This window comes from Eucalyptus grandis, chromosome 8 (genome assembly GCF_016545825.1).
Source record: "Eucalyptus grandis isolate ANBG69807.140 chromosome 8, ASM1654582v1, whole genome shotgun sequence".
Lineage (NCBI taxonomy): Eukaryota > Viridiplantae > Streptophyta > Magnoliopsida > Myrtales > Myrtaceae > Eucalyptus > Eucalyptus grandis.
Genome location: NC_052619.1, coordinates 63,030,663 through 63,319,020, shown reverse-complemented (window position 1 = coordinate 63,319,020; position 288,358 = coordinate 63,030,663). Strand labels below are relative to the sequence as shown.

General features: G+C 38.1%; 2 pseudogenes; both read right to left on the bottom strand.

Annotated features, from left to right (window-relative positions):
* Nucleotides 1-117,533: 117,533 nt before the first annotated feature.
* LOC104415582 lies at nt 117,534-223,991 on the bottom strand (annotated as a pseudogene).
* A 23,350-nt stretch (nt 223,992-247,341) lies between these two features.
* LOC108954918 lies at nt 247,342-266,719 on the bottom strand (annotated as a pseudogene).
* Nucleotides 266,720-288,358: the final 21,639 nt, after the last annotated feature.

The window sequence follows — 288,358 nt, the reverse complement described above, 5'->3', positions numbered from 1 at the left end:
ATCGATGTCAGACGATCGGAATTGAACCATTTATACAATCTTATTGAATCCGACAATGTTGGATGATCGGATGATCGGATGATCGCATGATCGATATCCTATTGACCCAACCAATTCCAGGCCCAATGGATAGGATTAATGGTAATTTTCCCATTGTGGTCTCCAAGAAAGTCCGCGCACAAACGGACAATCCCAGAAGAGCGAGAGAGGTAATTTCGCTTAAAGTATAGGACATATGTAAATAGATGTCGATTACTAAGAACTTTCTTTTTCTAATATATGCAAGAAGGGTTCGGGGAATTAGAGATTTCCCATGAAATGGGCCTGATCCAATGAGATTCATGGGTGGGACGGAAGTCGCCCCAAGTCCTTAGCAATGATCTTCTTTATGCTTTGCTAGAATAATAATTTTTTAGCACTGTGAGAATAACAGTATATTATAAACTATAAATTCTTGAAAAAAATAGGTCATATAATAATTTATAATTATTTGTAATTTGATTTTTGGTGATCTTGAATAAATTGTTATTTTTATAATATGTTAAAAACTGTTACGAAATCTTTCTTATATTCTTGTTTATGTTTAGTGGGAGAGGGTTTTGAGCTTAAGCGAAGCCCAACTATATATCCATTTTCTCTATGCAGTTTTTATGTGTAGTTGAGATGAAAAGTGTCAAATGCAGACCCTCAAATCAAAAGCCCAAAGCAAATCACAAGAAATACCATTTTCTAGCATCTTGTCTTGTTTAATCACTCCTTGATAGGAATATTGGAACACCAATTTGTAGCCCCAAGTTTTGTTCTCTATTCTTTTTTTTTCCCCTCTTTTTGTTACTACATCCAGATTTATTTTTAATATGAAAAAGGGGCAAAGCCTAATTATCACATTAGGACTTGCCTAACACAGCTTAAACCAGACCTCTCTTCTACCAATAGTGTTATATATCTATATTTTAATTCTTGATATTCCTGGTGATTGAGATTCACAAAGCAAATAATGGGCATATCTAACAGTTGCATATCCATAAAAAGTAAAAATTTATTATCAATCATCATCAACCCTTTTTTTTTTATATTATATTTTCGGACATAATATCTTTGTACCACAGTATACTCCCACGAGTCATGAGTATCTCAACATATCGCGATCATCAATACATGCATTACTTATATGAATCATCTATTGATGATTGGTTGCTCTTTGCCAATTCTACCTCGGACATTCGCTATTATTTTCGTTCTTGTACTTTATTTTGTGATGGGATTTGGTCCTTAACTAACCACATGTCGGGACAAATTCCAGATTTTTTGTCCAAATGTTGATAGAAAAGTACGAAGTAAAGACTGGAAATGAACATGGGGCACTGATGCACATAAATCACAACTTAAAATTTGAGGGAAAATTATACAAATGATCCATTTACTTATACTCATGTTTGATCTTCGTACTTTATTTTGTGGTGTGATTGGTCGGTCGACCAATGTTCAATCTTGATTGTAGGAAGGTCGTATGTTTTTCTTTGTCCAAATGCAAACAAAAAGTAAGGGCTAAGAGCTATAGATCAATATGTGGCATCAATGTGTCATAATAGTGCAAACTAGTGGGCATGTTGTTGAAAAAATAACTTTGTCATGCAGTTTGACAAAAATAATAAATAGTTAGTTTAAAGGAGGAAAATTGTTTAAAATGTCGTAAGCCTATCATAAATGGTTAATTCAGTCCTAAACTTTTTAATTGTGCCAATTTAGTCTTAAAATTTTTGACAATTTGTTCATTTAGTCCTAAAATTTTTAATTATGCCAATTTAATTGTAAGCTTTATGATAATTTGTCAATTTAATCCTAAATCTTTTAATGATTTGCTAATTCAGTCATTTTGTTCAATTTTTGCCGAAAATGGATGATATGGAGGTGTAGTTAGCATCGATCATTTTATGTGGCATAATTAGCACTAACATAAATAATTTTTGTAATTTTTTGGTTTTATGATTTTTCTTTTTCACTTTTATTTTCTTTATCTTTTCATTTATCTTTTTAATTTTTTCAATCGGTCGACATTAAGCGAGGGCTGCACTCGCTGGCTTGGGGGAGGGACGCCTGCACTTGGGCTAACGAAGGCAGCCCTCGCTAGGGTTCACAAAAAATTCATACATTTGTATCACCAGCATTTAACTGAGTATATTAGGTTTTTTTTTTAGGAAAAAAAATTATTATCATTACATAGCATGAAAAAAGGGCAAAGTTTAATTATTATGGATAATTTATTTATAATGTACGTAATCAAATTAGTTATATCTTTATATACTAGCTTTCTTCATTCGTAATACGATTGATTCTAATAGCATCATCTTCGAATTTTCTCATACTACAAGTGCTATATTTTTTCAGTTTTTTTAAAGGAAAAACAATAATAATTTGTACCTTATATTTTCGTCCTTTCTTGTAAGACATACTAAGTTCCTTTTAGAGCATTTGGCCAAAGAAAATTAATGTAGAGCCAATTCAAAGTATGCATCCCGGGATTCATAGTGAGACTGCTTCTATATTACCTAAGCTTGGTGCTTCAGTATTAGGAGAGTATTAGCAGTTGGAGATCAATTGACGACATCAAACTATACATGATTAGAGTTAAATAATGCAACTCAATCGTAATTAGTTACTAACTCATAACATGATTTAACTTCATTTAATAATAATTTAATTTAACTTTTACAATAAAATTAATGAAAGAACAATTAAAAGATATACTTATAATAGAGCATCTAAATAAAAAACAAAAATAAAAGTATCTCTTTTAAAATAATTTCTAACTAAGAATATCTAATTTCATTGCACAATTAGTAAACCAATAAACTCGCTTCTTTTAAAGACGACAACAAAATAAATCAAAGCAAATTTTTTAAAAATATAACTTTAAAAGTAAAAAAGTAATATGCAAAAACATAATAGAGCTTCCCAATAGAAAGTAAGATACAATTAAGAATTCGAAGTCATTAGCGCATGACATATATATCTAAATTAATTTTCATCTCACAAAAATTTCTAACTAGTACAATTACCCAAATCTATATTTTATTGGATTCCGTCCAATATCCCATTAAATAGAGTTCGGGTTAACACATGTATTGCTAAGTAGTTTTCATTTGCGACTTGAAATACATATCAATGTTTAGAATATTACTGACGTTAGGATATGAGGATTGATTACATACTAGATCATTCGTGTATCAAGAGATTAGTGAATAAGGGCAATATTATTCTTCCTCAAATTGTTTGAATCAATTCCCCATCTCTTTGACCATATATATATATATATATATATATATATATATATATATATATATATATATATATTTTCTCAATATCATTGAATTGCATTCGGATTTTAACTTATCATCATCGTCGTCGTAAAGTGCGTCGTCATTGTGTGAGATAAATTGAATGTGTCAAATGGGATACGTCGGAATGATGAAAGGCAAGCCTTATTCCATACATTATTTCATACACTTTCCCCAGTGAGTTGTGTGGAAAAAATCCCATGCTCACAAGGAAAATGATGATCATGCAAAAGGTACGTCAATTGAGGCAATGAGGAGCCAGTTTCTTCCTCTACCCAAAACATTACGGTATACTCATCGTTTAGCCCTTTGAGCCTACACACGTGAAGAGAATTTTAAATTATCCCTATAAAGGATCATCCCATATTGGGGCAAATTTGAAATGAATGGTAAGAATTTTCTTGCTCACACTTGCATCAATCTTTGAGTATTGCTCTTGCAATGCAACATGCTGTAATTTAAGTGCTTTAGGATGACGAAGAGCGGTTCTTTCTTTATCCTACACAATATTGTCCATTGCATAGTCCACTTGAGCTTTCGAATTCATTTCGCACTAAACCCAGATGGTGATTATCCCCCACACTAGAGTAAGGCAAAAGACAATCATTCAAGTAGCATGGTCTAGAATTCTGATAAAAAATGAGGACTTTGTGAGTCCAAAGAAGATAAGTGTGAAGAACAAGAGGCATGAAAAAACAGTGTGCTTGGTAAAAGTAAGGCCAATGCCCATAGAGAAAAATCAAAAATTGGTTGTAGCAAGTTGTATCCTCAGTGAAGCGATACTTGTAGAACTCAATGGAGTCTTGATATGAAGAAAATCACTAATGGTAAAGAAGAAAATTAGTGGAAATGTCAAGATGATCACCAACTTTGATCCCCCTTATAGACTTTTTGGGCCTGAGAATCCTTTCATGAACCAAGCCTACTTTACATCCATTGCAAAGTCTCTTCAGATTATCGCACTTGAATTAACATAAAAGTTCATATATTCAAAAGTATCGCTCGAAGAAGTGTGAGTAAGACAATTTCTACCTCATTTTGTATGTTGCTTAACTTGAAAACCCAAAGATGATTGTGGAATATCATTCTTCAATAAGCCTCGACTCAAAAAGTCCCATTTGTTAAGCCGTTGACCAAGCCCACATTATGGTCCATGTTAAAGACCTCTCGAGTTGGTAAGGTTGTATCACTTGCGAGATTACTCATACCCTTATTTGGCATGATAAGATAAAGTGATTGTCAAATTCCTGCATCAAAGGTCGGACAAAATCGCATTTTAATAAGAGTGAGTGAAAAGTCATTTCAGACTAAAAGATCCCTCATTTCACATATCCATGACACTCATGTGTTCAAATTGGAGTATTATTTTGAAATGGAAATTAGGGAATGCGAGATCAATAGAAATTATCACGCATGAACCTCACTTGAGTTAATGCATGTTTTGTCAATAACCACAAATGCATGTTACCTCTCTCATGATTAGGCTTTATAGGAGACATATCCCCAAGGAGTAGAGATGTCACCCGAGTAAGTGCACCTCTACCCATACTCTAAATACTTGTCATTGTACAGGTATTCTCTCAAGTGCACCCATACTCGACTTGGTCGAGCTATCCCCCAAAGATTTTTCTCCAAGATTAAGTCTGATTAAGGCGACCGAAGAAATGTTCGGATCCTGATCAAATGATTTATTCTACAATGCTAGGCACCGAAGAAAGATTCGTGTCCTACCCAAGCAAAACCTCATTTTCAGTGACCATGGAAAGGTACGAGTCCTGGAAAGTGATTTCCGATTTAGGTGACCATAGAGTAGTATGGGTCCTAGATAAGGTTTGTTGCTCTAACAAGTGACCATAAAAATGTAAGGGTCATGGAAAAGCTATTTCTCATTCAGGCGACCGTAGAAAGGTACAGGTCCTGAAAAGAGATTTCCCGTTTAGGTGATCGTAGAATGGTACGAGTCCTAAACAATATTTGTTTCCTATTTAGGCGACCGTAGAAAGGTACGGGTCTTGAAAAGTGTTTTCTTGTTTAGGTGATTGTAGAAAGGTACGGGTCTTAGACATTATGTTTGTTGCTCTAATAGGCGACCGTAGAAAGGTACGAGTCCTGAAAAAGCAATTTTTTCTGTTAAGACGATCGAAGAAGAGTTCAAGTCCTATACAACCAAATATTGCCATACTGAGTGACCGTAGAAATGTACGAGTCATAGGAAGGCAGCCTTCTCATACAAAACCCCGTTGCTATTCTAGGTGACTGTAGAAAGGTATGAGTCTTGGACGTGTAACACTAACTATCTTGAATTACTCTACCCTCCTTAAAGATAAGTCATTTCAAGTATGATCTCTTATCATTTGTATTAGCATTTCCATGCATAAAAAAAATTGCATTTCAAAATGGGATTCATTTTCCCAAAAAAAAAAAAAAAGTCATTCAGTACATGTGCATGATCAAAATTTAGTTTTCAACTTATCTTTAAAGGCAATCTTTATGAGCTCACTTTCAAAGAGGAGCAGCTGTTAACACCTACTTTTGGCAAACCTAAAAGAAATAAAATAAAAATCACATTAGAGCAAATAAAAGGAAAAATAAGGGAAATCAATCTGATTAATTATGAATGGAAGTTGGAAATTCTGAAGAATATTCAAATTTTAATAAATGCGGAAGCAATTCCTAGTCGAGGATCAAGAGCTAGGAAATCATGTGAATAAAAAGTAAGAATTTTTGTAAAAGGGAAATAATTGAAGTAAAATTGAGCTGATTGCAAAATCACACTCTAATATGCAATCCATGAATTAATGCAACAGAGAATGGAAGCTCGAAAATTGCCATGGAAAGCGGTCATTTGAAACCACTATAAGATAGGTTTTAAGTCAAATTAACCCCCTAAAACATATTAGAAAATTATTCTTTCTAGACAATTTAATTAGTTTCTTTATTACGAATTCTAATAAAAAAATACAAAAAAAAAATATTAGGTGCATGTCAATTAGTTTGCATATTAGGTTCATTTAATTAGAATTTGTTTATTAGTAAAATTAGGTCATGTTTAATTTTTTTATGCAATTTATTTGATTCATTGAGTGTTTAATAATGATTGAGCATCATTGTGATCACCCTATTGTATGATAGTAATTTAGGTTAAAATTAAATCAAACTTCTTTCAAAAATATTTTTGAAAAAAAAAATGGTACTAAAAGGGCATTAGAGAAATCTAGTGTAACCAAGTCCCCATACTTAAAGTATCTAGTCCGCATGAGTAAAATAATTATCCCGTTATTTTACTTAGGTGTCTAATTGACCTACTAAAAATTGATTAGTGACGACTCATAGATAAAATTTATTTTCATATTAAAAAACTTGAACTTAAGTTGTAAATTGGTATGAGTATGGAAGAGCTCAAGCTAAGTCTAGGTTTAGCAGTTCATTAATCGAACCATTAGGTGGTCCAACCTACTTCGGGAAGGTCGCAGCACTCTTCTTCATATCTAGGAATTAAAATCAGCAAACTACTTGTTATATGGCAATTTTTCGCGAAAGCTGGTTTCAACAACTCAAGTATTAAGCACATTTTATCAATTATTTCCAAAAAAGAAATATATTTTAGTACTTTCCTATTATGTAAACCGGAGGCTGCACGTGATCCATGGAATGTAAGAATCCGAACTCTTTTAAGTGCTACGGAAGGTCGACAAAAAAGAAAAAGTACTTCAGAAGACAATGATTGTTCTAATACCTATGGTCATCAATGAGTTGTGGTCCCCCTCTCCTGTGTAGACAGATAAGACACGCAATTGTCTTTCGCCCAAAATGACCGTGTTAAGATACTACGGAAAGACAATTGCTTTTCTAATATCTGTGGCCATCAACGGGTTAAAAGTCCTCCATTTCCTATGTAGGCAAATAAGATAAATAGACAGACATATATTTATCTTATTTGCCTGCATAGGAGGGAACCTCTCTTTGGTCTACAAATATGCTTGACTTGCATGACTTCATGCATGTCCGAAAGACATATATTTATCTTATTTGCCTACATGGGAGAGAACCTCCCGTTGGTCTACATATATGCTTGACATGCATGACTTCATGCATGTCCGAAGACTGTGGCGAGTATTTTGTAAAAGAAATTGAAAATTGAAAATTTAATTTATAGAGGGGAGGAGATCGAATCTAAGTACAAAACAGGGTAAAAAAAGAAAACTATAGCTAGGCAAGTCTACAAAAACTTCAACAAAAAAAAAAGAAAAGCCCTATGAAAACACCCGCCCGCTCTTTTGTCCTCGATCGGTGTTTATTATTATTATTATTATTATTATTATTATTATTATTATTTCGTGCATCAGTTCACCTCCACTCGCACAATGCTCCTTGTTTTTGGTTATAGCCCCGGAGACTTCCTCTGCCTTAATATATTAACAAAAGCTGCTTTGAGAGTCTTAATTACGCATATGCAACATAAGGGTTAATTAAACTTACTTATTAGCTGTATCCCCATCATGCAAAGAAAATGTTAAGGCATGTTTGGTTGGACTTTGGGACTCCCAAATTGGGAGTACTTGAGACTCTTTGCCATCGCCAAAAACATTACTAATTTTTTAAGTAATGAAAGAACCCACACGACTCTTAAATGTCGATGGTTTATATTTTCTATAACTTAGAATGCTTAAAAATCACTTGAATGCATAGTTAATACAAAAAAAGTTATAAAAGAAAAATCTTAAACTTATTGCAATTTTTCCATTACTTAAAAAAAACAAGAACGTTTTTAGTGATGGCAAGAGGTCTTAAGTACTCCCATTAAGTCCAGCCAAACATGCCTTAACGTTTTCTTCGCATTATGGCGGTACCGGCTAATAAGCAAGTTTAATTAACCGGTGCACGAAATAAAAAAACAACACCCAAGAACAAAAGAGCGGGCGGGCGTTATCGTTGACTTGACCCGCTACAGTTTTCCTTTTTAACTCGGTGTTGCGGGTCAGAAAATGTTCAGTTGTTTGCTCTCACCACTCATCAATTGATGTGGCGAACATTTTTGTTCGATCTAATTACAGCTTGACACATATTTGTTGATATGAAATTAAATAAAAAAATAGAAATTCTCTCATTCCACCACTTTCTCTTCCTCTTCCGTTCCTCCTCCGTCCACACCTCTTGAGCTTGGCCTTCGCATCTCCCGCTATTGCCGACGTCAATGCTCTGTCCAAGCCAACTGCACAGCCAAACCGAGTCACCCTCTCCGTCGTCTCCCTCAATTTGTCTTCGGCTTCAACTTCCTCCCGGCGTCTGTTCGTCTTCGTCTTCGGGTCACTAGCCAGATTTGGTTGCTTCATCTTCTTGCTATCACCATGGCTCCAGATCTGGTCTTCAGCTTCGTCTTCCTCTATTTGTCTTTGGGTTTGCCTCCATTTATCTGTCTGTCTTCAACTTCGTTTTTCATTGTTCGTCTTCCTCAATGCCTGAATGCGTTCGGCCATGGATGGCCAGATCTAGAGATTTGGAGAACGACGCCAGGGAAGGTGATGACAGCCATGGACGAAGGACGCAGTCCCAAATCTAAAGGTTGGAGAAAAATAGAAAAAGATTGAGTCGGAGAGGCCGCTCGAGCCGACCGCGAGCGATGCCAAAAGGGGTCCTTCATCATCCATGGCCTCAGCTTTGCTTGTCCATGGCTCCAAGGCATCTTATTTACAGATCTGGTGACCGCGAATCATCCATGGCCGCGAACCTTGATGGCAAGCCCAAATCTCCTCCATGGACGAAGGGTGCAACAACCACGATAATGCGAAGGGCTCAAGGATGGAGGTTGTAGCGGCGTGGGCGGTGGCAACGATCATGCTGGGGCGGTAGCCGTCATGGCAGAGAAAGAAAGAGAAACAAAGTTTTTATTTTTTGCAATTAATTCGACATCATCATACACGCGTTGAGCTACTATTGGATGGGAGCAAAAAATGCTCGTCACGTCAACTGATGACGTGATGAGAGCAAACCACTAAATATTTCCTCTAGTGGAGGACTTAGATTCGACCTCATTGCCTTCACTTCCCATATCTCTTCCCTTTTTTTAAATTAGATTTTAAAATAGAGCAGGGACTCTCTCTTGAAGAGAGGACCTCCCATTAATCTACAAATATGTTTTGCTCAACTCACAGCCTCGCAGCAAGTTTTAATTTAGACAAGGAAGGAAAAGAGTAATCACTCGGAACTCGGAGGTTAATGGCAAACAGCAATCTTGCCAATCACAGTAGTTGGAGGTAAACATCAACACTGCCAATAAAATCGTGCAGTCTTGATTTCCTTTCCTGAAAAGGAACTTCCTATCTCTAATCGTTTTCCCCGTGTGTGTTCCATTGTTTGCATGTTGTTTTGTTCGGAAACAAAATATACTCTACATAGATCAGGAGAACTTGTTGTTTCTATTGTTGCATTCGGAAATCATTGCCCCATTTTTCTTTATTTTGTGAATTGATTCGTGTGTTTATTCTTGATCCTCATCATTTGAACTTTTGTGAAAGACTGGTTGTCTATCCAGTAATTTGCTTATTTAAATTTCAAGAAACAAAGTAGAGCATGTGGCTCAAATTACTGCATAATATAATCCATAGCTTGATTCCCTAATGAAGGCCTTGCTTCAACTTGTCAGGGACATGCATAGCTCCTCATGTCCAGCCAACATTCCCAGTACACCTGTCATTATGCTTGTTTGTGCAATGACCAAGATTGTCCAACAAAAATTACTCTCTGATGTGGGAAGGCAAGATATGGATGCAAGGTTCCAACTTGCGTACACTAATTGCTCTAGCTCTTGAATGTATTGTGTGCAGTCTATTGATGCACATTTTGCTTGCTGAAATACCTTGGTTGATTGACGTTCCTTGGGTCCTACTATTAATAATCCTATTTGCATTCATCATGAATTAAAGGATTAGTTAGTGAACGGTGATAGTTTCCGATTTTATGATATGGGGATGTGTATTTGATATGAATTTCATTTTGCTTTGTAACCTTCCAACACTGGCTCGAACATAAACTTCATGGTGTATTGTTACCTTCGACACATTTTACACCACAAAGTAGAAAATGATGATGATGATGATTACAATCCCTTTTGGTGCAATTCAAAATTGAGAAATAATGAAATTGGAGGAATAAGGGAATTTTTTTTTAGGGCTAGAGAGAATAATTGAGAGTATATAAGAAAGAATCACATGATCTTCATTCACTATTCTTACGTTTCTGGTGTATGCATTGCATGTCTAATATAGTTTATAGCTTGTTCCGTTGGAAATTTCCTATAATATGGGCTTACATTAATTAATTGATTTTCTATTTTAAATAATCGGGTTAATGGAAATTCCAATATTTGTTGAACCCTAAAGTGATATGATTGAATTGGATATTGGTATCTATTGATAACAGGCCTAATTGAGCAGCAAAGTGTAGGTAATTGTGTTTAACTGAAGCCTGTAATGGGAACGGTCCAATTGACACGCAGTTTATTAGGGTTTGCTAGGTCCCCTCTCTAGGCTATAAAAGGGTAGGTTATACTTATCAGTTGCTTTAATCCCATTGAAAGCTACTATACTTAAATAGGTCATAGAGAGGAAGATCTAGTATTCCGATAGATTCCTGATTATCAAAGTGATCTACTTTTCTGTAAGTGAAGCAATGACTCAAACAGGTACGCTTTAATTCCGCTGTATTTATTTATCGATGTTTACAATCATATATGGATCTATTCTTCTTGATTAATTAATTATTCATGTGAATAATTTTCTACATGTGGTATCAGAGCTAGTCATATATGATTGAAGAACCCAAATTTTATCTTTTTATTGACAAATTCGAAATTTTCCTCTTTGAGCCAAATATGGGCATTATCTTTTGTGTGGATTTTTTGCTTGATTGATCCTGAAACCATAGGGCTTTTGTTCTACATGTTAAGATCTTTCCAACCATTTATAATTTGTATAATTTCGTTGAGAATTGAGAGAGAATTTTAAATTTGAAATTCTAGGGTTTATAATTTAAAAGTTCTAGAATTTTCAAATTACTTGTTCGTTGTAAATCGTTGCATGGGTATTGTTATGTATGTGTTTTAGCATCCTTTGTTGCATTAAAGTAAGCCCCCATCTTCCTCTCCGTTCTCTAGATTTCAAAATCTTAATTTGAAAAAATCATTGCTTCATGTTCGTTCCTTCAGTGACATGATTGTTTTGGCGTGATCGTTTGATAATCGATTTGGTTTTTCTCGGATGGGTTGGTATGGGAGGGGTACGAGTATGGATTTGGATTGCTTTGCTATTGATAGCCTCTTATGCGCATGTTTCGCATTCTTGTTTCGGTGCAATGACCCTGTTAGATGCTGACATTCGGCCTTTTTGGATGATGGGTTTGCGGAGATTCTTTTGTTTTGTGAGCCCATTCAAGGGTTAAGTTGATCTCTTGAATCAGAAGTTTTTTTTTTGTAAGTAATGTTCTGGAAACTGTGGAATGAAGGGTCTTCCTTCTTTTATGCCCTAGGGCTATGTTTATGGCGGGGGAGGAGCTGATGGTGTTTGTTTAATTGAATAAAAATAATGCATTCACATTGAGTAGATTGGACATCAAAATTAGATTTTCTAATGATCCATGCACGAAACGCCGGAAACCCACCGATGATGAGCACGTCCGATTCACCGCCCGAGAAGGACAGTGTGATTGGGCGCGGTCCCGCGCCCCCTCGCGAAACCCTAGGGCTCCTGTTTCGGGTGTCAGGGAGTTGGGTTTTTCTTTAGTTCGGATTCAATTGGAATGTGATTCATTGAGGTGGTTCTTTGTTTGCAATGTGGCATGCGGATGTAGATTTACTTTTGAGTATTGTTCTTCTTTGGCACTTTAATGCTACTGGGACTAGGGATTTTATTACTTCAGGTGGTTTTGCATGAGAATAAATGGCATGCTTGCCGGGGATTTTGATTTGCGTGTGAATTGAGTGTATAATTTGATAATTCTTTATGGGATATCCGTTTTGGCTGAGCAGTAGGGAAAAGTAGTCGGAACAATGGCTTCTTGAGTAGTTCTGGTTTTGTGTGAGGCGTTCGTAGTTAGATGGAAGCAGATGATTCCGTGGGAATCGGAGACCGTTAGTGATGTTTTTTTTTTTTTTTCATTGTGGTGATGGTCTTATGGTTTTTTCAGGGTTTGGAGATTCTCTTCATGATGTAAAGTTACATGAGTTTTGGATTCTAGGTGGGGTGGCAGAGGCCAATTATGGTTAGGTCATGTTAGCCAAAAAAAAAAAAAAAAAATTGTGGGAAAAATTGTTGCTTGATAAATACAATATGATCTTGGGAAGCACATATTATAAAGTGCTTCATATTATTTGATGAATTTTGGGCATAAATTTTATTGAAGTTCCTTATTGATAAAAATTAGTATATACAATCACCTGCCCAAATGGGATTATTGTGTATATTAATTTGAAAATTGCATGAAGATAAATTTCAAAATTAAAAGATGGGGATGTATGACTCAAAAAGATTTATTTGCCCAAAGGGGATAATTTTTTTTGAAAGTTATGTGTAATTCCCCTCTATATTGATATATTAGAGATGAATGATGGGGATGTGTGACTCAAAAGGTTTATTTGCCTAAAGGGGATAAATTTTTTAGAGTTATGTGTAATTCCCCTCTATGTTGAGATGATGGAGATATATAATTTAAAGGATTTGTCTGCCCAAAGAAGATTGATCCTTGAAGATTATATGTAATTCTCCTTTATCGTCTCTATATATTGATATCATGGAGATGTATAATTTAAATGATTTGTCTGCCCAAAGGGGATGGATCATTGACAAGTATGTGTAATTCTCCTTGTTGTTGCTTTATAAACTTCATGTTGTGAAAAATAATGGTGCATTATACACTCTGCCCAAAGGGGAGTTTATAATGTACTATTTATTTTTGTTGAATTACTCATTTCCCATAATTGATCTGATTGCATTATGTGTGACAAACAATTATCTTTACTATAAACAACAATGCTGTGGTTGAAATGTTAATTGAATCAAATATTATATTGTTAAGCACTTGGTAAAAAAGGGGAGGCATTGTGATTGAGAATATTATAACTGAGTCCATGTTGGCTAATCCTCTAACAAAAGGCTTATGACCTATTTTATTTAAAGAACATATAAAGAATATGGGTGTCTTAGATTCTTTTGATTTCTTTTGTTAGTGTGAGTTATATAATTTGTATTTCTAGATATTATAGTTATATGCAGATTGATAATGCTTTTATAATGTTTGTTAAAGCATTTATTTTCAATGATTGTTGTTATTGATTCTATTGTTATCCTTTCTCTTGTTGATTGAGAAATGGAAATATAAAAAAGTATTTTTAAACAAATTTTTAGTTTAAAGATGATTGGATGTCACTGATGATTGGATGTCACTGATTATCAGATCTCATATTGGATTGTGACATAATTGTGCAATTTCATGTTGTTTAGAAATCGCACTGAGGCAATTTCATGTTGTTTAGAAATTGCGCTAATGCAGTTTCATGTCGTTGAGAAATTGCATTGAGGACCGATAAGAAATAATGTATATTTTGATCACATGTTGGTACTATTTCTTACTACACTACTAGGCCCATGATCCATGAAAATATAATACTTATTATATGTGATTATGGAAGGTCTTGTGTTGTAGCATTTTCTTAATACATTAATCTCTATAGTCCTATACTGAGGTTATATAGAATTGGATTGGTTTGAGATGTCGTTATTGGAATATTAGTTTTTAAAGTTGTGGCCACATAAAACAAAATTTTCAGTTATTAACCTGATAGTGTCGTTTTCAATTAAAATCTTTTACAAAATAAAATAAGTTAATTAATGAAGCCCAAGTAGGAGAATGTTGGAAATTTCCTATAATATGGGCTTACATTAATTAATTGATTTTCTATTTTAAATAATCGGGTTAATGGATATTCCAATATTTGTTGAACCCTAAAGTGATCTGATTGAATTGGGTATTGGCATCTATTGATAACGGGCCTAGTTGAGTAGCAAAGTGTAGGCAATTGTGTTTAATTGAAGCCCATAATGGGAATGGCCCAGTTGACACGCTGTTGATTAGGGTTTACTAGGTCCCCTCTCTAGCCTATAAAAGGGTAAGTTATACCTATCAGTTGCTTTAATTCTATTGAAAGCCGATATACTGAAATAGGTCATAGAGAGGAAGATATAGTATTCCGATAAATCCTTGATTATCAGAGTGATCTACTTTTCTGTAAGTGAAGCAATGGCTCAAACAGGCACGCTTTAATTCCGCTATATTTATTGATATGTGTTTTACAATCATATCTGGATCCGATTCTTCTTGATTAATTAATTATTCATGTGAATAATTTTCTACATGTTCCTCACTTATAAACTTAGCAATCTCTATGCAACAAAATTTAAGCTAAAGTAGCTAATTGGATAGATCACAAATTCTAAATAGTGTAAGATGGACAGATATAAGCTTGATTCATCACTCGCTTGCCCGCACACACAACACCAACCCCCCTTCCCTCCTCACAAATAAGATAATTAACCCAAATTGTGTCAAATTCTAAGCATGATTCAAATGCAAGACATAATATGAGTAATCATGGGTCAAGGATGGGAAAAACAATTCTATGGCGGTCAAAAGTCAAATGACAATAAAAACAAATTAAAATTACTTGTTAGAAAACACAGCAACTCAGCAAGAAAAGGAAGTCGGTGGGGACAAGACGATTCTGAGGCACTTGCAGGAGTGTAATCATCTACTAATCCACAACTGGCCTGTCATTTAGGATTAAATTGGTTTTATTAAAAAATTTATGGCTAAATTGATCATACAACAAATTTGGTATTTTTTTGGATGAGCTTTATGAGAATTTGGAGTTGGTGATGACAAGAGAATTAAATATAGAATTGTCATTTTTTATTTTGGTGATTGAGGAACCACCGGAGATTACCTTTTGAGAATCACATGACCTTCCGGTGCTCGGTAACATCGTCGGACCTTGCCGCAAACCACTATTTAGACGTAAAACCTCAGGGGAGCTGGTCCAGTAATCCACCCTCGGGACCCTTACTTAAGTCATGAAATATAATGAAAGGGTTTGAACTCTCGATCTCGGCAATAAAGGAGAGCACCCACACTATCTGCACTGCCCATGAGTGGGTGAATTGTCATTTGTGCAAGAGGAGTAAAACAAATAATTGTCTTTTGTCCAAGAGGACCAAGGGATGAAGTCTCCCCTCTCCTTAGGAAGAAAATTAAACAAATAGTTCAAGAGGAGTAAACCAGTGATAGTCTTTTGTCTGCCCCCAGTAAACAATTAATTTTTCTTTTATACGCTTGACTCAGGCAGACTCAGGTTGATGTCAGGTATACGTTTAGTCTCAGGAGGAGTCACCTGCCTGAGTCAGCCGTGTCAGAGACAAATTAATGGTTTACTAAGGAGAGGGGTTCTCTCTCCCGAAGGGAGGACCTCCTAATATGCTTGCTCAACTCGCAGCCTCGCAGCAACTTCTACTTCAGACAAGGAAGAAGGTAATCACTCAAAACTCGGAGGTTAATGGCAAACAACAATCCTGCATATTACTGTAATCGACCAAGATTTCTACTTGCGTACACTCTTATCTTTGCTGCTCTTGGATGGGTCAAATGCAGCCTGTTGATATATTGTTTGGCAACATGCCTCGGCTGATTTTCATTCCTTGCGTCCTAATATTGGCAATCACATTTGGGTTCATCGCTAAATAAGGATCAACTGCAGTAGCTTCCTGCTTTCGATATAGTGATGTGTAGTTCACATAAATTTTGCTTGACTGTTGGCGGTTCTGTAGACCTCATGTCGTATTATTACCTCTTACACCCATGACATCACAAAGCCAAATAAAATGACAATTGTTAAAGTAATATGCCATGCATAATTGTTTTATCTTCCCTTCTTCTCCATTTTCCATTTTATTTCTCTGGTCATGTAAACTATGTATCGATGTGAACATGAAAATTGTGATCCCGAGCAAGATATGGACACAGGGTTCGGATTTGTGTGCAGTCTTATTGCTCTTGCTCCGAATTGTGTAGCGTGCAGTTTGCTAATATAAATTCTACTTGCTGGAATGCCTTAGCTGATTTTCGTCCCCTAAGTCCTAATGTTGGCAATCCTATCTGCATTCATTAAAGATTAAAGGATTAAATAGCTAACAGCGGTAGTTACCAGCTTTCCGAATGTGGTTATGTGTATTTTGTATGAATTTTGTTTGCTCTGTAACCTTCCACTGTTGGCTTGGAAATGAACCTCATGTTGTATTATTACTTTAAACACCTTTACGTTAGATAGCAGAATGGAGGATGATGATGATGATGATTAGGATCCTTTCTAGTGCAATTTGAATCGAGAAATATGATGGAATTGGAGAAATAGGCAAAAAAAAATTTCTACTTTTGGACTAGAAAAAAATGGGAAAAATAATTCAGAATGTATTGGAAGGGATCACATACTTTTCATTCACTATACTTTCATTTTGGATACATGCATTCCGAGTTTGATTTAATTTACAAGTTGTTCCTCATAGTCAAAACTTAGCAATCGTCAAACAACAAAATTCAAACTAAAGTAGCCAATTGGACAACTGACAAGCTCTAAATAACTCTTTCAATCAGATTACACACGTAAAGCAAAGTGAACAAGAAGAAGCTTGATTCATCAATCGCCGCAAGCTGGTCTGATGAGATAGCTAACTAGATTAAGAAAGCTCTGATTTCATTGATAGCATTTTATTTTTTAGACTGGCTTACCAAAATTACTTGGTAATTTAATTCATATATTACTTGGTACTGTCACACGGTACTCATGCCTTGGGTGTCATGTGTTTAAAACTCTTCTTTTGCACAAAATATGACATCAGACTACGAGGGGATAATCCATTTGCACCAACAAACCTTTCCCAACCCACTCTAACAATGCTTATTCACAAAACGAAACCATTCGGACGCACAAAACCACCGGGTAAGCCAAGCCTCCATGCTCACCGGGTAGAAACACTAACAGAATTTTCAGGTAATACATCATTCTAGATATGAGTTTCTCTCGACAAAAGAAAGAAACAGAGTGTGTGTACAGTCATGTCTCTTCATCTATGAGATAGAATTTTCCCACCTACTAACTCAAGGAGAAGGTTCACATTCTTCCTCCAAAAGGGAAATGATAGTTCTTGTGGCGTTTACTCTCCTCAGACATACTGACATCCTGAACCATTTTAATGGATCAAACTTAAAAGGGATTATTTCAGCTAATAATCTTATTGTATTCAATTATTAAATGGATATCATGAAAATTTACCAATTCACACCGGAATAAAGTTTAAAGACCGCGTTATACATTGAGATAAAATTGAGGAATCGTAATGAATAAATTGAAAATTTAGAAATTACATTATATATTAAATTAAATTTCAAAAATTATTTGTGTTATTTATCCTATACGAAGAACTCACTCCATAGAAGATGTACCTTTGCCGTGGTCTTCTATTTTTGCCACCAGTTGAGACAACCACGTGTCTGGGACCCAAAAGAAATCGGTTCTTTAGGATGGAATTCTTTTTGGCAAAAGTCATCCTCTGCCGTCTGCTGTCTGCTATGAGTCCTCTCCTGTCTGCTATGGGCCATAGCAGACAGGAGAGGACGACTCATACCAGACAGAAGTGGAGTTCCTTTGCCATGGACATGCATAGCAGACAGGAGAGGATGCGATGCATAGCAGACAGGAGTGGAGTTCCTTTGCCATGGACATGCATATGCGATGCATAGCAGACAGGAATACATGCATAGCAGACAAGAGAGGATGCATAGCAGACAGGAGAGGATGCATAGCAGACAGGACTCATAGCTGACAGCAGGGGAATTTTAGTGCCAAAAGGAATTCTGGGACCCATATGGGAGAAAATGGTCTTTGGAGTGAGTTTTTCATATATAAGTATGAGCACATCGCCAAGGTCTGCGACAGTCCCGTTCTGTTTTCATAGTCAGGCAAGAGACTTAGCGAGGCAGAGTCGGAAGGTTAATGGCGAACAACAGTCCAGCTGATCACGGTGGTCGGAGGTAAGTTTCGGCAACCTTAAACATATCTTAAATACTGGAGCACAGTTGTCAGTGACTTGGAGGATTGTGAGTAAAATTATGCCACAATCTTTATGTTCTTTCTTGTTCCTATCTCTGATCATGTCCACCGTGGATATTCTATTACGTGAATATTGTTTTACCAGGGAAAAAGGACCCCTGCACTCTACGTAAATGCGGCAAAGTTGTTGTATTCTCAAGTTATATTGCTTGACACATACAGAGCCCAATTGAGAGGAGGCGTCTTTCACTTGCCTGTATGTTTCCTCGCATTTCTTAGAGAGCATATTGGGTTGTACCCATAAGAGAGTATATTCAATGGGTGTAAATCTGGTGAAAAGTGAGCTTGTTTCTTGTAGTCATTGACCTTTTTTGTGCGAATTGGTCAATTTTCCTGATTTTCATTTTCTAATTGAATAGAGTTGGATTAGTAATAGGGAATAATCCCTCTCAAGTGTGAATACCACACTATAAAAACAAGTGCAATGCCATAATAAACTATCGTTTCTTTTTTTAAGATCGTAAAGTTTGAAAGAATTATGAAACTTCTCTTGAAGTTAGTGGGCATGAATATCATATTAAGAACAAAATAAAAATTGAAAGTCTTATTTGCTTTTCCTCCAAAGAAAAGACCTACAATTAGCTTTCCTATGTTTCTACCTAGTAAGCATGGTTTTCTTTCTTTGGTTAAAGGTAAGCATGGCTTTTTTTTTTGGTAAGCATGGGGTTTACCTTGTAGTTTTCTTCGTGTTTTGTTTTGTGAACAAGTGATGGTAGAGTGGATTGGGAAACGTTTCTAAGTGTCAAAGAGACATGCTCTAGGAGATCTGTTGCTGACTAGATCACCACATTAGAGATTCCAGCCAAAATTAATTAGATTGACTACGTTAGAAATTTGTCAAAAAATTTAGAACTAAATTGGTCAAATTAAAAAGTTGATGACCGAATCAATCGCCGTACAATAGATTTAGTATTTTTTGAGATGATTTTTAAGAGAATTTGCATTTGATGATGACACGAGAATTAATCATATGGTTGGAGAGGACTAAACATAGAATAGTCATTTGTTCAAGAGGATAAAACAAACGATTGCATCTGGTTCTCCACGTTTGATGATGACAAGAGAATTAAACAAATAGTTCAAGAGAAGTATGCATCGACCCTATAGTCCAAGCTCCAATAACTTGGAGGACTACGCGAAATCATGCAATCTTGTTTCCTTTCCTGAAAAAGGAACTTCCTATCTTCGATCATTTCCTCCCGTGTTTCCATTAGTCGAACGCTGCTTTGTCTACTATGCATAGATGAGGTGAACTCGTCCATTTCAACGTTATGTTTGGAAACCATCGCCTCATTTTTGTTTACTTCATTAGTTGATTAATATGTTTATTCTTGATCCTCATTGTTTGAGCTTTTGTGCTAGACTGATTGTCTAACAAGTAATTTGTTGATTTTAATTTCAAGAAATGGAGTAGAGCATGTGGCTGAAATTGCTGCAGAATATAATCAACGGCTTGATTCCCTGGCAGATGCCTTGCTTCAACTCATCAGGGATTGGCATGGTTATTCAGGTCTAGCCAATGTTATAGGTGCACCTATCATTATGCTTATCTGTGCTGCAATCAAGATTGTTCGGCAGAAATTACTCTTCGAGATGGGAAGGCAAGATATGGACACAAGGTTCCAACTTGTGTACAATCTAATTGCTGTAGCTCTTGGATGTGTTGCGTGCAATCTATTGATGTACATTCTACTTGACGAAATACCTTGGCTGATTGACTTTCCACTGGCTCCCGCCGTTACTAATCCTATTTGCAATCATCATGAATCAAAGGATACATTAGTGAACGGTGATAGTTTCCAATTTTCTAATATGGTGATGTGTATTTTATATGAATTTGGTTTTGCTTTGTAACCTTCTAATGCTAGCTTGGACATGAACTTCATGGTGTATTGTCATCTTGAAAACAATATTAGTTTCCAATTATCTGATATGTGATGTGTATTTTATATGAATTTGGTTTTTCTTTGTAACCTTCCAATGCTAGCTCAGACATGAACTTCAAGTGTATTGTTATCTTGAACACCTTTTACATCACAAGGTAGAATAAATTATGATGATGATTACAATACTTCTTGGTGCAATTCGAAATTGAGAAATGATGAAATTGGAGAAATAAGGCAATTATTTTTTTTTTGGGCTAGAGAGGAAATAATTTAGAGTATATTGTAAAGAATCACATTATTCTCATTCACTATTCTTACATTTTTACTTAGCAATTTCTATGCTACAAAATTTAAGCTAAATCAGCCAATCGGTAGCTCCCAAGTTTTAAGTAGAGCAAGATGGATAGGTAGAAACTTCACTCATCACCCCTGATAAGATAATTAACCCGATTTTCAAAGCTCCAATTTGATCACTGTGTTATGTTTTTTATACTTGTTTACCAAAATTACTTGGTAATTTCATTTATACATTACTTGACGACGTCTCAAGGTATTCATGCCTAGTGCATGGCTGAAAATCGATAACCATGTGTGCAAAACTACATCAGACAAACCAAGCCAATTGCTATTTAGGTCCTTAAATCCACACGGAAAGTAGCCTTTTTTTTCTACTGTAAATACAACACATGCATAATTGTGGGAAAAAAAAATGTAAGGTGACTGTTAAATAGAAATTAAATGATTGTAAAATTTAAATTCAATGTTAACTTTTAAAAAATGGGCGTCATTATTCTCAATGTTCCAATGCAACAGGGCATATGGGGCTGAACCGGCCCGCCACATCGAGGATTGGATCTCTTTAAGGTCATGGACTAACGCGAGCTTAGAGGACTGTTTCATTTAAAATATAAATTAAAGTAAACTCAAAATAAACATTATCCACAAATTCAATTATCATACAAAGTCAATTTTTATACATATTTTCTGAAAATTGCCGATAAATAGCACCTATTCTCATACCGTATAATATTTAATCCTCTTTGGAAGACGTAAAAAGTCTTTTCTCTTTGGGACTAGCCATGTTGAGGTTGACACTTTTAGAGTGTGTTTGGTAACTATATTATTCTTGGGAACAATTTCCGCTCATAAATGATTTTATTTATTTTATGATGTTTCTTGGAACAATTCCTGAGCATTTGTAGGCACTCAAAAATTTTATTCCTAGACCGAGGCTTGCAGTGGCTAGTCACAAATTTTAGGTGAGGTTGGCCTCACCCAACCACAAGCAAGGTTGAACCTCACACAGTGGGGCCCAAGTCATTATAAATGTATCATAGTCGACTCCCGATCGCGTGTGGGGCCACAGCGAGGACACTGTGCTCCCAAGGAGGGAGAATGTGACGGCCCAAGCGCAGGGGCGCGTCTCCTGTCCCACATCGCTTAAGATGGAGTCCTAGGGCTAGTTTATAAAGCTTATGTCCCTCTAATCTGTGTGACGCGTTTTAAAGCACTGATGACTCAGTGTCCAAAGCGGACAATATTACACAGTGAAGCCTGGGTCGTTACAAATCGTGCCAGGGTGACGCCAACCTCGCGCCACCTGGGGGAGGCTTGGCCTCGCCCAAATTTGTGAGGCTAAGGCTTGTATTGGGCAAATGAGCCACCGGCGATGATGGGTAACTAGTTGGGAGGAAGAACAAGAGAGAAGGAGAAAAGAAGAAAGAAAAAGAAAAAAAGAAAAATAGATTGGGCTTGATTCTAAAATTGTTCTCAGAACTTTTTTTTCTTTATTTCTTAATTTTGTTCCAAATCTATTCCTGCAAACAAATTTGTCATCGGGAACAAAAAAATTTACCAAATGAATTTCTATTCATTTTTTTTATTTCCTAAAATAAAAGAATAGAATTGGCCACTGTTGAGCAAGTTAACAATCAGATCCTTAGCCGATGGCCATTTGCTCCATGCTTTATTTATTTATTTTTCTTTTATCTTTAATAATGCAGCAACGGGTAAAAAGGGGAAATGAGAACCTCTGGAGACAGCCCCATCCTCGCTCTCAATTTCAGGCAAGAAAGGAAGAGGCTCGACGAGGCAAAGTCGGAAGGCTAATGGCGAACAACAATCCAGCTGATCACGGGGTGGCTGCAGGTAAGCCTTGGCGACCTCAGACATATCTTGACCACTGTATCCCGGCCTCCATCAGTAAGTTGTAAGATTGGAGTAAAATTGCGTCGAAATCTTGATTTCCTTTCCCATTACTATCTCTGATCATGTCCACTGTGGTTTTGTGCATCTGGGTGGTTTTGTTTAGTGAACACATGATGTTAGAGCGGTTTGGGAATGGTTTGTAGGGGCTAAAGAGGCATATTCTAGTACTCTGATGTTGCATTTTGTCCTAAAGAAAAGTTTTCGTTAGCTTGCTTAGCCGTGGGTGCATGGATGTTTTACACTTCTGCAGTGCAAACCTTGGCTCGATTCCCGCAATGCATTGGCTTGTTATCTATGATTTGCGCTAGAAGCTTGGCTTTAAACCGTGCAGAATCTCCTGATGTTCATTTTTATGATGAAGAAAGCGCTCACGACTTGAGCTTTTGCAAAAGAATATCGTCTATTAGGTAGTTCGCTGTTTTTTGATTCCAAGAGAAGGAGCAAAGCATGGAGCTCAAATTGCTGCAACGTATATCCAAACATCTAGATTCTCTAGAGGAGTCATTGCTTCAAGTCATCAGGAACATGTATAGATATATTGGTCCAGCCAACCATACAAGTGCACCCATCATGCTTGTCTACACGGAGGTCCAAATCGTTCGGCAAAAATTAATCTTCGAGATGGTGTTGACACCTAATTTTAGCAAATCTAGGGAAATAAGGAAAATAAAAATTTCATTTGAATAAATAAAAAAGAAAAAATGGTAAAATTGATTTGATTGATTATGTATGGAAATTTGAAATTCCGATGGATATTGATTTTATCAAATGTAAAAGAAATTTGAAAATCAAGTAAATAAATGGCAAGAATTTTTACAAAATGAAAGAAATCGGAGCAAAATTGAATTGATTGCAAAATTACGCTCCAATTTACGATCTTGATTTAATGTGAAAGATGGAAACTCGAAAGTTTCTATAGAAATGACCGTTGGAAATCATTATAAAAGTAGCCACAATTTTCGTGACAAAGTGAGGGCGATTTAAAAAAAAAAAATTCGAGTGAATTCGAGAAAGAATTTTCAGATCAAAAAACGTGAGGAGTTTTTTTTTTTTTTTCTTTCGGGTTTTTGAGCTCAAAAGCCCCAAAGAAAATCAATTCTTTTGTTTTGTGGAGAAGGGAGAAGTCAAAAGTCAAAAAAGAAAATACAGCAGAGAGAAGAGACAGAGAGAGGAGACGTAGGAAGTGACGTGAGGGAGCAGAAAAAAAAAAAAAAAAAAAAAAGGGGAACCGCGACTGTTCATCTTCTCGGAAGACCCCTCCGACCGCGCCAACCGTGCTCGCGCCGTCCGCTTCGCCGGCGCAGCTCCCACAGTCGTTCCACCGGTCCTGCCTCCGAACGCCGTTGCCGCTGAAACCCGCCGCCTTCGCCACCGACGCTCGTAGCACCGGCGCTCGCCTCCGCCTGCACCGCTCCCCGCCGTGACCTGCTCGCCTCCACTCGCTCATCTGTTGCGAGCACCCGACGACCGTGACCCAACACCCAGCCGACGCCCCCTGCAGTGCTCCGCTCACCTGTCCGTGACTCCACGAGCACCGCCGCCACTACACCAGTCCCCGAGTCGCCGCGTCCCACTCACGATTTGCAGCGCCCACCACCGCGCGCCCCCTGTCCACGGCGACCACCCGACGCCGCACCAGCAAACCACGCAGCAGGCCGCCCGTCGCCCTCCTCCTGCCGGCGAGCCCTGCACGGGCGACCCGCAACTGTCCGAGATCCGCCGCGCAAGCCCAACCGTCCGCTCCTCGACGCCCGCGTTTGAGATCTTCCCTCGACCCAGCGGCGCCGGTCGAGCCCCGCTCGCCTTCCCGGAGCACCTGCTTTGCCTCCGCCGGCCCTGTCTCCACCCAGAAGCCCCGATTCCGACGCCTCTGCTCCGGAAACCTCCATCGCCCGTGACACAGCCGCCGCGCCCGCGCCTGTGCCTGTCCGATCCAACCTCGGCGGACGCCCAGAAACCCGTGCCTCCGTCTCTGCCTCCGTCCGAGCGTCTCTGCCCACTGCTCGAACGCTGCCCAGCAGTCCGCGACGCCTCGACGCCAGCCGAGCCCCGCACCGCTGCCGACGTCGTCGCCCAGCAACCCGCGATCCAGATCCGCTTCCGCCGCTGCCCCGAGCAGGAACCCGCCGCCGTTCGCCTGCAGCCGCTCTCCGCCGGAGCCCCAACGACCGGTGAACGACCGCCCGGCGCCATCCACCGTCATTTCCCCTTAGGTAGTTTTTTTTTTTTTACTTTTACTTTTACTTTTCACTTTTTTTTTGGATTAATACCCTGAAAAACTCTAAACCTAAACACTGCGACAAATTTACCAAAAACTATTTTTTTGACGCCAAAAATCCTAAACCGGTATACATTTGACAAATTTACCCCAAACTTGCAACACTTAACTTTGTGACAAATTTACCATATGTTAGTTTTTATTAAATTTTATTATCAAATTATTAAGTTAAATGACACGTGACAGGTTGACTAGTATACAAATTTAGGATTTTATGCTTTGTTTGTCACAGTTTATAATTTTTGTGATTTTTTTGTGGTATTAATCCAATTTAGCAAATTGTATATTTGTCACAAATTTACCATTTTGGGTTTTTGCAGTCGAATAAATTAGTTTTGGGTAAATTTGACATAAATGTACAAGTTTAGAGTTTTTTATAGTTAGTCGGGGTAAATTTATCATAGGTATACCGGTTTGGGATTTTTCATGGTTAAAAAATAGTTTAGTAAATTTGTCACAAGTGTCTGAGTTTTGGGTTTTTTGGTATTAACCCTTTTTTTTTGTAGTTTAGTTATTCTTTTTTTTTTTATGTTATTTATTTTATTTTATTTGATAGCATTTTTTTTTAGTTTAGCTATTTAGGTTGTAGTATTGAATGTTAGCCTTCTTGAATTTTGTAGGCATTATCCATAGGGGTTTTGTCCGAAATTATTATAATTACTAATTTTATCCGTTAGACGTCGGATCATTTTTTTTTAATATTAATTTTTGGGCTTTTTAATAGTATTTTAATTGTTAAATCAATATAATTATTAATTTGATCCGTAAGACTTCAAATTAGATTTTTAATTATTTTGAGCTCTTTGTCGTAATAATTAGGATTAGAATAATCGTTAATTTGACCCTTATGAGACTACATGTTATTTTTCGATTGTTTTAATCATTTATTTTGTTGATAATTTAGATTTAATATTTATTTAATAATTACTTATCTTAAAAAAACTAAAAAATTCAGAAAAAAAAAAATCAAAACTCTGCATGAGCATGTAGATTTAGTAAATCGGACATGTATGTTTAGTAAATTAGAATTTTTTTGTAGGATTACATTTTTAGGATTGCATTTTTATAAATAAGTTAGGGTTGGACCTAAATAATTTTTAAAATAGAGTTTTAGATAATGTTCACATATTTTAATTATCTCATTTTTCCCAAAAAAAAAATTTCTAAGATAGGATAGGGTTTAAGTCAAATTAATCCCCATAATAAATTAGAAAATTATCCCTTTTTAGATAGATTAATTAGGGTTTTTATAAATTCTGAATTTCAATAAAAAATACAAAAATACTAGGTGCATGTTAACTAGTTTGCATAATAGGTCATGAGGTGCATAATAACTAGTTTGCATAATAGGCCAATTTAACTAGAATTTGCATATTAATAAGAATAAGTCATGTAGTTAAAAAATGCATTTTTATAAAAGAATTCTAATTTTCAAGAAAATCCAAAAAAATTGTTTGCTTTGTGTGATGCAATTTATTTATTGAATGTTTAATAATGATTGAGCATCTGTGTGATCACCCCCATTGCATGATAGTAATTTAGGTTAAAATAAATCTAAGCTGCCTGCAAAAACATTTTTGAAAATTAAAAAGAAATGGTACCAATAGGGCATTAGAGAAATCTAGTGTAATCAAGTCACCGTACCCTTAGTCTCTGGTTCGTATGAGTAAAATAATCATCTCATTCTTTTACTTAGGTGTCTAATCGACTTACTATAAACCGATTAGTAGCGACTCCTAGTTAATAATCTTTTGCATATTAAATATTTGAATCTAAAGTCACGAATTGGTATGGGTTTGGGAGAGCTCGAGCTAATTTTAAAGACTTAGTAATTCATTAACCTAAACTTAGGTGGTGCACCCGAAAATTAGGTCGTGACAGATGAGAAGGCAAGATATCAACCAAAGGCTCTGACTTGTGTATACTCTCATAGCCGTTGCTCTTGGATGCGTCTCGTGTAGTCTGCTGATGTGGATTATGCCTGGTGACATGCCCTAGCTGATTTTCATTACTTGCGTCCCAATGTTAATAATGCCATCCGCATTCAGACCTAAGGATTAATTAGAGAATGGTTGCTGTTTTCGATTTTCCAGATGGTGGGGTTTGCTATTTGTGAAGTTGGTTTTGATGGGCATTCTGCCAATGCTGGCTCGGACATGAACTTCTTGTCATGTTGTTATTACATTGAACACCTCTTACATCCCAAAGCGGAATGTATGATGATAACAAAGACTTGTATTACTTAGTTAAAGGCTTAGCTCAAACATGAACCTTGTGTTATGTTGTTATTACATTGAACACCTTTTACATCGCAAAGCGGAATATATGAGGATAACAAGACTGGTATTACTTAATTAAGGCCCTGGTGCAATCCAGTGAAGTTTGAGAAACAGGGGACTTTTTTCTTCTTTGGCAAGAGAGAAACATGGCAAATGATTCATAGACTTTGAGAAAGAATCGCACTATTATCCTTATTCACATACCTCTCGAGACCTGAATTGTCATTCGATATAGTTCGTAACTCAATCCTCACCTCACATCCCAATCTCAGCAATATTTCTACACGCTACCATGACAGTCTCATCGACATTCGACATTTTAGAGCGTGTCTGAGATGCTCCTGTTGATTTTGGCATCCGCGTACAGTACATTTCTGGAGCTATGCCATTGAGTTCATCTGCTTCAGAGAAATGACAACACGCGAATGAGTCTAGTTATTTGCTCCTGAGCTTCTTAAGTGGCATCCACGTAGGCCTTTTCCTCGAGTTCCTCAAATTAAGGCCATCCTCATCTCGGTTTTGAATCGCAGTGTCGGACAGCAGAGCACAGAGACCTCATTCGACCATCGTGGAAGATCTCACCAGCAGCTCCTGACGCAGGGCAGCTGTGAACCCCCACCGACAAATGTGAACTCAAATTTACGTGCAATGTCGAGGCTTGCTTTTGAGAACCGGTAGGTGAATGTTGCATTATAAGGGATTTCCAAACTCAGAACTCTGAGCGAGGAAGCGTTCAAGAGTTCACAAGGTAGATGCAACATACACAAGGAGGAGTTGCAGTTGAAGGTTGCGTTTTTTTGTCAAATTCCACCACTTGAGACCCGAGTGTCTTTGCTGTTGGAGAAATCTCAGTGAAAGTGTTTTGAAGTTGACAAAACGTATCCATTAGTCTAGTCGAAAGTCTGCGGACTCGTTAAGTTAAAGTCTGAAGACTTCCGGACAGCCCAGACTCAAGACTCAAAGTCTATCCTCATTGTGAGTCTCTAATCCGTTGAAGAAAGGTTATCCGGAACCTGGATGTTTTGTTCAAGATTTAACCTTATCATCTGGAGAAGATCTCGTGGCTGGAGAAGACGTATTAGAATCCTTTGATTGATCAAGTTTGATTCAATGACTGAAAATTCGATGATTGTCTAAATATTATTGGAAGGTTCTACTTATGGAAACCGAGATCCTGATTGTATGGGCGAACATGATTGATGGGCTATCAACACATTCCTTTAATAGCTCGAACAATCTTCCTAATTGATTCCGTCCAACGGGTAGATTGGAGGAATTCCTTTGGTAAGTGCCAACGGGTATGATGGCATAAAGGAGTATATAAGGAAGACGTTCTTAGTTGTTCGAGGTGTGCGCGATAGAAGAATTCCAAAGTCTGAAGCTCCTATTTGTTTAGATAAATCCTTTGAGCAAATACTTGTATACAGAAGAGAGTCTATATTTGTGAGAGACCTTGAGAAGGTGTGGTAGAACATCTACACTGTAGAATCAAGGCAAAGCTGTGCTGTAACTTCTCTTTTGATCATAGTGAAATCCAGCCGGTGGGCTGTCAGTGCGGAAGAGTGGACGTAGGCTTGGAAAAGCTGAACCACTATAAATCCTGTGTTCCAATTTCTCTCTCTCTACCTCGATCGTATTTCATTTTGTTAAGAATTGCTTCCGTATATCGATAAATTTTTTGTGCGCCTATTCACCCCCCCTCTAGGTGTTTATACTAGCAATATCATTTGCTTCGTTCACATTACTCACTTCATACATTAGTAATATGCAGGCTTTGCCATCTCTAGAAGTGGCCATATTGGTTGCTTCCTTGCAGTATATCCATAGGCATCCACGAGGCGACGCCCTCATTATTCCTCCATCGATGCATGGACTTGTTAGCTATGATTTACACTAGAAGCGTGGTATTATACCACGGGTTAAATTTCTTTTTGAGTTTTAGCTTGTAGTTCTTGATGTGTTCACGTGAGTATATGCAGCTAGTAGTAGCAAGAATTGCGCATGATATCATTTTAGACTTGTACCTCAATAATCTTACCCATTAGAAAAACCGTTGGCTCATATAGTACATAAAGAGTTTGAATCCTTACATTTTATTTTCACATGGAAGACCTAATTTACATACAAGGAAGGTAGTTGAGACATATTTCATTTTTGAAAGTACTCTGGCACATTTGTCTTGACTCTTGCCGATTTGTTGTGGAATCACCATTTTATAAAGGACAATTTAGCCTGCAGTGCCAATGCTTCCCTTTACTTAAAAGGGACCAATTTCTCAGAGTACTAATATTATGACATCCCTAAATTAACTCATTTAAGATATTGTCCACTTAGCCTGTTCTATATCGAGCCTCAAGGTTTTGTCTTTTGACATACAGACAGACGCCTTCCCATAAGACAACCCTAGTACACTAGGCAATTGGTGCATCCCATGCAGCTCGGTGCACATCCAAATAAATCCAAACCGTGCACATCCAAATAAATCCATCAGCTCAACAGTGTTCACTTACAAGCCTAATATGAGAAAGTACTTAATCGAGTCCATTCCACAATAGTCATGTTTCAACGCTCATCGCACCAATTGCATTGCCTAGTCCAGCCATATTCATGGAGGGGGCATTTTTTAAATGCTATCCACACATGCCACATTACTCGGTAACTATTTTCTCAAGCCAACCTTATAGACCGTGTCACTTAGTTATTGTTTTGCAAGCCAACCGTACCAATCGCTAGTTGTTTCCCCTTGATTCTCGACCTTTCACACGTTGTTTCGAGAAGCCAAAACCACCACTAAACTCACCACCCTCAAACAAGCTAGATCTAAATTTTTTGATATGACTAGCATCTATTCGACTTGATTTTGAACTCAAAAAATTGAGATCACTATCGACTTGAAAGGATGTTCGAGATAATTAGGGATTTCTCTCGAATAATTTCCTTTATTAGAGATATTTTTATAATTTTGTTGATTATCCGTATCTCTCAAATTACTCATATATCTCTCTTTGATTGTGCATATTTTGATTGCGATATGACATTATACAGTTATATAATAAAACATGTAAATAGGCACAATGTACTATTTTATATATAAATTTTATACAAAAAATTTCCCAATTTTTATCTTCCGCTTTATTATGCTCAAGGAATATAATGATATTAATTGATTAGGATTTAAATAACAATAGAAAGAAGGAATTTTCTCACAGGGAATACACAATAACAAAACAAAACAAGAAGTCAGTGGGGGAGGAAGGGGCCCCACTGACGTCCATGCAAGGAATGCACCGCTCAAATCGTCTTTTGACTACGTGGATTATACACATAAAATTTATTGCAAGTAATGTGAGTTTCCCTTCACAAAAGGAAGAAATAAGAAAAACTTAGCCAAAAAAATGAAAAGAAAGTTTCTCTTAACAATAAGCAACAAAGTTAATCGGGAGATTTGCACAAAGAGACTTGAGATAGTTTCTTTGGAAGGGTTCTGGCCTAGAGAGGGGTGGTGCCAAGGTTTCCTAGGATGATGTTTGTTTTCCAAAGGAGGAAGGAGGGCTAGGCATCCACAGTCTGAAAGATTGTAATAAGGCAGCAATGCTGAAACACATATGGATCCTATTTACGGATAAAGAATCCTTGTGGTGTAGGTAGATCAACTCGACCTTCCTTAAAAGGAAGAGGTTTTGGGTGATTCAGCAACCCACCTACTGCTCTTGGGTGTGGAAGCGAATTCTCCAACTTAGGACTGATTTTCAGTTATCTTTTCTATGGAAGTTAGGAGATGGTTGCTCTATTTCCTTTTGATTCGACCACTGGCACTCAGGAGGCCCCCTCAACTTAATGTTTTCTAACTCTTTCATCTACAGATCTGGCCTTTCTAGGCATGCGACAGTGGCTGATCTTTTTTCACCTACTAGTCAGACCATGCGATAAGTTTTACAGTCTTGGGAACATCCCCTTCCCTTTCTAGTGCAGGCTCCCGATCGTCTTACTTGACAAGGAAACACATCTGGGTTATTCTTGGTTGCTTTGGCTTTGCATCTCATTAGAAAAAAGAAGCCTCGGGTCGATTGGGCTTCGTTAGTTTGGAACAATGCTATAACTCCAAAATATCAGTTCATTCTTTGGCTTATAACTAAGAATCGTCTTCCTACGCAAGCCTTACTTTTATCGCATGGCAGGATTGGGGATGCAGTGTGCCCCTTTTGCAAAGTAACTCCGGATTCTATTGATCATATGTTTTTTCATTGTAGCATTACGGCTAGTTGTGCCTTCTCTTGGGCCGCCAGAGGCAACATTCCTTAGAGGAATGAGACTTGGGCCGACAACCTCTACTGAGCTATAAATTTTCTATCTGGAAAGGACTTCTATCACTCTATCGTCTGGTTCTCTTTTGGGGCTCTTTGCCACCTTATTTGGAAATATAGGAGTGAGATTCTCCTTAGGAACTATACCTTCACGCTTCCGGCCGTGAAGAACCACCTTATTAAAGTGGTTAAGGATAAGGCTTTAACCTTCTCAAATGTTGAAGACAACCCAAGAAACAGGAGACTTCAACGTAGCTGGGGGGATAGACCCCTGCATCTTCTCTTCTACTCTGGTGCATCCATAATATTTCCAGGTTGGAGTGGTGGCGCAGAATGGCCGCTACTATTTGTTTCGGTGCTAGCCTTGATTCCTACCGGTTGTCTCGTTCTTTCCATTTGGGCGATGACATTTTGTTTGGTTTTGGCTGCGGTTGCCTTTGTTTAGCCGGCTAGTCACCTTCTTTTGTTTTTTGTCCTTTTTGATTGTGGTTGTAGTTGTGCGGCTTAACCGTGTATTCTGCCTTGTTGGCCCTTCTTTGTTCTCTCGACACCCTTCCACTCATTATGCCTTCATTATGAGTGTTTTTTTTTTTGGTGCCGTTTTTGATGTAATTATTGGTTTCAGTTTAATATAATTACCTTTCACCAACAAAAAAAAAAAAAAAAAAGTTAATCGGTCTCTTCGTGCATGGGATAGTGGCTAGAGAAGATGCAGTCTGTTCATGCCTGAGACAGGCTTCTTGGCATTTTTTCGAACTTTGAGATTTTCAAAAAGAATCTGACAGCAAATGGAATTCTTTTTTCTCAGATAAGTAAGCAGTTGTAAAGGTGCTAAAACTTAAGGAGAGGGATTCGTCTAGCCATGAGTTTAACCTCCAGCCATGAGTTTTACCTAACGGCCACCGTAAACCAAGACAGGACGGTGGATTGTGGGCTACAATTTCCATTTCAAAGAAATGGGCAATCGATTGAACTTTTGTTCGAATATAAACATGGACATTGTTATATTTGCTAACCTAAATTAATTCAACAAGGAAGGTAGAGTTTTTAACCAAAAAAAGAAAATGGAAGCTAGATAAAGAACAATACATACCATGGAATGGAGGTTTTTTTTTTTTTTTTTTTTTTTTTTTTTTTTTTTTTTTTATAAATAATTTATCACCATCGTTCCTTTATTTTTGTCCAAAAATCAAAATCATCCTTCCATCTTTCTTTTTAGTTAAAAAACATATAGTCCTTCCATTATAATATTTCGCTTATTGTTCGATTTTTGTTGACATGGATCATAGAATATATGATATAGATATTAGTGAATATACATGCCATGCTAAAATACTTATGTCATGTTATATTTGGCTGAAAATTATTATGAGTCAAAAAGGCACCACATCAAACAACATAAGAAAACAAAATATTGAGAGAGAGAGAGAGGACCATCGTTGCTGCCATAGCTGCAAGCTTAGGAGTTTCGAGTTGCAAAGCTCAAGGTCATGGCTGCTTGATATAAGCTCACTGTTATGGCAGCTCAATTGGTGGTCATAAGTGGTTACAACTCTCTTTTTATTATTATATATTGTTATGGATGTTTTGTGGATTTTCTTTAAGTTTATCAGTTCTCTTATTTTTTTTTTTTATTATGCTCACATTTAACAAGTTCACTTAAAGGGATTAAAGGATATCCCAATAATTGAGATTTCATTCCAAATTTCCCAAAGTAACTAGATGATTAATTTATTCAATTACCTTGGGACACCGTCTCTTTTCCAAGAGAGACGGTACTATTATATAATCATTTTTCCTTTTCAAATCGATAATAAAATTAACAAGGAGGAAGTTTTTTATAATTAATTTATGGATTTTTAATCTGAAGAATCCCGCGGTGGGATTCATAGTTTTCTCAAGTTGTATGGTTTTCCTTGAAAAAACTTGTGGTGGGTAGAGCACGTTACTCCCTATCATTAATATCATTATACTTTTCCAGTTGGAATAACAAAAGAGGTTCAAGATCCTCTATCTCCGAAGGTGCTTCTATTGGCATTTCAAACGATTCTCCTCCGTCGATGCATGTAAATGAGGCATGCATCAATGGTTGATATATGTTGAGACACTAATGGTTATGGAAGTATTTTGTTAAATAAAGAACTAACATAAAAAAAAAAAAAATCCAAGTAGGCCCCAATCGTTTCGCCAAAAATGTCATTTTCTAAGAAAATGATAGTATTTTCAAGTATTCAACTGAAACTTGAAAATAAACTAAAAAAATATTTTTTGCTGTTTGGTGGGAAATTAAATTTTCATGAAAAATGACTAAAAATAAATTTTTAATTATTTTTGTTTTTCTTTTATTTCTTTCTCTTTTTCTTTTCTTTCATTTTCCTTTTCCTCATTCTTTGGCCAATGGCCAACCACGACAATGGCCGATGACTAGCCACTAACTAGGCCTTGGCCTCACTCAATCGGTGGGCTTGAGCCTCGCTAGATGAGGCCTCTAAGGAGGTGGAACCTCACTTGAGGTGAGCAAGGCTTGGCTATCAAAATTTGGTGAGGCTCCACCTCGCCTATGGTCAGTTGCCAAATATTGTCGTGTCTGGTGGCCAAGGAAGAAGGAAAAATGAAAGCAAAAAAAAAAGAAAAATTAAAAAATTAAATATTTTTAAAAAGGGAAAAAAGAGAGAAAGAAAAGAAGGCTAGGAGGGCTACGAGTATGAGATAAGAAAAAGTGAGTGGGGAAGATAAAAACATATTCTCCTAATTTATTAATTTTTTGTCGAACAAAAATGTTTTCCTAGACTTGTTTATTTTCCGTAAATCAAATATTGGAAAATCTAAAAAAAACGTTGTTCTGAAAGTTGTTTTCCTTGTGATACGAAAGCGTTAATAACTATTAACAATAAACTGCCAAAAAAAAACTATTAACAATAAATTTTACTCTTTTAATGGATACAATGACTGAATATGTCCCTAAGTACACATGTCTCCTTTGAAAAGTCCCGTCTACGGAAACCGCGTGTATAAAAATCTGGACACATTAACGAAAAGGAAAAACAAAAATAGAGAACAAATCATGGGGAAGCACGGAGGTGCTAGGACCCGCAATGTTCCTAGTAAAAAGGCGCAAGTGGGCAGACTTTCTAAGGATCCGATTTTGGCCTTTTGAGGGCTCCCCACTTTTTATCTTCATCTCATTAACGGACGAAAACATGGTGGAAAAATTAATAATACACCACCCCAAACGCCCACGCTGGGTCTTTTATTCCTATGAACCTCGTCGTTCATGATACAGCGATCGGCAAACACTTGAAGAACCCTCATTTTCGGGAAGAAAGGGAGAGACTTGGGGAAGGTTAATGGAGAACAACAATCCAGCTGGTCACGGTGGTTGGAGGTAAGCTTTGGCGACCTTACATTAGGTGAATCCGTACTTCTTATCGTTTCATTCTAAAACTATGGTACGAGTTGCTCGTATATTCATTTGTTAATCTATTGATATGCTTATTCTTGATTCTTATTGCGTGAGCTTTTGTGAAAGACAATTGTCTACCAAGCGATTTGCTGATTTTTTTTTTCCCAAGGAACGTGTTAGATCATGTGGCTCAAGTTAATGAAGATCTTGATTCCCTTGAGAATGCTTTGCGTCAACTCATTGGGTACAGACATACCTCTATAGGTCCGGCCAACATTTCTAGTGCACCAAGCATTATGCTTATATGTGAAGCAATCAAAATCGTTCAGCAAAAATTAATCTTAAAGATGGGAAGGCAAGATATTGAGTCATTGACTCAAGTTTTCGACTTGCCTTTGCTATGATGGTTTTCACTCTTCAGTGTGTCACGTGCGGTCTCCTCATGTGCGTTCTACTTGGTGGCCTGCCTTGGCCGACTTTAGTTGCCTGCATTCTAATGTTAGTAGCCACATTTGTGTTCATCGCCAACTAAGGATTAATTGGGGCGATAGTTTGTGTTGTTTATATGTATTTGATTTCCTTGGTAACCTTCTAATGTTGGGTCAGATGTGAAACTCATGTAATATTATTACCTTGAACACCCTTTGCATAACATAGTAGAATAAATTATGATGATGATTAGAATTTGTTCTGGTGCAAAGTCCTCTCCATCTAAGAGTATTTTGAGCTAGTTTAAGCACATCTTGGAAAGTTTCCACCAGCCCCTTCCCTATAAGGCAGCTTTAATCCTTTTGCTAGAGTGCCAGTTTCGGTTTAAATTATAAGTGCATTTAGGTCCATCACTTCTACTTTGGATCGAGTTGCATTAATAAGATAAAGCTCATGGAGTTGCATTACCGGTAAACAGAACTAAGAAATGGTGAATTAGAGAAACAGGGCAAATTTTTCCTTTGGGCCAGAGAGAATAGGGGAAATGAGAATATATAAAAAAGAATCACACACCCTCATTTTAGTATTCTTTCATATCGGATTCACGTGTTGTTAGTTTGATATAGTTTATAGCTTCTTCCTCATATAATTTTCATCACTACCGTTGTTGTGCTTTTGAGATTGGTTTAACAAAATTATTTGATAATTTCATCATTCATCAATCACGATGTCACTAGTTACTCATCCATGGTCCATGGCCAAAGAACAGTGACGGTCATGTGTGCATTTTTATGTAATTTATTGCATTACATGATAATAAATGAGGAATCAAACCGATTGTTATATAGGATCTTAAATTCATGTAAAAAATTGCTTTATTCCCCTATAATAAAAAGAGTCCGCACATGCATATGAAGAATATATTTAAATGTGTGGAGAGAGTTAGATATAAAAATAAAAATTGATATAGGAAAAAAATTTAACTTATTGTACGATTAAACCCGACGCTAGTAAATACATAATTAGAGGATTATATCTTAATTATTTTTAAATTACAAATTTGTCCATTTTATCATAGTATGTCACTATGACATATCTGAAAAACAGACATAAGCATTACTTAAAGATTTTTATTATAAAATTTGAAATCCTTGTTAGATTTGTTTGTATGCAATAGTAATTAACCGGCACACACTCTATGGATGATCGATTAAATTAGCACGTGCCATAAATATAAGCTCTCTAGTATGGGCCTAATTGTTCTTAACGTTCCCACGAAGCAGGGGCTTTTGGGCCTGGACCGGTCCGCTGCATCGAGGATCAGATCTGTTGCGGGTCATAGAGGACTCGGATTTAAGCTTCGATCCATATAAAATCCATAATCCACGTTCACGCCTTGTCGCTTCTCTCACCTGGTGTCGCTGCATTGCTCTCGATCCTCCTCCGGCTGAATTCGGGCAATTCTCCATCCCTCTGCATACGTAGTTTACTCTGCATACGTAAAACGAAACAAACGAAGCTGCATTTAAATGGTAACCTCGTATCTCTTGCTTTTGAAGGGATCATTGTGTTGTCAAAATGCGGAAAGATCTTGGTGAATTACAGCACTTAAAAGACTTCAATTAGTTAGCCGGTTCTCACTAGTGTCTTTGCCTTAAGACACTGGTGATGGAAGGAGTGAAAAGAGAGAGTTCCCAAGTTCCAACACCACAGATTGAGCACATCCCAAGCTCAAAATGTGTGCAAATTAGAAGTCTTCGTAGTTCGATCATCTATCAAATAGAGAGTACATAATCTGTATCCACATCCGTCCGTACTTGGAAGAGGATTTGTGTGACTTTGGAAATCCACTTATCTAGATATAGCCTATATCTATAAAAATAGATACATTTATAAGAAAGAAACGATGAAAATGAGATTAGATAAAATCCACATAATATTTTAAAAAAATCAGATAAGAGAGAAGTTCATTAGCTTTAATTTGTTATTTTATTGTTCAACAACTTTTGTTCTCGATCTTACAATTCAAATACAATTTAAATATGGATAGGAAGATACGATGTTTAGTTTTCACTTAGCCATTAAAAGTTGAAGAAAATATCAATTGAAAAATATAACATAGAATAAAGAAATCCATATACTTCTAAAAAAAAAAAATTGAAATTGTGATGAATCTAAATGTATACAAACTCTTCTTTTCTGATTTTTCTATTTTGCGAGTACCAAAAATTTCTATTATAGGTCTTTTTCAGCAAGATTTGATGTTTAAACTTTCAGCCACATTTCGTATGTCCGGTTTAACAAGTATTCTTACTATGCCTGCTTGATAACAAGCCCAGATAACATTATGCCAAAATTGGTGACGTTGATTTTAAAAAAAAAGAAAAGAATAAAAAAACACATGTCAAAATGTGTTTATTAATAAGCATGTGTCCAACATATAAATCAATACATGTGAAGGTGCGTTTACAATATATGTCCGCATAAAGTGCATATCACATAAGTAGTTCATAGTATTATAAGTAACAATTGGTCATTGTAATGCACATTATATTTATTTGATGCCAAAATCCAATAACACGAATAATGAGAAAATGATACGTGACTTGCTCCTGAGAAGCCTTGACCTAGTAACCCTGTTTTAGTGTCTTTAGAATTCCCTTTCCTGTTCTGGTCCGACAACGAGGACGCTACCCTGCCCTTCTTCTGCCGTGGAAGGACTTCAGCCTGTGGTGTGGTCCTACCCATGGGCGGAGTCACCCTCATCTCCCCCATTGCTCAGTGCTCCCTGGCACCCTGTTGCTTTGCTGGGCTTTACCCGTCCCAGGCGTGGATGCGGGCTTACAGGCCAAGATGGTTCGATCGAAAGGGATAGAGGTCGGGCTGGGGCTCTGCGCTCTTTCTTTCTGTGTGGGACAATGCCGGGGGGAGCAATTGTCACTAAATGATCACCCTTAAGTATTACTTTCGAGAATCTAGTCCATTTGGACTAGGAGAAGAGTTACAACACTAGGCCAAATTGTCTTTCGTAAAATGTTAATTCCAGAATAAATGGGCAATAGTCATGAGTGTGAGTAAAAGCTATGATACTTAAGAATAATCATATTAGAATCACATGTGCGAGTTTTCATCTTTGATAACTTCTTTAAATTGTGTCAACTAGCATATTAATTGGGCCCTTATTGACCAATTTCTGCCTGCATTTGGAAGGATATATCTAAAATTGGGATCGGAAATCGGGGAAGGACTAATTAGTCATAAGATGAAGTACAAGAACCAAAATTAAACATCAACAGTAATATGGGGAACATTTTGTAATATCTTTTGCATAATTATTTTTTCATTCCATATTAGTGCCGCTTGCATGCCTCTGTTAGCATATTCCCTTGGTCGGTCATTGAAATTTTTCCTAAAATGATAATTGGTGAATATTTTATGGACCCTATCTATCACAAGATAAAGTATGATGACCAAAATTAAATAGTGGCAATAATACAAAGATCGTTTTTGTAATTTTTCCCAGATATATATTCCAATAATTTTATGCTTTTGTCATCTCAATGATCATTACTAATTTTTTATTCGATGTAAAACATTAGTCTATTCATTAATAGTAAACTCGCAAGTCACACGACTAGCTTTCTCTTTCAATTCAGAATACTCAGACTATTTTTTTTTTTGGTAAAGATACTCAGACTATTTTGAGTTACACTAATGTGATACTTTGTAAGTAAATATTTATATAAATCTCTCTAGATATTATTAAAAAAAAAAATTTTCGCCACCAAAAATAGTTGTAACCCTAGGTACAAATTTTATCTTCACATCTCAAAGATTAATTTTGCCGGACAATTTTTACCACGGTGTATATAAGAATGATATGTGCTCAGGGAATGTTGTCAGGTATGGGTATATATGATGATGATGTTTTCAATCCTCTGTGGTGCAATTCAAAATTGAGAAACGATACAAAAGATTATGCACTTGACTAAGCAATCGTCTTATATTGAGATTCCTTATAATTTAAATCATCCATCCTTGTAATAGGTTTTGGAAAACCGACGCAGCTGAACCTTGTTTGGATGAGAAAAATGGGAATATGCAACAGCAAGGTGTAGGATGATATGCCCACAACTCAAAAGTGTTGGATGCAAATTGCGCCATCCCAAGATCTCCATAACTTGAACAATAACATGCATAATTGAGTAGAAAGATCAACGCACCTGTTTTAGGATCCATCGTTCTTGAAGCGGAAGCAGAAAATGGATTACCCACACATTAAAGGGATCCACGCATCAAGTCTTTCTCCTCTATTGCCCTCCGTATCACTGGCTCAATGAGGCGGCCCCTCTCACGTGTAACGTTAGGTAAACGCCCCTTAGGTGAGGATATATGTGAGAATTAGGGTTAGAGGAGAGACTTGAGCACTATTTATAGAGTTTCCAGCCAATCCTCCTCATTACGGGCCAGGCTCAACTCAGCCCACACTAGCCAGCCCATATTAGACTAATTAAGAAACCTTATATCTCACTTTAGACCAACCATGTTTTACGGTAACCGTAAAAACAGTAAATTACAATATCAATTAATTTAGTCCACATTAGGAAAACTCTTACATTCTTCCACTTGGACTATATTAATTGAAATCGTACTGTATGTGCGCACATTTGGTTCAGAGATAATTCTTAATAGTCAATCCTATCCCATAAAGTCTTAAACACCGAATCATGGCGGTAACTGCGTGTATACACACAGAGCCTTCCATGGTCACGATTGTTCTCAACTTTATTGATATGGATTCAATATGGTAATGTGTCAAATGGATAACGTCTCTCATAGAGAGATCCCATTTGTCAGTCACAATTCTCTTACCTTAGGTGTCACAAAAACTTGTGCCACAAGAGAATGCTTTATGGTTCCAATGAACCCACATATGTCTTGTCCTTATGGTTAACCTTTCTTTATGTATCACAAGACATATGCACAAGGCTAATAACCGGATGCCCGGATGCCCCTAGCCTTCACTCAAGGTTTATACAATCCCTTGAGACTTTATCAATATGTATTCAATATAATAACAATACATTCAAAAATAATTTATCGAATGCAAAAGTTGATATATATCAAACCGTTACAAAGTGTAACGAACACAGATGAAACATTTATCAGAGTAAAGCCAAAATAGCTCCCACTAAACAACAGTATCCGAAGATACTCCTAAGCCCATGCTAATGACATGTCACTCAAATACACATAGGCGTAGGCCTTTAGTTAGTGGATCTGCAATCACATCATCTGTGAAAATATATTATATTAAAACGTCACATTTCTGTACCGTTTGCTTTTGGTCAAAAATTTTGACCACCATATATTTAGACCCATTGAGACATCTGTAGTAAATAAATAATACTACAAATTTGCTATCTCAATACAACCGTATGGATCTATTCATAAAGTTAAAACGATCAACTCCTTTATGAGGTTCTGGAGCCTAAAAGCCCAAGTAACAGCCTAAAAGAATGTTACTAACACTGCTTACATAGTAGAAGATGACATAAAACTTTATTTACTGCACTTACTGTTAACATAAATATGTATTCTATTATTGATTGCATGTCATCAGAACAGCCAGCAAAGTTTACATCTAAATACCCTACTAACTGCAAGAATTGAACATGGCTATAAATTAGCATATAATCTATTGTTTTCTTTAAATACCTTAAAACCTTCTTGACAGCAACCCAGTGATCATATCCTGGATTTGACCGATATCTGTCTAGAAGTCCCGTCACAAAGACAACATTTAGTCTAGTGCAAATTCGAGCATACATTATACTTTTAAGTGCACTGACACAAGGTACACCATTTAATTAGATTTTCTCAATATCTAAATAAGGACAATGTGATAGATTTAGTCCATCACCTTTAACAATAGGAGCAATTCCTGACTTGTAATAATGTATATTGAATATTTCCAATACAATCAGCAAATGTCCTCCAAGAAAATCTAATATAATATCGCAAAAACAATCCTTACAGACCTCAGTACAAAGGATATAAGATGTCTCAAGATCACAACTTGTAAGCAAAACATCATGTACATAAAGTATGAGAAAAAATAAATTTCCTCCCACTGACCTTGCAGTATATTGAATTACTTTGTTCTCAATTGAACAAAATAATAACACTTTGAAACTTTAATAATATTGTCTGGAAACTTGCTTAAGACCATGAATTAGAACTTTTCAGTCTACATACAAGTTTACTTAAATCTGCTGCAAAATCATCCAGTTGCACTATATAGATTTTGTATCTATTTGGCGTAACTCAATATCAAAATAAATTATTAATGCCACATTTACTCTAAAAGAATCTTTAAAAATACTAGAAAGAAATATTTATTTCTTCACTGTAAACAATCCACCCCTCTTTCAGAATGAAAACTTTAGTTATCAATTTGGCTTTAAATTCCACAATCTTTCTTTGAAATTCTTTTAATTTTGTACGCCAATTTGCAACTAATGAACTTGTAATCTTTAGGCAAGTAAGTTAGTTTCCAAACACTATGATGTTTCATAGATTTTATATCGTCTTTTATGGCATCTAATCACATACTTGATTGAGAATAAGAAACGACATTTATAAATATGTCATTACATCAACCATATAGTGGATATTGTAATCATGCTCTCACAAATAGACTATATAGTTTGATGGTATAACTGATCATCTTTCCTTAATAAATCTCCTTAATAAAACTGCAACCACTTCATTCTGCACTTAAGAGATTTAAGAAATTTCATTATAAACTATATCAAGAATAATACCTTGAACCTCAACAAGTTTAGTCTATGGTACAGAAGATTCCATAATTATCTATATAGGTAAAGACAAAAACATAGTAACATACATCATACTATTATCTTTAATAGTCTGAGAGCAGTTATCCTCTACAATTACGTCAATTTTTAAAAACTTTAGAGTATGTGATTCCATAATTCTTATACTTTATTTAGGGTCATAAAATCAATACCCCTTTTGTATATGAAAAAATTCATTTCATAATATCAGTCCACAAAAGACCAGATAAATTAGTCTTACTAATCATACTCATCACCATGTTCAATATGGTGCATTTATGCCTTTCGACCAAATCTTTTTGTCAGAATTTTCAGGTATAGTAATTAAATTACCACCCTAGAATCTACCAAGTATTTGACAAATGACCCTTTAAGCTATTTCGCATTGTCATACTTGCCAAAATACTTACGGCCACTATTAAACCTGACAACCTTTTAAGACATTTATCTCGGTCATTTTCCTTAAATAAAAAAAAAACTTTTGGAAACAACCTTTTAATCATATACGGGATGTATATGTCATTAGGACTTAAACACAATCTTTGTAGATGTGTCCTAATTTCAATATCAGACAAGACATAATTTCATCAACTAAGGCTTTCATCATCTTATAGTAGTGTAGTCCGCAGGCAAACCTCTTTTCAAGTGTTCCAGAATGGAACGCTTCATGGACAGTAAGCAAATTCAATTGTTTTTTTCTCAATAAACAAATCATATGTCCACAACTTAAAATTTGAAGCAGTAAAAACCTCAATAATAATGAAATTATTAATTACAGAAAAGGTGACTGAAAACCAAGCAATGTATATAATTAGCATCATGTGAGCACTGTCTAACTTGACATACAAGTACATATCTAGAGAGTTACACGCATAATCATATAATCACCTTTGGGCAGAATACATGACATGCAGTTGTACACTCCCCACATGATAATGATTATGAGAATATATTCCAATTCTTCGTGAATTCATCACTTTTGAGCATATGAATCACTAGAATCAGTCACTCATCCATCACATTATCATGTATCCCTCCATGAACTAATACACAATCACCTCATTTGGGAGTATAACCACGCATTAGACCAGGAGACATCCTAATCATTATACGAGACCGAAATTTCTCAAACCCAATCAAGTGTGCCACTTTGGCGGTCACTACTCAATTGAATAATTGAAATTCTCTAATACCAGGGATATAAACTTTACTCCTCACATACACCATATATATGTGATTTAAACTTTAGTGATAGGGGAAACATATTACCAAAATCACATATCATGCTAATTACATTACTTTATTCATTAATAAAAATTAATCATACACACACACACACACACACACACACACATATATATACAGCGAATCTGAAAGACAGATTCCAATGAGATCATTGATCACAGTAACACAAGAAACTTCTCATAGAAGCAAGTATCTTGTGCACCCCGATTACTGATTACTAAAACAACATTAAAAGAATGTCGATCGAAAGTATCCATCACAAGTTAACATAAATAGCAATACATGGTACTCTAGATTGACAAGCTTGATAGCTGATCAACTATTGCTCATGAGTTTCATAAGGCAAAACATGACTCCAAGGCCAACAACTGATTTATTAACTAATTTTAGGTAACAAATATCATTACTTCAACTAGTGGCCTATTAATTGAGTCAAACCAGAGAACCAAATATCTAAAATTTAACAGTAGATACTATTGTTCTGCATAAATGTTGTCATACTCCTTAAGTATAAAAAATATCCAACTTGATAGACATTAACAAGTGACCATATGAGTTCATGTACAATATGCAGTAACTTAATTGACATGCATTACCCACATTCAGCAGATGTGTTAATCAGTACATCAGTTTGGTCACGAGTCCTTAAGTCGTCTATTATTCAAAGATTACCAGTGTGTAAAGGAGTATGCATGAGCAACAAAAGTTTAATAGCATTTACTGTTTCTCATCAGCTCAATACATAGCTCAATTACTATTCCATAATGGTTGTATCTCATTAAGCTAGCTTCAGTTTACAATAAAATTTGATTTTTATTGATGAATCACACCTTTATAATGATTATGTGATAATATACCTATAACCCAACACTTGTATTTCCAAAATCACATAAAAATACAAGGAAAAATACGCAAAATTCATTTAAAATACACGTATTTAGGGTTTCATATGCAATTTCACATCAATAAAACCATCAAACATATAAACTAAATATACCACGAGATAGGAAATCACCATATGAGTCCAACGTCGCCAGTCACGCGTTGTCGGATTCTCCACGCACCCACACGCGCCGCCTGAGTGCGCGGCGCGCGTTCGACGCCCAGGCGGCGCGTGTCCGCGCGTGGGGGCGCGTGCGGCCTCCCCCGGCGACGCGCCGCCGACCCTCTTGCTCGTCTCGTCTCCCCCAATCCAAATTTGTGATTTAATTTAATTTTTATTGAACAAAAAGTCTCGAAAATCACAAATTATGGCAAGATCAGTACCAATTAGGGCTAATCCATACAAATTAGGGTAGATCCGTACAAATTATGGTAAATCCGTACAAATTAGGGCAAAACCAATTGCGTTCGAGTTCTAGGGTTATGGTTGCTCTGATACCACAAGTTGGATGCAAATTGCGCCATCCCAAGATCTCCATAACTTGAACAAGAACATGCATAATTGAGTAGAAAGATCAACGCACCTGTTTTAGGATCCATCGTTTTTGAAGCGGAAGCAGAAAATGGATTACCCACATATTAAGGGGATCCATGCATCAAGTCCTTCTCCTCTATTGCCCTCCGTATCACTGGCTCAATGAGGCGGCCCCCCTCATGTGTAGCGTTAGGTAAACGCCCCTTAGGTGATGATACATGTAAGAATTAGGGTTAGAGGAGAGACTTGAAGCACTATTTATAGAGTTTCCAGCCAGGTCCTCATTACGGGCCCGGGCTCAACTCGGCCCACACTAGCCAGCTAGCCAGCCCATATTAGACTAATTAAGAAACATTCTATCTCACTTTAGACCAACTCTGTTTTACGGTAACCGTAAAAACAGTAAATTACAATATTAATTAATTTAGTCCACATTAGGAAAACTCTTACAAAAAGTTCATAATATCTTTTTGGGAAAAGGCCCAAACAATTTAAAACCAAAGAGATAACAGTACGCCACCAACAATATTCAAATATGTCGAATGCAATAGCACAAGATGGAAAAGTCACGTACGACAAGAGAGTTTCTAGACGATCCAAACCACAATCAATTCACGCTTTAGGGACCCTCTCGGGGCATGTAAACTTTAAATACTACGAATCGATTTACGTTATTGTAGTTGGTTCCGTTACTGACAGAAAGAGTAATTGAGTGCAATCCTCCCATTTTCCGGAAACAATAGACTCTTGGTGGCGGCGTGAATATTTCGGGCCCAAGACGCGAGTTGAATTGCCAACAGTCAATCCTAGCAGACTGAAACGCCAGACCCATTTTTCTCCAAGTCCATTTATAGTCAAAACATAGCTCACTCAACATCTTTTTTTTTTTTTTGTTTGGTAATTGCTCAGCCATATGAAGGGAAAATTCAAATTATCCTAACCCTATTATACAACTAATTCAGTTCTAAATTTTTTAAATTTTGCCAACTTAGTCCTTAATCTTATGACAACTTACTAATTCAGTCCTAAACCTTTTGATTGTGCTAATTTAATCATAAGTTTTTAAATGATTTTGGCAAAGTAATCTTTGGCAACTCAATTAGCAACAATCGTCTTACGTGACGCAATTAATATTAACATGGACAAATTTTTATTTTTATTTTTAAATTTCAATTTTTGTAATTAATCTTTATTGATTTTTTTCATTTCTTTTTTTTTTTTTCCCTCTTTTTACATAAAGCTAGTGTGCCGCAAAGCCCTCATTGGCCGTGGGCGTGGGCGATGGCCGTGGGCGTGGGCGAGGGTCATAACCTTTGCTGTGGATGGAAAGCACATCACAAGCCCTCACCCAAGGCCCAACGAGGGCCGTCAACTCTTGCTTAGTGGCTAGCGGAGGTCTCCGATAGGGCCGCTAGCCTTGTGTAAAAAGAGAGAAGAAAATAAAAGATTGAGGACAATAAAAAATAATTTTTTTTAAAGTTTAAAATTATCTACATTAGAACCGATCATGTCACATAGAACAAAAGGCGCTAAGTAGGCTACTACATCAGTAATATCTAGCTAAAATTAGTCGGAAAAATTAATTTTGCAATTTGTTAAAAGCTTTAGGCCTAGTTTGGTAATTCATCAAAATTTTAGAATTAAATTAACATAATTTGAAAGATTTATGGTTGAATTGCCAAAATTGAAAAATGAAGAGTTTTTTGGACATGCTCAAAAACCAACGATGTTTGAAATGATTTGATGGAAAGCACTCTTTCCCACAACTAATTATGGTGTTTTTTCATGTTGATCGACACTCCACCGATGAAGAGACCTTCCTCTAGGGTACTTTCACAAAGAAATGACAGCACCAGCGTGGCCCTAATATTGCATATGTGTTAGAATCTTACCATAGAACAGTCAGACGATTGAAGTTGGCTTATTTGATGGGGCAATTTCTCCAAGAGAGGACAAAAGAGAAGCAAGAAAACGAGTTAAAACAAACATAAGAGGGACTTTAGCGATATAATATCCAACAGCAGCAAATTTTGACCATGCATTATACAGCGATTTGCCGAAGCAGAAAAAAGAAGGCACACCTTTTGCACAAAGACGCCATCTGTACCATTAGGAAATTGTTTAGGTGCAAACCAGACATTTGGAAAAAAAACAAGATAAAATAAGCAAAAGCCCATGCAATTGCAACTGTGCCCGTTGGACACTATCGTAGGTGTGACATAATCAGCTTTTACATGGGCCCAATTACTATGAACATTTCGTGATCCAATCACTTATATGTACATCGGACCTAATTAAATTGGCTCTCTTCTCTCGAATCGAGATGCAAAGGCCCACATCCTATGGCCCACTAGGTAAAGCTAATAGTCTATCTCTATAAACACAAAAAGATGTTATTATTTCATTAAAACAATTATCTCCAGGAACCAGAACAAAAATCTACGGGGAAAATCAAAAGTTAAAAGGAGAGATTTGTTGCCCCCAAGTTCGCGGATGCACCCCTTTGATTATTTAACAGCTCCTATTCTATAACCTACCCAACCCGATTCATCACTTCCCATTTTCCTCCTATTTTACCACATCACAGCCGCTCAATGATCTCCAAGCGGCGAGCTGAGCCGACTTACGAGAAATGGCCAGTTTAGCTGATGTAAGTGTTTACATCACCCATCCTCCAAGCTCCCCCTTTCCACTTGGTGGGCTGGCGCCACTCAACCTTGGACTTGTCTACAACCTTCAACGTCATCCTCCTAGAGTCCAACGTATTTAGCACGCCCAATCCTCAATAAGTAAAACCCCCGTCTCTCTTGCTTCGTCCATTCGCCCAATCGAATGTCTGAGGTAATTTTGATTATTTTTCCCATTTCGCAAAGAGAGAGAAATGCCGACTCGCAATTGGACATGAATTCTTTATTCCACAAAATAATTCCACGGATTATAAACATCTCAATATATCTCAATCATTGATGTATGTAAAATCACTGATGCATGCCTCATTTACATCCATCATTGTTAAGAATTGACTGAGATATCAATGGAAACACTGTTTGGGATAGATGATCTGCATCCTCTTTTTCTATGCATATTTGGAATGTTTCATGACATCATGTTCTATTTGTTTCGCGAAATTTACTTTCTAAAATAATATTTTCCTTATTTTTAGTGTTTGGATTACTTAGGAAATTGAGTCAATGGAAAATTTTTCTTAGCCAATGGAAAATTAATATTTAAATTCAGGAAAATGATTTCATATTTAAAAAATCAAAGATAAAATATGACTATATATTGATACTTTAATCAAAGACTCTGTGTTTGGGCATGGGAAATTATTGGCTTTTAGATTGGAAATTGGGAATTAGAGCATTTCCTAGATCCTTTCTTAATATGTTCTTTCCCATATTTTAGGGATTTTGTCAGTATGAGATTGCATTATTTCCATAATGTAATTAACTTGTCAAGTTAATTATTGTGTACCAGAGTGAGATTGGACGAACAAAATTTAATCAGCAACATAACTGAAATTGACACTTCTTTTGAAGTTCTATTTATTCATTGAATGAATCTCTCTCTCCTTTTATAGTGTTCAATTATATTTTATGTTGGAAAAACCAGATTCCTCATCTCAAGTTTAGATTGAGCAGAGAAGAGGGAAGAAGGGGTGATGAATCAAACTTTCTTCCACCTCCATCGCTGGGGTTGCATTTTTGTCTTTTCGTGGTATAAGGCCGTCGATTAAGAGAATTTGAGAAAGAATCACATTAGATGTCAATGACTAAGATTATATATATGTTCTATATGTAAAAACGGTGGGAGAAGAGAGATTTTCTGGGAAATGGGCTTGAACAATTGAGATTTAGGGGAAGGAATTCGCTCCAATTTATGATCCTTTGGCTTAGCCGTTAAACCAACTGCCTTTGTTCAACTTTTTGGGTCCAAGAGATGAAGTCTCAAAAGGGAACCATGAGAAGCCGAAGGCAATCCCAAGAAATTCCATTCACTTGCATATTGTCTTATTCAATTTATTATATAATTATTTAATGAAAAATATTTTTATTATCAACAATAATTTTGTCTAAATATTTTTGTGGACAGCAAAAATATTTTCGCTCATTTTTTTGTAAGCGATCGTTTTAAAAAAATAATTTTCAAATCATTTATTTATTATAAAAAAACCTAAGTATTATTTTTTTTTCTTATATAAGTAAGTAGTTGTAAAGGTACTAAAACTTATGGAGAGGGATTACTCTGGCCATGAGTTTTACCTATACTAATTTACTAAATAGATATGTAGATCTACTTTTTAAAGAAGTGCCTATGCTTTGAAGGAGCTTCCATTGCCATTTTAACCAATTCTCCACTAGGGATGCATGTAGATAAGGCATTTATCGATGGTTGAGGTATGTTGAGATATTACCATTTGGAATAAAAAATCCACATCCAAAAAAAGAAAGGATTAATGACTATTAGCGATAAATCTTACTTTTTGGTGGATCTACAATGACTGAATATGCTTCTAAGTGCATATTGTCTGCTCTGAGGGCCTCTGCCATTAGAAACCACAGAAATCTAGATATATTAACAAAAAGAGCAACAGAAAAATAGACAGGGTAACCTTGGGTTCAAATGGGTGCTCCGAGTACGATCCTTGACGTTCAAGGCAAGGCGCAAATAAAGCAGACTTTAAAAGACGATTTAGCCTTTTCGCTTTGTCACTTCCGCGGGAGAGCCCACGTCAAATATAAAAAAGTAAACCCGGAATTTTGTTAATATGAGTTCAGCGGGGGGAATGTGTGAGATCAGCGGCGGCGGCGAGGGGGGAGGAATTTTGTTAATATATAAGATCAGCGCAGACATTTTTCTGTCGGGGCATTTCCTTAGTCCACGTATAAAAGCTCGGCTTGACTCGGCTCGGCTCGGCCTGGCCCCGATATGAAAGCTCTCGGTACTAGGCAGGCACCCATATAAAGCTCGGCACAACCCAAATAGCCAACCCGCCCCCCGAGAACTCTGATCTCACATTCCCCTGAAGCACTTTGTTCGTTCAGAAGACAGCAATCTGCAAACACTTGAAACTTCATTTTTAGGAAGAAAGAAAGGGGGAGATCAGGCAAAGTAGGAAGGTTAATGGAGAACAACAATCCAGCTGATCACGGTGGTGTTCGGAGGTAAGCCTCAGCAACCTCAAATACATAAAAAAGCACTGTTAGCCCAGCTCCGTCCGCAAGTTTAAGCATTCTGAGGAAACTCATGGCAGTATCTTGATATTCTTTCTTGTTTCTATCTCTGATTTATCACGTAAGAGCCCAGGGGAATCTTCCACTTGCCTGTAGAAAAATGGCCTGTTTCTCGTGTTAGATTGGGAGGGTCGGATTGGAACACCAATTTATACTGTCCAGATTTCTCCATCTGTTCATTTTTTCCTTTTATTGATTGAGATGTTCATAATGATTCAACACTCAAAGAGCAAGAGTGGGCTCTGCTTAGAGCAAAGCATGTACACGAGCATATCTGGTGCAGGCAAAATGCCTTCTTGTAGTTATTGACCCCCCTTTTTAAGTACGAATTGGTAAATTTTCATGATATCCATTTGGTAATTGAATACAGTAGGACTCGTTCTAGGAATAATTCCTCTCGAGTATGGATACCATTAAAATAGCTGAGTTTGTCTGAGGAAAGTGAAATCCATGTTAATTGCCATTTCTTGTTGAAAACCGCGAAGTTATAAAGAATGTTAACCTTCTCCTAAAGTTACTGGGTAAGAGGGAAAGTTAAAGAGACACGTCTGTTTATGAACTCCGCAGCTTTCTTTTGTCAAGAGAACACCATATTAATTGAAAGCCTTCTTGGCTTTTCCTTATAAGAAAAGAGAAGACATTTAGTTGGCTTTTCTACTCGGTAAGCAGCGGCTTACCTGGTAGTTTTGTGCATCTAGGTGGTCTTGTTTTTATGAATGTGTTGTAAGAGAAGGTTAGGAAAGGTTTATAGGTGTTAAGGAGGTAATCCCCTTGTACTATGATGTTCCAGTTTGTCGAAGAGAAGAGTTTTTCACTAGCTTAATTAGCCTCGGATCAATAGATAGGACTCTTGCAGTGCATATATAGGTTAGAGTCTTGCAATGCATAGACGCGTTAGTTATGATTTGCACCATAAGCTTGGTGTCATACATCATCAATTTTTTTTTAGAACTTAGATTGGTAGAGTTCTTGAAAGCTTTTGGAAGGACTGCCGTCTTATGTGATGAAGAACTAGCTCAAAACTTGACCTTTACCAAAAGACTGTACACTAATAAGTGGTTTGCTGATTTTATTTATTAGACGTGGAGCAGAGCATGCGGATCGAATTACCACAATTCATTTCCTGGAGAAGATCCTGCTAAAAATTGTGATTTTTGCCATTGGAATCATGGGTATTCCAGCCATCACTAACCTTGAAACCATCGTGTGTATCTACACAATGCTTGTAATCGTCGGGCAATTACTAATCCTCAAGATGGGAAGGCAAGATATGGACCCAGCGTTCCCACTTACATCCGCTTGCATTGCTATTGTTCTCGGATGTGTCAGATGTTGTTTGTTGATGTACATTCCGTTTCGTGTCATGCCTTGGTCGATTTTCATTCTCCGCGTCCTCTCGTTGATGAACCCATGAGCATTCATCGCGAATTAGAGAATTGTGACCATTTTTGGTCTTCCTAATATTGTCGTTTGCTCTTTGGTAAGTTGGTATTTATGTGTATTGTGCTTATGCTGGTCAGGACATGAACCTTGTGCTATACTGTTATTACCTCAAACATCTTATATATCGAAACGCATAATATGTGATGTGATATAGATAATGCTACTACTTAGTTAAGATTCTGGTGCCATACAATGAAGTTGGAATCACAGGTATTTTTTTTTTCTTTGGCTAGAGATTATTTAATCTTTCAATCCATGAATTGCAATTTAGACGTAGTTTGTATCCCAATCCTCATATCAAACCTCAACAATATTCTAGGCACTATCTTGACCCGAATTTCGAGTCACAAATGAAAACCACTAAGCCTGGCATAAAGGAAGCATGCAATATGTGAGAGAGGGAAGTAACCGGCCCCAAATTCTTCAACGAAACATTTACCCATTTGAGAACAAAGCGAAATCACATTAGAAAGGGGAGATGTGCAACTTTTTGTATTTTGAGACATTTGGAAAAAAAACTGAAAAGTGAGATGCAATAATCTTGCTCCAATCTGAGTACAGACATATATCAATAGACGTTCATGACTAGGAACTTCTTTTTTGAATTATGTGTTAAAAGGGTTGGGAGACAGATTTCCTGAGAGATGGGCCTGATCCATTAAGATGAAGAGTCAAATGGGGACATCAAAAGCCCAAATCAAATCACAAGAAATTCTGTTTGCTTGCACTAATGGAATACACTTGGATTCATAGTAGGAATGATTCTTCTCAAGAACAAATACTTTTTTTGTCTAAGGATAGTAAAATGCTATAATAACTGTAATTTCTTTATAAAGATCACAACTTTTGAAAGGTTGTGCTAAAGTTACTGGGTGGGAAAATTTAGTCACATTGATGAAGCGACACCACCGTAGAAACTCAAGCGTGATTAAGAACAATGTATTAATTGAGTCTTATTAGCTTTTTCTCCTAAGAAAAGATAAGACCTGCTATTAGCTTCACCACTTTGTTTCAGCTCGATAAGCATGAGGGCTCGCCTGGATTTGTGCGTTTGAATGGTTTTGTTTTGTGAATAATAGTTGCGAGAGTGGATTGAGAAAGATTTGTAGGTGTTAAGGAGGTACTTTCTTGTACTCAGATGTTGCATTTTGTCCAAAACAACAATTTAAATTAGCTTAATTAGCTGTGGATTGATACGTGGGTTACACACCTACACTGTGGACATAGATTGGACTCCTGCAATGACTCATTAGCTATGATTTGCATTAGAAGCTCGGCATCATCCCACGAATTAAATTTCCTTTTGAACTTATATTGGTAGTTATGGATGTGTGTGTGCAAGTGTATAAGTTGGTAGCATTGAGATTTTCATTGTTTTATGTGGTAGACTCATATCTTGATAGTTTTTGGATATTCTGTCGTTGTATATGATGCAGAAAGAGCTCAGAACTTGAGCATTTGCAGCATAACGTCGTTGTTGATTTTAATCCCAAGATATAAAGAAGAGCATCTAGCTCAATTTGCTGCAACATATAACCAAACTCTTGATTCCATGGAGACGTCCTTGCTTCAAGCTATCTGGGGACATGTATAGCTATATAGGTCCAACCTATAATACCAATACACCCGTCATGCTTATATATATAGTGGTTAAAAATATCCAGCAGAAATTAGTCTTTAAAATGGGAGGGCAAGATATGGACTCAATGTTCCGACTTGCGTACGCTCTCATGGCTGTTGCTCTTGGTTGTGTTGGGTGTAGTCTATTAATGTACATTTTGCTCCATGACATGCCTGGGCCAATTTTTGTTTTCTGCATCTTGGTGTTGATAATTGATGGATTCTTTAATTAGTGATGGGCCTAAGTTGGCCCGTCCGCCCATGCTGGGCCCAAAAGGCCCGGCCCACGGGAATAGGGCCCGTGGAGGGGGAAGGTATAAAAGGGAGGAGAGAGAGAGATGACACTAGAAGGAACAAACGCACGTACGTCTCTCTTTTCAAGGAAAAAACAATACGCTTAAGGCGACGCCGGTTTCCCTTTTCAAGGCGAATTGACATCATCGGATCAAAATTTCTTCCTCGATCTTCAGCATTGGTGTCTAATCTGTGGCTAACAAGGTACGCTCGAATCCGTGGTGTGCTTTACGATCGGTGATACGTGTTTTCCCGGGCTTCGTCTTCCGCATTGATTTAGGGGTTCGATTAAGTGTCGAATCCGGTTTTTCGGGGATCAGTCATTCCCAACATTGGTATCAGAGCCCTAGTTCACATTTTCCCGACCCTTTTCATGTTTTTTTGATTGAATTTTCGCGAAGAAAATCTGCCGGCATGGATTGGGGCGAGAAATCCCGACACCCGAGCACTGTTCATCGATTTTTTTCGAGTTTTCGTAAGTCAAAATTGAATTCGAATGACATAGGAAGAAAGGCGATGTCGAGGCGAGTCCGGCGACATGTCGTGCGCCGCCGGGAGACACCGCACGCGCCCACACGCGCGGCCAGAAGCCGATGCGCGTGGGCGCGACGCGCCCGAAGCGCTGGCATCGGCCAGCGCGTGCGTCCCACGCGCTGGTCGTCGAACCGGCACGTGCGCGACGCCGGCGGCGAACCGGCATGTGCCGGTCGGCGACCGGCGCGTGCTGGCGTCGCAGCATGACGTCATCCAACGGTCGGTAATCGCTGGGATGACGTCATCGTTGACGCAGCGCCGACGACGTTGCGGGCGGTCACCGGCCGGCGACCCGACCGCGACTCGACCGAACCGCGGATGCTCGGCACGCGCGCGGCACGTGCCGAATGACGTCTGCATGACGTCAGACCGCGCATGCGCGTGGCACGTGCCGTCGGTTTGCTCGAACCGGACCGACCGGCTCGTCCGGTCCGACGTCCGACCGGCCCGACCGGCCCGTCCGGTCCGACGTCCGACGACCGGCTACCGTTGACCCGTTGACTGACGACCGTTGACCGTTGACTTTAACTGTTGACAAAAAAAAAAAGAATTTATTTCTTTTTCAATTATGTCTGTGTGGGTTATAGGTAATTCATTTTTTATTCTGCATTTGTTGCATGAATCATGGAAAATTATGTATTTTACATTTTGTTTATTATGGATTAAAAGTGATCCATTTTAGTTTTGCATTTGTTGCGGGAACTATGATGCGTTATGCACGGATACCTGCAATCCCGAGAACGGACGAAGGAAGAGCTAGACTGAAAAGGCCGATGAAAAAATTAGCTGATTATCGGTGGCTTGATGGTGATTTAGTATCACACATGGTCAAGGTCAATTAGATGATACAGGAAATCATCTGGAATGGTTATCTTATGCCGGATTGTGAGAAGGTGCCGGCTTTGATGAACGCTCTTCCACCTGAATGGCAAGCAGTGTTAGATCAGCTATGGGAGGTCAAGGTGGTCCCGAATTACAGGGGGCTAATGGAAGCTTTTGTAAGAGAGTACTATAGGATTGAGTTGGCCAAAACTTCAACCCTTAGATTGAGCGCCACATGGCGCAGAGTGAATGCGCCTTGGTGGCGACATGAGAGCTCTCCAAAAGTTTTTCCATGGTTGACAAATGTGCCTTCAGTTTTCTAAGATGTTTTGACTAATAGATTAGAAGGGACATTCCCTGTTTATTTCTTAGATTAATTATGAGATGTTTTTTTGGTGTTAAATATCTCTTTCTATGTTGATATTTTGCTTTGTATACATTACTTAGTGTAATGGATTGTTGTATTATGTGAAAGCATAGTTATTCTATTGGATATTAAATTATCTGTTGCTTTATGTTATTGCTGATTGTTGTGGGTAGTTAGTTGTGGGTAGTTCATAGAAGTTTTTGTAACTTCACATAATTTATTTTGCATAAGACAATTATATTAATAATAGTTTTAAGTTAGGATTTTTGGATGATGATTGGAAACGTAGTGACCTTTTTATTTTGAAACCTTACTTGAAATTATTCATTGATATGATGGGTCTGTGCAAATTGGATGCATAAATGATAGGCATTAATTATCCGTGCATATATGTCTGATGTGTTCAGATTGATGGATTCAGCAACTAAGAACGTAATTGCTGATGTGAACGGCAACAATTGTGAAATATTGAATATGAAGATTCAATATGTGCTGGAAAAGCAAGAAGCACTAGAAGCTCTTGACCATGTTATGGAAGATCTTGAGGATGCTGTGCGCCACCTTGAGCTGGTAGAGGACCGCTTGACGGCATGTGAGCCGAAAATAGATATTTGCAATGCTAGTTCTAGCTCAGAAAGGGCTTTGAGCTCTAAGCGCAAACGTATTGATTCGTTCAATATGTGGGAAAGCAAATGATCAAGTCCTTATTGCAAGAGATCAAGAGTTAACCAACACAAGAGAGGAAAACGTCCTCAAGTGAAGAAAATGTCAAGGGTGAGGTGTTACAATTGTGACGAGAATGGTCACTATGCTCGCGACTGTCGTGAGTCAAATAAGGTATACACCTCTTGTACATTTGAGAACTTTGATTATGTGTCAAGTTCTGAATTATTAGTTGAATCCAATCCTTTGTGGACTGTAGATTCAGGAAAGACAGACCATGTAGCGAAGGATAGAGAATCATTCGTGGAATTCCGACGATACCGACTGGAACTAAGTGGATCTATGTGGGATATAACTCCAGAAATGAAGTTAAAGGGATTGGCACCTGCTAATTGAACATGCGTGGTGGACGCATCTTGTTCCTACATGACGTTCCATATGCTCTAGAGATTCGTCGAAATTTAACGTCTGTTTTGGTGTTGGTTAAACTTGTTTTTATATGAACTTCCATAATAGAGGTGTAGATTTGTATTTGGATACAAACTACTATAGTTGTAGTCACTTTCTAGATGGTTTCATTGTACTATATGTTGACTGTGGTGATGTCAATATTTGTTATTCCCTTGTTTCACGTCTCCTAATTCATATGATAATGATGTGATTATGTGGCATGCTAGACTTGGTCATATTGGCTAACAACGTATGAATAGACTAGCCAAAAATGGCTTGTTGGGCAACATTGAAAAAGTCGATTTGCCCAGATGTGAGCATTGCCTAGTAGGGAAAACGACAAGGAAACCATTTGGAAAAGATAAAGAGCTGAATTTCCTCTGCATTTAATCCATTATGATGTCTGTGGTTCAATGAATGTGAGAAGAATGCATGGGGCTGTTTATTTCATCACTTTTATAGATGATTATACTCGATTCGGATATGTCTATTTGATTTCTCATAAATTTGAAGCATTATGTTATTTCAAAAGGTTTATGAACTTGGTTGAAAATCAATTAGACAAGAAAATAAAAGTATTGAGATCCGATCGAGGTCGAGAATATTTATCTGATGAGTTTAGAAAATAATGTGATGAAAAGGAATAGAAATACAGTTGTCTATTCCATATACTCCTCAACAAAATGGTATTGCAGAGAGATGAAACAGAACCCTACTGGAAATTGTTAAGTCCATGATGGCGCATGCTAACTTACATATCCCTTTTTGGAGTGATGCGTTGTTAACTACTGCCTATATACTTAACCGGGTGCCTTCCAAATCAGTTAGTTCCACTCCATATGAGTTATGGACAGGTAGAAAACCGGACTTAAATTTTCTTAAGCTATGGGGTTGTGCTGCCTATACTCATGAGTCCTCTCACAAGTTTGTGAAATTGGGTCCTAAAGGCAAGAAGAGTATTTTAATGAGATACTCCGAACACTCGAAATGATATGTGTTCGTAGGTGAGCAGGAAAGTGTGAGTATAACTGAATTTGAATCACGGGATGTCACATTCTTAGTGGATGAATTTCCTAAGAAGGGCGAAATATGGGAAGATTACCCCTATTTGAACCTTGGATCAAGATAATGATATTAATGGAGTTCATCCAAGTGGGAGTAATATGAGAAGTGATGAATTGAATTCAACTCATTCTCAATTACAACCACATGATGAGATGATATCGTCATTATCTAATCCAAGTGGGAGCATGATGGGGAATGATATGCTAAGTGTACAATCTCCCATATAGCGAACAAGTCGCCAAAGTATTCCCCGTCGACGTTTTGACAATGAAGGGGAAACTTTTATAATTGCTCCACGAGATAAGGATGAGCCAAGAAATATTAATGAGGCTCTGAAATGCCCTAGTAAGGAAAAATGGATTTATGCAATGAAAGAGGAAATGGAGTCAATGAAATCAAACCAAGTCTGGGAACTGGTTGATCTTCCAAAAGGACGAAGAGCTATTGGGAACAAGTGGGTTCTCAAAATAAAGCGAAAGGCTGATTGCTCGATAGAAAGGCATAAAGCTCGCCTTGTGGCGAAGGGGTATAATCAATAGAAAGATATTGATTATGAAGATACGTTTTCTCTGTAGTGAGATTTACCTCGATTCGCATTATTCGGCAATAGTGGCTAGTCTGGATCTTGAGTTACATCAAATGGATGTAAAGACTGCTTTCCTCAATGGAGAATTAGAGGAAGGAACATATGTGGAACAACCTGCTGGTTTCATAGTGAAAGGCCAAGAAGAAAAGGTATGTCGACTTTTGAGGTCGATATATGGCCTTAAGCAGTCGTCAAGACAATGGTATATACGATTTCATAATGTCATAATGGCATATGATTTTACAATGATAGATGATGATCATTATGTATATATCAAAAGATCCAAGGATCAATTTGTGATCATATCATTATATGTTGATGATATACCAATTGCCGGAAGCAATATGGAACTTGTCAATACTGTCAAGAGTTGGTTGTCTTCCAACTTTGAGATGAATGATATGGGATTGTAAACCCATAGACACTCCTATTGCAAAAGGTGAAGGATTGAGCCATAAACTGTGTCCAAGGACTCCACAAGAGAAGGAACAAATGAAACATGTTCCTTATACTAGTGCTGTTGGGAGCTTGATGTACGCTATGATATGTACAAGACCTGACATATGTTATGCAGTTGGAATGGTGAGCATATACCAATCCAATCTAGGTCAAGCACGTTGGAAAGCCGTTAAATGAATACTAAGGTATCTAAAGAGGACTGCTGATTATACGTTAAGTTATTATGGAAAGGATCTGCAACTCAAAGGCTATTCTGATGCTGATTGAAGAGGAGATTTAGATGAAAGAAAATCTACCTCTGGGTTTGTTTTCTTACCGAATAATGGCACCATATGTTGGAGCAGTAAGAAACAAAAGTGTATAGCCTTGTCCACGATGGAAAATGAGTTCGTGGCATTATCAGCAGCAATAAAAGAAGATGTTTGGCTTAAGAGATTATTGGATCATTTAGGTGTTATTTGAAGTGCTGCAGATTCATTGTTGGTTAACTGTGATAGCCAAGCAGCAAAAGCGTACACCAAAGATCCAAAATATCATGGCAAGACCAAACATATAGATACCAAGTATACTTTTGTCAAGAATATGATTGCACGAAAAGATGTGAACTTAGAGTACATACTACGCATAGAATGGTAGCAGATCCTATGAAAAAGCCAATACCTAGAGATGTGTTTTGTGGCTATATGAAATCTCTAGGATTGCGTAGAGGCTGATGTACTGAATATTGTAATTTTCCTAAGTGTTCACATTTGATGAATTTGTGTTTTTTCATCATTAATGCTTATGAATCTTTGTTTGATCTTTATGCATCTTAATACTCAGTGCATTACTTTAAGTTGAGAAAGTATGTCGGACAGATATAAGATTAGCCCACTCACACGGGTAATCGCCTCTATTTACTATGTGATAGATAGAGATGAGACTATTTTTAAGCTTATTATCTAGGTGATAATCGAGAGCTCAAGCTTAAAATACGTATGTCGCCTTAACTAAGTGTTAAGATGAGGACATAATACTAACTATGTCCAAAAGTAAAATAACCCACATATTTTACTTTATCTGTCTATGATGCCAGATGTGAGTTCTGATGAATTTTATGATTGAGTAGATACGTGAACTCAAGTTAGACATTTGGTATGTCTGAACTATCATCTATACGGTATTGAAAGTGTAGACATACGAAATGCATGAGACGACCAATAAGAGAGGCAAGAGTTTGATCTCAACTTTTATGTCGTGTGAGGCTCTTGAGGAAAATAGTTCCTCAATTTTTAGTCCCCTCATGACTCTTACTTATTCTCAAGATTTCTATTTAGTGTTTGCTATCTTAGGATGTTGCCAATGGTCATGAGTTGATTCGATCTAACGGGACATTTCTAGAAAAGCAAGCTGAACTGAAATTGAGAGTTTGAAGGAAAGAGGAAGATCGATTTTGGAGAATCACATTGTAGGTTTGTATTCACCGGTTAACCAATTATGACTATCTTTAGGATAATCATAATTGTGAATACAATATATATATCATTGTTTAAAAGAGATCAAGAGAGATATAAATGTGATCGATCGATCTAGGGTACTGCATACTAAATCTACTCGGAGTGAAATGCCCATTATGAGCTGTTATATATTCCTAACAGATGTATGACAACGAGCTCTCAAAGTATGCTTTGTCGCACGGATTATTCACCGGTATGAATGTTGAAGAGAGGAAAAGAGGATTCTGTTCGGCCCACCATGTTAAGTGAGAGTCTATGATGGATTTTCTCTGATGGGGATGAGTAGGGCCTGTCCGCCCATGTTGGTTTTGGACCACCATGTGCGAGTGGGAGATGATGGATTCTTTAATTAGTGATGGGCCTAAGTTGGCCCGTCCGCCCATGCTGGGCCCAAAAGGCCCGGCCCACGGGAATAGGGCCCGTGGAGGGGGAAGGTATAAAAGGGAGGAGAGAGAGAGATGACACTAGAAGGAACAAACGCACGTACGTCTCTCTTTCTTTTCAACGTTCTCTCTCTCCCTAAGAAAGAACAGTACGCTTAAGGCGACGCCAATTTCCCTTTTCAAGGCGAATTGACATCATCGGATCAGAATTTCTTCCTCGATCTTCAGCATTGGTGTCTAATCTGTGGCTAACAAGGTACGCTCGAATCCGTGGTGTGCTTTACGATCGGTGATACGTGTTTTCCCGGGCTTCGTCTTCCGCATTGATTTAGGGGTTCGATTAAGTGTCGAATCCGGTTTTCGGGGATCAGTCATTCCCAACAATAATTCCATTCCCATTCCAACTTGATGATTAATTAGAGAATGGTGATACTTTTTTATTTTCCTAATGTTGTGGTTTGCTCTTTGCAAAGTTAGTTTTCTTGTGTGTTCATGTCTATGCTAGCTCGAATGCAAGCCTTATGTTGTATTATTATTACCTCGGACATCTTTTACATCACAAAGCAGAATGTGAAATAATGATGAAGACAATTGTACAGATTTGTAAAGATCCTGGCGCAATACTTTGAAATTGTAAAACAAGAGTTATTTTTTCTTTGGCCAGAGAAAGACTAGGGAATCGATTAAAAGAATTTGAGAAAAAATCACATTATCCTCAATTACAAGTCTTTCAGCACACGAGTTGACGATTTCGAAGTAGTTTATGACTCCATCTTGATATTCCAAACTCGGCAACACTCTATATACTCTCTTGACAATGTTGACATGAAATTCAAGTCCCAAAGGAGACATGCAATATGTGAGAGAGGGAAACAATTGGTTACAAATTCTTTAATGAAAAGATTTCCCCATTGGAGAACAAAGCCAATTCACATTAGAAAAGTGAGATGCACAACCTCTTGTATGTTGGGACATGTTCGGAAGAACTAGAAAAACGAGACAAAGTAATTTTAGTTTGATATCATATGATAAAGACGGAAAGAGATAGATGTCAACGTCTAAGAATTGTTGTTTCTTGCTATAATAAAAGAGGGTGGGACTCATAAGTATCCTCAGAGATGGGCCTACTCCACTGAGGGAGGAAATTGCTATAAGTCCTCAGCAATTATTGTCCTTGTCAACTTTGTGTTTAATAGAGATGAAGAGTCAACTGGGGATCCTTCGAAGCTAGAAGCAAATCACAAGAAATTCTGTTTACTTGCACCTTTGTCTTGTTTAATGTAAACATCTATTCTCTATCCTTTTGTTTTTCATTTTGTTAATTCGTCCAGGCTTCTATTCCGTTCCCAGTGACTCAGACTACCGGACCAGACAATGTACTTCTGGGGCCACAACACAAAAGTTGTCACATATTCTTCTGGGAAATAGCCTAAAAAGTCAAAATCAAAGAGATAACATCACATCACAACTAAAGATGCTTTTAAATATGTCGAGGGAGGATGAAAGCAATAAGACCGGTCGCATAAAGCTGCTTTTTAAAAAAAAAAAAATCTTCCTTCTATAAAAAGATTTACAGGCATGCGCGTGGAAAAAAAGAATTTAAAGGTGTGGAAAGAGTTAAATATATAATTGAAAATTGTGAAAAAAAAGTATAAAAGATTGTAAGATTTAAATGCAATGTTAGTAAGTAAGATATTTAAAGATTACACAACTATTCTTAAATTACAATTCTGTCCATTTTATCCTACTACGTTATAATAATATATCTAAAAGAAGACACAAGTATTACTTGAATTTCTTTTTTTAAAATAAAAGTTGAGGTTGAGCTTTGATTATGGTAAGACAATCAAATATGTCTGAATTGATAGTAGCAAGAAGTTTTGCTCAAAACTGTTAAACATATTCTGCAATGAGGAGAGCACATTGGGACACACATTAATACTAATGAACCGTAACATATTGTAAAGTTGATGAGTAGAGCATTACTAGAGATGGTTTATAAATATTGTCTAATATTAGTATGGCTAGGAAATTCCTCGTAATCGCACTTAGCAGGACGAATTACCTATTGGATGTTGGACTCCCAAGAAATTATAATTAGGTAGGGTTATTGATTACTTCTCTGTGGTAAATGAGTTTGTGTTTGAAAATTCCTGGTAGAGTTGCCAAAAGTACAAGTAGAATTGGTATTATAATAAGGTTTGTTGTTATGGTGAAGTTCAAGGAAGTCACGGACTTGGGAGAAATTTGTTGTGGTTGATCCTATGAAAAGAAGCAGCGAAATTTAAATTCCAATGTAATGATTATTAGTTGACTCAAACGAGGAGGGAATCCTCTTAACTCTTCCATCCATGCCAACAAATTTGCAATCCTAACCGTCAAATACGTCATTTCCAACATAATGAACTTAGATCTCTATGCGCACAATTGAAAGGTCTTTACCGTTGAAGCACTACAGAGTCCATTAAACTTTTAATCCATGTCTAATTACGTGATCAATGTCTGGAATAGGTGTTCTAAGGACAAAACAAATTGTTTTCTTAGATTATTTTGTCGGTCGCTTACAACCATAAATTGACAAATATACCCAAAAGATTAGCAATGACACTATACTTTCGAACAACGCCGCATTGAAACTGTGTGCCAATTACTATAAACACATTAAAGAGGTTTGGCTTGCAGGTAGTCAATTCATAGACAGATCTTGATGAATTGAGTGCATAAAAGGAAAGCTAGAGGTCAGATTCGCGTAGAATTCAAATATGATAACTACAAGTAAGAAGGTGAAATTTATATACCAGCACAAATAGTGTCAAGTGCTAAACATGAGGATAGAATGGCAAATTTCATTTGGTAGTTAAATGCAGAGGAGGAAAAGGAAGTCATGAAATGACTGATTACATAAGACTTGTGCTAGTGCATGCATTCGTACTTTGACTTATAAAATCTAAAGCATATGTAGACTAAATTAGGTCAAAAATTGTCCCTCGTTTGCTTGATGGAGGAAAAACATCTTTGTATTATGGTGGAGTGATTACTTATGATCATGACATAAGTGCAATCTAATCAACTTAGCAACGCAGTTCGATTCGAACTGGTAATCCAAACCAGTGTTGCAAACCCCATATAACACCTTCAAATTAAGTTAATTCATTCGCCAACCAGAGAAGCATTATCAAGTCAGGATAGCATTCAACCATAGATGGTCATCGACCGGGCTTTTTTCCCTATGGTTTCACCATTTGGCATTTTCCGCGAGTAGTGCTTATGATTTTCCAGCTTCAGATTTATATCCACCTTATCTTCTAGTCATCTTCAACAGGGCCAATTACTAACCTCAACTAAAAAAATTGTATTACTGTAGTTCAGATTCCTTATGACATGGGGGCTGATGTGCGTGCTTCCTGCTTTGGTTTTGATTTGCATTACTAGCGATTCTTTATAAAATGTCCATATGCATCACTTTCAATGAAAACTTTCGCTGTTTGCAAGCTTGCTAAACTTACTCAAAAATAAAATAGACCTTCATTATACTCGAAACAAAATCTTGAGTTTGAATTAATTCGATATATTCTTAATTTTTTTCTTTGTCATATTCTATTCTCAACTTACTCTCATATCTTTGCTTCGCCTCTTTTCTCATTTGTAATTTAATTGAAGAAAACTCACAATAACATTATTTCTAATTTCTATTATAATGCAATGTCAATTTTTCGCATGCTTTTCCATATGTAGTTGATATATAGAGTCCGTTACCGTACCGTATAGTATTTTGCCCTATTTATAAAGGCACAGAAGGCTTTTTTTAGTCGGGGTTGATCAAGCATTAAATGTTGGGAATGAAACATTGCTTCGTGGCGGTTGCTACGTGGTTTATTATTTTATTTTAGAAACACTGCAAAGAGTAAAAAGCTGAGAACGACGACCTTGGACGACCACCTCGGCTCATATTCGCCACCCACTCCGTCCCATAATCGGGCAAGAAAGGAAGAGACCTAGCGAGCCAAAGTCGGAAGGTTAATGGCGAACGAAAATCCAGGTGATCTCGGCGGTCGCAGGTAAGCTTCAACGACCTCGACCGAATCTCACTATCAGAAGGCCATGACCTAAATTTTCAGGGCCAATCCTAAAAGTTTAGGTTAATGGATTACTAAGTCCTAAGACTTGGCTCGGACCCTCCCAAGTCCTACCAATCGCGACTTGAACTTAATCTATTTAAACATGCAATTATATTCAATTTGGAGCCGCCACTAACCAATTAGGGTTGGTTAGAAACCCAAGTAAAGTATGGGAGAATACTTTACTTTTGCGAACCAGAGATTCAAAAGGTCCGGGGACATGGTTACGCTAGATTAGTCTAACGCCCTTTCGGTACCTTTTATTTTAAAAATATTTTGCAGGCAATGTTAATTAATTTAAACTTAAGCTACTAACATGCAAATGGTGATCATGCGAGTGCACAATCAATAAAATAACATTAAAAAAGAAAATGCTAATAAAAATGCATGCCCTAAACATGATTTCTAAATGACATGACATCTATTTTTTCTTTTTTTCTTTTTTGTTTAAAAAATTCAATCTTAATTTAAACTTAATATGCATGAATTTATTTTAATGACATGCGATATGCAATTCATATGGTATGACTTAAACTTATCACTATATGTATGCAATCTAATTTTTATAATCCTAAATATGCATGTGCTACATGATATGGGATAAATGACATGGTATTTCTACATGCATGCTCTTTTTATTTTATTTTATTTTAATGATGATTCATGTTTAATGCATATATGCAACCTATGCTAAATAATGATGATATGAGATTAATTATGAATTAACCTATTAACTAACCAAGGAAATGATATATTTTTTTTATGACATAATGTTTTTTATTGAAAAGAAAACAACTTAATGGTGCAATGATCATCTTTTAGCATTTCTTTTTTATTAAAAAAAAACTATAACTCATATGGCATGCATGACATTTTTTTTTGTTCATCTTTTTGTTTTATTAAATGAAAATTGACTTAATCTAAAACTAATTAGACTAACTAAAGTGAATGGTATTCTAATTTATTTTAGGAATCAATTTAACTTAAACTATATTTTATCCTAAAAGCTATATAAAAAATCAAGACATGCCAACATCATTTAAAATTAACCCTAACAAAAATCACTCATCTAAAAGTATAATCTAAAAGTTATAATCCTATAAATGCAATTCTAATTTACTAACCCTAAAAATACTAAACCTAAATGCTCTAATGCAATATTTATTTTTTACTTTTTAATCTTTCCAAACAAGTCATTATTTTAAAAGAATGAAGATAAGAATTAAAATAACTCGAAAAAATAATCCGTTGTCTCACGGATTAAATTAACAATTATTTTAACTCTATAACAATTTAACAATTGAAATGCTATCAAAATTCCTAAAATTAAAGTAATTAAAAAAATGACCCGACGTCTTACGGGTCAAATTAATAATTACCATAATTTGAGATAAAGTACCTGCAGTTAATACCTACGAGATTTATAAAAGAAAAGCACATCTCAATATTCTAAATTGAATGATAATAACAAAATAAATAAAATAAAGAAAAGCAAACTACCTAATTTGCTTTTCTTTTTCTTTGTTTTTGTTTTTTTTTCTTTTTTCTTCTAGTCACGTGCTCGTGAGTCTCTGGGTCACTCGGGAGCAGCACGTCGTCGGACCAGCAGGGGCTCCGACAAAAGGTGAACCGGCGGTGGGCGAGCGGTGAAGAGGTGAATCGGCGGTGGCTCAAATCAGTACAGGAGCGGTTTCGTCGGCGGAACAGAGGTGGCGCGACGGTGGGCACTGGATCTGCTGGCGTCGCAGGGGGTGGTCACGAACAGAGGTGCTGCAGCATCACGGGGCAGAGCAGCGCGGGAAAAACTTCAGGTGCAGGCGCTGATCGGAAATGGGGCCGTCGTGGGATCTGCAGAGGGGTTCCGGCGTCGCGGGGAGCGGGCTGCTGCGATGGAGGTCCGCCGGTGTTGAGTGATGCTGGAGCAGCGGCGGAGGCGGCGGGTCTGCTCGGAATTGGCTAGGCTGCGGGTTGCAGAGGCGCGGTCGTCGGGTAGATAGTGGAATGGCTCGACTCGGGCTCGACTAGAGCAGCAACAGCGTCAGTACAGAGGCAGATCGGCACTGGGTGGTCGCAGCGTGGTGGTCGCTCGGGTCGTTGTGCCGTTCGGCGGCGTCAGTGCAACACGGGCCGCCGGATCAGAGGGCTTTCCGTCGGGTTCCGGTGTTGAACTCAAGCGTCGCCGGATTGAAGCAGAAACGGAGCCAGCCGTCGCAGTGGAGAGGAGTAAAAATCGGAGCTGGCAGGAGGAGGGCTGAGACGCAACCAGCATAGGGAAGAGGGTGATGAACAGTAAATGTCCAATCACCTTCTTTCCCTTCTGCTCTCTTTTTCACGTTTCTCCCTTTTTGCCTTTTTTTTTTACTTTTCTTCCTTTCTCTTCTCTTTCTCTCTGCAGAAGCGAAAGCTTCTCTTGACTTTTCCTTTTTTGTGTTGTTTTTTTTTTCTTTCCACCCAAGACCAAAAAGAAGCCCCTATAAACCGAAGCCTCGGCTTCTCTTTTATAGAATAAAAACTTGAAATCGTTGAAGATCCGGCGATATTCACTCAACCTCTTCAACAAAGAAACGGCTCCAAAATCCGGCCGTTGAATTATTTTGAATTCAAAATTTTTTCAGAATTTCCCTCTACAACCAAATGCTATATTATTATTTTCTAAAAATAAATTAAATTTTAAAATAGGTGTCAACAACCCCTCTTTGAAGGGAAGCTCGTAGAGTTTCCTTCAAAGATAAATGACACCTAAATTTAGACCATGCAGAATGAATGCAAAATGAATATGAAATGCATATGCAAATGTTAATTGTAATGACTTTTTTTTTTTTTTTTTTTAAAAATGGACTCAAATAAATGCAATGTCATGCAATAAAGAATGCTATGTAATGCAATGATTTGGTCAAGAACATATATTTCAATGTGTCTATGCTCAATGAAATGCAAATGCAAAATTAATGCAAAATGAATATGGGATGTATATGCAAATGTTAATGACCTCTTTTCAAATAAATTTAATTCTTTTTGAAATGCAAGGTCATGCAATAATGCAATGATTTTGTCGAGAGCATATATTTCTATGTCTCCTTGCTTAATGAAATGCAAAATGCAAAGAAGAACACGTACCTGTCATACTTATCTGGAGATTCAGAAAAGTATTATTAGGTGTGAAATGATTCCTATGAGACCTAACAAACATCTGGAAATCTCTTCCGATAATTGAAAGGCTCAAAGTCTTCGGGGATCCGAACTCTCATCAAATCCCAAGCACTGGAAATCATATCGATGTTTGAAAAACAAATACTTGGAAGTCACATCAAGCATTTAAAGATTCAAATATCTGGAATTCATGCTGACATTTGAAAACATTTATTAAACATCTGGAAATCACATCGACGTTTTAGAAGGACAAACGCTTGGTATCACATCAAGCGTTTAAGGGTTCAAATATCTGGGTTTTTACTAAACATCCGGAAGTCACATCGACGTTTGGAAAGACAAACACTTGGTATCGCATCAAGTGTTTAAGGGTTCAAATATCTGGGTTTTTACTAAACATCTGGAAGTCACATCGATGTTTGGAAAGACAAACACTTGGTATCACATCAAGCGTTTAAGGGTTCAAATATCTGGGGTTTTTACTAAACATCTGGAAGTCACATTAGACGTTTGGAAAGACAAACACTTGGTATCACATCAAGTGTTTAAGGGTTCAAATATCTGGGGTTCTTACTAAACATCTGGAAGTCACATCAGACGTTTAGAAAGACAAACACTTGGTATCACATCAAGCGTTTAAAGGTTCAAATATCTGGGGTTCACACTAGACATTTGAAAATATTTTACTAAACATTTGGAAATCACATCGATGTTTGAAAAGACAAGCACTTGGAAATCACATCAAGTGTTTAAAGGTTCAAACATCCGGAACTCAAACTAGACATTTGAAAACATTTTAAAAATGGGTACTTGGAATTCTCATCAAGCACCAAGATGACTGAACAAACTCGGGTTTCAAAGACAATTTTTTTGGTCTTTGAGGAAAAATTCAATGATGGCTTTATCAAGCTTCTACTGGAAAAATTATCACAATGAAAATTTTCAGTTATAGTGTGAATCTCTTGAACATGCTAAATGAGATGCTTTTGGTGTGAAAAGGCTTTTTCACTCGCTCTCATTTAGGAGGGGTTATTTGTCCCGATCATTGACGCGGGAATATATCACTCAATCTTATCATCATCTTGTCGACAAGAGTTCGAATTTTCTTGCAATCAGTACGACCTTACTAATCTGAGAAGTCTTTGACAAGGATTGTAATGTGGGTTTGGTCAATGGCTTAGCAAAAGGGACTCTTTGAGTCAAGGCTATTGAAAGAAAATTTCTGTAATCATCTCCGGGTTTACAAGTCAAGAACCCTGCAAAATGAGAAAGAAATAATCTTGCTCGCACTTCTTCGAGCAATGCTTAAAACATATGGATTCCTATGTTAATTCAAGTGCCTTAATCTGAAGAGACTTTGTAAGGGACGTAACATAGGCTTGGTTCTTGGGTTTGAGAAACGAAAGGAGCGTTAGGCTCAAAGATGTGTGTAATGGGTAAGAGTTGGTGATCATCTTGACATTACCACTAGCTTTCTTCGCCACGGATTGTCTTCTTGACAAATTTCTTTATTGGCTCAAGAGTTTATCATTGATGCCAATGATTGTTCAACTGGAGATCTTTTCTCAAAATCATTTTCTTTGATGATAGGCATCGATCAGGCACACTGCTTTTTATATGCCTCTCAATTCATCAGTCATTTCTCTTTTCTTTTCATGGGCATTGGCCTTGCTTTTACCAGGCACACTGCTTTTCATGCCCCTTAGTTCTATTTTGATTTTAGTTCTTGCACACAATGCATGTGTCAAGTATATTTTAAATGACACTCGAACCTTCAAAGGTCTTCATCCGTCTCTTGCCTTGCCCCAGTGTGGGGGATGATCACCAATCGGGTTTAACATGAAATGAATTCATGGGCTCAAGTGGGCTATGCAAAGGATATAAGTGTGTAGATAGTAAAAGAAACGCTCTTCGTCATCCTAAGGCACTTAAATTACCACATGAATTTAATGTAATAGCATGACTTGAAGATTGATGCAAGTGAAAGCAAGAAAATTTCAACTCATTTTCCTTCTCCTTCAATGTCAACTTACCTCCATTTGCCCCGATGTGGGGTGGTTCTTGACAGGGGTAGTATGAAAGAAATTCTTCAAGTATTTGGGCTCAAAGAGGGGTTAAACAAGGGTTCATTGATAGAGAAATGAACTGCCCTCGTCATTTTAGTTGTCGTACTTTTCGCAAGAAAACTCTTCACCTTGAAGTACAAGACGTTTTCATACTCACCTCACAATGTATAAACAAGGGACTGTGTATGGGATAAAGCTTGCCTTTCACACCTCATTTAGCATGTTCAAGTAATTCGACATCTTTCACTGAATTATCCATTTTGATAAATTTCAAGTGGAATTGACAAATTGCACAATATCATGTGGAAGCATTCTATAATGACAAAAGGCCATGCTCTATCAAATCATAAAGTCAAAGCTGTTAAGTGTCTATGTCTTGCCCCTCTTTGCAAAGGAGCTCATAGAGATTCCTTAAATGTGCGCAAAGCTGCACCTGAAACATAAAGCAAATAATTAAATGAAACAAACAGGGTAAATTAGATGCATGCTGGAAGATGATTTTATTTTGAAATTTTTTTCAAGGGAACATGAAGAAGCCTAGCCTTCAGAATTAGCTCCTTGCTGTTTTCTTTTTGGTAGGATTTCATCACAGGGCTAGTTTGGTATACTTCAACATGCCCTTAAAACATGAAAAATCTCCATGCATTTTATTGGATGAAAAGCAAATTACATTATTGAAATAAGGGAAATCCTATAATTGAAAATGCAAATATGCAAATATGGAAAGCAATAAAGACTCTGCGCAGAGGAGTGTGCAAATAATTAAAATTTTCCTACTCTCGAGCTTTGTCGATGGCAAACAATTCAGTCATTCCTTCGAATGCGTCATCAGAGCTCTCAATCTTTGGAGGTGCGGGATCATCTATGCCACCCCATCCATCTGGGATGATATCCCGTGGGTCGAAATAGGAGCTGGGAGGAGCCGAATACTTTACATAGTAATCGAATTTGCCACTTGGTTGCCCTAGGGTGTCCATCACTTCTGCTTCCTCATGCATCATCTGAAACATGGTGGGCTCAGTATCAAAACCGAAAATGGTATTCACAGCTTCTGGGTGGTCAGGGAGTGGGTTATTCTGGATGTTCGGCTGTGCATCTCGGAATGAGACCACCTTGGCATCCAAAAGATTTTGGACTTTGTGTTGCAGCGTATAGCAATCGTCAACAGAATGCCCTACCTCCCCCATATGATAAGCACATGTCTTGGATGGATCATAGTTGGGGAATCGCTCGGGATTAGGTCGCTTAGGCTCTTTAGCGAGTAATCCTTTCTTCTGAAGAGTTGGCAAGATCTTGGACAGTGGCTTAGGAAGAGGCGTAAATTGACGCTTGGAAGAGTTCTTCTGCTGCCCAAAGAATGGTCGTGCTCCTCCCTGATAAGTGTTCGGGGTAGGGCGAGGTGGTTGCACATAAGCTGCATTAACCTCCGCTACAAGTTCCTTATCCTTCTTGATTGAGACTCTTCCATATGAGCTGGTTTGATCGACGCCCATCCATCACGCAATGCTACTTCAATTCGCTCACCAACAGGGATTAGCTGATTGAATGACTCGGCAGTCGATCCCAACATTCGATTTCGATACTCAGGCGGGAGTGTCTTCATGAACAAATCCATCAGCTCCTTTTCTGTTGGCTCTGGAGTTATCTAAGCGGCTATAGTCCTCCATCTCGTGACATATGCCTTGAAAGATTCCGTCCTCTTCTTCTCAGTGCGAAGTAAGTCTTCTCGAGATGGAGTGACATCAATATTATACTTATATTGCTTGAAGAAAGCATCCGTCAAATCCTCCCAAGTCTCCAGCAGATTAATCTTCTTCATGATGTACCATTGCAACGCCGGTCCTGTTAGGCTTGCTTGAAATTGTTGAATCATCAAGGGGATGTTATCAACATATTGGGTCATCCTGACCACATAAGTCTGCAGATGGATCTTCGGGCAAGAGGTGCCATCATACTTTTCAAAGTCTGGCATTTTGAACTTCTTTGGCATCTTGATCTTGGCATAGTGGGACAAATCGCTGGGCCTTGGATAAACGAACCCCGCAGTTGCTTGAGTTTCTCCTCGATTTTTGCCATGCGTTTTTCTTGTTCCGTCTTCGGTACAGCCGAGGGTATCACTTGTACCTCCTCATCAACAACAATTTGAGGCACGTTAGTAATTTTCTCCTTGGAAGCATCATTAGAGGTTGATGTGCCACCTGTGGATGTATTCTTGCCTTTATCTCTCGGATCAGCTGTATTCTTGCCTTTATCTCTTGGATCAACCATGGGAGCATGTTGTGGTAACACTACTTCAACTTGCGGTGCTGGTGGAGCGGTGTTTGCTTGGAGAAAATCGATTTGCTTAGAGAGCTGCTCAAGAACATTCAGAACTTGCTTCATCTCCGATTCGAGGGCAGCGATGCGAGTTTGTTCAGCAACACGTGTTTGTTCGGTGTTATCAGCCATTGTTGCTCTGGAACGAGTACGGATTGGTGATCTTAGGTTAGCCGTGTTGTCACCTAGTCAATGTAAAATAATGCAGTAAGTATCATAACAAATGAGATTGGTCCATGACAACGGTCTAATTGCCTCATTTTATTTGGAATTTGAATAAAATTTTCTAACTAAGAATTGAAATTCAAGTCCCTAAACATTGAACTAAGAAACAAAAACCAAAACATTTTATATATGCTTTCTAGAACCCAATGTCTTGCGAAGCTTTTTATTTTCAACTTCAATGATTTCCATTTTTTGCTCAAGATGCTCAATCAGTGCTTGCTGAATGGGCTTCTTAGTCACATCAGGGACCACTGAACGTAAGGCCTAGTCACCTTAGTCTAATTGGTCCAACCACATTTTGAGCTCTTTTTTGGGAGAGGAAATAAATTGTACGTTGGTTTTCCCCATTGCACATAAAACAAGATTGACCACGAAACCTATTGTCATGGACCAACAAAAAATGCAAGTAAGTAAATTGCAGAAGTGAGAATTTAAACAACTTACTTTCACTGGGAAGGGATGACAATCACATAGACACACGCATGAAATGTGAGGCTCGATTTCTATTTAGATGGTTTAACAAAATGGAGCTACGAGGATGATTTGACCGTTGCGTCTCGCATTAACGTGTCGAGTCCTCCTAACCCCGCTCGCCGAATGGAATGTCTAATATCACGCAATCTCGCGGATATGGACAAACACATTTGACACCATGAAGAACTTTCGGGGAAGAGAAGGTCAACCTCTAAATAGCAGTCTCGCTTTAAAGGAAGTATCCTTCTCAACACCATCCTAAAAATCCTATCGCAGCCCAGGTCCGGCAGCAGGTTATGTGTGCAATAGTGTAGTGCTAAAAACAATAAAACATGCACAACAGTTTAATTGCAAACAACACTTCTATAATTTAAATTCAACCATTCATCCTTAACTCCAACCTGCAAAACAAGGGTTAGCAAAGACTACTCCCCTTATACCTCCCATCTGCAAGAACATTTAACACTTCATGTTAGGAGCGTACCTTGTTTCCATGCTGCCAAACAAAATATTTTAAAAAAAATGAAACAGGCCTATGTCCACTATGAGTTTTAACTCTGTCCCCAAAGGGAGTCGCCAAGCTGTTGCGACCTAAATTTTCAGGGCCAATCCTAAAAGTTTAGGTTAATGGATTACTAAGTCCTAAGACTTGGCTCGGACCCTCCCAAGTCCTACCAATCGCGACTTGAACTTAATCTATTTAAACATGCAATTATATTCAATTTGGAGCCGCCACTAACCAATTAGGGTTGGTTAGAAACCCAAGTAAAGTATGGGAGAATACTTTACTTTTGCGAACCAGAGATTCAGTAGGTCCGGGGACATGGTTACGCTAGATTAGTCTAACGCCCTTTCGGTACCTTTTATTTTAAAAATATTTTGCAGGCAATGTTAATTAATTTAAACTTAAGCTACTAACATGCAAATGGTGATCATGCGAGTGCACAATCAATAAAATAACATTAAAAAAGAAAATGCTAATAAAAATGCATGCCCTAAACATGATTTCTAAATGACATGACATCTATTTTTCTTTTTTTTTTTTTTTGTTTAAAAAATTCAATCTTAATTTAAACTTAATATGCATGAATTTATTTTAATGACATGCGATATGCAATTCATATGGTATGACTTAAACTTATCACTATATGTATGCAATCTAATTTTTATAATCCTAAATATGCATGTGCTACATGATATGGGATAAATGACATGGTATTTCTACATGCATGCTCTTTTTATTTTATTTTATTTTAATGATGATTCATGTTTAATGCATATATGCAACCTATGCTAAATAATGATGATATGAGATTAATTATGAATTAACCTATTAACTAACCAAGGAAATGATATATTTTTTTTATGACATAATGTTTTTTTATTGAAAAGAAAACAACTTAATGGTGCAATGATCATCTTTTAGCATTTCTTTTTTATTAAAAAAAAAAAACTATAACTCATATGGCATGCATGACATTTTTTGTGTTCATCTTTTTGTTTTATTAAATGAAAATTGACTTAATCTAAAACTAATTAGACTAACTAAAGTGAATGGTATTCTAATTTATTTTAGGAATCAATTTAACTTAAACTATATTTTATCCTAAAAGCTATATAAAAATCAAGACATGCCAACATCATTTAAAATTAACCCTAACAAAAATCACTCATCTAAAAGTATAATCTAAAAGTTATAATCCTATAAATGCAATTCTAATTTACTAACCCTAAAAATACTAAACCTAAATGCTCTAATGCAATATTTATTTTTTTACTTTTTAATCTTTCCAAACAAGTCATTATTTTAAAAGAATGAAGATAAGAATTAAAATAACCGAAAAATAATCCGTTGTCTCACGGATTAAATTAACAATTATTTTAACTCTATAACAATTTAACAATTGAAATGCTATCAAAATTCCTAAAAATTAAAGTAATTAAAAAAAAATGACCCGACGTCTTACGGGTCAAATTAATAATTACCATAATTTGAGATAAAGTACCTGCAGTTAATACCTACGAGATTTATAAAAGAAAAGCACATCTCAATATTCTAAATTGAATGATAATAACAAAATAAATAAAATAAAGAAAAGCAAACTACCTAATTTGCTTTTCTCTTTTTCTTTTGTTTTTGTTTTTTTTTCTCTTTTTCTTCTAGTCACGTGCTCGTGAGTCTCTGGGTCACTCGGGAGCAGCACGTCGTCGGACCAGCAGGGGGCTCCGACAAAAGGTGAACCGGCGGTGGGCGAGCGGTGAAGAGGTGAATCGGCGGTGGCTCAAATCAGTACAGGAGCGGTTTCGTCGGCGGAACAGAGGTGGCGCGACGGTGGGCACTGGATCTGCTGGCGTCGCAGGGGGTGGTCACGAACAGAGGTGCTGCAGCATCACGGGGCAGAGCAGCGCGGGAAAAACTTCAGGTGCAGGCGCTGATCGGAAATGGGGCCGTCGTGGGATCTGCAGAGGGGTTCCGGCGTCGCGGGGAGCGGGCTGCTGCGATGGAGGTCCGCCGGTGTTGAGTGATGCTGGAGCAGCGGCGGAGGCGGCGGGTCTGCTCGGAATTGGCTAGGCTGCGGGTTGCAGAGGCGCGGTCGTCGGGTAGATAGTGGAATGGCTCGACTCGGGCTCGGCTAGAGCAGCAACAGCGTCAGTACAGAGGCAGATCGGCACTGGGTGGTCGCAGCGTGGTGGTCGCTCAGGTCGTTGTGCCGTTCGGCGGCGTCAGTGCAACACGGGCCGCCGGATCAGAGGGCTTTCCGTCGGGTTCCGGTGTTGAACTCAAGCGTCGCCGGATTGAAGCAGAAACGGAGCCAGCCGTCGCAGTGGAGAGGAGTAAAAATCGGAGCTGGCAGGAGGAGGGCTGAGACGCAACCAGCATAGGGAAGAGGGTGATGAACAGTAAATGTCCAATCACCTTCTTTCCCTTCTGCTCTCTTTTTCACGTTTCTCCCTTTTTGCCTTTTTTTTTTTTTACTTTTCTCCCTTTCTCTTCTCTTTCTCTCTGCAGAAGCGAAAGCTTCTCTTGACTTTTCTTTTTTTGTGTTTTTTTTTTTTTTCCACCCAAGACCAAAAAGAAGCCCCTATAAACCGAAGCCTCGGCTTCTCTTTTATAGAATAAAAACTTGAAATCGTTGAAGATCCGGCGATATTCACTCAACCTCTTCAACAAAGAAACGGCTCCAAAATCCGGCCGTTGAATTATTTTGAATTCAAAATTTTTTTCAGAATTTCCCTCTACAACCAAATGCTATATTATTATTTTCTAAAAATAAATTAAATTTTAAAATAGGTGTCAACAAATGCGCCCTTTGAAGGGAAGGCTCGTAGAGGCTTTCCTTCAAAGATAAATGACACCTAAATTTAGACCATGCAGAATGAATGCAAAATGAATATGAAATGCATATGCAAATGTTAATTGTAATGACTTTTTTTTTTTTTTTTTTTTTTTAAAAATGGACTCAAATAAATGCAATGTCATGCAATAAAGAATGCTATGTAATGCAATGATTTGGTCAAGAACATATATTTCAATGTGTCTATGCTCAATGAAATGCAAATGCAAAATTAATGCAAAATGAATATGGGATGTATATGCAAATGTTAATGACCTCTTTTCAAATAAATTTAATTCTTTTTGAAATGTAAGGTCATGCAATAATGCAATGATTTTGTCGAGAGCATATATTTCTATGTCTCCTTGCTTAATGAAATGCAAAATGCAAAGAAGAACACGTACCTGTCATACTTATCTGGAGATTCAGAAAAGTATTTTATTTCAAAAACACTGCAAAGAGTAAAAAGTTGAGAACGACGACCTTGGACGACCACCTCGTCTTATATTCGCCACCCACTCCGTCCCATAATCGGGCAAGAAAGGAAGAGACCTAGCGAGCCAAAGTCGGAAGGTTAATGGCGAACGAAAATCCAGCTGATCTCGGCGGTCGCAGGTAAGCTTCAACGACCTCAGACCGAATCTCAATTACTGTAGCGCAGTGCTTAAAATCATGCCAAAATCTTGGGATCCTTTTCCCCTGTTCCTATCTCTGATCATGCCCACTGCGTATGTTACTTTACGTGAAAGCTGTTTTACTGGGAAAAAGCATGCACTCTACGTAAATCCAGTGAACAGGCTAACGCGTTCTGGACTCGTACTGGTCTATTGAGAGAGGCGTCTGTCACCTGACGGTACAAAATGACCCTGTTTCTCTCATTTTAGACTCTGAGAGACGGATTGAAACAGCAAGTTCGTACCATCCAGATTTCTTCGTCTGCTCTTTTTTCCTTTCTGTAGATTGATCCAGGTTCTTGTTCTCAGAACAGAGTCTGGGCCCCACTCAGAACAGAGGATGATGGGTGTAACCCATAACAGAGTATATTCAGTGGATGTCGTCGACAAGTAAGATTGTTTCTCGTAGTTGTTGACCCTTTTGCGTCGTCGAAGCAGCAAATTGTACCCCACAAATTTTTTCCCCTGTTCTTTTTTTCCTTTTTATAGATTGATCCAGGTTCTTGTTCTCCATCTTCATAAGCCTCAGAACAGGGCGTAGAACAGTGCGTAGAGCAGGGCGTGGGCCCTACTCAGAACAGAGGATGATTCGTGTTACCCATAACATAGTATATTCAGTGGATGTCGTCGAAATAGTAAGATTGTTTCTCGTAGTTATTGATCCTTTGTGTGCGTGAATTGGCAAATTTTCATGATATGAATTTGGAATGGAATTCAGTTGGATTCATAGCAGGAACGATCCCTTTCAAGTTTGAATGCCCATTAAAACAGCTGGGCTTGTCTGAGGAGAGTGAAATACCATGATAATTGTCATTTCTTTTTTAAATTCAGAAAGTTGGGAATGATGTGAACCTTCTTCTCAAGTTCCGGGTGAGAAATTCATTACATTGATGGAAGAGACACGACTGTATATCCACGGCCTCTTTCTTTTGTCAAAAGAAACCCATGCCAAGAAAAGATAGACCTGCAATTAGCTATACTCTGTTTCTACCCAGTAAGCACGGAGGCTTACCAAGTAGTTTCGTGCGTCTGGGTGGAGGCTTTGTTTTGTGAACAAGCGTTGTTAGAGTAGGTCGGGATAGATTTGTAGGTGTTAAAGAGGCATTATCCCCTTGTACCGTGATGTTACATTTTGTACATAAGATGGGCTATACACTCCCGCAGTCCAAACATAGGTTAGACTCCGACACTGTTGCAATAGAAGCTTGGCATCATGCCGCCCATTAAATTTCTTTTGAAGTTAAATTGGTAGTTCTTGATGTGTTTATGCAATTATATTAGTTAGTAGCATTGAGAACTGCTTGATGTTCATTGTAGATTCATATCTAGATAGCTATTGGAAAAATTTTCCTTTTATAAGATGCAGAAGAGCACACAACTTGAGCTTTAGCTGTCGTTTAACAAGTAGTTTGTTAATTTTGATTCTTAGACGTGAAGCAGAGCATGAAACTCAAATTGCTGCAACATATAACCAGCATCTTGATTCTCTGGAGGAGTGCTTGCTTCAAGCCATGAGGGACATGTATGGCTATACAGGTCCAACCAACATTAGCGGGGCACCAATCATGCTTATCCACATGATTGTCAAAACCGTCAGGCAGAAATTAATTTTCGAGATGGGACGACAAGATATAGATCCAAGGCTTCAACTTATGTGCACTCTTATCATGGTTGCTCTAGGATGTGTCTCGTGTAGCTTACTGATGTACATGCTGCTTGGTGACATGCCATGGTTGATCATCGTTCCTTGCATCCTGATGTGGATAATCTCATCAAACCCAAGGATTAATTAGAGAATGGTGACGATTTTCAATTTTCCTCTTGTTGTGATTGGCCCCTTGCAAATGTGGCTTTGATGTGTGTCCTAGCAATGCTGGCTTGGACTAGAACCTTGTGATGTATTATTATTACCTGGAACATCTTTTATATCACAAAGTAGAATAAATGACAATAATAAAGACAGTTGAAAATATGTCTCGAGTTTGAACTGAAAATTTATTTTAAGTAAGTTTTTTGGTTAGAGTAGATTTCCTAGTTTGCTTAAGTTGTTTTAGAAGAGTTTTCTTTTATGGATTAAAATACATTAAATGTAGGGGGGAGGGGGGTGTCCACGCCTTATGTAAATAAGTAAGACTAGGCCTATTCATGAATTACACCATGAAGCAATCGAGAATATTGAAATGGATTAAATCTTGTGGGTTAGACTCTTTCTATTCATTTATGCGATGGAGAGATTGTTTCATGAAAAATTGTTAAGGCTAAACACTATGTGAATTATTGAATATAATTGAGACTTATGAAACACGAGAGTGGTTAAGTAGTTTGATTATGGTTGTAATTTCCATCATATCACATTGTCCTCATTCACTGATATTTTGATACACAAATGACAATTTTAACCATGGTCATAACTAGGTCCTCATATCCCAACCTCAGCAATAATCTGCACACTATCTTCACATGTACCCCAATTTAAAAATGAAAGCAACTAAGCCCAACGTACTCCTTTACAGAAAGGAAGCATGCATGTAATAAATGAGAAACGGAAATAACCGGCCACACAAATTCTTCAACGAAAGATTTACGTATTTGAGAACAGAGCCAATTCACATTAGGAAAGTGAGACGCACGACTTTATGAATGTTGAGGCATAATTAGAAGAAACAAAAAAGTGAGACAGAGTAATTTTGCTTCAATATAAGAATAAATATGTAATAGGGAAAATTACCAAAAAAAAATCCTAAACATTTTGCAATTATATCAATTTAGTTATTAACTTTTAATTGTACTAAGTAAGTCCTAAATATTACAACAGTTTGCTAATGTAGTTCATTAAGTAAGTTTTGATGGAAAATTGCTAATGTCTATCAATCTATGTGACGCGATTGATGTTGAGGTTGACAAGTTTTACAATTTTTTATTATATTTTCCTTTGATTTTCTTTCTTTTTCTTCCATTTCTTCCTTTGCGTGATCACTAGGCCTCAACTATGGCTAACCACAAGCAACAATTGGCAAGGGTCCCCTCACTGGCCTCTGGTGAGGGTAACCCTTGTCAATTGTCGCCTTTGGTTGGTCATGGGTTATCTTTGAGGCTGGACAAATGGTGGAGAAAGAATGAAAAAAGAAAGAAAGGAAAAAGAGGAAAATAATTAAAAAATTGTAAAAATTGCCCGCGTCAATGTTGGCTAACCATGGCCAACATCCACACATTGATTTCTAGCTAAAATTAGCCAGATGGATTGTCAACGGTTAATGACTTAATTTGTATAATTAAAAGGTTGGTTTAAGACCGAATTCACATAAGTGTAATAGATTTATAACTTTTTTCACAAGAGGACTGGATTGGTTTCAAAATCTTGGACTAGCCTACGCGATCGACGATAGGATCTGTTAGCGAGCATAAAGGGCTGCGACATCCGTTTGACCTATAGTTCCTCTGTCCTTTTACTCTGAACTTGTAGGCTTTATGGGTCACACTGGGGCAATGGCATATATCCGTTTGACAGATCTCACAGAGAAGCTCATCTCCATGGATACATAGGACGTGAAAATGCTTATCAACGCATTTTGCAGTCATTTTCTCTCAGTGAACACATCAATTTCAAGACTTCATTTCTGCTTGGTTCGATAGAATTGGAGCGAGATTATTTTTAGAGGGAAAAATAAATTCTCTAATACTTCCATCTATGCCCACAAGTTTGCCACCTCAACAATCAAATACACCATTTCCAATATAATGAATTTAGAGCACCATCCACACAACCAGAAGGCCTTTACCAATGAAGCACTGCATAGTCCATTGAACTTTTAACGCATTGATGTGTGGTAATAGCACACTTAAATAATCAATGTTTGTAATAGGTGTTCTAATTATTTTGTTAGTTGCTTACAACTATAAACTATAGAATAATTCCAGTAAGAAAAGCAACACACCGTACCTTCAAAAGAAGGTTGCATGAACCTTAGCGCTAGATACTATAAATATATCAAAGGAGGTCCTTCTTGAAGGTAATCAATTGATAGGCATATCTTGATAAATTGAGTGTGTGAAAGGAAAGCTGCAAGTTTTATTGGAGTAACAGAATTTTAACCTGATACCTACAAGTAAGAAGTGATATTTGTATACAAGTCAATATTATATCTAATCTAGTTTCAAATCGGCACAAAATGGTGCCAAGCGCAAAACATGACTTTAGAATTTAAAAATTTCTGTTGTTATTTGGTAATTAGACGCGATGAAGCAAAAGTAAGTCATGAAAAAGTAGAGAAAAGTGTTAAAAAAGTCATAAACCTTGTGTATTTATGCCAATTTAGTCCTAAAATTTTTGTTGGTGCTAATTTAGTCCAAAATATTTTTAGTTGGTGCCAATTCAGTTCTTTTCAGCTAATTTTGGTAAGATTTTGCTGATTGGCGCTAGTTAACTGCGTGGCACGATCAACACCGATGTAAATTTTTTTAATAATATATTAATATTTTTTATTTTTATTTTTATTTTTATTTTTTTTCTTCTACTCCTCCTTCCTCTAGTTGGTCGTCAAACCTCAGCGATTGGCCGAAGGAAGGAGGAGGAAAAGAAAAGAAAAGTAAAAATTCAAAAATTTAAAAATATTAAAAAATATTATTAAAAGTTATTCATATTAGCATTGACCGTGCCACATTAGTCGACCGGCACTCAATCAACAAAATCTAACCAAAATTAGCCAGAAAGAACTAAATTGGCACCGAGTGAAAATGTTTAGGACTAAATTGACACTAACAAAATGTTTAGGATTAGATTGACACAAATGCAAAAGATTTAGGACTTTTTTAACATTTTTCCCTAGAGGAAGTATACTATCAATGCCATAAGTTGTGTACGGCGCTCACTTTGGTGCCAAAAGTTTCCGTCGGAGAAAAACGATCACTTTGGTGCCACCAACGAGAGATTTTGGTTAAATTAATTATGTGGCTTTTATATTTAAAAAAAAAAAAAGTTTCGATTGCTTTAAAATGATGTTGTTTTGTCGTCCTACGTGGATGGCCTCACAAAAACAACACCATTTAACTCATTTGGGGATTTTTTTATTTATTAAGGGATTGAAATTAGGGTTTTTCCGACCTAGCTCACTTGGTGTCGTCGCTCAGCCTCCGCCGTCGCTCGATTGGCTGTCGTTGCTCGGCGTTGTTTAGACGCCCTCGGCGGCACACGAGGGAGCACTAGCCCCGGTTGCCGGAGCTTAGGTACTGGAAGACGCAGGCCGACACTTGTTGAGGAGATCGAAGATGGAGAGGGAGACATCAATGGCGGCGCACTCGTCGGTGGCCTCCCCGAGCACTAGCTAGATCACGGCCTTTGACTTGGCCGCCGAGTGGCCATCGTCAAGGTTGGGGTCGGGGTTGGGGTCGGAACCACGGCTACAGAGTGGCCATCGTTGGGGTCAAGGTCGAGGTCGGGGTTAGGGTTGAGGTCGAGGTCGGAGCTACAACCATCGAGTGGCCATCGTCGGGGTTGGGGTTAGGGTTGGGGTTGGAGCCACGGCCGCCGAGTGGCCATCGTTGGGGTTGGGGTTAGGGTCAGGGTCGGAGCCATGGCCACTGAGTGGCCATCGTCGAGGTTGGGGTCGGAGCCGCAACCGTTGAGTGCGGGGGCCGTTGAGGACAGCGATTGGCCGGAGATTTAGGATTTTGAATTGGGGGAGACACCAAACGGCGTCGTTTTGGTGTTAGGATGCTGACTGTACATTAGTTTCAAAAATTAATAAAAAAAAAAGTGCCATGTTGGATTTTCGGCCAACCAGATCGGAGTTGGCACTAAAATGATCGTTTTTCAAACTTTTTTTGTATTTAAGTGATTTAACAGAAACTTTTGGCACCAAAGTGAGCGCCGTACACAACTTATGGCACTTATAGTGTACTTATCCCTTTTTCCCTAAACAAGTATGGTTATGTAAGAGTTATGCAAGTGAACATAATCGTGCTTTCACTCATTGGGTGTTGCAAAACGCCATACAACACCAATCAAAGTAACTGGACAAACCAGGAAAGCATTACCAAGACTGAATAACAGCACCCATAGAATGTTATCGGTAGGTTTTTTCCTATGGTTTAACCATTCGGCATTTTCTGTAGCACCAATAGATCTGCTGGTTAAAACTGTGAATTACCTTAGTCTTAGGATGTAATGACTTTAAATCACCCTATAAACAGTGTTAGATTCTTTCATTGACATCAGATTTATGCACGTCAAGTTGTAATCATTATCGATAGGTCTAATCACAAAATTGGTTAACAAATTTCCGCCTCCAATCCACCACCAAAAACTTCATGACTTGGCAATTGGATGAAGGAGACTCAAATTTCTCAATCGGACACCATATCGAGCAAAATGAGCCAATAACTAACATGGCATAGCATCTAAAATAAGCATCACTCATCAGGGCACAAATAAGCGACTCCTTAGCTTTTCACTCGATGGATTGAAGTTGAGGAATGATTGACATGGATTTCAGTGGCGGCCGCGAACTTTTTGATCGGAGTTGTGGGCGAGAGAGACGGAGAGAAGAAGAAACTGATTCACTTGGGTAGGAGAAGCTGGAATAGCAAGGTCGTTTCTCCCGTGTGAGGGGCAAGTGATCGAGCGACCTCAGGTGTCCGCAGAGGGTGAACTCCATTTTTTCAATTATGCATGCGCCCTTACACCCCTCTGCGACAGCAGAGATGTCGCATTTGGAACCAATTTGTTTATGGACCCAATTTGTCACAAGATAATATATGATGACCGAAGTTGAATAGCGGCAATAGTAAAGGGATCATTTTGTAATTTTTCCCTGGTATATTTTCAATACATTATTTTTCTCTTTTCTCAAAGATCAATATTCATTTTTGTTCGATATAAAACATTAATCGTCTAATTAATAGTAAACTTGCAAATCACCTGCTTATCAAAAAAAAAAAAAAAAAAAAAAAACTTGCAAGTCACCTGACTAGTTTTCTACTTCAATTAAAAGAATAGCTGAAGGAAGAAAAGATAATATTAGGGATACTAAGACTACTTCATTAAATTTGAATTACAGCGACATGATAAACTAAAAGTAAGTATTCAGTAAATCTCACTAAACATCTTTAAAAAAAATAAAAAAAATAAAACCACCTCTACCAAAAAGTCAGAACCCCAAGTCCAAATCTTTTCTTTCCATGTTGAAGATTAATTTTTGCCACGCAATTTCGACTGCGGTGTATATAAGCATGATGGGTGCTCCGGCAATGTTCGTCTGACCGATATGGGTACATGTCCTTGATGGCTCAGGGTAAGGACTCCTCCATGGAATTTACACATTCTAGCAATTTGAGCTTTGAACTTGCTTCGTATCGAGGAATAAAAATCAATAAGCTACTTCCTTATGTATCAAGCACATTTCTAAGGTGCTTCCAACACGAAATATGTGTTGATACTTTTTTTCATTTTTAAACAGACCTCACACGTGAAATATGATATGTAAAGATTCGAACTCTTTAGGCATCATAAAAGACAACAATTTTCCTAATAGCTAAAGTTATTGAGATATGAGTCTAACTTGAAGATCATGAATTTTTCTTATACCTCCATATACTCACGTGAACACATCCACGACTGCAAGTTTAATTTCACAAAGATATTTGACGCGTGGATAGTAAAAACAATTTTTTTTTTTTGGTGGGGTCAAAGGTCAAATAACAAGAAAAACAAATTAAAATTTCTAACAAGAATACACAATAACTACGCAAAAAAAAAGGAAAAAAGAACAAACATACACCATGGCCAACGGGTTAGAATACTCACACCATTGACCTTTAAGGTTAAACTCTACTGTGGAGTAGGTCAATAGATATGATACAATTAAGTTTTGAATAATTAAGAGTCCTATCTTTTTTTATTTTACCAGGAAAATCAAAACCCTGTAATTCATATTCCGCAGCCTCACTTCTATAGCCTATAGTAACAGAAGTACAGTTATTCCTGGGTCCATGGCATAAATATGAAAATCTAGACGTTGGAGGTTCATGGAGTGAATATTTATATGCAGAACTTACTCCATCTCCATCGGAGGTTTGTGGAGTGAGCTTTTTATGCTTTAAAAAAACTCACTCCCCGATAATAAACAAGAAAATCAATTAAAAAAAAACACTAATCATCATAGTGCATCAAGTGATATCAAGGACCGAGGTAAGTATTCACCGTTAATGGCTCTAGACCATTTTCGTTAATTTCTCTACACCATTTTTGTTACGTTAAGTGCATTTACATTATCATTTCACCACCCGTCGATAAAATTCAAGTATCATTTTAATTATTGAGCTCCTTTAAAAATGGATAGTAATTGACATCCAAATTTGAGTCGTCAATTCAAATGTAGCAAGATAATAACAAAAATGACAATAAAAAATAAATAGATAAATAATAAGCAATTCAATAAACAAAGAAAAAAAATAGAGAGAGCAATTTGTATTCTTTGGTAAAAAAAAGAAAAATTAGAGAGAGCGATTTGGCCTCCAAAGCTCTTTAGAGAAATGCTAGGGTGTTTGGCAAGATTTCCCAAAGGATTTCCAGCCGAATATTAGTTTTGGGAAAGTTGAAAACCCAATACCGATAAAGTACTAGCATTGAGCTTTTAGCATATGACCAAATGCCAAAACTAGTTTTCTTCTTCCAAAATTACCCTCATTAATTCTTTAATTTTTGGTTTTGCCCCTCGTCAATGTTCATCTTTTTTGAGTGAGGGCAATTGGTGAGAGTGGCTGGCGAGGCTGGGTTAGGCTAGTGAAGGGTTGGCGAAGGGATGGTGAGGTCATGCCACCCTCGGTGAGGGTCGCACAACCTCAGGCCTCGTCACCTAGAGTTGCATGACCTTGGGTGACAACCATCGACGCCAAATCTGGCGACTTTAGCCCTTTGCATGAGAGTTTTATTTTTTTTAATAAAAAAGGAAAAATTATACCCAAAAGTCATTTGCAAAAAAATAAAAAATTGTAAAATACTATATAGGCCAAAGTAGCTTTAAGAATGATTTTTAACCAAACGCAATGTGCATTTCCCTAAGAATTTTTAGGTCAAAGGTATTTAGATTTCCCCAAGCTGATTTGCAAACCGAACCAAACTCAGCCCTAAAACTTTTAGACCATCCCATCTCACACGGCCCAGATCCTCTAACGGCCCATAAAACTAAAACTCTCAGTCCATGCTTAAACCAGGTTAAGGTGGGCTCATTTAAAAAAACTCGCCCATTAGAACATCTCAGCGAATGAGTGAGCTCTCCATATTAAAAACTCAGAAAATCGACTCAAGAAACTAGCGACGTTATGCTTTTCATATTAAAAAAACTCCCGATATCGCGAGTCGATATTAAAAAACTCCTGAGACCCAGAAAATCAACTCAAGAAACTAGCGACGCAATGCTTTTCATATAAAAAAACTCCCAATATCAAGTGTTGATATTAAAAAAACTCCTGAATCGCCGCAAATCAAGGGTTTTTTAATATGAAAGTCCATGGAACTTTCGTAGTTAAGGCTTGTGACAGCCCCACCCTGTCCTCATTTTTAGCCAAGCAAGGAAGAGATTAGCGAGGAAAATTTGGAAGATTGATGGCGAACTCAAACAATCCAGCTGATCATGGTGGTAGGAGGTAAGCTTCAGTGACCTCAAACACATCTTAACCAGCCCAGCCTCCGTCTGTAAGTTGGAGGATTGCAAGTAAACTAATGCCAAAATGTTGATATCCTTTTCCTGTTCCTATCTTTGATCATGTTCGCTGTGTATATTCCATTACGTGAACGCTGTTTAATGTCGAAAAAACCTGCACTCTACGTAACTCAGGTGAACTTGTTGATGCATTATGAACTCGTACTGTTCATCACTTAAGAGCCCAATAGGCGGTCTTTCACTTGTCTGTAGAAATGGCTAGTTCTTTGCCTTGGATTGTGAGAGTCGGATCAGAACGCCACCTTGTTCGCCCAGATTTTTTCCTCTGTTCTTTCTTTCTGTCGATTGAGGCTTGAGACAGGTTTTTTTCTTTTTCTTTTTTTTTTTTTTTAATTTTTTATCTCGATGTTCATGATAACTCAACTTTCAAAGAGAAGAAATGGCTCTACTCAGATCAGAGCAGGTACTTAGAGCCATGTCTGGTGGATGCGTAGAATGGCTCGTTTCTCGCATTTTCTAGAAGTGGGTATCTAGGTTGTATCACCCTCATTTTGTCTTCTATCGTTTTGCCGATTGATCCAGATTTTTATTCTCAATGCTCACAATGACTCGACCCTCAGAACAGAGCATATGCTGGCTCGTGCTCATAAAGAGTTATATTCAGTGGCAAAAAGAAGACATGTTTCTTGTTGTCACTGACCCTTTCCTTATGCGAATGGGTAAATTTTTCATGAGTCCATTTGGTAATTGAATACAGTTGCTCTCGAGTATGATTCACGTCAAAATGGTAGATTTTGCCATAATAACTGTCATCTCATTTTGATTAATCACGAAGTTGTAAAGGATGGGAACCTTCTCCTAAAGTTACTAAGTGAGAAAATTCCCTCACTTCGTTGATGAAGGGGCTCGACTGTATATACACCATGTTTCTTTCTTTTGTCAAGAGAAACTCGTATTAAGAACAACGTACCAATTGAAAGTCTCACTAACTTTTCCTCCTAAGAAAAGCTGAGACCTGCAATTAGCTTCACTCTGTTCCTACCCGGTTAGCATGGCGATAAGTGCTGTTAGAGTGATTCTGCTTTGTGGATAAGTGCTGTTAGAGTGATTCTTAGGGAGGTGGCCCCTAGTACTCTAATGTTATTTATTTATTTTTCCCCGAAAATAAAGTTTTCACTAGCTTAATAGGCCGTGGATGAAGAGATGGGTTACACTCCTGCGGTGCATACATAGTTTAAAATCCTGCAGTGCATCGTCGTGTTAACTATGATTTGCACTAGATACTTGGCATCATACCGTGCGATAAATTTCCTTTTGAACTTAAACTGGGAGTTCTTGATAGCTTTTGGATGGACTATCGCCCTTACAGAATGCAGAAAGAGCTCAAAACTAGAGCTTTTGCAAAAAATTGTCGCCTAACAAGTAGCTTGTTGGTTTTAATTCCAAGATGTGGAGCAGAGCTTGCAGATCAAATTGCTGCAATTATCCCCCGTCTTGATTCGCTGGAGGAGCACCTGATTGAAGCCCTCCAGTACACGGATGTTCCAGCCAACACTACCCATGCAAAAATTATACGGATCCACATAGTGCTCAAATTCGCCATTATGAGAGGGCAAAATATGGATTCAAGGCTCCGACTTGTGTCCACCGTCATTGTTGTTGCTCTCAAATGTGTCAGGTGTGGGCTGTTGATGTACATTCTATTTGGTGATATGCCTCAGCTGATGTTCATCCTCTGTGTCTTGATGGCATTCACATTCATCATGAATTAGACAGGTCTTCGGATGTTGTAAGTTGCCCTTTTTGAAGTTTTTTGTTGTTTGCTCAAACATGATATGAATTAGATAATTGTGATAGTTTCCAGGTTTTTGGATGTTATGGTTTGCTCTTTTGGAAATTGTTTGTTGTTTGCTCAGACATGAACCTCATCTTGTACTATTATTACTTTGAGCTATTTTCACATAACAATGCTTTGATTTTATCACTATCATTGTGTTTTTGAGATTTTTTTTTTTTGGTCAGTCCTACTTTAATCCTACTCTAATACTCACTCTCAGACTTTTGTCCTGCCTCCTTGCAGGGCGTGAGAGTCGAAACCCACTCCTGAAATGAAATCGTCTCCACCCCAATCCTCCCTGAGAAGGTGGGGATTTGAACCCCCCACCTCCCCCTTCTAAAATTACTCAGTAGTTTATATTTTCATACATTACATGCTAATATAACTAGGTATTCATGCTTCGTGCATGGTTGTGGGCTGAAAGCAACCGTCATTTGTGCATGTTATTTAATTTACTACATTACACATGATAATAACACACGAACTAAGCTGATTGAGATTTAGGTTCTCAAATCCACGAAGAGAGTTGCTTTTTTCCCTATTATGGAAAGAGTACACACATGAATGCAAAAAAAAAAAAAGAATTTAAATTTATGGAAGGGAAGTCAAAAATAAAATTAATATTAATATAGTTAACATAAATTAAATGATTGTAAGACATGTTCAACGTTAATAAGATATTTAGAGGATTATATATTAACCAATTTTAAACGACAATTTTGTCCATTTTGTTCACAATGCTATATCTGAGAAAAAGGTAAGCATTTCATAAAGCTTTTCTATAAAAGTTTGAGGTTGAAATCGTCGTTGAATTCGTTCTCTATACAGTAGAGATTAACCGGTACTCACTCCACGGAAATTTGATTGTATTCCTTCTTCTAGCATGAACCATAAACATATTTTCTCTAGTATGGGCCTAACTCGTTTTCTAGCATAGCCACTCCATGGAAATTTGATTAAATTACTTCATGAGAATATGGAGAAGCTCATCTCCATGAACACAGTTTCAGGACTTTATTTCTACTGGTTTTTCCATGGATTTGGCGCGAGATTATTCTTAGGGCGGAAAAAGGAATATTCCAACTGTTCCATCTATGCCCAAAAGTTTGCAATCTTAATGATCAAATACACCATTTTCATCATAATGAACACCCAACTGAAAGGCCTTTACCATTGAAGTACTGCAGAGTCCATTGAACTCTTGAGGCATTGATGTCTGGTAATTGCAAACTCAAATAATCAATGCTTGTAATAGGTGTTATAATGACAAAACAGACTGCCTACATAGATTAGTTTGTTAGTTGTTAAAAGTAATAACTATGAAGCTATTCTAGTAAGATGAGCAACGACACTGTACCTTCAAAAGAAGGTGCATTGAACCTATGTGCTAGATACTATCTAAATATATCAAAGAGGCCTGGTTTGAAGGTAATAAGTTAAAAAGCAGATCTTAGGGGATTGAGATTTTATAAGAATATAACATCTTAACATGATATCTACAAGTAAGGTGATATTCATTCCAAATTAGCACAAATTGTGCGGATTGCCAAATATGAGCTTAGGAATCGAAACTTCAGGAAAATTATCAAAAAAATTATAAACCTATTATAATTTTTCCAAATCAGTCAAAAATCTTTTTCTTAGCCAATTCAATCTTATACCATTTACAATTGTGCTAATTCAATTCATCGTGCCAATTTTGACTGGTCGACTTTGACATGGATGCCAACCGGCCGGTGCACATCGATATGGCAATTTTTAAGTAATATTTTTTTTTTTTTTTTTTTTTTTTTTCCTTTTCTTACTAGTTTTCTTTTTCTCTTCCTCCACAAAGAGCCAGTGAGGCAGCTACGGTGGCCTTGCCTATAGTTGGCAAGGCCATGGCTGCCTTCGCCCAAACCTTGGCGACAGCGGCCATGGCCTTGGGGCCACAAGCAAGGGGCCCTTCACTTGTGGCAAGGCTAGCCTCGCCTAGTTTAGGGTGAAGCCACCTCGCTTGCAACCCCCACAACCACCAGGCCTCATACAAATCTAGGCGATACTAGGCGAGGGCCATGACCCTGGCAAGGGCTTCGCAGCCCTTGTCAGAGTCTCATCAGCCACTGCGGAGGAAGAGACGAAGAATAAGAAGAAAAAGAAAAGGAAGCAAAAAGAAAAAGTATTAACAAAAAAATTGAAAAAAATAAAATACTATTTAAAAATTGTCATGTTAGTGTCTGTCGGCCGACTAAAAGTGTCAGATGGATTGAATTGATAAAATTGTAAAACGGTTAAGACCGAATTGGAAAAAAAAAGATTTAGGACTGATTTGGAAATATTACAATAGATTTAGGATTTTTTGATAATTTTGCCTTGGAACTTCTAGTGGTATTTGGTAATTAAATGCAATGAAGCAAAAGTATATCATGAAAAAGTATGGTCATTTAAGAGTTATGCAAGCGACAATCGCGAATGTTTGCAAAATTGCATACTCCACCACCAAAGTAACTAGACAAACCATAAAAGCATTCTCAAGACTGAATGACAGCACCCATAGAAGGATATCCATAGATTTTTCTCTATGGTTTAACCCTTCGGCATTCTAGCGATAGCACTAATGGATCTGCTGGCTATAGCTGTGAATTACCTTAGGCTTAGGATGTGATGAGTTTGAATTACCCTATCAACAGTAATAAAATCTTTCAATGACTTCAGATTTATGCACCTCATTGTCGACTGGGATAATCACAACGTTGGTTCATAAATTTCTGCCTCCAATCCACCACCAAAAGCTTCATGACTTGGCAATTGGTTGAAGGAGACTCAAATGTCTCAATCGGAAACTATATCGAGCGAAACAAGCCAATACCTAACACACCATAGCATTGAAGCTAAGCACAACTCATCAGGGCACGAATAAGCAACTGCTTAGCTTTTCACTCAATCGATGAAGCTGAGGAATGATTGACATGGATTTCAGTGGGGAACGCGTACTTTTTGACCGGCGTTGTGGGTGAGAGAGACGGAGAAAAGAAGAAATGCGGAAGAAATCGATTCACCTGGTAACGAGAAGCTGGAATAGCAAGGTCGTTTCTCACGTGTACGAGACAAGTGATCGAGCAACCACAGGTCTCCGCAGAGGGTGAACTCCAATTTTTCTATCATGCATCGGCACTTTCACACCACTGCGACAGCAGACGTGTTTGCACTTGAAACCAAGAAATTAGTACCAGAAAGAAAAGTCAAAAGATATATTAACCATCGAGTTTGTCCACTGATATTTTTAGCTGGCATACTTAACTAGCATCTTGCATCAAACTTGATAAATAAACCATTTATCATCTGAACTTAGAACTCCTTAAGCTCTTACTATATGGACTCGATTCGCAGGTGCACTATATTTCATCAACCAAATTTTCAGTGGCAGTCTCTGAGCTACTTGCATAAGCAAAATCGAAATGAAAAATGGAAAAGAAAAAAATGGATAGAAGGTAAGATACAAAAGTGCACTTAGAATTTACTTACTCGCCGGCCTTCTAAAAGTACAAATGGATGTCAACTTCACATCCCTCAGAGAATAGAACGAAGGTTATATAGTGTTGTGTTCACTGGAAGACACAAGGAAAAACTTCAACATGATGGATGGTCCTGAATGTGACTCCAATAGCATTACGGCAATTAGGTGGACTCATTTTATGGAAATGGAGATAAGTTTGAAAGTAAAGTCATATATTCAAGAACTTTTAGCTGCATTTATGACCCAAATGTCGTGATATCTGATATAATAGATGACGACTAAGATCAAAATATCTTCAACTCTTTGACAGCAAAAGTCACGTCTATGAGGTTCCCTCTATGAGCATGCTGCACAACTCTTCCGCATGATGTATCTACAGCTGAGTGCAGCAAAGAGTTGGTCACTGCAACCAAATCTGAACCATGATATTCTTCTCCATATTCAGTCAGAAAGAGTAAAACCGGCGTCTAATTTTGGTAGGATCAATGTAGCTTCGAAAGTCAATGGCTGTCCCACCAAATTCTCTTGCAACATCAGATGGTATGGAGCTGAGTTCAGTTGCAATGAGAGTATTGTTGGAGAAATCTTTCCAGAAGATTTTGAAGCTGACAAAACATTTCTATCAGTCTAGTCTTGATATCATTGGTTTAAAGTCTCAAGACTTTGTAATCTAAAGTCTCAAGACTCAAGACTCAAGACTCAAGACTCAAGACTCAAGATTATTCTCACTGACAGTCTTTCTAATCCAGTGACGTAGGATATCCGAAGCCGAAGTATATGGTTGGGGATTTGATCCTATCCTCTGGAATAGATCCCTTGGTTGGATAATCATTTCGGATTCTTTTGATTCTTATCTAAGATCAATTGAAGATCTGATGGTCGACGAAACATTCTTGGAATGTTCTATTCTTGGAAACCAAAATCCCGATTGTATGGGCGAACAGATTGATGGGCTATCATCGATTCCTTAAATAGCTCGGATGATCTTCTTAATTGATTCCGTCCAACGGGTAGATTGGAGGAATTCCTTTGGTAAGTGCCAACGGCTATGATGGCATAAAGGAGTATAAAAGGAAGACGTTCTAGTTGTTCTAAGTGTGTGATCGATAGATAAATTCCAGAGTCCAAGAACCTTGATTGTTAGTCGAGACTGTTCGAGCGAAATTGTATACACAGAGAGTGGTTGTACTTGGTGATACCTTGAGCGAGTGTAGTAGATCATCTACATCGAGAAATCAAGGAAGATCAACACCGTAACATCTCTTTGTTCATAGTGGAATCCAGCCAATCGGGCTGTCGGTGCGAAGAGTGGACGTAGGCTTGAATCAAGCCGAACCACTATAAACCTCGTGTTTAATTCTCTCTTTCCTTTACTCAGTCTTACGATTGATTTTTAATCCTTCATCTGTTTAAGTATTACGCAAACTGCAAGAAAATTTTCATAAACCTATTCACCCCCCTCTAGGTACTCGTACTAGCATTATCAATTGGTATCAGAGCTTGTGTTCTTACTTTATTTGAAGTGTTTTACTTCGAGTAAAAGATCCATGGCTAGTATGCTAGCACCGGGCTGGTGGAAGGGCAAAGCAATACAAGACCACCCTACTTTGATGGAAAGGATTACAACATCTGGAAAACAAGATGAAAGCTTTTCTACGATCAAAGGATCCTCTGGAATGGGATGTGGTGGAAAAAGGAATTACTCCTACTGCTGCATCAGTATCCGAAAGAGGGAAAGATATTGTTGAACCCAACGGAATGTCTCAAGAAGAGATAAACAAGAGACAAGCACTCGATGCAAAAGCAATTTACTCTTTATATTGTGCTTTATCACCAACTGAATATAACAGAATATCTTCTTGTGATACAGCAAAAGAAGTCTGGGATAGATTACATATCACTTATGAAGGGACAGACCGAGTGAAGGAGACCAGAATCAACATTCTCCTTGGTCAATATGAAGCCTTCAAAATGAAACAAGGAGAATCTATAACTGACATGTTTAGCCGTTTTACAGATATTGTCAATGGCCTTGAGAATCAAGGACAGAAAATTTCTGATCCTATGAAGGTGAACAAGCTACTGCGTGGACTCTCCAAGGATTGGAATCATATAAAGACTTCAATAAGAGAGACGCAAAGAATTATGCCATTATCTGTAGACGAGCTGATTGGAACTCTTCAGTCTTATGAAGTGGAACGAATTAATGAAGAAGAAGATCCAAGAGGTAAGAAATCCATTGCATTAAAATCTAACGATGATTCTGATGATACGACTCTACTCAAGAAGATCTCGATGATGAGGAGCTTGCTCTTATGATTAGAAGGTTCAGAAAGTTGAATAGAAAAGGAAGAAGGTTCAACTCAAGGAAACAAAGTTTTCAAAACAGCAAACCAAGTTTGTTGATAATGAGGAACCAAACAAAGATGTAGTTTGCTTTGAATGTAAGAAAAAGGGACACATCGACCAAATTGTCCTCTCCCGAAGAAGAAAAGAGGAAAAGCTGAAAAGTCTCGAAAAGCTCTCAAAGCCGAAACTTGGAGCGATACACAGTGTGAAGAAAGTGATGAGGAATATGCTAACCTATGTCTGATGGCACAATCAGACTCAGACTCTGGATCAGACTCAGACAGTGAATGTGAGGTAAGTGATTATAAAATTCCTGTCAAAGTCTCTAAATACATTGATGAACTATGTTTTAGTCTTAAGACTTCTCTAAAAAGGATTTCCGAACTGAAAAAGGAAAACTTAGTTTTAAAACAAAAGGAAAATATTTTAGAAGAAAAAGTGAAAAGTTTAGACTTGAATTTTTCTACTCTTAAGGAGAATGAAGATAAACTTTCAAAAGAAAATGCTTTCTTAAAAACTGACTTATCAAATATTTCAAAGAAATTTTCAATAGGGTCTGAAAAACTTGAAAAAGTTCTTTCAGTCCAAAGACCTTACTTTAACAAATCTGGTTTGGGTATGACAGAAGAAACAATTCCTTTAATTGATTTTCCAAAAGTAAAAGAAAGAATTAAGAATAGACCAACAAAGGAGACTTACAAAAATCATTTCAAGAAAGTCTTTGTAAAGTCTGTAGGTCGAAGTGCTCTAAGGTGTTCAAAGTGTAACAGTCAGGATCATTTTGAAAAAGAATGTCCTATGGTTTGGAAGCCTGTTAAGAGAGTATGGCCTAGTAATGCTTATTCTACTAACGCCAAAGGACCCAAGAAAATTTGGGTACCAAAGAAAGCGTGAGACTCTTCTTTGAATGCAGGTCTCTGTCAAAAAGAAAGTTAAGTGGTATCTTGACAGCGGATGTTCAAGACACATGACAGAGACTCAAATTGCTTCATAAAGATTGTTCAAGTAAATGGTGGAAAAGTTTCATTTGGTGGAAACAGAAAGGAAGCATTGTGGGTTTTGGAACCGTGAAAATTGGAAATCTCACAATAAGCAATGTCTCTCTAGTGGAAGGACTCAACTACAATCTTCTAAGCATTAGCCAATTGTGTGATACTGGTTTCAAGATCTCCTTTCAAGAAGGCACGTGTTCTGGAATTAGCAAAGACTCAACTCAGTCTTTCATGGGACGAAGACATGGAAATATCTACCTTCTTGATGTAAAACCAAATGAAGCACAATGCCTAATCTCAATTCAAGATGAAGCAGTCTTATGGCACGAAAGCTTGGCCATGTCAATATGAAACAATTAGCCAAAATCTCATCAAAGAAGCTTGTTCGAGGTCTACCTAAATTGCCATACCAAAAGTCAGATTCATGCACTCCATGCATTCTGGGAAAGCAGGTAAGAAATTCATTTAAGCAAATAAACCATGTTTCTACTAATCATGTACTTCAATTGCTTCATATGGATCTCTTCGGACCAACCAGAACCCAGAGCATTGGAGGTAAGAAATATTGCCTAGTAATTGTGGATGATTACTCCCGTTTTACTTGGGTATATTTTCTTTCAAGTAAGTCAGAAACCTTTTCGTATTTTGAAAAATTTGCCAAAAAGGTTCAAAATGAAAAAGGATGTGCAATTTCAAGCATAAGAACAGATCATGGAAGTGAATTTGAAAATAAAGATTTTACAAAATTTTGTGATAAATCTGGTTTTAATCATATGTTTTCCTCTCCATATACTCCAGAGCAAAACGGAGTTGTGGAAAGAAAGAATAGATCTCTTCAAGAAATGGCTAGAACACTTTTAATTGAAAGTAAAATTTCTTCACGATTTTGGGCTGAAGTCTGTTTCAACAAAGATGCTATATTATAAATAGAGTCTTTTAAGACCTATTTTGGAGAAAACCCCTATGAATTGTTCAAAGGTAAAGAGCCTATTGTTTCATACTTTCATGTGTTTGGTTGCAAATGCTTTTATTTTGAAAAATGCAAATGATAGAGTTGGTAAGTTTGAAGAAAGATCGATGAAGGCATCTTCCTTGGATATTCTACATCAAGCAAAGCCTACAGAGTCTACAACAAGAAAAGCCGCTTAGTGGAGGAATCAACGAATGTTAAATTCCAAGACTCAATGCAAGATGAATCCAGCCGACTCAAGTATGAAGAGTCTCGAACCTACTCCGCACCTTCCAATGCTTACAACTCAAGAAGCATCTCGCCTCTCGGAAGTCCAACATCAAGAAGCACATGAAGATTCAAACAAAGAAAGAGATCATCAACTAGGAAGAACAACCAATAATCGGAAGCATAAATCCAGTCATCCTAAAGATCTCATTATTGGCGAAATCAATGAAGGAATCCGCACTAGATCAAAAAGGCATGAAGAATCTAGTGCTGTGGCTCTCATTTCTGAAATCGAACCAAAAAGCATAGAAGAAGCTTTATCTGATGAAAGTTGGATCGAAGCTATGCAAGAAGAACTCGACAATTCAACATCAATGATGTCCGGGAATTGACATCTAAACCAAAAGGTAAAACTGTTATTGGAACCAAATGGGTATTCGGAACAAGATGAATGAAGAAGGAAAAGTCGTACGAACAAAGCAAGACTCGTGGCCAAAGGATATACGCAAGAAGAAGGAATAGACTATGATGAGACTTACGCTCCAAAGAGCAAGGTTAGAAGCTATTCGTCTATTACTTGCGTTTGCTTGTTATAAAAATTTCAGGTTATTCCAAATGGACGTCAAAAGTGCATTCCTAAATGGATTCATCCATGAGGAAGTCTATGTGGAACAACCACCTGGGTTTGAAGACCCAAAGAAGCAAGACTCAGTCTTTAGACTGAAAAAGGCCTTGTATGGTTTAAAGCAAGCACCTCGAGCATGGTACGACAGACTAAGTAAATTCTTATTACAGAATGGTTTTGTCAAAGGTAAAGTAGATACTACTTTGTTTATCAAAAAGGAAAGCAAAAGCTTTTTACTTGTTCAAATATATGTGGATGATATTATTTTTGGATCATCTAATGAAAGTCTATGCGAGAAATTTTCTAAGTCTATGCAGGATGAGTTTGAAATGAGTATGATGGGAGAATTAACATTCTTTCTTGGACTTCAAGTTAAACAAATGAAGGAAGGAACTTTTATTCATCAAGAAAAATATGCGAATGACCTTGTCAAAAGGTTTGGATTGAAAATTGCAAAAAGACTGACATACCAATGTCATGTTCTCGAAGATAGACAAGGATGAAGAAGGGAAGAAAGTAGATCAAAAGCTGTACAGAGCATGATCGGCTCACTTCTTTATCTTACCGCTTCTAGACCTGATATTTTGTTGAGTGTTTGCATTTGTGCTAGGTTTCAATCAAATCCCGAGAAATCCCATCTCAAAGGTGCGGTAAAACGTGTTATCAAATACGTTGCCTCATCTTCAAGCATCGGTCTCGGTATCCCAAGAAGGGAGACTTTAAACTTCTAGGATACTCGGATGCGAGATCTGGCGGTCGTGCGTAGTCGATAGAAAAAGCACCTCTGGAATTTGTCAAATACTTGGAAACAGGATGGTGTCTTGGTTTTCAAGAAAACAAAGCACCGTATCTCTCTCAACGACGAAGAAGCGAGTATGTAGCTCTTGGAAGTTGCTGTTCGCAAATTCTCCTGGATAAAACAACAGCTACAAGACTTTGGGATTGAAGACTCATGCACGAAATCGATGTGACAACACCAAAGTGCGATCAATCTCACCAAAATCCAATCCTTCATTCAAGAGCAAAGCATATTGAGATTCGACATCACTTCATTAGAGATCATATTCAAAATGGAGAAATCTCGATTCAATTTGTTGATTCAAAGAGTCAACTAGCGGATATATTCACAAAGCCTTTGGAGAAAAATCAATTCAACCTTATCCGTTCAAGACTCAACATTTTGAAGCCTGAAGAAGTTAAAGTCTAGAGACTCACCAACTCTAAGACTCTAATCTTTCAGACTTTAAATCCTCAGACTCAGACACTCGTGGCTATAGACTGTAAGTTGTACGAATTTTTGTTTAACTCAAAAAGGTACGATCTTTCATTCAGTTATTCTATAATCCGCATGAAATTTGAAGTCTTATCTGCTTAAAGGAATAATTTTGGCAGTTATTGATTTTGAAAATAATAAATCGTTCACTTTCCTTGCACCGATTGAACTTCCCTTTTCAAAACTGAGTTATATATATATATATATATACAGTTTTTCTTTTCTCCAATCTTCAAAACCCTAAAAGGCACTCTCCTCCCGATACTGTTCTACTGCTTGTTCGTCTTCGAGAAAGTGGTCATTTTTCTTGGGAAAGCAAGTGAAGGAATCTTCCAGCGACAAAGAAAGATGTCTTCTTCGAGGAAATCATCAAGAATCGCAAGCAGGGGACCACAAAGAATGGAGAAGGGACCGACTCACTTCGATCTCACCGAGGAAGAAGACTTAACAAGTCAGCGACAAAGTCCGATTCGCTCTCATCCACGTCATTCAACGCCTCCTGCCCCACAAGGTGCAAGTCATTCTTTGGAAGAAGAGATAATCGAGGATGCTGACCCAGTAAGAGTCCAAAAGCCCTCCTTTATGTATAAACTTTATCGTGCGTTGAAAAGCACAGGTACTTCATTGAAATATATAGATGACTTCCTTAAGGACAAAAATTATGGGAATGAGTATCGATTTCTGAGGAAAATGGAGGAATTGGGAATTGCCCCGAAAGGAACAAAGAGAGGAAGCACTTGCGAACATTCCAAGTGATCCTCTTATGCCAGACAAAATTTAATTGAAGGGAACGATGATGACAAATGTTCCTTGAATTTCAACCGAAAATGGGCGTGGCAAAGAAAGGTGAAAGGAAATCAGATGGATTTGTTCAAATCCAAGGATCAAGAAAAAGTGTATTCCAGGCTGATGAAAAGAGGGGTGATAAACCCTAGAAGTGTCGATTTTGACTTCCTGGACGCCATCAACATAAACTTAAGAGAAAAGTTGAATTTGTTTCAACTTGAGAATTTTTGCTCTGACTCAACAGACGGGTATGCTCATTTGACCGCTTATTTCTATTCAAATCTTAGCTTTCTGGATGCGAATAGAATATCATTTAGTGTACTAGACAAAGTCTACGTGGTAGATGTGAATATGTTGGCTGATATAGTTGGAGTTGAACGAGGACGTTATCTACCAATCAAAGTCTCACCTGCTCGTATTACTCTGGAACTTGTCAAAGATAGGGACGCAGAGAAGAAAATTACCTATTCCAGGATGAATGCTATCAACATTCTGCTTCATAAGGTTGTAATCAATTGTCTTAGACCAAAGTCTACGTCAAAGACTACCGTGTCTCATTCTCAAGCAAAGTTGATGTATGCGATCAACTCAGACGAAAGTTCTCTCTCCGCACACTATTCTCTTCCATATGTACAGAGCAATGTCGAAAGACAAAGGACAATTGCCTTATCCTGGTCTGGTGACCAAGATCTTCAGACACATGAATATTGAACCGCCTCAAACACTTTGTGTTCAACCGTGTGATAAGATGGTGATAGGTTTGAAGATGTTATCGAAGATGCGTCTGAAAGAACTTTCCAAGGCAATGGAGAAATTCAGAGTGAAATCTCCTGTTCGATCCGCTTCAAAGAGAAAAGGAAAGGAGGCCATTGGAGCCCCATCGAAAAAGAAGAAAAGATCTCTCATCTTGGAGGATGAAGATGAAGAGGATGAAGATCCTACTATTCCTGCTCTGACAAGAACAAGACGTTCTGTGTCTCAACCTACAGAATTTCAGAAGAAACAGAGAGAAGAAGAAGAGCAAACCAAGAGCAGAGAAGAAGAAGAGCAGAGAGAGAAAGAGAAAGAAGATGAAGAAGAGAAAGAAAAGTCTGCTGCTGAATCTGGAGAGAAGGGAAATCTAGAGCATGATCATCACTCTTCCCCTTTGGATGTACTAGAGACAGGGGGAGTTGGCGAGCATGAAAGGTCTACACCTCATGCTGCAGATAGTGAAGGTCCAAGACAATCTCCAGAAGACCCAGAAGAATTTCAGGTTTCTCAATTGCCTGAAGAAGGTGATACATCAACACCAAATCTGCAAGACTATACGAAGCGCCATCGTATACATTTACTCCATCTGAAAAAAGCTGATGCAAATACTCGCATGAAATTCTGCAGATTTTCATCGTATCATGGATATTCTTCCGAAATGCGTGGACAAATATATGCTCTGGAATGTGAAATTCAAGTCATGAAGAATGCTGGACAAGCATCTTTAGTAAACCTGGAGGACAAGATGAAAGACCTTGCTCTGCAAATTCAAGCCAATGCCAAAGGAGAGGAGGTAGCTCATCTAAGGGAGGACTTGAAGAGGCTAGAAGGCGTAGTCCAGTCAATGGGAGAATTCCAGATCGTGCGCATTCCCAAGCAGACATGACTCCTTTCTCACCCTCTTTTTAAATGATGACAAAAAGGGGGAGAACCAATTTGAACAAACAAACATTATTTTAAAACTTTGATTTTTGTGGTTATGACTTGAGAACTTGAACTTGGCTGTGAGACTGAATGGCTGTGGAATTTGATGCTTGACTGGTTGCATTTATATTAAGTATTGTTATATGGTATTACTCATGAAAGACTAACCAATTTTGCTGTGGATGCGAGTCTGGTTGTTTATTAATCTTTATGAGTTAGCCATATTGCTTGAGAAATGTTTTTGCAGTCAAAGTTGTTCAAATCTACAAGAAAGTTTTGTCACCATCAAAAAGGGGGAGATTGTTGGAGAAATCTTTCCGTAAGATTTTGAAGCCGACAAAACATTTCTATCGTCTAGTCTTGATATCATTGGTTTAAAGTCTCAAGACTTTGTAATCTAAAGTCTCAAGACTCAAGACTCAAGACTCAAGACTCAAGACTCAAGATTATTCTCACCGACGCCTTTCTAATCCAAAGGACGTAGGATATCCGGCCGAAGTATATGGTTGGGGATTTGATCCAATCCTCTGGAATAGATCCCTTGGTTGGATAATCATTTCGGATTCTTTTGATTCTTATCTAAGATCAATTGAAGATCTGATGGTCGACGAAACATTCTTGGAATGTTCTATTCTTGGAAACCAAAATCCTGATTGTATGGGCGAACAGATTGATGGGCTATCATCGATTCCTTAAATAGCTCGGATGATCTTCTTAATTGATTCCGTCCAACGGGTAGATTGGAGGAATTCCTTTGGTAAGTGCCAACGGCTATGATGGCATAAAGGAGTATAAAAGGAAGACGTTCTAGTTGTTCTAAGTGTGTGATCGATAGATAAATTCCAGAGTCTGAAGAACCTTGATTGTTAGTCGAGACTGTTCGAGCGAAATTGTATACACAGAGAGTGGTTGTACTTGGTGATACCTTGAGCGAGTGTAGTAGATCATCTACATCGAGAAATCAAGGAAGATCAACACTGTAACATCTCTTTGTTCATAGTGGAATCCAGCCAATCGGCTGTCAGTGCAGAAGAGTGGACGTAGGCTTGAATCAAGCCGAACCACTATAAACCTCGTGTTTAATTCTCTCTTTCCTTTACTCAGTCTTACGATTGATTTTTTAATCCTTCATCTGTTTAAGTATTGCGCAAACTGCAAGAAAATTTTCATAAACCTATTCACCCCCCTCTAGGTACTCGTACTAGCATTATCAAATGAGAAAATGGACGGGCTCAACTCCATGGGCACATGACGCAATGATGCTTATCACAGTAATTTGCAGTCCTTTTCCACTTTGAATATGTTATTTTCAAGATTTCATTTCTGCTGATTTTTACATAGAATTGGAACGTAGTATTTTTGGGAAGAAAAAGGAATCCTCTAATTCTTCATATATGCCCACAAGTTTCCAATCTTAACTGTCAAAACACCATTTCCAACATTATGAACGCCGAGCACTATGCAAACAGCTGAAAGGTCTTTACTGTTGAAGGGCTGCGGAGTCCTTTGAATTTTGGATGCACGTCTGGTAATTGCACACTCAAATAATCAAATGTTTGCTATAGGTGCTTTAGGGACAGAACAGACTAACTACACATTATTTTGTCAGTCACTTACAACTAGAAACTAACAGATATATTAGAAAGATAAGCAATGACACTAAACCTTCAAAAGAGTGCTACATTGAACCTGTGTACCATATACTATAAACGCAGCCAACAGGTTTGGCTTGAAGGTAATCAAATGCTAGGCAGATCTTGACGAATTGAGTGCGTGAAAGGAAAGCTGGAGGTTGGATACGAATATTAGAATCTTAGTGAGAGATCTACAAGAAAGAAGGTCATACTTGTGCACAAATCAAAATCATTTCTATTCCAGTTTCGCATGATCACAAATAGTGCCAAGTGCCGCACACGAGCTTAGAACTTAGATTATGTTATTTGGTAGTCAAATGCTACAAAGCAAAAGGAAATCATTGAAAAGTATGTTCATATTAGAGTTATGCAAGCAAATGCAATCGTGCTTTCACTTATTGAGCGTTGCAAAAGTCCATACAACACCATCAAGGTAACTAGACAAACCAAGAAATCATCATCAAGACAGACAGCAGGACCCAATAGAGGGTTATCTATAGGTTGTTCTTTCTTATGGTTATCCCATTCAACATTTTCTGCGCGTACCATTGATGGCTTTCTAGGCAATAGTAGTGAATTGCCTTCGTCTTATCATATAACGACTTTGAATCACCCTATCAACATTATTAGATGCTTTAAATGACTTCAAATGTATGCACTTTAGGATCTAATCATCGTAGGACCTTAGACCTGTTAAATGGGTGGGTTAGGTCGGGTTTGGGTCGGGTCGGAAATGATCCAACCCAAATCGACCCATTTAACCTGTTTGTGACCCATTTATTGTAGTACAAAATTTTTGCCCTATACCCAACTCATTTAACTAAACCTAAGAAAGCTTATTCTTATAATTTTATTTTTAAAAATGGTATTGCTAAAATACTTTTATGCAACACAAATTTAATGGACAATTTTTACAATTTTTTTAAGAATATAATTTTTAATTTTTAATTTATTATTATTTTTTTTTATCTTCTTCTTTAGTCGGCCTGACCACGATGATGGCTGACGACCAGCCATAGGCAAGCCTCGAGCTCATCGGGCTTGCCCGACGACGATGAGCTCGAGGCTTGCTAGATCGGTGAGGCTCGAGCCTCGGCCGACGACGGTGAGATGAGTCTCGCCGATTGGCCAAGCTCAAGCCTTGCCAACGTTGGGCGAGCTCAATCCTCGCCAAGATTGAGTGAGCTTGAGCTCACCCCTTGCTAGATTTAACAAGCTTGAGCTTGAGGCTCGTCGATTAATGAGGCTAGAGCCTCGCTTGGCCGGTTGCCACTGTCACCATGCCGGCCATCGGCTAAGGAAGGAGAAAGAAGGAAAAAAAGGAAAGAAAAAAAAAAAAGAAAAAAAGAAAAGAAAATTGAAATATAAAAAATAATTATAATTATAATTTTTATTTAAAAATAATTTGTAAAGTTAAAGAGAGAAGAGAGAGATTGTGAGGCTTTTGGTTGAAAATGGGTTTTAAGTCTAACCCATTTAAGACCCACTTAAGACTCATCTATCTTTAGTCTTCAATTGTTAAACCCATTTGGCTAGCTTCTTCAAAAAATAAGTAACTCATATATGACCCATTTATGATTTAAATGGATCATATATGAGTTTAAGACCCATTTTGCCACATCTATCTAAGTTAATAAATTTCTACTTCAAATCCACTGCCAAAAGTTTCATGCACTCAGCAACCGGTTGAAGGACTCTCAAATTTCACGATTGGACACTGTATAGACCGAAACGAGCCAATACTTAACAGAGCATAGCATCTAAACTAAGCATCACTCATCAGGGCTCGAATAAACAACTTCTTAGCTATTTCACTCGATGGATGAAACTGCGGAATTATCGACATGGATTTCAGTGGGGACCCATGAACTTTTTGACCGGAGCTGTGGGTGAGGGAGAGCAGAGGAATGAGAAGCTTGGACGGCGAGGTCATTGCCGACGCGGGAGAGGCAACTGACGGAGCGAGCGAAGGTCTTCAAGGCATTGCCGCTGAGGGTGGTCTCCATTGTTTTTGGCTGGCGCGCGTGCTTGGGTTTTGGTATGGTCAAATGAAACGCGCGAAGGAATTAGGCAGTGAATATGAATCAGACGGGGTGGAATGCATTATGCATGTTTCATTAAATTATTTTTTGGCCTATCCGATTATTATAATTGATTTTTTCTATTTATTAATTTTTTTAAGGAGAGCCTTTCTTTTCTTTTTTTCTTTTTTTTTATGTTCTTGACTTATTTGTGCATTTTGATCAAAAGCTTTTGAGTTAGTTAAATCTATCGATTTTGAGCACAATAATAATCCAATCTTTCTGATCTAAGTCAACCGCAGAATGTTCGGCTCATTTTTAGGTAAATGAAAGAAGCAGACTCACACCATGTCGTGTAAAAATATTTCAATAGATATTTTCATTAATTGATATAACACGTTAACTACCATTTTTTGCCTGAAACATAAGATTACATCATCTGACCTTTATTGAAGTGAGTATATTAGCTTATCGATTTATCATTGGATAGCAGGAAATAATAACAAATATAAGTATTAATTATAATATATTCACAAAATGTGTAATATGAATAATTATAATTTCATACAAAAACTGTTATCATTTATAATATAATTGATTCATGATAGCATCATAACATAAAGAATTAATAATACAAAAAAATCCCAAACTATGCCCATTGTGACATAAATATCCCCAACTTTTTTATTGTCACTAAAACCCTAAAACTTGTCCATTGTAATACAAATATCCAAAAAAGAAAAAAATTATGCCATAAAAACTTCCAAACTAAAGTAGAAGTTATATATTGGGAAAATTACCAAAACAGTCTTAAACATATTGCAATTGTGACAATTCAGTCATAAACTTATTTTTTTGATCAATTGAGTCCTAAAACTTTTACAATTCTTCCCGATCGGTCCATCCGGCAAAAATGGCCGGCCGGTGCTAACGTGGCAGCCGGCCGGCACCAGCAACATTTTTTAATAATATTTTATTTTTTGAAATATTTTATTATTTTATTTTATTTTTTTTCTTTATTTTTTTTTTCCCTTCTCCCTCTCCTTCCTTCCTCCTCCTCCTTTCCTCCTCCCTCCTTCTTGCCTTGGCTCCGGCGATTGGCCGAGGGGAGGGCTAGCTGTCACTGATTAAGGCGGCCGTGCTAGCTCGCCTGCCGTTGCTAGGCGAGGGCGAGCCCCGCCGATTTGGCGAGGGCTCGCCGCCGCCGGCAAGCTCGTGCCTAGCAATGGTGGGGCGAGCCCTTCCGGATCTAGCGAGGGCTCACCTCGCCGCCAAGCAAGGCGAGCCCTCGCCGAGATCTCGACAAGGGGGCTTGCCATCGTGTTTGGCAAGGCCCTCCTCGCCGAATCTAGCGAAGGCTTGTCTCGCCCAACGATTGCGAGGCGAGCCCTTGCCGACCTCCGACGATGGCGAGGCCCCCTCGCTAGATTCGGGAGGGCTCGCCCGCCGGTGGTTGGGCAAGCTCACCCTCGCCCAACGACGACGAGGCAAGCTAGCTCGCCCGCCGCCCGGGCGATCGGCTAGCCCTCCCCCCTTTGGCCGGTCAGCCGGAGCCAAGGGAAGAAGGAGGGAGTAGGAGAGGAGGAGGAAGGAGGGAGAGGGAGAAGGAAACTAAAAAAATAAAACAAAAGAGGAAAAAAGATATAAAAAAAAAAAATTAATAAAATACTTCAATAAAATAAAATATTATTAAAAATGTCGCTGCGCCGACCGATTACCATGTCGTCGCCGGTGCCAGCCAACTGCCATGTCAGCACTGGCCGGCCATTTTGGCCAAATGAACTGATCATGAATAATTGTAAAAGATTTAAGACTCAATTGGTCAAAAAGATAAGTTTATGACTGAATTAACACAATTACAATATGTTTATGACATTTTTGGTAATTTTCCCATTATATATTACATTTTATAAATTTGGGTTTTATTTTACACAAAAATTTTTAGAGATATCTCGTGTCATGATAGACAAGTTAACAGTTTTTAATGACACAAGAAAAAGTTTGCAATATTTATGTTACAGAAGATAAAATTTAAAGCTTTTTTTGTGGTATTTGCCCCAATATAAAATCGAATTTTTCCACAATATATAAGAAAAATTAACCATAATTTGTACCCTATAGTTTTGTCCTTTTTTTTGTGACGTAAAAAGTTGTTTTGTGGGCAATTGGCCAAGGGAGAATCAATGTAGAGCCATTTCATTTTCAACCGCGATAATTCGGGATCCAAGGTGAGGCTGTTTCCCAATGAAACGTCAGCCCAGCTCATCGTGTCTCAGGGGGAGGGCGTTAGTGGGTGGAGACTTTATAATTCAGAAGGGCTGCGAAGAACAGTACGGGAGGAGAAAAATCAAGAGGTCAAAGATGATGCCCATCATCATTTGGGGTGGGAAATTTTTTATTAAACGAAGGAAACCACGAAGCCTTTAGGCGAATATGACGAAGGGACCCGGAGCAACTGAGAAAAGAGAAGAAAGAACGATCCCTCCGTCTCGCCTATTTATTGTTTTTTTCTTCACTGTCGCCACCAAACCTCCCTCCGAACCCGTCCCTTCAAAGCTGTAGCTCCAAGCCTCTTCTTCCGCTGCTCTTTTCCCTCCGAACCTGTTCCTTCTAAACTCTTGATCCAAGCCTCTTCTTCTCCCACAGCTCTTTTTCATTAACAGGAAGGAAGAGACGAGGCAAAGTCCGAGGTTAATGGCAATGGCGACCAACGGACCAGCTGATGATGGTGGTCGGAGGTACACTTCAGCGTCCTCGATCATGTATTAACTATGGTAAGCACAGTCTCCGTCTGTAAGCTGGAGGATTGCAAGTAAAATCATTCCAAAATCTTGATTTATTTTTTTGTACCCATCTCTGAACATATCGACTATATACATTCCATTATGTGAATGATATTTATTGAGAGAAACCTGGACTTTATGTATTATCAGGTGAGCTTGCTGACGCCTTCTAAATTTCAGTATTGTCCAACATGTAAGAGGATCTGAGTCTTCACTCTTTCTTTCACTTGCCTGAAGAAAATGGCCTGTTCCTCAGCACATTTTATTGAGAGTTAGATTAGCACATCAGTTTGAACCAACCAGATTTTTCCTTTCTTTTTTTCGTCAGTTGATCCAGGTTTTTGTTCTCGATGTTCGTAATGACTCAATTCTCAGAACAGAGCATGGGCCGGGCCTCGCTCAAAACAGAGCATGTACTTAGGGGCATGTCTAGTCAACGCAAAATGACACTTTTCTCACTTTTTCTAGATCGGGGCAGTTATGTCGAACCAGCCATATCTTTTTCTGCTCCTCTTTTGCCAATCGATCCTGGTTTTAATACTAGATGTTCATGATGACATGACTCTCAGAACAGAGCATATTTGGTTGAACTAATAACGGAGCATATTTGAAAAGTAAGACGGTTTCTTGTAGTCATTGACCCTTTTCATGATATTCATTTGGTAACTGAATAAAGTTGGATTCATAGCAGGAGTAATCCTCTCGAGTGTGACTACAATTTCAGATGAAAGTGAAATGACATGATAACTGCCATTTCTTTCTAAAAATCATTAAGTTGGAAAGAATGTGAACCTTCTCCTAAAATTATTAGAGTGAGAAAATTCTGTCACATTAATGAGACACGACTGTATATAAGCTCTGTTTCTTTCCTTTTCCAAGAGAAATTTGTATGAAGAACAACTTGTTAATCCAAAGTCTTATTAGCTTTTCCTCTTAAGAAAATATAAGAACTCCAATTAACTTTACCCTGCTTCGATCGGTAAGCATGTTTGTGCGTCTCAGTGGTTTTGTTTGTGTAATAGTGTTGCTAGAGTGGGTGTTAGGGAGGTGTCCCCTAGTACTCTGATGGTACATTTTGTCCAAAAGAAAGTTTTCATTAGCGTAATTGGCATGGATGAATAGATGGGTTAAACTCTAGCAGGGCATACATAGTTTAAATTCTTGCATTGCATAGACTCAGTAGCTATGATTTGCACTAGAAGCTTGGCATCATACCACGCATTAAATATCCTATTAGACTTGAATCAATCGTTCTTGATGTGTTTAGGCAAGTATATTAGTTATTAGCATTGAGGACTTTTTGATAATAGGACACTCATATCTTGGTAACTTTGGAGAAACAGTCATCGACTTGAGCTTTTGTGAAAGACTCTTCTAACAAGTTCCAAGATACGGAACAGAGTATGGAGCTCAAATTGTTGCAATTAACCAAGTTCTTGATTCTGAGTAGGAGTCCTTACTTCAAGCTATCAAGGATATGCATAGCTATATAGGTCTAGCCAACACTACAATTGCACCCGTCATGCTTATCTACACAATGGTCAAAATCATCCGGTAAAAATTAACCTTTGAAATGGGAAGACAAGAAATGGTCCCAAGGCTCCAACTTGCGTATGCTCTCATAGCCATTGCTCTCGGATGTGTCAAGTGTATTATGCTAATATACATTTTGCTTGGTGACATGCCTTGGTAAATTCTTGTTCCTTGCATCCTAATGTTCATTATCTCATCCACATTCGAACCCGTTGATCAATTAGAGAAGACGGGAGTTCTTAATTTTCTTAATGTTGTGGTTTGCTCTTGTGATGTTGGTTTTGATGTGCGTACTGCCAATGCTGGCTTGGACTTGATCCTCATGTTACAATATAATTACCTTGAACACCTTTTACTTCACAAAGCATAATATGATGATGAAGCTAATGGTACTCTAGTGCAATACAATGAAATTGGAGAAACAAGAGATTTTTTTTTTTCCCTTTCACTAGATAGAAACAGGGGATTTGATTTAGAGAATGTCAATATATTCTCATTCATTAATCTTTCGACACATGAATCGTGATTTTGATGTAGTTCATAACTTGATCCTTATATCCCAACCTCAACGATATTCTACATACTATCTTGACATGTATTTTGAGTCACAAATAAAAAGGCATTAAGCCCAACATAAAGGATTCATGCGATATGTGAGAGAGGGAAGTTAAGGGAAGTTAACTAGCTACAAATTCTAAAATGAAAGACAGCTCTTTGAGAACAAAGTGGAATCGCATTAGAAAAGTTAGATGCACGACCTTTTGTATGATGGGGCATATTTGGAAGAATAGAGAAGTGAGTAGTTATAAAAATATGTTATTTGGTTTAATGTAAGAATTTTCTTTTCATTTATATCCTCGGAGATGGGCCTAATCCGTCGAGATACGGGGGAAATCGTTCCAAGTCATTGGCAATGATTACTTTTGTGTAGTTGAGAAAGGGTTTTAAGCTTAGGTGAAGCCAACTATCCCATTTTCTTTGTTCAACTTTATGTGTATATGAGACGAAGCTTCGAGTGGGGACCATCAAAAGCCTAAAGCAAATCATAGGAAATTCAATATATTTGCACCTTGCAGGAGTGTAATCACCTACTGACCCACGATTAATTAGGTAAAAAAGAAGATTCATCTTTCGATAAAAATATTCTGCGAGCAAGGTTTATTTCAAGTCTCATCATTTCTGAGGAGGAAAAGTTACTGAGACCTTCGAATAAAAGTCACTATTAATATAAGAGTTGCTCTTAACAAAATAAAGAAATGAAAAAGCTTAGGCCGAAAAAAAAAAATTATTGTTTCTTAGAACAAAAGAAAACAAGAGAATGAATGCGCAGCCGTGCATCTTCCATGCAAGTGATAGAATTTTCCCACGTTGTCACTTCTTGGCATTTTTTAATGACTGTTTGATTCCACCGTTCCACATCTCCTTAGGAGGAGAATTAAACAAATAGTTGAGAGATATTTACAAATTTTGTAAGGAGAATTGTCTAAAAATTCCAAACTTATTATACGATGGCCAATCTAATGTTATATTATCTAACTTGGTCAATTTAATCCTAAATATTTTGATAATTTTTCAATGTAGTCTATTCATTTAATTTGATCAGAAATAATACATTGCTAGTCGTGTTGTGTAGGTAATTCGACGCTGATTGAATAATAGTAATTTTTAGTCAAAATCAGTTAGATGGATTACATTAGAAAAGTGTTAAAAAATTTAAGACTAAATTGGTCAAATTGAAAATTTTAAAATTGAATTGATTATTGTATAATAGGTTTAGAATTTTTTGGATGAATATTTTGAGAATTTGCATTTGTTGATGACAAGAGGATTAATCCTGAAGTTCAGTAGGATTAAACATAGAATTGTCATTTGGTCAAGAGGAGTAAACAAATAATTGTCTTTTTTCCAAGAGGACTAAGGACGAAGTATTCCCCACCTTAAACAGATAGTCTTTGCGGCCGCGAAGGCTCAAAAACCATTTGTTTGATTCGGGGGAGGGGGACTCTCTCCCGAAGAGAGGCCACGTGGACCTTACAAGAGCTTACCCGGCACCAGCATCTATCGGATTCGCGCTCCGCGTTTGCGACCGCTAAAATTATTTGTTTTATTCTCCTCCTAGAAGGACTATCTCCAAAAGGCCACGTAAACCCTAAAGGGGAGAAAAAGAAAACTCTCAAAGAGCTTACCCTACACCAGCATGTACCCGATTCCTCCCAACTGCTGCCCATTCCGGCCGCAAATGAGGAGTGGCCACGTGGACTCTAAAAGAGCTTACCTTACACGAGCATGTACTCGATTACTTTCTGCCGATTCCGGCCGAGCTTACCCTACACCAGCATGTACTTGATTCCTCCCAACTACGGATGATTCCAGCCGAAAAGAGGCCACGTGGAAGAGCGCTTACACTCCGATCAAAAAGGAACAGATCTTACACTACACCAGCATGTACCCAATTCGTCCTAACTCCGGACGATTCCGGCCGCTAATGAAGAGAGGCCACGTGGACTCTAAAAGAGGTTACCCTACACCAGCATGTATCCGATTCCGTCGGCCGATTCCAGCCGCAAATGCAGAGAGGCCACGTGGACTCTAGAAGAGCTTACCTTACACCAACATCTACTGGATTACCGCTTGCCGCTGGACCGGGAAAGAAGCGAGGCTCAAGATGATGGTATTCAAATATGCTCTGCGCAACTCACAACTTCGCAGCAAGTTTTACTTCAGACAAGGAACGAAGGGAGTAATCACTCAAGATTCAGATCATAATGGAAAACAACATTCCAGCCGGTCACGGTAATCGCAGGTAAGCGTCGATGGCATCTCTTCACTACAGTGGTCCAGCCCTCCTTCCGTAAGTCGGAGGATTGCTAGTAAAATCTTGCAGTCTTGAATTCCTTTCCTGAAGAAGAACTTCGTATCTCCGATCATTTACCTTGTGCGTTTCAGTATTTGAATGTTGTTTTGTTTGGAAACAATCCATACTCTGCATAGATTAAGTGCTTGTCCTTCCCAATGTTGCCTTCGGAAACCGTTGCCCTGTTTTTGTTTACTCTTGTGAACTGATTTGTGTGTTTATTCTTGATCCTCATTATTAGAGCTTTTGCGAAAAACTGGTTGTCTACAAGTAGTTTGCTGATCTTAATTCCAAAAAATGAAGTAGAGCACGTGTCCTCATCCTCCATAGAGGAGGAGATGCCGTCATGGAGGAGCTCGATGATGCTACGGGCCATGGAGCTCCTCCACCATCGAGCTCCGTGGAGATCCCCCTTCATGGAGCATGGAGCATCGAGCATCCTCCTCCATGGAGGATGACGGCATCATCCTCCATAGAGAAGGAGATGCCGTCATGGAGGAACTCGATGGTGCTATGGAGCACGGAGCTCCTCCACCATCGAGCTCCACGCAGATCCTCCTCCTCCATGGGAGCTTCTCCACCATCGAGCTCCATGGAGATCCTCATGGAGCTCCTCCTCCATGGAGGATGATGGCATTAGGAGGATGACGGCATCCTCCTTCCCGGTCCTCTTGGAGTATTTGTTCAATTCCCATACCAGGAATAATCCCTCCCAAGTGTGCATACCATTAAAACAATTGAGTTTGTCTTAGGAAAGTGAAATCCATAATAACTGCCATGTCTTTTTGACAATCACGAGGTTGGAAAGAGGGTGAGTGTGGAGGATTGTGAGTGCTGTCTTCATTTCCTTTCGTGAAAAAGAACTTCCTATCCCTTGTCATGTTTCGGTGTGTATTCCATTATGTATATGCTGTTTCATTAGGAAGAAATCTATACTCAGCGTAAATTAGGTGAACCCGTCCTTTTTATTGTTTCATTCTGAAACCATGGTACAAGTATGAGTTGCTCATAAGTTCATTTGTTTATCTATCAATATGCTAATTCTTGATCCTTATTGCTTGAGCTTCTATGAAAGACGATTATCTAACAAGCGATTTGCTGATTTTTATTTCAAGGAATGTGTTGGATTATGTGGCTCAAGTTAACGAAGATCTTGATTCCCTCGAGAATGCTTTGCGTCAGCTCATCAGGGATAGGCATACCTCTACAAGTCTAGCCAACATTTCCAATGCACCAAGCATTATGCTTATTTGTGAAGCAATCAAAATCATTCGGCAAAAATTAATCTTCAGGATGGGAAGGCAAAATATTAACCCAAGTTTTCGAATTGCCTTAGCTGTGATCACCGTTGCTCTTGGATGTGTCAAGTGCAGTCTCCTGATGTGCGTCGTGCTTGGCGACTTGCCTTGGCCTATTTTCGTTGGATGCGTTCTAATGTTGGTAGCCACATTTGTGTTCATCGCCAACTGAGGATTGATTGGGGCGATAGTTTGTGTTGTTTATATGTATTTGATTTGCTTGGTAACCTTCTAATGCTGGGTCAGATGTGAACCTCATGTTATATTATTACTTTGAACACCCTTTGCATAACATAGTAGAATACATTATGATGATGATTAGAATTTGTTCTAGTGCAAAGTCCTCTCCATCTAAGAGTATTTTGAGCTAGTTTAAGCATATCTTGGAAAGTTTCCACCAGCCCCTTCCCTATAAGGCAGCTTTAATCTTTTTGCTAGAGTGCTAGTTTCGAGTTGCACTGGTAAGATAAAGCTTATGGAGTTGCATTACCAGTAAACAAAACTAAGAAATGGTGAATTAGAGAAATAGGGAAAATTTTTCCTTTGGGCCAGAGAAAATAGGGGAAATGAGAGTACATAAAAAAGAATCACACACCCTCATTCGGTATTCTTTCATTTCGGATTCACGTGTTGTTAGTTTGATATAGTTTATATAGCTTCTTTCTCATATAATTTTCATCACTACCGTTGTGCTTTTGAGATTGATTTAACAAAATCATTTGATAATTTCATCATTCATCAATCACAATGTCACTAGTTACTCATCCATGGTCCATGGCCGAACAACAAAGATGGTCATGTGCGCATTTTTATGTATTTTATTGCATTACATGATAATAAATGAGGAATCAAACCGATTGTTATATAGGATCTTAAATTCATGTAAAAAATTGCTTTATTCCCCTATAATAATAATAAAAAGTCCGCACATGCATATGAAGAATATATTTAAATGTGTGGAGAGAGTTAGATATAAAAATAAAAATTGATATAGGAAAAAATTCAACTTATTGTAAGATTAAACTCGATGCTAGTAAGTAAGAAAATTAGAGGATTATATCTTAACTATTTTTAAATTACAATTTTTTCCATTTTATCATAGTATGTTACTATAACATATCTGAAAAACAGACAAAAGCATTACTTAAAGATTTTTATTATATAAGTTGAAATCCTAGTTAGATTTGTTTGTATGCAGTAGTGATTAACCGGCACTCACTACTCACTCCATGGATAATCGATTAAATTAGCATGTGCCATAAACATAATTTCTCTAGTATGGGCCAATTGTTCTTAACATTCCCATGAAGCAGGAGCGTTTGGGCCTGGACCGGCCCGCTTCATCGAGGATCGGATCTGTTGCGGGTCATAGAGAACTCGGATTTAAGCTCCGACCCATATAAAATCCATAATCCACGTTCACGCCTTGTCGCTTCCCTCACCTGGTGCCGCTGCATTGCTCTCGATCCTCGTCCGGCTGAATTCGGGCAATTCTTCATCCCTCTGCATACGTAGTTTACTCCGGACTGCGAAGCTTTCATGTGGGTGTTTTTTTATCTTTTGCATATGATCGACTCGATAAATGATTTTGTAAAACGAAAGCTGCATTTGACTAGTAATCTCGTGTATCTTGCTTTTGAATGGATCGTTGCGTTGTGAAAATGCGAAAAAATCTTGGTGAATTGCAGAACTTACAAGACTTCAATTAATTGGTCGGTTCTCACCAGTGTCTTAGCTTTAAGACACTGGTGATGGAAGGAGTGAAAAGGGAGAGTTCCCAAGTTCCAAACCCCACAGATTGAGCACGTCCCAAGCTCAAAATGTGAGCAAATTAGAATTCTTCATAGTTCGATCATCTATCAAATAGAGAGTACATAATTTGTATTCACATCTGTCCGTACTTGGAAGAGGATTTGTGCGACTTTGGAAATCCACTTATCTAAAAATATAGCCTGTATCTATCAAAATAAATACATTTATAAGAAAGTAAACGATGAAAATGAAATTAGATAACATCCACATAATTTAAAATTGATTTAAAAAAAGATAGACGAGACAGAAGTTCATTAGCTTTAATTTGTTATTTTATTGTTCGACAACTTATGTTCTCAATCTTACAATTAAAATAGAATTTAAATATTGATAGGAAGAGATGACGTCTAGCTTTCACTTACCCATTAAAATTTGAAGAAAATATCAATTGAAAAATATAACATGAATAAAGAAATCCATATACTTCTAAAAAAATAAAAATTGAAATTGTGATGAAGCTAAATGTCTACAAACTCTTCTTCTCTGATTTTTCTATTATGCGAGTATAAAAAATTTCTATTATAGGTCTTTTTCAGCAAGACTTGAAGTTTAAACTTTCAGCCACATTTCGTATGTCTGGTTTAACAAGTATTTTTACTATGCCCGTTTGGTAACAAGCCTAGATAAGATGATGCCAAAATTGGTGACAATGATTATAATTAAAAAAAAAGAAAAAAAAGAATAACAAACACACGTCAAAATGTGTTTATTAATAAGCACATGTCCAACATATAAATCGATATATGTGAAGGTGCGTTTACAATATATGTTTGCATAAAGTGCAAATCACATAAGTAGTTCATAGTATTATAAGTAACAATTAGTCATTGTAATGCACATTATATTTATTTGACGCCGAAATTCAATAACGCAAATAATGAGAAAATGACACGTGGCTTGATCTTGAGAAGCCTTGACCAGATAACACAATTTTAGTGTCTTTAGAATTGATGACCTAGCAGCAATTCTCACTTTCGGGAATTTAGTCCATTTGAACTAGGAGAAGTGTTACAACTCTAGGTCAAATTGTCTTCCATAAAATGTTAACTCCACAATAAATAGTCATGACAAATACGCTAGTGCTAGTGCGTGATTAAAAGCTATGATACTTTAGAATAGTCAGATTAGAATCACATGTGCAAGTTTTTCATCTTTGATAACTTCTTTAAATTGTGTCAACTAGCAAATTAATTGCACCCTTATTGAGCAATTTCTGCCTGCATTTGGAAAGATGCCCAAGTTTTTCATCTTTGATGACTTCTTTAAATAGTGTCAACTAGCATATTAATTAGCCACTTATTGAGCAATTTCTACCTGCACTTGGAAGGATATATTTGAAATTGGGATCGAAAGTCGGGTAAGGACTAATTAGTCGTGAGATAACGTACTAGCACCAAAATTAAACATCGACAATAATATGGGGAACATTTTGTAATACCTTTTGCATAATTATTTTTTCATTCCATATTAGTGCCGCTTGTATACCCCATTAGCATATTCCTTGGTTGGTCATCGAATTTTTAACTATAATGATAATTGGCGATTATTTTATGGACCTTAATTATCACAAGATAAAGTATGATGACCAAAATTAAATAGTCGCAATATTATAATACAAGAATCATTTTTGTAATTTTTAACGGATATATATATATATATATTCCATTGATTTTATGCTTTAATTTTCTCAATGATCATAATGCATTTTAATATTAGTCTATTCGTTAACAATAAACTCATAAATCATGCGACTAGCTTTCTTTTTCAATTCATAATAGCGAGACTATTTTGAGTTACACTAATGTGATAATTTTTAAGTAAATATTCATATAAATCTGTCTAGGTATTATTTAAATAAATAAAAAACCAAATCATCGCCACTGAAAAAGGTTGTAACCCTAGGTCCAAATTTTAGCTTCCCATCTCAAAGATTAATTTTGCTGGACAATTTTGACCATGGTATATATAAGCATGACATGTGCTTGGGGAATATTGCCGGACTGATATGAGTATACATGATGATGGTGTTTCCAATCCTCTATGGTGCAATTCAAAATTGAGAAATGATGAAAAAGGATATGCACCTGACTAAGCAATCATCTTACATTGAAACTCTTTATAATTTAAATCATCCAATCCTTGCATTAGGTTTCGGAAAACTGACGCAACTGAACCTTCTTTGGATGAGAAACATGGGAATATGCAACAGCAAGGTGTAGGATGATACGCCCACAACTCAAAAGTTCATTATATGTTTTTGCGAAAAGGCCTAAACAATTTAAAACCAAAGAGATAACATCACACCACTAACAATATTCAAATACGTTGAATGCAGCAGCACAAGATGGAAGAGTCACGTACGACAAGAGAGCTTCTAGACGATCCAAACCAACAATCAATTCACGCTTTGGGGACCCTCTCGGGGCATGTAAACTTTACATACTAGGAATCGCTTTGTGAGTGCTACTGTGGTTGGGTTCCGCCGCTGACAAAAAAGAGTAATTGATTGCGACCCTCCTATTATCTGTAAACAATAGACTCTTGGTGGCGATGCGAATATGTCGAGGCCCAAGACGCAAGTTGAACTGCCAACAATCAATCCAAGCAGATCGAAACGCCAGACTCATTTTTCTCCAAGTCCATTTGTAGTCCAAGCACAGCTCACTCAATATTTATATATTGCCTAGCCATTATGAGGGAAAAATTGTTCAAATCATCCTTAAACCTATTATACGGCAACTAATTCAGCCTTTAATTTTTTAATTTTGCAAACTCAGTCCTAAATCTTTTGACAACTTGCCAATTCAATCTCAAATCCTTTGATTGTGCTAATTTAATCATAAGCTTTTAAACAATTTGCCTAACTAGTCCTTAGCGTCCCAGTCAACATCAATCGTCTCATGTGACGCAGCCAATACTAACGTAGACAACCTTTTAACCAACCTCACCCAATTCATCACTTCCTCTTTTCCTCCTATTTTACCTAATGATGAATGGAGGAATGTGAATATACAACTCGGGTGATGACTTGTGATGCCGTAGACATCTTAAGGAATCATGCTGACCATGAAGAAATAGTCACCCCGAAAATCAAATCGTATCGAATGAAACTGAGCAGAGGGGCTAGAGACTATGGAATTGATTGAAGGAGAATTGGTCAATTCATTGTTCAAGCCATCCATTCAACCACCGCACATGATGAGAACAAGCAGGAAAAGCAGAGGGAACAGGAATATCCAAAAGGTACCTCAACCAAATGCATCAAAGGGCCCCTTGGAAGGCTAAACGATGAATGGTCTTCTGGATTGTCGTTTGAATGGCCAGACTTTGGTTCGTCTACGAGGAACATCAAAGTGTTCATATGTCCCTCGTTTGCATCAAAGCGAGGTAATATTATCTCTACAACCACCTGCATCATGGCGGATCATCTCTAACTGGGTTTCGGTATTGTCCTTATGGAATTGTTACACTATCCAATCCACCTCATATCGTCTAATCAAAACAGCAAGATGGGCCAACTTCATTGAACATTAAAGCAAATAAAAGCAGACGATTAAAACAGCATAATCTGCTAAATGCTTTCAATGACACTTATCAAATAAGATAATTTTCCATTAAAGAAACAATATGATCTTAATAACTTCCGCCTGAATGACCGATCGGTCTTTGCCACTGGAGAAATCAAATGTCCTTGACCATGAATGGGACACCCTAAATAAGTGCTAATCAGTCCCCTCTAAAAGTCATGGGCAACATGAAAGGATGAATGTACGGACTTCATGTGCAGATATATGGCACAGAATAAAACTGAACAAACATCAAGACATTTTTCCTGAAGGGTCAAGTCCATGGATGAATGACCATAGGTTGAGGTGACAAATACAACATAAAAAAACATGATGCCACGACACAAAATCTGTGAGAGAAAAACCTCAGACACGACTTATGTATCCTGAAATATGCATGGAGGGACTCATTCTGCAGAACAAACTCCTTATCCGAGCCTTAAGTAAATTTTATGATACCTTGACACTGCAAATTACCTCAGCAGAAAATATTGCCACAAATCAGAACACTAGAAATTCGCCATCCTCAAGTATAGATAATGGAAGCAACTCACAAGGAAATGTTAAACTGAAGTGGTTGGAGTTTAAAAAAAGATGTAATCATTCTAGAATGTGATTTTAAGAAAGGAACATCAACATCTCTAAAACCTTTGACTGCTTCCTTTTTAATATACAAGATTGACTTAGAATGGTTTTCAACAGACAAAACAGAACGCCTTCTACGGCAAGGGATCTATTTGGTCAAAAAACTTCAACAGTCTTCTTAACGTTTTGAATGTGCTGTTGCAAATAGTAGAGAAAGAAAGTGGGAGAAAAACTGACATATTATTTTCATAAACAGAGGGACTACAAGAATAGCTCAGAGAAACTCGGTATAGAAGGCAGCAGAAACTTTAATCAGTCATAGATCTCCACATGAACAGCTGTTTTAGAGATGGTATAGGGCACACCCCCACACCACCACAACATTTGAAGTTGCAAAGCTAGAAAGGAATTATTTGACAGATTTTACAAGGTCTAAACACAATTTCCAATGGTTCTAAACTGCTAGGTCCTGTCCATAAAGCATGTGACTCTTGTAAGTACTATCAGCACTGCTCTGTTTTTATTAGGAGGAAGCCAGGAACAAGTTGTGATAGAATAAAAGTGCAGAACCATACCTATATCGATACCTCACTCAGCAAAGCACATCAACTTAATATTGAAAAACGAGAAAGGGGGGAGTGCATTAAAATGGCAGCTTTGTTGCATGGTGGACCAGTTAAATTGGGACAAGAACTAACGTATAGTCAAGTAGGAGAAAAAATGAGAACAGAAAAAATGACAAAGGATGCTTAAAGCAAGCAAGATACTACTCCAACTATATGAAGGAACACAAGACAGGAAATATCAAGCATAGGAAGGAACAAGCACTTACCTGTAAAACTAACAGAGCAAGGATATCATAGTCAAACAGGAAACATGACGTTATTGATCTTCACAGTATGGTGGTGTTGATCGAATACAGAGTTCATGACCATCCTCCTTATCATCATCTTCATCCTCATTGGCATCAACCCAATTACCTGGATGATGTCATGAAGAACCATTTTCATCTACACAAGAAAAGAATGAAGAAAATCGCTTTAGAGGGATTATCCAATTCAACTACTAACAAACTGCATGAACATACTTACAATGTGCTAATTAGTGATATGTAAGTGACAATCTTGTTCAGTACCTTTGCCTCTTAAAAACATTTAGAACCACTGACAAATGACATGATACAAGCAGACTAACTGAATCGATACTGAGAAGCCCAAGAAAGGCATGTGAGTTCAGTCTTCCAGAAACAGGTAGTTGCACAGATATGTACAACACATCCTCAGGGTTCACAGTCAAGTAAAAAGCGGAAAATAGTTTTGCCCAATCTCGTCTGTGGAATCAGGTGGACAGTCGCTCTAAATAGTGGAAAAACAGAAATGCTTACAGGTTTGGTAGGACATATACGGATTTCTGCCAAAACTTTTTCATTCTTGATGCATGAATAAAGAGTAAAATTTTGCAACACTCCAAGATAAAATAGCACAATCAATTGAAGTGAAGCATGGAAAAAAATTAATAGAAGGTAAGAGTCGAAAGAGCATTCAGAATTTACTTACTCACCAGCCTTCTCCAAGTACAAATGTATGTCAACTTCACACCCCTCACAGAATGCAAGAAATGCCTGGATTTCCATGAGATGGACAGAGTTTAAATATTATCATGTTCACTGGGAAACACAAGGAAAAACTTCAACATAAAAGATGGTCCTGAATGTGGCTCCAATAGCATTTCAGCAACTAAATGGACTCATTTTAAGGAAATGGAGCTAAGTTGAAAGTGAAGTCATATGTTCAGGAACTTTTACCTGCATTTATGACCCAAATGTCTTGATAGATAATATAATAAAAAACGAATCAGATGGAACACGTTCAACCCTTTGACAGCAAAAGTCACATCAACTGGGTTACCATTATGAGCATAATGCACAAACTCTTCTCCAGGATCTATCCACAGCTGAGTGTGCAGCAAAGAGTCGTTCTCTGCAACCAGAATCTGAACCATGACATTCTTCTCCATACTCAGTTGTAAAGAATAAAGTTAATCTCTACCTTTGGTAGGATCAATGTAGCTTCAAAATTCAACAGCTTTCCCACCAAATTCGCTTGCAGCATCAGAAGGATCAGAGTTGTATTCCATTGCAATGATAGTAATTTCCTGAAAGGATGACTGAAAATTTGCAAGCAATCTGCTCAGATCATGAGGCCTCTATACAAATTGCTTAGGTATCTTCTCCTATCCAGATATAATTGTTGTATGTCGGGGTCAACATTGCAAGTAATCCAGTATGTTTCCTTAATGCCTGCATGCATATGACAACATCACATATGCATGAACAACAACTCACAGTTGGCACAGCGAGATAAACATGTATATCTGCATGGTGAAGCTTCTTATCAAATGAATGCAGGTTTGACAGGCGCCAGCCTCCAATTCTCTTGCAGTTAAAAAACATACTGAATGATATGTAGTTAGCACGATTGAGTCAGAAGACTTAAAATGGTAAGTTGCCAACAAAAAGAAGTAAAAGTCATATACATGGAATCTAATATTCAATAAGTTGCCCCCATTTCTTTATTTTGAATCCATTGGCTTTATAGGTCATATTGGTGCACTGCAAAATCCATAAGACAGAGTTCACATTGCTTTTGCATGATGAGAAATTAGAGAAGCTAATCCCGGTGGACTCATACGACATGACTTAGTAATGCTCATCACAGCATTCTGCAGCCATTTTCTCTCAATGAAAATGTCAGTTTCAAGACTTCATGCTTTCAGTTATGAGTGTCGCAAAACTCCATACGACCCCATCAAAGTAACTAGACACACCAGGAAAGCATTAGCAAGACAGAATAGCAGCACCCATTGAAGGTTATCCATTGGGGTTTTTTCCTATGATTTCACCATTAAACATTGTCCATGAGTACCCCTAATACTAATGGTGCTCCTGTCTATAGCAGTGAATTGCCTCTTACATTATAACGACTTTGAATCACCCCATCGACAGTATTATTTTCTTTCAGTGGACTTCAGATTTGCGCACGCCAAGTTCTAACCATCGTCCACAGGACCAATCGCACCCCAAGTTAACAAATTTCTGCCTCAAATCCACCGCCGAAAGCTCCACGCGCTCGGCAATCGGTGGAAGGACTCTCAGAATTTCTCAATCGGACACCGCATCGAGTGAAACGAGCCAACACCTAACACGGCATCATAGCATCTAAACTACTCAGCATCGCTCAGCAGGGCACACGAAGAAGCAACTGCTGTAGCTATTTCACCCGACGTGGATTTCAGATGAATCACCTGGGAAGGAGAAGCTTGGATGGCGACGTCGTTGCCGACGCGGGAGAGGCAAGCGATGGAGCGAGCCAAGGTCTTCGAGGCGCTGCCGCTGAGGGCGAACTCCACTTTCGCGGACACTTCGCTTCCCCCTCTCTCTCGATTTGGTCGCTGAAGAAACATATGTGATGGCGACCAAATCAGAAAATGGAAAGTGACGGTTTCCTTCCTCGTTGATTTTTCTCTCTAAAGAAGGAAGGCAGGAGCGGAACGAGTACAGGAGTAGGAAAAACAAATTAAACTTTCTAACAAGAATGCACAATAACTAAGCCAAAAAAAGGAAAAAAGAGCAAACATACACCACGGCCAACGGGCTGGAATACTCAGACCATTGACCTCCAAGGTTAAGCTCTACTGCGGAGGACGTCAATATATATGATTCGATTAAGTTTTTAATAATTAAGAGTTCTATCTTCTTTTATTTTATCAGGAAAATCAAATCCTCGTAATTCATTTCCTGCAACCTCACTTCTATAACATATAGTAGCATTCGAAGTGCATATTTCTAACTCCATGACATAAATATGAAAAACCACACGTTGGATGTCCATGCAGTGAGCTTTTTATATTAATATGAAAAATCTATTCCATCTCCATAAGAGGTTCATGGAGTGAGCTTTTCATAAAAACCTATTCTATTTTCATTGGACTCCCCTATATCAAATCAAATCAAATAAATAAATAAAAGACTAATCATCATGGTGAGCTTCTCAAAAGTGCATCAAGCAATATCGAGGTGCCAAGTCAATGTTCATAGTTAATGTCTCTAATTTTTTTTTTTTTTAAAGTTAAGTCCATTTACATTCTCATTTCACCACTAGTCAATAAAATCTAGATATCATTTTAATTATTGAGATAATTTTTAATGAGGGATAGTTGTATAATAACAAAAGGACAAAAAAATAAATAGATAAATAATAAGCAATTAAAAAAATTAAAGAGAGAAAAAAAACATAGAGAGAGCAATTCGGATTCTTTTGTAAGAGGGGTAACTAGACCTTTTAAACCAACCCATCTCACATGGCCCAGATCAGTTAACGGCTCATAAAACTATAATCTCAATCCATGCTTCAAACACGTTAAGGTGGCTCATTCACAAAAACTCACCCGTTAGAATATTTTGGAAAATGAGTGGGCTTTCCTTATTAAAAAACTCAGAAAATCCAATTGATATGACAGTGTCAGCAAACGTGGACATGGCTAACACTGTTTGTCAATATCATATCAATTGGATTTCTGAGTTTTTTAATAAGAGAAGCCCAATCCAGGGAATTGTTCATAGTCAAGGTCTGCGACAGCCCCACCGTGTTCTCATTTTTAGCCAAGCAAGGAAGAGATTAGCGAGGCAAAGTTGAAGGTTAATGGCGAACAACAATCCAGCTGATCACAGGTAGTTGGAGGTAAGCTTCGTCCACCTCAAACGTATCTTAACCAGCCCAGGCTCCGTCTGTAAGTTAGAGGACTGCAAGTAAAATAATGCCAAAATCTTGATATCCTTTTCTGTTCTTATCTTTGATCACGTTCGCTGTGTATATTCCATTACGCATGAATGCTGTTTAAGGAACCGGCACTCTAAGTAAATCAGGTGAACTTGTTGATGCCTTATGAACTCGTACTGTTGTTCCATAGTTAAGAGCCCAATGTGGGGTCTTTCACTTGTCTGTAGAAATGGATTGTTCTTTGCCTTAGATTGTGAGAACTGGATCACAACACCGAGTAGATTGTGAGAATTCGATCACAACACCACTTTGTACATCCAGATTTTTTCCTCTACTTTTTTTCTTTTCGTTGATTGATGCTCGAGACAGGTTTTGTTCTCGATGTTTATGACTCAAAGAGCAGAAATGGGCTCTTCTCAGAACAGAGCATGTACTTAAAGCCATATCTGGTGGGGATGTAAAATGGCCCGTTTCTCGCATTTCCTGGATAACGGTAGTTATGTCGTACCACCCGGATTTTGTCTTCTTTTATTTTGCTAATTGATCCAGGTTTTTGTTCTCGTAGTTCATATGACTAGACTCTAACAACAGAGCATGTTGGCTCGTGCTCATATCAGGGTATATTCAGTTGGTGTAAATCTGTCAGAAAAGTAAGAATGCCTCTTGTAGTCATCACCCCTTTTCTGTGCGAATGGGTAAATTTTAGTGATATCCATTCGATAATTGAATATGGTAGGACTCACACCAGGAAGAATCCCTCTCGAGTATCCATACCATTAAAACAGCAGGTGAGTTTGTCTAAAGAAAGTGAAATTTATATTCACTATCATGTCTTTTTTGAATATTAAGAGGTTGGAAAGAAGGTGAGTGTGGAGGACTGCGAATGTTGTCTTCATTTCCTTTCATGAAAAAGAACTTCCTATCTCTTATCATGTTTTTACGTGTATACTGTTTCATTAGGAAACAATCTGTTCTCTTATGTAAATTAGGTGAATCCGTCTTTTTTAATGTTTCATTCTAAAACCATGGTACAAGTATGAGTTGCTCATATGTTCATTTGTTTATCTATCAATATGCTTATTCACCCTTATTGCTTGAGCTTCTGTAAAAGATGATTATCTAACAAGTGATTTGCTGATTTTTATTTTAAGGAACGTGTTAGATCATGTGGCTCAAGTTAACGAAGATCTTGATTCCCTTGAGAATGCTTTGCGTCAGCTCATCAGGGATAGGCATACCTCTATAGGTCTAGCCGACATTTTCAATGCACCAAGCATTATGCTTATCTGTGAAGCAATCAAAATCATTCGGCAAAAATTAATCCTGAGGATGGGAAGACGAGATATTGACCCAAGTTTTCGACTTGCCTTTGCTGTGATCACCGTTGCTCTTGGATGTGTCACGTGCAGTCTCTTGATGTGCGTCCTGCTTGGCGGCTTGCCTTGGCCGATTTTTGTTGGCTGCGTTCTAATGTTGGTAGCCACGTTTGTGTTCATCGCCAATTGAGGATTGATCGGGGCGATAGTTTGTGTTGTTTAAATGTATTTGAGTTGCTTGGTAACCTTCTAATGCTGTGAACCTTGTGTTATATTATTACCTTGAACACCCTTTGCATAACATAGTTGAATAAATTATGATGATGATTAAAATTTGTTCTGGTGCAAAGTCTCCATCTAAGAGTATTTTGAGCTATTTTAAACATATCTTGGAAAGTTTCCACTAGCCCCTTCCCTATAAGGAAGCTTTAATCCTTTTGCTGGAGTGCTAGTTTCAGTTTAAATTTTAAGTGCATTTAGGTCCATCAATTCCACTTTGGATCGAGTTGCATTGGTAAGATAAAGCTTATGGAGTTGCATTACCAGTAAACAAAACTAAGAAATGGTGAATTAGAGAAACAGGGCAAAATTTTCCTTTGGGACAAAGAAAATGGGGGAAATGAGAGTATATAAAAAGAATCCTTTTAGTATTCTTTTCATTTCGGATTCATGTGTTGTTAGTTTGATATAATTTTTTTTTTCCTGGTAAGGGTAAGATTTTGTTAGTTTGATATAGTTTTTTTTTTTTTTTTTTTTGTTGTCGGAGGATATAAAAAAGAATCCCCTGTGTGACACACCCACCACCCCTCATTTAGTGTTGTTCTTTCATTTTGGATTCACGTGTTGTTAGTTTGATATAGTTTATAGCTTCTTCCTCATAGAATTTTCATCACTACCATTGTGCTTTTGAGAGTGGTTTAACAAAATTATTTGATAATTTCATCATTCATCAATCACAATGTCACTAGTTAATCATCCATGGTCCATGGCCGAACAACAATGATGGTCATGTGCGCATTTTTATGTATTTTATTGCATTACATGATAATAAATGAGGAATCAAACCAATTGTTATATAGGATCTTAAATTCTTGTAAAAAATTGCTTTATTCCCCTCTAATAAAAAGAATTCGCACATGCGTATGAAGGATATATTTAGCTTATTGCAAGATTAAACTCGACGCTAGTAAATAAGATAATTAGAGGATTATATCTTAACTATTTTCAAATTACAATTTTGTCCACTTATCATAGTATGTCACTATGACGTATCTGAAAAACAGACATAAGCATTACTTAAAGATTTTTATTATAAAAGTTGAAATCCTCGTTACATTTGTTTGTATGTAGTAGTAATTAACCGGCACTCACTCTATGGATAATCGTTTAAATTAGCATGTGCCATAAATATAATTTCTCTAGTATGGGCCTAATTGTCTTAACGTTCCCAAGAAGCAGGGGCGTTTGGGCCTGGACCGGCCCGCTGCATCGAGGATCGGATCTGTTGCGGGTCATAGAGGTCTCGGATTTAAGCTCCGACCCATATAAAATCCATAATCGACGTTCACGCCTTGTCGCTTCTCTCACCTGGTGCCGCTGCATTGCTCGCGATCCTTCTCCGGCTGAATTCGGGCAATTCTTAATCCCTCTGCATACGTAGTTTACTCAGGACTGCGAAGCTTTCATGAGGTTTTTTTTTTTTGCATATGATCGATTTGATAAATGATTTTGTAAAACAAAAGCTGTATTTGATTGATAATATCATGTATCATGCTTTTGAAAGATCGTTTGTGAAAATGCGGAAAGATCTTGATAAATTGCATAACTTGAAAGACTCAATTAGTTGGCCGGTTCTCACTAGTGTTTGTGCTTTAAGACACTGGTGATGGGGAAAAGGGAGAGTTTCCAAGTTCCAACACCACAGATCAAAATGGGTCATAAACGACCCATTTAAATCATAAACAAAATATATGGGTCACTTATTTTTTGAAGAAATTAGTTAAATGGGTTTAACAAATAAAGACTTTAGATAGGTGGGTCTTAACTGAGGATACAAAGGGTCTTAAATTGGTTGGATTTAGAACCCATTTTCACCCAAAGGCACCATCCTCTCTTCTCTCTTTAACTTTACAAAAAATATATATATATATATATATATATATATATTTTATATAAAAACCGAAATTATAATAGATTTTTTTATTTTCTTTTTCTTTCTTTTCATCCCGATCCTCACTCATCCCGACCGACTGTGGCTAGCTAGGTGGAGGCCTATCCAGCGGTACCTCATCGAATCCGGTTGAGCTCGCCCCTTGTCGGATTTGGCGAGGCGAAGGCCTTGTCGATGTCAAGGCTCGAGCCTCACCGATGGTGAGACGCTCGCCCGCCGAGTCTACTTTCCCCTCGACTGTAGCCGGGCTCGAGGTCCCCAAAGAAGAAGAAGAAAAAAAAAAAAAAAAATAAAAATTATATTTAAAAGATAAAAATAATTAAAAATTTAATTTTAAAAATAAAAATAATTAAAATTTGATTTTTTAAATAATTATTTTAAAAATTATAAAAATTGTCCATTCAATTTGTGTTGTATAAAACTATTTTAGCAATACCATATATATAAGAAATAAAAATGGGTCCCTATGAGTTTGGTATTTGGGTTATTTTCGAAAAGTTTACAAAGATAAATGGATCATAAATGGGTTAATGGGTTACATTTGGGTCGGACCATTAATCCCGACCCAAACGCAACCCGACCCACCCGGACACATCTATCATAGATCAAGCTCATCCCAACCTCAAAATGTGTGCAAATTAGAAGTCTTTGTAGTTCAATCATCTATCAAATAGAGATTACATAATTTGTATCCACATCTATCTGTACTTGGAAGAGGATTTGTGTGACTTTGGAAATCCACTTATCTAGATATAGCCTGTATCTATCAAAATAGATACATTTATAAGAAAGTAAACGATGAAAATGAGATTAGATAAAATCAACATAATTTGAAATTGATTTTAAAAAATCAGAAGTTCATTAGCTTTAAGTTGTTATTTTATTGTTCAACAACTTTTGTTATCGATCTTACAATTCAAATAGAATTTAAATATGGATAGGAAGATACGATGTTTAGTTTTCACTTAGCCGTTAAAATTTGAAGAAAATATCAATTGAAAAATATAACATAGAATAAAGAAATCCATAAACTTCTAAAAAATAAAAGTTGAAATTGTGATGAATCTAAATGTATACAAACTCTTCTTTTCTGATTTTTCTATTGCGTGAGTACCAAAAATTTCTATTATAGGTCTTTTTCAGCAAGATTTGATGTTTAAACTTTCAGCCTCATTTCGTATGTCTAGTTTAACAAGTATTCTTACTATGCCCGATTGATAACAAGCCCAGATAACATTATGCCAAAATTGGTGATGCTGATTAAAAAGAAAAAAAAAAAAAAGAAGAAAAAACACATGTCAAAATGTGTTTATTAATAAGCACACGTCCAACATATAAATCGATACATGTGAAGGTGCAATTACAATATATGTCCGCATAAAGTGCATATCACATAAGTAGTTTATGGTAATATAAGTCACAATTGGTCATTGTAATGCACATTATATTTATTTGACGCCAAAATCCAATAACGCCAATAATGAGAAAATGATACGTGACTTGCTCCTGAGAAGCCTTGACCTGGTAACACCATTTTAGTGTCTTTAGAATTCCCTTTCCTGTTCCGGTCCGACAACGAGGACGCTGCGGTGCCCTTCTCCTGCCGTGGAAGGACTTTAGCCTGTGGTGTGGTCCAACCCATGGGCGGAGTCGCCCTCGTCTCCCCCATTGCTTAGTGCTCCCTGGCACCCTGCTGCTTTGCTGGGCTTTGCCCGTCCCAGGCGTGGATGCGGGCTTACAGGCCAAGATGGTTTGATCGAAAGGGATAGAGGTTGGGCTAGGGCTCTACGCTCTTTCTTTCTATGTGGGACGATGCCGGGGGGAGCATTTGTCACTAAATGATCACCCTTAAGTATTACTTTCGAGAATTTAGTCCATTTGGACTAGGAGAAGAGTTACAGCACTAGGCCAAATTGTCTTCCGTAAAATGTTAATTACAGAATAAATGGGCAATAGTCATGAGTTTGAGTAAAAGCTATGATACTTAAGAATAATCACATTAGAATCACATGTGCAAGTTTTCATCTTTGATAACTTCTTTAAATTGTGTCAACTAGCATATTAATTGGACCCTTATAATTTATCCTGAAAGGGATATATTTGAAATTGGGTTCAGGTCAAGGACTAATTAGTCATAAGATGAAGTATGAGAACCAAAATTAAACATCGACAGTAATATGGGGAACATTTTGTAATATCTTTTGCATAATTATTCTTTCATTCCATATTAGTGCCGCTTGCATACCTCCGTTAGCATATTCCCTAGGTCGGTCATTGAAATTTTTCCTAAAATGATAATTGGCGAATATTTTATGGGCCCTATCTATCACAATATAAAGTATGATGACCAAAATTAAATAGTGGCAATAATATAAAGATCATTTTTGTAATTTTTCCTGGATATATATTCCAATAATTTTATGCTCTCGTCATCTCAATGATCGTTGCTAAATTTTCATTTGATCTAAAACATTAGTCTATTCATTAATAGTAAACTCAAGAGTCATGCAACTAGCTTTCTTTTCAATTCAGAATATTCAAACTATTTTGAGTTACACTATTGTGATAATTTGCAAGTAAATATTTATATAAGTCTCTCTAGATATTATAAAAAAAAAAAATTCGTCGCCACCAAAAATAGTTGTAACCCTAGGTCCAAAGTTTATCTTCCCATCTCAAAGATTAATTTTGCCGGACAATTTTTACCACGGTATATATAACAATGACATGTGCTCGAGGAATGTTGTCAAACTGGTATGGGTATATATGATGATGATGTTTCCAATCCTCTGTGGTGCAATTCAAAATTGAGAAACGATGCAAAAGAATATGCACCTGACTAAGCAATTGTCTTATATTGAGATTCCTTATAATTTAAATCATCCATCCTAGTAATAGGTTTTGGAAAACGGACGCAGCCGAACCTTCTTTGGAAGAGAAACATGGGAATATGCAACAGCAAGGTGTAGGATGATATATGCCCACAACTCAAAAGTTCATAATATTTTTTTGGGAAAAGACCTAAACAATATAAAGCCAAAGAGATAACAGTATGTCGAATGCAAGAGCACAAGATGGAAAAGTCACGTACGACAAGAGAGCTTCTAGACGATCCAAACCACAATCAATTCGCGCTTTAGGGACCCTCTCGGGGCATGTAAACTTTACGTACGAATCGATTTATGTGACTGTAGTTGGTTCCGTTACTGAGAGAAAGAGTAATTGATTGCAACCCTCCCATTTTCTGGAAACAATAAACTCTTGGTGGCGTTGTGAATATTTCGGGGCCCAAGATGCAAGTTGAACTGCTGCCAACAGTCAATCCTAGCGGATCGAAACGCCAAACCCATTTTTCTCTGAGTCCATTTATAGTCAAAGCACAGCTCACTCAACATTTTTTTTTCTTGCTCAGCCATTATGAAGGAAAAATTGTTCAAATTATCCTAACTCTATTATACAACTAATTCAATTCTAAATCTTTTAATTTTGCCTACTTAGTCCTAAATCTTATGACAATTTACTAATTTAGTCATAAACTTTTTGATTGTGCTAATTTAATAATAATTTTTTAAAATGATTATGGCAAACTAGTCTTTGGTAACTTAGTTAGCAACGACAATCATCTTATGTGAAGCAATTAATATTAACATGGACAATTTTTTAATTTTTTTTTCAAAATTTTTTTATTAACTTTATTGATTTTTTCATTTCTTTTTTTCCCCTCTCTTTACATAAAGCTAGTGGGCCGCAAAGCCCTCGTTGGCCTTGGGCGTGGGCGAGGTCATAACCCTTGCTGTGGATGGAAAGCACATTGCAAGTCCTCACCCAAGGCCCAATAAGGGCCGTCAACTCTTGCTTAGTGGCCAGTGGAGGTCTTTGGTAGGGCCGCTAGCCTTGTGTAAAAGAGAGAAGAAAATAAAAGATTGAAGACAATAAAAATGGGTTTTTTTTTTTTTTTTTTAAATTTAAAATTATCTATATTAGAACCGATCATGTCACATAGAACAAGAGGCACTAACTAGGCTATTATATTAGTAATATCCAGCCAAAATTAGTCGGAAAGATTAATTTAACAATTTATTAAAAGCTTTAGGCCTAGTTTGGTAATTCATCAAAATTTTAGAATTAAATTGACATAATTTGAAAGATTTACGATTGAATTGCCGAAATTGAAAAGTGAAGAGTTTTTGGGACATGCTCAAGAACAAACAAGTTTGAAATGATTTGATGGGAAACACTAGATGTTTAGGTTTTTTTTTTTTTTTTTTTTTTTTTTTTTTTTTTTTTAATGAACAAATTTTCTGGAAGCACTCTTGAACGAAATGAGTTATTCTCTTTTGAAGAACCACAACTAATTTTGGTGTTTTTCATGTTGATCGACACGCCACCGATGAAGAGACCTTCCTTTTGCCCAACCACGGTGAGCCTACTTTCACAAAGAAAAATAAAATAAAAATATTAAAAATTAAAAGAAACAAAAAAATATAAATTTACCAAACGTGTTTTTATTCATTTTTTATTTCCAGCTAGTAAAAATTGTTCCTCTAACAGAAATAGTTTTTTCTATTTCTCGTTCCCGGAACACTTTTTGAACAGTGGCCTTCCTTTAGGGTACTTTCATAAAGAAATGACGGCACCAGCGTGGCCCTAATGTTGCATATGGGTTAGAATCTTACCATAGAACAGTCAGACGATTGAAGTTGGCTTATTTGATGGGGCAATTTCTCCAACAGAGGACAAAAGAGAAGCAAAAAGACGAGTTCAAACAAACATAAAAGGGACTTTAGCGATATAATATCCAACAGTAGCAAATTTTGACCATGCATCATACAGCGATTTGCCGAAGCAGAAAAAAGAAGGCACACCTTTTGAACAAAGACGCCATCTGTACCATTAGGAAATTGTTTAGGTGCAAACTAGACATTTGGAAAAAAAAAAAAACATGATAAAATAAGCAAAAGCCCATGCAATAGCAACTGTGCCCGTTGGACACTATCGTAGGTGTGACATAATCAGCTTTTACATGGGCCCAAGTACTATGAACATTCCGTGATCCAGTCACTTATATGTACATCGGGCCTAATTAAATTGGCTCACTTCTCTCGAATCGAGATACAAAGGCCCACATCCTATGGCCCACTAGGTAAAGCATAGTCTATCTCTATAAACACAAAAAAGATGTTATTATTTCATTAAAACAATTATCTCCAGGAACCAGAACAAAAATCTACGGGGAAAATTAAAAGTTAAAAGGAGAGACATTCGTTCTCCCAAGTTCGCGTATGCACCCCTTTGATTTAACAGCTCCAATTCTATAACCTACCTCACCCGATTCATCACTTCCCATTTTCCTCCTATTTTACCACGTCACAGCCGCTCCATGATATCCAAGCGGCGAGTTTAGCTTTTGAGAAATGGCCAGTTTAGCTGATGTGTTTTGCATCACCCATCCTCCAAGCTCCCCTTCCCACTTGCTGGGCTGGCGAGCCACTTGGACTTGTCTAAACCTTCAACATCATCCTCCTAGAGTCCATTGTATTTAGCACGCCCAATCCTCAATAAGTAAAACCCCTCTCTCTCTTGCTTCGTCCATTCGCCCAATTGAATGTCTAAGTAACGTTGATTATTTTTCCCATTTCGAAAAGAGAGAGAAATGCCGACTCGCAATTGGACGTAAATTCTTTATTCCACAAAATAATTCACGGATTATAAACATCTCAATATATCTCAATCATTGATGTATGTAAAATCACATGCCTCATTTACATTCATGATGTTAAGAATTGATTGAGATATCAATGGAAACACTGTTTGGGATAGATGATCTGCATCCTCTTTTTCTATGCATATTTGGAATGTTTCATGACATCATGTTCTATTTGTTTTGCGAAATTTATTTTCTAAAATAATATTTTCCTTATTTCCAGCGTTTGGATTACTTAAGAAAATAAGTCAATAGAAAATTTTTCTTAGCCAATGAAAAATTATTTAAATTCAAGAAAATGATTTCATATTTAAAAATCAAAATTATTTTCCAAAATATGACTATATATTGATACTTTAATCAAGACTCTATGTTTGGGCATGGGAAATTATTGCCTTTTACATTGGAAATTGGGAATTAGAGCATTTCCTAGATCCTTTCTTAATATGTTCTTTCCCAGATTTTAGGGATTTTGTCAGTGTGAGATTGCATTATTTTCGTAACATAATTAACTTGTCAAGTTAATTATTGATTACCAGAGTGAGATTGGACGAACAAAATTTAATCAGCAACATAATTGAATCTCCCTCTCCTTTTATAGTGTTCAATTATATTTTATGTTGCAAAAACCAGATTCCTCATCTCAGGTTTTGATTGGCAATAGAAGAGGGAAGAAGGGGTGATGAATCAAACTTTCTTCCACCTCCATTGCTGGGGTGCATTTTTGTCTTTTTGTGGTATAAGGCCGTCGATTAAGAGAATTTGAGAAAGAATCACATTAGATGTCGATGACTAAGATTATACATATGTTCTATATGTAAAAACAGTGGGAGAAGAGAGATTTTCTGGGAAATGGGCTTGACAATTGAGATTTAGGGGAAGGAATTCGCTCCAATTTATGATCCTTTGGCTTAGCCGTTAAACCAACTGCCTTTGTTCAACTTTTTGGGTCCAAGAGATGAAGTCTCAAAAGGGAACCATGAGAAGCCAAAGGCAATCCCAAGAAATTCCATTCACTTGCATCTTGTCTTATTCAATTTATTATATAATTATTTAATGAAAAATATTTTTATTATCAACAATAATTTTGTCTAAATATTTTTATGGACAACAAAAATATTTTTGTTTATTTTTTTTAAGTGATACAAGTGATCGTTTTTTAAAAACTATTTTTCAAATTATTTATTTTCATAAAAAATAAAACCTAAGTATAATTTTTTTCTAATATAAATAAGTAGTTGTAAAGGTACCAAAACTTATGGAGAGGGATTACTTTGGCCATGAGTTTTACCTATACTAATTTGCTAAATAAATATGTTTAAACTTTTTTAAATAACAGAAGTGAAGATCCTTTGCTTTGAAGGAGCTTCCATCGGCATTTTAACCAATTCTCCACTGGGGATGCATGTAGATAAGGCATTTATCGACGGTTGAGGTATATTGAGATATTACCATTTGGAATAAAAAATCCGCATCCAAAAAAGAAAGGATTAATGACTATTAGCGATAAATCTTACTTTTTGGTGGATCTACAAGATCTGCAATTACTGAATGTGCTTCAAAGTGCATATTGTCTGCTCTGAGGGCCTCTGCCATTAGAAACCACGTGTATAGAAATCTAGATATATTAACAAAAAGAGCAACAGAAAAATAGCCAGGGTAGCCTTGGGTTCAAATGGGTGTTCCGCGTACGACCCTCGATGTTCAAGGCAAGGCGCAAATAAAGCAGACAGACTTTAAAAGACGATTTAGCCTTTTCGCTTTCGTCACTTCCGCGGGAGAGCCCACGTCAAATATAAAAAAGTAAACCCGGAGGGAATTTTGTTAATATGAGTTCAGCGGGGGGGAATATGTGAGATCAGCGGCGGCGGGAGGAATTTTGTTAATATATAAGATCAGCGCAGACGTTTTTCTGTCGGGGCATTTCCTTAGTCCACGTATAAAAGCTCGGCTCGGCTCGGCTCGGCTCGGCCTGGCCCGATATGAAAGCTCTCGGCACTTGGCAGTCACCCATATAAAGCTCGGCACAACCCAAATAGCCAACCCGCCCCCCGAGAACTCTGATCTCATATTCCTCTGAAGCACTTTGTCCGTTCAGGAGATAGCAATCTGCAAACACTTGAAACCACATTTTCAGGAAAAAAGGAAGGGGGAGATCAGGCAAAGTAGGAAGGTTAATGGAGAACAAAAATCCAGCTGATCACGGTGGTGTTCGGAGGTAAGCCTCAGAAACCTCAAATACATAAAAAAGCACTGTTAGCCCAGCTCCGTCTGCAAGTTTAAGGATTCTGAGGAAACTCATGACAGTATCTTCATATTCTTTCCTGTTTCTATCTCTGATTATGTCATACTGCATGTATCATTACGTGAATAATGTCTTGTGATGAAAAAACTTGCATTTTAGTCGTTGGATGTACTGTTCACATAAGGGCCCAGGGGAATCTTCCATTTGCCTGTAGAAAAATGGCATGTTTCTCGTGTTTGATTGGGAGAGTTGGATTGGAACACCAATTTATACCGTCCATATTTCTCCATCTGTTCATTTTTTTTCCTTTTATTGATTGAGATGTTCATAATGATTCGACACTCAGAGCAGGAGTGGGCTCTGATCAGAGCAGAGCATGTACACGGGCATATCTGGTGCAGCCAAAATGCCTTCTTGTAGTTATTGACCTTTTTAAGTGCAAACTGGTAAATTTTCTCGATATCCATTTGGTAATTGAATACAATAGGACTCGTTCCAGGAATAATTCCTCTAGAGTATGGATACCATTAAAACAGCTGAGTTTGTCCGAGGAAAGTGAAATCCATGTTAACTGCCATTTCTTGTTGAAAACTGCAAAGTTATAAAGAATGTTAACCTTCTCCTAAAGTTACTGGGTAAGAGGGAAAGTTAAAGAGACACGACTGTATATGAACTCCGCAGCTTTCTTTTGTCAAGAGAACACCATATTAATTGAAAGTCTTCTTGGCTTTTCCTTTCAAGAAAAGAGAAGACATTCAGTTGGCTTTTCTACTTGGTAGTTTTGTGCATCTGGGTGGTTTTGTTTTTGTGAATATGTTGTTAGAGTAGCTTAGGAAAGGTTTATAGGTGTTAAAGGAGGTATCCCCTCGTACTATCATGTTCCAGTTTGTTGAAAAGAATAGTTTTTCACTAGAGGGGCTATACTCTTGTGGTGCATGTATAGGTTAGAGTCCTGCAATGCATAGACACGTTAGTTATGATTTGCACTAGAAGCTTGGTCTCATACAGCATCAAATTTTTTTTAGAACTTAAAATGGTAGAGTTCTTGAAAGCTTTTGGAAGGACTGCCGTCTTATGTGATCAAGAAGGAGCTCAAAACTTGAGATTTACCAAAAGACTGTACACTAATAAGTGGTTTGCTGATTTTATTTCTTAGACGTGGAGCAGAGCATGTGGATCGAATTACTTCAATTCATTTCCTGGAGAAGATCCTGCTAAAAATTGTGATTTTTGCCATCGGAATCATGGGTATTCCAGCCATCACTAATCTTGAAACCATCGTGTGTATCTACACAATGCTTGTAATCATCGGACAATTACTAATCCTCAAGATGGGAAGGCAGGATATGGACCCAAGGTTCCCACTTACTTCCGCCTGCATTGCTATTATTCTCAGATGTGTCAGATGCTGTCTGCTGTTGTACATTTCGTTTCGTGTCATGCCTTGGTCAATTTTCATTCTCCATGTCCTCTCGTTGATGAACCCATGAGCATTCATCGCAAATTAGAGAATTGTGACCATTTTTGGTTTTCCTAATATTGTGGTTTGCTCTTTGGTAAGTTGGTATTTATGTGCATTGTGCTTATGCTGGTCAAGACACAAACCTTGTGCTATACTATTATTACCTCGAACATCTTATATATCGAAAAGCATAATATGTGATGTGATGTGATGTAGATAATGCTACTACTTAGTTAAGATTCCGGTGCCATACAATGAAGTTGGAGACACGGGGATTTTTTTTTTCCTTTGGCTAGAGATTATTTAATCTTTCGATCCATGAATTACAATTTAGATGTAGTTCATAACCCAATCCTCATATCAAACCTCAACAATATTCTAGGCACTATCTTGACCTGAATTTCGAGTCACAAATGAAAATCACTAAGCCTGGCATAAAGGAAGCATGCAATATGTGTGAGGGAAGTAACCGGCCCCAAACTCTTCAACAAAAGAATTACCCATTTGAGAACAAATCAAAATCACATTAGAAAAGGGAAATGTGCGGCTTTGTGTATTTTGAGACATATTTGGAAAAAACTGAAAAGTGAGATGCAAAAATCTTGCTTCAATATGAGTACAGACATATATCAATAAACATCAATGACTAGGAATTTTTTGTTTTTTGAATTATGTTTTAAAAGGGTTGGGAGACAGATTTCTGGGAGATGGGCCTGATCCATTAAGATGAAGAGTCAAATGAGGACACTCAAAAGCCCAAAGCAAATCACAAGAAATTTTGTTTGCTTGCACTTTGTCTTATTTGATCGTGGGCAACTCATAGATGAGGAGTGCTAGAACACCAACTTGTCCCCCAAGATTTGTTCTGTATTTTTTTTTTTTTGGTTAATATATCCTGGATTTTTGAAACAATTCTCCTGTTTCTCTCTGCACAAAGGAAAAAAAAAAAAACTGTTTCCCCAATTTCAATGAATTGCAACAGAATCTTAACTAAATAGTACCATTGTATTCATCATCATATATTTTTGCAATGTTATGTAAAAAGTGTTTAAGGTAATAATAGTACAACACAAGGTTGTTGTTTGAGTCAGAATTGGCAAGATGCACATCAAACCCAACTTCGTAAAAAGCATACAACAACATTAGGAAAACCAAAAACCGTCACCATTCTCCAATTAATACTCAAGTTCCAATTCGAAGGGGATCATCAACATCAGGACCTAGGGAACGAGAATTAGCCAAGGCATGTCACCAAGTAGAATGTAAATCAAGAAGTTGCACGTGATACATCCGATAGCAATAGAGATGAGAGCACACGCAAGTTGGATCCTTGGGCCAATATCTTGCATTCCTATCTTGGAAATTAATTTCCATTGGATGTTTTTAACCATTGTGTAGACAAGTGTCACGGGTCGATCTTTTTCGGTCGATCAAACACCGCGCGGCCTTAGGATCGGTGATCCCAAGTCAGCCTTAGACACACACTCGCTCGAACATAAGAACCGAATGGGCAAAGAGAGTGTATATTGCTTGTGAACGAACTGATTACAAAGTGGGAGAGGGATCCCTATTTATACAAGAGCGGGTCGCATCTCAGCCGTGGATTGTCCCTCCGATCCAACGGTCCATTTTGAATCCGTATAATCATTACAAGCTATACAACAGGCTACTCGAAGGCTACTCGATGGTCTGCACTCGGCAGGCCCTTGGGAAGCCCATGGGTCGCGCGCGTCAGGCCTTGGGCAGACCATAGGCGTGTGTCAAAAGCAAGATCAGGGTTGCAGGTCCGTCTGACACGCGACCAGCTGAACCATCACGGGTTGCTCGAACATCGTTCATGGGTCGTTCATGGGCTGCGCATGGGCCTTTCGCTCGTTCTGCTCATGGGTCGATCGTGGGCTGCTCTCGGGCAACCCCTTGTGTGTGACACGGCCCGTCACAGACGATCTTGGATCATGCTTTGTCCGTGGGCCGTGTCATTCTCCCCCACCTAATCCGGCGACACCCGCGTCGCGTCTGTGGCATGGAAGGCTTCGATGTGCCCCTTGAATTGCCACAGAGCCTCGGAGGGTTCCCAGCTTGCTTCACTCTCGGGAAGGCCTCTCCACCGGACGAGGTATTCCTTCCTTGGTGCCCGATATCTCTTCCGTATGATCCGATCGGCCATGATGTACTCAACATCCCGGTCATAGGAGGTCTTCACCCCAAGGGGCGCTCGCTGTGATGTGCCCCGATCCGGATCATCTTCGTCCACATGGAATGGTTTCAACATGCTCACGTGGAACATGGGGTGTAGCCTGAACTTGGGCGGTAAGTCCAGCTTGTACGCCACCTTTCCAATCCGCTGTATCACCCTGAAAGGGCCTTCATAGCGACGGATTAGCCCTTTGTTCACATTTCTGTACCGGAGGACGAGGTGCAATTTGGCTAGCACCAAGTCCCCGACTTGAAATTCCACATGCTGTCGCTTTTTATCAGCCCATTTCTTTGTGTGTTTCGCGGCCCTATTCAGACACGCCCGAGCTAAATTCGCGTGTTCACCCCACTCTTTAGCGAGCTTATATGCGGACGGGCTGTTACCTCGGTACTCCGAAGCGAGTGCGCTCAGTGTGAGCGGCTGCTATCCGGTCACGATCTCGAACGGGCTTTGGTTCGTGGACTCGCTCCGTTGCAAATTGTAGGAAAATTGGGCCATGTCAATCAACCGCGCCTAGTTTGCTTGCGTGTTGCTCACATAGTGCCGAAGGTAGAGTTCCAGCAACCCATTTACCCGCTCAGTCTGACCGTCGGTTTGTGGATGCATGCTGGTGGATAGGTTGAGACTCGTCCCCAGCAATTTGAAGAGCTCGGTCCAAAACCGTCCGGTGAACTGAGGGTCTCGATCACTCACGATCGTGCGTGGAACACCCCAATATTTGACGACGTGCTTGAGGAACAGCTTGGCGGCTTCCTCGGCTACGGGCATTCCTTTGTTGTCGGCACGAACGTCGTGTATTTGGAGAGGCGATCTACCACGACCATGAGAGCCCGACACCCTTCAGATTTGGGCAAATTCACGATAAAGTCCAAGGAGACACTCTCCCATGGACGCTCCAGAATAGGCAACGGTTCAAGGAGTCCCGCGGGAGGCCGTTGCTCTATCTTGTCTTGCTGGCAAATAAGACATGTCCGCACATATGTCTCCACATCATCCCTCATATGCGGCCAATAATATTGATCCTCAACAAGCACCATGGTGCGATGGATCCCTGGATGTCCCGCCCATTTAGAGTCGTGGCACTCTTTTAGGATTTCCCTTCGTAGCCTCCCGTGGAGCGGCGCATAGAGTCGCCGTCCTTTGGTGTAGAGGAGGTCACCCTCAAGCCAAAATCTCCTCGTCAAGCCCTCTTGAGCATATCGAAGGAGGGCTTGGGTTGTTTGATCATGCTTCAGCCCCTCCTTGATACGATCAACCCACGGACAATCAGGCCTGCTCACCACATTGGCCAATTCGAACTTCCTGCTTAAAGCGTCGGCCACGGAGTTGGATTTTCCGGGCTTATATTCCAACGCATAATCAAACTCGGCTAGGAAGTCTTGCCACCGAGCTTGTTTCGGGCTAAGCTTCTTCTGCGTTTGGAAGTAGCTCGTAGCCACGTTGTCGGTCCTCACAACGAACCGGGACCCCAAGAGATAGTGCCTCCATGTGCGAAGGCAGTGCACCACCGCGGTCATTTCCTTCTCTTGAACCGTATATTATTGCTCCGTATCATTCAACTTTCGGGACTCAAAGGCCACCGGATGGCCTTCCTGCATTAAGACACCACCGATGGCAAAATCCGAAGCATCGGTCTCTACCTCATATGGTTTGGCGAAGTCGGGCAGCATAAGAACCGGCTCCTCCGTCATGGCCCGCTTCAACCGTTCGAACGCCTCTTGACACCGATCCGTCCACTCCCACGGCCTTTCTTTCTTCAGCATATCCGTGAGTGGCACGGTGAGGCGCGAATACTCCCGAATGAAGCGCCGATAATAGTTCGTGAGACCGAGAAAGGATCTCAACTCAGTCACCTTGGATGGTGGCTCCCAATCAACAATGGCACGGATCTTGGCCGTGTCCATCCGCACATGTCCGCCCCCGACGATGTGCCCTAGGAACGAGATCTCCTTTTGTGCGAATGCACATTTCTCTTGTTTCACAATCAAGTCGTTCTCCCGAAGGATCCGGAAAACTCGGCTCAAATGTTCAACATGCTCATCAAGCATCCGGCTATATATCACTATATCATCAAGATAAACTACAACGAACCGATCAAGGAACGGATGCAGTACCTTGTTCATGAGTGTGCAAAACGTAGCCGGCGCGTTAGTCAAGCCGAATGGCATGACGAGGAACTCGAATGATCCATAACGGGTCACACATGCTGTTTTCGCCTCATCTCCCTTGGCAATCCGCACTTGATAGTATCCCGATCGAAGGTCGAGCTTGGAGAACCAACGGGCTTCTCCGAGCTGATCGAACAAGTCAGCAATAAGGGGAATCGGGTACTTATTCTTGACGGTCAGCTTGTTCAATGCCCGATAATCGATACACATACGAAGGGATCTGTCATGCTTCTTTTGGAACAACACCGGGGCACCGAACGGGGCCTTAGATGGTCGAACATACCCAACATCGAGCAGCTTTTTGAGCTGTTTCCTCAATTCCTCCAACTCAGGCGGGGCCATGCGATAGGGAGCCATGGCCGGCGGTCGAGCATTGGGCACCAGCTCAATCCGATGGTTGACCTCTCTCCGAGGAGGCAGCTTCTTGGGCAGCTCGGGCGGCATCACATCTTGGAAGGCATCAAGAACTCGGGATACTTCTTCCGGTACCGTGTTTTCTTCCGCGCCCTCCTCCTTTAATGCCGCCAAGAAGGTCACCTCGCCTTTCTTCAGTCCTTTAGATAGCTGCATGGCCGATAGCATTTTCCGATCGTGTCCCGATTCGCGGTAGATCGGGACCATGCATTGGCATCGCTTGTCCAAGATACATATGCAATCCGCGAAGGGCATGACACCCTTATTTATCCGATCGAGAAATCCCAATCCGAGTATGAAATCATAGTCATCGAGGGAAATTACCTCGATATCTTCTTTGCTGGTCTAAGGACCTAGATGGAACTCCACGCCCCTGGCCATGCCATTGGTCGGGACTTCTCTGGAATTCACCGTCTTGAGCCAACCGGACTCATTTGCCTCGACCGGAAGATGCAGCTTCTTCGCGGCCTCTTTGGATATGAACAGATCAGATGCCCTAGTATCCACGAGTGCGCTCATCGTGGTACCTCCGATCTTCACATCTACGAACATCATCCCCTTTGGTTCTTTGGCCTTCTTGGCCTTGATCGTTCCAAGGATCCGCAATGATCCCAACCGCGCCTCCTCTCGCGGCTTGTCCTCCTTGCACAAGGCCGCCAACTTTCCCCTCTTCGGGCAATCACGAGCCATATGGGGACCATCACAAAAGAAGCACTTGTATGTGCGTACCTTGCGCTGGTATCCTCCATGACTGGACTCGGGTTGATTCCTATGAGGGGTCGGAGGCGGTCTGTTAGCATTCGGTCGAGGGAACCGGCCTCGATCTCCCCCACCAGTGGCCTTTTCTCTCGGTCGAGAGTCGGGCTTGGCCACATTTGCCGGCCTATATTCCACAAGGGACTCGGCCACAAAAGTGGCTGTAGTGAGGTCCGTTGCATTACACCGTTTGAGCTCCTACTTCACCCAAGGTTTGAGTCCGCCCATGAACTGATGGAACGCCTCAGTCTCGGTCATGGACGGGATTTGGAGCAACAGCTCCGAGAACCGCTTCACATAGTCACGAACTCCGCCCCTTCGCTCCCGGGCGCTTGAGCTCCTCTCGGGCTTCCTCCTCCGCATAGGCAGGATAGTAGGTTCACCGAAATTCCTCGACGAACTGAGCCCAAGTCACGATAGGATCGCCATTCCTACTATCTGACCGATGTCTCCACCATAGCAGCGCATCATCAGCTAAATACATGGCTGCGGTGTTTACCCGGATCACGTCGTCGGTTGTTCCCATGGCCTGGAAGTATCGTTCCATGTACCATAGGAAGTTGTCCACGTCCTTTGCCACCCGGGAGCCCTTGAACTCCTTTGGCTTGGGTGCATCGGCACGAGACTGCATGGTGATCACCCCGTTCACGCGTGTTGCTTCAAGGTCCGCGAGCTTGCCCTTCATCTCCGCCATTTCCGCCCGCATGGCCGCCATCGCGGCTTCCCAAGTCTCATCCCGCTGCTGCAGCTCGTGCATGAAGGATCCTTGCACCTCGACACGGAGCTCTCCCATGCCAGCTTGGAGCTCTTGCACTTCGGCCAAGAACTCCTCCCTTCCGGCTTCCGCTCCTTCGACGGCCTGGTGCAGGTCGTCCATCAATGCCTGGACGTCCGTGACGGTCTCCTCAAGGGCCGTCAGACGGTTGTCCAAATCCCCCTTTGAATCCCTCGCACACGAGGCAGCACGGGCCTTTTTTGATCGAGTAGCCTTCTCGGCTTGACGCCCACGATCTTCACGCTCATCGCCCTGAACGACTGGAGCATCAGCGCGAGGATCAGCCATTGCGTTTAGGAATGATGGCTCTGATACCACTTGTCACGGGTCGATCTTTTTCGGTCGATCAAACACCACGCGGCCTTAGGATCGGTGATCCCAAGTCAGCCTTAGACACACACTCGCTCGAACACAAGAACCGAATGGGCAAAGAGAGTGTATATTGCTTGTGAACGAACTGATTACAAAGTGGGAGAGGGATCCCTATTTATACAAGAGCGGGTCGCATCTCAGCCGTGGATCGTCCCTCCGATCCAACGGTTCATTTTGAATCCGTATAATCATTACAAGCTATACAACAGGCTACTCGAAGACTACTCGATGGTCTCGCACCCGGCAGCCCTTGGGAAGCCCATGGGTCGCGCGCGTCAGCCTTGGGCGGACCATGGGCGTGTGTCGGAAGCAAGATCGGGGTTGCAGTGCCCGTCGACACGCGACCAGCTGAACCGTCACGGGCTGCTCGAACATCGTTCATGGGTCGTTCATGGGTCGTTCATGGGCTGCGCATGGGCCTTTCGCTCGTTCTGCTCATGGGTCGATCGTGGGCTGCTCTCGGGCAACCCCTTGTGCGTGACACGGCCCGTCACGAACGATCTTGGATCATGCTTTGTCCGTGGGCCGTGTCACAAGCATAACAGGTGCACTAGTAACGTTGGGTGGACTTGTATTGCTATAAATGTCCTTGATGGCTTGAAATAAGGTCTCCTCCATGGAATCAAGATGTTCGTTATATATTGCAGCAATTGGAATTCCAAGCTCTGCTCCATATCTTTGAAATAAAATTACCAAACTACTTGTTAGTCGATAGTGTTTCATAAAAGCTTAAGTTGTGAGCTCTTTTTTGCATCATACAAGATGACAATTTTAACAAAACCTATCAAGATATGAGTCTACAATAAACATCAAGCGATTCCCTAGGCCTCTTAACTTATATACTCCCAAAAACACGTCAAGAACTACCAATTTAAGTTCAAAAGGAAATTTAATTCACAATATGATGTCAAGCTTCTGCTGCAAATCATAGCTAATGAGTCTACTCATTGCAAGAGTCTAACTTATGGATGCATTGCAGGAATGTAACCCATCAATTGATCCACGACTAATTAAGCTAATGAAAACTCTTCTCTTGGACAAAATGTAGCATCACAGCACAAGGGGATACCTCCTTAACACATACAATTCTTTCCCAACCCACTCCGACGATGCCTATTCATAAAATAAAACCACCAAAACTCACAAAACTATCATGGTAGAAACAGAGCAAAGCTAATCATAGGTCTTTTCTCTTTTTAGGAGGAAAAGCGAACGAGACTTTCAGTATACATTGTTCTTGATATGAGTTTCCCTTGACAAAAGAACAAGAGGGTATATAAAGTCGTGTCTCTTCATCAACGTACAGAAATTTTCCCACCAAGTAACTCTAGGAGACGGCTCACATTCTTTCCGACTACGTGAATATCAAAAACAAATAATAGTTATTATGGCATTTCACTCTCCTCGGACAAACTCAGCCGTTTCAACGGTTTTCAAACTTGAGGGGTTGTCGCTGCTATGAATCAAAAATATATTCAATCACCAAATGAATACCATTAATATTTACCGATTAGTACAAAAAAATGTCAACGAGTACAATTTACTCTACTGAATATGCTCCCTCATGAATATAGCCCAACATGCTCTGGTTCTGAGAATCAGGTCATTACGAACGTTCAGAATAAAAACCTGGATCATTTAGCAAGAGAATAGAAGACAAAGTCTAGGTGGTACAACAAAACTTGCCCAAAAACTAGCCCCGATATAGGAAATGCGAAAAACAATCCATTTTGCATCTAATAAATGAGCCCCTAAGTACGTGCTCTGTTCTGAGAATCGAATCAATGTTAACAGCGAAAATAAAAACCTGGATCAATAACAAAACGATAAAAAGAGCATGGAAAAAAAGTTGGGTGATCAAAGTTCACGTAGAGTGCAGGTTTCTTCCCAATAAAACAGCATTTACGTAATAGAATACTTGCAAACCGGCAAGAATATCAAGATTTTGGGATGAATTTACTCCCCAATCCTCCAACTTACTGATGGAGGCTGGGCTATATTGCTTAAGACGTGTTTGAGGTCGACGAAGCTTACCTCCGACCACCGTGATCAGCTGCTGGATTGTGGTTTTCCGTTGAGCTTCCCACCTTGCCTCGCCAAGTCTCTTCCTTTCTTGCTTGAATGTATAGACTACCCGCCTGGGAGAAATAGAAACACAATGGGAAAATGTACCCAATAACCCAACTAATTCGGGCTACTTAATTCATATTAACACGGGATGGGTTGGGTTAATGGGTGATTTGACATTGTAGGAATTGATCGATGTCAGACGATCGGAGTTGAACCATTTATTCAATCAAATTGAATCCCACAATGTCGGATGATCGGATGATCGACATCCTATTGACCCGACCAATTCCAGGCCCAATGGATAGGGTTAATGGGTAATTTTCCCATAGTGTTCCCCCAGGAAAGTCCGCACACAAAACGGACAATCGCAGAAGAGCGAGAGAGGTAATTTCGCTTAAAGTATAGGACATGTGTAGATAGATGTCGATTACTAAGAACTTTCTTTTTCTAATATATGCAAGAAGGGGTCGGGGAGTTAGAGATTTCCCAAGAGATGGGCCTGATCCAATGAGATTCATGGGTGGGACGGAAGTCGTCCCAAGTCCTTAGCAACGATCTTCTTTATGCTTTGCTAGAATAATAGTCTTTGGGGACGCTGAAAATAAAAGTCTATTATAAGTTACAAATTCTTGAAAAAAATAAGTCTTATAATAATTTATAATTATTTGTGATTTAATTTTTGATAATCTTGAATAAATTGTTATTCTTATAGTATGTTAAAGATTGCCACACAATCATTTTTTATCTTCTTTTTTATGTTTGGTGGAGAGAGGGTTTTGAGCTTAAACGAAGCGTGACTATATATCCATTTTCTCTATGCAGTTTTTATGTGTAGTTGAGATGAAAAGTGTCAAATGCAGACCTCAAATCAAAAGCCCAGAGAAAATCACAAGAAATACCATTTTCCTGGTGTCTTGTCTTGTTTATCACAAGAAACTCCTCGATAGGAATATAGGAACACCAATTTGTAGCCCCAAGTTTTGTTCTCTATTCTTTCTTTTTTTCCTCTTTTTGTTACTATATCAAGATTTTTTTTTTAATATGAAAAGGGGCAAAGCCTAATTATTACATTAGGACTTGCCTAACACAGCTTAAACCAGACCTCTCTTCTACCAATAGTGGTATATATCTAGATTTTAATTCTTGATGTTCCTAGTGATTGAGATTCACAGAGCAAATAATGGGCATATCTAACAGTTTGCATATCCATAAAAAAGTAAAGATTTATTATCAGTCGTCACCGACATTTTTTTTATTTATTATAATTTCAAACGTGATATCTTTGTACCGCAATATACTCCCATGAGTCATGAGTATCTCAACATATCACGATCATTAATACATGCATTATTTATATGAGTGATCTATTGATGATTGGTTGCTCTTTGTCAATTCTGCCTCGGACATTCACTATTATTTTCGTTCTTGTACTCTATTTTGTGATGGGATTTGGTCCCTTAACTAATCACATGTCAAGACAAATTCCAGATTTTTTGTCCAAATGTTGATAGAAAAGTACGAAGTAAACACTGGAAATGAACATGGGGGCACTAATGCATAAATCACAACTTAAAATTTGAAGGAAAATTACACAAATGATCCATTTACTGATACTCATGTTTGATCTTCGTACTTTATTTTTGTGGTGTGATTGGTTGGTCGACCAATGTTCAATCTTGATTGTAGGAAGGTCGTATGTTTTTCTTTGTCCAAATGCAAACAAAAAGTAAGGGCTAAGAGCTATAGATCAATATGGGTATGATGTCGAAAAATAACTTTGTCATGCAGTTTGACACAAAATAATAAATAGTTAGTTTAGAGGAGGAAAGTTGTCTAAAAAGTCATAAGCCTATTATACAATGATTAATTCAGTCAGGAACTTTTTAATTATGCCAATTTAGTCTTAAATTTTTTGGCAATTTGCTAATTTAGTCCTAATTTTTTTAATTATGCCAATTTAATTGTAAACCTTATGCTAATTTGTCAATTTAGTCCTAAATCTTTTAATGATTTGCTAATTTAGTCATTTTGTTCAATTTTTGCCAAAAATGGATGATATGGTGGTGCAGTCAGCGTTGGCCATTTTATGTGGCACGACTAGCGCTAACATAGACAATTTTTGTAATTTTTTGGTTTTATGATTTTTTTTTCTTTTTTCACTTTTATTTTCTTTATCTTTTTCATTTTTCTTTTTACTTTTTCCAATCCGTCGACATTAAGCGAGGGCTGCACTTGCTGGCTTGGGGGAGAAATGCCTATGCTTGGGCTGACAAGGGCGGCCCACACCTAGGGTTCACAAAAAAATTCATACATTTGTATCACCAGCATTTAACTGAGTATATTTGTTTTTTTTTAAATTTATTTATCATTACATAGCATGAAAAAATGAAAAAAATTAATTATTATGGATAATTTATTTATAATTTACATAATCAAGTTAGTTATATCTTTATATACAAGCTTTCTTCATTCGTAATACAATTGATTCTAATAGCATCATCTTCGAATTTTCTCATTCTACAAGTGCCAGTTTTTTTTCAGTTTTTTTTTTAAAAGAAAATCAACAATAATTTGTACCTTATATTTTCGTCCTTTCTTGTAAGACATGCTAAATTCTTTTTAGAGCATTTGGCCAAAGAAAATTAATGTAGAGCCAATTCAAACTGTGCATCCCGGGATTCATAGTGAGACTGCTTCTATATTACCTAAGCTTGGCGCTTCAGTATCAGGAGAGTATTAGCAGTTGGAGATCAATTGACGACATCAAACTCTACATGATTAGAGTTAAATAATGCAACTCAATCCTAATTAGTTACTAACTCATAACATGATTTAACTTCATTTAATAATAATTTAATTTAACTTTTACAATAAAATTAATGAAAGAACAATTAAAAAGATATACTTATAATAGAGTATCTAAATAAAAAAAAAATAAAAGTATCTCTTTTAAAATTATTTTAACTATAAGAATATCTAATTTCATTGCACAATTTAGTAAACCAATAAACTCGCTTCGTTTAAAGATGACAACAAAATTAATCAAACCAAAATTTTTATAAAATATAACTTTTAAAAATAAAAAAAGTAATATGCAAAAACATAATAGTGCTTCCCAATAGAAAGTAAGATACAATTAAGAATTCGAAATCATTAGAACATGACATATACATCTAAATTAATTTCCATCTCACCAAAATTTCCAAACTGGTACAATTACCCAAATCTATATTTTATTGGATTCCGTCCAATATCCCATTAAAAAGAACACGTGTTAACACATGTATTGCTAAGTAGTTTTCATTTGTGACTTGAAATACATATCAATGTTTAGAATATTCCTGACGTTGGGATCTGAGGATTGATTACAGACTAGATCAAAATCGCAATTCGTGTATTGAGAGATTAGTGAATAAGGGTAATATTATTCTTTCTCAAATTCTTTGAATCAATTCCCCCATCTCTCTCTGACTAAAAAAAAAAAAATCTCTATTTCTTCAATTTCATTGAATTGCATTCGGATTTTAACTCCTCCAATTCCCCCATCTCTCTCTGACTAAAAAAAAAAAAAAAAAACTCCCTATTTCTCCAATTTCATGGAATTGCATTTGGATTTTAACTCCTCCTCCGCCTCGCAAAGAACAATAATCAACCACGGCAAATCACTAAACAGAATGTACATCAGCAAACCGCACGCAACACAACCAAGAGCAACAAAGATGAGAACATATGCAGGTCGGAACACGAGTTCATGTCCAAGCTTGCATTGGCAAGATGCACATCAAAACCAACTTCACAAATAGCTTATAACAACATTAGGAAAACCAAAAACTGTCAACATTTTCTAATTAATCCTTGAGTTTGAATTTGAATGGGATTATCAACGTCGGGAAAAGAATAATAATCAATCACGACAAATCACTAAACATAATGTACATCAGCAAACCGCATGCAACACAACCAAGAGCAACAAAGATGAGAACATATGCAGGTCGGAACCTTAGGCAGATCTTGATGAATTGAGCGTATAAAAGGAAAGCTGGCGATGGAACACGAATAGTAGAATCCTAACCTGATATCCACGAGCAGGAAGGTGATACTTTGTATACGGCTCAATGTTATTTCTATCCCAGTTTCAAACCAGCACAAAAGTGCCAAGTGCCTTACATGACTTCAGAACTCGGAACTTCTATTGTTATTTGGTAATGAAACGCGGCGAAGCAAAACAAAGAAAATCATAAAAAAATATGGTCGTATGAGAGTTATGCAAGCTAATGCAATCGTGCTTTCGCTCATGGAGTGTTGCAAAACTCCATACAACACCATCAAAGTAACTAGACAAACCAAGAAAGCATTATCAAGACTGAATGGCAGCAGCCATGGAAGTTTGTCCATAAGTTTTTCCCAATGGTTTAACCAATCAACATTTTCCGCGATTAGAACTGATAGATATGCTGGCAATAGCTGTGAATTACCTTAATCTTAGGATGTAATGACTCTGAGTCACCCTATTAACAGTATTAGATTCTTTCGATGACTTAGGATTTATGCATGCCAAGTTCTAATCATCGTCACTAGGGCCAATTACAACCTAGGTTAACAAATTCTCTGCCTCAGTTCCACCGCCAAAAGCTTCGGTCCAAGGACACTCGAATTTCTCAATCGGATACTGCATCAAACGAAAAGAGCCAAATACCTAACGCAACACAGCATCTAATCCAATCACCACTCATCGAGGCACGAATAAGCAACTGCTTTGCTTTTCACTCGACGGATGAAGCTGAGAAAAAATGGACATGGAATTCAATGGCGACCGCGAAATTTTTGACCGGGGCTGTGGGTGAGAGAGATGGAGAACAAGAAGAAGAAGAAATGTCGGAAGAAATTGAATCACCAGGGAAGGAGAAGCTTGCATAGCGAGGTCATTTCCGACGCGGCAGAGGGAAGTGATGGAGCGAGCGAAGGTCTTCAAGGCGTTGCCGCTAAGCGTGAACTCCAATATTTTGATTTCTTCGCTTCTCTCTCGTACGTTTACGGTACAGATCTTTGCGAGGTCGTCGCTAAAAAATTGGCGGGAGTGGAAGAACGTCACAATGCATTTCTTTGGGTTCATTGGTATTACTGGCATTTTTTTTTTTTAAATAAAGTATCCGATTGCACCATTTTTCAATGATACTTTCATTGTTTACAAGATCTCTAATTAATAAAAATTTTAAAATAAAACGAACGTTGTTGCACTCATAATAAACAGTTCTGAGTTTGAACTAAATTGGTATATTTTTTATTAATCAATTAATGGTGTAAATATTAACTATCATTTTCATGTCGAAGAGAGGATTATATCATGCAACACTTACGTAAGTGAACATTTTAATCTTTTTTATATTGCTTCTATACAAAATTATCTGAAAATTGTCTATACATAGCGTCCGTTTTCGTACAGTATAATATTGGTCCTTCCTTATCAAATGTTGAGGTTGGGACTTTTGGGTCCCGGTGATATGCTACGGGGTTTATAATTTTGTTTTAACAATACACTGAAATGACCGGATTAACCTTCTTGGTGCTGGAGCTGCCCCTCTGGGCCTCTGGCGGCTGTAGTTCTTCATATCATACCAGGTGAATCCATTGTTTCCACATTTCATCTTCTTCTTCAACTCTCCGGGAAGGCAACGTCGGAAGGTTGATGGAGAGCAACAATCCAGCTGACCATGGTGGTAAAGGTAAGCCTCAGCGACCTTAATTATATGTGAAGCTCTGTGGTCCTTCTCCTGTTCGGAGGATCCGGAGGAAACTCATGTCAAAATCTTGACCTTCTTCCCTGTTCCTACCTCTGATCATGTCACACAGTGTATTCCAACACGTGAATTCCATTTTATAGCGAAAAATCCTGCACTCTAGGTAAATTAGGGGGATAAGTACATTAATGGTGCCATAAGTTGTGTACGGCGCTCACTTTAGTGCCAAAAGTTTCCGTCGGATCACTTAAGTACCAAAAAATTTGAAAAACGCTCACTTTGGTGCCAACGCCGACGAAATTGGCCGGAAATCTGACGTGGCCTTTTTTTATTAATTTTTTACGCCGACGTGGCTCGTCGGAGAGTTGAGTCAGCATCCAAACACCAAAACGACGCCGTTTGGCATATTTCCCCCAACTTTGAAACCCTAATCCCCAAATTTTTGACGCCGATTGGCTCGTCTTCGTGTCTTCTTCTTCCTCGAAGACCCACACCAGCAACGGCACCAGCAACAGCATCGGCAGCACACCAGCAACGACACCAGCAATGCACCAGCAGTAGTAGCCCCTTCGACCCATCTTCTTCCTCCTCCTCCTCCGCCCTCACCTTCAATTTTTCCTGCAACAATTTCAGTCTCTCCTCGCTCACCTGGTCAAGCAACTACAATAGTGGCCGAGCGACGGTGGCCGAGCAGCAACGGTGGCCGAGCAGCGACGGTGGCCGAGCGACGGCGGGCGAACGACGGTGGCCGAGTGGCGGAAACCCTAATTTTTCCCCATGTGAGCTAAACGGCGTCGTTTCCATGAAGCCATCCATGTAGGACGGCAAAATGACGTCGTTTTCTTAAGGAGGACCGAAAACGACGTCATTTAAGGGCCTATCGATTTTTTTTTTTTAGAAAAAAAAATCATTTTGGCCGGAATCTTTTGCCTGTGGCCTGAATCTTTCGCCGGTGGCACCAAAGTGAGCGTTTTTCCTCCGATTTGGCACTTAAGTGATCTGATGGAAACTTTTGACACCAAAGTGAGTGCCGTACACAACTTATGGCACCATTAGTGTACTTATCCCGTAAATCAGGCGAAGCAGTTCATGAATTCTTTTAACTTGTGCTGTTTAACTTACGAGCGCATGGGAAATTGCCCGTAGAAAATGGCCTGTTTCTCTCATTAGATCGTGAGAATTGGATTGGAACACCAATTTGTACCGCCCATAATTTTTTGTCCTCTATTCCTTTTTTGCTATTTGTTGATTGAGCCAGGTTTTTGTTCTCGATGTTCATAATGATAGACTCTCAAAGAGCATAAATAATGGGCTCTACTCAGAACGGCTCATTTAGGGGCGTACCTGGTGGATGTAAAATGAATAGTTTCTTGCATTTCTTGGGCTGGGGTAATTTGTCTGAGAAAAGTGAAATGCCATAGCAACTGCCTTTTCTTTGGAAAGAATCTGAACCTTCTCCTCAAGTTATTGGATGGGAAAATTATGTCACATTGATGAAGGAACACGACTGTATATACACTCTCTTTCTTTCATTTCTCAAGAGAAACTCATATCAAGAACAACGTATTAAGTGAAAGTCTTATTAGCTTCTTCTTAAGAAAAGATGAGACCTGCAAGTAGCATTAATCTGTTTCTACCCGGTAAGCATGGGGCCTTACCTGGTAGTTTCGTGCTGTGTGGGTGGTTTTGTTTGTGAATAAGTGTTGTTAAAGGGGGTTGGAAAAGGTTTGCAAGAGCTAAGGTGGTATCCCTTTAGTACTCTCATGTTGCATTTTGTCCAAAAGAAGAGTTTTCACTTGCTTAATTAGCAGTGGATCAACAAATGGATTACACTCCTGTAGCGCATACTCATTAGCCGATAGCTATGATTTGCAACAGAAGCTCGGTGTCAAACCGCGCATTAATTCCCTTTTCGAATTAAATTGGTTGTTTTGGAATCTTTTGGAAAGACTGTCATCTTATATGATGCAAAAAGAGCTCAACAATTGAGCTTTTTTGAAAGACTGTCGTCTTATATGATGTAGAAAGAGCTCAACAATTGAGCTTTTCCGAAAGACTACACTAACAAGGATTTTGCTAATTTTATTTCCATGACGTGGAGCAGAGCTTAATTTTATTTCCATGACGTGGAGCAGAGCATGTAGATTGGATTACTACAATTCATTTCCTAGAGAAGATCTTGCTAAAGATCTTCATCGGTGTCATCAGAATCACAGGTATTCTGGCCATCACTAACCTAGAAATCATCGTGTGTATCTACATAGTGCTCATAATCTTTGGGCAGTTACTAATCCTCAAGATGGGAGGGCAAGATATGGACCCAAGGTTCCAACTTAAGTCTGCTTGCATTGCTGTTGTTTTAGGACGTGTCAGGTGTATTCTATTGATGTACATTTTGCTTCATGTCATGCCTTGGCCGATTTTCGTTCTCCACATCCTCGAGTTGATGAACCCATAATCATTCATTGCAAATTAGAGAATCCTGACAGTTTTTGGTTTTTCCAAATATTATGGTTTGCTCTTTGGGAAGTTGGTATTGACGTGAATCACGCTAATGTTGGCCAAGACACGAACGTTGTGTTGTACTATCATTACCTCGAACATAATATGTATTAGAAAGCATGTGATGTGATAAAGATAATGATACTACTTAATTAAGATCCTAGTGCTATACAATGAAGTTGGAGACAAAGGATTTTTTCTTCTTTGGCTAGAGAGACATAAGGGAATTGATTCATAAAATTTGAGAAAGAATCACGTTATATTTAATCACTAATCTTCCAATCCATATTGTGATTTAGGCGTGGTTCAGAACTCAATCCTCCTATCCAACCTCAACGATATTGTAGACACTATTTTGATGTGAACTTCAAGTCACAAATGAAAACCACTAAGTTTGATATAAGGAAGCATGCAATATGTGAGAGGGGGAAGTAACCGGCCACACATTCCTCAACGAAAGATTTATCCGTTTGAGAACAAAGTGGAATCACATTAGGAAAGGGAGATACACGACCTTTTGTATGTTGATGCATATTTGGAAGAAATACAAAGTTGAAGGAGTAATTTTTGCTCTCATATAAGGAGTGCGGGACACCTGGAGTGCGTATAATCTCGCACGCCGACACTTAAGTGCCATAACTTTAAAATGGTACACTTAAGTGCCATCATCGGAGTAAAAATGGGACACTTAAGTGCCACTCCGGCGAAAATCCGGCCAAATGGCTGACGTGGCGACTTTCCGGCGAGCTCGGTCCCAAACGGCGTCGTTTTGCACGCGACGTGGCGGAAAATGCAAAAACGACGCCGTTTCGCATCTACGTGTAAATAATAGTATATAAATTAATTAAATTAGATTTAAAATATTCAAAAATTTAAAAAAAATAAGAAAAATTTTAAAAAATTTTAAAATTAAGAAAAATTTTAAAAATTAAGAAAAATTTTAAAAATTAAGAAAAATTTAAAAATTAAGAAAATTTAAAAATTTAAAAAAATTAAGAAAAATTTTAAAAAATTTTAAAAAATTTAAAAATTTTAAAAAATTAAGAAAATTTTAAAAAATTTAAAAAATTAAGAAAATTTTTTTAAATTAAGAAAATTTTAATTTTTTTTTAATTTAAGAAAATTTTAAAATTTTTTAAAAATTAAGAAATTTTTTAAAAAATTAAAATTATAAAAAATTATAAAAAGTGGGGAGTGGGAGGCCGAATGGGGCGGCTCCCTTGCCGCCACCGCCGGCTCCCTCACCGCCGCCACCTCTCGCCGCCGCCTCCCCCCTTTTTTAATTTTTTAATTTTTTTAAATTTTCTTATTATTATTTTTTAAATATTTTAAATTTTTTTTTTTAAATTTTATTACTTTCTTAAATTTTTTTAATTTTAAAAAAAAATTAATTTTTTTAAATTTTTTTTTTAATTTTTTAAAATTAAAATTTTTAAAATTTTCTTTTTTAAAATTTTTTTTAAAATTTTTTAAAATTAAAATTTTTAAAATTTTCTTATTTTTTAAAATTTTTAATTTTTTAAAATTTTCTTTTTTAAAATTTTTTTAAAATTTTTTAAAATTAAAATTTTTAAAATTTTCTTATTTTTTAAAATTTTTTAATTTTTTAAAATTAAAATTTTTAAAATTTTCTTTTTTAAAAAAAGTTTTAAAATTTTTTAAAATTAAAACTTTTAATTTTTTTATATTTTTTTTAATTTTTATGCTTTGATTTGGAGTTCCTAGCGAGCCACGTAGGCAAAAAATAATAATAAAATATTGCCACGTAGGATTTCCGGCAAGGGTCGCCGGAGGTAACACTTAAGTGTCCCACTTTCGAAAAAAAAGTGGCACTTAAGTGTACCGTTTTGAAGTTATGCACTTAAGTGTCCGGCGCTTGCTTATGGCAGACTTGTGGTGTACTTCTGCCCTCATATAAGTAAAGATAGGACTTGAGTACTTAGCACTTGAGCCCAGGACCTCAGGGCTAGTGCTTAAGTGCTTGACGCCCAATACCAATCTCATTGAGGCAGGGCCTAGATCCTTCAAGGTCCAAACCCGAAGATCTTGAACACTATTTGAAATTTAGAAGATTTACACGGTGGAGCCATTGAACAATTGGAAAAAGCCCGGGCTCATTTACGGAAAGTGGAAATGGAAGTGGAAGTGGAGTAGTTTCGGGTGAATAGATACTTTGAGATAGAATAAGAAAAGTTCAATCTGACCTCAATGCTTGTGCCCTCAGTTCCAACGCTAGTGCCCAGGACCATTGAGTCTGAGGGTGGAACACTCTCAAGTCCTAGGCTCGGATATCAAGGATTTAGGCATGGGCACCACAATCCCAAACCCAACCTTTGTGGACCTTGACCTGCTCGATGGGCCTGAGCCCAAGTGCTAGAGATCCAAGCATGGGCATTGGTGTCCCTATTTGTCATTGATGGGCTTGACCCTATGAATGGGGGATCTAGGCATAGGCTCCAAGGTCTCAGGCCCTACCTTGATTGATCGGGGCCTAAGCACTAGGGACCATAAATCATGGGTTTGGGCTCCAAAGACTTTGGCCCTGCCTTAATGGACCTGGCCACAAGCACCTTTCTCGAGTCCACAGAGGCCATATCCTAAGAAGCATCAACACTCCCCAAAAGCGTTTTTATCGTGTTGGACACTCCGACAATGCTTATTACCACATTTTGCAGTCATTTTCTCTCAGTGAACACGTCAATTTCAAGACTTCGTTTCTGCTTGGTTCCATAGAATTGGAGCGAGATTATTTTTAAGGGGAAAAATGAATTCTTTAATACTTCCATCTATGCCGACGAATTTGCAATCTTAACCATCAAATACACCATTTCCAAGATAATGAATTCAGAACACCATACACACAACTACAAGACCTTTACCATGGAAGCATTGCGGAGTCCATTGAACTTTTGACACAATGATGTCTAGTAATTGCACACTCAAATAATCAATATTTGTAAAAGGTGTTCTAAGGATAGAATAGACTGCCTGCACAGATTATTTTGTTAGTTGCTTACAACCATAAACTGTTGAATAATTCTAGTAAAGTACCTTCAAAAGAAGGTTGCATGAACCTTAGTGCCAGATGCCATAAATATATCAAAGAGGTTTCTCTTGAAGGTAATCAATTGATAGGCAAATCTTGATAAATTGAGTGTGTGAAAAAAAAAAAAAAAAAAAAAAAAAAAAGATGGGAGGTTTTATAAGAATATCAGAATCTTGATCTGGTATCTACAAATAAGAAGATGATATTTATAGACAAATCAATATTAATCCGCACAAATGGTGCCAAGTGCCAAACATGACCTTGGAACTCAGAGTTTGCTGTTTAGTAATTAAATGTGATGAAGGAAAAGTAAGTTATGAAAAAGTATGGCCATGTAAGGGTTATGCAAGCGAATGTAATGGTGCTTTCACTCATTGAGTGTTGCAAAACGCCGTACAGCACCATTAAAGTAACTGACGAACCAGGAAAGCATTGCCAAGATTGAATAACGGCACCCATAGAATGTTATTTGTAGGCTTTTTCCTATGGTTTAACCTTTAGGCATTTTCTGTGATTAGCACTGATAGATCTGCTGGTTAAAGCTGTGAATTACCTTAGTCTTAGGGTATAATGACTTTGAATCACCCTATGAATGATATTATGTTCTTTCATTGACTTAGATTTATGCACATCAAGTTCTAATCATCGTCAACAAGGCTAATCACAAGCTTGGTTAACAAATTCCTGTCTCCAATCCACCACCAAAGCTTTGTGACTTGGCAATTGGTTGAAGGAGACTCAAATTTCTCAATAGGACACTATGATTAGCAAAACGAGCCAATAACTAACATGACACTACATCTAAACTAAGCACCACTCGTCAGGGCACGAATAAGCAATTCCTTAGCTTTTCAGTCGATGGATGAAGCTGAGGACTGATTGACATGGATTTCAGTGGCGACCGCAAACTTTTTCACCGGAATTTTGGGCGAGAGAGACGGAGAGAAGAAGAAATTGATTCACCTAGGAAGGAGAAGCTGGAATAGCAAGGTCGTTTCCCACGTGTGAGAGACAAGTGATCGAAAGAGCACGGGCCTTTGCAGAGGGTGAACTCCATTTTTTCAGTTATGCATGGGCCCTGACACCCCTCTGCGACAGCAGAAATGTCGCACTTGAACCAATTTGTTTATGGACCCGATTTGTCACAAGATAATATATGATGACCAAAGTTGAATAGCGGCAACAGTAAAGGGATCGATTTGTAATTTTACCCTGTTTTATTACCAATACATTATTGTTCTCTTTTCTCAAAGATCAATATTAATTTTTGTCTGATATAAAACTTTAAGCATCTTCTTAATAGTAAACTTGCAAGTCACCTGACTAGTTATCCATTTCATTAGTAGAATAGCTAAAGGAAGAAAAGATAATATTAAGGATACTACAACTACTTTGTTGAATTTTGAATTACAGCAATGTGATAAACTGTAAGTAAATATTCAAATAAATCTCACGAAACATCTTTACAAAAAAAATAAAACTGTTCCCACAAAAAGTCAAAACCCCAAGTCTAAATCTTTTCTTCCCATATCTAAAATTAATTTTTGCTGCGCGATTTTAACTACAGTGTACATAAACATGATGGGTGCTCTGGCAATGTTTGCTGGACTGATATGGGTACATGTCCATGATGGCTTAGAGCAAGGACTCCTCTGTGGAATCAAGATGCTAATTATACATTCTAGCAATTTGAAATTTGAACCTGCTTCGTATCTATGAATTAAAATCAATAAGCTACTTCGCTGTGTATCAAGCACCATACGCGCCATTTCTAAGGGCCTGTTTGTTAAAAACAATTTATGTTCTCCAGAACAAAAATTTCTATTAATTTGTTCTAGAGAACCAAAAAAAAAAAAGAATAGAACATGTTTGATAGAACTTTTGTTCTCGGGAACAAAACGCCTATTTTTTTGTTCTCGGGAATAGATTTAGAACACAAATAAGAAGTGGAAACAAGTAGCTTATTGTTCTCGGGAATAATTTTTAGAACCAATTTTTCTCTCTCTTCTTTTTTTTCTCTTTTCTTCTTATTCTTCTTCCTTTTGCAGGTCGCCGGCCCCCTGAGACACCGAGCCACGGTGAGGCTCGGCCTCCTTAGCCGGCATGAGGCCAGCCTCACCAGGCTAGGGCGAGGCTAACCTCGCGCCACCTGGGTGAGGCCGAGCCTTGCTGGGGCAGGCTAGCCTCCAACGAGCTTGCCGAGCCTCGCCTTGGCCTAGCAAGGCTCCGGTGAGCACGCCGAACGTCGCCCGGCCCGGTCGCCGCCTCGGCGGTGGCCAGCGACTAGCCAAAGAGAAAAAGAAAAAGAAAAAAGAAAAAAAAAGGAAAAAATAAGAAATAATAATAAAAGAATTAAAAATTTTAAGAATTTTACCAAACGTATTTCTATCCTGAGAATAAAAATTTTGGTAAATTACCAAATGCGTTCTTTTACTCGAAATTATTCCCGAGAACAAAAATAGAAAAAATCATTTCTTATAAAAAATTGTTCCCTGGAACAAAATGATTACCAAACACACCCTAAGGTACTTTCAACACGAAATATGTCGAGATACTTTCCTCATATTTAAATTAGATCTCGCACGTGAAATATGAAAAGTAAGGATTTGAACTCTTTAGGCATGATAAAGACAACAATTTTCCTAATAGCTAAAGTCATCAAGATATGATTCTAAATTGAACATCATGCATTTTTCTTATATTTCCATATACTCACATGAACACATCCAGAATTGCAAGTTTAATTTCAAAAAGATATCTGACGCCTGGTATAAATTCATGCTTCTGGTGTAAATCATGGCTAATGAGTCGGTGGATCGTTACAGAAGTATAACCTACATGGGCTTTGTACGTAGGGATGACCTGTTTTTTCTAAGGGCATATTAATATAATGGCGTTAATTGATCAGGTTTAATCTGTCCTGTTTGAATATTTTGAGTTATAAAAAATGAATAAAATTGTGATGAATTTTATCAAAACATAATATGAGTTCTCATGGGTCATGGATAGTAAAAATATATTTTTTTTGGTGGGGTCAAGGGTCAAATAACAAGGAAAAAAAATTAAACTTTCTAACAAGAATGCACAATAACTACGCAAAAAAAAAAAAAAAAAAAAAAAAAAGAAGAAGGAAAAAAAGAACAACCATTCACCATGGCCAACGGGTTAGAATACTCACTCCATTGACCTCCAAGGTTAAAATCTACTGCAGAGGATGTCAATAGATATGATTCAATTAAGTTTTGAATAATTAAGAGTGCTATCTTCTTTTATTTTATCAGGAAAATCAAATCCTCGTAATTCATTTTCCACAACCTCATTTCTATAGCATATAGTAGCATTCAAAGTGCATATTCCTAGGTCCATGGCATAAATATGAAAAACCACACGTTGGACGTCCACGGAGTGAGCTTTCAATATTTATGTGAAAAATCTATTCCATCTCCATCGGAGGTCCATGGAGTGAATTTTTCATATTTATATGAAAAACCTATTCCATCTCCATCAGATTCCCCAATAATAAACAAAAAACAAAAAACAAAAAAAAAAAAAAAAAAATCAAATAATAATAAATATAAAAAGACTAATCATCATGGTGAGCAGCTCAAAAGTGCATCAAGTGAGATCAAAAAGGTGAGGGTTCACAATTAATGTCTCTAAATTATTATTTTTACATCAAGTCCATTTACATTCTCATTTCACCACATGTCGATAAAATCTAGGTATTGTTTTAATTATTGAGCTAATTTTTAAAGAGGCATAGTTGAATAATAACAAAAAGGACAACAAAAAATAAATAGATGAATAATAAGCAATTCAATAAACAAAGGAAAAAAAAACATAGAGAGAGCAACTTCTTTGGTAAAAGGGGTAACTAGACCTTTTAAACCATCCCATCTTACATGGCTCATATCAGTTAGAGTATGTTTGTTAATGTTCCAGTTTCTTTGTTTTTTTTTTTTTACTCCCCAAAAACCAAAAAGAATAAAAATCTATCTGATAACGTTAATTAATTTTTCTATTCTCCAGAATAAAAAAAATAACTAGGAATAGATTTGGAATAATAAGAAATAGAAAAAAGTAACTTTTTGTTCTCGAAAATAATTTCTAGAAATAAGTTTTTTCCTTTTTTTTTCTTTTCTTTTTATTTCTCACTGCCCTTTGGCCCCCACCATCCACCACCCCCCAACTAGTAGCCACCGTCGGCAGTGAGCAAGAAGAAAAAAAAAAAAAAAAAAAATATATTAAAAATTAAAAGAATAAAAAAATTGGGTCGTTGCAAACACATTTCTATTCTTTTTATATTCGAAAAATATAAATTTTGTATAGTTATCAAATGCATTATTTTACTTAGAAATTATTCCAGGGAATATGAATAGAAAAATACTATTTATGAAAAGAAATTGTTCTCCGGAATGGAAATGTTACCAAAAACGCACTCTTAGTATTGTTTTGGTGATTTGTAATTTGCAAACTTATATCGTTTGTTGAACTTAAATTTACAAATAAATAAGAATAAATGTATCTTCAAATGTATTAGAACAATAAAATGAATAATAATTTCAATAAAATATCTTGAAATAAATTTCTATTATTCTTTTCAGACATTTATCACTCCTCAAGTACAATGATTAGAACCAAAAAACAAAAAAAAAGAGTACAATGATCAGAGCTGCTCTCACCCTCTTTAAAGTAGGAAACTCATTCACCCATATCGACCCCCGGCTAAGGGTGAGTGTTGGTCCAAATTCAACCTTGGATCGACCCTGGACTGGCTCAATTTGGTTAGTCCTATTCTAGTTACCAAGAGGATCGGGCCGGTCCTTAGTCTTGAGACTCTTGGACCTACATTGTACGAGTTGATCTTTGATCTAAGACTTTAGTGTTCAACCTAGACTAACCCGATATATATATAGACACACAAATAATATAATTATGTGTATATATTAATAAATATTAATCTTTGCACTTCTACCTCTATTTTTTCTTATGCGAATTTGCCATTTAGATTAGAAAGTAGAAACCAGCCTAGATTCAACCCATAAAAGAAAAAAAAAATAGAAACCCTCTTCATTCGCTTCGCTCGCCGCTTGCCTCATAAGCATAGCTCAGCTGATGAAATCACGGTAAGAAAATAGAGTGAAAGCAAGTAGAATAGAGAGAATAGAGAGTAATGTATTCTGTGCACTTCATTAATTGTTTCAATGTACAAAGAGGATTAAATAATGTACAGAGGATGCTTAATAAAAGGAAAGTACATCAAATCTAATCCTAGATTGATACAAAAATAATCAATTACAATTTGGAGAATATATCCATCACAATATGTGCATATCTTCTGCATATCTTCCAACACTCCCCCTCAAGCTGGTGGCTTGTATATGTCTAAGACACCTAGCTTGCTTAGGAGATATGCATGTTGCCGTTGACATAAAGGCTTGGTGAATATATCTGCAGGTTGTTCGGTAGTCCCAATTCCTCTTGTTTTGATTATCCCTTCTTGAATCTTCTCTCTAGTAAAGTGACAATCAACCTCTATGTGTTTTGTTCTTTCATGTACTATTGGATTTGCCACAAGTTTAAGTGCAGAATCATTATCACAGAACAGTAAGGTTGATCCCTTGACTTGTACTCCGAGATCCAGAAGTAAGCCTCGTAACCAAACTACCTCACATACGGTCTTGGCCATGGATCGATACTTAGCTTCAGCTGATGACAGAGAGACAGTGGACTGTTTCTTTGTTTTCCATGAAAGTAAGGATTCTCCAAGTTTGATGCAGAAACCAGTGATAGATCTTCGACTCATAGGACAAGTCGCATAATCAGCATCACAGTAAGCCATCATTTCCATGTTGCAATCACGAGAAAGAAGAATCCCAAGTCCTGGGCATTTCTTCAGATATTTCACAACTTTTAATGCGGCATTCATATGAGACTGTTTGGGGCTATGCATGAACTGACTTAGCGTTTGAACCGCATAACATATATCTGGTCTAGTCATAGTGAGATAAATAAGTTTCCCAACCAGTCTTTGATAGCTTAATGGGTCTTTGAGTAACAAATCATCCTCAGTAGATTGTAGACTCACATCATAATCAACAGTGGTCAATTTGACATTCTGCTCAATAGGAATAACTGCTGGTTTGCATCCTGATAGACCTGCTTCAGATATAATTTCTAACACAAATTTCCGCTGACTAAGTGAGATTCCTTGCTTTGAACGAGCTATCTCAATGCCAATGAAGTATTTGGGTGGTTCCAAATCTTTAATATGGAAAGTGGAATGCAAATATTTCTTGAGACTTGTTACAGCGGATTCATCATTTCCCATAATAAGTATGTCATCAACATATATCATCAAATAGATAGATGACATACCTTTTTGTCCATGTGAATAAGGCGTAATCATGTCTGGACTATTTGAATCCTGCTCCCATAAGCGCATCCGTAAACTTGGCATACCACTGTCTAGAAGCCTGCTTGAGACCATATAAGGATTTGCGGAGATGACATACCTTAGACTCCCCCTGTCTCCGTAATCCCGGTGGAATGTCCATATAAATTTCCTCATCGAAGTCACCATGGAGGAAGGCATTGTAAACATCCATTTGGTGCAATGACCAATCACGAAAAGCATCTAAGGTATGATGTGGACATTTGCAATAATCGCAGTATAACTTACATTTTCCTTTAAAATTTTGCCCATTGTTCTTTGATGACGTGGCAAAATATGATCCGTTGGATGGTTTAAAAACCGAAGACATTGCGGCCTCATTTGGGCCGTTGGATCCATGCGCGGAAAAGGAGCGCTGTGGGCCGTTGGATCCATGCGTTGAAAAAGAACGTTGTGGGCCATCTGATCCTACTGGAGAGATTCCGTGTGGGCCGTTAGATTGAGCGAAAGGATTGATCCCACGTGAACCGTCGGATCGAACAATTAGATCCTGACCGTTCGTTCCTTTCTTGAAGGATTTAGGGTTTGCTCCTGCAAACCAGATTTGCGACGCCCATCCTCCTTCGTACTCTTTGGTCATGGCTCCTCCATGACTTGCATGAGCTGCGAGTGCCATCCCGTTGCCGGATTTGTGCAGATCGGAGCCAACAAGACGCTGGCTTTCTTCTTGGACGGCGAGCTGATAGATCCGGCCAAGAGTCGGCATGGGTTCCATCACCAAGATTTGAGATTGGAAATTCTGGTAAGACTCGTTCAAGATCAGCAAAAATCTGGTGATCTTTTCCCTCTCTCGAATGGCGCGGTATTGCTGTAAGGTAAGATCTGGGCCCTCTAACTTCTCCTCGACTGCCTCCAATTCGTTCCACAAGGCGGAGAGCTTGTTGTAAACCACGGCGATGCTCATGTTGCCCTGTTTTAGATCCGAGAGTTGTTGGGTCAAGGTAAAAATCTTAACCCTATCTAATTTTCCATACATCTCCGTGATATTGTCCCACATTTTTCTCGAATCTTCCGTCGGTGGGAGTCCGGCAGCGACTTCGGAGGTAATGCAGTTGCCGATCCATGTTCGGACTAACTGATTGCACTTCCTCCACAGTCGCGCCATACGTTCATCCGAAGGGATCGGTAAAGTACCATCAATAAAAACTTCTTTGTCTTTCGTGACCAACGCTCGCCAGAACTCCACGGACCAGCTTGAGTAGTTGTCGGGGCCTAACATTTGTTGAGTGATGAGCCGTAGCTCCGGTCCGTCGCCCGTCGCCGTGTAGATCGGATCACCAGGCTTCGGTCGACCGCTGGCGGCGACGAACAGGTACGGCAAGAAACCGGGTTGGGATTTAGCCCCGGACCCGAAATACCCGGTTGAAAATAATATGTATTCGTTGGGTTTGGCCCAGTGGTTTGGCTTGCCTCGAAAGTGGTTGGTGAGCCTCCACTGGGCTGAACTGGCTCTCCGACACCTTGACCCATCGACCATGGATTTGGCTGGGTGGGCCCGTAGATCCATGGGTCGGGTGGCATCTGAATAGGGAGCCACTGGATGGATTGCCCTGAAGCATGCTGGGCTGCAATCAGTTGTCCCGAAGTGGCCTGGCTTGCGATGGGCTGTCCCTAGTTCGGCTGTTCTTGTTGCACAGATGACTCTTCTGAGATTTTTTCTCCAGAAATCGATGAATCTTCCTTAACCATGATGTTGGTAAGAAAGCAAAAAACGGTAAGGAAATATTTATGATTTTGAAGTGCTTAAATACTGATTCCTACACCGGAGTGCTAATCTTGTTGTGCAGGTTTAGTGTTCCTACAACAACAAAGACAAGAAACGTTCGGAGGGCAATCAAGAAGTGCGGAAGTCAGAAGAAGAAGAAACCTCGCTCTGATACCATGTAAGAAAATAGAGTGAAAGCAAGTAGAATAGAGAGAATAGAGAGTAATGTATTATGTGCACTTCATTAATTGTTTCAATGTACAAAGAGGATTAAATAATGTACTGAGGATGTTTAATAAAAGGAAAGTACATCAGATCTAATCCTAGATTGATACAAAAATAATCAATTGCAATTATGAGAATATATCCACCACAATCTGTGCATATCTTTGGCATATCTGCCAACAATCACTCACCTCTCTAAGCTTGCCTCACGAATGCAGCTAAATAATCATAAATGGAGATTTCTATTGTCAATTTCTCTTATATATATATATAAAATTTAATTTCTCAATGTCGCCTTGTTGATAGATATGTCATTTAAAAGAATATATTTGTCCTTTTAAAGAATACAAAAAATGAAATAAAAATTAATCAATTAGTCCCGAGTTGACCCTACAACCGGATCGAATCCATAGAGTTGGTCCCCGCTCCCAAAAGTTAAGGACCAATAATTAAGGACCAACACTATGTGGGTTGGTCTCTAGGTTAGATGCTGGATCAGCCCAACCCAAATTATAATCACCCCTATCCCTTGCGGAATTGTTGCTTCTTGGAGATTGAAGCTTTTTTCTACGATGCGATGCTTTGCAGGATGAAGACCCCATCCGTCTCCGACTTGAAGATACGACGCCTTCGGTCGCTGAAGCAAAAAGAGATAAGGCCCGTGTCGGTGCGCGATATTTGACCAACTAACGATCACTGTGCAATGGAAATTTCAGGGCGTTAAATCGAGCTTTATATCGATTAGTGCCCCTGAATTGGATTCCAGTTGCAAAAGAGAGACGGATAATGTAACATTTTTAACTTAATAAATTCGCATGACTAATTTGACCGAGAAAGCAAGATCGGACATTAGGGGCAGCTGTTACATTCGATTCGTGATGTTCCTGCGCAAATGCAGACGCGACACATACGAGCCCGCATAGGGAAACGCTAACGCCCGATGTCATGCAACCACGCATGTTTTTGAATTTTCTATGCTTCTTTCCTTGTTTTCTTCCCTCTTCGTGATGCGCCCGTCTTGAATTTTTACATCATTCGCAACTTTCGAACCGGTGCTTTTTGAGGCGCATTTAGCTTTATCCCGTGCTTCGTTTTTTATAAAAGCACTCCAGGAAGCCACCTTCGGGGACGATAAGCTTAATGGAAGAATCCTGTGCAAGTCATTTGGCCCCCACATGATTGTTCGTGTTTTTGGTGGATTAAGAAGAATCTAACTAAATTTGATCGAGGGAGCTAATTCAAGATGTCGCTGCCCTAAAAAGAAAAATAAAACTTGACTTGGTGGCGAATCACTTGTGATCTTTTTTTATGATTGAATGGTGCTAAAACTAAATCGAACACTCTCAAAATGCAATGTACTTGTGCCCGTGAAAGCCGGCCCAGTTCTTGCAGCTCAGGGGACTTCTAGTGATGCAGCGCGCAAGAGGGTTGTTGTCTCGTTCTTCTTCTGACTAGCATCTTATAGAATCGTGTTGAAACCCGCTAGTGCTCTTGGAATTTCTATTCGAAAAATTGCTAAATTTATCAGTTTTCTATTTATCTTCTATTTAGACAAAGCCTTTACATGGCCATTCTACTCAAAGTTTCACAAATATGAAAGTAAACCTTTAAGTCAATCTAATCTATAGCTAAAGTTGGGAAGAGGAGGAATGTTTGTTCATGTGCTTGTAAGTGACACTTAACTTTGCTTTTGTGATTACTGCATAGTGAGCAACATTGCATAACCGTGCCATATGATCCATATTATAATCTCAGTCCATGGTTAAAACAGGTTAAGGTGGGCTTATTTAGAAAACTCGCCCATTAGAACATCTCAGGGAATGAGTGAACTTTTCTTGTTAAAAAACTCAGAAAATCGAACTGATGAAATCTCCAAGTGCACTCCATGACTCATGAAGTGCTCTTGCAGAGGTCATAAATTCGATGTTCTCCGTTTTTTAATAAGAAGAGCTCACTCGTGGAACATTTCATAGTCAAGGTCTGCGACAGCCCCACCCTATTCTCATTTTCAGCCAAGCAAGGAAGAGATTAGCGAGGCAAATTTGGAAGGTTAATGGCGAACGATAATCCAGCTGATCTTGGCAGTCGGAGGTAAGCTTCATCCACCTCAAACATAATCTTAACCAGCCCAGCCTCCGTCTGTAAGTTGGAGGATTGCAAGTAAAATAATGCCAAAATCTTGATATCCTTTCCTCTTCTTATCTTTGGTCATGTTCGCTGTGTATATTCCATTTCACGTTAACGCTGTTTAAGGAAAAAACCAGCAAGTAAATCAGGAGAACTTGTTGATGCCTTCTGAACTCATACTGTTCAATACTTAAGAGCCCAATACTGTTGAAATGGCTTGTTCTTTGCCTTAGATTGGGAGAGTCGGATCAGAACACCACTTTGTACATGCAGATTTTTTCCTCCATTTTTTTAATTTTTGTCGATTGAGGCTTGAGACAGGTTTTTGTTCTCGATGCTCATGATGACTCGACTCTAAAGAGCATAAATGGGCTCTTCTCAGAACAGAGCATGTACTTAAAGCCATATCTGGTGGGGATGTAAAATGGCGCGTTTCTCGCATATCCTGGATTAGGGTAGTTATGTCGTACCACCCAGATTTTGTCTTCTTTTATTTTGCTAATTGATCCAGGTTTTTGTTCTCGCTACTCATATGACCAGACTCTAACAACAGAGCATGTTGGCTTGTGCTCGTGTGAGGGTATGCTCAGTGGGTGTAATTCTGTCAGAAAAGTAAGAATGCCTCCTGTAGTCATCACCCCTTTTACTGTGCGAATGGGTAAATTTTAGTGATATCAACTCAGTAATTGAATACGGTAGGACTCACACCAGGAATAAACCCTCTCAAGTATGCATACCATTAGAACAGCTGAATTTGTCTGAGGAAAGTGAAATTCATATTAACTGCCATGTCTTTTTTGAAAATCAAGATGTTGGAAAGAAGGTGAGTGTGGAGGACTGCGAGTGCTGTCTTCATTTCCTTTCGTTAAAAAGAACTTCCCATCTCTTATCATGTTTTTGTGTGTATTTCATTGCGTTACTGTTTCATTAGGAAACAATCTATAGTCTACGTAAATTAGATGACCCCGTCCTTTTTATTGTTTCAATCTGAAACCATGGTACAAGTATGAGTTGCTTATATGTTCTTTGTTAATCTATCAATATGCTTATTCTTGATCCTTATTGTTTGAGCTTATGTGAAAAATGATTGTCTAACAAGTGATTTGTCGATTTTTATTTCAAGGATGTGTTAGATCATGTGGCTCAAGTTAATGAAGATCTTGATACCCTCGAGAATGCTTTGCGTTAGCTCATTAGGGATAGGCATACCTCTATATGTCCGGCCAACATTTCCACTACACCAAGCAATCAAAATCATCCGACAAAAATTAATCTTGAGGATGGGAAGGCAAGACATTGACCCAAGTTTTTGACTTGCCTTTGCTATGACCACCGTTGCTCTTGGATGTGTCACATGCAGTCTCCTGATGTGCATTCTGCATGGTGACTTGCCTTGGCCAATTTTTTTTTTTTTTTGCCTACATTCTAATGTTGGTAGCCACATTCGTGTTCATCACGAACTGAAGGATTAATTGGGCGATGGTTTATGGCTTTTTTGATGTCGTGATATTTTTTTTTATATGAATTTGATTTGCTCAATAACCTTCCAATGCTTGGTCAGATGTGAACCTCATGTTATATTATTACCTTGAACACCCTTTACATAACATAGTAGAATAAATTAAGATGATGATTAGAATTTGTTATAATGCAAAGTCCTCTCCAGCGAAGGGCCTGTTTGGCAAAAACAATTTCTGCTCCCCCAGAACAACTATTTATATTCTTTTGTTCAAGAGAACGAAAAAAAGAATACGAAAAAAGAATAGAAACAAGTTTAGTAAAATTTTTGTTTCCGAGAATAAAAAATTTATATTTTTGTTCTCGAGAATAGATTTGGAATAGAAACAAGAAATAGAAAAAATAGTTTCTTATTTCCGGGAACAATTTTTTCTTTTCTCTTATTTTCTCTTCTCTTTTCTCTTTTATCTTCTTCATTTTCCTTTCATTCTTCTTCCTTTTGGCCGATTGCTGACCTCGGCCATGGCCAACAAGGGCTAGCGACCTCGCCAAAGCGTCACCGGCCCCCCACAACGCTGAGCCATGGCGAGGCTCATCGATTTGAGCCTCATTAGATTTGGGCAAGCTCGAGCTTGCCTACCCAAGGCAAGACCGAGCCTCGCCGGTCGATGTAAGGCTCGCCTCGCCGGGCTAGGTGAGGCCGACCTCGCGCCACCTAGGCGAGGTTGAGCCTCGCCGTGGCCGCACAAGCCTTCGGTGAGCTCGCCCTAGCTTGGCGAGGCTCCAACAAGCTTGTTGGACCTCGCTTTGCCGATCGATGGCCGCTGCCATGGCCAACGACCGGTCATAAAAGAGGAAGAATGAAAGAAAAGAAAATAGAAAAAATATTTAAAATATTAAAAAATATTAAAAATTAAAAGAAACAACAAATTATACAATTCTACCAAACGCATTTCTATCCTAGGAATATAAATTTTATACAATTACCAAACACGTTCTTTTACTTAGAAATTGTTCCTGGAAACAGAAATATAAAAAATTATTCCCGATAAAAAATTATTCCCAAGAACAAAATCATTACCAAACGCGCTCTATGAGTATTTTGAGCTAGTTTAAGCATATCTCGGGAAATTTTCCACCAGCCCCTTCCCTATAAGGCAGTTTTAATCATTTTGCTAGAGTACTAGTTTCAGTTTAAATTCCAAGTGCATTTAGGTCCATTACTTCTACTTTGGATTGAGTTGCATTGATAAGATAAAGCTCATGAAGTTGCATTACCATTAACCAGAACTAAGAAATGGTGAAATTAGAGAAACAGGGCAAGTTTTCCCTTTAGGCCAGAGAGAACAGGGGAAATGAGAGTATATAAAAAAGAATCGCATACCCTCATTCATTATTCTTTCATTTCGGATTCACGCCTTGTTAGTTTGATATAATTTATACCTTTTTCCTCATATAATTTTCACCACTACCTATGTGCTTTTGAGACTAGTTTAACAAAATTATTTGATAATTTCATTCATTCATCACTCGAGATGTCACTAGATACTCATCCATGGTCCATGGCCAAACAACAATTTGCTTCACATGAAAATATTCACGAATCTAACCAATTGTGATTTAGTTTTTTAGATCCATGTAAACAATTTGCTTTATTCTCCTAGAATAAAAAGAGTCCACGCATGCGTGTGAAGAAAATATTTAAATGCGTGGAGAGAGTAAATATAAAAATAAAATTAATACAGGAATTTTTTTTTGAAATGATTGTAAGATTATATTCAACGCTTGTAAGTAAGATAATTGGAGGATTATATCTTAACTAGTTTTAAATTACAATTTTGTCCATTTTGTCATAGTATGTCACCATTATATAACCGACAGACGTAAGCATCACATCAAGTTTTTTTTTTTTTTTTGGTTATAAAAAGTTGGAATCCTCGTTGGATTTGTTTCTCTACGGTAGTAATAAACTGGCACTCGCTCATGGATAATCGATTAAATTGCACGTGCCATAATTATAATTTCCCCAGTATGGGCCTCATTGTTCTCAACGTTCCCATGAAGCAGGCACTTTTGGGCCTGGACCGGCCCGCTGCATCGAGGATCGGATCTGTTGCATGGAGGACTCGGATTTAAGATCCGACCCCAAAAAAATCCTCTATCCACGTTCACGTCCTGTCTGATCTCTCACCTGCTGCCGCTGCATAGCTCTCGATTCTCCTCTGGCTGAATTCGGGTAATCCTTCATCCCTCTATATACGTTGTTTCCTCCGGATTGCGATGATTTATGTGGGTTTTTTTTTTCCTTTTGCATACTATGATTATTATCGACTCAGTGAATGATTTTGTTAAACGAAAGCCACATTTGATTGGTAAATTTGTGAATATTTTTTTTTAATTGATCGTTGCGTTGAGAAAATGGAGAAAAGATCCAGGTGAATTGCAGAACTTAAGACTTTCACTTAGTTGGCCTGGTTCTTGCCGAATTGCTGGTGACGGATAAAAATTTAGCTTGAACCCGTCTTTTCATGGACTTCCTCCTTCTTTTTTCTTTTTTCTTTTTTTTCCCTTTATAGGAATGTGACTTTGCTTCTTGGTGACGATAATGCCAAGTTGGTCTTTGAGGTAATATCTTGTGTTTTGCCTGAAGGTCAATACCATTTCTCTCTCAATCTAGATGCAAGCTAAGAAGTATCGACACTCTCCAGGAGTTTTCATGTTGTGTGACATTTCTACACGTGTTCAACACGCTTCGGCACGTAGTCAACAAATGTCCAAAAATCCAACATGTAGTCAACTCTTCTCGACACACTCTGATACATGAGTCTGAAATTTTGACAAATGATTTTGATACGCACGGAGTTAATTTTAAAAATTTTCAATACTTGATGAGTCAAAATGTAAATATATGAAAAAACAAAAAAAATGGTAGATTGGGCATCACCGCCACCGTCGAGGGTAGGGGCGACGACCTTGCCAGCCCTAGTTGGCGAAGGGGGGTAGGCCCTTGCTAAGCCCAGACTTGGGTGAGCCTCACTCGAGGCCTTGGTGAGGCTCCACCCAAATTTGGGTGACTACATGCCCTCGCTCAGGCCTAGTGAGGGTCATCGGCTCTTGCCTAGGGGTGGGGAGGCTTGTTGGCCATAAACGAGGGCCGTCGTTGCCCAAATTTGGTTGAGCCTCACCCAAGCCTCGCCTAGGCCAGCGAAGGTCGCCCCCACTGTCACAAGTTGCCCCCATCGCCGCCTAGGTCACCAATCCTCCGATGGTTGCAGCGCAACAATGAGCGGCCTACCCAACCAAGCAAATCACAACCCCGCCTCCTCTTTTTTCATTTTAGAATTTTTTTGGCTTTTTAAAAAGTTTTTTCGCTATTCTTTAAAATAAGATTTAAATAAAAAATAATAAAAATGCCAATGTAGGATAAATAAATAAATTTTAAAATACTACTTCAAAATTTTCAGTTAAACAAATTGCAGTGTTAATGGAAGGACTCGATTGCACTAATTTGATAAGTTTTAGAATTCAATTGCACTTTTTCAACAAGTTTTAAGACTTGTAATGCACATATCCCTAAACTTAATAGTGGAATGTGGATTGCCTTTTTCCCCTCCAAGTTTTATGGATTATTGCAATGGAATGTAGTTAAATTTGTTAAATTAAAATAATGAATAATATTAATAAATGTTGGATTAATTTTTTTAGTGTAAATTAATCCAATGCTCTTTTTATTATTATTTATTTATTTGTACATTTATATATAAAAATATATTTAATATAAAACATATCGAAATGTGTAGAAATTCTTTATTTTTTTAGAAATGACGTATCGGCATGTCATGCAGTCTTGTGTCATGTAGTGCGCGTCTCGTGTCGGTGCTACATAGGATGCAAGGCTTGGGGGCCGCAAGAGAGGGCTACGATCCTTATAGGCCATTATGGGGTAAAAAAGAAAAGAAAAAAATATAAAAATAACGCCAACAAGCTAAAATTGGTCGAATTGACTGAATTGTTATAAATGAAAAAGGTTTAAAACTAAATTGTCAAAAAAAAAAAAAAAAAGCTTATAACTAAAATGGCATAATTGTAATAAATTTATCACTTTTTGGTGATTTACCCATCGAGAATGTCCACAGCTCAAAATGTGTGCAAGTTAGAAGTCTTTGTAGTTCTATCGTCTATCAAATAGAGAGTACAAATTAAATATCCACATCCGTCCATACTCGAAACAGGATTCGTGCGAATTTGGAAATCCACTTATTTAAAATAGCTTATATATGTTAAAATAGATATATTTATAAGAAAGTAAACAACAAAAATGATTTTTGACAAGATCCACATCATAAGCTTTAATTTGACATTTTATTGTTCAACAACTTAAGTCTTACGTTCTCAATCTTACAATCCAAACAGAATTTAAATAATGAATAGGAAGAGATGACGTCCAGTTTTCACTTAGCCATTAAAATTTATAGAGAATATCATTTGAAAAATATAACACAAAATAAAGAAATCCATATACTATTAAACAATAAAAATGAAATTGTGATGAAGCTAAATGTATTCAAAGTCTTCTTTTCTCTGACCAAAAAAAAAAGTCTTCTTTCCTGATTTTTTAATTGTACGAGTACCAAAAATTTCTATTATAGGTCTTTTTCACCTAAATTTTAAGCTTAAACTTTCAGCCATATTTCTAATGTCTGATTTGACGATTATTTTTACTTGGTATTTACTATGCCCGATTGATAACAAGTCCAGATAACATGACGTCAAAATTGGTGACACTAATAACAAAAAGAAGAATAAATACATGTCAAAATGCATTTATCAATAAATACATGTCCATGCAAAGCGCAGGCCACGTAAGTAGTTCATACATCATAGTGTTATGAGTAATAATTGGATTTTGTAATGCACATTATATCAATTTGACGCCCAATTCCCAATAACACAAAAACCCTTGTCAATTCTTTTTCAGAAGGATAATATTAGGAGTAATTAGAATGATCCTTGTTATATATTGTCGCTATTTAATGTTGGTCGTTGTACCTTTTTTTTTTTGTGATTTATTTGATCTATAAACTAATCCCACATAAAACAAAATTCATTTTTCAGTCCAAATGTTGACAGCAAGTATTAAGTGAGCATTGAAGAGAAACCGGTTGCTTTGACACGTAAATCACAAAATAAATAAATAAAAATTAAAAAAAAAATTATCATTAGAAACTATCCACATAAGCGCCGACTACGTCATGTAAAATGATCGACTTTCACGTCAATGATTTCTGGTTAAAATTGATCGGATAGGCTTAATTGGCAAAATGCGAAAAGATTTAACACTTAATTGGCACTATTAAAAAGTTTAAGATTGAATTAACAAAAATACAATAAATTTAGGACTTTTTTGGCAATTTTCTCCATCAAACTCTCAGCCGAGCATCAACAAAAGATAGACAAGATAATATTGTCATATTATAATGAACTTTTTTCAGTATAGATTTATTGCCAAATACTAGTTACATATGCAAAATGCAATAGTCTAATTATAAATAGGTGTGTATAGCATAATTATTCATGTATTTGTAAATATATATATATGAGATTAGAAAAGTTAATAGATAAATAAAAGAAATCTTAAGGAGCCAGGAGATTAAACCTGGCGCCCTCCCCGTTCGTTACGTTTACAAAAGCTGGCCTCACAATTTGGTTGTGTTGTGGTGAGTAATCTTTTAACGTTCATTAGCAAGGCACACAACCAATGAAAAGATGACACGTGGCTTTCAGGGAAACCTTGACCCGATATCAATGTTTTGGTGTCTTTAGAATTGATGACCTGGCAGCAACTCTTACTAAATGATCACCCTAAGTATTACTTTAAAAAAATTTAGTCCATTTTAGCTGAGAGAAGTGTTACAAATCTAGGTTATATTGTCTTCCATAAAATGTTTATTCCACCATAAATGGGCAATAGTCATGACAAATTCGCTATAGCGTGCGCAAAAGCAATATTTGAAACCGAGATCGAAAGTTAGGTAAGGACTAAATGATCGTAAGATAAAATAGGAGAACCAAAATTAAACATCAACAATAATAGAGGGATCATTTTGTAATATCTTTTGCATAATTATTTTTGCATTCCATGTTACTACTGCTTGAATACCTCTAGCATTAAGTCAACATATTCCATTGATAATAGGACGGTCATTTAAATTTTTTCTCCTAATATGATAAGTGTAGATTAATTTAAGAGTCCCATCTATTGTGGAAAAATTATCAAAAAAGTCTTAAACCTATTGCGATTGTGCTAACACACTACTAAAGTTTTTTTTTGTCAATTCAGTCATAAACCTTTTGGTAATCGTGTCAATTTAGTCCATCCATCCAAATTTGGCTAGCTAGTGCTGATATGGACGACGATCGTCCGACGAATGCTGATGTGCAAATTTTTAATATTTTTAAAAAATTTGAACTTTTTTATTATATTTGTAATTTTTCAAACTTTTTAAAAAATAATGAAAATTGAAAGACATTAAAAAATTATTTTAAAATGTCACTTTAGCGCTCATCGGATGACCGTAATCCATGTTAGCATCAGCTAGCTAAATTTTCCAAGATTGATTAAATTGACACAATTACAAAAATTTTAGAATTGAATTGGCAAAAAAAAAGGATTGAATTGACATGATTATAATAGGGTTAGAAATTTTTGGGTAATTTTCCCCATCCATCGCAAGATTTGATACAATCACAAAAATTGAATAGTGGCACTAGTACAGCAATCATTTTCGTAATTTCTCCCTAATATATTTTCTAATACTTCTATTTCTTCGTTTTTCTCGAAGATCATTCATTTTGTATTCGATGTAAAACGTTAGTCCATTCATTAATAGTGAACTTGCAAATTGTATGACTAGTTTTCTATTTCAATCCAGGACAGTAACACTAAATTGTATCACACTGATGTGATAATTTGTGAGGAAATATTTTATAAATTTATCTAATTATTATTAAAAAAAACCCTAACACCCAAAAAAATTGGTAACCTTAGGTGCAAATTTTGTGTTGCCATCTCAACAATTAATTTTGCCAGACGATTTTGACCATCGTATATATAAGCATGACATGTGCTTAGGGAATGTTGGTCGGACTAATGTGCAGAGGTTAGCATGGTTTCACGATAAAAATGGAAATCGGACCAATGGGAATCAATTAGTTTTAGTATATAAGATACTAGAGTAGATTTCAAGTTCCAAAAATTGAAAAACCAGTTTTGACGAATAAGTTTCAAGCGGAACAAGTCTTTGTGTTTTTCTTGTTTTATGTATTCGCACAATTTTGCAATATTCCATGACATCTAATGATAAGTGTGTAATTTGGAGCCATTAGTCTGAACTTTCATTTCCAACGATATCAATGACTGAAACTTTTACTTTGTTAATATTTCATAATATCTGTGTGTCTAAATATGAGTTGTGGTAAGTGGATTATAGTAAATAGTGGTCATTAAAGGTAATGATTCACTACAATCATTCAATTAAGAATATATGTGGAACTTATGTAGACTTTGAAATCGACCATAGAACCCGTGACAGCATAGGTTCATACTTCCTGAGTATGCATGGTAGGTTTAACATGCAAAAAATTAAGGAATTGATTTTTATGAGTATGTTTCAGGTTCCACCTAGCAACCTTGAAACCCTCAACCCACCAATATGGGGTGACATGTCTCTGATGGCTCCAAGCAAGGACTCTTCCATGGAATCAAGAAGCTGGTTATCCATATTCTAGCAATTTGAGTTCTATGCTTTGCTTCATATCTAGGAATTAAAGTCAACAAACTTCTTTTTATATGGTGAAATTATCAGGACAGGTTTCCACGGTTCAAGTATTAAGCACATTTTATCAATTATTTCCAAAAATGAAATATATTTTGATACTTTCCTATTATGTAAACTGGAGGTTGCACGTGATACATGGAATGTAAGAATCCTGAAAGAAGGAGGAGATCTGGAGAGAACGGAGATTGAAGGAAAGATGTTTTTCTTTCTATTCACTTCAATGATGTAAATGTACAATTCCTCTTGTAGATATAATACAAAGAGTGCACAAATAATGGAAATAAATGATTCTATGTATCAATCTATGTCTAGATCTAATATTAATTAATTATGTACACAATGCTAATCTTCTAATCAAATCAAATCTTCGGCTGAATAATCTGGGAGATTTCGCATATCTTCCAACACTCCCCCTCAAGCTAATGGTCTGTAGATATCTAAGATGCCCAGCTTGCTCAACAGATATGCTTGCTGCCTTTGACATAGGGGCTTGGCAAAAATATCCGCTGGCTGTTCCATTGTCCCAATTCCTTTTGTCTCAATCACACCCTCTTGAATTTTCTCTCGAGTGAAGTGACAATCCACCTCAATATGCTTGGTTCTCTCATGTACTATGGGATTCGCTGCAAGTTTGAGAGTCGCATTATTATGACAATATAGCTTGGTTGGTCCTTGCACTTCTACTCCGAGATCCTTAAGTAGACCTTGCATCCACACTATTTGACATGTGGTTTTGGCCATAGCTCGATACTCTGCCTTAGTTGAAGATAAGGACACAGTGGGTTGCTTCTTGGTCTTCCATGAAAGAAGTGATTCTCCCAATTTGATGCAATATCCAGTGACTGATCTTCGACTTATGGGACATGTTGCATAATATGCATCACAATATGCTGTCATTTTCATGTGGCATTTCCTGGACAGAATTATCCCAAGTCCTGGACATTTCTTTAAATATTTCACAATCTTCAAGGCTGCATCGAAGTGGGATTGCTTCAGGCTATGCATGAATTGACTAAGTGTCTGTATTACATAAGAAATGTTGGGCCTTGTCATAGTTAGATATATGAGTTTCCCAACAAGCCTTTGATACCCTGATGGATCTCTAAGTATTGTGTCATCATCTTTGGATATGCCCTTATCATAATCCGCAGTGGTCAATTTAATATTTTGTTCGATGGGTATTGATGCTGGTTTGCACCTTAATAGACCCGCTTCTAATATGATCTCCAATATAAACTTTCATTGATTGAGGGAAATCCCTAGATCAGATCGAGCAATTTTGATTCCAAGGAAATATTTAGGTGCTCCTAAGTCCTTAATATTGAAAGTGACATGCAAGTATTCCTCGAATCTTTCTATGGCAGCCTTATCATTTCCCATAAGAAGAATATCATCGACATATATCATCAAATAAATAGATGACATACCTTTGTTTCTTGTGAATAAGGCATAGTCATGTTTTGACTGCTGGAAGCCTGCTGTTGTAAGAACATTTGCAAATTTAGCATACCATTTTCTGGATGCTTGTTTTAACCCATAAAGGGTTTTGCAAAGACGACACACTTTATTCTCCCTCTGTCTCCGTAAGCCCTGATGAACATCCATATATATCTCCTTGTCTAAATCACCATGGAGGAAGACATTATGCATGTCCATTTGATGTAGAGTCCAGTCATTAATAGCAGCAACGGTAAAAAATGAGCGGACTGTGACATCTTTGGCAACTTGTGAGAATGTCTCGTGGTAATCAAAACCTTTTCACTAAGTAAATCCATTGGCTACCAAGCGTGCCTTGTAACGTTCAATGGATCCATCTGCATGATATTTAATCTTGTAGACCCATTTGCACCCAATTGGTTTTCGATTAGGTGGCAATGAGACAAGATCCCATGTGTGGTTGTCATTCAGTGCCTTTAGCTCTGCCGTCATGGCTTGTTGTCATCTTGGATTAAGAGACACCTCATCATAACTAGATGGTTCTTTGTCTTCTGATAGGCGACTAATGCAACATCTATGTTTCTGTGATAATCTATGAAATGAAACATAGGATGAGATCGGATATTGAATACCTGGATAGTTGTGAGTGGCATAGATATAATCTTTGGTCCATGTTGGAGGTCGAGTAGCCCAACGAGAACATCTTGGATGATCGTCTTCAGCAGGAGTGGGAATTGTCTCATTGGAGATGAGTGGCGAGATATCATTGCTGACTTCTTCCTCATTATTATTGGAATCTTCAGCTCCATCTTCTAAGAGATTTGCTGATGAGTTGGAATTCTCAACTGGAGTTGGTGTCCCTGTTGGAACAAATGCAGGAGTGGAAGACATATTCCTTGATTGAACCAGTGGTATGTAAGCAGGATCTAGAGATAATGCGTCGTTAGATGAGAGACCATGAGGATTGGAGCTTGTGCTTGAATCGTCATCTGGAGATGCCATGTTGGAAAAAGGAAATATATCCTCATGGAAAATTACATCACGGCTTATAAGAAATTCCTTTGTGGATATATCAAGAACTCGATAGCCTTTCTGCAGATTGGGATAGCCCATAAAAATGCATCTTCGAGCACGTGGACTCAACTTGTCTCGAGAGTCTAATGTTGCAGCATAGCAGAGGCAACCGAAAACTTTGAGATGTTGTAGTTCAGGTTTTCTTCCATAGAGCAATTCAAATGGTGCTTGCACATTAAGTATCTTTGTGGGCATGCGGTTGATTAAATAAGCTACTGTGATGACGCAATCTCCCCAATAATCATCTGGAACTGAAGCTTGAAACCTCAAGGCACGTGCGACTTCTAAAAGGTGCCGATGCTTGCGTTCAACCACTCCATTTTGTTGTGGTGTATAGATGCATGAACTCTCATGCTGGATGCCATGAGATGAGAAAAGCATGGAGCAATTATGACCGAAAAATTCTGCTCCATTATCAGTTCGGATTCGCTGAATCGATTTCCCAAACTAATTCTTGGATAAGGCGATAAAAGTCTTTAAATAAGAATAAGCCCGATCCTTAGATTGCATCAAAAAAATCCAAGTCGCATGAGAATAGTTGTCTACTTTTGTGAGGAAATAACGAGATCCATCATGATTAACCGTATGATAAGGTCCCCAAATATCAACATGTATCAAGGAAATTTTTTTACTAGTATGGGAGTTACTAGATGGAAAAGAGGAATGAGATTGCTTTGCAAGTGGACAAATAGGACAAGGAAAGGTGGCACTGTGACCCAAAATCTCATATGCATGAGAGAATTTTTGTCATTCATGCTCAAATTACACAAGGAGGATTTATTCAATGGAAAGCTGGATAAATCAAAATTACTTGGGAAGCTTGACCAAAAAAACAATCCTTTTGAAAGACTACCCCAGCCCATCAGTCTGCCAGTTGAAAGGGCCTGAAAGAGACAGGTATCAACATTGAATATTACTCGACATGAATTTTCTTTGCAAACTTTTGATATAGAAATGAGATTAAATTGAAATTATGGGACATAGAGGACATTTTTAAGGACAATTTGGGGACTGAGATTGACTGTTCCTATCACATTAATATGGCTGATATTTCCATTAGGTAATTGTACGGAAACAAGAAAATTCAGCTCCTCATTTATTCTTGAGAAGCGGCCCTTGTCACATATAATATGGTCACTCGCACTTGAATCAATAATCCATGCTTTCTTTGATATATAATTAATCAAGCTATGTGTGATACCTGAAAAATTGCCTCCTTTGTCAGAAACATCCAATTTTTGCAGGGCTTGCATCAGTTTCTGGTACTATCCATAGGTAATAGGAGGATCAGAATTTGGGCCGGTAGGTCCATTCACTTGGTAGGCCGCCGATTTTTTTTTTTTTTCCTTTCTCCACTGGTTTCCCGCAGCTTCCAACAATTGTCAATCATATGATTAGAACGCTTGCAATATTCACAAAATAATTTACAATTTCCTTTGAAATTTTGCTCAAAATTTCTTGATGACGTGGCAAAAATCTGCTCATCGAATCCTTTAATCACGGGATCATCTACACTGTCCGATCCTTTTAAAATATCGGGCTCCTGCGCTCCGTCGGATGTTCGCGCTCGATCGGAGCCGTTCATTCCTTCCCATTTAAAGGGTCGCGTGTCTCCATGAAACCCTAGCGATCCTTCTCCGCGGAACCCTAGCATGCCTCATCTCTCCCTCTCGTGCGCTAGGGTTTTGTTGGCTCCGTCCCTTCGTTCTCCGCAAATTGCAAGAGCGATACTTTCGCCGCTCTTCACGTTATCCGGTGATGCGAATCGCTGGCTTTCTTCCTGTATGACCAATTGATATATTCGCCCGATTGATGGCATGGGATCCATAGCCAAGATCTGTGAGCGAAAGGTAAGAAATGTGTCATTCAAAATGAGCAAAAAATGCGTTGCTTTCTCCTTATCTTTGATGGACTTGTATTGTCTGATTGTGGATTCGGGGCCCTCGAGTTTTTCTTCGACCGCTTCGAGGCTATTCCACAATGACGATAGCTTGTTGAAATAAGCCATGACCGTCATGTTCCCATGTTTTAAATCACTGAGTTCCTGTATTAGGGTGAATATCTTCGCTTGATCTAATTTCCTATACATCTCCTTGATGTTCTCCCACATGCCTTTGGCGTCTTCTGTCAGTAGACATCCGACTGCGACCTCTGAGGAGATGCAATTGCCAATCCAAGTTCGAACGAGTCGGTTGCTCTTCCTCTAAAGTCGGGCTAGACGCTCATCGAGGGGAATCGGGATGGTTCCGTCAAGGAATCCATCCTTATCCTCCGTTGCTAGGGCAAACCGGAATTCTTGCGACCACTTGGGGTAATTTTCTGGCCCGATCAGTCCCGTTGGCCGATCGCCGCAGCTTCGGTCCGTCTACTGTGGAAATGAACAAGGGGTCGCCGGGTTCTGGCCGTCCGGCGAAGGCCTCTGCTGGAAATAGCAGAAATCTAGGCGTAGGATTCAGGTAGGGATTCGTCCCTTGACCCGACTCGCTCGACCCGAATGGATAACCTGCATTAAAAAACCCCGGGTAGGGATTTGTTCCCGTACCCGGTTCGCTTGACCCATGCATCCGCTCCATTCCGTCAGTTGGGCTTCCCCCACCTGTGGCTAGTGGGCCCCCGTCAGCTTGGACGTGGCTTTGGTGGCCCACATACCCAGACGATGATGAGTTTGGGCTTGGCCCAACAAAAATTGGATATGGAATCCACTGGTAAGGTTAGCCCGTCATGGGTTGCCCCATATTGAACTGAGCATGCGTGGGCCGCCATTACACGGGCTGAGTTTGAAGCAATTGTTGCTCAGACAAGTTCTGCGCTTGCGAGATCTGAGGCACAACTTTGGCAGCTGGGATGATCGCTCCAACAAATTGGTTCCCGATGGCAGAGGCTTCATCTTGCAGATTTGCCATGGTAAGTAAAAATATCTTCGAGTGTGACACTAATGCCTGATAGTGATCTTCTTCGTAGGTTAGAGCTTTGAGGCGGAAGGTTGCAGCAGAAAGAAGATTATGAGCGGAAGCTTGGTTTAGAGATTCGAACACTCTGATACCATGAAAGAAGGAGGAGATCCGGAGAGAATGAAGATTAAAGGAAATATGTTTTTCTTTCTATTCACTTCAATGATGTAAATGTACAATTCCTCTTGTAGATATAATACAAAGAGTGTACAAATAATGAAAATAAATGATTATACGTATCAATCTATGTCTAGATCTAATATTAATTGATTATGTACACAATGATAATCTTCTAATCAAATCAATAATCAAATCAAATATTTGGTTGAATAATCCGGGAGATTTCGCATATCTTCCAACAAATCCGAACTCTTTTAAGTGCTACAGAAGTTTGACAAAAAAGAAAAAGTACTACAAAAGACAATGATTTTTCTAATTTCTATGGTCATCAATGAGTTGTGGTCCCCTCTCCTATGTAGACAGATAAGACACGCAATTGTCTTTCGCCCAAAATGACCGTGTTAAGATACTACAGAAAGGCAATTGCTTTTCTAATATCTGAGGCCATCAACGGGTTAAGCCCCATTTTCTATGTAGGCAAATAAGATAAATAGACATATCTGACAAATTTAGGCAAATAAGATAAATATATGTCGGACATATATTTATCTTATTTGCCTGCATAGGAGGGAACCTCTCTTTGGTCTGCAAATATGTTTGACTTGCATGACTTCATGCATGTCCTAAAGACATATATTTATCTTATTTGCCTACATGGGAGAGAACATCCCGTTGGTCTACATATATGCTTGACATGCATGACTTCATGCATGTTCGAAGACTGTGGCGAGTATTTTGTAAAAGAAATTGAAAATTAAAAATCTAATTTATGTAGGTGAGGAGATCGAATCTAAGTCCAAAACAGGGTAAAAAAAGAAAGCTGTAGCTAGGCAAGTCTACGAAAACTTTGACCAAAAAGAAAAAGAGTCTGGGAAAACGCCCGCCAGCTCTTTTGTCCTCGAGCGGTGTTTATTATTATTATTATTATTTCGTGCACCGGTTCACCTCCACTCGCACAATGCTCCTTGTTTTTGGTTATGCAGCAGATTCTGCTCAGCCCCGGAGATTTCCTCTGCCTTAATATATTAACAAAAGCTGCTTTGAGAGTCTAAATTACGCATATGCAACATAAGGATTAATTAAACTTACTCATTAGCTGCTACCCCCGTCATGCAAAGAAAATGTTAAGGTATGTTTGGCTGGACTTTGGGAGTACATGAGACTCTTTTGCCATCGCCAAGAACATTACTAATTTTTTAAGTAATGAAAGAACCCACACGACTCTTAAATGTCGATGGTTTATACTTTCTATAACTTAGTATGTTTGAAAATCACTTTGAATGCATAGTTAATACAGAAAAGTTACCAAAAAAAAATCTTAAATTTATTGCAATTCTTCAATTACTTAAAAAAATAAGAACGTTTTTAGTGATGGCAAGAGGGTCTTAAGTACTCTCATTTAGTCCAGCCAATCATGCCTCAACGTTCTCTTCGCATTACGGCGGTACCGGCTAATAAGGAAGTTTAATTTACCCATATGTTGCTTATAAGTGGCGTAATTAAGATTCTCAAAGCAGCTTTTGTTAATCTATTAAGGCAGAGGAAATCTGCTGTATAACCAAAAACAAGGAGATTAGTTCCAAAAAAAAACAAAAAACAAGGAGCACCGTCCGAGTGGAGGTTAACCGGTGCACGAAATAAAAAAACAACTCCCGAGGACAAAAGAGCGGGCGGGCGTTCTCGTTGACTTGACCCGCTACAGTTTTCCTTTTTAACTCGGTGTTGCGGGTCAGAAAATGTTCAGTTGTTTGCTCTCACCACATCATCAATTGATGTGGCGAACATTTTTTTTTGGTTCAATCCAATTACAGCTTGACACATATTTGTTGATATGAAATTAAATGAAAAAAAATAGAAATTCTCTCGTTCCATCACTTTCTCTCTCTCTTCCTCTTCCGTTCCTCCTCCGTTCACACCTCTTGAGTTTGGCCTTCGCATCTCCCGCCATTGCCGACGTCAAAGCTCTGTCCAGGCCAACTGCACAGCCAAACCGAGTCACCCTCTCCGTCGTCTCCCTCAATTTGTCTTCGGCTTCATCTTCCTCCCGGCGTCTGTTCGTCTTCGTCTTCGGGTCACCAGCCAAATTTGGTTGCTTCATCTTCTTGCTATTACCATGGCTCCAGATCTGGTCTTCAGCTTTGTCTTCGTCTATTTGTCTTTGGGTTTGCCTCCATTTATCTGTCTGTCTTCAACTTCATTTTTCATTGTTCGTCTTCCTCAATGCCTGAATGCGTTCGGCCATGGATGGCCAGATCTAGAGATTTGGAGAACGACGCCAGGGAAGGTGAAGACAGCCATGGACGAAGGACGCAGTCCCAAATCTAAAGGTTGGAGAAAAATAGAAAAAGATGGAGTCGGAGAGGCCGCTCGAGCCGACCGCGAGCGATGCCAAAAGGGGTCCTTCATCATCCATGGCCGCAGCTTTGCTTGTCCATGGCTCCAAGGCATCTTATTTACAGATCTGGTGACCGCGAATCATCCATGGCCGCGAACCTTGACGGCAAGCCCCAAATCTCCTCCATGGACGAAGGGTGCAACAACCACGATAATGCGAAGGGCTCAAGGATGGAGGTTGTAGCGGCGTGGGCGGTGGCAACGATCATGCTGGGGCGGTAGCCGTCATGGCAGAGAAAGAAAGAGAAACAAAGTTTTTAGTTTTTGCAGTTAATTCGACATCATCATACACGCGTTGAGCTACTATTGGATGGGAGCAAAATGCTCGTCACGTCAACTGATGACGTGATGAGAGCAAACCACTAAATATTTCCTCTAGTGGAGGACTTAAGAATCTAAGATTCGACCTCATTGTCTTCACTTCCCATATCTCTTCCCTTCTTTTAAAATTAGATTTTAAAATAGAGCAGGGACTCTCTCTTGAAGAGAGGACTCCCATTAATCTACAAATATGTTTTGCTCAACTCGCAGCCTCGCAGCAAATTTTAATTTAGACAAGGAAGGAAAAGAGTAATCACTCGGAACTCGGAGGTTAATGGCAAACAACAATCTTGCCAATAACAGTAGTTGGAGGTAAACATCAACAGTGAGCTGCAACATCTCTTCACTATTATAGTCCACCCTCCTTCAATAAGTTGGAGGAGGACTGCCAATAAAATCGTGCAGTCTTGATTTCCTTTCCTGAAAAGGAACTTCCTATCTCTAATCGTTTTCCCCGTGTGTGTTCCATTATTTGCATGTTGTTTTGTTCGGAAACAATATATACTCTACATAGATCAGGAGAACTTGTTGTTTCTATTGTTGCATTCGGAAATCATTGCCCCATTTTTCTTTATTTTGTGAATTGATTCATGTGTTTATTCTTGATCCTCATCATTTGAACTTTTGTGAAAAACTGGTTGTCTATCCAGTAATTTGCTTATTTAAATTTCAAGAAACAAAGTAGAGCATGTGGCTCAAATTACTGCATAATATAATCCATAGCTTGATTCCCTAATGAAGGCCTTGCTTCAACTTGTCAAGGACAGGCATAGCTCCTCAGGTCTAGCCAACATTCCCAGTACACCTGTCATTTTGCTTGTTTGTGCAATGACCAAGATTGTCCAATAGAAATTACTCTCTAATGTGGGAAGGCAAGATATGGACGCAAGGTTCCAACTTGCGTACACTAATTGCTCTAGCTCTCGAATGTATTGTGTGCAATCTATTGATGCACATTTTGCTTGCTGAAATACCTTGGTTGATTGACGTTCCTTGGGTCCTGCTATTAATAATCCTATTTGCATTCATCATGAATTAAAGGATTAGTTAGTGAACAGTGATAGTTTCTGATTTTCTGATATGGGGATGTGTATTTGATATGAATTTCATTTTTCTTTGTAACCTTCCAACACTAGCTCGAACATGAACTTCATGGTGTATTGTTACCTTCGACACATTTTACACCACAAAGTAGAAAATGATGATGATGATTACAATCCCTTTTGGTGCAATTCAAAATTGAGAAATAATGAAATTGGAGGAATAAGGGAATTTTTTTTAGGACTAGAGAGAATAATTGAGAGTATATAAGAAAGAATCACATGATCTTCATTCACTATTCTTACGTTTCTAGTGTATGCGTTGCATGTTTGATATAGTTTATAGCTTGTTCCTCACTTATAAACTTAGCAATCTCTATGCAACAAAATTTAAGCTAAAGTAGCTAGTTGGATAGATCACAAATTCTAAATAGTGTAACATGGACAGGTATAAGCTTGATTCATCACTCGCTTGCCCGCACACACAACACCAACCCCCCTTCCCTCCTCCCAAATAAGTTAATTAACCCAAATTGTGTCAAATTCTAAGCAAGATTCAAATGCAAGACATAATATGAGTAATCATGGGTCAAGGATGGGAAAAACAATTCTATGGCGGTCAAAAGTCAAACGACAATAAAAACAAATTAAAATTACTTGCTAGAAAACACAGCAACTCAGCAAGAAAAGGAAGTCGGTGGGGACAAGACGATTCCGAGGCACTTGCAGGAGTGTAATCACCTACTGATCCACAGCTGACCTGTCATTTAGGATTAAATTGGTTTTATTAAAAAAATTATGACTAAATTGATCGTACAACAAATTTGGTATTTTTTTGGATGAGCTTTATGAGAATTTGGAATTGGTGATGACAAGAGAATTAAACATAGAATTGTCATTTGTTTTTTTTTTTTGGTGACCGAGGAACCACTGGAGATTACCTTTCGAGAATCATACGACCTTCCGGTGCTCCGTAGCACCGTCGGGCCTCGCCACAAACCACTAGTTAGACGTAAAATCTCAGGGGAGCTAGCCCAGTAATCCACCCCTAGGACCCCCACTTAAGTCATGGAATATAATGAGAGGATTTGAACTCTCGACCTCGGTAATAAGGAGAGCACTCACACTATTTGCGCTGACCATGAGTGGGTGAATTGTCATTTGTTCAAGAGGAGTAAAACAAATAATTGTCTTTTGTCCAAGAGGACCAAGGGATGAAGTCTCCCCTCTCCTTAGGAAGAAAATTAAACAAATAGTTTTTTTTTTTTTTTGGTAAGATAAATTAAATTAAACAAATAGTTCAAGAGGAGTAAACCAGTAATAGTCTTTTGTCCGACCCCAGTAAACAATTAATTTTTCTTTTATACGCCTGACTCAGGCAGAATGTCATATGCCTCTGACGTCAGGTATACGTTTAGTCTCAGGCGGAGTCACCTGCCTGAGTCAGCCGTGTCAAAGACAAATTAATGGTTTACTAAGGAGAGGGGTTCTCTCTCCCGAAGGGAGGACCTCCTAATATGCTTGCTCAACTCGCAGCCTCGAAGCAACTTCTACTTCAGACAAGGAAGGAAAAAGGTAATCACTCAAAACTCGGAGGTTAATGGCAAACAACAATCCTGCAAATTACTGTAATCGACCAAGATTTCTACTTGCGTACACTCTTATCTTTGCTGCTCTTGGATGGGTCAAATGCAGCCTGTTGATATATTGTTTGGCAACATGCCTCGGCTGATTTTCATTTCTTGCGTCCTAATATTGGCAATCACATTTGTGTTCATCGCTAAATAAGGATCAACTGCAGTAGCTTCCTGCTTTCGATATGGTGATGTGTACTTCACATAAATTTGGCTCGACTGTTGCCGGTTCAGTAGACCTCATGTCGTTTTATTACCTCTTACACCCATGACATCACAAAGCCAAATAAAATGACAATTGTTAAAGTAATATGCCATGCATAATTGTTTTATCTTCCCTTCTTCTCCATTTTCCATTTTATTTCTCTGGTCATGTAAACTATGTATCGATGTGAACATGAAAATTGTGATCCCGAGCAAGATATGGACACAGGGTTCGGATTTGTGTGCAGTCTTATTGCTCTTGCTCCGAATTGTGTAGCGTGCAGTTTGCTAATATACATTCTACTTGCTGGAATGCCTTAGCTGATTTTCGTCCCTAAGTCCTAATGTTGGCAATCCTATCTGCATTCATTGCAGATTAAAGGATTAAATAGCTAACAGCGGTAGTTACCAGCTTTCCGAATGTGGTTATATGTATTTTGTATGAATTTTGTTTGCTCTGTAACCTTCCGCTGTTGGCTTGGAAATGAACCTCATGATGTATTATTACCTTAAACACCTTTACGTTAGATAGCAGAATGGGGGATGATGATGATGATTAGGATCCTTTCTAGTGCAATTTGAATCAAGAAATATGATGGAATTGGAGAAATAGGCAAAAAAAAAATTTCTGCTTTTGGACTAGAAAAAAATGGGAAAAATAATTCAGAATGTATTGGAAGGAATCACATACTTTTCATTCACTATACTTTCATTTCGGATACATGCATTCCGAGTTTGATTTAATTTACAAGTTGTTCCTCATATTCAAAACTTAGCAATCATTAAACAACAAAATTCAAACTAAAGTAGCCAATTGGACAACTGACAAGATCTAAATAACTCTTTCAATCAGATTACGCACGTAAAGCAAAGTGAACAAGAACAAGCTTGATTCATCAATCGCTGCAAGCTGGTCTGATGAGATAGCTAACTAGATTAAGAAAGCTCTGATTTCATTGATAGCATTGTATTTTTTAGAGTGGCTTACCAAAATTACTTGGTAATTTAATTCATATATTACTTGGTACTGTCACACGGTACTCATGCCTTGGGTGTCATGTGTTTAAAACTCTTCTTTTGCACAAAATATGACATCGGACTACGAGGGGATAATCCATTTGTACCAACAAACCTTTCCCAACCCACTCTAACAATGCTTATTCACAAAACGAAACCATTCAGACGCACAAAACTACCGGGTAAGCCAAGCCTCCATGCTCACCGGGTAGAAACACTAACAGAATTTTCAGGTAATACATCATTCTAGATATGAGTTTCTCTCGACAAAAGAAAGAAACAGAGTGTATGTACAGTCGTGTCTCTTCATCTATGTGATAGAATTTTCCCACCTACTAACTCAAGGAGAAGGTTCACATTCTTCCTCCAAAATGGAAATGATAGTTCTTATGGCGTTTACTCTCCTCGGATATACCGACATACTCAACTATTTTAGGGCCCGTTTGGTTCGGTTTTGAGGAAATGCCATTGGGAAAATGCAAATATCTTTAAGGTAAAGGGGTTTTCCGAAATGAGATTGTTTGGTAAAAATATATTTGAAAAGCCCTTTAGTGTGACCAAATTAAGTTTTTTAGTTTTAGTATTTTTAAAATTGCAAAAAAGAAACAATGACTATATAACATTTTACATTTTCATGTTGAGAGTAATGCAAAAATATATATTAGTAAATTTATTTAAAAATTATATTAAAAGAATTTGATTATATATTAGATGCAAATCTCAACTTTTGGCCTAGAGTTCTTTTAGGTTTGTTTTTAACTTCAATAATTTTTTAAAATTATTGTAGTATTAATCATCTTCATTAGTTAATGATCATTCTAATGTATTGATAAAAAGTTGGGCTATTGATTGTCAAAAGATAAAAATGACAAAAAAAAAAAAAAAGTGATTTTTTTTAAATAAAAATAAAATCCGATGAAACTCCGTCACCGATCAACAAAGTTGGGGTGTAGGGAAGATGATCGGTTTTTAAAAAAAAAAAAAAAGTTAATGGATGAATAGTAGATGTTGACTTGCATTTCGAGAAATCTTGAAAGCCCAAAACAGTCCCCACTGCTTTGAGCCAAAGATTTTCAAAGCCAATTTAGCTAAGGACACCTACAAATGCTGAATCAAACACCTAAATTTTTTTCCAATGGACTATCAAAACTGAAAGCCCATTGAGAATGCTAAACCAAACAGAGCCTTAATGGATCAAACTTGAAAGGGATTATTTCAGCTAATAATTTTATTATATTCAATTATTAAATGGATATCATGAAAATTTACCAATTCACACCGAAACAAAGTTTAAAGACCACGTTATACATTGAGATAAAATTGAGGAATTGTAATGAATAAATTTAAAATTTAGAAATTACATTATATATTAAATTAAATTTTAAAAATTATTTGTGTCATTTATCCTATACGAAGAACTCACTCCATAGAAGATGTACCTTTGCCGTGGTCTTCTATTTTTGCCACCAGTTGAGACAACCACGTGTCTGGGACCCAAAAGAGATCGGTTCTTTAGGATGGAATTCTTTTTGGCAAAAGTCATCCTCTGCCGTCTGCTGTCTGCTATGAGTCCTCTCCTGTCTGCTATGGGCCATAGCAGACAGGAGAGGATGACTCATAGCAGACAGAAGTGGAGTTCCTTTGCCATGGACATGCATAGCAGACAGGAGAGGATGCGATGCATAGCTGGCAGGACTGGAGTTCCTTTGCCATGGATATGCATATGCGATGCATAGCAGACAGGAATACATGCATAGCAGACAGGAGAGGATGCATAGCAGACAGGACTCATAGCTGACAGGAGAGGAGTTTTAGTGCCAAAAGGAATTCTGGGACCCATATGGGAGAAAATGGTCTTTGGAGTGAGTTTTTCATATATAAGTATGAGCACATCGCCAAGGTCTGCGATAGTCCCGTTCTGTTTTCATAGTCAGGCAAGAGACTTAGCGAGGCAGAGTCGGAAGGTTAATGGCGAACAACAGTCCAGCTGATCACGGTGGTCGGAGGTAAGTTTCGGCAACCTTAAACATATCTTAAATACTGGAGTCCAGTTGTCAGTGACTTGGAGGATTGTGAGTAAAATCATGCCACAATCTTTATGTCCTTTCTTGTTCCTATCTCTGATCATGTCCACCGTGGATATTCTATCACGTGAATATTGTTTTACCAGGGAAAAAGGACCCCTGCACTCTCGTAAATGCGGCAAAGTTGTGGTCGTATTCTTAAGTTATATTGCTTGACACTTACATAGCCCAATTGAGAGGGGGCGTCTTTCACTTGCCTCTATGTTTCCTCGCATTTCTTAGAGAGCATATTGGGTTGTACCCATAAGAGAGTATATTCAATGGGTGTAAATCTGGCGAAAAGTGAGCTTGTTTCTTGTAGTCATTGACCTTTTTTGTGCGAATTGGTCAATTTTCCTGATTTTCTTTTTCTAATTGAATAGAGTTGGATTAGTAATAGGGAATAATCCCTCTCAAGTGTGAATACCACTATAAAAACAAGTGCAATGCCATAATAAATTATCGTTTCTTTTTTAAGATCGTAAAGTTTGAAAGAATGATGAAACTTCTCTTGAAGTTAGTGGGCATGAAAATCATATTAAGAGCAAAATAAAAATTGAAAGTCTTATTTGCTTTTCCTCCAAAGAAAAGACCTACAATTAGCTTTCCTATGTTTCTACCTAGTAAGCATGGTTTTCTTTTTTTGGTTAAAGGTAAGCATGGGGTTTTTTTTTTTTTGGTAAGCATGTTTTTTTTTTTTTTATCCCGGTAAGCATGGGGTTTACCTTGTAGTTTTCTGCGTGTTTTGTTTTGTGAACAAGTGTTGGTAGGGTGGATTGGGAAACGTTTCTAAGTGTCAAAGAGACATGCTCTAGGAGATCTGGCGCTGACTAGATCACCACATTAGAGATTCCAGCCAAAATTGATTAGATTGACTACATTAGAAATTTGTCAAAAAATTTAGAACTAAATTGGTCAAATTAAAAAGTTGATGACTGAATCAATCACCGTACAATAGATTTAGTATTTTTTGAGATGATTTTTAAGAGAATTTGCATTTGATGATGACAAGAGAATTAATCATATGGTTGGAGAGGACTAAACATATAATAGTCATTTGTTCAAGAGGATAAAACAAACGATTGCATCTGGTTCTCCACGTTTGATGATGACAAGAGAATTAAACAAATAGTTCAAGAGAAGTATGCATCGACCCTATAGTCCAAGCTCCAATAACTTGGAGGACTGCGCATAATCATGCAATCTTGTTTCCTTTCCTGAAAAGGGAACTTCCTATCTTCGATCATTTCCTCCCGTGTTTCCATTAGTCGAACGCTGCTTTGTCTACTATGCATAGATGAGGTGAACTCGTCCATTTCAACGTTATGTTTGGAAACCATCGCCTCATTTTTGTTTACTTCATTAGTTGATTAACATGTTTATTCTGATCCTCATTGTTTGAGCTTTTGTGCTAGACTGTCTAACAAGTAATTTGTTGATTTTAATTTCAAGAAATGGAGTAGAGCATGTGGCTGAAATTGCTCAGAATATAATCAACAGCTTGATTCCCCTCGCGTATGCCTTGCTTCAACTCATCAGGGATTGGCATGGTTATTCAGGTCTAGCCAACGTTATAGGTGCACCTATCATTATGCTTATCTGTGCTACAATCAAGATTGTTCGGTAGAAATTACTCTCTGAGATGGGAAGGCAAGATATGGACACAAGGTTCCAACTTGTGTACAATCTAATTTCTGTAGCTCTTGGATGTGTTGCGTGCAGTCTATTGATGTACATTCTACTTGACGAAATACCTTGGCTGATTGACTTTCCCTGGCTCCCGCTGTTACTAATCCTATTTGCAATCATCATGAATCAAAGGATACATTAGTGAACGATGATAGTTTCCAATTTTCTAATATGGTGATGTGTATTTTATATGAATTTGGTTTTGCTTTGTAACCTTCTAATGCTAGCTTGGACATGAACTTCATGGTGTATTGTCATCTTGAAAACGATATTAGTTTCCAATTATCTGATAAGTGATGTGTATTTTATATGAATTTGGTTTTTCTTTGTAACCTTCCAATGCTGGCTCAGACATGAACTTCAAGTGTATTGTTATCTTGAACACCTTTTACATGACAAAGTAGAATAAAATTATGATGATGATTACAATACTTCTTGGTGCAATTCGAAATTGAGAAATGATGAAATTGGAGAAATAAGGCAATTTTTTTTTTTGGGGCTAGAGAGGAAATAATTTAGAGTATATTGTAAAGAATCACATTATTCTCATTCACTATTCTTACATTTTTACTTAGCAATTTCTATGCAACAAAATTTAAGCTAAATCAGCCAATCAGTAGCTCCCAAGTTTTAAGTAGAGCAAGATGGATAGGTAGAAACTTCACCCATCACCCCTGATAAGATAATTAACCCAATTTTCAAAGCTCCAATTTGATCACTGTGTTATGTTTTTTATACTTGTTTACCAAAATTACTTGGTAATTTAATTCATACATTACTTGATGACGTCTCAAGGTATTCATGCCTAGTGCATGGTTGAAAATCGATAACCATGTGTGCAAAACTACATCAGACAAACCAAGCCAATTGCTATTTAGGTCCTTAAATCCACACGGAAAGTAGCCTTTTTTTTTTCTACTGTAAATACAACACATGCATAATTGTGGAAAAAAAAATGTAAGGTGACTGTTAAATAGAAATTAAATGATTGTAAAATTTAAATTCAATGTTAACTTTTAAAAAAATGGGCCTCATTGTTCTCAATGTTCCAATGCAACAGGGCATATGGGGCTGAACCGGCCCGCCACATCGAGGATTGGATCTCTTTAAGGTCATGGACTAATGCGAGCTTAGAGGACTGTCTCATTTAAAATATAATTAAAGTAAGCTCAAAATAAACATTATCCACAAATTCGATTATCATACAAAGTCAATTTTTATACATATTTCTCTGAAAATTGCCGATAAATAGCACCTATTCTCATACCGTATAATATTTAATCCTCTTTGGAAGACGTAAAAAGTCTTTTTCTCTTGGGACTAGCCAAGCATTAGATGTTGAGGTTGACACTTTTAGAGTGTGTTTGGTAACTATATTATTCTTGGAAACAATTTCTGCTCATAAACAATTTTTATTTTATTTTATTATGTTCCCAGGAACAATTCTTGAGCATTTGTAGGCACCCAAAATTTTTATTCCTAGAATACAAATGTATTTGATAGGACTCTTAATTTTTTTTGTTTCTTTTAATTTTTAATACTTTTATTATATTTTTCTCTTTTTTTCCTTTTTCTTTTCCTTTTTCCTTTTTATTTTTCTCTTCTTCCTCCATTTTTGTGGCTAGCCACTACAAGCCTCAATCTTGCTAGATTTAGGTGAGGTTGGCCTCACCCTAGCCTATCGAGGCCCAGCCTCACACTGGCTAGTAAGGCCTGGTGAGGAGAGCCTCACCCAACCACCAGCGAGGTTGAACCTCACACAGTGGGGACCGAGTCATTATAAATGATATCAGAGTCAACTCTCGACCGCGTGTGGGGCCACAGCGAGGACACTGTGCTCCCAAGGGGGGGAGAATGTGACGGCCTGCGTGGGGGCGTGTCTCCCGTCCCACATTGCTTAGGAGGGAGACATGGGGCTAGTTTATAAAGCTTAGGTCCCTCTAATCTATGTGATGCGTTTTAAAGCACTGATGACTCAGTGTCCAAAGCGGACAATATTACATAGTAGGGTCTGGATCGTTACAAATCATGCCAAGGTGACGCGCAGGGGAGGCTTGGCCTCGCCCAAATTTGTGAGGCTAAGGCTTGTGGTGGGCAAATGAGCCACCGGCGATGATGGGTAACTAGTTGGGAGGAAGAACAAGAGAGAAGGAGAAAAGAAGAAAGAAAAGAGAAAAAGAAAATAGATTGGGCTTGATTCTAAAATTGTTCTAAAAAAATAAAGAAGTAACTTTTTTTCTTTATTTCTTGATTTTGTTCCAAATCTATTCCTACAAACAAATTTGTCATCGGAACAAAAATTTACCAAATGAATTTCTATTCATTTTTTTGTTTCCTAAAATAAAAGAATAGAATTGGCCACTGTTGAGCAAGTTAACAATCAGATCCTTAGCTGATGGCCATTTGCCCCATGCTTTATTATTATTATTTTTTATCTTTAATAATGCAGCAACGGGTAAAAAGGGGAAACGAGAACCTCTGAGACAGCCCCATCCTCGCTCTCAATTTCAGGCAAGAAAGGAGGAGGCTCGACGAGGCAAAGTCGGAAGGCTAATGGCGAACAACAATCCAGCTGATCACGGGGGTGGTTGCAGGTAAGCCTTGGCGACCTCAGACATATCTTGACCACTGTATCCCGGCCTCCATCAGTAAGTTGTAAGATTGGAGTAAAATTGCGTCGAAATCTTGATTTCCTTTCCCGTTACTATCTCTGATCATGTCCACTGTGGTTTTGTGCATCTGGGTGGTTTTGTTTTGTGAACACATGATGTTAGAGCGGTTTGGGAATGGTTTGTAGGGGCTAAAGAGGCATATTCTAGTACTCTGATGTTGCATTTTGTCCTAAAGAAAAGTTTTCGTTAGCTTGCTTAGCCGTGGGTGCATGGATGGTTTACACTTCTGCAGTGCAAACCTTGGCTCGATTCCCGCAATGCATTGGCTTGTTATCTATGATTTGCGCTAGAAGCTTGGCTTTAAACCGTGCAGAATCTCCTGATGTTCATTTTTATGATGAAGAAAACGCTCACAACTTGAGCTTTTGCGAAAGAATATCGTCTATTAGGTAGTTCGCTGATTTTTGATTCCAAGATAAGGAGCAGAGCATGGAGCTCAAATTGCTGCAACGTATATCCAACATCTAGATTCCCTAGAGGAGTCATTGCTTCAAGCCATCACGAACATGTACAGATATACAGGTCCAGCCAACCATACAAGTGCACCCATCATGCTTGTCTACACGGAGGTCCAAATCGTCCGGCAAAAATTAATTTTTGAGATGGTGTTGACACCAATTTTAGCAAATCTAGGAAAATAAGGAAAATAAAAATTTCATTTGAATAAATAAAAGAAAAAATGAAAAAAATGGGGAAAATTGATTTGATTGATTATGCATGGAAATTTGGAATTCCGATGGATATTCGGATTTTGTCAAATGTAGAATCAATTTGAAAATCAAGTGAATAAAAGGTAAGACTTTTTACAAAATGAAAGAAATTTGAGTAAAATCGAATTGATTGCGAAATCACTCTCCGATTTACAGCCTTGATTTAATGCGACAGAAGATGAAAACTCGAAAGTTGCTATAAAAATGGCTTTGGAAATCATTATAAAAGGAGCCACAATTTTCGTGACAAAGTGAGGGCGATTTTCAAAAAAATTCGAAAGTGAATTCGAGAAAGAATTTTCAGAGCAAAAAACGTGATGAGTTTTTTTTTTTTTTTTTTTTTTCGGGTTTTTGAGCTCAAAGCCCCAAAGAAAATCAATTCTTTTGTTTTGTGAAGAAGGGAGAAGTCAAAAGTCAAAAAGAAAATACAGCAAAGCAAAGAGAAGAGACAGAGAGAGGAGACGTAGGAAGTGACGTGAGCGAGCAGAAAAAAAGAAAAAAGAAAGGGGAACCGCGACTGTTCATCTTCCTCGGAAGACCCCTCCGACCGCGCCAACCGTGCTCGCGCCGTCCGCTTCGCCGGCGCCGCTCCCACAGTCGTTCCACCGGTCCTGCCTCCGAACGCCGTTTCCGCTGAAACCCGCCGCCTTCGCCACCGACGCTCGCAGCACCGGCGCTCGCCTCCGCCTGCACCGCTCCCCGCCGTGACCTGCTCGCCTCCACTCGCTCATCTGTTGCGAGCACCCGACGACCGTGACCCAACACCCAGCCGACGCCCCCTGCAGTGCTCCGCTCACCTTTCCGTGACTCCATGAGCACCGCCGCCACTACACCAGTCCCCGAGTCGCCGCGTCCCACTCGCGATTTGCAGCGCCCACCACCGCGCGCCCCCTGTCCGCGGCGACCACCCGACGCCGCACCAGCAAACCACGCAGCAGGCCGCCCGTCGCCTCCTCCTGCCGGCGAGCCCTGCACCGGCGACCCGCAACTGTCCGAGATCCGCCGCGCAAGCCCAACCGTCCGCTCCTCGACGCCCGCGCTCGAGATCTTCCCTCGACCCACAGCGGCGCCGGTCGAGCCCCGCTCGCCTGCCCGGAGCACCTGCTTTGCCTCCGCCGGCCCTGTCTCCACCCAGAAGCCCTGATTCCGACGCCTCTGCTCCGGAAACCTCCATCGCCCGTGACGCTGCCACAGCCGCCGCGCCCGCGCCTGTGACTGTCCGATCCAACCTCGCCGGACGCCCAGAAACCCGTGCCTCCGTCTCTGCCTCCCGTCCGAGCGTCTCTGCCCACTGCTCGAACGCCGCCCAGCAGTCCGCGACGCCTCGACGCCAGCCGAGCCCCGCACCGCTGCCGACGTCGTCGCCCAGTAACCCGCGATCCAGATCCGCTTCCGCCGCTGCCCCGAGCAGGAACCCGCCGCCGTTCGCCTGCAGCCGCTCTCCGCCGGAGCCCCAACGACCGGTGAACGACCGCCCGGCGCCATCCACCGTCATTTCCCCTAGGTAGTTTTTTTTTTCTTACTTTTTACTTTTACTTTTCACTTTTTTTTTCGTAGTTTAGTTTATTCTTTTTTGTTATGTTATTTTTTTATTTTATTTGATAGCATTTTTTTTAGTTTAGCTATGTAAGTTGTAGTATTGAATGTTAGCCTTCTTGAATTTTGTAGGCATTATCCATAGGGGTTTTGTCCTAATTATTGTAATTATTAATTTGATCTGTCGGATGTTGGATCATTTTTTTAATTATATTAATTTTTGAAACTTTTTGATAGTATTTTAATTGTTAAATCAATATAATTATTAATTTGATCAAGAAGATTTCGGATTAGATTTTTAATTATTTTGAGCTCTTTGTCGTAATAATTAGAGTTAGAATAATCGTTAATTTAACCCGCAGACAACATGTTATTTTTTCGATTGTTTTTAATCATTTATTTTGTTGATAGTTTAGATTTAATATTTATTTAATAATTACTTATCTTTAAAAAAACTAAAAATAAAAAAATAAAAAAATCAAAACTCGCATGGGCGTGTAGATTTAGTAAATCGACATGTAGGTTTAGTAAATTAGATTATTTTTTTTTAGGATTACATTTTTAGGATTTTATTTTTATAAATAAGTTAGGGTTGGACCTAAATAATTTTTTTAAATAGAGTTTTAGATAATGTTCACACATTTTAATTATCTCATTTTTCCAAAAAAAAAAATAGTTTTCTAAGATAGGATAGGGTTTAAGTCAAATTAATCCCTAGAATAAATTAGAAAATTATCAATTTTTAGATATATTAATTAGGATTTTTATAAATTCTGAATTTCAATAAAAAATACAAAAATACTAGGTGCATGTTAACTAGTTTGCATAATAGGATCATTTAATCAGAATTTATTCATTAGTGAAGTTAGGTCATGAAGTGCATAATAACTAGTTTGCATAATAGGCCAATTTAATTAGAATTTACATATTAATAAGAATAAGTCATGTAGTTAAAAGATGCATTTTTATAAAAGAATTTTAATTTTCAAGAAAATCCAAAAAAACTCGTTTGCTTTGTGTGATGCAATTTATTTGTTGAATGTTTAATAATGATTGAGCATCTGTGTGATTACCACATTGCATGATAGTAATTTAGGTTAAAATAAATCCAAGCTGCCTACAAAAACATTTTTGAAAATTAAAAAGAAATGGTACCAATAGGACATTAGAGAAATCTAGTGTAACCAAGTCTCCGTACTCTTAGTCTCTGGTTCGTAGGAGTAAAATAATCCTCTCATTATTTTATTTAGGTGTCTAATCGATTTACCATAAACCGATTAGTGACGACTCCTAGTTAATAATCTTTTACATGTTAAATATTTGAATCTTAAATCGCGAATTGGTATGAGCTTAGGAGAGCTCAAGCTAAATTTAAATACTTAATAGTCCATTAACCTAAACTTAAGTGGTGCACCCGAAAATTAGGTCGTGACATATGGAAAGGCAAGATATCAACCAAAGGCTCTGTTTATAAAAAGAATTTTAATTTTCAAGAAAATCCAAAAAAAATCGTTTGCTTTGTGTGATGCAATTTATTTATTGAATGTTTAATAATGATTGAGCATCTGTGTGATCACCCCATTGCATGATAGTAATTTAGGTTAAAATAAATCCAAGTTGCTTACAAAAACATTTTTGAAAATTAAAAAGAAATTGTACCAATAGGGTATTAGAGAAATCTAGTGTAACCAAGTTCCCGTACTCTTAGTCTCTGATTCGTAGGAGTAAAATAATCCTCTCATTATTTTATTTAGGTGTCTAATCGACTTACCATAAACCGATTAGTAGCGACTCCTAGTTAATAATCTTTTACATGTTAAATATTTGAACCTTAAATCGCGAATTGGTATGGGCTTGGGAGAGCTCGAGCTAAGTTTAAATACTCAGTAGTCCATTAACCTAAACTTAGGTGGTGCACCCGAAAATTAGGTCGTGACATATGGAAAGGCAAGATATCAACCAAAGGCTCTGACTTGTGTATGCTCTCATAGCCGTTGCTCTTGGATGCATCTCATGCAGTTTGCTGATGTGGATTATGCCTGGTGACATGCCCTAGCTGATTTTCATTCCTTGCGTCCCAATGTTAATAATGCCATCCGCATTCAGACCTAAGGATTAATTAGAGAATGGTTGCTGTTTCCGATTTTCCAGATGGTGGGGTTTGCTATTTATGAAGTTGGTTTTGATGGGCATTCTGCCAATGCTGGCTCGGACATGAACTTCTTCTCATGTTGTTATTACATTGAACACCTCTTACGTCCCAAAGCGGAATGCATGATGATAACAAAGACTTGTATTACTTAGTTAAAGGCTTAGCTCAAACATGAACCTTGTGTCATGTTGTTATTACATTGAACACCTTTTACAATGCAAAGCGGAAAATATGAGGATAACAAGACTGGTATTACTTAATTAAGGCCGTGGTGCAATCCAGTGAAGTTTGAGAAACAGGGGACTTTTTTCTTCTTTGGCAAGAGAGAATCATGGCAATTAATTCATAGACTTTGAGAAAGAATCGCACTATTATCCTAATTCACATACCTCTCGAGACCTGAATTGTCATTCTGATGTAGTTCGTAACTCAATCCTGTTAGAGAAATCTTCTTGAAGTGTTTTGAAGCTGACAAAACGTTTCCATCGCCTTAGTCTCAAGATTTGCGACTCGATATTTAAAGTCCGAAGACCTCGGACAGCCAGACTCAAGACTCAAAGTCTATCCTCATTGATAGTCTCTAATCCGTTGAAGAAAGGTTATCCGTAACTGGATGTTTCGTTAAGGATTCAACCTTATCAACTGGAGAAGATCTCGTGGCTGGAAAAGACGTAACGGAATCCTTTGATTGATCGAGATTGATTTCGATGATTGAAGATTCGGTGATTGCCTAAATATTCTTGGAAGGTTCTTCTTATGGAAACCGAGATCCTGATTGTATAGGCGAACATGATTGATGGGCTATCAACACGTTCCTTTAATAGCTCGAACAATTTTCCTAATTGATTCCGTCCAACAGGTAGATTGGAGGAATTCCTTTGGTAAGTGCCAACGGGTATGATGGCATAAAGGAGTATATAAGGAAGACATTCTTAGTTGTTCGAGGTGTGCGCGATAGAAGAATTCCAAAGTCTGAAGCTCTTGTTGTTTAGACAATCACTTTGAGCGAATACTTGTATACAAAAGAGAGTCTATATTTGTGAGAAACCTTGAGGAGGTGTGGTAGAACATCTACACCGTGGAATCAAGGCAAAGCCGTGCTGTAACTTCTCTTTGATCATAGTGAAATCCAGCCGGTGGGCACGCTGTCGGTGCGGAAGAGTGGACGTAGGCTTGGAATAAGCCGAACCACTATAAATCCTGTGTTCAATTTTCTCTTCCTTACTCTCTTTACCTTGATTGTATTTCATTTTGTTAATCAAGAGAGAATTTCCTTTCTATCGTTTGCCAAGAATCGCTTCCGTATCTCGATAAATTGTTTGTGCACCTATTCACCCCCCTCTAGGTGTTTATACTAGCTATCTCAAATCCTCACCTCACATCCCAATCTCAGCAATATTTCTACACGCTACCATGACAGTCTCATCGACATTCGACATTTTAGAGCGTGTCTGAGATGCTCCTGTTGATTTTGGTATCCGCGTACAGTACATTTCTGGAGCTATGCCATTGAGTTCATCTGCTTCAGAGAAACGACAGCACGCGAATGAGTCTAGTTATTTGCTCCTGAGCTTCTTAAGTGGCATCCACATAGGCCTTTTCCTCGAGTTCCTCATATTAAGGCCATCCTCATCTCGGTTTCGAATCGCAGTGTCGGACAGCAGAGCACAGAGACCTCATTGGACCATCGTAGAAGATCTCACCAGCAGCTCTTGACGCAGGGCAGCTGGGAACCCCCACCAACAAATGTGAACTCAAATTTACGTGCTTCGCCCTTTTTGTCTTGCTCGAGCTGAGTTATCCATGGCCATTGCATCCATGACTCTGGAAGCAAACTCCGCAACGTTGCTTGAACAATCTACTGAAAGCAATGTCGAGGTTTGCTTTTGAGAACCGGTAGGTGAATGTTACATCATAAGGGATTTCCAAACTCAGAACTCTGAGCGAGGAAGCGTTCAAGAGTTCACAGGGTAGATGCAACATACACAAGGAGGAGGAGTTGCAGTTGAAGGTGGTGTTTTTTTGTCAAATTCCACCACTTGAGACCCGAGTGCCTTTGCTTCGTTCACATTACCCACTTCATACATTAGTAATACGCAGGCTTTGCCATCTTTAGAAGTGGCCATATTGGTTGCTTCCTTGCAGTATATCCATACGCATCCGCGAGGCGACGCCCTCATTATTCCTCCATCGATGCATGGACTTGTTAGCTATGATTTACACTAGAAGCGTGGTATTATACCACGGGTTAAATTTCTTTTTGAGTTTTAGCTCCCAGTTCTTGATGTGTTCACGTGAGTATATGTAGCTAGTAGTAGCAAGAATTGCGCATGATATCATTTTAGACTTGTACCTCAATAATCTTACCCATTAGAAAAACCGTTGGCTCATATGGTACATAAAGAGTTTGAATCCTTACGTTTTATATTTCACATGGAAGGCCTAATTTACATGCAAGGAAGGTAGTTGAGACATATTTCATTTTTGAAAGTATTCTGGCACATTTGCTTGACTCTTGCCGATTTGTTGTGGAATCACCATTTTATAAAGGAGAATTTAGCCTACATTGCCAATGCTTCCCTTTACTTAAAAGGGACCAATTTCTCAGAGTACTAATATTATGACATCCCTAAATTAACTCATTTAAGATTGAGAAAATTTCAAATAAGGACCTACAGTACCATCATTTTCTCAAAAGATAACATGAAGTGAAGTATGTCTCAAATAAGGACCCAAAGTACATTCATTTTCTCAAAAGATGATCTAGAGTGGAGTTTGTTTCAAGTAAGGACCCAAAGTGATCATTTAGTCTCAAAGAAGAACCTCATTTGCTGGCCGGTGAATAAATGCATCTCCGATACATATTCCGATAGCTTGATTAGGGATCTTTTTGTCCTTTTTTTTAATTTATAATTTTCAGTTGTCTTGTTCTTTATTATTATTTTTTTTTTGGGTCAATGGTGGCACTGTTCATCATCTTCTTCGTCCCCCATTCGTCTTCTTCTCAAGAACATTGGACTTAGGAAGGGCCGTGAGCGCCGGGCTGTTGGTGAGGCTCGGCAAGGGTTGGACGCCCATCGTCGGCGGTAGGAGAGGGCCACCCAGCCCTCGTCGGCTGTGGGCGAGGGCTTGTAGGCCGACCCTTGCTAGATCTGGCAAGGGTGGCCTCGGTTGCGATCGGTGAGGGCCGCGAGCCCGTCGGCAACGGGTGAGGGCTTGCAAGCCCTCATTAGCCCTTATTAATGGCCGGTGAGGTGGGCGAGCCCTCGCCCGGGGCCGGCGAGGGGTGACCTCGCTGATGGTCGTGAGGAGCGACCTCCCCCACCTCCGCCCGTTGCTCCACCAACAACCTCGTCTTCTGTTAGGACTATGACTGGGATGCCCGCGTTGCTTTCTTCATCCCTTCCTCCCACCACCGTTCCGTAGATCGATGACTTCTTCGGCTACCCCTTTTGCCCTCGAGGACCTTCTTGTAGGGCCTTGATTTGGATGGCCCCCTTCCCTCATGACCAATGAGGGCTCGATGGCCCTTGCCTGCTGTTAGTGATGGGCGTGGAGCCCTCGCCGCTGCCGCGATGGGCGTCGAGCCCTCGTCGGCCCTTACCAGCGGCCGGCACTCGCTAGCCTTTCCCCAAGTCCGATATTCTTGATCTGGGCAAGAAGAAGTGAACAAGGGACGAAGAAGACGATGAACAGGGCAACCAAAATGAAAAAAAAAAAAAAAAGGGACGAAAATACCGTAATCAGGCCACCGGAATATACATTGAAGATGCATCTATTCACTGGCCGGTGAGTGAGGTCCTTCTTTGAAATTAAATGACTACTTTGGGTATTTCTTTGAGACAAACTTCACTTTAGGTCCTCTTTTGAGAAAATGATGGCACTTTGGGTCCTTACTTGAGACAAACTTCACTTCAGGTCCTCTTTTGAGAAAATGATGACACTTTGGGTCCTTATTTGAAATTTTCCCTTTAAGATATCGTCCACTTAGCCTGTTCTATATCGAGCCTCAAGGTTTTGTCTTTTGGCATACAGATAGATGCCTTCCCATAAGACAACCCTAGTACACTAGGCAATTGGTGCATCCAATGCAGCTCGGTGCATATCCAAATAAATCCATGCCGTGCACATCCAAATAAATCCATCAGCTCAACAGTGTTCACTTACAAGCCTAATATCAGCTCAACAGTGTTCACTTAATCGAGTCCATTCCACAATAGTCATGTTTCAATGCTCATTGCACCAACTTCATTGCCTAGTCCAGCCATATTCACGGAGGGGGCATTTTTTTAATGCTAGCCACACATGCCACATTACTCAGGAACTATTTTCTCAAGCCAACCTTATTGACCGTGTCACTTAGTTATTGTTTTGCAAGCCAACCGTACCAATCGCTAGTTGTTTCCCTTTGATCCTCGACCTTTCGCATGTTGTTTCAAGAAGCCAAAACCACCACTAAACTCACCACCCTCAAACAAGCTAGATCTAAATTTTTTGATACGACTAGCATCTATTCGACTTGATTTTGAACTCAAATTAAGATCATTGTCGACTTGAAAGGATGTTAGAGATAATTAGGGATTTCTCTCAAATAGTTTCCTTTATTAGAGATCTTTTTATAATTTTGTTGATTATCCGTATCTCTCAAATTACTCATATATCTCTCTTTGATTGTGCATATTTTGATTGAGATATGACATTATACAGTTATTTAATAAAACATGTAAATAGGCTCAATGTACTATTTTATATATAAATCTTATACAAAAAATTTCCCAATTTTTATCTTCCGCTTTATTATGCTCAAGGAATATAATAATATTAATTGATTAGGATTTAAATAACAATAGAAAGAAGGATTTTTCTCACAAGGAATACACAAGAACAAAACAAAACAAGAAGTCAGTGGGGGAGGAAGTGGCCCCACTGACGTCCATGTAAGGAATGCACCGCTCAAATCGTCTTTTGACTACGTGGATTATACAAATAAAATTTATTGCAAGTAATGTGAGTTTCCCTTCACAAAAGGAAAAAATAAGAGAAACTTAGCCCAAAAAATGAAAAGAAAGAGTTTCTCTTAACAATAAGCAACAAAGTTAATCGGTAGATTTGCGTAGAGAGACTTGAGATAGTTTCTTTGGAAGGGTCCTAGCCTAAGGAGGGGTGGTGCCACGGTTTCCTAAGATGATGTTTGCTTTCCAAAGGAGGAAGGAGGGCTAGGCATTCGCAGTCTAAAAAATTGTAACAAGGTAGCAATGCTGAAACACATATGGATCCTATTTACGAATAAGGAATCCTTGTGGTGTAGGTGGATCCACTCGACCTTCCTTAAAAGGAAGAGTTTTTGGGTGATTCAGCAACCCACCTGCTACTATTGGGCGTGGAAGCGAATTCTCCACGTTAGGACTAATTTTCGGTTATCTTTTCTATGGAAGTTAGGAGATGGCTGCTATATTTCCTTTTGGTTTGACCACTAGCACTTGAGAGGCCCCCTCAACTTGATGTTTTCTGACTCTTTCATTTACAGATCTGGCCTTTCTAGGCATGCGATGGTGGCTGATCTTTTTTCGCTTGCTGGTCAAACCATGTGAGAAGTTTTACAGTCTTGGGAACATCCCCTTCCCTTTCTAGTGCAGGCTCCTGATTGTCTTACTTGGCAAGGAAACACGTCTAGGTTATTCTCGGTTGCTTCGGCTTGGCATCTCATTAGAAAAAAGAAGCCTCGGGTTAATTGGGCTTCGTTAGTCTGGAACAACGCTATAACTCCAAGATATTAGTTCATTCTTTGGCTTATAACCAAGAACCGTCTTCCTACGTAGGCCTTACTCTTATCGCATGGCAGGATTGGGGATGCGGTGTGCCCCTTTTGCAAAGTAACTCCGGATTCTATTGATCATCTGTTTTTTCATTGTAGCATTACGGCTAGTTGTGCCTTCTCTTGGGCCGCCAGATGCAACCTCCCTTGGAGGAATGTGACTTGGGCTGACAACCTCTACTGGGTTATAAAGTTCATATCTGGAAAAGACTACTATCACTCTATCGTCTGATTCTCTTTTGGGGCTCTTTGCCACCTTATTTGGAAATATAGGAATGAGATTCTCTTTAGGAACTATACCTTCATGCTTCCGGCCGTGAAGAACCACCTTATTAAAGTAGTTAAGGATAAGGCTTTAACCTTCTTGAATGTTGAAGACAACCCAAGAAACAGGAGACTTCAACGTAGCTGGGGGATAGACCCATGCATCTTCTCTTCTACTCCGGCGCATCCATAATATTTCCAGGTTGGAGTGGTGATGCAGAATGGCCGCTACTGTTTGTTTCGGTGCTGGCCTTGATTCCTGCCGGTTGTCTCGTTCTTTCCATTTGAGCGATGACGTTTTGTTTGGTTTTGGCTGCGGTTGCCTTTGTTTGGTCGGCTGGTCGCCTTCTTTTTTTTTTTTTGTCCTTTTTGGTTGTGGCTGTGGTTGTGCGGCTTAACTGCATACTATGCCTTGTTGGCCCTTCTTTGTTCTCTTGGCACCCTTCCACTCATTATGCCTCTGTTCATTATGAGTGTTTGTTTTGGTGCCATTTTTGATGTAATTATTGGTTTCAGCTTAATATAATTACCTTTCACAAAAAAAGAAAAAGAAAAGTTAATCAGTCTCTTCGTGCATGGGATAGTGGCTAGAGAAGATGCAGTCTGTTCATGCCTGAGACAGGCTTCTTGGCATTTTTTCGAACTTTGAGATTTTCAAAAAGAATCTGATAGCAAATGGAATTCTTTTTTCTCAGATAAGTAAGCAGTTGTAAAAGGTGCTAAAACTTATGGAGAGGGATTCGTCTAGCCATGAGTTTAACCTCCAGCCATGAGTTTTACCTAACAGCCACCGTAAACCAAGACATGACGGTGGATTGTGGGCTACAATTTCCATTTCAAAGAAATGGGCAATCGATTGAACTTTTGTTCGAATCTAAACATGGACATTGTTATATTTGCTAACCTAAATTAATTCAACAAGGAAGGTAGAGTTTTTAACCAAAAAGAGAAAAAGGAAGCTAGATAAAGAACAATACATACCATGGAATGGAGATTTTTTTTTTTAAAATAATTTATCACCATCGTTCCTTTATTTTTGTCCAAAAATCAAAATCATCCTTCCATCTTTCTTTTTAGTTAAAAACATATAGTCCTTCCTTTATAATATTTCGCTTATTGTTCGATTTTTGTTGACATGGATCATAGAATATATGATATAGATATTAGTGAATATACATGCCATGCTAAAATACTTATGTCATGTTATATTTGGCTGAAAATTATTATGAGTCAAAAAGGCACCACATCAAACAACATAAGAAAACAAAATATTGAGAGAGAGAGAGAGAGGACCATCGTTGCTGCCATGGCTGCAAGCTTAGGAGTTTCGAGTTGCAAAGCTCAAGGTCATGGCTGCTTGATATAAGCTCACTGTTATGTCAGCTCAATTGGTGGTCAGGTTACAACTCTTAATTTTTTATATATATTGTTATGGATGTTTTGTGGATTTTCTTTAAGTTTATCAGTTCTCTTATTTTGTTTTTATTATGCTCACATTTAAGAAATTTCACTTAAAGGGATTAAAGGATATCCCAATAATTGAGATTTCATTTCAAATTTCCCAAAGTAACCAGATGATTAATTTATTCAATTACCTTGGGACACCGTCTCTTTTCCAAGAGAGACGGTACTATTATATAATCATTTTCCTTTTTCAAATCGATAATAAAATTAACAAGGAGGAAGTATTTTTTTATTTTAAATTAATTTATGGATTTTTAATCTGAAGAATCCTGCGGTGGGATTCATAGTTTTCTCAAGTTGTATGGTTTTCCTTGAAAAACTTGTGGTGGATAGAGCACGTTACTCCCTATCATTAATATCATTATACTTTTCCAGTAGGAATAACAAGAGGTTGAAGATCCTCTATCTCCGAAGGTGCTTCTATTGGCATTTCAAACGATTCTCCTCCGTTGATGCATGTAAATGAGGCATGCATCAATGGTTGATATATGTTGAGACACAAATGTTTATGGAAGTATTTTGTTAAGTAAAGAACTAACATAAAAAAAAAAAAAAATCTGAGTAGGCCCCAATCGTTTAGCCAAAAATGTCATTTTCTAAGAAAATGATAGTATTTTCAAGTATTCAACTGAAACTTGAAAATAAACTAAAAATATTTTCTGCTGTTTGGTGGGGAAATTAAAATTTTCACGAAAAATGACTAAAAATAAATTTTTAATTATTTGTATTTTTTTTATTTCTTTCTCTTTTTCTTTTCTTTCATTTTCCTATTCCTCATTCTTTGGCCAATGGCCAACCATGACAACGGCCGATGACTAGCCACTAGCTAGGCCTTGGCCTCACTCAATCGGGCGGGCTTGAGCCTCGCTAGATGAGGCCTCTAAGGAGGTGGAACCTCACTTGAGGCGAGCAAGGCTTGGCTATCAAAATTTGGTGAGGCTCCACCTCGCCTATGGTTAGTTGCCAAATATTGTCGTGTCTGGTGGCCAAGGAAGAAGCAAAAAGGAAAGAAAATAAAAAATAAATATTTTTAAAAAGGGAAAAAAGAAAGAAAGAAAAGAAGGCTAGGAGGGCTACGAGTATGAGATAAGAAAAAGTGAGTGGGGAAGATAAAAACATATTCTCCTAATTTATTAATTTTTTGTCGAACGAAAATGTTTTCCTGGACTTGTTTATTTTCCGTAAATCAAATATTGGAAAATCTGAAAAACGTTGTTCTGAAAGTTGTTTTCCTTGTGATACGAAAGGGTTAATGACTTTTAACAATAAACTGCCAAAAAAACTATTAACAATAAATTTTACTTTTTTAATGGATACAATGGCTGAATATGTCCCTAAGTACACATGTCTCCTTGGAAAAGTCCCGTGTACAGAAACCGCGTGTATAAAAATCTGGACACATTAACGAAAAGGAAAACAAAGATAGAGAACAAATCATGGGGAAGCACGGAGGTGCTAGGACCCGCAATGTTCCAAGTAAAGGCGCAAGTGGGCAGACTTTCTAAGGATCCGATTTTGGCCTTTTGAGGGCTCCCACTTTTTATCTTCATCTCATTAACGGACGAAAACATGGTGGAAAAATTAATAATACACCACCCCAAACGCCCACGCTGGGTCTTTTATTCCTATGAACCTCGTCGTTCATGATACAGCGATCGGCAAACACTTGAAGAACCCTCATTTTCGGGAAGAAAGGGAGAGACTTGGGGAAGGTTAATGGAGAACAACAATCCAGCTGGTCACGGTGGTTGGAGGTAAGCTTTGGCGACCTTAAATATATCTTAAGAGCTGTAGCCCAGCTCTGTCACTAAGTTGGAGGATTGCGGGGAAACTCATGCCAACATATTGATATCGTTTCCTGTTCCGATCTCTGATCAGCTCGCACTGTATATTTCATTACGTGAATGCCATTTTATGGCAAAAAAACCTGCACTCTACATAGAACAGGTTGTGGAACTTTGAACTTGGACTGTTAATTTAAGAGGCCCAGCAGGTCTTTCACTTGCCCGTAGAAAATGGCCTGTTTCTTGCATTAGATCCTGAGATCCTATTTGGTAACCGGTCAATTTTCGACTATTTTTGTTCTTTTAATCCTTAAAATAATAAAAGAATATAAATCGGTTTAGTAAGTCGGCTTATATTTCTATCTCTAGGAACAAATAAGTAAACTGAAAATAAATTTGAAACAAAAACAAGAAGTAGAAAAAAAAAAAAATTTCTTCTTTTCTCCCGAGAATAATTTCTTAAACCTTCTTTTCTTTTCTTCTTTTTCTTCCACCTCTAGACAATCGCTGGGCTCGACGACCTCATCGAAGTCTAGACAGCCCTTTGCGAGGCTCTACCTTGCCTGGCCACCAAGAGAGGCTAACCTTGCGGTGGTTGGGCAAGGTTGACCTCCTCTGGGGCTAGCGAGGCTCCCTCAAGGCTTGCAAGGTCACCAACTCTCGTCTCTGGCTAGTCGCCTCGGCAAGGCTTGACCTCACCCAGCTACGGCAAGGTTGGCCTTGCCATGACCGGGTGAGATTGACCTCTGATGGCTAGGTGAGATCGACCTCCTTGGGGGTTGGCGAGGTCACCGGCTACAACAAGAAGAGAGAAAAAAATTCAGAAAATCATAAAAAAAAATAAAAGAAATTGTACATTTCAAAAAAATCTGAGGATTGTACTAAATACATTCCTATTATTTTTCTGTTCCACTAATAGAAATTTTTAGTAATAATTAAACACGTTTGAATGCTCAGAAATTTGTCCAAAGAACAACATTAGAAAAAACTTTTTCTGAACAAAAATTATTTCCAGTAACTGAATAGTTACCAAATACATCCTAAGAGTCGCATCGAAACACCAATTTTAACCATCCAGATTTTTTCATCTGTTTGTTTTTTTCCTTTTGTTGATTGAGATGTTCACAATGACTTGACTATCAAAGAATAGAAATGGGCTCCACTTAGAACAGAGCATGCACTTAGCAGCATATCCGGTGGATGCATAATGGCTTGTCTCTTGCATTTCTTGGATTGGGGTAGTTATGTTGTACCGCCTAGATTTTGTCTACCGTAAGAATGCTTCTTGTAGTCATCGACCCCTTTTATCGTGCGAACTGGCATATTTTCATGATATCCATTTGGTAATTGAATACATTATGACTCATACCAGGAAGAATCTCTCACGTATGCATATATTTAAAACAGCTGAATTTGTCTGAGGAAAGTGAAAGCCATAATAACTGCCATTTCTTTTCTGAAATCCACAAAGTTGGAAAGAATGTAAACCATCTCATGAAGTTACTGGGTGGGGAAATTCTGACACATAAATAAAGAGACACAACTATATATATTGTATTAAGAGAAACTCATATCTTATCAAGAACAATGCATTAATTGAAAGTCTTATTAGCTTTTCCTCCTAAGAAAAGATGAGATCTGCTATTAGCTTCACTACTATGTTTCTCCTAGTAAGCCTGGGGACTAACCTGATAGTCTTGTGCATCTGAGTGGTCTTGTTATGTGAATAATTGTTGTTAGAATGGACCGGGAAAGATACGCAGGCGTTAAGGAGGTACTCCCTTGCATACTGATGCTAATTTTGTCCAAAAGAAGAATTTTAGTTAGCCATGGATCAGTACATGGATTAGACTCATGCAATGCATTGGCTCATTAGCTATGATTTGCACTAGAAGCTTGGCATCACAGTGCGCATTAAATTTCCTTTTGAACTTAGATTGGTAGTTCTTGATGTGTTTGTGTGAGTATATTTGTTGGTAGCGTTGAGATTTGCTTGATGTTGGTTGAAGACTCATATCTTAATAGCTTTTGGATATATTATCGTCGTATATGATGTAGAAAGAGCTCACAACTGGAGCTTTTGCAACATACTGTCGCCTGACAAATAGTTTTGCTGATTTTAATTCCAAGATATGGAGCAAAGCAAATACCACAAATTGCTGCAACATATAACCAAAATCTTGATTCGATGGAGGAGTCCTTGCTTCAAGCCATTAGGGACACGTATAGTCCAGCCAATAATACAAGTGCACTAGTCATGCTTATCTATACAGTGGTAAAAAACGTCCAGCAAAAACTAATCTTCAAGATAGGAAGGTAAGAGATGGACCCACAATTTTGACTTGTGTACGCTCTCATCACTGTTGCTCTTGGTTGTGTCGGTTGCAATTTGCTGATATACGTTCTGCTTGGCGAGATGCCTTGGATTTTTGTTCTTTGCGTCCTGATTTTGATAATCCCATCCCTGTTCGAACCCTAGGATTAATTAGAGAACGAACAGTAGACAGTTTTTGGTTTTCCTTGTGTTGTGGTTTACTCTTAGCAAAGTTGGTTTGATGTCCGCCTAGCCGATGCTGGCTGAGACACAAGCCTCATGTTGCATTATTATTATCTCAGCCACCTTATACGTCACAAAGTAGAATGCGTACTGCTTAGTTAATTACTTGTAGCAATACTGTGAAATTGGAGAAATAAGGGATTTTCATCTTTGGTCAAGGAGAAACTAGGGAATTGATTAAGTGAATTTGAGAAAGAATCATCTTATGCTCATTCACTAGTCTTTCTATACACAAATTGACGATTTCGATGCAGTTAAAGACTCGATCCTGATATCCCAACCTCCGCAACACTCTATGTACTACCTTGACATGTACTTCAGGTCACAAAGGAAGCGTGCAATAAGTGAGAGAGGGAAGTAACCGGTCACAAATTCTTCAATGAAAAGATTTACCCATTGGAGAACAAAGCAAATTCACATTAGGAAAGTGAGATGCACAACCTCTTATATGTTGGAGACTGTTTGGAAGAAATAGAAAAGTGAGACAGAGTAATTTTGGTTTGATATGAGTAAACTTAGGTAGAGATAGAAGTCAATTTCTAAGAATTATTGTCTCTTTTCAAAATAAAAAGGGTGGGAGTTAGAGATATCCTGGGAGACGGGCCTAAACCATTGAGATTCAGGGAAAGGAAGTTGCTCTAAGTCCTCAGCCACCATTTTCTTTCTTTGTCAAATTTGTGTTTAATAGAGATGAAGAGTCAACTGGGCACCCTCCAAAGCCAAAAGCATATCACAAGAAATTCCATTTACTTGCACCTTTGTCTGGTTTAATGTAAACATCTGTTCTCTATCCTCTGGTTTTCCTTTCGTTAATTCATCCAGGTTTTTATTCCCCTCCTAGTGACTCAGACTGTAGGACCAGACAATGTACGTAGGAGCTACAATACAAAGGTTCGTCATATATTGGGGAAAAGCCTAAACAATTCAAAATCAAAGAGACAACATCCACATCTCAGCTAAAAGTATTTAAATATGTTGAGGGTGAATGAAAACGATAAGATAGGCCGCATAAAGTTACTTTTTTATTTCCTACTATAAAAAGAGTCACACGCATGCATGTGGAAAAAAAAAAAAAGAATTTCCAAGGTATGGAAAGAGTTAACTATATTTAAAAATTAATTTGGGAAAAATGTTCAAATATTTGTAAGATTTGAATTCAATGTTAGTAAGATATTTAAGGGATTACATCTTAACTATTTTTATATTATAATTTTGTATATTTTGTGTATTATGTCACAATGATATATTTGCACCAAAAAAAAAAGAAGAGAAGAAGACATAAGCATTATATGAATCTTTTTATAAAAGTTTGAGGTTGTTGAGATCATGCATTTGAGAGCTTTAATCCTGGTAAGACGATGAAGTATGTCCAGATTAATAGTAGCATTGAGTTTTGCTCCAAACTGTTAAGTACCTAAAAGGGGAAGGGCATCATAACAAGACACCACACTAGTGTTGATGAACTATAACATATTGTAGAGTTGATTGGCGGAACATTAGCAGAGACGACCTATAAATGATATCTAATGCTAGTTTAACTACGAAGCTCCTGATAGATGTGCTTAGCACAACGAGTTACCTAGTGAATCGATCTCCATCAACCACAATTAGATGCCGGACCTAAGAAACTCTAGTCAAGTATCGTTAGTGATTATTTTGTCTCTTAGAATATTTGGTTGCTTATGTCTTGACCAAGTGAGCAAAGGTAAGCTTGACGGGTGAGCAAGAAAATGCACTTTATACATGAACCTGCATTTTTTTTGTCAAAAGGAAAGAAAAAATAAAAACATAATTTATCATGCGAACTTAAACCTCCTCAAGCTATTATTATCCAGACTTAATTCGATGGTGCACTACCAAAGGTGCACTATGTTTATCGACCGAATTTTCAATGATAGTCTCTTGTTTTTCTATATTTAACCCAAAAGTAACATTGCCATGGGCCTCTACTATTGTGATTGTGAAGCTACGCATGAGGATGTTTTAGGTCTCTGAGCAAATAATTAATCTGTCATCTAATAAATCCAGTTATGCACTGATTGCGTGAAATCTACTTGTTGCATCTGAGCTACACGCATAAACAAAATTGAAGTGAAGCATGGGCAAAAAAAGGATAGAAGGTAAGACATGAAAGAGCATTTAGAATTTACTTACTTGCTGGCCTTCTAAAAGCAGAAATGAATGTCAACTTCACATCCCTCACAGAATGCAAGAAATGCCTGGATTTACATGGGAAGAACGAATGTTAATTATTATCTTTACTGGAAGACACAAGGAAAAACTTAAACATAATAGATGGTCCTGAATGTGACTCCAATGGCATTACTGCAATTAGGCGGACTCACTTTATGGAAATGGAGATAAGTTTGAAAGTGAAGTCATATATTCAAGAAATTTCAGCCGCATTTATGACCCAAATGAATATAATCAATAACAAATAAGGTCAAATACCTTCAACTCTTTGATAGCAAAAGTCATGTCTATAGGGTTGCTGCTATGAGCATACTGCCCAAACTCTTACACAGGATCTATCCACAGCTGAGAGTGCAGCAAAGAGTCGTTCTCTGCAACCAGCATCTACGCCAGATATTCTTCTCCATATTCAGTCTAACAGAGTAAAACTAGCGTCTACCTTTGGTAGGATCAATCTAGCTTCGAAACTCAATGGCTTTCCCACTAACTTCACTTGCAGCATCAGAAGGCATGGAGCTGTATTCATTTGCAACGAGAGTAATTTCCTGAAGGATGAACGAAAATTTGCAAGCAAGTTCAGATGATGAGGCCTCCCTGCAATATTTTCTGGGGCATCATCTCATATCTAGAGATAATTGTTGTACATTGGGGTCCACATTGCAAGCTATCCAGTATGTTTTCTCAATGCCTACATACATATGACAAGAACTTGGTTTAAACCTCATCACATATGCATGAACAAAAACTCACAGTTGGCGAGGTGAGATGAACAAGTACTTCTGCATGGTGCAGCTTCTTATCAAATTACTGCAGGTTTGATAGGCACCAGCCTCTGATTCTATTGCAGTTAGAAAACATAGTGAATGATATGTAGTTAGCATGATTGAGTCAAAAGACTTAAAATGTTAAGTGGCCAACAAAAAGACAGAGTTCACACTGCTTTTGCATGATGAGAAATTAGCAAAGCTAATCCCAGAGGACTCATATGACCTAATTTAGTAATGCTCATCACAGCATTCTGTAGTCATTTTCTCTCAGTGAAAATGTCAGTTCCCAGACTTCATGCTTTCAGTTATTGAGTGTCGCAAAACTCCATATGATGCCATCAAAGTAACTAGACAGACCAGGAAAGCATTACCAAGACAGAATAACACCACCCATAGAAGGTTATCCATTGGGTTTTTTCCTATGGTTTCACCATTCGACATTGAACCACCTTATCTACGAGTACCCCCGATAGTGCTCCTGTCTACAGCAGTGAATTGCCTCTTACAATATAAAGACTTTGAATCACCTTATCAACAGTATTAATTTATTTCAGTGGACTTTAGATTTGCGCACGCCAAGTTCTAACCATCGTCCACAGGACCAATCGCGCCCTAAGTTAACAAACTCCTGCCTCAAATCCACCGCCGAAAGCTCCACGCGCTCGGCAATCGGTGGAAGGACTCTCAGAATTTCTCAATCGGACACTGCATCGAGTGAAACGAGCCAACACCTAACACGGCATCATAGCATCTAAACTACTAAGGGCGTGCATGGAAACACTCCAAAAAAGTGTTTCCGGCACACTTTTGTACGGAAAGTGTTCCCGAACAAAAAGGAACAAAACACGTTTGGTTGCGTTTTTTGTTCTTTTTTTTTTTTGTTTCTGAACAAAATAGAAACAGAAAAAAGAAACAAAAAAAGTTGTTTCTCCATAAAAGAAACACTTCGGAAGAAACAAAAGAACAAAAACGCTCTCTTCTCTCTCTTCTTCTTCTTTCTTTCTTTTCTTTTTTTTTTTTCTTTTTTTCTTTGGCCGGTCGCCGGCCTCGGCCATGGCCGGCGACCGGCCGTCGAGGCTCGGCCTCGCCCCATCCGGCGACGCCGAGCGTCGCCGCCCCGGCGAGGCTCGGCATCGCCGGCGCGGGCGAGGCCGAGCGGCCGCCGGCCCCGGCGAGGCTCGGGCTCGCCGGATCTGGCGAGCCCGAGCTCGCCCGCCAAGGCGAGGCTCGGCGTGGCCCGCGCCGGCGACGCCGAGCCTCGCCTTGGCCGGGCGAGCTCGGGCTCGCCCGATCCGGCGAGGCTCGGCCTCGCCATGGCTGGGCGAGCTCGAGCTCGCCCGATCCGGCGAGCCCGAGCCTCGCTGGGGCCGGCGACGCCGGCTCGCCGGATCTAGGCGAGCCCGAGCTCGCCTGCCAAGGCGAGGCCGAGCCTCGCCCGCCAAGGCGAGGCCGAGCCTCGCCCAACCACGGCTGGCTCGGCCTCGCCGTGGCCGGCGAGCCTCGTCGTGGCCGGGCGAGCCGCCGCCCCGTCGGCCGGTCGCGGAGGCCGGTGACCGGCCGGAAAAAAAAAAATAAAAAGAAAGGAAAAATAAAAATAATAAAAATGTTTAAAAAATTAAAAGAAACAAAAAAATAATAAAATTTAACCAAACGTGTTTCTGTTCATTTTTTATTCCCGGACCAAACGTTACCAAACGCGTTCTTTTGTTCAAAAATTGTTCTCCGGAACAGAAACACTTTTTTTTGTTTCTGTTCCCAGGAACAAAAAAAGCACAGAAATAAATCCATGCGCACCCTAAGCATCTCTCAGCAGGGCACACGGAGAAGCAACTGCTGTAGCTATTTCACTCGACGTGGATTTCAGGTGAATGACCTGGGAAGGAGAAGCTTGGATGGCGAGGTCGCTGCCGACGCGGAAGAGGCAGGCGACGGAGCGAGCCAAGGTCTTCAAGGCGCTGCCGCTAAGGGTGAACTCCAATTTCGAGGATACTTCGCTTCCCCCTCTCTCTCTTTCTCTCTCGATTTGGATTAGAAATTGAAAAGTTACGTTGATTTTTCTCGCTAAAGAAGGAAGGCAGGAGCGGAACGAGTACAGGAGTAGGAAAAACAAATTAAACTTCCTAACAAGAATGCACAATAACTAAGCCAAAAAAAGGACAAAAGAACAAACATACACCACGGCCAACGGGTTAGAATACTCACACCATTGACCTCCAAGGTTAAACTCGACTGCGGAGGACGTCAATGGAGATGATTCGATTAAGTTTTTATTAATTAAGAGTTCTATCTTCTTTTATTTTATCAGGAAAATCAAATCCTTGTAATTCATTTCCTGCAACCTCACTTCTATAAAATATAGTAGCATTCGAAGTGCATATTTCTAGATCCATGACATAAATATGAAAAACCACACGTTGGATGTCCATGCAGTGAGCTTTTTATATTAATATGAAAAATCTATTCCATCTCCATAGAGGTTCATGGAGTGAGCCTTTCATATTTATATGAAAAACCTATTCTATTTTCATCGGACTCCCCTATATCAAATAAATAAATAAAAGACTAATCATCATGGTGAGCTTCTCAAAAGTGCATCAAGCAATATCGAGGTGCGAGGTCAATGTTCATAGTTAATGTCTCTAAAGAATTTTTTTTAAGTTAAGTCCATTTACATTCTCATTTCACCACCAGTCAATAAAATCTAGATATCATTTTAATTATTGAGATAATTTTTAATGAGGGATAGTTGTATAATAACAAAAAGGACAAAAAAATAAATAGATAAATAATAAGCAATTAAAAAAAAAACCATAGAGAGAGCAATTCGGATTCTTTTGTAAAAGGCGTAACTAGACCTTTTAAACCAACCCATCTCACAGGGCCCAGATCAGTTAACGGCTCATAAAACTATAATCTCAATCCATGCTTCAAACACGTTAAGGTGGCTCATTCACAAAAACTCACCCATTAGAATATTTTGGGAAATGAGTGGGCTTTTCTTATTAAAAAACTCAGAAAATCCAATTGATATGATACTGCTAGTGTCAATGTCAGCAACGTCGACGTCATTCAACTTTGCTAACATTTTATGCTGACGTTGGACTTGTCAGTATCATATCAATTGGATTTCTGAGTTTTTTAATAAGAGAAGCCCAACCCAGGGAATTGTTTATAGTCAAGGTCTGCGACAGCCCCACCGTGTTCTCATTTTTAGCCAAGCAAGGAAGAGATTAGCGAGGCAAAGTTGAAGGTTAATGGCGAACAACAATCCAGCTGATCACGGTAGTTGGAGGTAAGCTTCGTCCACCTCAAACGTATCTTAACCAGCCCAGGCTCCGTCTGTAAGTTAGAGGACTGCAAGTAAAATAATGCCAAAATCTTGATATTCTTTTCTGTTCTTATCTTTGATCACGTTCGCTGTGTATATTCCATTACGCATGAATGCTGTTTAAGGAACCGGCCCTCTAAGTAAATCAGGTGAACTTGTTGATGCCTTCTGAACTCGTACTGTTGTTCCATAGTTAAGAGCCCAATGGGGGGTCTTTCACTTGTCAGTAGAAATGGATTGTTCTTTGCTTTAGATTGTGAGAACTAGATCACAACACCGAGTAGATTGTGAGAATTCGATCACAACACCACTTTGTACATCCAGATTTTTTCCTCTACTTTTTTCTTTTCGTTGATCGAGGCTCGAGACAGGTTTTGTTCTCGATGTTTATGACTCTCAAAGAGCAGAAATGGGCTCTTCTCAGAACAGAGCATGTACTTAAAGCCATATCTGGTGGGGATGTAAAATGGCCCGTTTCTCGCATTTCCTGGATTACGGTAGTTATGTCGTACCACCCGGATTTTGTCTTTTTTTATTTTGCTAATTGATCCAAGTTTTTGTTCTCGCTGTTCATATGACTAGACTCTAACAACAGAGCATGTTGGCTCGTGCTCATATCAGGGTATATTCAGTGGGTGTAAATCTGTCAGAAAAGTACGAATGCCTCTTGTAGTCATCACCCCTTTTTCTGTGCGAATGGGTAAATTTTAGTGATATCCATTCGATAATTGAATACGGTAGGACTCACACCAGGAATAATTCCTCTCGAGTATCCATACCATAAAAACAGCAGGTGAGTTTGTCTGAAAAAAGTGAAATTTATATTAACTATCATGTCTTTTCTGAATATCAAGAGGTTGGAAAGAAGGTGAGTGTGGAGGACTGTGAATGCTTTCTTCATTTCCTTTCATGAAAAAGAACTTCCTATCTCTTATCATGTTTTTACGTGTATATTGTTTCATTAGGAAAAAATCTGTACTCTTAATGTAAATTAGGTGAATCCGTCTTTTTTAATGTTTCATTCTAAAACCATGGTACAAGTATGAGTTGCTCATATGTTCATTTGTTTATCTATCAATATGCTTATTCTTGATCCTTATTGCTTGAGCTTCTGTAAAAGATGATTATCTAACAAGCGATTTGCTGATTTTTATTTCAAGGAACGTGTTAGATCATGTGGCTCAAGTTAACGAAGATCTTGATTCCCTTGAGAATGCTTTGCGTCAGCTCATCAGGGACAGGCATACCTCTATAGGTCCAGCCGACATTTCCAATGCGCCAAGCATTATGCTTATTTGTGAAGCAATCAAAATCATTCGGCAAAAATTAATCCTGAGGATGGGAAGACAAGATATTGATCCAAGTTTTCGACTTGCCTTTGCTGTGATCACCGTTGCTCTTGGATGTGTCACGTGCAGTCTCTTGATGTGCGTCCTACTTGGCGACTTGCCTTGGCCGATTTTTGTTGGCTGCGTTCTAATGTTGGTAGCCACGTTTGTGTTCATCGCCAACTGAGGATTGATTGAGGCGATGGTTTGTCTTGTTTAAATGTATTTGAGTTGCTTGGTAACCTTCTAATGCTGGGTCGGATGTGAACCTCGTGTTATATTATTACCTTGAACACCCTTTGCATAACATAGTAGAATAAATGATGATTAGAATTTGTTATGGTGCAAAGTCCTCTCCATCTAAGAGTATTTTGAGCTATTTTAAACATATCTTGGAAAGTTTCCACCAGCCCCTTCCCTATAAGGAAGCTTTAATCCTTTTGCTGGAGTGCCAGTTTCAGTTTAAATTCTAAGTGCATTTAGGTCCATCAATTCCACTTTGGATCGAGTTGCATTGGTAAGATAAAGCTTATGGAGTTGCATTACCAGTAAACAAAACTAAGAAATGGTGAATTAGAGAAACAGGGCAAATTTTTCCTTTGGGACTGAGAAAATAGTGGAAATGAGAGTATATAAAAAAGAATCGCACACCCTCATTTAGTATTCTTTCATTTCGGATTCACGTGTTGTTAGTTTGATATAGTTTTTTTTTTTTTTTTTTGGGTAAGGGTAAGATCTTGTTAGTTTGATATAGTTTATAGCTTCTTTCTCATATAATTTTCATCACTACCGTTGTGCTTTTGAGATTGATTTAACAAAATTATTTGATAATTTCATCATTCATCAATCACAATGTCACTAGTTAATCATCCATGGTCCATGGCCGAACAACAATGATGGTCATGTGTGCATTTTTATGTATTTTATTGCATTACATGATAATAAATGAGGAATCAAACCGATTGTTATATATGATCTTAAATTCATGTAAGAAATTGCTTTATTCCCCTATAATAAAAAGAATTCGCACATGCGTATGTAGAATATATTTAACTTATTGTAAGATTAAACTCGACGCTAGTAAGTAAGATAATTAGAGGATTATATCTTAACTATTTTTAAATTACAATTTTGTCCATTTTATCGTAGTATATCACTATGACATATCTGAAAAACAGACATAAGCATTACTTAAAGATTTTATTATAAAAGTTGAAATCCTCGTTAGATTTGTTTGTATGCAGTAGTAATTAACCGGCACTAACTCTATGGATAATCGATTACATTAACATGTGCCATAAATATAATTTATCTAGTATGGGCCTAATTGTTCTTAACGTTCCCATGAAGCAGGGGCTTTTGGGCCTGGACCGGCCCGCTGTATCAAGGATCGGATCTGTTGCAGGTCATAGGCGACTCGGATTTAAGCTCCGACCCATTTAAAATCCATAATCCACGTTCACGCCTTGTCGCTTCTCTCACCCGGTGCCGCTGCATTGCTCTCAATCCTCCTCCGGCTGAATTCGGGCAATTCTTCATCCCTCTGCGTACGAAGTTTACTCCGGACTGCGAAGTTTCATGGGGGTTTTTCCTTTTTCCTTTTGCATATGATCAACTTGATAAATGATTTTTTTTTTTTTTGTGATCGAGGAACCGCCAGAGATCATCCTTCGGGGTTCACACGAAAGGTGCATTTAACTGGTAATCTCGTATATCTTGCTTTTGAAGGGATCATTGTGTTGTCAAAATGCAGAAAGATCTTGGTGAATTATAGAACTTAAAAGACTTCAATTAGTTAGCCGGTTCTCACTAGTGCCTTTGCTTTAAGACAGCGGTGATGGAAGGAGTGAAAAGGGAGAGTTCCCAAGTTCCAACACCACAGATCGAGCACGTCCCAAGCTCAAAATGTGTGCAAATTAGAAGTCTTCGTAGTTCGATCATCTATCAAATAGAGAGTATATAATCTGTATCCACATCCGTTCGTACTTGGAAGACGATTGGTGCAACTTTGGAAATCCACTTATCTAGATATAGCCTGTATCTATCAAAATAGATACATTTATAAGAAATTAAGTGATGAAAATGAGATTATATAAAATCTATATAACTTGAAATTGATTTTAAAAAATCAGATAAGAGAGAAGTTCATTAGCTTTAATTTGTTATTTTGTTGTTCAACAACTTTTGTTCTCAATCTTACAATTCAAATAGATTTAACTATGGATTGGAAGATATGACGTTTAGTTTTCACTTAGCAAATTTGAAGAAAATATCAATTGAAAAATATAACATCGAATAAAGAAATCCATATACTTCTAAAAAAATAAAAGTTGAAATTCTGATGAATCTAAATGTATACAAACTCTTCTTTTCTGATCTTTCTATTGTGCGAGTACCAAAAATTTCTATTATAGGTCTTTTTCAGCAAGATTTGATGTCTAAACTTTCAGCCACATTTCGTATGTCTGGTTTAACAAGTATTCTTACTATGCCCGCTTGATAACAAGCCCGGATAACATTATGCCAAAATTGGTGACATTGATTAAAAAAACAAAAAAGAATAAAAAACAAATGTCAGAATGTGTTTATTAATAAACACATGTCCAACATATAAATCAATACATGTGAAGGGCGCTTACAATATATGTCGGCATAAAGTACATATCACATAAGTAGTTCATAGTATTACAAGCAACAATTGGTCGTTGTAATGCACATTATATTTATTTGACGTCAAAATCCAATAACACGAATAATGAGAAAATGATACATGACTTGCTCCTAAGAAGCCTTGACCTAGTAACATTGTTTTATGGTCTTTAGAATTCCCTTTCCTATTCCGGTCCGACAATGAGGACGCTGCCTGCCCTTCTCCTGCCGTGGAAGGACTTCAGCCTGTGGTGTGGTCCAACCCATGGGCGGAGTCGCCCTCATCTACCCCATCGCTCAGTGCTCCCTGCTGCTTCGCTGGGCTTTACCCGTCCCCGACATGGACACGGGCTTACAGGCCAAGATGGTACGATCAAAAGGGATAGAGGTTGGGCCGGGGCTCTGCGCTCTTTCTTTCTGTGTGGGACGATGCCGGGGGGAGCAATTGTCACTAAATGATTACCCTTAAGTATTACTTTCAAGAATTTAGTCCATTTGGACTAGGAGAAGAGTTACAACACTAGGCCAAATTCTCTTCCGTAAAATATTAATTCCAGAATAAATGGGCAATAGTCATGAGTATGAATAAAAGCTATGATACTTAAGAATAATCATATTAGAATCACATGTGTGAGTTTTCATCTTTGATAACTTCTTTAAATTGTGTCAACTAGCATATATTTTTTTGTTGGTCAAAAGAAATACTGATGCATTAGATTAAGTAGTCTTAGAACACAACGATAATTTACAGTCTGAAACTAAAATATTCCCGAGAGATAGAGGGGGTATCTCGCACCCAATTTAGAGGAAGTTTCTTTACGCGATGTGTGCGTACCAGCCAATCAGCAGCTTGGTTTGCCTCCCGGGGACAATAGGTTACTGATACGTTTTGGCACAAAAGAAGCTCTTGTCGGCATCGTTGAATTATGTCTCGTAAATTCCACGGTATCTCGGCCCGGCCCATGACAAAATCCACCACCGCTAAACTGTCGCTTTCACAAGTAAAGTGAATTGCTTGACTTCGTGCCTCTTGCACGTGAGACGACATCCAGTTCGTGATAAAGTGTAACCCGTGTAAAAGGGCTTCCGCTTCTACTTGTACCAACGAAGAAACCCTAGCTTCCGCTGCAAAACCGTCGACGACACACCCCTCTTTATCCCTAGCGATTCCGGCAACAGAACAAAGGAATTCTCCTGGTACCCATGATGCATCCATGTTCAATTTCAACTCATAATTTCCCGGTGGTGTCCAATCCTCCGGTAAGTGTTGAGTTGTGGTTTGGTTTGGGTTTTTCGTCGTTCCTCTACTGAAGGCTAAATTCTGGGTTTGTGCGAGATCGAGAACATCCGCCGGGTTTGGGGTTTTTTCTCTGAAGATCCGTGAGTTTTGAGCCTTCCATATCTGCCATAGAACCCCTGCGATGAACTCTCGCTCAGGTAATTTCCTTCGTGAGTCGAATACTACGAGAAGCCACTGATCGAGCCTTTTGATTTGTTTCATCATATTCGTTCCCTATAGCCTGTTGTGTTTCCAGATCTCTTTAGTCCACCTGCAAAATAGGAAAAGATGTTCGGTGGTTTCAACTTGCGTGTAATACATCTGACATAAAGGATCTGGGCTGATCTTTTTTTTGTAGAGATTCTCCCTTGTGGGAATGGCATTTTGACAAATGCTCTAGATAAAGGTTCGGATTTTCGGTGGGACAGAGAGACTCCAGATTTGTGTCCATAAAGTTCGTGGGGGCTGGTAAGAACAAGAAGCTTTCTGTGAGTTTAGTTTGGTGATCGATGCATGGGATCTGTTATATCCACTCTTCACCGTGAATTCACCTTTGCAGTTTCCTGTCCATATTCTGTTGTCGGTTTTGGGGTCTTTACTCAAGGGAATAGCTAGAATCTTGTTTGCTATTTTCTCCTCAAAATACTGATGAATAAGGGTCTGCTTCCATGTTCGGGAATCTTCATTAATCAAACCTTCCACCATAGTTGGTTCTGCTTGGTTTACTGGTCCCCCTGTTAACTCCTGTGATAACCATTTATCCTCCCTGATTTTGATTGATTTGCCATCCCTGACTAACCATTTGATATTTGGTTTAATAGAATCTCGCCCCAATAGCATACTTTGCCAGCCCCAAGATGATCGCTGGCCCTTCTGTGCATTCCATATATCTCCATGAGGAAAGTATACGCCCTTTAAAACTTTACTCCATAATGCATCCGGGGAAGTGTGTAACCACCAGACTTGTTTACCAAGCATTGCACAGTTGAAGGTAATTAAGTCTTTGAAACCCATCCCTCCTTCATCCTTTCTTTTCTTCAGAACTTCCCAGTTCTTCCAATGGATTCCTTTCTTTGTATCTCCTTTCTGCCACCAGAATGAAGCTATTCGCCTTTCAATTGCTCTGCAGATGGACACTGGTAGCTTAAAGATCGACATGGCATAGGTTGGTATGGCCTGCACCACACTCTTAATCAAGACTTCCTTTCCTGCTTTGGTGAGTAATTTTTCCTTCCAACCCTCCAGCTTTGAGTTTACTCTGGTTAGTATCCATGCAAATAATTCTTTTTTAGATTGTCCCAATTCTGTAGGGATACCTAAGTATTTTCCTATTTTGTCAAAAACAGGCACTCTCAGCTCTTGAGCCATGTTCCTCTTAAGTGGTAAGGGACAATTCTTACTAAAATAAACGCCTGACTTGTTTAAGTTAACAGCTTGCCCCATTGCGTAACAATACTGGTTAATTGTAAGTGTCAGATTCTGACATTCCTTTAAAGTGCCATCCATGAAGAAAATAACATCATCCGCAAACATAAGGTGAGAGAGCTTAGGACAAGACCTATTGAGCCGTATACCTTGTATGCTGCCTTCCGCTACTGCTTTTTGCATCAACCAAGTTAACACATTTGTGATTAAGATGAATAAATAAGGTGACAGGGGATCTCCTTGCCTTAGACCTCTGGATGGACTGAAAAACGGGGTAGGTTCTCCATTGAGCTTAACACTGAAGGTCACTGTTGTGATGCATTGCATTATTAGAGCCACCCATTTCTCAGAAAAACCCATTTTCAGCATGCAATCCCGAACAAAATCCCATTCAATTCTGTCATATGCTTTCTGCATATCTAATTTGAGTACTGCCTGATGTTTTTTCTTTCTTTTGGTGATGCGCAACTGGTGTAGCACTTCCTGCACAATTAGGATGTTATCCTGTATCTGTCGCCCCTGAACAAAGGCACTCTGTTCAGGTTCGATTATCTCTGGTAGCCACTTCTTCAGTCTATTTGCAAGTAGTTTTGAGATAATTTTATAACTGAAATTGCAAAGACTGATAGGTCTAAACTGACAAATTGTCTCAGAATTTTTCACTTTGGGAATCAAGGCAATATATGTTTGATTTAAATGAGGATCCAAAACACCTGTGTTGAAGAAACTCTGCACCATATGGAATATGTCAGTCTGAATAATATCCCAATCATTTTGATAGAACATGCCATTGAACCCATCGAGACCAGGCGCTTTCAAGGCTCCCAATTGAAAAACTGCTGTTTTAATTTCCTCCATCGTGGGAGTAGCCACCAGGGATGCATTTATACGATCATCAATAGGAGAGTGGCATTGGCATAAGACTGGTTGATAATTTCGTTCCCCTGCTGTTTTATATAAATTGCTGGAATAATCTTTGATATGATTTCTGATTTCTCCTGGATCTCGACACCATCTGTTATCTTCCACTTGTAGCATTGTAATATGGTGGATGATGCTTTGAACTGTTGTGGCATGAAAGAAACGTGTATTTTTGTCTCCCCACTGTAACCATTTAATTCGCGACCTCAATCCCCAATATTGTTCCTCCTGCTTCCTTAGTGTGTCTATCTGGTGGATGATGCTTTTCACTTCCTTTCTGCTTGTATGCTGTTATGGCTGATTGGTTATTGCTGTTAGGGCCTGAGTTAACTCTTTTATCCTATTGGGTGCATGAGCAAACTTTTTTTTGACTCCATTGTGTCAATTTTTTTGCTGTCTCCTGAAGTTTGTCTGAAAAAGTGGCCTGGGGAAAGGCTGTATGGGTCCATGCATGGTGAATAACATCATGATATTCTTCATTTTCTAACCAGAAAGCCTCGATTTTAAATTCTCTTCTTCTTTTCCTGCGTGCAGGGTATAGCCTCAGAACAAGAGGGCTGTGGTCCGAGCCTATTGCTGGAAGTGCATGGATTTCTGCATCATGAAAGATTACTCGCCATTCCAAGGTACATAACACCCTATCCAGTCTTTTTTTAACAAGATCCTCCCCTTCTCTGTTGTTTGCCCACGTAAATGCACATCCTTGGCTATCCATGTCCATCAGAGATAACTCATTAAGCATATCTCTAAAAGCTGCTATTATTTTATTATCGGCTTCTCTTTTCCCAACCTTCTCCCATACATATAAAATCTCATTAAAATCCCCCATGCATATCCATGGATTGGAACTGTGAGGTTTCAATGTCTTCAGTTGCTGCCATAATTGTATCCTCTTGCCAAAATTTGTGGACGCGTGAATAAAAGTAATATGCATGACTATTTTCCTGGCTGGATCAGTGCATTTGACATCAATAAATTGTTTTGAACTGCTTTGCACTTGCAATGTTACTTCCTCATTCCACATTAACGCCAATCCCCCTGCTATACCCGTTGGGTTTTCTAAAAATAAGTGCTGAAATTGAAGTTTCCTGCATATACTTTCCATCATCGTTGCTTTGTTTTTAGTCTCCATTAGAAAAACTATACTAGGCCTTTCAAGAGCAATTAATGCTCTTAGCTCTTGGATTGTCAGGGAGTTGCCCAGCCCCTGACAATTCCAGCTAATGATTTTCATGTCGTCTTTGGTGGCTTATTAGGGGTATCCACCAAAGCCCAATTTGTTCCATCCTTGAGCAACTTCACTGGAGTCTCCGTCATGCCTGAATCATCAATGAGAAGAGGTATAGGTTCAGGTAAGCATTTATGCTTCTTAGCTTTCTGCACCTTCATGTTCTTTTTGCTACTCTTTCCTATTTTCAGAGAGTTCTGTATGGGAGTGTCTGAGCAAATGATCTGTTTTCCATGATCTTTAATTACCTACTGATTTGTAATAGGGACTTCCATTATCTCCGGCTCTATGGAACTTTCTGCTCTTTTTTTACTGCATGCTTCAAGACGCATTTCTGGACATTTCTCTCGTATGGTTAGAGCCTGCTCTCTACCTGGAGAAGGTGCTACAGGTATGGTTTCTTCTACTATAATGTCTTCTTCGATGTTTCCATAAAAAAGTCTCCTAATAAGGGCTATGATCACTGACTTCTGCTTTCAGCCATGGTCCATAGGAGCCAATTTTGTCGACTGCCCATGGTGATTCTGCATAAGGGATTTCTGAACAATCTTGTGCGTAGTGGCCTATTCTTCCACAGGAGTAACAATAATGGGGTAATCTCTCGTATTTAAATTCTACCCACAGCCATTTATTGCCGATATCCAAAATGGTTCCTGCTTTCAGAGGAATAGATAAGTCTACTTCCACTCTGACTCTTCCTCCTTTTTGCCGCAGGTTTCCCATGGTTTCGAGCTGTATTTCCTAGACCTGGCCTAGCTTTTTCCCCGAATCATGGTAAACTGTTTCAACCCTCCAACCAGGGGGAATACCTCCAATTCTTACCTAGAAAGCTGCTCTAGAGAAATCATAACAGTGTTCTGTAATTTCAGGCTCGCACTGTTTCAGTACAAGCAAATTGCTGGAGTAAGACCAAGGTGCAGATTTCAGGATTCTATCATTTTCCGCCTCTGATTGAAATACAAAGGTAAAGAGACTTGTTTCTTTTTTAGCACATTCTACTGCTTCTGTTTTCCATGCTTTCTTCATAGTTGTGAAGAATGCAGGAAAATTGACATTAGGTTTAGAGTATAGTTTACCCAAAATTGTTATGTTGCATTCATCTCTTTTTTGCAAGGATATTTCCGGGTTTACTTCAACCACATCTTCCTCAGACCATAGATGTCCTAATCGTTTACATAATGCTGCTACCCGCAACTCATTTTCTTCTTTACTATCCATGCTATCTGACTAGGTTAGAGAGCATAAGAAACTAGAAAGAACATTAAATATTTCTGTATTCTGCTTAAATTCCTCTTGGACATTTTTTCCAAGCATCTTGCTGACAGAAAACTCAACACTATTTTTAGTAGATATCCTCGTCAAAGCTGGACCCATACGCTGATTAGACCCTTTTCACAGAACATCTACAATGATTTTCTTCCAGAAGTGCAGACCAAAGTTGTACTCACACCACCCACAACTATGCCAGAGGTCTAGAACCAGATTCGTATTCACACTAATGGCTACTGCGTGGATCCCAAGCGATACTTCAAAACACCATTAGCTCCGCCAACATGTAGAAAAAGGAAGAGAGATCCAACCTTGATTTGAGCCTCATAAGCCAAAGCTCCTGCCGACCGACCGAAGCTACTGTTCTATTTAAAGAAGAGAAAACCACCGCACTCAGCGTAAGCACGAAACATTTTTTAGGGTTTTTGTTTTTTGTGAATCATTGTGTAACAGGGACGCAAAAACGGGAAAGAGTATCGAGATTTAGACGAGGTCTAGGGTTTGTGGAGAAGACATCGCTACCAGAGGATAGAGAGAGACTCGCATACACGAGAGAGAACGAGAGAGATCTTTCGTGTCAACTAGCATATTCATTGGGCCCTTATTGACCAATTTCTGCCTGCATTTGGAAGGATATATCTGAAATTGGGATCAGAAGTCGGGTAAGGACTAATTAGTCGTAAGATGAAGTACGAGAACCAAAATTAAACATCGACAATAATATGGGGAACATTTTGTAATATCTTTTGCATAATTACTTTTTCATTCCATATTAAAGCCGCTTGCATACCTCCGTTAGCATATTCCCTTGGTCGGTCATTGAAATTTTTCCTAAAATGATAATTGGCGAATATTTTATGGACCCTATCTATCACAAGATAAAGTATGATGACCAAAATTAAATAGCGGCAATAATACAAAGATCGTTTTTGTAATTTATCCTGGATCTATATTCCAATAAGTTTATGCTTTCGTCATCTCAATGATCATTACTAATTTTTTATTTGATGTAAAACATTTGTCTATTCATTAATAGTAAACTCGCAAGTCACACGACTAGCTTTCTCTTTCAATTCAGAATACTCAAGCTATTTCGAGTTACACTAATGTGATAATTTGTAAGTAAATATTTATATAAATCTATCTAGATATTATAAATAAAAAAAATTGTTGCCGCCAAAAATAGTTGTAACCCTAGGTCCAAATTTTATGTTCCCAACTCAAAGATTAATTTTGCCAGACAAGTTTTACCACGGTATCTAAGAATGACATGTGCTCGGGGAATGTTGTCAAACCGGAATGGGTATAAATGATGATGATGTTTCCAATCCTTTGTGGTGCAAAACAAAATTGAGAAACGATGCAAAAGAATATGCACCTGACTAAGCAATCATCTTACATTGAGATTCCTTATAATTTAACTCATCCATCCTTGTAATAGGTTCTGGAAAACCGACGCAGCTGAACCTTCTTTGGATGAGAGACATGGGAATATGCAACAGCAAGGTGTAGGATGATATGCCCACAACTCAAAAGTTCATAATATCTTTTTGGGAAAAGGCCCAAACAATTTAGAACCAAAGAGATAACAGTATGCCACTAACAATATTCAAATATGTCGAATGCAAGAGCACAAGATGGAAAAGTCACAAAGTCACGTACGACAAGAGAGCTTCTAGACGGTCCAAACCACAATCAATTCGCGCTTTAGGGACCCTCTCGGGGCATGTAAACTTTAAATTCTACGAATCGATTTGTGTGACCGTAGTTGGTTCCGTTACTGACAGAAAGAGTAATTGAGTGCAACCCTCCCATTTTCCGGAAACAATAGACTCTTGGTGGCGGCGTGAATATTTCGGGGCCCAAGACGCGAGTTGAATTGCCAACAGTCAATCCTAGCAGATCGAAACGCCAGACCCATTTTTCTCCAAGTCCATTTATAGTCAAAGCATAGCTCACTCAACATCTTTTTTTTTTTTTTTTTTGGGTAATTGCTCAGCCATATGAAGGGAAAATTCAAATTATCCTAACCCTATTATACAACTATTTCAGTTCTAAATTTTTTAATTTTGTCAACTTAGTCCTTAATTTGATAACAACTTACTAATTCAGTCATAAACCTTTTGATTGTGCTAATTTAATCATAAGTTTTTAAATGATTTTGACAAAGTAGTCTTTGGCAACTCAATTAGCAACAATCGTCTTACGTCACGCGATTAATATTAACATGGACAAATTTTTATTTTTATTTTTAAATTTCAATTTTTGTAATTAATCTTTATTGATTTTTTCATTTCTTTTTTTCCCTCTTTTTACATAAAGCTAGTGGGCCGCAAAGCCCTCGTTGGCTGTGGGCGTGGGCGAGGGTCATAACCTTTGCTGTGGATGGAAAGCACATCACAAGCCGTCACCCAAGGCCCAACGAGGACCATCAACTCTTGCTTAGTGGCAGCAGAGGTCTCTGATAGGGCCGCTAGCCTTGTGTAAAAAGAGAGAAGAAAATAAAAGATTGAGGACAATAAAAAATGGATTTTTTTAAAGTTTAAAATTATCTACATTAGAACCGATCATGTCACATAGAACAAGAGGCGCTAAGTAGGCTACTACATCAGTAATATCCAGCTAAAATTAGTTGGAAAGATTAATTTCACAATTTGTTAAAAGCTTTAGGCCTAGTTTGGTAATTCATCAAAATTTTAGAATTAAATTAACATAATTTGAAAGATTTATGGTTGAATTGCCAAAATTGAAAAATGAAGAGTTTTTTGGACATGCTAAAAAACCAACGATGTTTGAAATGATTTGATGGAAAGCACTCTCTCCCACAACTAATTATGGTGTTTTTCATGTTGATCGACACTCCACCGATGAAGAGACCTTCCTTTAGGGTACTTTTACAAAGAAATGACAGCAACAGGGTGGCCCTAATGTTGCATATGGGGTTAGAATCTTATCATAGAACCGTTGGAAGATTGAAGTTGGCTTATTTGATGGGGCAATTTCTCCAAGAGAGGACAAAAGAGAAGCAAGAAGACGAGTTCAAACAAACATAAGAGGGACTTTAGCGATATAATATCCAACAGTAGCAAATTTTGACCATGCATCATACGGCGATTTGCCGAAGCAGAAAAAAGAAGGCACACCTTTTGCACAAAGACGCCATCTGTACCATTAGGAAATTGTTTAGGTGCAAACCGGACATTTGGAAAAAGAAGAAGAAGAAGAAGAAGATAAAATAAGCAAAAGCCCATGCAATTGCAACTGTGCCCGTTGGACACTATCGTAGGTGTGACATAATAAGCTTTTACATGGGCCCAAGTACTATGAACATTCCGTGATCCAATCACTTATATGTACATCGGGCCTAATTAAATTGGCTCACTTCTCTCGAATCGAGATGCAAAGGCCCACATCTTATGGCCCACTAGGTAAAGCTCATAGTCTATCTCTATAAACACAAAAGGATGTTATTATTTCACTAAAACAAATTTCTCCAGGAACCAGAACAAAAATCTACGGGGAAAATTAAAAGTTAAAAGGAGAGACATTCGGTCCCCCCAAGTTCGCGTATGCACCCCTTTGATTTAACAGCTCCAATTCCATAACCTACCTCACCCGATTCGTCACTTCCCATTTTCCTCCTATTTTACCACGTCACAGCCGCTCCATGATCTCCAAGCGGCGAGTTTAGCTGATGTAAGTGTTTACATCACTCATCCTCCAAGCTCCCCGCCCCCACTCGCTGGGCTGGCGAGCCACTCAACCTTCAACATCATCCTCCTAGAGTCCATTGTATTTAGCACGCCCAATCCTCAATAAGTAAAACCCCTCTCTCTCTCTCTCGCTTCGTCCATTCGTCCCAATCGAATGTCTGAGGTAACGTTGATTCTTTTTCCCATTTCGAAAAGAGAGGGAAATGTTGACTCGCAATTGGACGTAATTCTTTATTCCACAAAATGCTCCCACGGATTATAAGCATTTCAATATATCTCAATCATTGATGTATGTAAAATCGCTAATGCATGATGTTAAGAATTGATTGAGATATCAATGGAAACACCATTCGGGATAGAGGATCTGCATCCTCTTTTTCTATGCATATTTGGAATGTTTCATGACATCATGTTTCTATTTGTTTTGCGAAATTTATTTTCTAAAATAATACTTTCCTTATTTCCAGCATTTGGATTACTTAGGAAAATGAGTTAATAGAAAATTTTTCTTAGCCAATGAAAAATTAATATTTAAATTCAAGAAAATGATTTCATATTTACAAAATCAACAATTATTTTCCAAAATATGACTATATGTTGATACTTTAACGAAGACCCTATGTTCAGGCATGGGAAATTATTGGCTTTTAGATTGGAAATTGGGAATTAGAGCATTTCCTGGATCCTTTCTTAATATGTTCTTTCTCAAATTTTAGGGATTTTCTCAGTATGAGATTGCATTATTTCCGTAATCTAATTAACTTGTCAAGTTAATTGTGTACCAAAGTGAGATTGGATGAATAAAATTTAATTAGCAACATAACTAAAATCGACACTTCTTTTGAAGTTCTATTTATCCATTGAATGAATCTCTCTCTCCTTTTATAGCGTTCAATTATATTTTATGTTGGAAAAACCAAATTCCTCATCTCAGGTTTTGATTGGGTAGAAGCAGAGAAGAGGGAAGAAGGCGTGATGAATCAAACTTTCTTCCACCCCCATCGCTGGGGGTGCATTTTTGTCTTTTCGTGGTATAAGGCTGTCGATTAAGAGAATTTGAGAAAGAACCAAATTAGATGTCGATGACTAAGATTATACATATGTTTTATATGTAAAAATTGGTGGGAGAAAGATAGATTTTCTGAGAAATGGGCTCGAACAATTGAGATTTAGGGGAAGGAATTCGCTCCGATTTATGATCCTTCGGCTTAGCTGTTAAACCAACTGCCTTTGTTCAACTTTATGGGTCCAAGAGATGAAGTCTCAAATGGGAACCATGAGAAGCCAAATGAAATCCCAAGAAATTCCATTCACTTGCATCTTGTCTTATTCAATTAATTATATAATTATTTAATGAAAAATATTTTTATTATCAACAATAATTTTGTCTAAATATTTTTGTGGACAACAAAATATTTTCGTTTATTATTTTTTTTTGTAAGTGATACAAGCAATCGTTTTTAAGAAACTATTTTTCAAATCATTTATTTTTCATGAAACAAATAAAACCTAAATATAATTCTTTTTCTAATATAAGTAGTTGTAAAGGTACCAAAACTTATGGAGAGGGATTACTCTGGCCATGAGTTTTACCTGTACTAATTTACCAAATAAATATGTTGAAACTTTTCCAATATAAATAACAGAAGAGGATGAAGATCCTCTGCTTTGAAGGAGCTTCCATTGGCATTTTAACCAATTCTCCACTGGGGATGCATGTAGATAAGGCATTTATCGATGGTTGGGTATGTTGAAATATTACCATTTGGAATAAAAAATCCGCATCCAAAAAAGAAAGGATTAATGACTATTAGCAACAAATTTTACTTTTTGGTGAATCTACAATGACTGAATATGCTTCTAAGTGCATATTGTCTGCTCTTAGGGCCTCTGCCATTAGAAACCACGTGTATAGAAATCTAAATACATTAACAAAAAGAGCAAAAGAAAAATAGACAGGGTAATCTTGGGTTCAAATGGGTGCTCCGCGTACGACCCTCGGCCTGGCCGGAGGGTTCAAATCTAAATATGTTCGAGGCAAGGTGCAAATAAAGCAGACTTTAAAAGACGATTTAGCTTTTCGCTTTCGTCACTTCCGCGGGAGAGCCCACATCAAATATAAAAAAGTAAACCCGGAGGGAATTTTGTTAATATGAGTTCAGCGGGGGGGAATATGTGAGATCAGCGGCGGCGGGGGAGGAATTTTGTTAATATATAAGATCAGCGCAGAGGTTTCTGCCGAGGCATTTCCTTAGTCCACGTATGAAAGCTCGGCTCGGCTGGGCTCGGCTCGGCCTGGCCCCGATATGAAAGCTCTCGGCACTAGGCAGGCACCCATATAAAGCTCGGCACAACCCAAATAGCCAACCCGCCCCCCGAGAACTCTGATCTCACATTCCCCTGAAGCACTTTGTTCGTTCAGAAGACAGCAATCTGCAAACACTTGAAACCACATTTTTAGGAAGAAAGAAAGGGGGAGATCAGGCAAAGTAGGAAGGTTAATGGAGAACAACAATCCAGCTGATCACGGTGGTGTTTGGAGGTAAGCCTCAGCAACCTCAAATACATAAAAAAGCACTGTTAGCCCAGCTCCGTCTGCAAGTTTAAGCATTCTAAGAAAACTCATGGCAGTATCTTGATATTCTTTCTTGTTTCTATCTCTGATTCAGTACGTGAATAATGTTTTGTGGTGAAAAAACTGCATTTTAGTCGTTTGATGTACTGTTCACGTAAGAGCCCAGGGGAATCTTCCACTTGCTTGTAGAAAAATGGCCTGTTTCTCGTGTTAGATTGGGAGAGTCGGATTGGAACACCAATTTATACCATCTAGATTTCTCCATCTGCTCATTTTTTCCTTTTATTGATTGAGATGTTCATAATAATTCAACACTCAAAGAGCAGGAGTGGGCTATGCTCAGAGCAAAGCATGTACACGAGCATATCTGGTGCAGACAAAATGCCTTCTTGTACTTATTGACCCCCCTTTTTAAGTACAAATTGGTAAATTTTCATGATATCCATTTGGTAATTGAATACAGTAGGACTCGTTCGAGGAATAATTCCTCTCGAGTATGGATACCATTAAAACAGTTGAGTTTGTCCGAGGAAAGTGAAATCCATGTTAATTGCCATTTCTTGTTGAAAACCGCGAAGTTATAAAGAATGTTGACCTTCTCCTAAAGTTACTAGGTAAGAGGGAAAGTTAAAGAGATACGTCTGTTTATGAACTCCGCAACTTTCTTTTGTCAAGAGAACACCATATTAATTGAAAGGCTTCTTGGCTTTTCCTTTTAATAAAAGAGAAGACATTCAGTTGGCTTTTCTACTCGGTAAGCAGCGGCTTACTTGGTAGTTTTGTGTATCTAGGTGGTCTTAATTTTGTGAATGTGTTGTTAGAGTAGGTTAGGAAAGGTTTATAGGTGTTAAAGGAGGTATCCCCTCGTACTCTTATGTTCCAGTTTGTCGAAAAGAAGAATTTTTCACTAGCTTAATTAGCCTCAGAGCACTAGACTCTTGCGGTGCATATATAGGTTAGAGTCCTGCAATGCATAGACACGTTAGTTATGATATGCACTAGAAGCTTGGTGTCATACAGCATCAATTTTTTTTTAGAACTTAGATTGGTAGAGTTCTTGAAAGCTTTTGGAAGGACTGCTGTCTTATGTGATGAAGAACTAGCTCAAAACTTGAGCTTTACCAAAAGACTGTACACTAATACGTGGTTTGCTGATTTTATTTCTTAGACATGGAGCAGAGCATGCGGATCGAATTACCACAATTCATTTCCTAGAGAAGATCCTGCTAAAAATTATGATTTTTGCCATTGGAATCATGGGTATTCCAACCATCACTAACTTTGAAACCATCGTGTGCATCTACACAATGCTCGTAATCGTCGGACAATTACCAATCCTCAAGATGGGAAGGCAAGATATGGACCCAACGTTCCCACTTACATTCGCTTGCATTGCTATTGTTCTCGGATGTGTCAGATGTTGTTTGCTGATGTACATTCTATTTCGTGTCATGCCTTGGTCGATTTTCATTCTCCGCATCCTCTCGTTGATGAACCCATGAGCATTCATCGCGAATTAGAGAATTGTGACCATTTTTGGTTTTCCTAATATTGTGGTTTGCTCTTTGGTAAGTTGGTATTTATGTGTATTGTGCTTATGCTGGTTAGGACATGAACCTTGTGCTATACTGTTATTACCTCAAACATCTTATATATCAAAAAACATAATATGTGATGTGATGTAAATAATGCTACTACTTAGTTAAGATTCTGGTGCCAAACAATGAAGTTGGAATCATAGGGATTTTTTTTTCTTTGGCTAGAGATTATTTAATCTTTCGATCCACGAATTGCAATTTAGACATAGTTCGTAACCCAATCCTCATATCAAACCTCAACAATATTCTAGGCACTATCTTGACCCGATTCCGAGTCACAAATGAAAACCACTAAGCCTGGCATAAAGGAAGCATGCAATATGTGAGAGAGGGAAGTAACCGGCCCCAAATTCTTCAACGAAAGATTTACCCATTTGAGAACAAAGCGAAATCACATTAGAAAGGGGAGATGTGCGACTTTTTGTATTTTGAGACATTTGGAAAAAACTGAAAAGTGAGATGCAATAATCTTGCTTCAATCTGAGTACAGACATATATCAATAGACGTCCATGACTAGGAACTTCTTGTTTTCTGAATTATGTGTTAAAAGGGTTGGGAGACAGATTTCTTGGGAGACGGGCCTGATCCATTAAGATGAAGAGTCAAATGGGGACATCAAAAGCCCAAATCAAATCACAAGAAATTCTGTTTGCTTGCACTAATGGAATACACTTGGATTCATAGTAGGAATGATTCTTCTCAAGAACAAATACTTTTTTTGTCTAAGGATAGTAAAATGCTATAATAACTGTAATTTCTTTATAAAGATCACAACTTTTGAAAGGTTGTGCTAAAGTTACTGGGTGGGAAAATTTAGTCACATTGATGAAGCGACACCACCATAGAAACTCATGCGTTATTAAGAACAATGTATTGATTGAGTCTTATTAGCTTTTCCTCCTAAGAAAAGATAAGACCTGCTATTAGCTTCACCACTTTGTTTCAGCTCGATAAGCATGAGGGCTCGCCTGGATTTGTGCGTTTGAATGGTTTTGTTTTGTGAATAATAGTTGTGAGAGTGGATTGAGAAAGATTTGTAGGTGTTAAGGAGGTACTTTCTTGTACTCAGATGTTGCATTTTGTCCAAAAGAACAGTTTAAATTAGCTTAATTAGCTGTGGATTGATACATGGGTTACACACCTACACTGTGGACATAGATTGGACTCCTGCAATGACTCATTAGCTATGATTTGCATTAGAAGCTCGGCATCATCCCACGCATTAAATTTCCTTTTGAACTTATATTGGTAGTTATGGATGTGTGTGTGCAAGTGTATAAGTTGGTAGCATTGAGATTTTCATTGTTTTATGTGGTAGACTCATATCTTGATAGCTTTTGGTTATTCTGTCGTTGTATATGATGCAGAAAGAGCTCAGAACTTGAGCAGCATAACGTCATTGTTGATTTTAATCCCAAGATATGGAGAAGAGCATCTAGCTCAATTTGCTGCAACATATAACCAAACTCTTGATTCCATGGAGACGTCCTTGCTTCAAGCTATCTAGGGACATGTATAGCTATATAGGTCCAACCTATAATACCAATACACCCGCCATGCCTATATATATAGTGGTTAAAAATATCCAGCAGAAATTAGTCTTTAAAATGGGAGGGCAAGATATGGACTCAATGTTCCGATTTGTGTACGCTCTCATGGCTGTTGCTCTTGGTTGTGTTGGGTGTAGTCTATTAATGTACATTCTGCTCCGTGACATGCCTGGGCCAATTTTTGTTTTCTGCGTCTTCGTGTTGATAATCCCATTCCCATTCCAACTCGAGGATTAATTAGAGAATGGCGATATTTTTTTATTTTCCTAATGTTGTGGTTTGCTCCTTGCAAAGTTAGTTTTCATGTGTGTCCATGGCTATGCTGGCTCGAATGCAAGCCTTATATTGTATTATTATTACTTCGGACATCTTTTACATCACAAAGCAGAATGTGAAATGATGATGAAGACAATTGTACTGCTTTGTAGAGATCCTGGCACAATACTTTGAAATTGTAAAACAAGAGTTATTTTTTCTTTGGCCAGAGAAAAACTAGGGAATCGATTAAAAGAATTTGAGAATAAATCACATTATCCTCAATTACAAGTCTTTCAGCACACGAATTGACGATTTCGAAGTAGTTCATGACTCCATCTTGATATTCCAAACTCGGCAACACTCTATATACTCTATTGACATGAAATTCAAGTCCCAAAGGAGACATGCAATATGTGAGAGAGGGAAACAATTGGTTACAAATTCTTTAATGAAAAGATTTCTCCATTGGAGAACAAAGCCAATTCACATTAGAAAAGTGAGATGCACAACCTCTTGTATGTTGGGACATGTTCGGAAGAAATAGAAAAACGAGACAAAGTAATTTTAGTTTGATATCATATGATAAAGACGGAAAGAGATAGATGTCAACGTCTAAGAATTGTTGTTTCTTGCTATAATAAAAGAGGGTGGGACTCATAAGTATCCTCAGAGATGGGCCTACTCCACTGAGGGAGGAAATTGCTATAAGTCCTCAGCAATTATTGTCCTTGTCAACTTTGTGTTTAATAGAGATGAAGAGTCAACTGGGGATCCTTTGAAGCTAGAAGCAAATCACAAGAAATTCTGTTTACTTGCACCTTTGTCTTGTTTAATGTAAACATCTATTCTCTATCCTTTTGTTTTAATTTTGTTAATTCGTCCAGGCTTCTATTCCGTTCCCAGTGACTCAGACTACCGGACCAGACAATGTACTTCTGGGGCCACAACACAAAAGTTGTCACATATTCTTCTGGGAAATAGCCTAAAAAGTCAAAATCAAATAGGTAACATCACATCATAACTAAAGATGCTTTTAAATATGTCGAGGGAGGATGAAAGCAATAAGACCGGTCGCATAAAGCTGCTTTTTTTTTTTTTTTTTTTAATATCTTCCTTCTATAAAAAGATTTACAGGCATGCGCGTGGAAAAAAGAATTTAAAGGTGTGGAAAGAGTTAAATATATAATTGAAAATTGTGAAAAAAAAAGTATAAAAGATTGTAAGATTTAAATGCAATGTCAGTAAGTAAGATATTTAAAGATTACACAACTATTCTTAAATTACAATTCTGTCCATTTTATCCTACTATGTTATAATAATATATCTAAAAGAAGACACAAGTATTACTTGAATTTCTTTTTTTAAAATAAAAGTTGAGGTTGAGCTTTGATTCTGGTAAGACAATCAAATATGTCCGAATTGATAGTAGCAAGAAGTTTTGCTCAAAACTGTTAAACATATTCTGCAATGAGGAGAGCATATTAGGACACACATTAATACTAATGAACCGTAACATATTGTAAAGTTGATGAGTAGAGCATTACTAGAGATGGTTTATAAATATTGTCTAATATTAGTATGGCTAGGAAATTCCTCGCAATCGCACTTAGCAGGATGAATTACCTATTGGATGTTGGACTCCCAAGAAATTATAATTAGGTAGGGTTATTGATTATTTCTCTGTGGTAAATGAGTTTGTGTTTGAAAATTCCTGGTAGAGTTGCCAAAAGTACAAGTAGAATTGGTATTATAATAAGGTTTGTTGTTATGGTGAAGTTCAAGTAAGTCACGGACTTGGGAGAAATTTGTTGTGGTTGATCCTATGAAAAGAAGCAGCGAAATTTAAATTCCAATGTAATGATTATTAGTTGACTCAAACGAGGAGGGAATCCTCTTTACTCTTCCATCCATGCCAACAAGTTTGCAATCCTAACCGTCAAATACGCCATTTCCAACATAATGAACTTAGATCTCTATGCGCACAATTGAAAGGTCTTCACCGTTGAAGTACTACAGAGTCCATTAAACTTTTAATCCATGTCTAATTACGTGATCAATGTTTGGAATAGGTGTTCTAAGGACAAAACAAATTGTTTTCTTAGATTATTTTGTCGGTCGCTTACAACCATAAATTGACAAATATACCCAAAGGATTAGCAATGACACTATACTTTCGAACAACGCCGCATTGAAACTGTGTGCCAATCACTATAAACACATTAAAGAGGTTTGGCTTGCAGGTAGTCAATTCATAGACAGATTTTGATGAATTGAGTGCATAAAAGGAAAGCTAGAGGTCAGATTCGCATAGAATTCGAATATGATAACTACAAGTAAGAAGGTGAAATTTATATAGCAGCACAAATAGTGTCAAGTGCTAAACATGAGGATAGAATGGCAAATTTCATTTGGTAGTTAAATGCAGAGGAGGAAAAGGAAGTCATGAAATGACTGATTACATAAGACTTGTGCTAGTGCATGCATTCGTACTTTGACTTATAAAATCTAAAGCATATGTAGACTAAATTAGGTCAAAAATTGTCCCTCGTTTGCTTGATGGAGGAAAACATCTTTGTATTATGGTGGAGTGATTACTTATGATCATGACATAAGTGCAATCTAATCAACTTAGCAACGCAGTTCGATTCGAACTGGAAATCCAAACCAGTGTTGCAAACCCCATATAACACCTTCAAATTAAGTTAATTCATTCGCCAACCAGAGAAGCATTATCAAGTCAGGATAGCATTCAACCATAGATGGTCATCGACCGGGCTTTTTCCCTATGGTTTCACCATTTGGCATTTTCCGCGAGTAGTGCTTATGATTTTCCAGCTTCAGATTTATATCCACCTTATCTTCTAGTCATCTTCAACAGGGCCAATTACTAACCTCAACTAAAAAATTTGTATTACTGTAGTACAGATTCCTTATGACGTGGGGGCTGATGTGCGTGCTTCCTGCTTTGGTTTTGATTTGCATTACTAGCGATTCTTTATAAAATATCCATATGCCTCACTTTCAATGAAAACTTTTGCCGTTTTGCTAAACTTACTCAAAAATAAAATAGACCTTCATTATACTCAAAACAAAATCTTGAGTTTGAATTAATTCGATATATTCTTATTTTTTTTCTTTGTCCTATTTTAATTCTCAATTTACTCTCATATTTTTGCTTAGCCTCTTTTCTCATTAGTGATTTAATTGAAGAAAACTCACAATAACATTATTTCTAATTTCTATTATAATGCAATGCCAATTTTTCACATGCTTTTCCATATTTAGTTGATATATAGAGTCCGTTACCGTACCGTATAGTATTTGGCCCTATTTATAAGGCACAGAAGGCTTTTTTTTTTATTCGGGGTTGATCAAGCATTAAATGTTGGGAATGAAACATTGCTTCGTGGCGGTTGCTACGTGGTTTATTATTTTATTTCAAAAACACTGCAAAGAGTAAAAAGTTGAGAACGACGACCTTGGACGACCACCTCGTCTTATATTCGCCACCCACTCCGTCCCATAATCGGGCAAGAAAGGAAGAGACCTAGCGAGCCAAAGTCGGAAGGTTAATGGCGAACGAAAATCCAGCTGATCTCGGCGGTCGCAGGTAAGCTTCAACGACCTCAGACCGAATCTCAATTACTGTAGCGCAGTGCTTAAAATCATGCCAAAATCTTGGGATCCTTTTCCCCTGTTCCTATCTCTGATCATGCCCACTGCGTATGTTACTTTACGTGAAAGCTGTTTTACTGGGAAAAAGCATGCACTCTACGTAAATCCAATGAACGGGCTGACGCGTTCTGGACTCGTACTGGTTGACGCGCTTTGGTTTATTGAGAGAGGCGTCTTTCACCTGACGGTACAAAATGACCCTGTTTCTCTCATAAACAGCAAGTTCGTACCACCCAGATTTCTTCGTCTGCTCTTTTTTCCTTTCTGTAGATTGATCCAGGTTCTTGTTCTCAGAACAGGGTCTGGGCCCTACTCAGAACAGAGGATGACGGGTGTAGCCCATAACAGAGTATATTCAGTGGATGTCGTCGAAAAGTAAGATTGTTTCTCGTAGTTGTTGACCCTTTTGCGTCGTCGAAGCAGCAAATTGTACCCCACAAAATTTTCCCCTGTTCTTTTTTCCTTTTTATAGATTGATCCAGGTTCTTGTTCTCCATCTTCATAAGCCTCAGAACAGGGCGTAGAACAGGGCGTGGGCCCTACTCAGAACAGAGGATGATGGGTGTTACCCATAACATAGTATATTCAGTGGATGTCGTCGAAATAGTAAGATTGTTTCTCGTAGTTATTGATCCTTTGTGTGCGTGAATTGGCAAATTTTCATGATATGAATTTGGAATGGAATTCAGTCGGATTCATAGCAGGAATGATCCCTTTCAAGTTTGAATGCCCATTAAAACAGCTGGGCTTGTCTGAGGAGAGTGAAATACCATGATAATTGTCATTTCTTTTTGAAATTCAGAAAGTTGGGAATGATGTGAACCTTCTTCTCAAGTTCCGGGTGAGAAATTCATTACATTGATGGAAGAGACACGACTGTATATCCACGGTCTCTTTCTTTTGTCAAAAGAAACCCATGCTAAGAAAAGATAGACCTGCAATTAGCTATACTCTGTTTCTACCCAGTGAGCACGGAGGCTTACCAAGTAGTTTCGTGCGTCTGGGTGGAGGCTTTGTTTTGTGAACAAGTGTTGTTAGAGTAGGTCGGGATAGATTTGTAGGTGTTAAAGAGGTATTATCCCCTTGTACCGTGATGTTACATTTTGTACATAAGATGGGCTATACACTCCCGCAGTCCAAACATAGGTTAGACTCCGACAATGTTGCAATAGAAGCTTGGCATCATGCCGCCCATTAAATTTCTTTTGAAGTTAAATCGGTAGTTCTTGATGTGTTTATGCAATTATATTAGTTAGTAGCAGTGAGAACTGCTTGATGTTCATTGTAGATTCATATCTAGATAGCTGTTGGAAAAATTGTCCTTTTATAAGATGCAAAAGAGCACACAACTTGAGCTTAAGCTGTCGTTTAACAAGTAGTTTGTTAATTTTGATTCTTAGACATGAAGCAGAGCATGAAACTCAAAATGCTGCAACATATAACCAGCATCTTGATTCTCTGGAGGAGTGCTTGCTTCAAGCCATGAGGGACATGTATGGCTATACAGGTCCAACCAACATTAGCGGGGCACCAATCATGCTTATCCACATGATTGTCAAGACCGTCCGGCAGAAATTAATTTTCGAGATGGGACGACAAGATATAGACCCAAGGCTTCGGCTTATGCACGCTCTTATCACGGTTGCTCTAGGATGTGTCTCATGCAGCTTACTGATGTACATGCTGCTTGGTGACATGCCCTGGCTGATCATCATTCCTTGCATCCTGATGTTGATAATCTTATCAAACCCGAGGATTAATTAGAGAATGGTGATGATTTTCGATTTTCCTCTTGTTGTGATTGGCCCTTTGCAAATGTGGCTTTGATGTGTGTCCTAGCAATGCTCGCTTGGACTGGAACCTTGTGATGTATTATTATTACCTGGAACATCTTTTATATCACAAAGTAGAATAAATGACGATAATAAAGACAGTTGAAAATATGTCTCGAGTTTGAATCGAAAATTTAATTTAAGTAAGTTTTTTGGTTAGAGCAGATTTCCTAGTTTGATTAAGTTTTTTGAGAATATTGAAATGGATTAAATCTTGTGGGTTAGACTCTTTCTATTCATTTATGCGATCAAGAGATTATTTCATGAAAAATTATTAAGGTTAAACACTATGTGAATTATTGAATATAATTGAGAGTTATGAAACACGAGAGTAGTTAAAGTAGTTTGATTATGGTTGTAATTTCCATCATATTACATTATCCTCATTCAATGATATTTCGATACACAAATGACAATTTTGACCATGGTCATAAGTAGTTCCTCATATCCCAACCTCAGCAATAATCTGCACACTATCTTCACATGTACCCCAATTTAAAAATGAAAGCAACTAAGCCCAACGTACTCCTTTACAGAAAGGAAGCATGCATGTAATAAATGAGAAACGGAAGTAACCGGCCACACAAATTCTTCAACGAAAGATATACGTATTTGAGAACAGAGCCAATTCACATTAGGAAAGTGAGACGCACGACTTTATGAATGTTGAGGCATAATTAGAAGAAACAAAAAAGTGAGACAAAGTAATTTTGCTTCAATATAAGTATAAATATGTAATTGGAAAAATTACCAAAAAAAGTCCTAAACATATTACAATTATATTAATTTAGTCATAAATTTTTAATCGTATTAATTGAGTCCTAAATATTATAATAGTTTGCTAATGTAGTTCATTAAGTCAGTTTTGATGGAAAATCGCTAATGTCTATCAATCTATGTGATGCAATTAATGTTGAGGTTGACAAGTTTTACAATTTTTTATTATATTTGCTTTCTTCCTCTACCGATCACTAGGCCTCAATAATGGCTAACCACAAGTAACAATTGGCAAGGGTCCCCTCACTGGCCTCTGGTGAGGGTAACCCTTGTCAATTGTCTCCTTTGGTTGGTCATGGGCTATCTTTGAGGCCTGATAACTCGTGGAGAAAGAATGAAAAAAGAAAGAAAGGAAAAAGAGGAAAATATTTAAAAAAATGTAAAAATTGCCCACATCAATGTTGGCTAACCATGGCCAACATCCACACATCGATTTCTAGCTAAAATTAGCCCAGACTATCAACGGTTAATGACTTAATTTGTACAATTGAAAGGTTAGTTTAAGACCGAATTCACGTAAGTGTAATAGATTTATAATTCTTTTTCACAAGAGGATCGGATTAGTTTCAAAATCTTGGACTAGCCTATGCGATCGACGATAGGATCTGTTATGGAGCATAAAGGGCTGCGACATCCGTTTGACCCATAGTTCCTCTGTCCTTTTACTCTGAACTTGTAGGCTTTATGGGTCACGCTGGGGCAATGCCATATATCCGTTTTGACAGATCTCACAGAGAAGCTCATCTCCATGGATACATACGACGTGAAAATGCTTATCAACGCATTTTGCAGTCATTTTCTCTCAGTGAACACATCAATTTCAAGACTTCATTTCTGCTTGGTTCGATAGAATTGGAGCGAGATTATTTTTAGAGGGAAAAAATGAATTCTCTAATATTTCCATCTATGCCCACAAGTTTGCCATCTCAACAATCAAATACACCATTTCCAATATAATGAATTTAGAGCACCATCCACACAACTAGAAGGCCTTTACCAATGAAGCACTGCACAGTCCATTGAACTTTTGACACATTGATGTGTGGTAATAACACACTTAAATCAATGTTTGTAATAGGTGTTCTAATTATTTTGTTAGTTGCTTACAACTATAAACTATAGAATAATTCCAGTAAGAAAAGCAACACACCGTACCTTCAAAAGAAGGTTGCATGAACCTTAGTGCCAGATACTATAAATATATCAAAGGAGGTCCTTCTTGAAGGTAATCAATTGATAGGCAGATCTTGATAAATTGAGTGTGTGAAAGGAAAGCTGCAAGTTTTATTGGAATAACAGAATTTTAACCTGATACCTACAAGTAAGAAGTGATATTTGTATACAAATCAATATTATATCTAGTCTAGTTTCAAATCGGCACAAAATTGGTGCCAAGTGCAAAACATGACTTTAGAACTTAGAACTTTCTGTTGTTATTTGGTAATTAGACACGATGAAGCAAAAGTAAGTCATGAAAAGGTAGAGAAAAGTGTTAAAAAAAATTCATAAACCTTTTGTATTTGTGCCAATTTAGTTATAAACTTTTTGTGGTGCCAATTTAGTCCTAAACATTTTTAGTTGGTGCAAATTCAGTTCCTTTCAGCTAATTTTGGTAGGATTTTGCTGACTAGCGCTAGTCAACTACATGACACAATCGACACTGATGTAAATAATTTTTAATAATATTTTAATATTTTGAATTTTTTATTTTCTTTTTCCTTTTATTTTTTTTTATTTTTTTCCTTCTCCTCCTCCTTCCTCCGGCTGGTCACTAAGGTTCGACAACCGGTCGGAGGAAGGAAGAAGAGAAGGAAAAAAAAAAATTCAAAAATTCAAAAATATTAAAAAATATGATTAAAAGTTATCTATATCGGCGTTGATCGTGCCACGTCAGCTGATCGGCACTCGGTCAACAAAATTTAACCAAAATTAGCCGGAAAGAACTGAATTGGCACCAAGTGAAAATGTTTAGGACTAAGTTGGCAATAACAAAATGTTTATGACTAAATTGACACAAATGCAAAAGATTTAGGACTTTTTTTTTTTAACACTTTTCCTTAAAAAGTATGGTTATGTAAGAGTTATGCAAGTGAACATAATCTCGCTTTCACTCATTGGGTGTTGCAAAATGCCATACAGCACCAATCAAAGTAATTGGACAAACCAGGAAAGCATTACCAAGACTGAATAACAGCACCCATAGAATGTTATCTGTAGGTTTTTTCCTATGGTTTAACCATCCGGCATTTTCCGTAGCACTGATAGATCTACTGGTTAAATCTGTGAATTACCTTAGTCTTAGGATGTAATGACTTTACATCACTCTATCAACAGTATTAGATTCTTTCAATTGACATCAGATTTATGCACGTCAAGTTGTAATCATTGTCGACAGGGCTAATCACAAAATTGGTTAATAAATTTCTGCCTCCAATCCACCACCAAAAACTTCATGACTTGGCAATTGGATGAAGGAGACTCAAATTTCTCAATCGGACACCATATCGAGCTAAATGAGCCAATAACTAACATGGCATAGCATCTAAAATAAGCATCACTCATCAGGGCACAAATAAGCGACTCCTTAGCTTTTCACTCGATGGAGTGAAGTTGAGGAATGATTGACATGGATTTCAGTGGCGGCCGCGAACTCTTTGACCGGAGTTGTGGGCGAGAGAGACGGAGAGAAGAAGAAATTGATTCACTTGGGTAGGAGAAGCTGGAATAGCAAGGTCGTTTCTCCCGTGTGAGGGGCAAGTGATCGAGCGACCTCAGGTCTCCGCAGTGGTTGAACTCCATTTTTTCAATTATGCATGCGCCCTTACACCCCTCTGCGACAGCAGAGATGTCGCATTTGGAACCAATTTGTTTATGGACCCAATTTGTCACAAGATAATATATGATGACCAAAGTTGAATAGCGGCAATAGTAAAGGGATCATTTTGTAATTTTTCCCTGGTATATATTTAATACATTATTGTTCTCTTTTCTCAAAATCAATATTCATTTTTGTTCGATATAAAACATTAATCGTCTAATTAATAGTAAACTCGCAAATCACCTGTTTATCAAAAAAAAAAAAAAAACTTGCAAGTCACCTGACTAGTTTTCTATTTCAATTAAAAGAATAGCTGAAGGAAGAAAATATAATATTAGGGATACTAAGACTACTTCATTAAATTTGAATTACAGCGATATGATAAACTAAAAGTAAGTATTCAAATAAATCTCACTAAACATCTTTAAAAAAAAAAAAAACACCCCCACCAAAAAGTCAGAACCCCAAGTCCATTTTTTTTTTTTTTTCCATCTTGAAGATTAATTTTTGCCGTGCACGATGGGTGCTCCGGCAATGTTTGTCTGACCGATATGGGTACATGTCCTTGATGGCTCAAAGTAAGAACTCCCCCATGGAATTTATACATTCTAGCAATTTGAGCTTCGAACTTGCTTCGTATCGAGGAATTAAAATCAATAAGCTACTTCCTTGTGTATCAATCACATTTCTAAGGTGCTTCCAACACAAAATATGTGTTTGGTACTTTTTTTCGTATTTAAATCAGACCTCACGCGTGAAATATGATATGTAAAGATTCGAACTCTTTAGGCATCATATTAGGCATCATAAAAGACAACAATTTTCCTAATAGCTAAAGTTATCGAGATATGAGTTTAACTTAAACATCATGAATTTTCTTATATCTCCATATACTCACGTGAACGCATCCATAACTGCAAGTTTAATTTCAAAAAGATATTTGACGTATGGATAGTAAATTTTTTTTTTTTTTTTGGTTGGGGCAAAGGTCAAATAACAAGAAAAACAAATTAAAATTTCTAACAAGAATACACAATTTTTTTTAATATTTTGTGTATTATATCACAATGATATATTTGCACAAAAAAAAGAAAAAAAAGAAAAAGAGAGAGACATAAGCATTACATGAATCTTTTTATTAAAGTTTGAGGTTGTTGAGATCATGTATTTGAGAACTGTAATCCTGATAAGAAAATCAAGTATGTCCAGATTAATAGTAGCATTGAGTTTTGCTCAAAATTGTTAAATACCGAAAAGGGAAAGGGCATAGTGAGACACCACATTAGCGTGAGTGAACTATACATATTGTAGGGTTGATTGGCGGAACATTAGTAGAGACGACCTATAAATGATATCTAATGCTAGTTTAACTATGAAGTTCCTGATAGATCTGCTCAGCACAACAAGTTACCTAGTGAATAGATCTACATCGACCACAATTAGATGCCGGACCTGAGGAACTATAAGTATCATTAGTGATTATCTTGTTTTTTAGAATATTTGGTTGCTTATGTCATGACCAAGCAAGTAAAGGTAAGCTTGATGGGTGAGCAAGAAAGTGCACTTTATACATGAACCTGCATTTTTCTTTGTTAAAAGGAAAGAAAAAAAGAAAAACGTAATTTATAATCCAAACTTAAACGTCCTTGAGCTATTATTATCCAGACTTAATTCGAAGGTGCACTATGTTTATCAACCAAATTTTCAATGATAGTGTCTCGTTTTTTCATATTCAGCCCAAAAGTAACATTGCCATGGGCCTTTACTATTGTGATTGTGAAGCTATGCATGAGGATGTTTTAGGTCTCTGAGCAGATAACTAACAATCCGTCATCTAATAAAACCAGTTATGCACTGATTGCCGAAATCTACTTGTTGCATCTGAGCTACTTGCATAAACAAAATTGAAGTGAAGCATGGGAAAAAAAAGGATAGAAGATAAGATACAAAAGAGCATTTAGAATTTACTTACTTGCCGGCCTTCTAAAAGCAGAAATGAATGTCAACTTCACATCCCTCACATAATGCAACAAATGCCTGGATTTCCATGAGATGAACAAATGTTAAATATTATCGTCTTCACTGGAAGACACAAGGAAAAACTTCAACATAATAGATGGTCCTGAATGTGATTCCAATGTCATTACTGCAATTAGGTGGACTCACTTTCTCGAAATGGAGATAAGTTTGAAAGTGAAGTCTTATATTCAAGAAATTTCAGCTGCATTTATGACCTAGATGTCATGATATAATCAATAACAAATAAGGTCAAATACCTTCAGCTCTTTGACAGCAAAAGTCACGTCTACTAGGTTGCCGCCATGGGCATCTGCCAAACTCTTCCACGGGATCTATCCACAGCTAAGAGTGCAGCAAAGAGTTGTTCTCTGCAACCAGAGTCTGAACCAGATAATCTTCTCCATATTCAGTCGAAAAGAGTAAAACTAGAGTCTACCTTTAGTAGGATCAATCTAGCTTCGAAACTCAACGGCTTTCCCACCAAATTCACTTAGCATCAGAAGGTATGGAGCTTCATTCAGTTGCTATGAGAGTAATTCCCTGAAGGATGAACGAAAATTTGCAAGCAAGTTCAGATGATGAGGCTTCCCTACAATATTTTCTGGGGCATCATCTCCTATCCAGAGGATAGCTATCCAGTATGTTTTCTTAATGCCTGCATACATATGACAAAAACTAGGTTTAAACCTCATCACTTATGCATGAACAAAAACTCACAGTTGGGAGGTGAGATAAACAAGTATTTCTGCATGGTACAGCTTCTTATCAAATTAATGCAGGTTTGACAGGCGCCAGCCTCTGATTCTCTTGCAGTTAGAAAACATACTGAATGATATGTAGTTAGCATGATTGAGTCAAAAGACTTAAAATGGTTAGTGGCCAACAAAAATAAGTAAAAGTCATATTCATGGAATTAATATTGAATAAGTTCCCCCCATCTATTTATTCCGGATCCATTGGCTTTATAGGTCATATTGGTGCACTGCAAAATTTATTAGACAGAGTTCACATTGCTTTTGCACGATGACAAATTAGAGAAGCTAATCTCGGTGGACTCATACGACATGATTTAGTAATGCTCATCACAGCATTCTGCAGTCATTTTCTCTCGATGAAAATGTCGGTTTCAAGACTTTATGCTTTCAGTTATTGAGTGTCACAAAACTCCATACGACACCATCAAAGTAACTAGACAGACCAGGAAAGCATTAGCAGGACAGAATAGCAGCACCCATAAAAGGTTATTCATCGGGGTTTTTTCCTATGGTTTCACCATTCAACATTGTCCACGATTATCCCTGATACTGATAGTGCTCCTGTCTATCGCAGTGAATTGCCTCTTACAATATAACGACTTTAAATCACCTATCGGCAGTATTATATTCTTTCAGTGGACTTCGGATTTGCGCACGCCAAGTTCTAACCATCGGCGACAAGGCCAATCGCGCCCTAGTTAACCAACTTCTACCGCAAATCCACCGCCGAAAGCTCCACGCGCTCGGCAATCAGTGGAAGGACTCTCAGAATTTGTCAATCGGAGAGCGTATCGAGAGAAACGAGCCAATACCTAACACGGCATCATAGCATCTAAACTACTAAGCATCGCTTAGCAGGGCGCACGAATAAGCAACTGCTGTAGCTATTTCACTCGACGTGAATTTCAGATGAATCCAAGGAGAAGCTTGGATGGCGAGGTCGTTGCCGACGCGGAAGAGGCAGGCGACAGAGCGAGCCAAGGTCTTCAAGGCGCCGCCGCTGAGGGCGAACTCCACTTTCGCGGACACTTCGCTTCCCTCTCTCTCTCGATTTGGTCGCTGAAAGATATATGTGATGGCGACCAAATTAAAAAATGAAAAGTTACAGCTTCCCTCCTCGTTGATTTTTTTCGCAAAAGAAGGAAGGCAAGAGCGGAATGAGTACAGAAGAATCCCCTCAAGATCATGAAAATGACATCCTGATTCTTTTTTCTTGAAAAATGGAAGGAGAAACAAAGTCGCTTCATTAAGAAATTCAAAAATTCGAATAACTCCTCTTATCTAATAATATACTACTAACTCTATCCCTCAAACTAATGAAATCGGTTTCTTACGTTATTTGATGTCTATGTGAATTCAATATCTGCCTCGCCTGCAAAAGGGCCTATGGGTTATGACTCTACTTAGAATTAACATAACTTAATAGGACAATTGCACCTAATGAAGAAATAATCGTGGTATAAAAAAAGAGCAGACAATGTCTTAAATACTCCACTTAGTGTAGAAGTACATGTATATTTTTCAACAACCAAATTAGAAAATGAGAAGTTACGGTTTACGTTGTTTGACATCTCTGTGAATTCAATATTTGCCTCGCCCACAAAAGGGCCTATGGGTTATGACCCTACTTAAGTTAACCTAACTTAATAGGACAATTGTGCCCAATGAAGAAATAGTCGTGGTATAAAAAAAGAGCAAACGATGTCTTAAATACTTCACTTAGTGTAGAAGTACTTGTATATTTTTCAACGACCAAATTAGAAAATTGGAAGTTACGGTTTACGTTGTTTGATGACTCTGTGAATTCAATATCTGCCTCGCCTGCAAAAGGGCCTATGGGTTATGACCCTACTTAGAATTAACCTAACTTAATAGGACAACTGTGCCCAATGAAGAAATAGTTGCGGGATAAAAAAAAGAGCAGACGAAGTCTTAAATACTCCACTTAGTATAGAAGTACCTGTATATTTTTCAATGACCAAATTAGAAAATGAGAAGTTACGGTTTACTTTTAACATGCATTTTACGTTGGAGCACATGCTCGGGTTTTGCTATGGTAAAAATGAAACACATAGAGGAATATGCAGCCAATGTGAAATCAAATGGAGCGGAATGGAAAATTCTATAATTTCTTTATGTCGAAGCTTGTTGACTTATTTATAATATTTGATCACACACTTTTGAGTTAGTTGAATCTAACCCTTTCTGATCTTAAGTCAACTGCCGAATGTTCGATTCATTTTTGGGTAATTGAAAGTAGGGGTCACTGAGCTCGTCACGTATCAGGAGAGGGCGTTTGTGGGGGAGAGCATATTTATCAGAAGGGATTACACGTGTGATGAATAGTACGGGAGGAGAAACATGAACAGGTCGAAGATGGGGAACCATCTTCGTGGAAATTCTTTTATCGAAGAAAACGACGTCCATCCAAAGGTGAACTGCTCGCAATTTTTAGCTTTCTATTATTTAATGACACCACTAAGTCGGCCAAAATCTGTTTCCTTCAAAAATTTTGCTCCAGACCTCGACCTCGACCTCTACACCTCTTTTCATTTTCAGAAGGGAAGAGACGAGGCGAGGCCCGAGGTGATGACGGTGGTGGTCGGAGGTAAGCTTTGGCATCCTCGATCTTATCTTAATTACCGTTAGTCCCGTCTTCGTCAGTAAGTGGGAGGATTTGCGAGTGAATCATGCGAAACTCTTGATTTACTTTCTCGTTCCTATCATCATGCCCATTGTGTACATTCCTTTATGGGAATGCTGTTCATCGAGAAAAAAACGTGCACTCTACATAAATCAGGTGAAACTTGATGACGCAAAGATAAAACAAATCAATCTTTGCGTCATCAAGTTTCACAAAAACACAATTGATTGTTTACTCCGCAAAACCGCTGCGCCATGGTACAGAGAATTTGATACAAAACTCGTGCGTCAGGTACAAAGAGACAATTAATTGTTTACTCCTGGGCTATTTGTTTAATTCTTCCCCGAAGGAGAGGGGGCTCTCTCCCACAGAGAGGACCTCCCATTGCTCTACAAATATGTCTTGCTCAACTCGTAACCCTGTAGCAAGTTTTAATTCAAACAAGGAAAGAAGAGAGTAATCACTCAAAACTCAGGAGGCGAATGGCAAACAACAGCCCAACCGATCACGGTAGTCGGAGGTAAGTATCGACCGTGAATCGCAACATTTCTTGACTACTGTAGTCCGGCCTCCTTCAATATGTTGGAGTACCGCAAGTAGAAGCATGCAGTGTTGATTTCCTTTTCTGAACAAGAACCTCCTATCTCCCATCATTTCCGGGTGTGTTCCATTACTTGAATGTTGTTTTGTCTAGAAATAATCTGTGCTCTGCATAGATCAGATGAGCTCATCCTTTCTAATGATGCATTGGGAAACCATCGCCCAGTTTTTCTTCATTTTTTATCCTCATTATCTGAGCTTTTGTGGAAGACTGGTTATCTAACAAGAAATTTAATGATATTCATTCCAAGATATGGAGTAGAGCATGCAGCTCATATTGTTGCGGAATATAATCAACAACTTAATTCCCTGATGGAGGCCTTGCTTCAACTCATAGGGGACGTGCATAGCTCTACAAGTCCGACCAACATTCACGATGCACCTATCATTATGCTTATTTGCGCAGCAATCAAGATCGTCCGGCAAAAATTACTCAGTGAGATGGGAAGGCAAGATATGGACGCAAGGTTCCAACTTGCGTACGCTCTGATTGCTCTAGCTCTCGGATGTGTTGCGTGCAGTTTGTTGATGTACATTCTGTTTGATGAGATACCTTGGCTGATTGATTTTCCATGGGTCCTACTATTGGTAATCCTATTCACGTTCATCACAAATTAAACGATTAATTAGTGAATGGTGAAAGTTTCCGATCTTATGATGTAGTAACGTGTATTTATATGAATTTGGTTTGCTTTATAACCTTCCAATGCTGTCTCCGAGATAATAACTTCATGATGTATTATTACCTCGAACACCTTTTACATTAAAAAAATCACGTTAAATTATGGGCAGACTTCTTTTCCCACCCCTTATGTGCCTAAATCCGCCCAACCTTCTAGAACGCTGAGGTGGAATGAGCTCTAACAGAATTTGGAATCATAATATATACACATTGCGTCGATCACGGAATAGAGAGGAGAATCGATACGCACCTCGGATGAAGCGTGCAAATTCAGAGAGGATAGAGAGCAACGGGGCTCCTCTCTACCGTCAACGATTATCAATCACCACTACCCACCCGCCGTAACATCACCTCCAATCGTCATCAGTGAGATTACTCTCTCTCAGACCGATTCTTTTGCCCGATTTTCCTTTGTCCGCCAACTCCAGTCCGTTCCGATTGCCCGCCACCACCATCCTCGTCATGTCCGAGCTACACGAAACGTCCTCTGTTCTGCCCTCTTTACCGATCGAAATGCACAAAGAGCTCGGCTCTTGCTCAATCCTTCTTCGCTGGTTCCGATCATTAGTACATTACTTTAACCCTCAGTCTTGAAATCAAGCACATTTTATCAAGTATTCCAAAAATGAAATATGTTTTAATACTTCCCTCGTATGTAAACCGTACGTTGCACGTGATGCACGGGATGTAAGAATTTGAATACTTAAGTATATCAGAAGAACATGTTTTTTTTTCTAATATCTACGGTCAGCAAGATGCGAGTCTAAAATTAACATCACACATATTTCATTATACCACTAACTACGTATACTCACATGAACAAGTCAAGAACTATAACATTTAAATTCAAAAAGAATTTTAATGTATGGCCTTTTGTAATATGGCATCGTTGCTTAAGTATATTTTATATCTGCATCATAGCGGGGACGAAGCTAGCCTATTTTCAGAATGGGTGGAGTAATATAATGATGTTAATTGATCGGGATTTAATTAATTATATTTAATTATTTTCAGCTAGGATAAGTGAGTGAAATTGTGTCAAGTTTTAGGCATAATTCAAATGCAAGATCCAAATATGCAAAACATAATATGAGTTATCGTGGATCAAGGATAGCAAAAATAGATCAATGATAGGGTCAAAGGTCAAATAACAATAAAAATAGAGCAAAATTGCTTGCTAGAATACTCGATGACTAAACAAGCCTACTGGCAATTCCGAGGCAATTGCAGGAGTGTCATCACCTACGGATCCACGATTAATTAGGTAAAACGAAGATTCGTCTTTCGATAAAATGTATTCTACGAGTAAGGTTTATTGCAAGTCTTATCATTTCTGAGGAGGAAAAGTTACTGAGACTTTCAAATAAAAGTCACTATTGATATAAGAATTTCTCTTACAAAAGAAAGAAACGAAAAAACTTGGGCAAAAAAATGGATTTTTTTTTCTTATCCAAAGAAAGCAAGAGAGTGAAGGTGCACTCGTGCCTCTTTCATGCATATGATAGAATTTTTCCACCTCATAACTTCTCCGCAATATTAATGACTGTTCGATTTCACTGTTTCACAACACCAGGGAGAGAGTCCAATTCTCCTCAGGAAGAGAATTAAACAAATAGTTCAGGAGATTTAAACAAAAACTTGATAATAGACTTTTTCCCAAAAGTCATAAGCTTATTGTATGACGACTAATTCATTTTAAATCTTTTGACAATTTTTCAATATAGTCTATTCATCCCATTTTCATCATACACATCATATTGTTGGATGTGTCACGTAGGAAATTCAAGGTTTACTGAACTATTACATCAGTGATTTCGATCAAAGTTGACTAGATGGAATGTATTGGAAATTTATCAAAAGATTTAGGACTAAATTGATTAAATTGAAAAGTCTGTAATCGAATTGACTTTGGTGACGCAAGAGAATTAAACATCTGGTTCAAGAGCATAAACGTAGAATTGTCATTTGTTCAAAGAGGAGTAAACAAATACTTTCTCTTTTTCAGGAGGACCAAGGGATGAAGTCTCCCCCCACTTAAAACATGGTTTTGGGGCCGCAATTGGGACCACAAAAGTATCAGTTTAATTCTCTTCCCAAGGAGAAGGGCAGCAAAAACTATTTGTTTAATTCTTTTTCTAAGGAGAGGGGATCTCTCTCCGAAGAGAGGACTACCGGTCTCCCATGAGTCTACAAATATGTTTTGCTCAACTCGTAGCCTCACAGAAAATTTTACTTTAGACCAAGAAGGAAGAGAGTAATCACTCAAAAACTCTGGAGGTCCATGACAAACAACAATCCAACCAATCACAATAGTAAGAGATAAGCATCGACGGCAAATTGCAACATGTCTGAGGAGGATTGCGAGTAAAATCATGCAGTATTGATTTCCTTTCCTGAAAAAAGAACTTCCTATCTCCAATCATTTGCCCTATTTGTGTTCCGTTACTAAACAATCTATATTTTGCATAGATCAAGTGAACTCGTCCATTTCAATGTTGCATTTAGAAACCATCGTCCAGTTTTTTTTTACTTTGTGAATTGATCCATGTGTTTATTCTCGATCCTCATCATTTGAGCTTTTATGAGAGACCAGTTGTCTAATAAGTAATTTGCTGATTTTAATTCTAAGAAATGGAGCAGAGCAAGGCTCAAATTGTTGCAGAATATAACCAACAACTTGATTCCCTGGTGTAGGCCTTACTTCAACTCATCGAGGATGGACATAACTCTATAGGTCCAACCAACATTAGTAGTGCACCTATCATTATGTTTATATGTGCGGCGATCAAGATCATGTGACAAAAATTACTCTCTGAGATGGGAAGGCAAGATATGGACGCATGGTTTCAACTTGCTTAAGCTCTGATTGCTCTTGCTCTTGGATCTATTACGTGCAATCTGTTGATGTACATTCTGCTTGATGAAATACCTTGGCTGATTGACATTCCTTGGTTCCTACTATTGGTAATCATACTTGCATACATCGTAAATTAAAGGATTAATTAGCGAACGGTGATAGTTTTCAACTTTATAATGTGATGATGTGTATTTCATATGAGTTTGGTTTGCTTTGTAACCTTCCAATGTTAGCTTGGACATCAACTTCATGATGTATTATTACCTTGAACACCTTTTACATCACACAGCTGAATAAATTATGATGATGAGTACGATCCTTCCTAGTGCAATTCGGAATTGAGAAACGATGAAATTGGAGAAACATGGCAATCTTTTCTCCTTCTTTTTTATTTTATTTATTTTTTATTTTTTTAGGGCCAGAGAGGAAATATTTCAGAACAGATCTTCATTCACTATTGTTTTGTTTTGGATGTACATATTGTCAGTTTGATATGGTTTATATCTCTTTCCTCATTCACGAACTTAGCAACCTCTATGCAACAAAATGTAAGCTAAAATAACTAATTGGATAGCTCACATGTTCTAAGTAGAGCAAGATGGACAAGTCCAAGCCTGATTAATCACACGCCTGCCACCCCATAAAATAACTAGCCCCACTGTCGAAACTCCATTTGGAGCTCAGTCAATATGTTCTTTATACTGGTTAGCCAAAATTACTTGGCACTTCCATTCAAACATTACTTGGTAATGTCACAAGGTACTCATGCCAAGTGCACGGCTGAAAATTGACGGCCATATGTGCATATTATGTATTTTACTACATTTAACAAATCAAGCCGATTGATCTTTAAGTTATTAGATTAATGTGGAAAGTTGTTTTTTTCCCCTACTGTAAAGAGAATACATGAATGCTCGCTGAAAAAAGAATTAAAAGTGCGGAGAAAATTAAATTTAAGTTATTTGAATGATTTTAAGATTTAAATTCAATGTTGGTAATATAGAAATTTCCACGTTTATATCTTTAACTACTTTTAATAATTATTTTCTCCATTTTGTTTTGTTATGTCACTATGATATATCTGAAAGAAAGACGTGCATTACATGAAGCTTTTTTGGTGAAAGTAGGAGGTTGAAAATCCTCGTTGGACTTGTTTTCTATACCGTAGAGATTGACCGGGACTCGCTCCATGAAAAAATCGATTAAATTCCTTTTTATTCTAGCATGGGCCACAAATATATTTTCTCTAGTATGGGCTTCATTATACTGGAATCTGTGGCTGGACCGGCCCGCCTCATCGAGGATCGTATCTCTTTCGGGTCATTGGCCAATGCGAGCTTGGAGGACTGCAACTTCCGTTTAACATAAAAGCTTCCCATCTCTTTGTTATTAACCTGTGGGCTTCGAGGTCATATTGGGGCACTGCAATATCCGTATGACAGATTTCACGCTGCTTTTTCCATGATGCGACTATGGAGAAGCTCATCTCCACGGGCGCATACAACGTGACGATGCTTATCATGGCATTTTGCCGTCAATTTTCTCTCTATGAACACTTCAGTTTCAAGACTTCATTCATGTAGGAGTGTTTTTTCATAGAATTGGAGCGAGGTTATTTTTAGGGGGAAAAAGGGATCCTTTAACCCTTCAATTTATGCCCACAAGTTCGCAATTTTAACCATCAAACAAATACACCATTTCCAACATAATGAATTCGAAGCACTATACACACAACCGGAAAGGCCTTCACCACTGAAGCACTACAAAGTCCACTAAAGTTCTGACGCATTGATGTCTGGTAATTTGACACTTAAAATAATCAATGTTTGTAATAGGTGTTCTGAGGACATAATAGACTGGATGCACATATTACTTTGTCAATTTCTTACAGCTACAAACTGTCAAGTTATTCCAACAAGATGAGCAATGACACCGTAGCTTCAAAAGAAGGTTGCATTGAATATGTGCGCCAGATACAGTAAATATATCAAAGAGATCTAGCTTGAAGGTAATTAATTGATAGGCAGATCTTGACGAATTGAGCGTGTGGAAGGAAAGCCGGAGGTCTATGATATCTACAAATAAGAAGGTGATATATATACACAACAAATCAGCACAAATGGTGCCATGTGCCAAATGTGAGCTTAGAAATTGGAACTTCTATTGTTATTTCGTAATTAAATGCAATGAAGCAAAAGCAAATCATGAAAAAGTATGATCCCACACAAGCTACGCAATCAAATGCAATTTTGCTTTCCCTCGATTAGTGTTGCAAAACTCCATACAATGCAAATACCGAACACAGCATAACATCTAAGCTAAGCATCGCTCGTCAAGGCACGAATAAGCAGCGACATAGCTTTTCCCTTAATAGGTGAAGCTGAGGAATGATCGACATGGATTTCAGTGGCGAACCGTGAACTTTTTGACCGGCGCTAAGGACGAGAGAGACGGAGAAGGAGAAGAAGAAATGTGGGCAAAATCAATTGACTTGGATAGCTAGGTCGTTGCTGATGCCGGAGAGGCAAGTGATGGAGCGAGCGAAGGTCTTCAAGGCGTTCTTTGCTTCACTTTCTGCGCTGACGGTTCAGACTTTGTGAGGTGGTCACTAAAAATATTGGTGGGGTTGGAGGAAGAAGACACGCGGTCTTTGGCTCCGTTATGTTACACGTGCACGTGTTTAATAGTACAAAACTAGTGGTCGCCCGCGTGTTGTTGCGGAAAATTAACTTGTTATGCAGTTTGTTTTAAGCATGGCTCGACAGCTTTATTAATTATCATTTAGCACATTTATAAGAATTATATGTAATAGAAAAATTGTGATTATGAAAATGCACTAATGCTTCTTAATTTAACATTGATTTGTCCGAAGTGATAGAAAAGTGCTTTTGTGTTGTATGCTATAAATTAAGTTGGTCCATCCAGATGATTAAATGTCCAACTATTATAATAAATTATGCTTAAAATTCTAATATTTTAAGCAATATCATTTTTTTTTGAAAGAATATCCAATTTGAGGATCATTCTCTATTTTTGTTGAGTTTTCCTCCTCTTCAAATGTTTAATCAGCAAAGAAAAGCAAAAATTTACATGTTTTTGTTATTATTGATAAAACGTAGATAGAAAAAATTATAATAAAGAGAAATAAATATCATTTAGCATGAGGTGCCAGGATTCTGGCCAAATGAGGAATTTAATGATTTTCTGCATCTACTTTACGTATCTCGAAGGCTCAATGAAGTATCAACACAGGCAACACAAAATAAACATAATGAAGTAAGGATTTATTGCATATACTAACTCTTTTGTGCAAAATGCAAAATTTTGCTGCATTTGTAAATGCTGGTTAGGGGTGATCGGTTTTCTTCAGTTCCCAATTTTGGGACTAGGAACAAGAACGGTCCTAGGATTGGGAACAAGACCGGACCATGGTCCGGTCCGGTCTCGTCCCGTCCCATCCCATAGAACCGATTACTTAGCAACAAAAATTAAAAAATTAAGAAAAATACAAAAGTTGTTACTATTTTTAATTTTTATTACTATTTTTAAGAAATTAAAAAATATATTTTTAATAAAAAGAGTGGGTCTAGTTTAGTTCTCCCCGAAACCGAGAACCGGACCGACAATCACCGGTTCCATTTTTATGGAACCCGGAACTGACCGATCCCTCTGGGAACTGGACCAAACTAGTCGGTCTGATCCAGTCCGAGCGGTTCCCAGTTTGGGCGGTTTGACATGCTCACCCCTAACGCTGGTTTCTATGTTGCTAATCTTTTATACTAAAAAATAGCCACAGACAACCAATGACCATCGGACACGTGGCTTGCTAATGGGAAATGTTGACCTGGTAATGTCATTTTAATGTCTTTGTAATTAATCACCTAGAGTAGTTCTCTCATAATGATCATCATTTAAGTACTAATTTCAAGAATTTGTCCCTCGTAAAATGATTATTCCACAATTAATGGGCAATAGTTATGACAAATGCACTAGTGCACGGGCAAAGCGATATTATTAGATACCTAAAGAAGGCTTTACTAGAACTACGCGCGCAAGTTTCTCTGCATGTGGATCATCCTCGATAAATTCTTCTATTATGAGAACCACCATATATATTTTGGCACTTACTCAGTAATTTCTATTTGCATTTGGAAGAAAATATCTGAAATCAGGATTTTGGAGCCTAGTTAAGGACTAAGTCTATTGTAAAGTTCGAGGACCAAACTTAAATATTGAGAATAATATAAGGACCATTTTGTAATATCATTTGAATAATTATTTTTCATTCCACGTTAGTGCAACTTGTGTACCTCTGGCGCTTAGTTAGCATATGCCGTTGAAATTTGGAAAATGATAATCAGAGATTACTTTATGAACCCAATCTATTGCATGATAAAGTATTACAACAAAAATTGAATAGTGGCAATAGTGTAGAGATCATTTTTGTGATTCTTCCCTGTTATGTTTGCCAATACTTTTATGTTTTCTTTTGTCAAAGACAATTATTCATTTTTTATTCGATATAATACGTTAGTCTATTAATTAATTGCAATCTATCAAGTCATGCAACTAGTTGTTTATTTCAATTGAAACGAAAAACTAAAGGAAGAAACGGTAATACTCGGGATACTAAGACTACTTTGTAAAATTTGATTTACATCACTGAACTTTAAGTGAATATTTAAATAAATCTTGCTAATTATTACCACCAAAAAAAAAAAAAAAACCATCCCATGCAAGAAAAAGAAGTTGAAACCCCACTTCCAAATCTTGTCTTCCCATCTCAAAAATTGATTTTTGCAAAACGATATTGACCATGGTGTACATAAGCATGACGGGTGCTTCGGCAACATTGGTTGAACCGCTATGGGTTAAGATGTCCCTTATGTATCTAAGCAAGGACTCCTCCATGAAATAAAGATGCCGGTCATACGTTCTAGCAATTTGAGCTCCATGCTTTGCTCCATATGTAGGAATTAAAATCAATAAGCTAATTGTTCTACGGCAGTCTTTCGCAAAGCTCAAGTTATTAGAAAAGGTGTTCACGCCTTGTGTATTAAGCACTTTCTCGAGTACTTTGAAAAACGAAGTATGTCTTATTACTTACTTCCCTCGTATGCGAAATGGGCCTTGCACGTGAATATATGAAATGTAAGGATTACAATTTTTTAAGTAGTATGGAAAATAATTTTTCTAATAGTTAAAGTTATCAAGATACGAGTCTAAAGTGAACATCTTGTGTATTTCTTAATTATACTAACTGCACATACTCACATGAAAACATCCACAACTGCAAGTTTAAATAAAAGATGATATTCAATGCGTGGTATAAAACTATGCATCTTGAGTAAATCGTAGCTAAAGAGTCGATGCATAATTGCAGGAGTATAAATTATACGCGAATTGCATGTGGGGACAGAGCTGGCGTGTTTTCAGAATGGGTGCTTTGCTATGATAATGTTAATTGATCGGGATTTAATTTATTCTATTTTATTATTTTCATTTATCAAAAGTGAACGAAATGTGACAAACTGCGTCAAATGCTAAGCATGATTCAAATGCAAGACCCAACAATGCAAAACATAATATGAATTATCATGGGTTAAGGATAATAAGAATAAATTTTGTGTACGGTCCAAGGTCAAATAACAAAAAAATTAAACGAAAATTTCTTACAAAAATACACAATAAATAAGCAAAAAAAAAAAAAAAACAAAACAAAACAAAAATACACCATGGCTAACGGGGTTGGAATGATTTTTCATATTTAAACCTTAAAAACTTACTACATGGACCTCCAAGATGTAGTTTGAAATCGGAGGTCCATATAGGTGGAGTGATTTTTCAAATAGTCATATAGGTCCGAGGTCCGTATGATCATCACTCTATATGGTCATATGACCTTCAACTTTTTCGCTCTGGTCTTACATATGAAAAACTCACTCCATACGTGTCATGATATAGTTTCGCGGTGACCTGATTTTCCACCATGGCAAAAGTAGAGACAAAACTCTGCTTTTCCAACTTTCTGCTTTTCCGTTTCGCTGATCTCAGCGAAATGGAAAAGCAATATGATTTCGCTGATCTCAGCGAAGTAGGAAAAGCAGAAAGGATCTCAGCGAAATGGAAATGGAGAAGCAGTATGTTTCGCTGCTGGAAAAGCAGAAAGTTTGAAAAGCAGAGACGTGTCGTCTCAACTTTTGCGATGGTGGAAAAGCAGGTGACGGCGAAACTATATCATGACCATAGTTTTTCATATTTAAGTAAACAAAACCACACCATGGCCAGAATATCGCCAAGGTCTGTTACAGCCTCATCCTGTTTTCATTTTCAGGCAAGAGACTAAGCGAGGCAGAGTCGGAAGGTAAATGGCGGACAACAACAATCCAGCTCATCACGGTGGTCCAAGGTAAGTTTCAGCGACCTTAAAAGGGGGTGTTGTTGGGGGTGGTGTTGGGTGTAAAAAAGAAAAAAAACTCTGCACTAGGCGAAGTTGTGGACGTATTCTAAAATTATATTGTTCGACACTTAAGAGCCCGATTGAGAGGGGCATCTTTCACTTGCCAGTGTGTTTCCTCGCATTTCTTTGATAGCATACTAGGTTGTACTCACAATAGAGTATATTCAATGGGTGTAAATCTGGCGAAAAGTGAGATCGTTTCTTGCAGTCACTGACCTTTTTTGTGCGAATTGCTAAGTTTTCCTGATTTTCATTTTGTAATTGAATAGAGTATAATTAGCAGTGGGGAATAATCCCTCTCAAGTGTGAACACCATTATAAAAACAAGTGAAATGCCATAATAAATTATCGTTTCTTTTTAAGATCACAAAGTCGGAAAGAATTTGAAACTTCTCCTAAAGTTAGTGGGTGCGAAAATTCTGTCACATCAATGAAGAGACACGACCGAACACACATTCTATTTCTTTCTTTTGTTAAGAGAAACTCTTATTAAGAACAAAAAATTAATTGAAAGTCATATTTGCTTTTCCTCCAAAAAAAAAAAAAAAAAAAAACAAGATAAGACCTACAATTAGCTTTCCCTTGTTTCTAGCTAGTAAGCATGGGTTTCTTTTTCTGGTCAAAGGTAAGCATGGGATTTACCTTGTAGCTTTCTGCGTGTTTTGTTTTGTTTTGTTTTGTGAACAAGTGTTGGTAGTGTGGATTGGGAAACGTTTCCAGGTGTTAAGGAGATACTTTCCAATAGGAGATTCGATACTGACTAGATCACCACATCAATAATTCCGAACAAAATTGATCAGATGGATTACATTAAAAAACTGTCAAAAGATTTAGGATTAAATCGGTTAAATTAAAATGTCTATAATTAAATCGACCATCGTATATAGGTTTAGTAATTTTTTTATATGAGTTTTTAGAGAATTTGCATTTAGTGATGACAAGAGAATTAAACATATGATTCGAGAGGACTGACATAGAATAGTCATTTGTTCAATAGGATAAAACAAATGATTGCATCCGATTCTTCGCATTTGATGATGATGAGAATTAAACAAATAGCTCAAGACAAGTAAACAAATGAGTGTCTTTTGCCCAAGAGGTCCAACGGAAGGGACGAGTACTTCACTCCTCTACCTAAGGAGAGGGAGGACTCTCTCCTGAAGAGAAGACCTCCCATTGGTCTACAAATATGTTTGCTCAACTTGCAGCCTCGCAGCAAGTTTTACTATGGACAAGGAAGGAAGAGAGTAATCACTCAAAACTCGTAGGTTAATGGCAAACAACATTCTAGCCAATCATTGTAGTCTGAGGTAAGCACCAGCGTCAAGCCACAACATCTCTTCATTGTTGTAGTCCAGCCTCCAATATATTGGAGGACTGCAAGTAAAATCATGCAGTCTCGATTTCCTTTCCTAAAAAGGAACTTCCTATCTTCGATCATTTCCCTTGTGTGTGTTCCATTACTCGAACACTGTTTTGTCTCCTCTGCATAGATCAAGTGAACTCGTCCTTTTCAATGTTGCATTTGGAGACCATTGCCCCATTTTTGTTTACTTCGTTAGTTGATTAATGGGTTTATTCTCAATTCTCATTGTTTGAGCTTTTGTACCGGTTGTCTAATAAGTAATCTGCTGATTTTAATTTCAAGCAATGGAATAGAGCACGTGGCTCAAATTGCTACTGAATACAATCAACAACTTGATTCCTTGGTGGAAAGCTTGCTTCAACTCATCAAGGATTGGCACGGCTATTCAAGTCTAGCCAACATTACCGGTGCACCTATCATTATGCTTATCTGTGTAGCAATCAAGATTGTTCGGCATAAATTACTCTCCAAGATGGGAAGGCAGGATATGGATGCAAGGTTCCAAATTATGTACGATCTAATTGCTCTAGCTCTCGGATGTGTTGCTTGCAGTTTGTTGATGTACATTCTGCTTGATGAAATACCTTGGTTGATTGACTTTCCTTGGGTCCTATTGTTACTAATCCTATTTGCATTCATCATGAATCAAAGGATTAATTAGTGAACGGTGATAGTTTCCGATTTTCTAATATGGTGATGTATATTTTATATGAATTGGGTTTTCCTTTGTAACCTTCCAACACTGGCTCGAACATGAATTTCATGGTGTATTTTTATCTTGAAAACAATGATAGTTTCCGATTATTTGATATGGTGATGTGTATTTTATATGAATTTGGTTTTGCTTTGTAACCTTCCAACACTAGCTAGAACATGAACTTCATGGTGTATTGTTATCTTGAACACTTTTTACATCACAAAGTAGAATATATTATGATAATGATTACAATCTTTCTAGGTACAATTCAAAATTGAGAAATGATGAAATTGGAGAAATAAGGCAATTATTTTTTCGGGCTAGAGAGGAAATAATTTAGAGTATATTGGCAAGAATCACATTATCGTCATTCACTATTCTTACATTTTTACTTAGCAATTTCTATGTAACAAAATTTAAGCTAAATCAGCTAATCGATAGCTCACAAGTTCTAAATAGAGCAAGATGGACGCTTGATTCATCACCTCCGATAAGATAATTAACCCGATTATCGAAGCTCCAATTTGATCACTACATTATGTTTTTTATACTTGTTTACAAAAATTACTTGGTAATTTCATTCGTACATTACTTGATGACGTCACAAGGTGCTCATGCCTAGTGCATAGCTGAAAATCGATAACCATGTGTGCAAAACTACATCAGAACCAAGCCGATTGCTATTTAGGTTCTTAAATCCACGTGGAAAGTAGCCTTTTTCCCTACTATAAATACAATACATGCATACTTGTGGAGAAAAAAATGTAAGGTGAGTATTAAATATAAATTATATTTAAATGATTGTAAAATTTAAATTCAATGTTAACTTTTAAAAAATGGGCCTCATTGTTCTCAATGTTCCAATGCAACAGGGCATATGGGGCTGAACCGGCCCGCCGCATCTAGGATCAGATCTCTTTAAGGAGGACTGCAATATCCGTTTGACATAAACTATTAACAGACAAATATACCAAAAAGTTAAGCAATGACACTATACCTTCAAAGGAATCTGCAGTGAACCTGTGCACCAGGTACTCTAAACACATCAAATAGGTCTAGCTTGAAAATAATTAGTCGATAAACAGATCTTGATGAATTAAGTCCTTGAAAGGAAAGCTGGAGGTCGATATTCACCTATACCGATTGATATTTCTTCTGATCACGGTTCAAAACAGCACAATAGTGTCAAGTGCTAAACATGAGCTTAGAACTTGGAATTCTTACAGTCATTCGGTAGTTAAATGCGGCAAAGGAAAGGAAGTCATGAATATTAATAGAGGTATTTTTTTTTTTTTTTTAATTCTGTATATCTCCCAAGATCATAATCTGAATTGATTATAATTGATATTGTAATTCTATTGTTATAGATAATCATATCGTAAAACCTATAAATAGGCCCATATATTATTCATCATAATATATTGAAATTCCACAATTCTATTTTCGACTTTATTTTTATCAAATAGTTTGGTGATATAAGACTGATGCTAGTGAATGCATTTGTGCTTTGACTTGTTGAATACAAAAGATATGTAAGCTAAGTTAGGTCAGAAACTGTTCTCTCATTTACTTGATGAAGGAAAACATTTTTTCTTTTTATATTTGAGTGATTACCTTTGATCGCGGGACATGTGCAATATAATCACCAATAAATAACATCTACCAAGTAATCCAGTTCGATTCAAACTGGAAATCCAAACTACTGTTGTAAACTCCATATCAGATTAAGTTAATTAACTCTAACAAAACCAAAAAAGCCTTATCAAAACAGGATAGGAGCAACCGTAGACAGGAATGTCAAACTTTTCCTACGAGACATTTTCGGCGACTAGTACTGATGATTCTTCCAGCTTCAGATTTGGGCACGTCAAGATCTACTCATATTCAACAGGGCCAATCACGAACCTAGACAAACAAATTTCTGCAGCAAATCCTCCACTGAAATGCTAGCAAGGACTCTCAATCGGACACTTTATCTAAGGAAACGAGCCAATACCTGACGAGGCAGCATAGCATCTGAACTAAGCATCACTCGTCAGGGCATCGCTAAGCTTTTCACTCGATGAATGCACCTGAGGATAGAAAGCGGCGAAAGCGAACTTTTTGACTGGAAATGTGGGTGAGAGAGTCAGCGAAGAATTATGGACAAAATCGACTCACCTGGAAAGGAGAAGCTTCAATGGCGAGGTCGTTGCTGCCGCAGGAGAGGCACTTCATCGAGAGAGTGAAGGTCTTCAACGCGTTGCCGCGGAGGGTGAACTCCATCTTTGAGTTCTTCGCTTCCCTCTCTGCACTGTAGTGAGATCTTTATGAGATGGTCGCTAAGAAATTGGCGGGATTGGAAGAATGTCACGGGGCGTTGCCTCAGGTTCGACTTGCATTTAATGGCAATGTTTTCATAATATATCAAAATACACGACGTTAAATTAATGTTTGCAAGCTTGCCAAACTCAGCATAAGATAAAACAGAAGTCATTATACTCATAATAAAACTTTGAGTTTCAACTTATTTGATATATTTTCGTTAATCAATTAATGATGTAATATCAATTATCATTTTCTTGTCAAAAGAGAGAATCATGTCATGTAATATTTACGCATGTGAACATATTTTTCTTTTATATATTGTTTCTATAGAAACTTTTCTCATTTATAATATAATTAAAGTGAACTCAAAATAAACATTATTTGGAAATTCGATTATCATATAATTTTTTTTTATACATTCTTTTCTGAAAATTGCCGATATATGGCGCCTGTTCTCATACCGTAAAATATTTAATCATTTTTGGAAGACATGGAAAGTCTTTTATTTTATCGACTGGCCAAGCATCAGATGTTGAGGTCGAGACTTTTTAGTCGATGGCGATTTGCCACATGGTTTATTTTTTATCTTTAATAATGCAGCGACGCGTAAAAACTGAAAACGATGACCTCTAGAGCCTCATCCTCGCTCTCATTTTCAGGAAGAAAGGAAGACTTAACGAGGCAAAGTCGGAAGGTTAATGGCGAACAACAATCCAGCTGATCATGGCGGTGGTTGGAGGTAAGCTTCAGCGACCTCAAACATATCTTGACCACAGTATCCCGGCCTCTGTCAGTAAGCTGCAGCATTGGAGTAAAATCGTGTTGAAGTCTTGATTTCCTTTCCTGTTCCCATCTCTGATCATGTCCACTGTGGTTTTGTCCGTCTGGGTGGTTTTGTTTTGTGAACACATGATGTTAGAGTGGTTTGGGAACGGATTGTAGGTGTTAAAGGAGTTATTCTCTGGTGCTCTGATGTTGCATTTTGTCCTAAAGAAGAGTTTCCGTTTGCTTACTTAGCCGTGGGTCAATAGATGGTTACACTCCTGCAGTGCAAACATCAGTTCAACTCCTGCAATGCATTGGCTTGTCATCTGTGATTTGTGCTAGAAGCTTGGCTTTAAACCACGCAGAATCTCATGATGTTCATTTAAGACTTACATGAAGCAGACGAAGTTCGCAACTTGATCTTCTGCAGAAGACTATCGTCTAACGAGTCGTTTGCTGATTTTCATTCAAGATATGGAGCAGAGCATGGAGCTCAAATTGCTGCAATGTATAACCAACATCTTAATTCCCTGGAGGAGTCCTAGCATCAAGCCATCAGGGACATTTATAGATATACAGGTCCAGCCAACAACACTAGTGCACCCATCATGCTTATCTACACAGTGGTCAAAATTGTCCAACGGAAGTTAATCTTCAAGGTGGGAAGGCAAGATATTGACTCAAGGCTCTGACTTGCGTACACACTCATGGCCGTTGCTCTTGGATGTGTCTCGTGCAGTCTGCTGATGTGCATTATGCTTGATGACATGCCTTGGCTGGTTTTCGTTCCTTGCATCCTGATGCTAATAATGCCATCCACATTCGAACCTGAGGATTAATTAGAGAATGGTAACAGCTTTTGATTTTCCTGATGGTGTGGTTTGCTGTTTGTGAAGTTGGTTTTGATGCGCATCCTGCCAAAGCTGGGTTGGACATGAACCTCCTGTCGTGTTGTTATAACATTGAACACCTTTTACGTCCCAAAGCGAAATATATGAAGATAATGAAGACTGGTATTACTTAATTAAGGCCCTGGTGCAAGCCAGTGAAGTTGGAGAAACAGGGGACTTTTTCCAGTTTTGCCAGAGAGAAACATGGCAATCAATTCATAGGACTTTGAGAAAGAATCGCATTATAATCCTCATTCACAGATTCGAGACACGAATTGTGATTATGACGTAGTTCTTAACAAGATCCTCATATCCCAATCCCAGCAATATTCTGCACGCCACCTTGACAGTCACGTCGACATTCTACCTCTTAGAGCGTGTCTAAGAAGCTCCTGGTGATTTTGGCATCCACGCAGAGTACATATCTGGAGCTCTGCCATCGAGCCCATCTGATTCGAAGAAAGAACAGGACGCGAATTAGTCTAGTTCCTTTGCTCCTGAGCTTCTTAAGCAGCATCAGCGAATTAAGAAGCTCAGGATCAAAGCCAGGCAGCAGAGCTTTGTGGACGACTGGGGCAGAGGCCTCATTCGACCATCGTAGAAGATCTCACCAGCAGTTTCCGACGCAGGCAGCTGTGAACCCCCAACGACAAATGCAAACTCAAAATTACGTGCTTCGCCCTCTTTGTCTTGCTTGAGCTGAGTTATCCATGGCCATTGCGTCAACGACTCTGGAAGCAAACTCTGCGACGTTGCTTGAACAATCTACAGAAAGCAATGCCAAGGCTTGCTTTTGAGAACTGGTAGGTGAATGTTGCATCATAAGAGATGTCTGAACTCTGAACCCAGAACTCAGAGCAAGGAAGCGTTTAAGAGTTCACAAGGCAGATGCAATATAGACAAGGAGGAGGAGTTGCAGTTGAAGGTGGTGTTTTTTTGTCAAATTCCATCACTCGAGACCTGAGTGCTTTTGCTTCGTTCATGTTACCCACTGCATACATTAGTAATACGCAGGCTTTGCCATCTTTACCATGTTAGTTGGGTTCACTCCTATGTGGAGAAAGCTTAATAAGTTGCAAGCCCAAAAAGTGTTTGAGCCCATATGATAAGTCATATGGAAAAATAGGGTTTCTCACTATCTTTAAAAAGTGGTAGTCGCAAAAAGACATAATAACAAGAGAAAAAAAAAAGAGCAGAAAATTTTGGATTGGGACAAAGTTTGATTTACGAAGGTTGATTCGTGGTCCGATTGAGCTGAAATTTTATTACTTGTCCGTGATGCAATCTTCTCGAATCTGAACGATTTGATTTTCGTTTGAAGCTCTCTACATCAGGTTTTTCGTGGAATGATCAAAATCTGCTTTTTGATTAGATTTATCCTTGATCTCTTATGAAATTCATATGTATTGCCAATAATTATGTTCTTGAGATTTTTGCTGCTATGTACCTCTAGTATTTGTTAGAGAAGAACATTGTTCACCTAATTTTGTTGATAGTAAAATTTTTGGGTGGACTCTAGTCCCGTAGTTTTTGATCTCCTCACATCGAGGAGGTTTTCCACATAAAAAAAATCGTCTTGTGTTCGCGTGCTTGGTATTTATTTTACTTTACTATATCGATTTCTATTAGGTTTATACAAGAGAGTATATTATTTTATTCCGTTGCGATAATTCGATATTGTTCAAATTGTTACTTTCTCCCATCATACTAGTGGTCATATTGGTTCCTTCCTTGTAGTATATCTATAGGCATCCGCAAGACGACACCCTCATTATTCCTCCATCGATATAGACTCATTAGCTATGATTTTCACTAGAAACGTGGTATCATACCATGTGTTAAATTTCTTTCTGAGTTTTAGCTTGTAGCTAGCAGTATCAACAATTATGCATGATATCGTTTGAGACTCATACCACGATAACTTTATCCATTAGAAAAAACTATTGGCTTATATGGTACATAAAGAGTTTGAATCCTTACATCTTATATTTCACATGGAAGCCCAATTTACATAAAAGAGAGGCAGTTGAGACATATTTCATTTTTGAAAGGACTCTAGCACATTTGTCTTTACTATTGCCGATTTGTTGTGAAATCACCATTTTATGGAGGACAATTTAGCCTACAGTGCCAGCGCTTCCCCTTACTTAAAAAGGAACCAATTTCTCCAAAGTAATAATATTGTGACATCCCTGAATTAACTCATTTGAGATATTGTCCACTTTAGCATGTTCTATATTGAGCCTCGAGGTTTTGTCTTTTAGTGTACAGACAGACACTTTCCTAGAAGACAATCCTAGTACACTAGGCACCTAGTGCACCCCCATGCACCTCGGTGCACATCCAAATAAATCCATCCTCTCAATAGTGTTCACTTACAAGTCTAATATGAGAAAGTACTTAATCGAGTCCATTCCACAATAGTCATGTTTCAACGCTCACCATACCGACCACATTTCCTAGTCTAGCCATATTCACAGAGTTGGCATTTTTTCAATGCTAGCGACACATGCCACATCACTCAATAACTATTTTCTCAAGCCAGCCATATAGACCGCATTGCTTAGTTATTGTTTCGCAAGCCAACCGTGTCAAACGCTTGTTGTTTCCTCTTCAATTCTTGACCTTTCACACGTCGTTTCAAGAAGCCAAAACCACCACTAAACTTACCATCCTCAAACAAGCTAGATCTGGATTTTTTTATACGACTAGCCGCTGGATGCTGCCTCATCCAATGCTATTCGACTTGATTTTGAACTCAAACTGAGATCTCCATGAGCTTGAAAGAATGTTATAGATAATTAGGGATTTCTTTAGAATAATATCCTTTGTTAGAGATATTTTGATAATTTCGTTGATTATCTATATCTATCAAAATTGCTCGTATATCTCTCTTTGATTGTGTATATCTTGATTGAGTTATGACATTATGTAGTTATCTAATAAAGCATGTAAATAGGCTCAATGTACTATTTTCTATATAAATCGGAATATACAAAAATTTTCCCAATTTTGATCTTATGCTTTATTATTCTCAAGTAATATAATGATATTAATTGATTAGGATTTAAATTTTTTTTTAAAAAAAGGAATTTTCTGACAAGGAATACACAATAACCCAGCAAAACAAGAAGTCAGCGGGGGAGGAAGTGGCCCCACTGACGTCCATGCAAGGAATGCACCATTCACATCGTCCTTTGACTAACGTGGATCATATAAATAAAATTTATTGCAAGTAATGTGAGTTTCTCTTCACCAAAGGAAGAAATAAGAAAAACTCAGCCAAAAAATGAAAAGAAGTTTCTCTTAACAACAAGCAACAAAGTTAATCGGTCTCTTCGTGCATGGGATAGTGGCTAGAGGAAATGCAGTCTGTTCATGCACGAGACAGGCTTCTTGGCATTTTTTCGAACTTTGAGATTTTCAAAGGACTCTGACCGCAAATGTAATTCTTTTTCTCAGATAAGGAAGCGGTTGTAAAGGTGTTAAAACCTATAGAGAGGGATTCTTCTAGCCATGAGTTTTACCTGAACTAGGGAGATGCTAGCCTAACGGCCACCGTTAACCAAGACCATGATGGTGGATTGTGGGCTACGATTTCAATTTCAAAGAAAAGGGCAACCGATTGAACTTTTGTTGGAATCTAAACAAGGACATTATTATATTTGTTAACCTAAATTAATTCAACAAGGAAGCTAGACTTTTTAACCCCCCCCCCCAAAAAAAAGGAAGCTAGATAAAGAACAATTCATACCATGGAATGGAGGTTTTTTTTCAAAAAAAAAAATATTTAATGAATGATATCACCATTGTTCCTTTATTTTTGTCCAAAAATCAAAATCACCATTCTATCTTTCTTTTTAATTAAAAAAATATATAGTCCTTCCATTATAATATTTCTCTTATTAGTCGATTTTTGTTGACGTGGGTTGTAGAATTATTGATCTAAATGATAGTGAATATAAGTGCCATGCTGAAATACTTATGTCATGTTATTGGAAAAAAAAATTATTATAAACCAAAAAGGCACCACATCAAACAACATAAGAAAACAAAATATTGAGAGAGTGAGCGGGGGAAGGGGGGGGGCAACCATTGTTGCTGCCATAATCGCGAGCTTAGGAGTTTCAAATTGCAAAACTTGAGGTCATAGCTAGGGGTGAGCATCGGTCTAGGGTCAACCGTGGACCGACCCCGGATCGGCCCAACCCTATCGATCATGGTTCGGTTCCTAAGGAGACTGGGTTGGTCCTTGGTCTTAGAATTCCTAGACCAGCACTATGTGGGTTGGTCCTCGGTCCTGAGAGTTCCGGGTCAGTCCAACTTGGACCAACCCCTGACTATATATATTATTTATAATTTTTTTATATAGAGAAAAACTTAAAATAAATAGCATCAACAACATTAAATAGCTATTTAGTGAAGAGTTCAAGTAATTTTACATTATTCTTTAATAACTTAGATTTTTAATGTCTTTTACAGTGTTAATAGTCATAATTTACGAAAGAATAAATTTTTTTTGTGAGGAGTCCTCACGGCATCCAAAAAGGCATAAATAGCTCCTTATGGCATTCTCCTCTAATATTCATTCTCTTCTATCTTATTTGTCTTCTTAGTCTTCAATTTGCCAAAATCGAAAAAAAACAACTTCTCTGCTTACCACTTGACACTCGCCTCGCCCGCTTTGGGTCATTCATGCCGCTCGCCGCTCGATGCTCGCTTGGCTTGTTGCTCCCTACTCGACATTCGATGCTCATTATGATCAACACTCACCCCACTTGATCCTCACCGCTTGCCTTTCTTAGCTAACCTTGCTCATCATTAAACCCATTGGGTTAGTACGATTATCAGTTACCCTTTCAAGGGTACAAAAAATGAAATAAAAAATTATTGGTTGATCCTAGGTTGACTTGGAAACCAAACCGAATCCATTAGGTCAATCCCGTCCTTAATTGTTTTTTTAAGGAGTATAAAAAATGAAATAAAAAATTATCGGGTGGTTCCAAGTTGACCATGGAACCGGACCGAACCCATTGGGTCGATCTGGTCCTTAGTCCCAAGCTCAATATGGTCAGTCATTGATCCCAAATATTGAAGACCAAAGACTGTACGAGTTGGTTCTAGGGTTAGGGGGTGGACCGGCCCAACCCGGACCATGCTCACCCCTAGTCATAGCTGCTTGATATAAGCTCATAGTCATGGCAGCTCAATTGATGGTCATAAGTGATTACAAGTCTTTCATGGATGTTTTGTGGATTTTCTTTAAGTTTATCAATTATTTTATTTTATTTTATTTTATTTTGTTATGCTCACATTTAAGAAATTTCACTTAAAGGGATTAAAGGATATCTCAATAATTGAGATTTCATTCCAAATTTCTCAAAGTAATTGGATGATTAATTTATTCAGTTATTTTGGGACACCATCTCTTTTCCAAGAGAGATGGTACTATTATATAATCATTGCCCCTTTTTCAAATAGATAATGAAATTAACAAGAAGGAAGTATTTTTTTTTATCTTTTAATTAATTTATTGATTTTTAATCTAAAGAATCCCACGGTGGGACATAGTTTTCTCAAGAAAACCGCGAAACCTTGAAAAACCTTGTGGTGAGTAGAGCACGTTACCCCCTGTCATTAATATCATTAAACTTTTCCAATAGGAATAACAAAAGAGGTTGATATATGTTGAGACACTCATGGCTATGAAAGTATTTCGTTGGATAAAGAACTAACGTAAAAAAAAAAAAAAAAATCAAGTAGGCTTCAATTGTTTCATAAAAAATGCAACATTTCTGAAAGATATTTTTCAAAAAGTCATTTTCCAAGAAAATGATAATATTGTCCAAGATTCAACTGAAACTTAAAAATAAACTAGAAAATATTTTTTGCCGTTTGGTAGGGAAATTAAATTTTCACGGAAAAATGACTAAAAAATTGAATTTTTTTATTTTTTTATTTTTTTTTCATTTTCATTTTCCTTCTTCTTTGGCCAATGGCCAACCATAATGACGGCCAGTGACTAGCCACTAGCTAGGCCTTAGCCTCGCTAGACAAGGCCTCTAAGGAGGTGGAGCCTTGCTTGAGGCAAGCAAGACTTGGCTATCAAAATTTGGTGAAGCTCCACTTCACCTATGGCCGGTCACCAACCATTATTGTGTCTAGCGATTGGCTAAGGAAAAAGGAAAAAGAAAAAGAAAAAGAAAGAAAATAAAAGAATTTTAAAAATTGAATTTTTTTAAAAAGGGGAAAAAAAAAAGAAAGAAAAGAAGGCTAGAAGGGCTGCAAGAGTATGAGAAAAGAAAGAGTAAGGAAGACAAAAACATTAATCAAAAATGTTTTCCTAGACTAGCTTATCCTCTGTAAATCAAATATTGAAAAATCTGAAAAACATTTTCCTGAAAGTTGTTTTCCCTGTAAAATGAAAGCCTCAATAACTATTAACAATAAATTTTACTTTTTTAATGGATACAATGACTGAATATGTGCCTAAGTGCACATCTCCTCGAAAAAGTCTCCGTGCACGGAAACGGCATTATAAAAGTCCAGATACTATAACGAAACCGTGTGTATAAAAATATGGACATATTAACGAAAAGGAAAAAGAAAAATAGAGAACAAATCATGGGGAAGCACGTAGGTGCTAGGACCCGCAGTGTTCCAAGTAAAAGGGGCAAGTGGGCAGACATTCTAAGGATCGGATTTTGGCCTTTTGAGGGCTTCCGCTTTTTATCTTCATCTCATTAACAGACGAAAGGATGGTGGACAAATTAATAATGCACCACCCCAAACGCCCACGCTGGGTCTTTTATTCCCATGAACCTCGTCGTTCATGATACAGCGATCGGCAAACACTTGAAGAAACCTCATTTTCACGAAGAAAGGGAGAGACTTGGGGAAGGTTAATGGAGAACAACAATCCAGCTGGTCACGGTGGTTGGAGGTAAGCTTTGGCGGCCTTATATAAATCTTAAGAACTGTGGCTCAGCTCTGTCACTCGGTAGGAGGATTGCGGGGAAACTCATGCCAAAATATTGATATTGTTTCCTGTTCCTACCTCTGATCAGCTCGCACTATATAATCATTACGTGAATGCCATTTTAGAGCGAAAAACCTGCACTCTACATAGAAGTGGTTGTGGAACTCTGAACCTACACTATTAGTTTAAGAGGCCCACCAAGTTTTTCACTTGCTCGTAAAAAATGGCTTGTTTCTCGCATTAGACTGTCAGACCCTGTTTGGTAATTGGCCAATTCTTCACTATTTTTGTTCTTTTGATCCCTGAAACAATAAAAAGAATAAAAATCTATTTGATAATGTCAACTAATATTTCTATTTTCAATAACAAATAAGTAGTCAAAGAATAAATTTGGAACAAAAACAAGAAGTAGAGAAAAGTTAAATTTTTGTTCTTAGGAACCATTTTTGAAACTAAGTCATTCTCTTTTTCTTCTTTTTCTTCCTCCTCTAGCCAGTTGTTGCACTCAACGACCTTGTCAGAGCCTCTTTAGCCCTTGGCTAGGCTAACCTCGTGGTGGTTGGGCAAGGCTAACCTCCTCAAGAGCCGGTGAGGTTGCCGGCTGTTGTCTTTGGCTATTGACCAAGCAAGGCTTAACCTCACCCAGCCACCGCAAGGTTGGCCTCGCCATGATTGGGCAAGGTTGACCTCGTGGTGGCTAGGTGAGACTAACCTCCCTAAGGGCTAGTAAGGTCGCCGACTAGAGGAGTAAGAAGAGAGGGGAAAAAGAGAGAAAATCCCCAAAAAAATATTTAAAAATTAAAAGAAATTTTACATTTCAAATTTTTTTTAGAGTTGTAATAAACACATTTATATTTTTTTATTTTATTTCAAAAATATAAATTTTGTACAATTAGTAAAAGCAGAAACTCATCAAAGGAAACAAAATCAGAAAAATATTATTTTTGAATAGAAATTATTATCAAAAACTATATAATTACCAAATGCACTCTGAGAGTCACATCGGAACACCAATTTTAACCATCCATATATTTTCATCTGTTTGTTTTTTTTCCTTCTGTCGATTGAAATGTTCATAATGACTCGACTATCAAATAGTAGAAATGAGCTCTACTTAGAACAAAGCATGTACTTATCGGCACATCCGGTGGATGCAAAATGGCTTCGTCTCCTGCATTTCTTGGATTGGGGTAGTTATGTTGTACCACCCAGATTTTTTCTTCTGTAATAATGCTTCTTGTAGTCATCGACCCCTTTTCTGTGAGAATTAGCATATTTTCATGATATCTATTTTGTAATTGAATGCATTAAGACTCATACCAAGAAGAATCTTTATCACGTATGCATACATTTAAAACAGCTGAATTTGTCTGAGGAAAGTGAAATCCATAATAACTGCATTTCTTTTTCGAAATCCACAAAGTTGGAAAGAATGTAAATTGTCTCATGAAGTTACTGGGTGGGAAATTCTGTCACATGATGAAGAGACACGACTATATATATTGTATCAAAAGAAACTCATATCTTATGAAGAACGATGTATTAATTGAAAGTATTATTAGCTTTTCCTCCTAAGAAAAGATGAGACCTGCTATTAGCGTCACTACTGTGTTTCTACCTAATAAGCATGTGGGCTAACCCGGTAGTTTTGTGCATCTAAGTAGTTTTGTTATGCGAATAATTGTTTTTACAGTGGACTCGAAAAGATTGTAGGTGTTGAGGAGGTTCTCCCTTGCACTCTGATGTTACATTTTGTTCAAAAGAAGAATTTAAATTAGCCATGGATCGATATGTGGATTAGACTCATGCAATGCATTGGCTCATCAGCTATGATTTGCGCTAGAAGCTTGGCATCACACTGCGCATTAAATTTCCTTTTGAACTTATATTGGTAGTTCTTGATTTGCTTGTGTGAGTATATTTGTTGGTAGCATTGAGATTTGCTTGATATTCGCTGTAGACTCATATCTTGATAGCTTTTGGATATATTATCGTTGTATATGATGTAGAAAGAGCTCAACTTGAGCTTTTGCAACATACTGTCGCCTAACAAGTGGTTTGCGGATTTTAATTCGAAGATATGGAGCAGAGCAAATAGCACAAATTGCTGCAACATATAGCCAAAATCTTGATTCCATGGAGGAGTCCTTGCTTCAAGCCATCAGGGAATATATATAGGTCCAGCCAATAATACTAGTGCACCAGTCATGCTTATCTATACAGTGGTAAAAAACGTCTGGCGAAAATTAATCTTCAAGATAGGAAGGCAAGATATGAACCCACGGTTTCGACTTGCGTATGCTCTCATTGCTGTTGCTCTAGGTTGTGTCAGTTGCAGTTTGCTGCTACATGTTCTGCTTGGCGACATGCCTTGGATTTTCGTTCTTTGCGTCCTGATGTTGATAATCCCATCCCTGTTCGAACAGGATTAATTAGAGAACGAACGGTTGACAGTTTTTGGTATTCCTAATGTTGTGGTTTCCTCTTGGTTTTGATGTCCGCCTAGCCAATGTTGTCTGAGACACGAGCCTCATGTTGTATTATTATTATCTCAGACACCTTTTACGTCACAAAGTAGCATGTGTAATGATGACGAAGATGATTGTACTACTTAGTTAATTACCTGTAGCAATACTATGAAATTGGAGAAATAAGGGATTTTTTTTTCTTTGGTCAAGGAGAAACTAGGGAATTGATTAAGTGAATTTGAGAAAGAATCGCATTATCCTCATTCACTAGTCTTTTTGTACACGAATTGACAATTTCGATGTAGTTCAAGACTCGATCCTGATTTCCCAACCTCGGCAACACTCTATATACTATTATCTTGACATGTACTCCAGGTCACAGAGGAAGCATGCAATAAGTGAGAGAGAGGGAACTAACTGGTCACAAGTTTGTAATGAAAAGATTTACCCATTGGAGAACAAAGCAAATTCACTTTAGAAAAGTGAGATGCACGACCTCTTACATGTTGGGGCCTGTTTGGAAGAAATAGAAAAGTGAGACAGAGTGATTTTGGTTTGATATGAGTGAACTTAGGTAGAGATAGAAGTCAATTTCTAAGAATTAGTATCTTTTCATAAGAAAAAGGGTGGGAGTCAGAGATACCGTGGAGATGGGCCTAATCCATTGAGATTCAGGGAAAGGAAGTTGCTCTAAGTCCTCAGCCATTATTTTCTTTCTTGTGAACTTTGTGTTTAAAGGAGATGAGTCAACTGGGCACCCTCCAAAGCCAAAAGCATGTCACAAGAAATTCCATTTACTTACACCTTTGTCTTGTTTAATGTAAACATCTGTTCTCTATCCTTTGGTTTTCCTTTTGTCAATTCGTCCGGGTTTTTATTCCCCTCCTAGTGACTCAGACTGTAGGACCAGACAATGTACTTAAGAGCCATAATACAAAGGTTCGTCATATATCTTACTGGGGAAAAGCCTTAACAATTCAAAATCAAAGAGAAAACATCCACATCACAGCTAAAAGTGTTTACATATGTTAGAGGGTGAATGAAAACGATAAGATATGCCGCATAAAGTTGCTTCTCTTTTTCCTACCATAAAAGAGTTACACACATGCGTGTGGAAAAAAAGAATTTTGAAGGTATGGAAAGAGTTAAATATAATTAAAAATTAATTTGGGAAAAATGTTTAAATATTTGTAAGATTTAAATTCAATGTTAGTAAGATATTTAGAGGATTACATCTTAGCTATTTTTATATTATAATTTTGTCCATTTTGTGTATTACGTCACAATGATATATTTGCCCCAAAAAAAAGAAACTCAAAAACATAAGCATTACATGAATCTTTTTATAAAAGTTTGAGGTTGTTGAGATCATGTGTTTGAGAGCTTTAATCCTGGTAAGATGATCAAGTATGTCCAAATTAACAATGGTAAGAAATTTTGCTCAAAACTGTTAAATACCAACAAGGGGAAGGGCATAGTGAGACACCACACTAGCATTAATGAACTATAATATATTGTAGAGTTGATTGGCGGAACATTAGTAGAGATGACCTATAAATGATGTCTAATGCCAGTTTAAGTACAAAGTTCCTAACATATGTGCTTAGCACGACGAGTTACCTAGTGAATAGATCTCCATTGACCATGATTAGATGCCGAACCTAAGGAACTCTAGTCAGGTATCGTTAGTGATTATTTTGTTTCTTCAAATATTTGGTTGCTTATGTCATGACCGAGTGAGTAAAGGTAAGCTTGATGGGTCAGCAAGAAAGTGCACTTTATACATGAACCTGCATATTTCATTGTTAAAAGGAAAGAAAAAATGAAAACCATAATTTATCATCCGAATTTAAATCTCCTCGAGCTATTATTATCCAGACTATTTGAAGGTGCACTATGTTTATCAACCAAAATTTCAATGATAGTCTCTCGATTTTTCATATTTAGCCCAAAACTGACATTGCCATGGGCCTTTACTATTGTGATTGTGAAGTTATGCATGGGGATGTTTTAGGTCTCTGAGCAGATAACTAACCATCTGTCATCTGATAAAACCAGTTATCCACTGATTGCGTGAAATATACTTGTTGCATCTGAACAAAAACAGTTGGCAAGGTGAGATAAACAAGTATTTTTGCATGGTGCAGGTTCTTATCAAATCAATGCAGGTTTGACAGGTGCCAGCCTCCGATTCCATTGCAGTTAGAAAACATACTGAATAATATGTAGTTAGCATTATTGAGTCAAAAGACTTAAAATGGTGAGTGGCCAACAAAAAGAAGTAAAAGTCGTACACACGGAATCTAATATTCAATAAGTTTCCCCTATCTCTTTATTCCAAATCCGTTGGCTTTATAGGTCTTGGTGCATCGCAAAATCCGTAAGACAGTTCACATTGCTTTTGCATGATGAGAAATTAGAGAAGCTAATTAGTAATGCTCATGACAGCATTCTGCAGTAATTTTCTTTCAGTGAAAATGTCAGTTTCAAAACTTCATGCTTTCAGTTATTGAGTGTTGCAGAACTCCATACAACACCATAAAAGTAACCAGACAGACCAGGAATACCAAGACAGAATAGCAGCACCCATAGAAGGTTATCCATTGGGGTTTTTTCCTATTGTTTCACCATTCGACATTGTCGCAAGTACCCCCAATACTTCTCCTGTCTATAGCAGTGAATTGCCTTAGTCTTACAACATAACGACTTTGAATCACCCTATCGGTAGTATTATTTTCTTTCAGTGGACTTCAGATTTGCGCACGCCAAGTTCTAACGATCGTCCACAGGACCAATCGCGCCCTAAGTTAACAAACTTCTACCTCAAATCCACCGCCGAAAGCTCCACGCACTCAGCAATCGGTGGAAGGACTCTCAGAATTTGTCAATCGGACAGCGTATCGAGAGAAACGAGCCAATACCTAACACGGCATCATAGCATCTAAACTACTAAGCATCGCTTAGCAGGGCGCACGAATAAGCAACTGCTGTTCACTCGACGTGGATTTCAGTTGAATCACCTGGGAAGGAGAAGCTTGGATGGCGAGGTCGTTGCCGACGCGGAAGAGGCAGGCGACGGAGCGAGCCAAGGTCTTCAAGGCACTACCGCTGAGGGCGAACTCCATTTTCGAGGACACTTCACTTCCCTCCCCCTCTCTCTTTCTCTCTCGATTTGGTCGCTGAAAAATATATGTGATGGTGACCAAATTAAAAAATGAAAAGTTACGGCTTCCCTCCTCGTTGATTTTTCTCGCTAAAGAAGGAAGGCAAGAGCGGAATGAGTACAGAAGAATACCCTCAAGATCATGAAAATGACATCCTGATTCTTTTTTTTCTTTTTTTTTGAAAAATGGAAGGAGAAAAAAGTCGCTTCATTAAGAAATTCAAAAATTCAAATAACTCCCCTTATTTATTAATATTACTACTAACTATATCCTTCATACTAATGAAATCAGTTCCTTACGTTGCCTGACGTCTCTGTGAATTCAATATCTGCCTCGCCTGTAAAAGGGCTTATGGGTTATGATCCTGCTTAGAATTAACCTAACTTAAGAGGACAGCTACCTAGTGAAGAAATAATCGTGGTAATAAAAAAGAGCAGGCGGTGCCTTAAAATACTCCACTTGGTGTGGAAGTATCTGTATATTTTTCAACAACCAAATTAGAAAATGAGAAGTTACGGTTTACTTTTAACATGCATTTCACATTGGTGCACATGCTCAGATTTTGCTATGGTAAAATGAAACGCATGGAGGAATATGCAGCCAACATGAAATCAAATGGAACGGATTGGAAGATTCTATAATTTCTTTTTGTTGAAGCTTGTTGACTTATTTATAGTACTTGATCACACGCTTTTGAGTTAGTTGAATCTAACCCTTTTGAGCACAATAGTAGTATATTCTTTCTTATCTTAAGTCAACCGTTAAATGTTCGACTCATTTTTGGGTAATTTAAAGTATGGGCATGCAACATGACCAATTCTACCTAGGAATAGGATTGATTCTACCTAGAAACAGGACAAAGCCGCCCAAAAAACAAATCTAGGAAGCAGTTACCGTTGAAATTGGTCTGGGAACAGGTTCCAAATTTTTGGAATTGATTTAAATCGGTACGAGAATACGTTTTAAGTGAATACCCACCGTAGAACTGGAGTAGACCGCCCTATTTTGGAATTGGTTTTATAAGTTAAAAAACCAAATTAATTTCTTTGTCCCCTAAAGTGTAACCTCAATACTTATTTGTCCTTTCTCCTTCCTTGAAACTCCTTTCAGACTTTCCTCTTCCCCTTTTTATGGATGAAGGAAAATGGAGTTTTATAAATTATATTTTATGTTACATGTTTATATGTAAGTGACTATGTATTCATCTTATGAATTATTGTTTTTAGCGGATAGAGATTCTTGTTGTTTAGCTTTTATTTTGAACCGTCTTGTTGCTCCTAACCTCATTTGATTTTGCTGTAAATAAAAACCAAAAAAGGTTCTTGAGTAAACCCTGGAACCGGATCGTAAAAAACATAGTAGGTTCCATAGCTGGTTCCAAACAAATAGGGTAGATTCATGGTCCAAAAACTAAAAATAGATTATAACAAGGTAAGTTTCAAGCTCTAGCTCTAGAACTTACCTATCCTTGAATCGATGACCCCTAAATGAAAGAAGTGAACTCACACTAAACCAGAATGTCACATAAATTTTCATTAATTAATATAACACGTTAACTACCATTTTTTGTCCCAAAGATAAGATTATATTATCCGATGTTTACCAAAGTGAATATATTAGCTTTCCGACTTATCGTTGGATAGCATGAAATAGTAGCACATTTTAGGTATTACTTACAATATATTTATGAAATGTGTAATTTACATAGTTATATTTTTATACACAAGCTTTAATCATTTATAATATTATTGATTCATGATAGCTTCATTTTGGAATTTTATCATAATACAAATTCAAAGTTTTTCATGTTATATAAAATAAATAACAATAATTTGTGCCCTTAGGTATTCCTCTATTTTAAGGCTCCGTTTCTTTTGCGATGAATGACCGATTTAGAAAGTATTTTCCTAAAAATAATCATTTATTGACTTATAAAAATGAATAAATGATAAATATTTTCACTATCCATGAGAATATCTAGACTTAAATTGTTATCTCTAATGAAAATACTTTTTATTAATTAATTATTTTAATAAATACAATTGATCATTTTTAGGAAATATTTTTCAAATTATTTATTTTTTTGCAAAACACACGTAGCGGGTTCTTTGGGGCATACGTCACTCGGTGCGTCGCGTATTAGGAGAGGGCGTTTGTTGGGGGAGAGCATATCCATCAGAAGGGATTACACATGTGATGAATAGTACGGGAGGAGAAACATGAACAGGTCAAAGATGATAAACCATCATCGTGGAAATTCTTTTATCGAAGAGAACGACGTCCATCCAAAGGTGAACTGCTCGCAATTTTTACCTTTTTAATATTTAATGACGCCACCAAGTCGGCCAAAATCTGTTTCCTTCAAAACTCTTGCTCCAGGCCTCGACCTCGACCTCCACACCTCTCTTCATTTTCAGAAGGGAAGAGACGAGGCGAAGCCCGAGGTGACGACGGTGGCGGTCGGAGGTAAGCTTCGGCATCCTCGATCTTATCTTAATTACCGTTAGCCCCGTCTCCGTCAGTAAGTGGGAGGATTGCGAGTAAATCATACGAAAATCTTGATTAACTTTCTCGTTCCTATCATCATGCCCATCGTGTATATTCCTTTATGCGAATGCGGTTCATCGAGAAAAAAACCTGCACTCTACATAAATCAGGTGAAACTAGATGACTATTTGTTTAATCTTTGCGTCGTCAAGTTTCACAAAAAGACAATTAATTGTTTACTCCGCAAAACACTTGCACCATGGTATAGAGAGTATGACACAAAACTCGTGCGTCAGGGACAAGAGACAATTAATTGTTTACTCCTGGGCTATTTGTTTAATTCTTCTCCGAAGGAGAGGGGGCTCTCTCCCAAAGAGAGGACCTCCCATAGGTCTATAAATATTTCTTGCTCAACTCGCAGCCTCGTAGCAAATTTTAATTCGAACAAGGAAGGAAGAGAGTAATCACTCAAAACTCAGGAGGCAAATGGCAAACAACAATCCAACCAATCACAGTAGTCGGAGGTAAGTATCGACCGTGAACCGCAACATTTCTTGACTACTATAGTCCAGCCTCCTTCAATATGTTGGAGTACCGCAAGTAGAAGCATGCAGTTGATTTCCTTTCCTGAACAAGAACCTCCTATCTTCCATCATTTCCGAGTGTGTTCCATTACTTGAATGTTGTTTTGTCTAGAAATAATTTATGCTCTGCATAGATCAGATGAGCTCATCCTTTCTAATGATGCATTGGGAAACCATCGCCCAGTTTTTCTTCATTTTTTATATTAATTATTTGGGTTTTAGTGAAAGACTGGTTATCTAACAAGAAATTTGATGATATTCATTCCAAGATATGGAGGTGCAGCTCAAATTGTTGCAGAATATAATCAACAACTTAGGGTGCGTTTGTTTCGCAGAAAACATTTTCAAGGAAAACGCTTTCCTCATTTTCTGGCGTTTGGGTCGCTCAGAAAAATGGGTCAACGGAAAACGTTTTCCTAACAAAGCTTAAATTCAGGAAAATGATTTCCCCTTTGAAAGAACCGGAAAACGTTTTCCGAATCTACCAAAGCTTAGATTTGATGCTTGGTTTACAAACAATTATTCTTATAAAAATATATTTTAAAAAAATTGAATTTGAATTTTTTATTTTTTAAAAATAAAAATTTGGAAAACATTTTAAAAATAAAAATAAAAAATTCGAATTTGCTTATTTTTCTTTTTCTTTTCTTCCTTTCTCTTTTTGCTTCTTCTTCACTCGTCACTGGCCACGAGGACAGCCCAGTGAGCTTTGGTCTCACCGAATCGAGCAATCTCATGGCCTTCGACAACAAGGCTTGAGCTTACCCGAGGTCGATGAGCCTCAAGCCTTGCTAAATCGGGTGAGCTCGTGGCCTCCAATGATGAGGCTCAAGCCTCACCAAATTGGGTGAGATCGCAGTCTCTAGTGGCCAGCTGGTGAGCTCGGTGCCTCTGGCGACAGTTGGAGCTCACCCCTTGTAAGCCAGGCAGGAAAAAAAATTCATGTGATGAAGTGTGAAATTATTTTTTTAATGGGATCCAAACGGCAGAAAACGTTTTCAATTATACATCACCAAAAAAGGAAAATAAACCGTATTCTTGGAAAATGCTTTCCTGGAAAACATTTTCCTTTATCATTTTGTTTTCCATGAAACAAACGCAGCCTTAATTCCCTAGTGGAGGCCTTGCTTCAACTCATTGGGGACATGCATGCTCTACAAGTCCAACCAACATTCATGATGCACCTATCATTTTGCTTATTTCTATAGCGATCAAGATCATCCGGCAAAAATTACTCAGCGAGATAGGAAGGCAAGATATGGACACAAGGTTCCAACCTGCGTACGCTCTGATCGCTCTAGCTCTCGGATGTGTTATGTGCAGTTTGTTGATGTACATTCTGTTTGATGAGATTCCTTGGCTTATTGATTTTCCTGGGTCCTACTATTGGTAATCCTTTTCATGTTTTTTTTTTTTTTTTTTTTTTTTTTGGTAAAGGTAATCCTTTTCATGTTCGTCACCAATTAAAGGATTAATTAGCGAATGGTGAAAGTTTCCGACCTTATGATATGGTGATGTGTATTTTATATGAATTTGATTTTCTTTGTAACCTTCCAATATTGGCTTGGGCTTGAACTTCATGGTGTATTATTACCTCGAACACCTTTTACATTAAAAATCACGTCAAATTATGGGCAGACATTTTTTTCCACCCCTTATGTGCCTAAATCCGCCCAACCTTCTAGAACACTGAGGTGGAATGAGCTATAACAGAATTTGGAATCATAATAGATACACATTGGGTCGGTCACGGAATGGAGAGGAGAACCAATACGCACCTCGGATGGAGCGTTCGAATTCAGAGAGGATAGAGAGTAACAGGGTTCCTCTCTACCGTCGACGATTATCAATCACCACAACCCACCCGCCGTAACATCACCTCCAATCGTCCGTCGACCAGCCATATCAAGCTCAGCCACAGATGAAGCAGAGCACGATTTCTACGGGCCAAGCTCAGTGTCATTGCGCTTAACACCGTGCGAAAAGAAATTCTCTTCTGGGACCCAAATGGGAGAAAAATGCTTCTTTTGGAGTGAGTTTTTCATATATATAAGTATATAAAACCACACTATAGCCAGAACATCGCCAAGGTCTGTGACAGCCCGTCCTCTTTTCATTTTCAGGCAAGAGACTTAGCGAGGCAGAGTCAGAAGGTTAATGGTGAACGACAAGGCTCGGCTCATCAAAATTTGGCAAGGCTCCATCTCGTCTGTGGATGGTTACTGACCATTGCCGTGTTTGGTGACTGATCGAGGAAGAAGGAAAAAGAAAATAAAAAATTAAACAATCAAAAGAGGGCTAGGAGCGCTGCGAGAAAATGAGATAAGAGAGAGAGTGACGTAGAGGAAAAGGTCTTCCCCTATTTTAGGAGATTATTTTTTGTTGATGGAAAATGTTTTAATCGATTAGTTTATTTTCCATTAACCAAATATTGGAAAACTTGGAAAACATTATCCTGACCGTATAATGAACGGAGCCTTAATTTCTCCCAACAATAAATTTTACTTTTTTAATGGATACAATGACCGAATATGCCTCTAAGTGCATGTCTCCTCAAAAGAGTCCCCGTCTACCGAAACTGCATGTATGAAAATCCGGATACAATAACGAAACCGCGTATATGAAAATACGAATACATTGACAAAAAGGAAAAAGAAATATAGAGAACAAATCATGGGGAAGCACGTAGGGGCTTGGACCCGCAATGTTCCAAGTAAAAGGGCAAGCGAGCAGACTTTCAAGGAATCGGGTTTTGGCTTTTTCAGGGCTCCCATTTGAATCTTCATCTCATTTACAGTCGAAAACATGATGGAAAAGGAATATCGCACCACCCCAAACGCCCACGCTGTGTCTTTTATTCCCGTGAACCTCTTCGTTCATGATACAACAATCGGCAAACACTTGAAGAAACCTCATTTTCAGGAAGAAAGGGAGAGACATGGGGAAGGTTAATGGAGAACGACAGTCCAGCTGGTCACGGTGGTCGGAGGTAAGCTTGCCAAACATGAGTTTAGAACTTGACACTTCTATGGTTATTTGGTAGTTATATGAGATGAAGCAAAAGGAAGTGATGGAAAAGTATGGTCACATTAGAGTTATGATAGGGAGTGCAATCATGCTTTCACTTATTGAGTGTTGCAAAACTCCGTACAACCCCATCAAAGTAACTAGACAGACTAGGAAAGCATCACCACCAAGCCAGAATAGCAGCACTCATAGAAGGTTATTTATTGGTGTTGTTTCCTATGGTTTCACCATTTGACAATGTCCACGAGTACCACTGATGGTGCTCCTGGCTATAGCAGTGAATTGCCTCGGTCCTACATCATGATGACTTTGAATCACCCTACAACAGTATTATATTCTTTCAGTGACTAGAGGTTTGTGCACGTCAAGTTCTAATCATCATCCACAGGGCCAATCCGCCCTAATTGTTAACGAATTTCTGCCTCAATCCACTGCCAACTGGCGATAGGTCGAAGGAATCTCAAAATTGTCAATTGGATGCTATATTAAGTGAAATGAGCCAATAACTAACACAGCATGGCATTGAAACTAAGCATCGGTCGACAAGGCACGAATAAGCAACTGCTTAGCTATTTCACTCGATGGATGAAGCTGAGGAATGGTCGACATGGAAATTAGTTGAATCACCTGGGAAGGAGAAACTTGGATGGCGAGGTCATTGCTGACGCAGGAGAGACAGGCGAAGGTCTTCGAGGCGTTGCTGCTGAGGGCAAACTCCATTTTCGAGGACACTCCGCTTCACTCTCTTCCAATTTGGTCGCTGGAAAATATATGCGACGGTGACCAAATTAGAAAATGAAGAGTTATGGTTTCCTTCCTTGTTGATTTTTCTCACTAAAGGACGAAGGCAAGAGCGGAATGAGTACAGAAGAGTACCCTCAACATAATGAAAATGACATTCTGATTTGGGTAGATCTCGATAAAACAATACATCAATGAGAAGTTTATTCCATAAATTTAATGGATTCTTTCTAGAGGGAAAAGGGACAAAACCAATACTCATCTTTCTTGAAAAATCGAAGGGAAAAAAAAAGCTACTTCAGTAAGAAATTCAAAAATCCGAATAGCTCCCATCATTATTAATATATTACTCATTATATTCCTCAGACTAACAAAAACAGCTCCTTCCGTTGCCTTGTGTCTTTGTGAATTAAATATCTGCCTCGCTGGCAAGAGGGCCTATGGGTTATAACCTGCTTAGAATCAACCTAACTTAGGAGGGCAACTGCCCAATAAAGTAATAGTCATGATATTAAAAAAGAGCAGGCGGGGTCTTAAAATACTCCACTTGATGTGGAAGTACCTATATATTTTTCAGCGACCAAACTAGAAAATGAAAAGTTATGGTTTATTTTAAGGTGCATTTCACATCGGTGCACATGCTCAGGTTTTTCTATGATAAAATGAAATGTATGGAGG